Source organism: Suncus etruscus, chromosome 1, assembly GCF_024139225.1.
Source record: "Suncus etruscus isolate mSunEtr1 chromosome 1, mSunEtr1.pri.cur, whole genome shotgun sequence".
Classification (NCBI taxonomy): domain Eukaryota; kingdom Metazoa; phylum Chordata; class Mammalia; order Eulipotyphla; family Soricidae; genus Suncus; species Suncus etruscus.
The window spans coordinates 21,426,759-21,715,116 of NC_064848.1; the positions used below are offsets into that span (position 1 = coordinate 21,426,759).

Below are 288,358 nucleotides of genomic sequence, written 5' to 3' on the forward strand. Positions count from 1 at the left end.
GGAATAAAACCTATGTGATCATGGTGTATGACCTTCATGATTAGGCATTCCATCCTATTTGCCAGGATTTTGTTGAGGATCTTTACATCTGTATTCATCAAGGATATTGTTTTGTTTTGTAGGGCTGTTTTTTTGTTTGTTTGTTTGTTTGTTTGTTTGCTGTGTGTGTGATGGTATCAGGATGATGTTAGCTTCATAGAAAGTATTTGGGAGTGTTTATGTTTCTTCAATTTCCTGAAAGACCCTAAAAAGAATTGGTAGTACTACCTCTTGAAAGGTTTGAAAGAATTTATTAGTGAATCCATCTGGGCCTGGGCTTTAGTTTTGGGGAAGACTTTTAATTACAATTTTAATTTTCTCAATAGTGATGGGTCTGTTTAAATATGCTAGAGGGTTGTGTCTGAACTATGAGGGAGGTAAGAATAAAGCAGGAAATTTTGAGCTTGAGTACAGCAGCATGAACAACTTTGTTACTATCTCATGATGATTCAGTTAAAATTTTATTAATAAAAAAAATAACCAATGAAACCAATAAGTTTATCTGATGCTTTTCCCTCACAGTTTACTGTATCATTACAACCTCCTCCCCAGGAATAAGTACTCTATGTTCTTTTAGGGAGAAGGGGTGAGAGTCTATCTTTTCTTCTCAAGATTCTTCTTGATTGCAAGTGGTGCTGATTTCTCCTGGGGTCCCATTATAGTTTGCTAACCGTGATGGCAGAAGAGGTAGTTTCTCTGACTTCTGGTCAAATGTTTTCTGGATTTCCAGAACTCTGGATAGCTAAAACTTGTTGGTATGAACCTACAGAAGATTAATGCTACCTTTGTAGGTTAGGCTCATGGAAATATATTGAAGTCACAAAAGTTGGAGAGATTCACTAAATAAATGATACCCAAGACCTATAAATAAGTACTAATATTTTAAACAAAAAAGTATCAGATGTAAAGTAGAATGACAGGAAGATAAAAGTAAAATGGAGGGCTGAAGAGGCAATTCCACGCATTTGTTTCTTGTCCTGCATACGGCTAAGCTAGATTAGATCCCTTTCACCCTGTGTTTTTCTGAGTCCTACTAGGGGTGATCTCTGATTGTAGAGCCAGAAGAAAAAAACACTCTCATGTGTGGCTTAAAAACAAAACAGGAAGGTGGTTGTAGCATTGACACAATTGCTATAGCATTGTCACAAAATTTAAGTGGACCTCACCACTTGGGCCTAGATAGATGAGTTCCTTGAGGAGACTGGGGTGGAACCAGTGAGCCTACTTCGATCAGTACAAGCACATGGAAAAATGAATGACCCCAATGAGGAGAGGCTGCTTGGAGGAGCCTGCTCAATAAAGACTGAGAGGAGTAATGGTAGGAAGATGTTGGGCTAACCAAGAAGAAACAACATAGGAGTGAACTCTATGAAAGATTATGAGGAGCACTAGTATAAACCAAGCTTCCTCCCAATAGGCCCCTGAAACTTATATGCACAACCAAAAGTAGATCAAAGGTCAATCTATCAATCTATTCGTGACAGAAGTAACATACTCTTTTGTTACCCTATCAATAATACATTCTCCGAAAGACCAATTACCATTTAGGGGCAACATGAAATTAGATTACTTGACAGTGTAATCTGTGGGGGAGGGAAATAACATAATAAATAATTAGTTCCTTTACCTTTTTTTTTTTTTTTTTTTTTGGCTTTTGGGTCACACCCGGCAGTGTTCAGGAGTTACTCCTAGCTGTCTGCTCAGAAATAGCTCCTGGCAGGCACGGGGGACCATAAGGGACACCGGGATTTGAACCAACCACCTTTGGTCCTGGATTGGCTGCTTGCAAGGCAAAGGCTGCTGTGCTATCTCCCTGGGCCCTTCATTACCTTCTTAATTGTCCTATGCATCTACTGGGATGAGGCCTATTATGCAAACTCAGAGCCCAGATAAACTTTCATTTGGATGGTTTTGTCCTAAAACTTAGAGGACCAGGATACAGAATGTGTGTGTATGCTTGTTTATATTTTCATTTAGACACTGGGATTTATATTTATTTATAGTAGAGTTTTAGGCATACAAAATTTCAACACCAGTTCCACCATCAGTGTCAACTTCTCTCCACCAGTGTTCCCAGATTCCTTTCTACTCCAATGTCTAATCTCCAGTCTGCCTCCTTGACAGGAACATTTTAAAGTTTGATTGTTGTAGTTAGGATCTCATGTTCTTAGTGTTGATAGTTCTGTGGTTAGATATATAATATACTTCACATCAAGCTCACTGATGTATGCTATTCAAAGACCCTAGCCCCTGTCCATGTAATTTCTCTTCCTACTCTCTTACTGTCATTTCCCATTGATTTTTTCTTCCCAGTCCATCTTTCTATATACTCTAAGGTTAAGAAAAATATCATTTGTCCTTTTATACACCTCAACCAACCTGATATCTTCTAGTTCCATTAAAGTTGCAATAAATTATATGGCTTCATCGTTTCTTTCATCTACATAAAATTCTATTATATAATATGTATATAATATATTATATATACCACACAAATTCATAATACAATTATCTGATATTGGACAGTAAGGTTTATTCCATATCCTAGTTATTGTACTAAGTGTTGCAATGAATAATAGTATATGCATGTCCTTTTTAATAAATGTGTTTGTCCTGAGATAGATGCCCAGAAGTGGTATTGCTGTATAGTGTGGCAGTTCAATTCTTAGTTTTCTGACAAATCTCCATACTGTTTCCATAGGGCTAAACCAGACAACATTTTGCCAGTAGTGGATTAATAGTTCTGTTTTCATCACATGTTAGCCAACACAGATTGTTAGCAATTTTTTTTGTTTTGTTTTTGTTTGTTTAGGGGCTATACCAGGTGATGCTCAGGGGTTACTCCTGGCTATGCACTCAGAAATAGCTGCTGGTTTGGGGAACCATATGGGACACTGGGGATAGAACCCAGGTCTTTGCAAATTTTTTTGATATGTGTCATTTTCACTTGTGTGAGATAATATCTCATAGTTGCCTTGATCTGAATTTCTCTGACAATAAATGAGAATAACGACATTTTTTATTTTCTTTTATTTTGGGGCCATACTGGCAGGGTTGGCTCTTCACTCAGGGATTACTCCTGGCATGCTTCAGAAGACTGTATGGGGTATAGAGGACTGAAGCCAAGTTGGTAGCATGCATGGTAAGTTCCATATTAATCATCCATATGTATCCTTCGCATGAGTATATGTTTATTTCCTCTCTACAGTTTTTGATGTTTTTATTTTATTATTTGAAATATGGCTTTTGGGCGACACATAACAGTGCAGAGTCAGGATTATTTCTTTTTTTTTTTTTTTTTTTTGGTTTTTGGGCCACACCCGGCGGCACTCAGGGGTTACTCCTGGCTATCTGCTCAGAAATAGCTCCTGGCAGGCACGGGGGACCATATGGGACACCGGGATTTGAACCAACCACCTTAGGTCCTGGATCGGCTGCTTGCAAGGCAAACACTGCTGTGCTATCTCTCTGGGCCCAGGATTATTTCTGTATCTGTGCTCAGAGATCATTCCTGGAAGTGCTCAGGGAACCATATATTGAAATACAAGTGATTGAACCCAGGTCAGTCACATGCAAGGCAAATGTCTGACCTGCTATGCTATCACTTTGGCCTCTATTTTTTTATTTGTTGATGATCTTTGTGAATGCATTATATATCCTGGATATCAATCTTTTTTTCTGATATGTTGAGTGCAAATATTTCCTCCAATCTAGCTCTGTCTTTTAATTTTATCTTGTGTTCTTTTGTCATGCAGAATGTTTTAATTTGCTTAATATCATTTTTTTTATTCTGATGTTTTTGCCAGTAGCATCCACTATTTTACAAAGCTTTCATTTAGATCCAAAGAAAGATAAACAGTTCTCAGACAAGGAAGACCTGACACCATTTGCTATAAACCAATCCTATAAGAATTACTAAAAGGCCACCTATAAAGGCAAATAGTCACATTAAAAAATAACCAAACATTGCATCTGCAAATATGGCAACACAGCTTTTTAATCAATAATTATGGCTGAGAGATAGCATAGGGTTAGGGTGTTTGCCTTGCATGCAGAAAGATGGTGGTTCAAATCCTGACATTCATATGGTCCCCCATGCCTGCCAGGAGCAATTTCTGAGCTTAGAGCTAGGAATAACCCCTGAATGCTGCCAGGTGTGACCCATAAAAAAAATTTTTTTTTATGAATTTTGTGGAAGCTGACTGAATGCAGAAAGGAATATTAGGATTTATGTTCTGTTTAATCCTGATGACGCTGTCAAAGGCAAACCAGTAATGAATTTAGCTATAAATACTCCCCAAGATTAGCATTTTTCTCCCAAATTGTCATTGTTTTTTTTTTTTTTTTTTTTTTTTTTTTTTTTTTTTTTTGTGGTTTTTGGGTCACACCCGGCAGTGCTCAGGGGTTATTTCTGGCTCCAGGCTCAGAAATTGCTCCTGGCAGGCACAGGGGACCATATGGGGCGCCGGGATTCGAACCGATGACCTCCTGCATGAAAGGCAAACGCCTTACCTCCATGCTATCTCTCCGGCCCCCCAAATTGTCATTGTTATGTTATTTTTCCTACTCTAAGGTGCTAGCTTTGGATTGACTATGTTCAATAATTTCCAATTCCAACCCTGACTGCAGATTGTGATCATAGTTGAAAAAAAAAAAAAAAAAAAGAAGACATTGGCACACCTGATGGTGTTGTGGAAGTATAAACCCCTAGAAAAAATGATGGTTCACTTTGATGCCTCTAGCTTCTGAGTATAAAAGAAGGAAAATGTAGCAGGAGCTCATAGGAATATGGAATGTCAGAATATGAGATACTGTGGTTAGAGGAAAGTTGTTGTTCCTCCTAACACTTAACACTTTTTTAGCAAGGGCCAGGCCAATCAGTAGAAGGAAAAAAATATCCTTATCTAATATAATTGATCCTGCTTCTATAATCATGCTTGCTGAAGACTAAGGACATTTGTACCAAGCCCCTTTTGTTTTTGACACTTGAACTCTGGATATGAATTCTCCAAGCCCATGTTCACATGCTCTGTATAATTGCTTCTCTAGTAAGCCCTGGTGTCTATGTCTTGTGAAGTATCCTGTGACATATTAAAGTGTTATATTAAAGTCATAAAGAAGAAAACTAGAGTAATTAAGGAAGGTTGGGGTTGGAGGGTGGTTGAGTGTTGATAGGGCAGTGTTGAGGTCTCCCACAATTTATTGTGTTACTATTGATATCTTCTTTCAAATTTGTCAATAATTATGTATTAGATATTTTGCTGGTCTCTCATTGGGTGCATATATGTTTAGTAATTCTATTTCTTCCTGTTGCAATATTCTTTGATTAGTACGAAGTGGATACTTTGTACTAATCTTTGTCTCTTACAACTTTTCTGAGTCTAAAGCTTGTGTCATCTGATATTAATATGTCCACTCCAATTTTTTTTTTTTGGTTTTTGGGCCACACCCGGCAGTGCTCAGGGGTTACTCCTGGCTGTCTGCTCAGAAATAACTCCTGGCAGGCACGGGGGACCATATGGGACACCGGGATTCGAACCAACCACCTTTGGTCCTGGATCGGCTGCTTGCAAGGCAAACGCCACTGTGCTATCTCTCCGGGCCCGTCCACTCCAATTTTTTAAGGGTGTCGTTTGCTTGGATGATTTTCTTCCAGCCTTTGATTTTGAGTCTATGTTTATTTTGACTATTCAGGTTTGTTTTTTGTAGGCAGCAGATTGGATTCATCTCTTTGATCCATTTTGCCACTCTGTGTCTCTTAACAGATGCATTTAGTTCATTGACATTGAGGGAGATGATTGTCATGGGATTTAATGTCATCTTTGTGTATAATTTTGGTGTGTCTGTTGGTCTGTCTTGTCTAAAGTAGATCTTTCAGATTTTCTTTTAAACTTGGTTTTGCATCTGTAAAGTTTCTAAGCTGTTGCTTATCCATGAAGCTATCCTTTAAACCTGAACCTGAGTCAGGCTGGGTGCAGTATTCTAAATGAAGCATCCATTTTATTCAGTCTTGTCACAATATCCCACCACTGTCTTCTGGCCTTGAGGATTTCTTGTGACAAGTCTGCTATAAATCTCAAGGATGCTTCCTTGAATGTAATTTCCCTTTTTGATCTTGTTGCTTTTAGTATTCTATCCTTATCTGTGGGATTTGTCATTGTGACTAGGATGTGCCTTGGGGTGCTTTTCCTTGAGTCTCTTTTAGGTGGCACTTTTCAGGTATGTAGGATTTGGTTGCATGTAGTCTTTAGCTCTGGTAATTTCTCTGTAATGATGTTTTTGACCGTTGATTCTTCCTGAGGTTCTTCTTCCTGGGCCTCTGGGACTCCAATGATTCTTACGTTGTTTCTATTTTTATCTGCTCACATTCTTTGAGTACTTTTTCCATTGTCTGATCATTTGCTTTAAGGTTATTTTCCAATCTCTTCTGCTGTGTGGAGTTGTTCTACATCTCATCTTCCAGTTCACTGATTCTGTCCTTGGCTGCTGTTACCCTATTGGAGAGGCTTTCCATTGAGGTTTTCAATTTATCTACAGTGTTTTTCAGACCTGTAATTTCAGATTGGAGTTTTCTGATTTCTATCTATATATTTATGTTCTGTTCAGCTTTATCTATGCTCTTTTTATTTCAATGAGGATCCTCTATATTTCTATTCTAAACTTTTTATCTGAGAGATTAATCAGGTGGTTGGTATTTTTTGGGTCATCAGAGCTATATTCTTCATTCTCTGTGCATGGTATTTGGCTACAAGGTTTCCCCCATTGTCACACTTGTAGTGTGAATTTTTTCTATGTGTTATGGTGGGGTTCATTAGTTAGAAAAAGCATGTGGCTGTGAAGCGAAATGGAGTGGCAGTGCTCTTCTGGAGCCCCTGACAGCTGTGAAGCTTCTAGGAAACAGGTGTCACTGGGTCTTTCTTGGCCTTCTGAGGAGAATTTCAGGAGACAGAAGAGAAATAGGAGAAGCAGCAGAGATTTTTCCAGTCTCTCTCCTTGTTACTAAACACACAGCAGGGGTCAGACACCTCTCCCTTCACAGACAAAGAGAGAGGATACTTGTCTGCTGTGGGCTTCTAGGAGACAGTTTTCAACGGGTCTTTCTTGGTTTTCTCCTAGGATATATCTTAATGAAGTTTTTATCCATTGAAACAGGCTGTTTTTATTTTTAAAAAGTTGCCAAATCTAAACTTCTGTCCTACTTGAGTATCAAATACAAAACAAAACAAAAAAAACCCCAAGTTCTAGGGACCAAAAGAATAGTACAGAATAGTACAGCACTAATTTTGCAGCAGCTGATCTTACTGTATCCCTAGCATCATAAACCTAGTACCATGAACAATGCAAGGAATATCCTAGACTCCTCCCCACCCCTCAAATCTAACTTCTTTTATTCCTAAGGCTGACACTCGTTCATGTTTCTGCAATTATCCACTTATGCTCTTCTTTTCTCTTCCTCTCTCTTTTATTTATTTATTTATTTATTTATTTATTTGGTTTTGGTTTTTAGGCCACACCCGGCGTTGCTCAGGGGTTACTCCTGGCTGTCTGCTCAGAAATAGCTCCTGGTAGGCACGGGGGGACCATATGGGACACCGGGATTTGAACCAACCACCTTTGGTCCTGGATCAGCTGCTTGCAAGGCAAGCACCACTGTGTTATCTCTCTGGGCCCTTACTTATTTATTTTTAAAGCAGGAGGGTTTTTCTTTTTTTTTTTGTATAAGATTGTTAATGATTGACTTTCAGTCATACTAAGTCCAACACTGTTCACAGTACACATTTCCTGCTACCAATATCCCAGTCAACACAATAGGATACTATGCAACTATTGGGAAAAATGAAATCATAAAATTTGCTTATACACGAATGTATTCAGTATTACACTGAGTGAAATGAGTACACGGAAGAGGTATAGACATAAAATCACATAAAAGACACTCACTGTGGGATATTTAAAAACATGTAGTATGGTAATACTATCCAAAGAGAATAGAAATGAAGGTCAGGAGAACAAGGCCAAGATAGGAAACTTGCCACAAATAGTGGGGGAGTGCATTTGGGGCAAAGAAGAGACCCCATGACAATGAGAGCTGAAAATGATCACTATGGCAAGAACTAGGTGCAAAAGAAGATAAAATGTTATGCAGTAACAATTTTGCAAACCACAGTGTCTAAAAGGAAAATAAAGAGGGAGGGAGAGAGAAAGAGAAAGAATAAGTGATATAAAAAATGAGCTGCATAACACCTTCATACAACAGAAGAGGCTAGAAAAATTCCTCAACGAAAGTGAATAGATGACAATAAAACTTTGGGATAAGCTCAATAGAAACAACATAAGAGAGACCGGAGAGACAGTATGGTGGTAAGGCATTTGCTTTGCATGCAGAAAGTTGGTGGTTCGAATCCCAACATCCCATATGGTCCCCTGAGCCTTCCAGGAGCGATTTCTGAGCATAGAGCCAGGAGTAACCTCTGAGCACTGCCGGGTGTGACCCCAAAACCAAAAAAAAATAAAATAAAATAAAAAGAAGAAAGAAACAACATAAGAATCATTGGGGTCCCAGAGACCCAGTAAGAAAATCCTGATGAAGAATCAACAGTCAAGGGCATCATTAATAAGAAATTCCCAGAACTAAAGAGTACACGCACACAACCATATTCTGGATGTCCAAATACTGATAGCTAAAATAAATCCAAAGGAAAGCACCCAGTGGCACATAACAGTCACAATAATGAAAACCACAGGTAGGGATAGAATACTGATAGCAGCACAATAAAAAAGAGAAATTATATACAAATAGGGATCCTTAAGATTTACAGGGCCCGGAGAGATAGCACAGCGGCGTTTGCCTTGCAAGCAGCCAATCCAGGACCTAAGGTGGTTGGTTCGAATCCCGGTGTCCCATATGGTCCCCCGTGCCTGCCAGGAGCTATTTCTGAGCAGACAGCCAGGAGTAACCCCTGAGCACCGCCGGGTGTGGCCCAAAAACCAAAAAAAAAAAAAAAAAATTTTACAGCAGATTTATCACAAGCAACTCTCAAGGCCCAAAGGCAATGGTTGGATATAGTGGCAAAATGCAATGAAATTAATGTTTCTCTGAGGATACTTTACACAGCCAGATTTTCATTCATGTTTGAAGGAAGGATACACAGCTTCATGGATAAATAACAACTCAGAAATTTTACAGACTCAAACCCAATCTTAAAAGAAATTCTTAAGGCTTTTCTAAGCAAGGCAAATTCAATAAACACAGCAAATTCCTACAATAAGATGACACTTAATCTCATGACTGTCATCTCTCTCAACATCACTGCACTTCTATATTCCTCACAGCAACACTTATAATAGCCAGAATCTGGAAGCAGCTCAGGTGCCCAACAAGAGAAGAGTGGCTAAAGGAACTGTGGTATATCTGCACAATGGAATACTATGCAGTAGTTAGAAATTAATCAGAGGGAGAGGAATAAACATAGAATAATCTTTCTCATCACTGGGATATAAGTAAAATAAAGGACAGTGTGGGGATGATATCCAGAGACAATAGAGATGAAAATCAGGAGGACCATTCCATAATAGGTAACTTGCCACAAAGAGCAGAGAGTACAGTTAGAGTAGAGAAGGTCTAATATGGAAAGGACATTCATGGCATCCCTTCATTTGCAGTAGTACAAACCACAATGTCACAAAAGAAAAGAGAAGGGGGAGGGCCAGAGTGAGTGAGTGAGTGAGAGAGTGAGAGAGTGAGTGAGTGAGTGAGTGAGTGAGTGAGTGAGTGAGTGAGTGAGTGAGTGAGTAAGTGAGTGAGTGAGTGAAGTAAAATGCCTGCCCCAGAGACAGGCAGTAGAGTGTGAGTGGGAGGAAATAGAGTATCAGGGAGGGTGAGAGGGAAACTGTTGACACTGGTGGCAGAAAATGCACACTGGTGAAAGTTGTTATACATTGTATGATTGTAACTCAACCATGAACAACTTTTTGGTTTTTGTTTTGTTTTGTTTTGTTTTTCTTTTGGGGGGAGGGGTCGCACCCTGCAGAACTCAGGGGTTACTCCTGGCTCTACCCTCAGAAATTGCTCCTGGCAGGCTCGGGGACCATAAGGAATGTCGGATTCAAACCACTGTCCTTCTGCATGCAAGGCAAACACCTTACTTCCATGCTATCTCTCCAGCCCCAATCATGAACAACTTTAACTGTGAAAATAAAAACTGTATTATAAACAACCTTGTAACAATGGTGTTTAAAGAAAAAAAAGAAAAAAATTAAAACATACTGGTGTAAAATCACTCCACCGGCCATATTTGCAAACCCAGGTAAATGGTTCTGTTGCAAGGTAGCAGTGAAAGATTGATTAAACAAACAAGTAAGGAAAGAATCATGGAATCATGGTGTCTCTCCATGTGTCAAGCCAAATCAAAACCTCTTTATTTTCTACCAGAACAAATCTACCAGGAGAGGGAGGGTAAAGTAAGATGGAGGTGGATATTTACAAGTCAAAGGGTTTGGAGAAAGAAAAATGGAGTTGGGGGAATGCCTTTGTTTTGGGTAAAAGCAGGGTGTGATCTCATATGCTGGATCTATCTTTTTGGTGGGGTTACATTCAGTGATGCTAAGAGTATTCCTGGCTTTGCACTTCTGACTCTGCAATGTGATAATCTGACATGTGATGACAGGGACTGAACCCAGATTGGTCACATGTAAAGCAAGCAGCCTACCACTGCACTATCCCTCCAGCCTCTTATTCTCTATATATATACATGTCTATATGTATGTACATATATACACTTATATATACATATATACATATATATGTGTATGTATATATATTAATTGGGGGCCACACCCGGTGACACTCAGGGGTTACTCCTGGCTATGCACTCAGAAATCGCTCCTGGCTTGGGGGACCATCTGGGACACTGGGATCAAACTGAGGTCCAGCCCCTATTCAATATTATATTTAATAATCATTAAATAACCAATGAATTAACATTAAAATAGGCATAATTCTCAATTCTCAAGTTGTTATAAACCAAATATAATATTTTCAATCTTTTGTTTTCTTTTCAGAAATTTTACTACCTCAAAATAATTTTTTTTAAGAAAATGGGTGGGATTTGGATTACTCCTGACTGTGCTCATGAATCAACTCTGGCAATGCTCAGAGGACTATATGTAGTGCTGGAGATTAGAACTGTGTTGGTCACATGCAAGAAAAGTACATTGTCTATTGTAGAGTCTCTTTGTTTGTATACAAATTCTTAAAATTCGGGCCCGGAGAGATAGCACAGCGGAGTTTGCCTTGCAAGCAGCCAATCCAGGACCTAAGGTGGTTGGTTCGAATCCCGGTGTCCCATATGGTCCCCCGTGCTTGCCAGGAGCTATTTCTGAGCAGACATCCAGGAGTAACCCCTGAGCACCAGCGGGTGTGACCCAAAAACAAAAACAAAAAAAAATTACAAATTCTTAAAATTCAGAATTAATGGAAGAGCCAGAATGATATTAGAATATTTGCCTTACATTCAAAGGACCAGGGTTCAGTCTCTGGCACCCCATTTGGTTCCCTGAGCCTCCCAGGAGTGATTTCTGAGCATAGAGCCATGAGCAATCCCCGAATGCTACAGAGTGTGGCCCTAAAACAAAACAAAATAAGATAATGATGATGATAATAATAATAATAATATTAATAAAAGAATAATGAAATAAAAGAACTGACTAAATTACACATTTTGTTCTTATACAATTTGTTCTTATTAAATAGAAAATACCAATTTTATAAAAATTTGTGTCCATTTACAAATTTATACTAGTTTTTAAATTTGAAATCCTTGGTGTAAGAATAAACTGCAAGGGCCCAGAGAGATAGCACAGCGGCGTTTGCCTTGCAAGCAGCCGATCCAGGACCAAAGGTGGTTGGTTCGAATTCCGGTGTCCCATATGGTCCCCCGTGCCTGCCAGGAGCTATTTCTGAGCAGACAGCCAGGAGTAATTCCTGAGCATCGCCGGGTGTGGCCCCAAAACAAAAACAAACAAACAAACAAAAAAAGAATACACTGCAAGAATACACTGTATATGATTCCCTGAGTGTATATAATACTGTATATGATTACCAAACAGAAGTAATTACTGAGCCAGAGCAAGGTGTTGGAGCACTGTTAGATCTAGCACCACCACCACCACCACCCCCCCCACACACACATTCCTCTCAACATCCAAGTATACAACCTTAGACTGAATAAGTTACTCAAAAGACCAGAGCAGAGGTTTTGGAGTTCAGTCGTCCAGACTACAGTGGAGTGACCTCCAACCATAGAATTGGACCTTCAAGCCTCTGAACATTGCATATGTGATCCCAAGACCAAAATATAACAGGGTAGCATTGCAATGAAATAAAAAGCTTACTTCTGGCTCTGTAGTTGAGAATCACTTGCTGCTAGGCTTAGGGTATGTGGTATGGGGATTGAACCCAGGTTGGACACATACAACTATTGCTCCTGACAATAATACTAGATCTTTGAGGGATTTTTGTTTGCTTGTTTGTTTGTTTGTTTGTTTGATTTGGTTTGATTTGGTTTGGTTTTTGACCACACCACTGGCAATGCTCAGGGGTTACTCAGCTCTGTTCTCTGAATCTACTCCTGGCAGGCTTGGGGGACCGTATGGGGTGCCAGGAATTAAACCCTGGTGGGCCATATTGAAGGCAAATGCCCTACCCTCTGTGTTATCACTCTGGCCTACTGAATCTTTTGTAATAACTACCAATTTTCTTAATGATAAATTTGTGTACTAACTGAAAATGCTTTCACCATAACTTTTGTTGGAAGGAAAGTAATAGAAATCTTTTGCAAGCAGATAGGTAGGGAACCCTGGTAATCTACTTTGAGGAAACAATAAAATTTAGAAGAGATTGTCTAACCCTGAGTAGCCCAAAGGCATGAACCGTATCTCTTTGGCTTCAAATCCTGAGCTCTTTGGAGAAGAGAATCTGAGGCAACATCCAAGAGCAGAAATCCAAGGACCCACTAAGATTCAAATTCAGCAGTGACTACCTACACGGTTTTGTTAAGAAGGGTACTTTCATGTGATAGGAATGAGATGTTTTCTCAAAGCAATCAAATGAATGAAGTATGAACTCCATTGAGGCACTTCATGCTTCTCTGAACCTGCTTAACATTCTGAGCTATGAGTTCTGTAAATATGGTTAAGTTACTAAACCCTTGCTTTAGTTGCTCAACTCATCAGAGAGTAGATCTAGAAAAGTAGATAAAATATGTCAAGCACAATCACTCTTTAATTAAATTTGTTTCTTTTTCATGAATATTTCTCATATTTCTTCCTTTTTGTGGTTTCCTTTTTCATGGTTTGTTTCCCATGACCAATCGTAATACTAAAATAATGTGTACAATAAGATTCAGAAAAGCATAGAGCCCACATTCACACAGTATTTTAAAATTATGTTCCATGACATTATTAGTTTTTACCGTTAATTTATAACTGTGCCACTTTATAAAGTTCCTCATAAAATATCTATCTATCTATCTATCTATCTATCTATCTATCTATCTATCTATCGTTTGGTAATGTCAACTGTGGGTGTTGCAACAGGCACCCTGCCCCTTCCTCCACCACAAATAAGATTTTGTGGGGGGGTTTGGGGTGGTTTGTTTTTGTTTTTGTTTTTGGGCCACACCCAGTGATGCTCAGGGGTTACTCCTGGCTATGCACTCAGAAATCGTTCCTGGCTTGGGGGACCATATGGGAAGCCAAGGACAAAATATGTCTGGGTGAGCCACGTGTAAACGTGTATAAAACACCCTATTGCTGCATCACCACTCTGGCCCCAGGAAAGATTTTGTACTTAAGGACAAAAAAAAAAACATATCTTTTATCTGTAGTTAGTTATTAGAGATAGAAAAATACTGATTGATTCAAAAACTATGATGAATTTGGATAGTTCTCAGAAGACTATTTTTGAGTTAGTATATGTTTCCTGGAATGTAGGGAAAAATGAAGCTCTATAATTTTCATCATCTGATTAAAAACAAACCTCATTTGGTCAAGTAGCTTTCTTTGAGTACTGATAGCTTGGAGGAATTGGAGCAACTCATATGTAAGAGGCATTCAAGTGTATACCTTCAATAGAAAAACTCAGAACATGGATAATGGCATATTAATTTTATAGGCCACCACTTTACTATATAAATCTATTGTTTCTAGGAGCTTTATTATAGAGTCTTTAGGATTTTCTATATATATAGTATCACAAATACTGAGAGCTTGACATTTTCCTTTTCTACCTGGATGTTCTTGATATATTTTACTTGTATAATTAATATGGCAAATCCTGTAGAAATGGCGAGAGTGGCAACATTGTCTTGTGCCTGATTTTAGAGGGAAGGATTTTAGTCTTTCCCACACTGAGTTTAATGTTTGCTGCAAGCTTATGGTAAATGACTTTGACTATATTGAGGAAACTTTCCTCAAATTCAATCTGCTTTTGTTTTTTATTTTTCATTAATGGGTGCAGCATAATTCAGAATAGACAGAATCTGGAAATAACACAAGTACATGAGAAGAGATGAGTGGGTAAAAAATTTTTAGTACACACAATAAATGCTATGTAGTTGTTAGGAAAAATAAAGTCATAAAATTTGCTTTTATATGGATAGATATGGAAAATATTACTGTATGCTGAGTGAAATGAGTTGAGGAAGGGGAATCAATGATCGTATTTATTTCTGGGTTAAAGAAAAATAATAGTAGGGTAATAATGCCCAAAGACAATAGAAACAAGGGCCAGGATGACTAGTCCATAGTAGAAAGCTTGCCACAAAAGGGTGTGTGTTTGAGGGAAGGGGGAGAATGCAGTTATGTCAGAAAAAGGACAATGATAGTTGGAAATGATCACTGTGGACTAGAACTGGGTGCTGAATGGAGGCAAAGTTGTATGCATAATATTCCTTTAATAATAGTATTGCAAACTATGATGTCTAAAAAGAAAAAAGAGAGACATTAAGAAAAGGAGAAGAGAACCACAGCAATAAATTGCACAGTAGGTAGGGCCTTTTACATGGCTGAGCCAGGTTCAAACACTGTCATCTCATATGGTCCCCCAAGCCTTCCAGGAGTGATTTCTGAGAGCAGAGCCAGGAGTAACCCCTGAGCACACCACATGTGACCAAAAAAAAAAAAAAGTGGGGGGAGGAAGTAAAATGTGTACCATAGAGGCTGGAGTTGATAACCTTTGATTAAAGCCAAAGGTGTGCTATTAAAAAAACATGATCCAAAGGTAAATTGGGTTAATGTAGTACACATAGATTGATTTTAGAATGTCTTTTGTCCCACCAGTGGTTAAGGCATAGACTTCAAATTTAACCTTCCAAATAAACCTTCCAGTACAACCTCTGAAACTTCTGGATTTACTCACCTCTCATCAATCAATAGATGAAAAAGATCAACTTGGAAAAGCAAACACACTGAGGAACATGTATCAAATGGCAGAGTTCAGTGTCTGAATGACTGTGGAGCCAAGCTCCTGTTCCACTCCATCAGAAATCTGAAGTAATTGTTACAAATAACTTTTAATATGTTGAAACTCTAAGTTTTATTTATTTATTTTGGTCATACTAGTAGTGCTCAGGAGATCACAGGGATTAAATGTAGGGCTCCTGAATGCAGATTTTGCATTTTGGCACTTTGAATCATCTCCCTACCTCTGAAATGTGTTTACAGCAGTAGCTATTTTACTGTGAAAATACAAATATGAAATAATGTTCTAAAGTGTACTTTTTTTTGGGGGGGGGCCCACACCCAGCGTTGCTCAGGGGTTACTCCTGGCTGTCTGCTCAGAAATAGCTCCTGGCAGGCATGGGGGACCATATGGGACACCGGGATTCGAACCAACCACCTTTGGTCCTGGATCGGCTGCTTGCAAGGCAAAAGCCGCTGTGCTATCTCTCCGGGCCCCTAAAGTGTACTTTTTGAATCTGTTTTAAATGCTTTCACCATGATTGTAATAATCCATAGCTAATATCATAATTAGTTTATTTGTATAAAAGTTTTTTCCATTTGACTTATGAATGACTTCAGGATTATTGTATTAATTATTGTATTAATATTGTATTGATATTAATTGATAATTAATAATTAATTAATATTAATTAATATTGTATTAATAGTCCCTTCCTTGAAGAGATGATCTTCAGATTGGAAAATGGTAGGGCATATACTAATATACTTTGATGTTTCTTGTAATGTGCAAAACCTTTTTTTTTTTTTTTTTTTTTTAATTGTGGTTTTTGGGTCACACCCGGCAGTGCTCAGGGATTATTCCTGGCTCCAGGCTCAGAAATTGTTCCTGGAAGGCACGGTGGACCATATGGGATGCCGGGATTCGATCCGATGACCTCCTGCATGAAAGGCAAATGCCTTACCTCCATGCTATCTCTCCGGCCCCGCAAAACCTTGTTTTACCTGGCAACTCTTAAAGAATATGCAACAGTATAGTCTAGTCCCACTTGGCAGGTGAAGTTGAGATTATGAAGGTTACGTATATAGTAGAAAGATACAATTAATTTATAGTTGTTTGAAGATTAAATGAAAATAATTTAGACTGCTTAGCATTTGAAACTGTTTTCCTTCTCCCACCAATATTTTATTTGTTTTGTTTTTTGGACTTCACCTATAGTTGTTCAGGGCTTATTCCTGAACTTTGCACTCAACTGTTGCTCCCAGCAGGACTCAGGGACCTCACGGAGTACTGGAGATAAAACCCAGCTTGTCTACATGCAAGGAATATGTCCTATTTGCTGTACTATTGCTCCAGCCTCATAACTTTCTTAGAATTGTTTTTCTTTTGTTCTTTTTTTTGGTTTTTGGGTCACACCCAGCAGCACTCAGGGGTTACTCCTGGCTCTATGCTCAAAAATCGCTCCTGGCAGGCTCAGGGGACCATATGTGATGCCGGGATTCGAACCACCGTTCTTCAGCATGCAAGGCAAATGCCTTACCTCCATGCTATCTCTCTGGCCCCAGAGGTTTTTGTTGTTGTTGTTGTTGTTGTTTTTGCATAGAAAATCATCCTAAAATAAATGCTTCAAGACAGCAATGTTCAGAGATTGAGAGTTAACTCAGTGATAAAGTCCTTGTCTTGCAGGCATAATGCCTTTAATTTCATACCATAGAAAATCACACTATATGCTTAAATTGATCCCAAGAGCACTGAAGTGTGAAGTGTGTCACAGTAAAAACTTGTCATCTTTGGAGCACCACAATTAAGTGTTGAGAATGCCACAACTAAAGAATATGACCCTTGAGAAGTATCACAACTATTCCCAGAAACAATTGTGCAATCCTTTTCTAGCACAATGAGCTGTGTATGTAAACCACTGGTTACTATAACAGCAACAGCAACAACAAAGACAAGAAGTAAGTAAAAAAATAAATGAAAAATATTGAAAAAGAAAGATGCTAGCAATTACTCTGCAGAGTTTGTGAAGAATTGAAGTTGGGAAAACAAACATCTGGGGAGTGTGATAAGGCTGGAACAACTGGTTCCCCTCGGTTTCTCTCACTCTATTGGTTTTCTCCATATGGCAGCCCTAGGAGAATTCTGGCATTGGGTTTCAGAGCAGAAATCCAAAGAGTGATTTAGAATACTAAAATTCATAAGTCCTGTGCCTTGCATACTAGTTTTAGAAAGATATTACATTATGACAGTTGTACTGAAACTTTTAAGCAGCAAGACTCTAGGACCAATCCTTTTTTATAGGGGAAGAGAATTATATGCCTTAACTTGATTTAATATCTATCATATATATGGGTTATGTGTGTACTGTGTGATTTTGGGTATTGAACTCAGGATCTCATCAAAGCAAATTATGTGTTTTTCTACTGAGATAAATCCATGATTCCTAGAATTTTTTTTTTTTTTTTTTTTTTTTTTGGTTTTTGGGCCACACCCGGTAACGCTCAGGGGTTACTCCTGGCTATGTGCTCAGAAGTTGCTCCTGGCTTGGGGGACCATATGGGGCACCGGGGGATCGAACCGCGGTCCGTCCAAGGCTAGCGCAGGCAAGGCAGGCACCTTACCTCCAGCGCCATCGCCCGGCCCCTCCTAGAATATTTTTAAAGTGAAGTGTTTTATGTTTCTAAAATACCTATCTAAATTCATGCAGACATAAAGTTTTAGGGTAAGAGACCTACCCAAGATCAATTCAAAACTTAAATGTTCCACTAGTATTAGATCCAATATGTGATTGTTTTCAATACCCCAGAAAATCTAAACAGCGTATCTGTAAGGTTAGGTATTAGCACACCAATACTCAAATCCTTCCTTGCTGCCTTTGAAAACATTTATTTTTTAGGGGGAAAAAAATAAAACCTACCCATAACTGGGCCAAATAATACATCTGGCAGGACACTTGCCTTGAATGTAGATTATTTAGGTTCCTTCTCTGATACTGCCTTGTTCCCCTGAGCCATCCCAGGAGTGATTCGTCTGCATAGAACCCGGAGTAAGCTCTGAGTACTATGGGGTTGTGTGACACAACCACTCCCCATAAATACTGTGCATGCTTCTCTAAAATATTTTTTTTTCTTGTTTTGGTTTTTGGGCCACAACCGGCGGTGCTCAGGGGTTACTCCTGACTATCTGCTCAGAAATAGCTCCTGGCAGGCACGGGGGACCATATGGGACACCGGGATTCGAACCAACCACCTTTGGTCCTGGATCGGCTGCTTGCAAGGCAAACGCCACTGTGCTATCTCTTGGGCCCTAAAATATCTATTTTCAATTTCCCACAACAGATGCATTTTTCTGCACCTATCCCAGATGACTCACCTTTCTTTGTAACTTTGTTGTTATTCTGACTGTTTCTCACCTCTTAAGATCCTTTTGTATTAATTTGCAAGATCCCCACATAAGTTGCTGCTACTTTCCCAATTTGGAACCTAACCTTGCTTAAATCATCATGAAGATGTAATTAAAGAAAATGTTCTTTAGAGGAAAGCCTGAGGGCTAGCTCAGCAGTAGAGCACAGGCCTCCTACCTTTGGTCCCCTTGATTCCTGACACCAAAAAAAGGGGGGGGGGGGCGGAGAGAGAAGAAGGGAGGGAGGGAGAGAGAGGAGAGAGTTCAAAGGGGTGCTTGGCGCTCTAGGCCATCCTGTTTGTTCTGCTTCCCCCATTCTAACAGCCAGGCTTTGCCTTTTATACCTGAGTCATTGACAATTGGGGGGGGGGGTGTGCAGGTCCCAGTCCTTTGACAAAGGGGATATTTTATAGCATCATCATCCCTTAAAGATACAGTAGCATTATCCTCCTTTCTTGTTTGGTAAAATAACTAAATAAGTAATATATAAAATAACAATATTGCCCAAGTATTGTTTTAGATTAGTTCCAAGTAAATCCAATTTCGAGAATTATCTTCAAGTATTGTTCTACCACGAATCCAATGTGGAGAGTTATCTCGGGTCAGTAGAGCGAGCAAGTCCTCCAGTCAGGGTGGGTGCAAACTGCATTTCACCTCTTACAGTGTAAATATGAAATGTCTAGAGCCTAGAGATGAAGTGAAAGGAAGAAATGAAACTAAATTAACATAAGGATAATATAAATGGTAACATCTTGATTTATAAAAGCTATGCCTATTCTAAAAAAGTAAAAAAAACTCTGATCCTGGCTTCCCCTTTTATACTCTAGTTGTTGACCTTTACCAGAAGGCATTTTTTTTGTTTTGTTTTGTTTTGGGGCCACACCCGGCGGTGCTCAGGGGTTACTCCTGGCTGTCTGCTCAGAAATAGCTCCTGGCAGGCACGGGGGACCATATGGGACACCGGGATTCGAACCAACCAACCACCTTAGGTCCTGGATTGGCTGCTTGCAAGGCAAATGCCGCTGTGCTATCTCTCCGGGCTCACCAGGAGGCATTTCATAGTGTCATCACCCTTAAAGATACAGTAACACTCTTCCTCCTAATCTCATCCCTTTCTCTCCTTTTATTTCTGTTGGTGCAGAGAAAGTTTTAAAAAATACTCTCATTTTAGGGGGCTGGAGCAATGGCGCAAGTGGTAGGGCACTTGCCTTATACGTGCTAACCTAAGATGGATCACGTTGGTTCGATCCCCCAGTGCCCCATGTGGTCCCTGAACCAGGAGCAATTTCTGAGCACATAGCCAGGAGTAACCCATGAGTGTCACCAAACAAACAAAAATTACTCCCAAAACTCTCATTTTAGGGGTCAGGCAAAATAATACAGTGGATAGGGTGCTAGCCTTGCACATGGCTAAACTGGTTTTGATCTCTATACTCCATATGGTCCTTTGAACACTGCCAGGTCACTCCTGGTCACAAAGTCAGGAGTGAGCCCTGAGCACTGAAGGGTGTGGCCCCCCAAACAAAACAAAACAAAAAAACTCCCAAAACCTTCATTTTAGGAAAATTGGTTGATTTCAGCTTTGATGTGGATCTGATTTTCAATAGTTCAAGATTTGCAACTTAGCATTTTCTAATTCGAGACAATACATTTTACTGTAGGAGTTTTCCCTATTTGGGAGCTTTCTGCTCTTTCTCCACTGAATGAATCATCACCAAAGACTCAATAGACGCATGAACTAGAAAGTAGAGAAAAGATACAAGAAGTAACCTCTGCGATAGGGGGACTCGATAACCCCCATAAAGGCCTTAAAAGTATAATAAACTGGGCCCGGAGAGATAGCACAACGGCGTTTGTCTTGCAAGCAGCCGATCCATGACCAAAGGTGGTTGGTTCGAATCCCGGTGTCCCATATGGTCCCCCGTGCCTGCCAGGAGCTATTTCTGAGCAGACAGCCAGGAGTAACCCCTGAGCATCGCCGGATGTGGCCCAAAAACAAAACAAAACAAAACAAAAAAAAGTATAATAAACTAATCATACAGGTAGTAGTGTATTTTTCTGTCTAAAAAACATCCAGGCCAGGAAGGGTGCCAGGTGGGGCCCCACGCAGCAGGCAGCTGTGCGTGCAGTCTGCATTTAGACTTGGGGAGCTGGGAGCTCTGTAAGTGGGTGTGTGGAGGTGGGTGTGGGTGTTGTGAAGGGATGCGTGCAGGTGTGTGCGGGGAAGTGTCCTCTCGAGTGGGAGGTGTGCGTGGGTGCGCGCGTGGGGAGGGGGCGTGTGCGCGGACGTGTGAGGGTGTGTGTGCCCGCGGTAGAGCGCGCCAGTGAGACGCCTGCACAGCGCTGGGAGGAGCCGTGAGCGCCAGGCAGAAGCAGCCAGAGGCTCCTCTGCCTGGCCTGGCTGCAGTGAGTGAGGTTGGAGGGCCGCGATCGGGGAGTCCCTTTGGGCGCGGGCCGGCCACTCTCCGCCCAGGAGGTCGCCGGAGAGCCAGAGCGAGAGAGTCCAGCCCAGCCGGAGCGGCGGGGCGCGCGGGATCCACGTCCTTGGGCCCATTCCTTCCCGGGGATCGCTCCAGGGGAGCTCGCCTCGGTGGGTGGCAGCGCGCGCTCCGACGGGCGCCGTGCAAGGCAGGATTGGCCTGTCCGCGGGGCTCGGTGAGTGTGGCCTCTCTGTGCCTCCCGATCGGCCTCCTGCGCGCCCTGGAATCGTACCCCGGAATGTCCAGGGATCCTGGGGGAGGGAGTGGCCTCTCTGGAAGAAGCGGGATCGCTGCCTTGGAGCAGCCAAGATGGTACAGGTGGGGCCGACGGGGCCGGCGCTTTGTGTGGGGACGCGGAGACCCGGGGAGCTGGGGGTGGCCTCGCCTCTCCTCGCGGCTCGCTTCCCTCCCCTGCTCCCCCGGGCGGCCGCACCCCGGGTCTGCGAGGTAACGGCGCCGGAGTCGCCTGGAATGTGCCTCTGGGGGGGACAGACTGCCTGGCTGCTGGAGGTTCGGGGTGCGGGGCCCGGGCAGGTGCGGGCAACGGCGGGCTCTACCTAGCCAGCTGCTTGAGCTGCTTTTGGGTGGGCGTGTGTGTGTGTGTGTGTGTGTGTGTGTGTGTGTGTGTGTGTGTGTGTGTGTGTGTGTGTGTGTGTGCAGGAGCAAGGGCCTAGGGAATGTGGGGGTGTCCTCTCCTGTGAGCCCACACTGGGGTAGTCCCTACCCGGATTTAACAAAGAGGGCTGCCATTCCCCTTTGCTTGGAGGGGCGGTTCCGGTGGAGCTCTAGGCTCCAGCACTGGGTGTGTTTTTTTTTTTTTCTTGTTGGCCTTGTCATGTTATTAATATTGCCTCCCCCTCCGCCTTTTTTTCCCCCTCCTCAATAAAAGGCTCCAGTCTGATGATCAAGGGGCTCCTGGAGATGCTCCGGAGTTGGTGATGGTTGGGGAAGCGGAACTCAAGTGCGCTGGGCTTTGGTGAGGTTTGAAATCTTATCATGATCGTGTTCAGGCAGGAAAACGTGGACGATTACTACGACACCGGAGAGGAACTTGGCAGGTAACTTGGGGGTGCTCGAAGCGCCAGCTACTGGGTTATGAGAATGCATACTATTGGGGGGGGGTGGCATTTTGGCAGTCAACAAATGCAGTTTGCAGTAAGCATCTCCTCCTCCAATCGATGCTCAGATTGTAGAGAAAGCAATTACCAGCAAACAGAGCGCTGGCTTGGGATCAGAAATGCATCACCTAGGGGTTGGGGTGGGGGTTATGTGAAATTTGGATGTGGAATCTGTTGGTTCAAGACCCTTAGATAAGAACAGATTTCCTTGTGCACGGTAACACTTGTCAGCTTTTGTTTAAGCCTCTGAGACAATCACAATATGTTGGCGAAAGCTCACACAATATTGCAGCTGAGTTAAGCGCTTAGGTGAAATTCAGAGTACAATGGAATTAATCGGTTGAAAAATTTTAACGACTCCCCTCCTTTGTTTTAATTTGTAAGTAACGAGTAAGTATTAAGAGAAGTTATCGATGAAGACTTGGCAGATGCTGGACTTGAATTTTGAAATTTCCTTGAACTAGAAATTTAATTGCCCAGTTGGTGTTAGGCGTTGCTTTGATTTCATTCACAGTGCTGATTGATGGTTTAATGTGAAAGTCTGGATTCAGAGCATGTTCCTATTGCTTGTGGAGCTGTGATTCTGAGTGTAAAGTCGTTCAATTTCTCTGTGAACAAAGAGTGATTTCTTTGGGGCCATCTTGGGGCTGATGGCTTTCCCCTTTAGTTATTTAAAACAGTCTGCTGAGCTCTAGGATAATATTTATGAACAATTCAGATTCTTACCTAAATTTAAATTTAACATGTGGAATTTGGTTGCAGTTTATATTTATTTTGTGAGTAAAGTAGGTGAAAAGTGTTTAAATTCATTTCTCCACAAATTTGTTTTCCTCAGTATGTATCAAAGTAAATATACTTTTATCATTACCTGTTGTCCATGAGAAGGGAATTCAGATGTTCTTGCTTACGTTATGAGAATATGAATGTTTGAAATTAACTACAGAAGATTAAGCTAAAATAATTGTGAATAATAAAAGTTTTTTAAGTTGCTATGTCAGAATTTCTGTTTATATTTAGCATTGACGCAGAAACTTTGATGCTGGCCTTTGCTTAGGAGCTTATATTGAAAAACCAAGTAAATAAAAAAAGAAGGAAAGCTCACAAAAGTCATGTTTTATAGATATTTTTAAAATTAAGATTTAAAAGTGTGTAGTTGAGGGGCTGGAGAGATAGCATGGAGGTTATTCATTTTCCTTTCATGCAGAAGAACCCCGCATCCCATCCCATATGGTCTCCTGTGCCTGCTAGGGGCGATTTCTGAGCCTAGAGCCAGGAGCAACCCCTGAGTCCTGCCAGTGTGACCCAAACACCAAAAATGATAAAAATAAAAAAATAAAAGTGTGTAGTTGAAATAGTCTGTTTAACTAAAATTAGATCATTTGACGCCTGTGTTTTTCTTTTTTCTTTTTTTTTTTCTTTTTTTTTTTTTTGTTTTTTTGGGCCATACCCGGCGGTGCTCAGGGGTTACTCCTGGCTGTCTGCTCAGAAATAGCTCCTGGCAGGCACAGGGGACCATATGGGACACCGGGATTCGAACCAACTACCTTTGGTCCTGGATCGGCTTCTTGCAAGGCAAACGCCACTGTGCTATCTCTCCGGGCCCGACGCCTGTGTTTTTCATTAAGATTAGTGGTATATGAAGTATTTCATTGAGTGTAGGAAGAAAAGGTGAAAAAGAACTGTATAGTTACCCTGATTAGCTAAGATTTCTTTATTAAGATACTTGATTAAAATATGCAGAAATGGAACTGGAAAGGTAGTAGTAGTACAGCGTGTTAGACTCTTGTCTTGCACACTGCTGACCCTGGTTTGATTCCAAGCATCCCATCTGATCCCCCGGAGTGATTTCTTTTTTTTTTATTTTTTTTTCCCCCGGAGTGATTTCTAAGTACAGAGTGAAGAATAACCCTTGAGCATGACCTGGTGTGTTCCCCAAACCCAAAACCAAACCAAAACAACCAAATAAAATTCCAAATAACAAAAAACATAAAATGAAATGAAATGTGTATTTCATTCCAACCTTTTGGTAAAATTATGTGTTATGAGAAAGAAAAGAAGATTACCAGTGACTGGTGAAGGGAGTTGAGTGGAGTTCCTGATCTTTTTCTGTATGTATGTGTGTGGATTTAATGCCAACTCTCTTGCCTCTGTATCAAGTTTGCTCATTTGTCACTAACCTTTTACTTTGCTTTTGTCTCTGTCTATATTTCAGTGTTCAATCTTCTTCCCATTATGTAAGGCTAGTTGACAGATTGTTCACTGAATAATTTTTGCTTATTCAGTATTTGAAAAAAGCATTTTATAAAAGTGGGATTTGGGGGTATTTTAAAAAGATAGTACATATGTTTATTTGTCTGGCATTTAGTTGCTTTTGTTCTTGCCTAAAAATGAAGTAGGTTGTTTATTCTTTTACCATCTCTTGCTGTTGTGGTGATGGGGTTTTGCTGGCACTTGGTTGTGGGTGGCATGGACTTTTGTTGGTGTACTGCTTCCTGGAGGTTTACATATCAGTTTTTGATGCTTATACATACATTGGCTGTATTGAACTGTGTTGTAGTCATGCTGGCCTCCAGGGGTGGGAGTTCTTTAGTTGCCGGACTTCCTGGGGATTTTCTGGCTTTCCTGGCTGTGATGCATTGATAAGGTTTTAGTTGTGGTGCTGCTGGGGCTGTATTTATCTATTATGGTGCAGCCAAAAATCACTTGGCATTAAGTATCATAGCAAGCCCAGCTGCCTGGCACAAACAACAGAGCTCACAGGATCAGTTTTGGAAAGTTGAAATAGATCAAACTTTCAAACTTATGCTTGCAAGACAGACTCTGGCAGTCCCTAAGCAAGCCCTAAAGCCCTGGTTTGTAAAGATTATTTTTGGAAAAAAAAATTTCAAGTTCTGAGAGTTTTGTATTTGCCACTTTGGAAGGTAAGATAAATATAAAGGATACTATCTGTGGGACAAAAGGTATAGTACTGTGGGTAAGGCCTTGCACACAGTCAAATTCAATTCCTAGCACCTCATATGGTTCACCAGCACCACCAGGATTGATTAAACTTAGAGTCTTAGAGAATTTCACCACAGCCACAGGACTTCTTAAAAATGCAAATTTCTCCATTTGCTGAGGAACTCTTCAACTACAGTAGGGAGCCCTAAAAATGTGCCCCAGGATGCCTTAGAACCTTATCAGATAGTATTTGGGGAGCAACCCTCGGAGTCTTCAAGTCTTGAGGCTCATGTTACATACTTGGCCATAGGTCAGCCAAGCCTGTGAGCTTTTTGGTACTTTGCTGCACTCAACCTTCCTGAGAATTGGTCCTCAGACCTGAGTACTTCCTTTGTAGAAGCAAACTGACTTATTTCTGTAGCTGCTCCCTGAGTCTCTTGTCATCTATGCTCCATCCTTGGTTTGTGTCATTATGATTCTTATTTTACTTCTTGTAGCCAACTTGAAAATTACTTAAGGGTTAAAAAAAAAAAACAACCTTTAAAAAAAAATTAGGCTACTGACTAAGTTGGTATAGTAATGAGACCAGAATGGGAGGTGGGTAGTCCATGTGGACTACTACATGTCCATATGGACAGCTGGAACACACTCTGTAGGAAATGGGTAAACATGTACTTTATACTAGTGGCAATGACCGTAGTAAACATTTGACACATAGTTACTACCAGGATATTGTTTATAATAACCAGTTTCTCCCATCAGTGCATTTACCTCATTGCATATTCATTAATTACTTGATAATCTACTTTTACTAGTTTTTTACAGCATTGTAACCTTAGATTTGCCCATTGCTGCTTATTTTCAGTACCTTATTAGATATAAGGTATATGTAAGATAAAATATATCTTATATATTACAATATAATATCAGATATAATATATAAGATATAATAAGACATAATGGTTCTTACTACAGGCTCAGTATAGGCTTACTGACTGATTAAATGAATCTATTAATTGATTCAATGAATCAGCTTTTGATTAAAAGCACTTTGAATACATACTCGTATAAGCACAGGTAGATCTGACCCTTAATAAATGATTGCTCTATTAAGATGTACAAGATAGTAAAGCTATAACTCATAATAAAAGTTGCTTTTGCACATTCTCTAATTAAATGGTATTAAATACAGCAGCCAAAATTTTCAAGCACAAGATCACTTTTAAAATAGCATAATGGAGCATTAAATACTTTTGGTAGCCAGTGGGAAGTTATAATTTAAGTATAAAACGTACTCATTTTTGCATAAAATCCAAAGGCATTTTAATTGAAGGAAAGAGATTGTAATTAGTTATGTCAATTTGAGTACATCTCTCAGTAAGTGTACTGTGGTCGACAAGAGGGAACCTTAAGAATAATGCAGTTTAGTGTGGATGGAAGGAGTGACTCCCGGAGTGTGTTCCTGACTAGTGACATTACCCTGCAGGGCTATGTTGAATGGCTCCTTTCACATTCCTGCTTCCATGTGCCCTCATATTTCCTCTGATAGAAAGGATGCAAAGTTTTAGGAAACAGGGCTTATACATATGTAACCCCATCCCCCTTAACATCAAACGGGTGTGGCCCAAAAAACAAACAAAAAAAAACCAAAAAAAAAAAGAAAAGAAAATTTGTTAATTTGTGGCATTTTAGGAAGGTCTAATACTAATCTTTTAGGATGCGGCAGTGATAATGAAAGTGAGTGGCAGTTCGGTTGAATGCTTGATTGTTAACACAAAGCATATGTCTCTGGACTCATGGGAAAACATAATTTGGGTATAGTAGGGCTAGAAATGTAGAAGGTCAGTTTTATAAGAACTTTTTGTTGTTGTTGTTGCTTTTGGGCCATACCCAGCAGCACTCTGGGGTTAATCCTGGTTCAGGGACCATAAGGGATACTGGGGATCAAACAAACCTAGGTTGGCTGCATGCAAGGCAAATGCCCTACTCACCGTGCTATCACTCCAGCTCCCTTCATAGGAACTTTTAAGATTGCATAACATTAATGTGCTTTTGAGAAGCTATTAAAGTAATAAGCTTACAGGGGTGGATGTTCAGATTAAATTCAGTAATTATCGTCAGGAGAGCTGACATTGTTAGACACATCCTCTGCAAAATTGTTTTCTTGCAAGCAAAGACCCTGTTACTTGTAGAGTGGTTGAGGCAAAGAAGTAGTAATGCTTTCTGCAGAATACTCTTGAAGATGGTGCAGTGGATAAAGTGACGTGATCAAAATTATGTTGTCTGAACTTTGTGAAGACCCATGACTTCCTACAGGAAAACATGTTAACAACCTTCACATCTAATTCTCGTCAACTGGTGTGCGTGTATAACCTAGTCATTTTATATAAATGAAATGAAACATAATTTTAGTTGAAAACATTTTGAATTTCTAGGCCATGCCTGACAATGTTCAGGGCTCACTCCTGGTTCTGCACTTAGGGATCAATCTTGGCAGGGCTGTGGGACCACATGGGGGGTTCTGAGGATGGAACCTGCCAAACAGCATACTTGCTGTTCTATCTATTCAGGCACTAATTGAAACATTTTTGATCCTGGAAACAAAAGAAGTCATCTTCTACTGGGAGGATTGGAGCAAACACTAATAAATAGAAGCCAGAGCCCTAGAAGATGCTAGGCTTATCACTAGGTTTTCCTTTCTCAACTCATTAAATCTGTCCTTTGAGCAGAAAAGAAGCAGCTTTCTTAAGGTAGGGAGCCTGTTAGGTGACACAAGATAGATCAAGAAAGGACTTTGGGCAGGCAAGTTTTAGTGTGTCCTCTACACTTCTGATTTCTCAAGTTTCCTTTCTTAGAAGTTAAATATAGTTATATTTAAAAGCCGTAATTTGGGCAGCCATCTAATGTTTCTCCATTTTAGTATTCATATTGAAGAGAATGGTTTGAAATAAAGGGCAATTACTTCATGAAAGGTTATTTTTGATTTTTAAAAATCTATTATTATTCTTAAACTTTTTGGATTACACACATAGCGATGCTCAGAGGTTACTCCTGGCTCTGCACTGCAAGGGATTATTCCTGGCAGATCTAAGATACTAGAGTTTGAACCTAGGTTGGATCCATGCAAGGCAAGCATCCTCCCTGCTGTATGAACACTTTGACTCTGTTTTCATCTGAGCTCAAGGCTAATCTTTGAGGTTTCAAGCTCTCATTGCCATTTGACTGTATGTGGACCTCCTTTTTTTTTTTTTTTAGCAAATTACCTGCCCCACATATTTATTAATAGTGCTAGTGTGCACCATTCTTTATCTAAGTTACAGAGTTAATAGTTTAACTTTCTCGAAGTTCACAGAACTCTTTGATTGTTATTTAACCTCTGAGTAATGTAAGAGTCTTGGCTCTGCCTGCCAAGCCACCCCCTGATGACAGTTTCTTCTTCCATTAATTGGCACATGTTTGTCTGGTTTAGGGCTAGTATAAAATAGTTTGGGACTTTATGTAGAAAATAATCCTTAATAGTTTGGCTTTGGATTATTGTAAGCGATCAAAACTGAGTGAGCTCCATTTTTCTGCTTTGTAGGAGATTATATAGCAGTATGATTATTTATAATAGATTGTCTTCATTGCTTTGGTAATATATAAAGACTTGCTTTTAAAACACAGGTAAAGGCCAAGGGATAGTTCAGTGGGTTAAGGCACTTTTCTTGCATGTGGCTAAATCAGGTTTGATTGGGACACCTCTTATGGTCCTCTGAGCACTGCCAGCAGTGATTCTTCAGCACAAAGCCAGGAGTAATTCCTGAGCATTGCTGGGTGAGGACCCTAAACAAAATAAAACAGAACAAAAAATACAGTTGGAGGTAAGCCCCTCCAAATGAATGGCATTTTGTTTTTATATTTCCTAATTAAAATAAATTTAAAATAGCTAACTATTAAATATTTCTTAGTTAAAATAAAAAGGACAGTTACACAAGTTTGAATTTAATGTGCTAAAAGGCTTTTAAGAATGAAACTGGGGGCCGGAGAGATAGCATGACGGTAAGGCGTTTGCCTTTCATGCAGAAGGTCATTGATTCAAATCCAGGCATCCCATATGGTCCCCCGAGCAGGCCAAGGGCAATTTCTGAGTGTGGAGCCAGGAGTAACCCCTGAGCACTACCGGGTGTGACCACCCCCCACCAAAAAAAAAAAAAAAAAAGAAAGAAAGAAAAGAATGAAACTGTCTAAAACCTAAAATGGTGGGTGTCTTGTCCACACCTAGCTATTCATTATCTGGTAATCAGTCTTTGGTGATAGTTGACAACTATGATAGATAACTCTTGTTTTCATTCTTTGTTATTTAGCTGACATTGAAGCCAGTGGGATTCAAATGCCAAGTACAATGCTGCTTACCTCCAAAATGTTACCATAGTATTTCTCCCTCATGTTCACAATTTATTTATCAACTTAAAATTTTTTGTCTAGTAACCTGTAACATGAGAGATCTCAGAATGAGAGGGAGCTAGGAGAATGCTGATATTACTTTATTTTTTGTGTTACTCAGGTTTGGGTGAAGAACACGTTTAAAGAAATGAGTGCCACAAACAATTTATCTGTGGTTTGTAAACTTCATATTGATGATGTTCATATTCATAAGTCTTTTGGGTTTGGAGTAGGGGAATTGCCTCTGGCTGTATCAAAACTTGCTTTCTTGGTGGCTGGAGTGATAGTACAATGGTTAGGGCATTTGCTTTGCACACAGCTGATCCAAGTTTGATCCCCAACATCCCTGAATCCACCAGAAGTTACACCTAAGCACATAGCCAGGAGTAACCCCTGAGCATTGCCATATATGGCCCCCAAACCAAAACAAAACCAAACCTTGATTTTTCTCCTTCCTTCCTTCCTTTTTCTGTTTTGGGGCCACCTGATAATACACAGGGGTTACTCCTGGCACTGTATTCACTAATTACTCCTGGAGGTACTCAGGGGACCAGAATAGAAAATCCAGGTCAGCCATGTGCAAGGCAAGTGATTTATCCACTATACTATCGCTCAGACCCGGCCTTCCACCCCAAATGGTTTTCTTATATATATGTATAATATGAAGGATTGACTTGCTTTTAAATACTTTAAATGTTAGGAATTTTTATCTACAAAGAATATGTTAATTTTCTTTTTTTTTTTTTACATGGTTTATTAGCTTTATTTGTATGTAATTTGTTGTTTTCTACCTTGGAAGCTATGCAAACTTCTTTCTTTTTTTTCTTTTATGCTTTTTGGGCCACACTTGGTGATGTTAATGGCATACTCCGGGCATTCAGGAATCACTCCTGGCTGTACTCAGGGAACCATTTGGAATGCTGGGGATTGAACATGGGTAAACTGCATGCAAGGCAGTGTCTTACCTGCATGCAGGTCTATTTTTTTGTTTGTTTTTGTTGTGGGGCCACACCCAGTGATGCTCTGGTCTTATTCCTTATTCCTCCAGGTCTTACTCTGGAGGGCTTAGGGCACAATATGGGAAGCCAAGGATTGAATGCAGGTTGGTCGCATGCAGGGCAAGCACCCTAATCCCTGTCCTATCTCTCTGGAGCCTCCCGTCCCATTTTTTTATAGAAAGTTTTGTTTTATGTTCATTCTTTTTTTTTTTTTTTTTTTGGTGATTTTTGGGTCACACCCGTCAGTGTTCAGGGGTTATTCCTGGCTCCAGGCTCAGAAATTGCTCCTGGCAGGCACGGGGGACCATATGGGGCGCCGGGATTCAAACCGATGACCTCCTGCATGAAAGGCAAACGCCTTACCTCCATGCTATCTCTCCGGCCCCTTTATGTTCATTCTTATTCCCTCCACTTGTCTTAGTATTATGATGGTGGCAACTCTAATCGCAATGTTTGCACTCTTGTTCACAAGAGGTTGTACACTGCAAGCCATGGTGCTTGCAGACATTTTGGTTTTAATACTCACTAGGGCTTGCATTCCACCATACTTTGTTGTGCTGACACGTAAGGGGTTTCTGGGACTGAAGTTGGAACCTTAGGCTTACAAGGCCTAAGCTCTTTGTCGCTGAACTATTCTGGCCCTATCAGACTTTCACATGTAAACTTAAAAAGATTATTAAGATTTTTGACTCCTTGCTTAAATCTTTTAATGCTCTGTTCTTATTCTCTCAGTAAGTCCATCCTTTTTGGGGAAAGAGGGAGTCAGATTATGAAAAGAACCAGATTTTCCTGTGAACTGCCTCTTTCTTTGGGTATCTGTTTAGCAAATCATATAGTCGAATCTGATCAGATGCAAGTGTGAGTGGATAGATACTTGCAACACAAAAGGAAGTTTGAGGACAAAGAAAATTACTTGAGGGAGAAAAATCAGTGGTTAATGCTGATTCATTTCTAGTGTTTCCATCCCCTTTTGAAATGGTTTTCTAAAATCATTTTGTTTGTTGCCACTATATAGAGCTGTATTGAGTTCTATTTTATTTTTCCTGCCATCTGCAGTTTATGGATAAGCAGCAGAAATATGTGTTCTTAGGAAAGTAATGAAAGACTGCAACCTTTTGAGCGTGATATTGAATAGAGTTGTAATGAGCAAGCTGCTTGATTTTTGCAGAGTTATGGGCACTCGCTCTAAGTGTATGGGCTACTCTTAAGGAATAGAGGTAACTGCCAAGGTTTGTAATACTGAATGGCACATAGTACACACAGGTGTGGTTCTTTGGCATTTGGTAAGTCAAAATATTGTAGGACATTATTTTGGATCAAGTTTTTTATTGGCATATAAGACAGTATAGTGAAATCAGAGCCTGACACAGATTTCTGCTATATACTAGGGATAATGATATAAGACGTTTTATAAATTCTTCCCCCTGTCTATCCTTGTTTCAGGATTTTCCATTTCCCTTCAACGTTCAATTATTTCTTTGTTTCTTATAAATATTTGTCTTTCAGAATATCTAACCTCAGCATTGAATTGCTATTAGTAATGCTAGAAATTTTCCCATGTTTATTCTATCCTTGGGTTTGGTAATCACTGATATGTGTCCTCGGAGTACATGCTTAGGATGAGGCCTGACTGATTTAAAGATATTTGCTTTTTTTTTTTCTCCTCTGGAGAATCACTTGTTTTCATTTGTGTAATTGGAATGAAATGGAATCATGACCTGTTGTCTCATTTGGTGTCAAGCCTGTAAAATGACTGCTTGGTACTCTATTTCAACAATTTTTCATGCTGTAATTAATTCAAACAAGCTCTTTAATAGATGGAAGGTGTTTCCAAGATTTTCTTTTGGAATTGATAAAGGTTTACTCCAAATACCAAGGTTCAGGCAGTTGATTCAATTGTTAGAGAGAGGAAGCAGCGTGAAAAATTCTTCCTACTTTTCATATCAGTCTGTGACTTTATCCCCACCCTTCCTCAGATGCCAAGATAAGAATACTTGGTAAATAGCAGAGGAAAGGAAGATAACACCTAGTAATGTATGGGATGGAGTCCCTTGATTTTACTAAACGTGATTTGGTCTTGAATTTTTTTTCTTTCCTTTTCTTGGTTTTTGGGCCACATATCCTGCTATTCCCAGAGCTTATACCTGGCAGTTCTCCAGGGACCATGTGTAGTGCAAGGGATTGAACCAGGGTCTTCTGTGTACAAATCAAGCACCTTAATCAGTGTACTATCTCTCAGGCCCCAAATATATTCGCTGTATTAATGAATTTACTATTTATTTTTGTTTGTTTATGTTTGGGTCAGGGGTTACTCCTGGCTCTACGCTCAGAAATCGATCCTGGCAGGCTCAGGGGACCATATGGGATGCCAGGATTCGAACCACTGTTCTTCTGTATGCAAGGCAAACGCCCTACCTCCATGCTATCTCTCCGGCTCTGAATTTACTATTTAATAGGAAGCATCCATTCTAGGTCCATCTAGATTTTTGCTCAGTCTTATCTGCATACACAATTGTCACTTTAATGCAAAAATTAAAAAATACATTAGAGCAAATTTATAACCTGGAGAAATAGGAAACATGCAGGAAATAATTTGGCCAGTTTATATTTGTTTGTTTTTGTGTATGCACCACAGGCAGTATTGTTTAGGGATTACTTTTGGATTAGTGCTTAGGAATTACTTTTAGCAAGGCCTGAGGGAACCATACAAGATACCAGAGATCAAATCTAGGTCAGGTACATGGAAAGAAAGTGTCCTACCTGTGCTATTGTCTCTCCAGCCTTATCTGGCAAGTTTTGACCCATGGCTTTTTTTTTTTTTTTTTTTTTTTTTTTTTTGGTCACACCCGGCAGTGCTCAGGGGTTTTTCCTGGCTCCATGCTCAGAAATTGCTCCTGGCGGGCACAGGGGACCATATGGGGCGCCGGGATTCGAACCGATGACCTCCTGCATGAAAGGCAAACGCCTTACCTCCATGCTATCTCTCCGGCCCCGACCCATGGCTTTTATTTCTCAGGTATGCAGCTAGTCCAACATGAAGTTCCTGTATTCCTAACAACTTGGATCAGGTAGCTGGCCTGATCCAATAGTCTAATACAAGTTGCTTCTGTTTTCTTTTTTAGTGTTTGGGGGAGGAAGGGAAAATAAAATTCAGGGTTGCTAGACATAGTCTCTGCCACAGAGCAATCAATGTCTATGCACGTGATTCCATTTGGGGGGGTGCTACTTTTGGCAGTGCTCAGGAGTTACTTCTGGCTCTGACCTAGGAATTATACATGGCTGGCTCAGGGAACCATATTGGATTCTGGGGCATTGAACCCAGATTGGCCACTTGTAAGGCAAATATCCTACCCATAGTACTATCATATCACTCCAGTCTCATGCATGCATGGAGTCTTGATTCTGGGTTGCTAATTTGCTAAAAATAAAAAGCATGACTTTAAAATATCTTTAATGTTGGGTAGGATTAGACATAAACTTAGACTAGGCCTTATTGCTTTGCTGTATCAAGGTTCATTTGCTTTATGTATACTTATCTAGAAATTTGAATATAATTGCAGAGCTTTGAATTTAAATCCCTGACTCAACAATAAACTGAACTATTACTTTGGGGAAAATGGCTTGATTTTTGTGAGATGAAGTTTTCTCAACTGTGAAATGGGGATAGTAATCATACCTATCTTTTTTTGTTTGTTTGGTTTTGTGGTTTTTGGGTCACACCCGGCAGTGCTCAGGGGTTATTCCTGGCTCCAGGTTAAGAAATTGCTCCTAGCAGGCACGGGGAACCATATGGGACACCGGGATTCGAACCGATGACCTCCTGCATGAAAGGCAAATGCCTTACCTCCATGCTATCTCTCCGGCCCCAATCATACCTATCTTATAAGATTATTATAACTTAGGTACATGTAAATTAATTCATCCAGACCTGGCACAATAAGTGCTTCAGACACATGGAGGGAGAATGTGGAAGTAGGGGGAAGGGGAAGAGGATGAGGAATAGAGCTGGAAAAGAAAGAAAGTCCTTTTGATTTGTGATAGTTGATTCTTAGTGTTCCTGAGAAGCAGATTATATAGGAATTTAGATGTGCATTTCAAAGTGGGCTGCTGGAGATAAGTATGCCATTTTATTTTATTTTATTGAAATCATGTGATTTACAAAGTCCATAGTTGGGTTTGGACATACAATGAATCAGGCTCAATTCCACCACCAGAGTCAATCTCCCTCCACCATGTTCCGAGAATGAACATACCACCACCCTTTGCCCCCCAGTCTTGACAGTTTAATAGGCTCATTTATACTTTAGATTGTTAGAATTTAGGTCTCTATTTCTTTTTTTTTTATTTTTTTATTTTTTAGGTCTCTATTTCATTGTTGTTGACTTTGGCTTGTATATTTGGTTCTGTCCTTTTTTTTTTTTTTTTTTTTTACCTCTACCAATGCACCTGAGACTACTTGGCCCTTGGCCTCCATCCTTTCATATTTGTGTTCTTCCTCCTCCACTCAGATTTTTTCTTCTCCTCATTATACTTGGGGCCAAGGATGTTGAAGACAACTCCCATTGAGACCATTGCATTTATTCATGCAGTCATTTCCTGAAGCTGTGGGGAATAGGAGGTGACAAAGAGATTTTTTTCCTTTCCTACAAAGGAAGATCTATTTATTAATTTGGAAAGGGCTGCTTTGAGGGGCTGGAGTGGTGACACTAATGGTAAGATGTCTGCCTTGCAAGTGCTAATCTAGGACAATTCGATCCCATATAGTCCCCCAAGCCAGGAGCGATTTCTGAGCGCATAGGAGTAGCCCCTGAGTGTGACACACACACACACACACACACACACACACACACACACACACACACCTGCATGGAGGAAAGCCAGAGTAAGGTGAAGTGAAAGAGCTACTCAGAAATACTCAGAAGAGTGGGATTGGGAACTAAAGAAATGCCAGAGTGTACATTCAGGTTTTAATATGCAATACTTTAAGTTCCTGAAAAACTGCTTTTGTTTTTCTACTGCCCTTTAAGTAAAACACTGCCTTAATCAACTAAATAGGACACTTGGAATTTAATCAAAGACATAGATTTTGTTGGTGGTGTTGTTGTTATGGAGATATAGTGGAAAAGGAATCTGAAATGAGTGTGTAGGTCCCAGAGTTCCTGACCAAGATTAGATTGCTAGAGAAAGCCAAAGAAATGATGGATCTGAGCTCCCATTTATTTCTGACATGTACTGATTAAAAATGTGAAAATGAGTGTTTGGCAAAGCCAAAATTTCTTGGGCCAAGAAAAACCTATTAGATTGGTAGTTGAAAGACTGAATTGTTAGAACTTACTTAATGGTGAAACGCTGCCAGCTTCTGTGAGTACATTCCACTTATATATTGGAGTGCCCGGCCTTGTTTCTCTGCACAGTGTTTCATTTATTCAAGAACATGGCTGATTCAAGAAAGTCCAGTTGAAAGCTGTTTCCTTCTGGCCAATTGGGTATGTGTCTCAGTTTACAAAAATAACATTACTCACTCAGGAATTTGAAAGAGAAAATGATTGAGAGTTGGAACAATAAAATGAGTTCAAGTAAAAGCTCAGGGAGTGACAATGGTAAGCCATAAATCAGCAGTGCAGATAGGTTGTTTCATATCACTATGTGTAGTCCATAATATCTATTCATCAATTTATTCATCTAGGGTTGATTGGAGATCTAAATGATAAAGCACTTGCTGGGGGTATTAATAGAACCCTTTGTCTCAAACTTAGACAAATTTTTAAGTAAATATTTGTTCAAAGAAAGATCATTCTTATTTGAGTTTATTCTTTGTTCATTCATTCATATTTCTGTAGTAATTTACAAATAAATGTAAGGGTCAGGCATATAATACAGAAGTAGAAGCACATGCTTTGCATTTTACTGACCTGGTTAGATTCTTGACAACATGCCTTCCATGCCCATCACCACCATCAGCACCACTACTGAGACAACAGTAGGTGTGGTCCTGGTGTCAGTACAGCATCCTTGGCCCCAAATTATATTACAAGGACATCCCCTCAGTCCTATGATCACTTTTTAAGAGAATCTCCCAACAACAAAAAGAAAATAAGCAGGTGATTACTGGATGTGTGTTTCTACCCACGTTCCTTGGAAAAACTGAAAAAATCAGTCAAAAAACATACCAAAGAAATCATATTTTCTGGGAATCCATTTTAAATTAGAGGCTGGAGGTAGGAATTAGATTAGTAAGCCAAAATTCGGAATGACATTGGCTTTTGATAAACTGTTTAAATGGTGGAGAGAACCATTGAAACCAGCTGTTAAACTAGGTTCTAGAAATGGGTCTATGGTGACAGTGTAAGTTATTACTTGTTTTTATGTTACTGTTTTGGGAAAAGAGTGAAAAGAAGTTTAAAACATTTAGCATTGTGCTCGATTTATGGTGTGTCCACTACGTATTTTTTTTTCCCTCCTCAATCCCTCCTTCCTTTCTTCCTTAGCTATGACACAAGTGACTAGATGGAATTATTAATTCTTTGTGGTGGGGACTACCTGTGGATTACAGGAAGTCTAGCAGCAACTTGGACCTCAGCCTACAGAAGGGATGCCAGTGAATCCTCTTTTCCTTAGTTGCGACAATGAAATATGTCTCAATGTTACTAAAAGTTTGTTGATTCAAATTTCCCTTCCCTTGCCAAGAAGAAACCAGTGAGTGGTAGGAGGCAGATAGGAAGTATTGATCATTGAGCTTGTCATAACAAGGGGAATCTTGTGCACAGTGGCAAAAGGAAAAGTATTGACCCTGGTATTCAAGAAGTACCATTTGGCATGTAAGCCATCTGACACAGCTATTTTTGTCGTACTGATATGTTCTGTTCTATAAGTGGATGCACCTACTGTGTGCCAAAGATCTGAGATAAGACTTTAAGGGAGAGACTTGGTGTCACTGTCATTCATGGCTTCTACTACAGTCTCCATCTTATCTCACTCTGACCTCAGTCACAACTCATAGCTGCCTTCCTGCAACTGCCTTACCTATGTTTATACTATTTAACCCAAGGTTAAGATTGGTAATGCTTTTCAAATTTATGATAACAGCTGTGTGTTCCACCCTAATGATTCCTCTCTTTTTTTTTTTTTGGGGGGGGGGGCCACACCCGCTTGATGCTCAGGGGTTACTCCTGGCTAAGCGCTCAGAAATTGCCCCTGGCTTGGGGGAACCATATGGGATGCTGGGGGATCAAACCACGGTCCTTCCTTGGCTAGCGCTTGCAAGGCAGACACCTTACCTCTAGCGCCACCTCACCAGCTGGCCCCCCCCTCTCTTTTTTTTTAATTATTTTTTCTAATTTTCTTTATTTTTATTCTAATTTTTTTATGTAAACACCATAATTACAAACATGACGGTAGTTGGTCTTTGATCACAAAAAGAACTCCCTCTTTTTTTTTTTTTTTTTTTTGGTTTTTGGGTCACACCTGGCAGCAATCAGGGGTTACTCCTGGTTCTACACTCAGAAATTGATTCTGGCAGGCTCGAGGGACCATATGGGATGCCGAGATTACAACCATGGTCCTCCTTCATGCAAGGCAAATGCCTTACCTCCATGCTATCTCTCCGGCCCCAACACCTTTATTTTAATTAGAGCTAGATAACTTCTTACTTCTCATTTTCTTTTTTGTCTCTTAGGTTGGGTTCTCTCTTTCTAGCAGTCTGGGTGATATGGAACAACATGGGAGACTAGGCAACTTAGCTCTTGCCTCAAATATCAGCTCCTTTTAACAGGTCTAGGGACCTCTGAGAGAAGGTGTGAAGATGTCATTAAACTCTGTCTCAATTCCCTGGAGAGGAGCAATTAGAGGTTTTTGTTAGTAGGGGAGGGTATGAGGGAATAAGAAGCAGATTTGGAGGAGACTGGAAAAGAGAAATGTATCAATCAACCTATAAGTAGGAACAACTTAGTACCCAGTGATCCAGGTAAGCATGGCTTTTTCTGGTCATTATGTGTAGAGCTAAGCTTTAGTCACTGAGGACTTGAGGAATGTCACCATCACATGTGCTGCTGGAGAAGAATTTTGCTCTCACATTTTGCCCACCAATCTTCCTGTAGCCACCTCAGGGGACCACTGTGGTCTAGTATGGGAGACAATATCCTGATGGTAGAGAAGAGTGAAAAACATAAGGTGATACATGATGGAGAAAAAATAACCAGGAAGGTGTACTCAGAATTTATTTTGTTAAGGCGTTTCTGGGTTTGCTAGTACCAGTTTTGTGTTGCTGTTTCCCTCTGTTGGCAATGAAAGTGATGAGAATGTGTGCTAATTAATATCTGGACCTCCCTTCTTCAGGAACTCTTTTCTGACCATTCTACTTCAAATTGTTGCCCTCCTCTGCAAGTTGAGGCAGTTCCCTGAGGCATATTAATATGTGTGTATCTCTGTTTCCAGATTGTAAGTCCCTTAAGGGGTCATAATTCTCTTGTTAACCATAATTGAACTCCATCCTTTCAGATCACAAAATATACCTTATTAGAATCATTTATAATTTACTGAGGAGAAATAGTCTTAAGATTTTTTTTTTCCGGGAGCTGCCAAAAAAAAAAAAAAAAAAAAAAAAAAAGATTTCCTTTTTCCTTCTAAAGTCCCAATTTTCTTCAGTCATAAAAATACACCCTCGGGGCGGAGAGATAGCATAGAATAGCATAGCGTTTGCCTTTCATGCAAAAGGTCATCAGTTTGAATCCTGACATCCCATATGGTCCCCCGAGCCAGCCAGGAGTGATTTCTGAGCATAGAGACAGGAGTAACCCCTGAGCACTTCCGGGTGTGACCCAAAAACCAAAAAAAAAAAAAAAAAAAGTACATCCTCATTCACCATTGCAACCTTCCTACCATCAGTGCTCCTCATCATCTTCCTCTCCCCCCCCATCCCCTCCTGTATTCAAGACAGGCATTTTATTTCTTTTTTTTTTTTTTTTTTTGGTTTTTTTTTTTTTTTTTTTTTGGGTCACACCTGGCAGTGCTCAGGGGTTATTCCTGGCTCCAGGCTCAGAAATTGCTCCTGGCAGGCACAGGGGACCATATGGGGCGCCGGGATTCGAACCGATGACCTCCTGCATGAAAGGCAAACGCCTTACCTCCATGCTATCTCTCCGGCCCCAGGCATTTTATTTCTATCACTCACTACCATTGTCATGATAGCTATTGGTGTAGTTATTTCTCTAACTGTACTCACCACTCTTTGTGGTAAGCTTCATATTATAGGCTGATCCTTTCAAATCTCATCTCTATTGTCCCTAGCTATTATTACCATATTATCTTTTGTTTTTCTTAAATCCCACAGATGAGACTATTCTGTGTCCGTTTCTCTCCCTCAAACTCATTTAATTAAGTATAATAGTTTCCCTATCCATCCATGTATAGGAAAATTTCATGACCTAATTTTTCCTGACAGCTGCATAGTATTCCATTGTGTATATCTACCAAAGTTTCTTTAATAACTCATCTGTTGTAAGGCATTTGGGTTGTTTTTACATTCTGGTATTGTAAATAGAGCTGCAATGAACATAGGCATTAATTTTGTATTGTGTTTGATTAATTTTGTATTGTGTTTTTGTGTTCCTAAGGTATATTCCTAGGAGTAGTATAGCTGGCTCATATGAGAGCTCAATTTCCAGTTTTTTTTTTTTTGAGGAAATTTTATATTGTATTTCATAAAGGCTAGACTACATGTCATTTCCAGTAGCAGTACTTTCTCCCCGCATCCCATCAGCACTGATTGTTCTTGTTTTTGTAATGTGTGCCAGACTCTGTGGCGTGAGATGGTACCTCATTGTTGATGCAAATCAAAAGTCCCAATTTTTAAACATCATAAACACAAGAGCAATTTTGACAAAACTAGCTTATTGCAAGATGCCTGTTGATTGCAAGAAGACTACATATCAAGGTTTTAATTGCAGATATTGCAGGTTGACAAAAGAAAAGTTTTGTTCACGTATATTCTGTTGTCTTCTTACAAAGAGTAAAGTATCCTAGAAAAATTCATTATGGTTAATTCCTGTAACCAATCACAATAAAAAAATTCTGAAATGATGAACATTAGGCATAGTTACTCTCAGTTTAAAAATAAACAAGTGTTTCATTCTTGGAACAAGCCTGTAATGTGACAGTCCCAATGAAACATAGTAGGTCCAGTATCATTGCCAACTGAGTAGGTAGGGTAGAGACACAATGCTAAAATATGCTAGTACTTTTTTTTTTACCATGCTACCTTTTTCAGTATCATAAATATTTGAACATTTAAGAGCTTGACAATCAGGAGATGTAGGTCTGATTGGAATGATTGGAACTAAAATGTGACTGATTACTTTCATTTTGTTTTTGGTTATTGTTGGGCCACACTCTGCTGTGTTCAGGGCTTCTTCTTCTTCTTCTTCTTCTTCTTCTTCTTCTTCTTCTTCTTCTTCTTCTTCTTCTTCTTCTTCTTCTTCTTCTTCCTCCTCCTCCTCCTCCTCCTCCTCCTTCTTCTTCTTCTTCTTCTTCGACCAATGTGAATTACAAGCCTTTCATAGTTGTAATTCAAGTACATAGTGACAGTGAATTAGGGCCATTCCCACCACCAGTGTTGACCTCCCTCGGCCACAGTTCCCAGCATGCCTCCCATACCTCCACTCTTAGTCCTTTGGACTGCTAGTGTAAAGGTCCATTTAGAGTTTAGATTGTTATAGTTTGGGTCCCTGATTCTATTGTTGTTGACTTTTGTTTGGGTATTTACCATTTGGGTATTTTGGTTTGGGTATTATTTTCCCCCCCAATCAATACTCCTGAGACTGCTTGGCTTCATGGCTTATTCTTGACTCTACTCAGGGATTACTCATGTAGGTGCTCAGAAGATCAAACTCAAGTCAGCTACATTCATAAAAAGCTTTGACCTACTCTGCTATCTCTAGACTTGGTTAATCCCCTTTTAGATTTCAAGGAGGAAATTCGTACGAGATACAATAAGGACCAGGCACTGATCTTTTCCAGGTCATTCATTATGATTCTCCTACGTTGAGCCTCTGAACAAAACTTCTCTTTTGTCCACCTACATGTCTGAAATTTAAAAGCGAAAATCTTGATGTGGAGTCTTCTTGCAATCAACAGGCATATTAAAATAAGCCAGTTCTGTCAAAATTGGCTCTTGTGTTTATGATGTTTGAAAATTGGGACTTTAGAAGGAAAGAGGAAATCTTAAGAATATTCCTCCTCAGTAAATTATAACTGATTCTAGTAAGGTATATTTTGTGATGAAAGGATGGGGTTCAATTATGGTATACATTTAGTTCTGTGAGGGGTGCTTAGAGTTGTACTTGGGGAGTAGAAACAGAGGCTCAAGTAGAATTAGGTAAATTGGTTGAAAGGAAAATAAAAGTTTTGATGCCAGTGGTTTTAGAACATTATCAGGGGTATAGCATGACCAGTGAGTCTCCCTCAAGGTGCAAGCCAGAATCAGTAGGTGTAGACCTGTGCAGGGGCCCACAAAGGAGTTCACACAGGTACAGCTGGAGACAGCAGTACAAACTCTTATCATTCTCCTTTGTGCTGCCTACTTCCTGGGATCATACAAAGGTTAAAGGCATGAGGACAGAAAGCCAGATGGCAAGAATTATATGTTCAAAGCAAGCATTAAAAATCAGTCTCTTGGGGCTGGAGAGATAGCATGGAGGTAAGGCATTTGACTCACATGCAGAAGGATGGTGGTTCGAATCCTGGCACCCTATATGATCCCCCGTGCCTGTCAGGGGCGATTTCTGAGTGTAGAGCCAGGAGTAACCCCTGAGCGCTGCCGGGTGTGACCCAAAAACAAACAAATAAATAAATAAATAAATAAAATTAAAAAAAATCAGACTCTTGGGTTCGGAGCAGTGGCACAAGCAGTAGGGCATTTGCCTTTCACGCAGCTAACCTGGGATGAACTGCGGTTCGATCCCCCAGCGTCCCATATGGTCCCCAAACCAGGAGCGATTTCTGAGCGCATAGCCAAGAGTAACCTCTGACCGTCACCAGGTGTAGCCCCAAAAGCAAGCAAACAAAAAATCAGGCTCTTGGGACTGGAGAGATAGTATCACGAGTAGGGTGCTTGCCCATGGGTAGGGCGCTTGCCCATGGGTAGGGCGCTTGCCGAGTTCAATTCCCAACATCCCATATGGTCCCCTGAGCACCATCAGAAGTAATTTTTGAGGACAGAGCAAGAATAATCTCTGATCATTACCAGGTGTGACCTAAAAACAGAAAGGTACTTATAAGGAGTAAAAAAATAGGATATTGGTAACTTCTAGTTTTTAGTCTTGTAGTTTATAATTTTGTTTTCACCCTTCAAGGTAGATTGGAAGAGGTTTTCTATCTTTCTTTTATGGATTGGAAAGACCAGGAAAAATAAGCTGGAGGCAGCAGAGTCCAATTTATGGAAATGGAAATTTGTTATATATATTAATAAACACATAATATCTATAAATATATAAATTATTACATAATACACATGTATACACATTGTGTAGTGTGTTCACTTTTTATGAATGTTATAGCTAGGAAGATTGTAAAGCAATATTAATAAATAATAAGACATACACATGCTTTTGATGTTAAACTCCATAAAGCTCTTTGAGTTGCAGAATGCTCTCATTGATTTTATTATGTTTGATCTATGATTGATAATATTTTAACTAGTAGAGTTAGATGCTTATATGCCAATCTATTTCCAAATAAATTTGTCATTAAAATTAATTTGTGTTCAAATCTTAGACGCTCACCCTTGTGCAATTTATAGTTATTAAACTGTACTCTTCAATTCATTATTGCTGTTTGCAGTATTGGTGTCTTATAGCTTCTGATGTCATTGCAAGGATTGGAACGTTTGATTATGTTATTTAGTAGTAGTTTTATTTTTATTAAAACATTGATTTGGGACTGGAGTAGAGTGTTTGCTTTACATATAGCTGACCTTGGTTTGATTCCCAGTATCCCAATGGTTCCCCAAATTTTTTTAAGGAGTGATGCTTGATCATAGAGCAAGGAGAAAGCCCTGAGCTCCACTGGTGTGACCCAAAAGTAGAATAAAATTAAATTAAATTAAATACAAGAAAATTAAAAAAAACAATACAATAAAATACAATACCATGATTTACAAAGTTGTTCCTAATATAGTTGTTTCAATCATACAATGTTTAAACACTAATACCATTAGTATTAGTGACCTTTCCTCCACTAATTTTTTTTTACTGTCCCAAACCAGTCCCCTTAGAAGGCACATAACAAATTTTAATAGTAGTTGTCTTAAATAAGCAACTTTTAAAAAGTCCTATAAAATGAACAGGGAACTCTTTAAGCTTTACGAGTAGGCTCAAGTCTTCAGCTTCATTGTTAAGGTGAGAACAGGCTTGCCAGCCTCACAGTTAAACCTCAGTTCTTCAGGTGTTGCAGGACAATGGTAAGGATAATGGTTGTAGAGACGAGTAAGATTGAAAAGCTGGGACCAACTGGACTAATAGCTCTCCACTGTTACTCCAGGAGGAAAAATCTTTGGGATTTCAAGGAAGTATAGACATGAGAGGCCACCTCGATTTACTGGATAGCCTTACCTCCTAATTAGGATGTTGTACTCAGGCAGTAAAGAGAAGAAAAAAGAGGACAATGTCTCCTTCATTGTTCACTTTGTCTAGGTTTACTCCTGAAGGCATTTTCTTTCCCCATCTTCTAGGAAAGGAAAGACCTTACTGTTTAACTATGTTGACTTCTGGTAGTATCAGCTCTCAATGGGGAGTATGAAAGTTTTATCCTTATACTTTTAGATGACTCAGAATTCAGAGTCCATTCAGGAAAAGGTACTGTTCACTGTCTACTGTAAATCTGCTCCTCAAATTCTTGGAAATCCTTCTTGATTCATACTATGCATATTTAAGCCAATGAACTTAAAATTTCATAATTTGAGAGAAATGATTTCATATCACACTTACTTTTTTTGGGGGGGGCATACTCTTAGTACTCAGTTTACTCCTGGTTCTGTGCTTAGGGATCACTCCTGGAGGGGCAAAGGAACCCGATGAGGTATCAGAGATCAAACTGGAACCAGCTGTATATGAGGCAAGTGCATTATTGGCTCTATTATTGCTCTGTCCCCTCATTTTGCAGATTTATAAACCTTAGATCTTGAGAATGAATCATTGAGAAACGTACTTGAAAATCATTCTCTTATCCAAAAAGAATATTTTTTGTTTTATTGATTTATCACAATTTATTTAACTCTATGAACTTCAGGACTCTTTATTACATTATTTAAATTATTCTTAATAAAATAATTGTTGTTTCAATTAATTGTCCTGGTATATGTTGTCTACTAAAAAACAAGTTAAATTTTTTTTAAATAATATTTTATTTAAACACCTTGATTACAAACATGATTGTGGTTGGGTTTTAGTCATGTAAAGAACACCCCCCATCACCAGTGCAACATTCCCATCACCAATGTTCCAAATCTCCCTCCTCCCACGCCACCCACATCTGTACTCTAGACAGGCTTTCTATTTCCCTCATACATTCTCATTGTTAGGATTGTTCGCAATGTAGTTATTTCTCTAAGTGGATTCATCACTCTTTGGGGTGAGCTTCATGTAGTGAGCTGTAGCTTCCAGCCCTCCTCTCTTTTAAGACAAGTTAATTTGTAACCCAGTTATGTATAGCTGAGATAACTGATTTCCTTTACCCTTTTCCACAACTGCTGCATGTTTTCCACTTTGATAATTACCATTTCAAGTTTTATAAGAGCGAGATATAAATATTTAAAAGCTATTTTCTTTGAGCATTCAGTTTATACTTTTTGCTCATTTTTCGGTGGGTTCATAGAAGTCAATTTATAGTAAGTCTTTCTTTTTTTATTTTATTTTTTTGTTTTGGGCCACACCCATTTGATGCTCAGGGGTTACTCCTGGCTAAGTGCTCAGAAATTGCCCCTGGCTTGGGGGGACCATATGGGACGCAGGGGGATCCAACCGCAGTCCTTCCTTGGCTAGTGCTTGCAAGGCAGACACCTTACCTCTAGCGCCACCTCACCGGCCCTATAGGAAGTCTTTCTATATTAAAATCTTTAAGTCTTTGCATGCGGCCAACCTGGGATGAATTTGGATTCGATTCCTGGTATGGTCCCCTGAGCCTGCCAGGAGCAATTTCTGAGCACAGAGCCAGAAATAACCCCTGAGCACCACCAGGTGTCTTCCCCCCCCCCCCAAAAAAAAAAAGCCCCTAATATCTTTAAGTCTGTGACCTGAATCTCAAGTTAGCTACTTATCTATCATGTGATCTTTTTTCTGGTGGTTTTTCAGAGACACATAGTTTGTATTTTTACACAGAATATCCCACATTTTGACCATTTCTAGAACCTTTTAAGTTGTTAAGTATACTCACTGTGGTATGTGTCAATGCCACAGTTTAGCTCCTTGACCTTGTCATCATTCTAAATAAAGATATTTCATTTTTTAATTTTATTTTAGTAAAGCAAGGTAATTTCTTTCTTTTTTTTTTTTTTTATGTGGTTTTTGGGTCACACCCAGCAGTGCTCAGGGGTTATTCCTGGCTCCAGGCTCAGAAATTGCTCCTGGCAGGCATGGGGGATTATATGGGACGCCAGGATTCGAACCAATGTCCTCCTGCATGAAAGGCAAATGCCTTACCTCCATGCTATCTCTCCCACTCCGCAAGGTAATTTTTATTTAATGGAACTTGCTTAGTAAGAGTGAGGGAGTGAAGGAAAGGAAAATGTATTAGAGAGCATGAGCTTGAAGACAACAGAAGGTTTTAAAATTCGTTAGATTTACCTATTTTTCTATTTTTGTAGGTTTTGTTTAACAGTTAAAAAGACCCTTCTGACTTCCGGCTTATCATCTATGATTTCTTTCATTTATTGCTAAGTCTAAATCTCTAATATGTACTTTGTTGAATTCATTTCAGTTTATGAAAGTGAGATATGGCTACAAGTTTGTTTTCCTAGGTAGCTGTCCCCTTGATTAACATCTGGTTTGGTCATAAAACATAGTTCTAAGACTAATTGCATTGAATCTAATTGCATTGCATCTCTCTCTTTCCCTCCCTTCCTCCCTTTCTCCCTCCCTCCATTCCTTTTCTTTCGGCCACATTTGGTTGTGCTCAGAGATCACCCCTCTCTTAGCACTCAGGAATCACTCCTGGCATTGCTTGGGAGACTATATGGAATGCCAGGGATCAAATCTGTATCCAGACATACGAAAGCACCAGGTATCCACCTGATGTACAGTTCTATTTTTCCAGCTCCTATTTCACCTTTTCTTGTAGTTGAATAATATTCCATTGTGTATATAATCATAGTAGTTTTAATCTAGTCATTAGTCTGTGATACGAGCTTTTTCAAGATTTTGGCTATTGTGAATAGTGCTTCCATGAATATAGGAATGCAGATATATTTCCTGAATAGAGCTTTAGAGCTCTTGGGGTAAATGCCAAGAATAAAAATTATGGCTCATGTAGAAGTCCTAAAGGCCCAAAGCTGCCAGGCCTGCAGGGCTGCAGGCTGCCAGTCCTCAAGGCTGCCAGGGCCTGATTATACAAGGCGTGAGGGGCCTGTGGGGCCCAGCTGCTGGATGGGGTCCAGAGCCCACCCAGGGATGCCAACATTTAGCAACCACCTGCCTTAGACCGAGAGAGTGGAAAAAAGAAACTACATACACCTTTTATTCATCCTGGTGTCTTGAGGCCTGCCCCTGCCACTGCCACCCAGGCATTCCAGAGAGAGGGAGAGAAAATTAGATAGAAATTTACCAGAAATAGGTGACTGGGGGAAGCCCAGGTTCAAAGAAGATATAAAAGCAAATAGTTGCAAAGCAGGCAGCATATTCTCTGATGCTTTATCGATGCCCCCTCACCCACAGCCACAGCCACAAGACTGCACTTCTGCCCTCTACCCCACAACAGTTCAAGTTTCTCTTTTTATACCGCATGACAAGGAGCACTTATCCAGGCCCAACTGCCCTATTTCTTCCAACTGTGAACTGACTTTCTCCAACTATCTCTTTCATCTGCTGTAGCTCATATGGAAATTCAATTCTTAGTTTTTTGACAGTTGTTTAGATTGAACCAGTTGACACTTCTACTAGCAGTGAATGAGGGTCTGATACCTTTTCCACATATCCACAGGATCAGTGCTTGTTTATGTCCTTTGTGATATGTGCCAGTCTCGCTGGTGTGAGCTGGTATTTCATGGTTTGATTTGCATTTCTATAATTATAAGTGATGTAGAATATTTACTCATATACTCACTATTGTGCCTTATTTTTTTTTTTTTTTTTGCTTTGTGGGTCACACCCTATGACGCTCAGGGGTTACTCCTGGCTATGCACTCAGAAATCACTCCTAGCTCGGGGACCATATGAGACACTGGGGGATTGAACTGTGGTCCATCCTAGATCGTCCGTACACAAGGCAAACTCCCTTATGCTATGGTATTGCTTCAGTTCCTGTTGTGCCTTATTTGAGGAAGCTCCTGTTAATCTCTTCTCTAATTTTTGTATGGTTGTTTGTTTTTTCCCTTAAGTTTTACATGTGTTTTATATACTTGGATATAAAATATGCCTAACTTCTTACTGCTGATTTTATTAATCTTAAAACTGCTCATCTTTTCCCACTACTCTCCAATATATAGACTTTTTTTTTTTTTTTTTTTTTTTTTTTGCTTTTGAGCAATGCTCAGCTGTGTTCAGGACTTACTCCTGGGTCTACATTAAGGGTCACTCCTGGTGGACTCAGAGGACCATTTGCAGTGTTGGGGCTCAAACTTGGTCCAAATGCATGGAAGGCAAACATCCTACTCACTGTACTTTCTTTCTGGCCTCCCTCTTTTTTTATCTAACAAGATTCTATATAGTCTCTCTTGAATTCTGTTGTCTCTGTACCAGTTATATACCAGAATGCATACCAGAGCAACATAGCATTTCCTAGTGGTGAGAAATTAGACCATCATATTCTACAGTTGTCAGATATCTGAGGGAAGTAGTGAGAGCTCAGGAACTTATCATTAACCTCAGAGACAATCTGTTTGTACATTTAGTCCTTTGTAGGACAGTGTGACTTTAAATTGCAGGTTGACTTCAAGTTTGTTTGTATGCAAAATTTTATTTTATTTATTATTTGTGTGTGTGTGTGTGGTTTTTGGGTCACACCCGGCAGTGCTCAGGGGAAACTCCTGGCTCCATGCTCAGAAATTGCTCCTGGCAGGCACAGGGAACCATATGGGAAGCCGGATTTGAACTGATGACCTTCTGCATGAAAGGTAAACACCTTACCTCCATGCTATCTCTCCGGCCCCGCAAAATTTTATTAATCACTTTATTAGCTTAGTCTCTTTGAATGAATAAATTATTTTTGAAATTGGAAGAGAAAAATTAAAATGCAGTGAGAGTGAAGAAAGAAAAAGAAGAAAAAAGAGCACAGCAGTAAGAAAATTTGTGAAAATTATTGTATCTCTCAGTGAGGTCATTAACTCACTGTCAGAAGGTTTAGTAAGCTCTTGTTGCTAGTTGATCATTCTGTTACCTTTTGTCTGGAGCATTAGTTGGCTTCAGATACACATTGGCATCTAGACTGGTGTGTCCCTATAAGGATGACAATATCCCTATAAATTCCAGAAATGAAGTATCATGGTCCAGGAATTCCAATCACTATTGCTGGCTCTTGTGGGGCATATTTTTTGGCTATCAGGACTTCTGGAAACTGGAAAAGGTAAGGGTAGGGTTCTTGCACCCACTCCAAAAAAAAGTCCTCATGATGTCAGCCCAAACAACAGCATTCCTAGAGCTTTGGTGAGATTTGTCTCTCTGCAGAGAGCCATAGAGGGAGGAGTGGTGAAGGTGGACCATTGGCAAAGTGGCAATTGTGGGTGATGGGTCCAGCAGAAGTGACCAGCAGGCCTGATACTGAGACTGCCTTCTCCTCCTGAGATTGCCAGATTTCAGCAGCATGGCTGGTGTACTCATAAGTTTACACAGCTTGGTTCACAATTCTTTTGAGAATGAAGTGAGTCTTTGATGCTGGCTGAATGCAGATAAGGCAACTATGTTTGTGGGAATGGTTTTGGCTGCCAGAGTACAAGTATAAGAAGATAGGGTAGGGTGGTCGCACTCACTCCTTCCCCCCTCCCCAATAAAAATCCTGGTGATGTCAACCCAATTATGGCATGCTTGGAGTTTTGGTGAGATTGATGTTTCTGCAGAGAGCCATAGAGGAGTAGTGAAGCAGAGTCATTGGCAAAGCTGTGATTGTGTGTGATGGGTGCAGCAGGCTTATCTTTGTCAGGGTGGAGACTTGGCTTACCCTCTCCTCCTGAGATTGCCAGCTGTGTGACCACTGTACCCATCATATTTTATAATTTGGTTTATCTCTCTTTCGAGAACAAAGTGAGTTTGTGGAATTGAACAAATGTAGATATAGTGACTGCTTGTTACTATTTACTTTTAAGACCCACCTTCATGTAGAATTCTCATCTTTTGGAGTAGATAGAGAGAGATTATTTTTATTATGATAATTTAAACTAAATTAAACTAAATTAAAAAAACTGGGTTTGGGAAGGTGCCACAAAAAGATGATGCACAGAGGAGAACTTCTTATAACTGGGGTAGCAAGCAGCTTTCCAGTAATTATATTTTTTCTGGGGAGGGAGGACACAATTGACACTACTCAGAGATTAATCCTAGTTCTGCACTCCGGAAACACTATGAGATACCTGGAATCAAATCCAAGTCATCTCATGAAAGGCAAGGCAAATACCCTATTCACTCTACAATTGCTCCAGCTCCCACAATTTTTGGAGTTCAGTCTCCCTTGAACAAAGGTCAGTAGTCTTTGCTGGATCTACCGTCTCTCCATATTCAAGCAATCTCTTTCTCCAAGGAGGTTTTAAGTAATTTTCTTCCTCAGGAGATTTGAGCAGCTGTAAGCCAAGAATTAGTAATTAGAACTTTTAAAAATAGAGACTGAGGGGCCAGAGAGAAAGCACAGTGGTGCTTTTGTCTTGCATGCGTTGATCCGAGATGGATCCAGGACAGACCTGGGACAAACTCGGGTTCGATTCCCAGCATCCCATATAGTCCCCTGATCATGCCAGTGCAATTTCTGAATGCAGAGCCAAGAATAACTCCTGAGCACCGTCGGGTGTAGCCCAAAAATAAAACAACAACAACAACAACAACAAAAAAAGAGATTGATCTATGCAAGAAATGCTTACCCTTTAGAAAGTCAAGTAGAGACATGGATAACGTTTTAAGTATCTTATCTATCTACCCTCTGCTCTCCTAAAGGAGATGATAGATTCGAAGAGGGAGAAGAAACTGGAAGGGAATGGATGAGTTAGAGAGCAATTCAATCCCTCTAAGAGAAGAGAAAATAGAGATGGGAGGGGAGGTAGAGAGAAAAAAAATAAAAGACTAAAAGAGGTCTTAAACAATTATATAAAAAGAAAAAGTTCTGATCTTTTCAAGTTGCCTGCAGGGAACTTGCTTTTATTGTTTCTATGTGCTTTCAGTTCCACCCTGTGGTGTACATGGCTTGTCCCCGAGTCTTGTTTCTTGTGTTTAGTCCTTCTAAGTTAAAGTTGCAAGGCTGTGTCACTGCCAGGGCTGGCTGTGTTATATACTCTGCTTTATATTTTTATGCTTTATATGCCCTGCTTCCACCCTAGTTAAAGAAAAAAAAAACATAAAATGTGATTTTTCTTTTTCTTTTGGCTCCCAGTTTTTTTTTTTTTTTCTCTTTGAGCATACATTACTTTGAAATTGGAGAAAACAGAATAAATATAGTCCAAAGAAAAGTCACAAGATAAAAATTTTTGAAGGCTCTGGCAGTGGTGGGTGGATTTTCTGGTAATTTGTTCTTGAGATAGAGCACATTTAATGGGGCAGCAAGTTAACAGTGCTAGAATGTTAACCCAGGGGAAGCAGAGACCAAACGCACTGCTTCAGTTTAATACTGTAATTAAGAGTAATTAATAAGGATAAAATAACCCTAAACCCATCTAAGTGTATGGACTCCTCAAAATCTTCCACAGAGATTATACATTATTTAGTTTGATTTTTTTATTGAGGCACCATGATTTTGTTTATAATAATAATTTTTATTTTGACCAAAGTAAATAATATTTTAGGTACATATTAACATTAAAACAAGGGAATTTCCATCACCAAAGTTGTCCTCCCACCACCCCCGTTCCCAGCTTGCATCCCATACCCCCACCCTTACCCTGTAGACTGCTAGTATAAATGGTCCCCTCTGTGTCTAGGTTGTTGTAGGTTGGGTATCGATTCTGATGTCGTTGGCTTTGGATTTGGTGTTTAAGTCCAATCATTTTTGCTTCTACTTAGTGCTCAAACAACTGTTTGGTCTTGGTACCCTACATTATTTCCCCCTCAATTTGAGAGGCAGAACAAGATGGTTCAAATTATGTGGTTCTGTTCGAAGAAAAGAAAGGCAATAAAATGGGGTAAAAATCAAACAAGCCGAAAATAGGCGAAGTCCTGAGAGGCTCTCCATATCAATTTGAGAGAAGAAAGGGAAAAAGGAAGAGAAACAGCACAATAATACCAAAAGAAATATCAAACAAAAAATCCAATGAGCAGTATAGCAACAAAGACAAGCACCACATAATAACCATGGTCCTGAAATAAAAACAAAACAGAGTGCAAAAAAAAAAAAAAAAGAAAAAAGAAAAAAAAATGAGAACAACAACAACAACAAAACCAAAAAAATAATAAGCAATAAAGGAAAAAATTATTTTGTGCTGCTTCTTTTTCTTTTTTCCTGCATGGGCACAATAAATAATGGGGAAACTAGAAAGGGAATTCCCTTGGCCTAAGAGATACAGGGTTTCTCCGCCCTTGAAGTATACTGTCATGGGGATAACTACAGACTCCATGCGAGGGACCATGATTTTTAATAGGGGAAATATTAATGTTCTAGGTCTACATTATTCTAAGTACTTCACTAGCTACCAGAGTCCCAAATTCTGCTATCACTGTGTCTCAGTCCCCTCTTACTCACCTTCCTTTTCCCCCCTTTACTAGAACTGATTCTATAGAGGCTCCTGGAGTTCTACTCTTTATTCCTTTGCAATGTTTCTTTATATTCCACATGTGAGTGAAGTCATCCTATATTTTTTCATTCCCTCTGATTCACCTTTGATCAGCATTACACTACTATCAATCAAAGTTGCATTGAACTGCAAGAGTTTACTTTGTATGTATACCACCATTTGTTTTTAATTCACTTATTTGTCATTGAGCACTTGGATTGTTTCTAGATCTTGACTATTAGAAATAATGCTGCACTGAACATAAGAATGCAGATATCTTTTCGGTTTTTTTGTTTGTTTGTAGGTTTTTGGGGGGGCCATACCCAGTGACACTCAGGGGTTATTCCTGGCTATGCGCTCAAAAATTGCTCCTGGCTTGGGGGACCATATGGGATGCTGGGGGATCAATCCGCAGTCCGTTCTATGCTAGCAGGGGCAAGACAGATGCCTTACCTCTTGCACCACCGTTCTGGCTCCAGGAATGCAGATATCATTTCAAATTAATCTTTTCATTTTCTTTGGGTAGATGGTTATGTGAAAACAGTAATTTTCATTTTAAAAGAGTGGTTAAATTTTTATTTTTCCACCTTTAAAGTTTTGTTGCTAAGACCAACAGTTGCAGACGTGCTTAGTTATGCTACTTACATTTTTGTTTGTGATGATCACTGAGGATCACATCCTGTAGTTGTAGGGCTTATGCACATTCTCTTTGTAGATTTCTTGGGGTGGGCTTGTCACTATAGTGTCCACATAAATAAATGCCAGAGGGTTACACTTCGTGGCCACGGTGCTTGAACATTCTTTCTTAGTTGTGTTACTTGCTGGGCCTGGCATCCCTTTGTTGTGGTCTTCCCACACACCTATCTGTAGTGTATGCCTGAATATCTCTTAAGTTTAATGCATCCTTAATTATTTATGAGTTCTTGAGAATTGTATGAAAGATTTGCAGACAAAATTTAGATGATTTAGAAGTCAAAATTTACATGGAGTTTAAGTAAATGTGTATGGTCCCTCCCCAATGTCTAGGCTTCTTCTTCTACTCACATATGATGTCACTTGTCCTGTCCCTTCAGTATCTGATTTGGTATCTGATTCAGATAATGACCTCCTAAGTCCTGTCCCTGCCATGTGCCTACCTCTAATGTATGATGCCTGGTCTTGTCCCTGTCTGCACTGTTCTCTGCCCAGTGTAGGTGTCCTGGTCATGGTGTGCATAGGTGAGATTCATACTGTCCTGACATCTAGGTATCGGTGAAGGGGCAAAAAGAATATTGCCTGATGGGGGGCTTCCTTTCATCTCTCACTTTCTCTTCCAACTCAGCTACCTCATACCTATTTCAACTGGGTACTTTTTTCAGTGTGTGTAATTTACTGGCTCACTGTCCTTTCACTCCCATCCTAACAAACTCATGAAATGGCCTGCCAGACAGAGACTCTAAAAGTTCCTATACATGATTTTCAAGGAAGGTTACTTTCAAGTTAAACTGTATCTATTGTTTAAAATGCAGGCAAGCCCACAGAATATTGAAATGCAAGTAAAAAATGGAATCTGAGAGTGTGTGCCAGTTCAGAAAACTCCCAGGATTTCCTATTTAATGTTTTCTATTATTATTTTCATACTGATAGTTTTTCCATGAAGTATTATGATAATTCTCAGAGCCCATAACTCCTGGGAATATAGCCTATGGCAGTGATGGCTAACCTTTTTGAACCGGAGTGCTCAAACTGCCGCACAAAACCAAAGAATTTCCTCAAAAGTGCCAGCATACCAATTATGGGTCCGGTGAGGTGGCGCTAGAAGTAAGGTGTCTGCCTTGCAAGCGCTAGCATTCCATGTGGTCCCCCAAGCCAGGGGTAATTTCTGAGCAGCACTTAGCCAGGACTGAGCATCAAACGGGTGTAGTCCGAAAAACCAAAAAAAAAAAAAAAGTAAAAGTGCCAGCATACCAATTAAACTTTAATAACAAGATTTTAATATCTAAAAACTATGCGGCACCCTCCACATATCTTTTTTTTTTTTTTTTTTTTTGGTTTTTGGGCCACACCTGTTTGATGCTCAGGGGTTACTCCTGGCTATGTGCTCAGAAATCGCCCCTGGCTTGGGGGGACCATATGGGACGCTAGGGGATCGAACCACGGTCCGTTCCTTGGCTAGCGCTTGCAAGGCAGACACCTTACTTCTAGCGCCACCTTCCCAGCCCCAGAAGAGATTTTGTTTTGTTTTGTTTTTGTTTTTATTGGGCCACACCCGGCGGTGCTCAGGGGTTACTCCTGGCTGTCTGCTCAGAAATAGCTCCTGGCAGGCACAGGGGACCATATGGGACACCGGGATTCGAACCAACCACCTTTGGTCCTGGATCAGCTGCTTGCAAGGCAAACACCGCTGTGCTATCTCTCCGGGCCGCTCCACATATCTTAACTGCAGACCTTCCCACATGCCAGCTGCAAGGCCTTTAAGTGCCACCACTGGCACACATGCCATAGGTTCGCCATCATGGGCCTAGCAGCCCAAAAACACAATGCAGAAAAGGCGTTAGCACTCCAATGTTCACTGCAGCACTCTATACAATAGCCAGAATGCAAAAACAACCCAATTGCCCAAGAACAGATGAGTGAATAAAGAAACAATGGTACATCTATACAATGGAATACTCTGCAGCCGTTAAAAAAAAAACAGTTTTGAAATCTGTATAGATATGGAGAGTATTATGCTGAAGAAGCAGATTTTATGTGTAGGAGGATTCAACACATTCAATCTAGGTCCTAGATTCAGCTTCTAGTATTCCCCAGTACCAAACTGTGAGTAGTGGTACCAATCTCTTCCATTCTAGCGTGGGCAGTGTTCTAAAAACAAAGAAAACAAGCAAAAATTAAAATCTCTTTTTCTTTCTTCTACTATAGCAAAGCATGTACCAGTTTATAAGAACTATTTTAAAAATTAAATATTTAAAATATTGCATAAGTTGGACAGCTGTAATCCTTAAAGAGGAAGTGGTGGAGAAATATTTGCAAGAAATCAAATAATTGTAATATCCTTAACAGGCATGTGGTTGAGTTTTTCATAGTTTTCATCACTTAAATCAATTAATGTTGATAGTCTTCATGAATAATTGATGAAGAGTTGCCATTTATTATTTCAAAACAAATTTCTTTAAAAACTACTATTATTAATGTTCTATGATGGTCGAATTTGTAATTAGTAATAAAAATCACACAGAAGATAAATTATTCTCAGTATTATTTTTTTCAAGGAGATTTCTATAAATTCATTTTTTACCTTTTTTTTGGGGGGGCCACACCCTGTGACGCTCAGGGGTTACTCCTGGCTATGCGCTCAGAAGTTGCTCCTGGCTTCTTGGGGGACCATATGGGATGTCGGGGGATCGAACCGCGGTCCGTCCTAGGCTAGCGCAGGCAAGGCAGGCACCTTACCTCCAGCGCCACCGCCCGGCCCTCATTTTTTATCTTTATCTAATTTTTTTAAAAGGGTACTGAATTATTTGGAAGTACATATTATAGGCTTTTATTTTTTTCATGGTAGAGTCACATTGGGCTGTGCTCAGGGCTTAGACCTGCCTCTGTACTGTTAGGACTAGGTAGGTTACCAGGGAATCAAACTTGGTTCTACTACAAGCAAGACAAGCACTTTATTCACTGTACTTCTCTCCAGTTCCCTGTTCATATTAAGTTTTGCATAAGAATTTATTATTGACAAGCTAATTTCTTTATCAATATTCAATATGCAGGAATAGAAAATTTTGTCATTGTATAAACTTGAAAAGGAAATATGTACTTTGGTTTCCAAATAAGTGAAACTGGAAACACAGTTTTGTTCCTATGTATAAAGGTTTCTTTTCTTTTCCTTTGCATAATAAGGCCCCTGGGAGGCAGCGCCAGGGTCGCACACTAGGCAAGATCTCAGTCCTCTATTTTCAGCATCTGGTTGATGGTCTTTTAGATCTGTCTTCCTACCTTGAAGCTATTGTCAGTCAGGTACACAGAATAGGACAGAACTCCTGAAGAGTTCCCGAAGAGAAGATTTTTATTCAGAGAATTTGAGGCCTCTCGTACCTGGAACTTAGATGAGATTCCCAGAGAGGGGCTCGAAAATGTTGAGGTTTCAGAAAGTGTTCTGAATTTAGAAATGCTTTCTGGCTAGGGCCACATGACAGTTCAATGTGAGTGCTTTGTAATCAGAAAGCAAGAAGCCTGGGGCTGGAGAGATAGCATGGAGGTAAAGTGTTTGCTTTTCATGCAGAAGGACAGTGGTTCTAATCCCGGCATCCCATATGGTCCCCTGTACCTGCCAGGGGCGATTTCTGAGCTTAGAGCCAGGAGTAACTCCTGAGCCCTGCTGGTGCGACCCAAAAAAAAAAAAAAGCAAGAACCCTTTATTGATACTGCATCACATTCCTCTAGGAATGACTATAAGCATCCAATCCTATATAGGCCATCTGCTGTGCCCCCAATATAACACAAACAAAAAAAACCCAAGTCCTGAACCAATGGCCTAACCACTGGCACCAATGACCAAATAAACTCAATTCCAGCAGTCCATGTTGATAAAAAGATCTTAAAGAAATGCATTCAATAAATATATACAGTGCTTGAGGATTAGCAGACACAACACTTACCAGGTAAATGTGGAACAGACTAAAAATACTAGCAGATAGGTGTCAGAAAGGTTTTAAATCCTTGCATTTCTTCTGCTTCTTTTACCTTAGGTGGGGCATTTCGGGTGTGAAATACGAGCACTTGTCTTACTTCATTTGCAGCTACATTGGCATCATCTAAGTTTGTGCAATTACACATGTATGTCTTATTTTGTTTTGAGTTTGGGTTTGGGGGCCACACTCACACTTCCTGGCTAGCTCTACACTCAGAAATTACTCCTGGCAGGCCAGGGATCAAACCCAGGTTGGCTATGTGCAAGACAAAAAACCTACCTGCTGTGCCATTACTCCAGCCTCTCACATGTGGCTTTTTATCATTCCCTGTAAGATGCACCATTTTGCTGAATCCCCAGACACTTTTCAATGCCTGAGTTTTATTGTTTATTTTTTGCAGTTCTTGCACATCCTTATTATTTCTCTCAGTCTAATCGAGTAACAATCTAATTCCTTGACTTGGAAATTTTCAGTTTAGTGAACATGCCTTTTTCCTGTGATGACATGTTGTGGTGGAGTGCTACTGTGTAAAAATGTGGTCTTATCATTCAGAAGTGGTAAAGCCCATTGGCTGCCACTGAAAAGATTGTTAATCACAGTTCCCGAGAGGGTAGGGCACTCTACACTTCCGGGATCATTTCAAGGATTAGCTGGTTGGGTCTGGGGACCAAAAAAATAAAAAATAGTGGATGGGAGTTCTTATTGAGGTTTCTGTAGAAAACCTCGGATGACAAGAACCCACAAGTTTAGAACTTAGTAGTTTGAACTGTTTCAGAAGATATGAAATCTAGAATCAATAAAGACTAGAAAAGTATCCTGGACCATGGTAAATTCATAGAGAAATTAAAGGGTTGAATTGGTTTGATAGCTTTGTAAACAGGGTAAACAGGCAGGTGAGTGATTTCCATAAAGACTCTAAAGATATCTATAAAGACTAGCCCACTCAACAATAGACTTTTCCTCTTGTGAGAGAACAATTTCATTTGTCCAAGCTCTTGATGAAGACACTGACAGCTGTCAGTAATGCATATAGTGTATTGTTTCTGGATGTCTGATGCATAGCCTTTAATTTGCTACACCCTTTCATTATGCACTTTTCTTCCTATTTTGTTTCTTTATGTTTTCTTGCCTTCCCTTTCATATGACTCTGGTTGGGGAAGGAAAAGGTTACATTGACTAGAGCATTTCATTCTTCCTTTATTAATTAAAAAGGGCAAAATACAATAAGATAATGTAAAAAAAAAAAGGAAAAATAGGGCATTAAAGATCTGACGTAGTAGGGGCCGGAGAGATAGCATGGAGGTAAGGCGTTTGCCTTTCATGCATAAGGACCGTGGTTTGAATCCTGGCATCTGATATGGTCCCCTGTGCCTGCCAGGGGCGATTTCTGAGCATAGAGCCTGGAGTGCTGCTGGTTGTGACCCACCCCCCCCCCAAAAAAAAAGATCTGACTTAGTAGTAAATCAGTAGTGGTGGTTATTATAGCAGAATTAATAAAAAAAAAATGAAAATAACCACATTGTTCTTGTATAGGAAGCCTTTTATATATGAACCACTAATTTTAGAGAAAATACCTTATTCTCTTGTCTAGCAGTATCCTATGATTCTTAAATTTTTATTTTTCTCTAGCACATTCTGGAGAGATTTTTAAAATTTTAACATTTTCCTAATTTTTCTGATACTACACAACACAACTATGAAAATTGCATCATATCATTCAGGTGATTTTCAGTGTTTGGTCAACTTTGAGAACCACTACCAAAAAAAATATCTTCCCACTACTATGGGGATATTTTGTATCTGTAATGGGTGATATGGTAGTCACTAGTCACAGGTGATATTGAAGATTGAAAAATGGAAATTCCGGGCCGGAGAGATAGCATGGAGGTAAGGTGTTTGCCTTTCATGCAGAAGGTCATCGGTTCGAATCCCGGCGTCCCATATGGTCCCCTGTGCCTGCCAGGAGCAATTTCTGAGCATGGAGCCAGGAGTCACCCCTGAGCACTGCCGGGTGTGACCCAAAAACCAAAAAAAAAAAAAAGAAAAGAAAAATGGAAATTCCATATCTAAAGTGGAACTTACATAGTCAGTTGGCTACTGGCTTCAGTGTGCCTATAGTGAATGCCTAGTAACAGCCCGCTCTAGGAATTCACTATTCAACTATTCTATGCACTGCACTGGTAGGTGCTGTGTCTGTGGAAACCTCAATGAAACACTCTGAGAGTTCGTTTCCCACCCTAGGTCACAGACTTGGGGGAAGCCAGGATTCATTCAGGAAACTTGATTTTTGAGGTGGCACTGTTTATCACCCCCTTCAGTCTCTCTTTGAGGCAGAGTTGTTGCCTTTCCCAGTCTTTCTTAAATCTCTGGGTAGAAATCAGAAGACCTGAGCTAGAGCTATCCTTGCTTATCCTTTGGAAATACATTGGCCACTGAATCCCTATGAACCTTGGTTTGATCATCTGTCATACAGAAATGATAATTCTGTTCCCATGGATTTTAGCAAGAAGAACTTGATTTCCTCTCTTCTTTATTTAAATATTTTTTAGCATTTTGTAATCTGTATTTCTCCTGCTTGCTGTCTTCTGCACAGTATAGGTTGGGTAATATTATACTGTTTCAGATAACTTCTGTAAAGTGAAAAGAAGAGAATTAGCAGTTGCTGCTTTCACTTTGCCACTCTGCAGTTCATGGAAAAGTTTAGGTTGATGATAGTCTGCTTTGAACATTTATGACTCACCAGCTCCACACCGCAGTCCCCACACTACCCCGAGTCACACTGGATTTGCACAGAGTGGGAACTGACTTCTGCCACCTGCATTCTCAGAGGTGTCCTAGAACCCAAGCTGGAGAAAAGAACATTATTGCTCTTGCAAGAAAAGGGAAAAATCAGTCAGTCTTATCCTCTTTATTCTTGGATCTGTTACCTACCCCTGCAGAAAAGAATTTCTGGAAGGTGACAAATAGTAAAGTAAAAGAAAAGAAAAATTCATGCTTAAGAGGGAATAAGGGCTTCTCCAAAATGGGGAAAGTCAAGTACATAGCATAAGTAGAACTGAGGGTAAATTCTCAAGATGGAGAACGCCTATCATAAGACAAAGGAGAGATCACTCATCTTGGTGGAAAAACCCCACCCCCCAGACAACATAATGGAGAAATGTGTATGTTTGCCCCTCAGAAGTTTGTTTATATACAACTTTCCCAAATTGCCCCTTAGTGTTTGTTGCTAGGGTAAGTATCAAAGAGGAGAACTTGGATGGTGGCCTTTGATATTTTTAGTCTTTTGTTCCTGTAATGGAGCCTTTCCTCCCAGGGGTCAGCCATGCTCTAGGTCTGGAGTTCTGCATCTCAAAGGCTTCCATGGCTCTTTAGATGGGTCAGAGATCTTCATACATCTGGGATGGATTGAGTTTCAGACTGTGTTTTGTGTGTGTGTGTGTGTGTGTGTGTGTGTCTGTGTGTGTGTCTGTGTGTCTGTGTGTGTGTCTGTGTCTGTGTGTGTGTGTTTGTCTGTGTTTTGTGTGTGTGTCTGTGTTTGTGTGTGTGTGTGTGTGTGTCTTTGTTTTTGTTTTGCCACATCCAAAGGTTCTGTGGGATTTACTCCTGACCTTGTGCTCAGAAATTACTCCTGGCAATCTCTGGAGATCTTATGCAGGGGTTTGAACCCAGGGGAGCTGCGCGTGCAAGGCAAACATCCTACCCACTGTGCTATTGTTCCTACCCTCAAACTGTATTTTTATACAACCACATTTTTCTTTCTTTCTACCTGCATTTACCAGTAAATACTATTTGATTATTTGAAAAAGTTGGATGGGTTTACATATTTTTTCTTTACCAATTTAAATGCTAAAATTATTTCTTCTTTTCCAAAACAAAATTAAAAATATAAAGTTAAATGCTTAAGAGGAAAGTGACATTTTTCTTAGTGTTTCTTTTTTTTAAAAAATTAATTTTATTGAAACCATTGTGATCTACAAAGTCTTTCATTGTTAAATTTCAGATATACAGTAAGTTAGAGCCATTCCCACAACCAGTGCCAACTTTCCTCCCCGATTGGACCCAGAGTGCATCCTGTAACACCACCCTTTGCCTGCTGGCCTGACAATATAATAGGGCTATTTAAATTTAGATGATTATCAAAGTTTAGGTCTCTTGATTTTATTGTCATCGACTTTGGCTTGGTTATTTTTGTCATTTTTTCTTCACCAATGCACCTGAGAATACGTGGCCCCTGGCTTCCAGCCTTTCTTCTTCCTTCCTTCTTGGTTTTATATAAAAATGCAGAAATATTGGGGCAGGTGGGGGAGGCGCGGCGAAATTTTGAGGATGGTTCCATTCACACCTATGATGCTGAGGGATTTCATCACAAATGGGTGTTGGATTTTGTCAAATGCTTTCTCTGCATTGATTGATATGATCATGTAGTTTTTTTACTGATAGGTGTATGATTTTGATTGATTTGCATATGTTGAACCATCCTTGCATCCCTGGAATGAAACCACTTAGTCATGCTGTATAACATATATATATATATATTTGGGTCACACCCGGCAGCGCTCAGGGATTACTCCTGGCTCTATGCTCAGAAATCACTCCTGGCGGGCTCAGGAGACCATACGGGATGCTGAGATTCGAACCACTGACCTTCTGCATGAAAGGCAAACACCTTACCTCCATGCTATCTCTCAGGCCCCGCTGTATAATATTTTTAATGTCTTGTTGGATTCAGCTTTCTAAGATTTTGTCAAGGATTTTGCATTCATTTTCATTAGTGTGATTGGTCTGTAGTATTCTTTCTTGGTGGTACTGTATCTTTGTCAGCTTTGGGAATGAATATATTAGCTTCATAAAAGGTACTAGGAAGGGTTCCTATCTTTTTGATGTTATGGAAGAGTCTAAGGCTCAATTATTATAACTCTTCTCTGAATGTTTGATAACATTCACTTGTAAATCCTGTAATTTTATTCTTGGGGAGTTTCTTAATTACTGTTTTAATTTCCGTACTTTTGACTGACCTATTTAGGCTTGTATAGCTAGTTATTTTTACCCCCCAAATGCACCAGTAATATAATATAGCTTCGTTTTATATTTTTTTGCATAGGTACACTAAAATGGGGAAATCTTATGTATGGAAACAAGTTCTTATCTAATAGGGATAAGAACCCATAAATTTTATAATGCAAGGGGTGCCTTCCACCCTGAACATTTGCTTTGGAGACTTACTCATTTGATTGGACATTTACCATCAAACCCAAAACCTGGATCCCAACCTCAGAAGTGGCACAGTTCTCTCTGTACCAGTACCAGGAATCAAACTCCCCCTGGCGGGGGGCCCTAATACATCTCTGGCACCAACTTGAGCCAGGATAGGTTCATAGGACACCATGACGATAAGGAAACAGCAACAACTTGATCTAAGGGCAGGCTGCCTTACCACACCACCTAACGGTGACATGAAATCAGAAGACCCTTCATCTGTGCAAAAACCAAGAACTCTAATTACAGAAAGCTGACTAAAACAACAGTGACTGAGCAGAACTTTTCCTGGGGCCATTAAGAAAGACCTTGGGGTTTGAAAACTAACATGCCTAGATCCTGTGGTCAGTCTTATGATAGTATGATTCATGGGTAGAAACACCCTGTATCTTTTAAGCCAAGGGAATTTCCTTTCTAATTTCCTCAATATTTACTGTGCCTATGCAAAAATTATAATAATAATAACTTGCCACATCTGAGCCCCCATTTTTTGTTTTCTTTTAATTTTATTTATATTTATAGCTTCTAGATAGCTATAAATATAAATATAAAGTTTTTTTTATTCAGTAGTGCAATATTTCATTCCCCTCTTTTCTTGCCTGGATTGCTTCAAATGAAGATCTGATTTGATTCATGTGTTTTTCTCCTTTATACTTGAAGTTTTTCTTCTCCCTTACTGCTTTAAAGTGTCCATCATCTCTCTCTTTGATTTTTGCCATTTGGATTACTAAATATATTGGTATTGTTCAGTTAGGGTCTATTTTTGTTTGACAGTCTTTCTGCTTCTTAGATTTATAGAGAAAACGTTCCCAAGGGTGGAAACTTGTTCTTCCTCTTTCCCATTTTCTTCACCTTCTGGTATTCCTATAATTTGGAGATTATTTCTTTTGTCTTTATTCTTTAAGTATCTTAAATTTTCTTCCAATGTTTTGTTTCTCCTTTCCTTTTTGACTTCTTTATCACTGCTGGCTTGTAATTTGTCTTCAAGTTTGTCTATGCAATTCTCCACCTGTGTGATTTTACTATGATGGCTTGCTAACATGTTTCTTTAGTTTCTTCAGTTCCATTTGTATGGATTCTCTCATCTTCTGATAGAGTCCTTTTAGTTGATTGAATTGCTTGTCTATAGATTTTTTTTTATTTTGCAGGCTAGTGACTCCTTGGTTTTCATTGCTAAACCATTTGCGTTAATTTAAGGTGCTGGCATTTGGGTGGACTTTGCACTTTGCCAGGATTTCTCTCCATGTCCTTAATTGTAGGTTTCTTCCTTAGCTTTCACTTCCATTGATCTTTGCATTTAGTAGTTTGGAATGTTGGAGTATCTGGGTATTTAAAAAAGTGATCTATTGAGCTGTTTGTATGGAAGTTGGCTTGAAATATTTCTTCTTTAGAAGTTATTTTTCTAAACAAGTAAGGTTATTTAAGTACCGCATTTTCCGGCGTATAAGACGACTTTTGAAACAAAAAAAAAATTAACTGAAAATCAGGGGTCGTCTTATACGCCGAGAATATCCCGAAAAATGTTTCAATATGCCGCTAAATGAAAATTGTCTGAATATTGCCACAAAACGAATTTTCCAACTCGATCCTGCACCAATCACTGCAAGGCTGCTCGGACCACCTCTCTAACTCAGCCAATCCAAGCAGGCTTTTTATGCATGCAAATTAGACAATATTCTGGACCCGAATCTACACTGTAAAAAGTTTGCTCAGATTGGCCAGAGTCAGAGAGGAAGTCTATGACAGTATAACCTTTGAACCTTTGCTTGTTGTGATTGGCTCACTGTGGTACATGAGCACAGGAACACATGCAGCACATGCAGCACAGGAACGTTCTGTCTGATACAGCGAATATAGGCCTAAATCTATGTTTTAACTGCAAAATTAGGGGGTCATCTTATACGCCGGAAAATCCGGTATGATAAAAAATATTGCATGCTAGTTCATTAGTGTGTTTAGCTGAGTTTTGAGCTGTATATTTTCTCAGAGAAAACAGTGCTAGATTCAATCTGGTAGGAATTATACGATATAAATTTAAATGACTTTTGTTTGGGAAAAGGAGGACTGATGGGAAGAAGGGTGGATTCTCTGTTCCCACCTAGACACAGACCTGACTGGCCCCAGGGACAGATGATCAGAAATGGTGCTGGAACCCAGAAGGACGCTAAGGCAAGGTGTGTTAGTTTTTCTTTTGAGAAACTTCCTGAGCTAGCATTTCCATATTTGGCTATTGTCCTGGAGAATATGGTGTTAATTTTTCTTTGGGTACACTGGTGTGTTTTAGTACTGGTTCTCCCTTTAGGGGGCTGCTTTTCAATGTTGACTGAGCCTTCATGATAAATAAGATTGTAAAGAATATGCCTTTGGTTACTCACCACTGAGTGTGAATTTAATTTTTATGTAGTTGATTTGTTTAAATTATCCTTAGGGTATTCAGGAATCTGTAAAAAAATTCTTGATGCTATGCACACTCTTACTGTTTTTAAAAAGGCTTCTTACCCAGATGTTTCTTCTAGGAGGTTAGAGTCAAAAACATGTCTCCCTGTAAGCAGTATGTATTTTAACTGAGATTAACATTCCTTTTCTCTTAGTGGTATATTTCTTAGTAAAATACCTTTTATTTTATTTTTTTTAAATACTTAGTGCCTTATACTCATGGTCACTATTTTTCATGTTTTACTTGAAAAAATTTCAACTGTTTAGTAAAATGAAAAAGTTTGAGTACTATCAAATTACTTAGATCATTCCTGCACATTAGATAGAAAAAGAATTTAATAAGAATTGGAGAATTTTAGAATTTAGTAAGAATTTGGGGAGGGGAGGGGAAGGGAGGGGAAGAAAAAAAAAAGAATTTGAGAGTTCCCGGAACTTCCTATGGAAGTAATCAGCCACCTTTTTTCTGTTTGAACACTTATTAGTTTGTTTTCTTTTTTCTTTCTTTCTTTCTTTCTCTTTTTCTTCTTTCTTTCTTTCTTCTTTCTTTCTTTCTTTCTCTTTCTTTCTTCTTTCTTTCTTTCTTTCTTTCTTTCTTTCTTTCTTTCTTCTTTCTTTCTTTCTTTCTTTCTTTCTTTCTTTCTTTTTTCTTTCTTTCTTTCTTTTCTTTCTTCTTTTTCTTTTTTCTCTTTCTTTCTTTCTTTCTTTTCTTCTTCCTTTTTGGTTTAGTGGAGTCAGGCATCACACATGGGACCTAATTCTTGTGTAGCATGTGCTCTATAAGTGAGTCATTTGCTATTTCCCACATTTCATGTTTCAACAGCATTATGACCAAAACCTTACAGTGGTTTGGAAATTGGCATTTGAAGTAAGTTAAGAAGAAACTAAATATTTATATTTTGGAATGTTCTTGGTAATTTCAACATTCTGGCAGATTTAAGACTGCATTTATGCAGTCCTTTAGGTAAGCTTGTTTGTTTATTTATTTATTTATTTTTGCTTTTGGGCCATACCCGGTGACACCCAGGGGTTTCTCCTTGTTATGCGCTCAGAAATCGCTCCTAGCTTGGGGGACATTATGGGACACCAAGGAATCGAACTGCAGTCCTTCCTGGGTTAGCACATGCAAGGCAAATGCCCTACCGCTTGCGCCACTGCTCAGGCCCCATCCTTTAGGTAAGAATTTAACATTCATAATATATGTAATTAGGGCTTAGTTGTTAAGAAAGCTTGTTTAATACAAGAGGTAGAAATTTCTGAACTACATGAGTTTTCAACCTTCTGTGCTCCAGGGAAAACCTTTTCTTCATTTGAAAGAAAATATTTGGGGAATGTCGGGAGCCCTATCACAGAGCAGGCAGGGTGTTTGCCTTTCACAAGGCTGACCTTGATTCAATCCCGAGAACACTCCTTAATTCCACTATAGTTTTATGGTCCCCTGAGCACTTCCAGAAGTAAGCCCTGAGGACTATCCCACAAGTCTCTCCACCCCCATCTGCCAAAAAAAAAAAAAAAAAAGGAAAGTCTTTGGAAGAAAACCACTTAGTTGAATACACTTTTTTAAAGATTTTGTTTTACCACATATGCATGTTGTGTACATATCTATTTTTGTATCTAGGTCTCTATCAAACCATGCTTACTTTTTTCTTAAAAAATAATTTGGGTCATACCCAGTGGCATTTTCTCTTTGCTCTGTCATCAGGGCTTTTTAATAACTATGCAGCTATGCTCAAAGATCACTCCTGGCTGTGCTAGAAAATCATATGCAGTGCCTGGGATCTAAACTAATTTGCCACAGAAAAAGCAAGTGCCCTAACTACAGAACTATTTCTCTGGTCCCCATCTTTCTTTTTTTTTTTTTTTAACTTTTTTCATTTTTTAATTATGACAACAAAGATGCAAAGAAAGAGGACAGGGTAAAGTTACAGTGGAAGACCAATCACCCATAAGCAGAATTCTCGGTAGTCCCATCGATGATATCCCAGCCTTGATCTTTCAACCAAAGAAAATTAAGAAAAACAAAATTGAACCCATGTACAATACAATTAATTTGTCCCTCAAATCCCCAGTTGTATTACATACTATTTCTTAGCAGCACACAATATAAACCAAAGAGATTAGACTTATGTAACTCCTTAAACATTGAGGGCAAAGTACATTTATCTAGTTCCATGCACATGCTTACTAGTTTAAGTTAACCTCAAAAGTTTTAGTGGGTTGTTTTTCTTAAGGATTGGCGTCAAGGGAACATAGTAAAAAATGGTATTAAAGTGGCATTTGTTTGCATAGGCCCACCAAAACATATGGGACATGGAAAGAAAAATTATGGTCTAAATACAAGGAGACCCTACCCCTGAAGTTTCCTGGCACAGGACTGACTCTAGGCTCCAGGCAAACTAGTTTGTCCAATTCAAGTCATCGTCTGTAGTGGCAATACACCTTCATTCCTCACATAGTCTCTGTTGTTGGTATCATGCTTTTGTGTTAAAGGTCCTGGAGTCTGCATATCCCATATTGCAGTCAGGATGGTGCAGAGCATCCTCTCGTTTCACCTCACACTTAAGGGGCACTAGAGAGAACCATGTCCTGTAGAGCAGGTCATTGTTGTTGTCACGTCTTCTCAGTGTAAACGGAAGTCTCTTTTTAGGAGGTCGATGTCAGACCCTTGGTAGTGTCTTTCCTGGTAGAGGACTGCCCATCTTTCTTTTTTATGCATTTCAGAATAAATGTGGATATAGCACACCTTGGCCTTAAAACCAAAGTGCCTTTGGTTACTCACCACTAAGTCGTTTTATCTTTCTTTTATTTCCTTGTTTGCACATAGGTATGCAATAAATATTAGTTTATTTATTTTTGTAGCCTGCTCATTTGCTCATAATGATTTACTTTTGTAGAAGCTTTTTGCGGACTTTTTAGGGTCTTCTATGCATATTGTAGATAGTTTACAAATAGTGATAATTTGATTATTTTTTCCAATTTGGTTCCCTTTGATTTCTTTTACTTACCTGATTGCTGTAGTTAGGACTTTAATACCATATTGGATAAAAGTGGAGAGAGTAGACATCCTTCCTTGCCTTGTGTCTTATGGTAAATCTCTGGACAACTGGTTTCAGATCTGTGGAATGAGAATATTAGATTTTTTAGCACTATTAAAACAGCTCATTCCTTTATTTATTTATTGTTATACCCAAAAGATAGAGAATTCTAAACTTCTTAAGAAATGTTATTTGATCATTTCCATTGTATCCCAGAGTATTTGCTGTTTACGTTTCAAAGAAAGTAAATAACTCCTGTAGTATGATTGGATTTTGGTCACAAAATTTCTCTGCAACATAGAAGTTATTAAAATAAGGACACATCTGTTTCTCTTTGATTCATTGTGAAACAGGCTCAACAAATTCTGTGGGTGATATTGAGTTGAGGGGCTTTTTAGTTTTGTTTTGATTTTGGCTTTCTACTACACTGGATATGTTCAAGGCTTACTTCTGGCTCTGCACTGAGTAATCACTTCTGGTGGTGTTCTTGGGCCATATGGGGTCTCAGGGATTGAACCAAGGACAGTTGAATGCAAGATAAACACTCTACATTCTATACTATTTCTCAATAAGGGCTTATTTTGCTAGGCAAATAAAACACCAGAAAAGGCCAACCAAATGAGTCCCATTGTCCCTAATGAGGATTTACCTGCATTCTAAGTAGGCTCAAAGAAGTTAGAAGCTAAATAAATAATGGAAAGAGTTGAAAATGTTAAGAATGTCTCCTTTATCTCTTGAAAGGATCAATTACTGGAAATCTTAATCAGAAATCTCTATTTGAGTCATATCAGGAGTGTGCCTTAGGGAATCATTTTGATTGTATTTATTGACCACTTTACTGACCAGCCTGTCATCCATTCTTCCCCAAAATGTACTTATATGTTGTCTTTCTTGATCAAAATCCCTTCTTGTGACTGCAGACCAGATAGTTGTTTGGAGGGTATGCAACCCCCATCTCTAGTTTACCAACATCTTGCCAATAAAACTTTTTTTCAATCTACTATTGTGTCTCAAACAGTGGAAGTAAACTCTCAAAGTTACACACACATTCATTCATTAAATCATTGCTTAATTTCCCATTGTGTGTGGGTATGGTGAGTGATAGATTGTATTTTTGATGCCCGATACCTTGAAGGAACTGAAGCATTCATTTATCTGAAATAGAAATTCAAGAAGAGGTCAATTTGCATCTGGCTTGGCTGGACGGCCAAAATAGGCACAAAAAATTTGAGGAGAAGTGTGAAGTAAGTATGAACCCTGAAAAGCGATGAAGATGTCTATCAGAACTTTGGGGTGATCAGAGAGTGGAGGAGGGTGCCCTATAGAACCACACAGGAGAGGAAGGCCAGATGAGAACACTACTTGCCAGCCTCCAGACTTCCTAGTAGCAGAAGAAAGTCTGAAGTTGATGTCATCCAATAGCCTAAGGCAAAAATAAGAAGAGATGCTAACATATGCAAGAAACAAGTCTCAGAAATATCAAAGTCAAAAAATGTATGTGTGGGACCAGAGCAATATCACAGCAGGTAGGGCATTTTGCTCTGCATGTGGTCAACCTGGGTTCAATTTTTTATGGGATGCTTTACATCCCATATGGTCCCCCAAACATGCTTGGATTAACCCCTGAGTGCCACCTGATATGGCCTAAGAAACAAACTAAAACAAAAAAGTATGTGTGTCTTACATCTTTTTCAGTGCGTCAGACCTTGAGGCTGGAGACTTGGGTAGGTGTTGAAAGGTATTTCTTTCCTAGCTGATGGATCCTCACATCTCCTGTGGACAAGACCCTTAAGTCTGGAACAAAGCCTGTTCAAGCAACAGCACAACACACCACAGATTTTCCTTTTCAAAAACTGGGAAACAGCTTTATATTCCTTAAGTTAATGCTAAGCCAGGCTCTATTGGTCTCCTTGTAAACTTATTGATGAAACCCTTAAAGATTCTAGTACCTGCGGACATGCTATCTTGGGACAGCAGAACAAAGCTGAGGGCAGCTGTAAAAATGATCTGAATCCCCAAACCTGGGACAACATCTAATGAACAAGTGAAAGACAGGAAAGCACATGCAATCCCCTAGAGATGTGAGGAATTATAGGCTAGGAGGGTTCTGGGGTATCCTCAGGGGGTAGGCCCCACTGGATACCCATTATATCATGCCAAGGGGAAGCAATCTGGGCAGCTCATGTCCTTAGACACCAACATGGAGAAGCTGAAACAAACCCAGGAGATTCTGTCTGGGCCCAAAGAAGGATCATAAAGATGAACATCCCATTGAGTGATCATAACTGATAGATATGAGAGGCCCAAAATAGCAGATCACTTGAATTCAACAGGTGAATCTGAAAAAAAAAAAAAGTACTTGATTCTGGATAATCTCATCTGCAATGAGTAGAAGGCAGTCTCTCTGATAATTAGTATCCAATTCTGATGAGCAGGATCCTATGTATCTCTTCCATCAAAGCCATCTATCTCAAGTAGGTGTCTTGCTTTTCAGCCTGCTGTACACTGAAATGCAATGCCTATAATGCCTATTTGTGGCCCATATTCTCCACTCTTGCAGGGAACCCCATAAAGCAGGCAGCAGCTTCTGTGACTAGTGACCACAAATTGTTGGAATTTGTCCAGATGAGTTATCTAGACATCAGTTTGTTCAAGAATACAGAAGTACAGTTGTCAGAGTTTCCTTCCTTGCTGGGAGCAGTCAGCCTGATTAGTAACAACGGATCTGCCCTCTAGAGAAGAGAAGAACTTTGCTTCTGATGTGCTTGTGAAATTCTGGTCCAGTAGACTTAGTTCCTTAGGACTCTGGCAAACATGAACTACAGTAGTAATTTTTTGCCAAATACAGAAAAAGCTAAATCAATGCAAATTGTTCATATGAGACTTAACTATATTTGTTGTGTATTTTGTTGTTTTGGTCATTCCAGTAATGATCAGGGAACTATGCGGTGTCAAGTTTTGAACCCAGGAGTCCCTTATATAGAGCATGTGCTCTAGCACTTTGAATCATCTCGGTCCATTTAACTACTTTTTAATTTTTTGCAATTTCAAAAAAATTTTTATAACACCATGATGTACCAAGTCGTTGAAAATGCAGTTATTTAACCAAAAAAATGGGGTGGGGCGGAGAGATAGCATGGAGGTAGTGTGTTTGCCTTGCATGCAGAAGGATGGCGATTCGAATCCCAGCCTCCCATATGGTCCCCCAAGCCTTCCAGGAGCGATTTCTGAGTGTAGAGCCAGGAGTAACCTCTAAGTGCTGCCAGGTGTGACCCAAAAACCAAAACAAACAAACAAACAAAAAAATGCAGTTATTTTAGGCAGTAAATGTCCAAACACCAATTCTACCACCATTGTAACATTCCCTCTACCAATGTTCCCAATTTCCCATCTACCACCTTAACCTGCTCCCTTTCAGGCAAAAGTAAATTTACTTTATCTTGGTTGGAATTATCAAAGCTATGTCAATAAGGATCAATTTAAAATATTGATATCTCTGAGTGGTGTTACTACAGTCATTGTCTAAGGATTTACTGGGCTGTGGTTTGTGCTAATTGAGTCTTCTGTATTTCTATTTACACTCACTGAGCTTGGTCATTTTCTGTGTAACTTTTCCATCAGATATTCTGGGGATCCCACTTAGCTGGCACTGTTACAGTGTTTTGAGGTGGAAGAAATTTGGTAGCTTGACATTTGAATAAGGTTAAGTTGTGGAACTGGGCCTTTCTAATGGACATTGTTGTGTGTGGCTGTGGGCTGCGGTGCTTTCAGATAGAAAGGTATTCTGACCCAGCCATCCAGAGAAAGGCCCCAAAGCTTTCAGTCTGGATCAGACTATCTGGGAAGAGTTGTGAACCATCACTTTCTTTCAGAGTTTAGTAGAGGAGCTGGATCATTTTTCTGCTAGGAACATGACATGCGTGGGCAGAGGCTGCTGCGTTTTCAGTGGGGTGTCGTGGGAGAGTACGTTAGTCATTCTTAAGTGTACAAGCAGCTTATTACCATAAAATATATTCACAATACTGTTCGTACATTTCCAGAACATGTTATCAACACCCTCCCCCCCAATTAAACTCTCTGCCCTTCATTCCCAATTTTTTATCTAGTAACTTTCTGCTTTCAAATCAGGGACTACCTTTTTTATTTTTATTTTTGAGCTTGAAAATTTACTGGTATTTTAGAAAAAAAGACATTCATTTGAGTCATTTCTCTCTCTTAACTTTAGTTAATAATTCAGTTGAGTCAAAAGAGCATATAGGACAGTGATGTTATTTTAACATTAAATTAACTAAAATAAACCATTTGCCTACATTAAAGCAAGTTAAATTCATAAATCCTGATAAAATTAAATCATGTAAGAATAGTCCTATATACATTTCCACAGCTTTACTTGGGACTTACATCAAACTTAAATGCAAGTGAACAGAAGTGTTAGGAATATATACAGGCTGCTTCTCTGGAGTTATTACCTATTCAGAGTTCAATGAGGAGCCGGAGAGATAGAATGGAGGTAAGGCGTTTGCCTTTCATGCAGAAGGTCATCAGTTTGAATCCCAGTGTCCCATATGGTCCCCTGAGCCTGCCAGGAGCGATTTCTGAGCATGGAGCCAGGAGTAACCCCTGAGTGCTGCCGGGTATGACCCAAAAACCAAGAACCAAATAGTTAGCACCAATCCAATGTCAGAAGCTGCCTCCAAATTTTACAGTGTAGTTTTCAAGCATTATACTTGCTTTAAGTGTGACTATGTTCTTAAATCTGTTTAATTGCCACATTAAAGAAAGATCCATATACAATACAAAAATATAAAAAGAAACTCTACAACACAAAGATCAAACAAAGTATATATGGTCAAAGGTCCATAAAATATGCTTGAAGATGCATTATTTTGTTTCCAGTAACTTAAAATGTGCCTTTGATAAAGCACATAAACATACACCTAAGATGAAACACATTATTAAGTAAATCTTGTGTTAAGGTCAAATCCAGTTGAATTTCACAAGAACTAATCACATTTCACAAAGCCTAAATATTTCAACAAAATTACAGGAATGTGCATCTTCTCATTTTTTCACCTTCATACGATGCTTATTTAGAAAAATAGAAACACCTTAATATTTAAGTATGATATATCTTTAAATTTTGGGTGGTGGTTTTTAATTTATTTATTTATTTTTGGGTGGTTTGTAATTTAAAAGAAACAGATTCCTTATTTTCTCAAATTCTGATGGAAATACTTACAGAAAACTAGCTAATAACAAAAAAACAAGAGAGACACATGTAAAACACATTTAAAATATTGTTTTACTTTGGTTGCAAATGGTTGTTGTGAGGTCTGCAGTTTCAGCACTGCAACTGGTGCTTTCCCTCCATTAATGAAGAAACAGTCTTAGTTTCCACAGGTTTTTCTGCTGCTGCTTCAGGTCCTCCATCGGGCAGCTCCAGCCCGCTGTGGCTTCTCCAGCTTTTCTCCCGCTTTCCTGTTTGCCATTTTCCCCACCACCTGGAACTGCTTTTTAAGAATATATATCTTTTCTAGGGCCTGGAGAGATAGCACAGCGGTGTTTGCCTTGCAAGCAGCCGATCCAGGACCAAAGGTGGTTGGTTCGAATCCCGGTGTCCCATATGGTCCCCCGTGCCTGCCAGGAGCTATTTCTGAGCAGACAGCCAGGAGTCACCCCTGAGCAACGCCGGGTGTGACCCAAAAACTAAAAAAAAAAAAAAAAAAAAAAAGAATATATATCTTTTCTTTGATAGTGTTGTTGATATTAAAATACAATCAGCCAACTAGGCAAGAAACCCAAGAAAATGGTTTAGCAGACTTCAAATATGTTCTCATGTGAGTGGTATAAAGAAGATGGAACTAGATTGCTAACTGCAGTTTACTCAATAAGCTTTGGTTCTTCATGAATAGCCAGTCCATCTCCATGATTATTCCGCCCATTATTGTTAGGTTGCATCTTATTGTACCTAAAATAGAGATCATCCCTGGTTCCTTTGTATGTTTGTTTACCACTTGGATTTACCCCAAAACAGAGATTGTCTTACTTGTAAACCTGGGTGTGACTGGTTCAGGATACTGAGCTATCTGTCTTTATTGCCCCACCTGGGGTGGGGGGGAGTCTCTGTACTCAATAAAAACAGCAGTTCTGGCAAACACCTTGCTCTCCGTATGAGGTAGAAGATTGCCACAGTGCATGTGTTTCACCCTGATCCTGGTTTGAATTATTTCATGCAAGACCCTGATTTAGACTTGTTCACCAGGTTGGAGATACGGTGCATAGAGGGATTTTTTTTTACACATTATATAATACTATAATGTACTTGGGAAAGTTGGGCCAGACCTGGTAGCATTCAGGGGTTTTTCCTGGCTCTGCAATTAAAAATCATTCCTGGAAGGCTCAGGGGACCATATGGGGTATCATACTGGAAAAGCTGGCTATGCCTTAAGTATTTTCTACTTAATTTAATATTTTGGGAATTTCTTTTGAGATTAATTTAGTGTTGTATACCTGTTATTTAGAAAAATGCCCTCAGTTACTCATGGGCAACCCAGTTTGAGCAGATTCACAGAGACCCAGGTCAGAAACCCTATTTCAGAGCACAGAACATGATATTTTTATTTAATGAAGCGCTACTAATTAGTTAAGATGTTGCCATTAGTAATTGTCTCAACAAGTGCAAACAAAGGAGATTATTACTGAATGCAATTTCCTTGAAGTTTTTTAGGGTTCGTGATTCTGACTACAGTTTAAAAATTACTCTTATTTTTATTTAATGCAATGGCTCAAGGCATTTTTGTGTACCTACAAAGGAGAGCTCTGGGACACCAGCCAGTCCTGGAAGTTCTTATCCAACCAGACTGACTTGAAGATGGACACAGCCTCAAGCACCACATGCTTTCCGAACCCTGAGGTTCTGGAGAAGCAGCATCACAGACAATGGTGCTCAGATACCTCAAGGGTTGCTCAGGACTGAATGGAAGTCTTATACCATCTCCCTGGCCCTCAGGTATGCTTAATAGTTGTTAAATTAAATACCTGTAAAAGATATACTGGGATTTGAGCCAAAATAAAGCTGGGTATGTACTTGCCTTGTACAGGGCTGACCTGGATTTGCTCACTAGCACCCGATATGGTCTCTGAGCCTCTTCAGGTATGATCCTGAACACAGAGTCAAGAGAGAGATTTTAAACACTTAAACACTTAGGTATGGTCCCCAAAGAACAGACAAACAAAACAGATATACTGAAAGAAATAGTAAAATGAAGTAACTTTTTTAGAAGGAGAAATAATTTTTACATTGTCCAGAAAGGTTAATTTGAAAGAAACCTATTCAGGCCATAGTCATAGTACAGAGGGTAGGACATTTGCCTTGCATGTGACCACCCTGCGTTGGATCCCTGACATCACATATGGTCCTCCAGTTCCACCAAGAATAATTCTAGAGTGCAGAGCCAGGAGTTACCTTTGAGCACCACTGAATGTTGGCAATAAAGAAAGGGGAAATATTTTTTCCCTATTAAGATAACAGTGGGTAAGCTAAAATTTTTCTCAAACTAAGCTGAAAAATGAGGGGCCAACCTACTAACTTTGGACATCACCAGCCTCACTGCAATGTGATTTAGCTCCCTATTTTTGTTTTGTTTTTGTTTTTGGGTCACACCTGGTAGCACTCAGGGGTTACTCCTGTCTCTACACTCAAAAATCGCTCCTGGCAGGCTCAGGGGCCATATGGGATGTCGGGATTCGAACCACCATCCTTCTGCATGCAAGGCAAATGCCTTACCTCCATGCTATTTCTCCAGTCCATACTAGCTCCCTCTTAATGAAAGTGCCAGCTGGTTTTGTAGTAAGAGTCATGGAGGTACTGAGCTGGTCCTGCTCTGTCGGACCTTGTTCCAGTGTTTTACAGCTCTTGAAGCCCTAGAAGTCCTGGTGGCAATTTTTCAACTTCAACCCCAATGAGTGTAATGCTGAAGCATGGACTGACTTTGTTGAAAAGACTCACGCTCAGATTTCTCACAATGTGGGTAACAGATCACTCTGTGCTTAGGCAAGTCTCACTATTAGTTCTGAGAACTTGGGGCTTTACAGAGCCATTCCCTTTTCTCAGCAAAGTTCCATATTTCTGAACCTCAATCTCCTACCCAGTTCCTGATCTAGTTGTTTCTCTAGACTAGAGCATTTTGTAACAGTATGTTAGAGAAGTTGACTCAGGCAGGAAGCAATGAGACCAGAGACTGTTGTTTTTAAAGCACTGTATCTTGATTACCTTTTGACCTTTAACTTCTCTCTGACAAATACAGCAAATGATACCACTACTCATCCTTAGCAAATACTAGTAATATGAATATTAAAAATTAAGGAAATGAATCCACCACATTAAATAAGTCTAAGAACTAGAAGCATTTTAAAACTTACAGTTAAGTATATACACAGTATATAACAGTATAATATTAGAAAATTGCTAGCTATATAAAGGTAGGTAAATATCATGCCAATAAAATTAAACAATGCATTAAACAAAGTTATTAATATAATTGACAAAATTTTCTTAAAGTATGAAGATAATCATTATTGGTAACGTGGGAGATATTGTTTAATATATACACATTTGTTGTTGTTGTTGTTGTTTTGTTTTGGGGCTGCACCCATTGATGCTCAGGGGTTACTCCTGGCTCAGTGGACCATATGGGATGCTGGGGATCAAACTTCGGTCCGTCCTGGGTCAGCCACATGCAATGCAAATGCCCTACTGCTTCGCCACTGCTCCGGTTCCTATACACATATTTTATAATCTTTGAGCCACACCTAGCATTGTTCTGGACTCTATCCTCAGAAATCATTCCTAGTGGGGCTTGGGGAATCATATGGAGCGCCAGATTAGAACCTGGGTTGGCCATGTGCAAGGGAAGTATTCTGTCCACACTAATGCTCTAGATCTGCTAAATATTTTTTATTTAAAGAAAATGCACCACATAGTTGATATAGTTGATCATAATACATTTGTTTCCAGATAAATGAAAGCAAAGTTATTGAAAAAATAGAAAGAATAAATAAGAAATAACAATAAAAGTGGCAGGACTGGGTAAAATTAGCTGATATGCATTATGTATTTATTTGCACTGAGCCTCTCATGTAAGCTTCCCTTTGCACTCTGGCTTCCTGTATATTGACTGAAAAGTTGCTGCGCACTGTTCTGGCACTAGGTATATATCAGAGGATAAGACAGTCTGATCTCATGGTACTTATATGTATTAAATGAATTGAAGGTGGCTGGTAAGGACTGGGTCTGATTATATTCCCCTGCCAGACCCAGATTCTCTGAAGTAGCCTCAACTTCCTATCTGGGAAGGGCAACATTGGTTTCTGAAAAATGGACTCATTTGCCCAAGACTGGGTGTGTAATATGTAGCATATGGCTCTCTATACAGACTGTATGGCTCTTCAGTTCATCTAATACCTCAGAAGTTTCTGTATTGAAGGATTAGAAATTGGGTTTTTTTTTTTTTTCATACTTTCCCTTGGTATTACTCTGAATTAGGAATTAAGAAGGGAAATTACTGGGCAGGAGCGCTGGCACAGTGGTAGGGTGTTTGCCTTGCACCCAGCTGACCTAGGACGGACCTCAGTTCTATATCCCAGCGTCCCATGTGTTTCCCCCCAAGCCAGGAGTGATTTCTGAGCGCAAAGCCAGAAGTAACCCCAGAGTGTCACCAGGTGTGGCCTAAAGACAAAACAAAAACAAACAACAACAAAAAAGGAAATTACTTGCTCCAGCTATGCTCAAATGAGGTTGAAACACAATAGAGTTTGTAAACTTAGTCTGGGTCTAGTGTTCAGAAGTGTCAATTGTGGGGGTCAGGGTGATAGCCTGTTAATGGGGTTAAGTGGATTTTTTCAGTTTTTGCTGACCCTCAGTAACTCCTAAGGGACAGGAAAGAAAAGGTCTTGTCTTTTAGCTCATCCTTCCCATGGCTACTTTGCTGGAAGCTTTTTTTCAGCAGCTTTTCCTAGCTCCTGTCTGACTTTGAGATCAGTGATTTTTATTCATGCTCAAATTTCAGAGCCCTTTGTGCAAAGCAAGTTTCACCTGGTATTTCCACTTCTGTCAGGCAATTATCTGAAGAATGTGTGGATCTCTTTTGAGGACTCTTCACCATATTGTCTCCTGGGACATTGTTAACTCCTGCTTTCTTTTCTTTTCCAGTCCCCCAAATCAACTCCATCTACTTCCGGTACAATGTTTCTCATGCAGAAAATTATTTCTTTCTGTGGACCCAGTCACAGTTTTAAGAACTCACTTTTAGAGATGCTCAGGAGTCCACTTATGTTGTGGTGCTGGGGAATATTTGCCAAGACTATGAGGTACCAAATAATTAGACTTGGACTTTGTGCAAGAAAAAATTGGCAATCCCTTTTTTGGGGGGGGGCGGGGAACTTTTATATAGAAAAATAAACCCTGGGCCCGGAGAAATAGCACAGCAGCATTTGCCTGCAAGCAGCCAATCCAGGACCTAAGGTGGTTGGGTTCGAATCCCGGATGTCACACCATATGGTCCCCCGTGCCCGCCAGGAGCTATTTCTGAGCAGGACAGACAAGGGGTAACTCCTGAGCAACGCCGGGTGTGGCCCAAAAACCAAAACAAAATAAATAAATTAAAACAAAAAAAAAAATAAAATCCTAAAATTCTATTTAGTGTGACCCTATTCAATTATTAGATTATCATGGTAAATTGGATAGACTTTGGGGCATTCTGGATAATGTTTAAAACTTAATTGACTAACAATTGCTTTTTATTTATTTTTTTTTTGCTTTTTTGGGGGGCCACACCCATTGATGCTCAGGGGCCACTGCTGGCTATGTGCTCAGAAATCACTCCCATATGGGACCATATGGGATACCAGAGGATCGAACATGATCATTCCTAGGTTAGTGTGTGCAAGGCAAATGCCCTAACTTGCGCCACAGTTCCACCTTCCCCTTTTTTGGCTAACAGTAGTTTAGACAAGTTTAAAGAGTCAAATATTAATTTTTTTGATTAAAAGACACAAAGGAGGGATGCTAACTTGGTAGGCTTCCCTTGGAAGTGACACGAGGGACTTCTTTATTTCAGTCCTCTGATCATGGCTGAGAGGCACAAAAGTTCAGTTCTGATGGAAAGATAGAAAGGAGGCAGTTAGTGCCTCCATATTTACCTGATGCTCTCTTGTGGATCCCCTCTGAAGATTCAGTCTACTATACCGAGGATTTGGGGTACAGATGCATTTCAGTTGACTTGCTTCTGACACAGACACATTGGTCTGCCTTCCTCTTTAGTTTCTTTGTGGGGTGGAGTAAAAATGTGGGATAAAGTAACTGCGTGTGAAGACTCCTTTGGATCTATATCTTTAAAGTTCAAATATTTAAATGAATTTAAAACAGGAAGAAAAGGCCTTGTCATCTAAAATTTGGTGATAGTTCATCAAACTGCAGCTTAATAAGGGCACTTGTGCACAGTGATTAGACCGTCACTTAAAAAAAGAGCAGAGTTACTAATGCTTATTTATAAAGAACATGATTGCATAGATGTCCTTCTGACTTGAGCAGACTGTTCTTCTCTTCACTGCAGTAGGTCCTGATTTCTGAAAGGAGGAGAAGCTGTAATAAAACAGTTGCTGGTTGGGGCCATAGTGATAGCACAGCAGGTAGGGCTTTTGCCTTGCATGCAGCCAACTCGGGTTCAAAACCCAGCATCCAATATGGCCCCCCAAGCCTGCCAGGAGTAACTTCTGAGCACAGAGCTCAGAATTTCAATTATGTTTTAATGGAAGAGGATTCGACAATTTAAGCACTAGTCTTTGAGGGCTTCATTGGGACACCCTCATGAAAAGATTGACATATCAAAGGCCAGAAAAAGTTGTATGGTCACTACTAAGATGAGCAGAAACATGTAGTGTGTCCTGTCACTTTGTATTGAAAGAAAAGGACCCTATGATCTCATTGTCACAGTAGTTATTTTAATATAAAAAAGGTCAAGGACTGGGCCATTTGCTAACCTGAAGTTTCTACAATTTTTATACCAGAAGAAAGTTAAAATTGCTCCTATAACCTCTTAATATACCATTTTGCTTAATGGCAGACACAGAGTCCAGACGGCAGGAAATCTTGCCAATTTCAACACAAAATGATAGCATGTCAGCTGCCAAAATTTGGAAGAGAGGTAGAAAGTCTGCTAGTATTGTGAAGACAATTTGTTATATCTAAAAATGCAGTTTAAAGGGAATCAGTCCCACTGCCCCAGATGTGATGATTTTCTTTTCCTTTTTTTATATAACCTAAAGCAAATGCTGACTTCAATTTTTCTGTTTCCATAATAACAAATTATAGGATTCAGAATGGAGGTTTGAAAATAGAAGGAGAACACAAATTTGCCTGGAGATTTGTTCCTGGTGAATTTCAGAGCAGATATCGTTTGTTAAATGTCATTTAAAAAAATAAAACAGTTTTATTTAAATGAATTTACTTATAAATTTGTACACACACACACACAGATACTGGTGGTTGCATATTGTTTGATTGAGAGAAAGAAAAAGTACTATATGTTTGAGAGAACATGGGCTTCTCCAGAGTGAAAAAAGTCTGAAATAATCATTTTTTTTATTCTTAATGAAAGATTTCTATAAGCCAAAGGAACTTTTTCTTTCTTACTTTTATAAACTGTGTCTTTGAATATTCGCTCCTTATCAGCATCAGATTCTAAGCTTCTAAGTGTGTGCAGTTATAATAATTAAAGTGGTTTTAAACCCCTTAAATACTTTGTAATATAAGGGGATCATAGATAAAATGTGAATAATAGTATCTCTTTTTATTTTGGGGTATATTGTAGTATTTATGGACTCTGCATTACACCTCCTAGTCATTTTGGCCTTGCTGGTCCTTGTCCTTTCTGGATTGGCTCTGGCTTCAAGAACATGACCTAATCAGCAGAATTCTGCATAAGGGATACTGTTTGATTTCCATGGCCAGCCTTTGCTATCTAGGAATATGTGGGACGGTAGTTGAGTGGCATCAAATTGCAAGCACATAAATGAGGTATACCATGATATCTACATCACAAAAAAAGTAGCACCTTGGGCCTGAGAGATAGTACAGCGGTAGAGCGTTTGCCTTGTAAGTGGCCGACCCAGGACCAATGATGGTTCGAATCCCGGCATCCCATATGGTCCCCTGTGCCTGCCAGGAGTGATTTCTGAGCAGAAAGTCAGGAGTAACCCCTGAGCACTGCCGGGTATAGCCCAAAAACCAAAAAACCCCCCCAAAAAAGGAGCACCTGGCTTGCCTTTGTTGTTGTTTTGGTTTTGTTTGTTTGGGGGCTACTCCTAGTGGTACTTAGGGTTTATTTCTGACTCTGCACTCAAGAATTATAACTGTGGGCCCAGGAAACCATATGGGATGATGGGGGATGATAGGATGACTGATGCAGGGGTCTCAAACTCAATTTACCTGGGGGGCCGCAGGAGGCAAAGTCGGGGTGATCCTTGAGTGCAAAGTCAGCAGTAAGCCTTGAACATTGGGGGTGTGACCCAAACAACTAAAACAAACAAAACAAAAAAAAAATGATTCCTCTAAAGCAGGGCCACAAAATGTTGTATGAAGGGCCGCAAACGGCCCGCAGGCCACGAGTTTGAGACCCCTGGTTTACATTGTAAACCAACTGCCCTACCTGCTATACTAGCCCATGAAATGCCTTTTTTAAATTCTCAGAAAAATACATAAGAAATGCATGTTTGGGGGCCGGGAAGGTGGCGCTAGAGGTAAGGTGTCTGCCTTGCAAGCGCTAGCGTAGGACGGACCTCGGTTCTATCCCCCGGAGTCCCATATGGTCCCCCCAAGCCAGGAGCGATTTCTGAGCACATAGCCAGGAGTAACCCCTGAGCGTCAAACGGGTGTGGCCCCAAAACCAAAAAAATTAAAAAAAAAGAAAAAAGAAATGCATGTTTTGTTTTGTTTTTTATCATTGAATTTAAGATGGTTTTTGTGTGTCCATTTTTAACTGTTAACCTGTTTAGGAACCTTAACTCTGTGACAGCTATGCAGAACAGAATGGTCAATCATTAAGATCCAGGTGCCTCCTCTAATTTCCTCAGGAGTCTCTATATTTATAACTGATATTGATAGTGTACCTCCCAGTGCTTATTAGTAGCCACCATTGACCAATGGCTTCTCAGAGGGAGAGATTGTTGCTTCTCCTTGAAACTCTTTGACTTCTGTCATCTTCTGGGCATAGAAGCCTCTTGGGTGACAGGAATTGGAGGAAAAGCTGCCAGGTTAGAATAAACATGGAATCCTGGATAGTGCTTTTCAGACTCAATAACACATGAATCTTGTTAAAGTGCAGCTTCAGATTTGGTAGATCTAGAGAGGGTCCTGAGGATCACATTTCTAAACTGTTGCTGTTTTCCACCTGCAGTAGCTATCCCACATATCCAGAAAGGTGACCTACTTCCTCAGTGGTTCTGAGGAAAAAATAATAATATAGATGAGTCTTATCAGTAATGCCCATTGCCAGAGAGCATAGAAATGTATCATCAGCAAGTCTGGTTAGTTTATGGTGCACTATAGAAGGAGTTACATTTTGGTTGGGAAGGCAGTGATCTAAGAAAGAAAGCTCAGATTTAATGGTGGTGTTGTAGTGTCAGGGATTGCACATTTGGTTATGACACTGGTAGTTGCATTTTTTGCACTGTGACATCAGGGATTGTATTCAGTGACACCTAATGAGTTGGGACCATACTCCTTATCAAACTTGTTGCTTGCTAACACTGATCTGCACCCCCAAACCCACAAAAGCTCATATTTTTAAAAGGTCTATCAGTAATAAGGTAGGATTAGTTATGTAATTACTGTATAATAGTGCTATTTTCGACCATAAATAACTGATTAAAACAAACACTAACTATAGAAACAAAGCTTTCCTGACCTATTTATGTTCTGAACTGGAACACAGGTCATTGAGATAGATTTATTGGCTTTAGTGAGACAAAAAGGAAAGCAGGAAGTAGGCAGCTGGTCATATCATGCTAATTTAAATTATATTTTTTTTTTATTTTGGGGCCACATGCAACAATGGTTCTGTGCTCAAGTCACTCCTGATGGATCTTTGGGATCCCATGGGGATCAAATACTGATTGGCCGTGCACAAGGCCTTAGCTGATATACTATCTATCTATTAAAACAACATTTTTATTACAAAAGAACCATTGGAGAGGCCAGAACACTAGCACAGTAAATGGGGTGTTTACCATGTACTTAGCTGACCTATGTTTGATCCCTGGCATCTCATATGGTCCCCCAAGATTGCCAGGAGTGATTTTTGAGAACAGAGCCAGGAATAACTCCTGAACTCTGCTGGGTATGGCCCAAGAACCAAAAATAAAAAATATAAAATAAAATAAAAAAGGGAAAAAAATCCATGGACTCATAAACAGAAGATCTCAGTAGTATGTGAATGATTGAAAAATAAAAATAATGGGAAAGCCTATTGACAAAGTCTTAAAAGTGCCCAAATCTTCTTGTTGATCTAAGATACAGCCAAATTAATGAAATCTCATGCTCCTTCCAAAACACATTACTATAAGGTTAAAATACACTCTATTGGCAACACAGCTGAAGGCAAAATTGAGGAGACATGACAGACTCTAGAAATGCTTGGCATCTCCACCTATGGCTATGGGTGCCAAGTCAATCTGTTGTCTTAAATATATTCTCAAATTAGCTGTGTAGCAGGCCATCTGCTGTCTCCTCCAGACTCTTTTGATAGTCACTAAAAAGGGAGAAATCCTGCCAAAATGCAAATAGACTATTAAAATGATAATATAGAACAGATAATGGCTGATGTGGAACCATGTAGCTATATTTTTAGCTAATCTTTGTTTTTCTCACCTCTGTATTTCTTCCTGTTAGAGAAAAACCCAAAGTGCATCTGAAGATCTTTGTCTTTTGGTTTTTGGGTCACACCTGGCGGTGCTCAGGGGTTACTCCTGGCTCTGTGCTCAGAAAACGCTCCTGGCTGGCTCGGGGGACCATATGGGTGCCGGGATTTGAACCATCTTCCATCCTGGATCGGCTGCATGCAAGGCAAACGCCCTATCGCTGTGTTATCTCTTCACCCTCTTCATCAGAGATCTTAATCCAACTAGGAGCAATGAGGGAATTTGTAGGCTCACCTGTGGAATGTGGTATGCAGTCTCCCAAACTAGTCTTTTTTTTTTGAACTCAGGAACTGGCATCCTGTTGGTTTCCATTGGCAGGCTTGCAGGGTTAGGATCCTTCATTGGAGAATTGTGCTTTTCTAGAGCTCTTGTGTAATTGGTCCTTCCTGGTGGTTAGCCCCATGAGTGGCTAAAATCTGACTTTACAGGTTGTGGTCTCACTAATCAATGAGATAGCCTCACTGAGATTGGCTTTATGGTGATTTTGTTCAAGCATGACTTAATTCTTGATTGAATATACTGCCATTTATATGTGTATGCTACTTCATAGTTACTTTCATATTTATCTCTAGTTCTTTTTTTTGGGGGGGTGTCACACCAGGCAGTGCTCAGGTTACTCCTGGCTCTGTACTCAGAAATCACTCCTGGCAGGCTTGAGGGACCATATGGAATGCCGGGATTCGAACCACTGTCCATCTGCATGCAAGGCAAATGCCCTACCTCCATGCTATCTCGCCGGCCCCATCTCTAGTTCTTATAATATTTACCTCAGGAGGCTATCACTTTTCAGGCATATGTATCAGAGAGCACTGAGTTGGACAGTCTCATCCAAAGGAGACTGTCATTATTGATTGTGCAGTTGTGTGAGAGGATATGGGTCACAGTGTTTAGCATGGCCCACACCCTTACATATAGTGGACTAGATTTTCTGTACCTTGAGCAAAAATCATTTGCCTAACATTACAGTTTTGATCCGTGGATCTGGTGAATAGTTTGGTGAATAAGGCTTAGTTCGTTGTTGTTGTTGTTGTTGTTGTGTTTTTTATGAGGGGGAGAGGAATATTTACATTTTAAGAACTAAGCGACTTAATTTTAACTCTACATGGGGAAAAAAGATTTTTATCTGTATACTTTCTTTTGCCTGCTCTGGTCCTCCCAAATTTAGCAAATCTAATGAAAGAGAGTGACAATTAGATGTGGTGAGACTTAGCCACCTTTCCTCATCATGTCTGCACAGATTTCTGAATCTCATAAGGTAAAACCATCTAAATAAAAAGGAAAATGTTAACTCTGTGTTTAGGAAGTTCTCACTTGATTTCTGGATAGGTTCTGAGAAACCACAACTTACAGCAAAGCCAAGTATAACAAAAGCAGGGCTTTTTTTTGTGTGTTTTTTTTTGTTTGTTTGTTTGTTTTTGGTTTTTGGTTTTTGGGCCACACCCGGCGATGCTCAAAGGTTACTCCTGGCTGTCTGCTCAGAAATACCTCCTGGCAGGCACGGGGGACCATATGGGACACCGGGATTCGAACCAACCACCTTTGGTCCTAGATCAGCTGCTTGCAAGGCAAACGCCACTGTGCTATCTCTCCGGGCCCCAAAAGCAGGTTTTTAAATGCCATGTCATTCAGCCTTGACTGGGATTTTTTTCCCTCGTTACTATAATAAAAAACATTATACCAGAACCTGCTTTTCCTAGACTGAGGCACATGTAATTAAAGAAACACTTTATAAAAATCATTGAAAAATAGGTGCTGGAGCGGTGGAGCAAGCTGTAAGGCTTCTGCCTTGCATGTGCTAGCTTAGGACAGATCGCAGTTCGATCCCCCAGTGTCCCATATGTCCCTAAGCTAAGGAGCGATTTCTGAGCACATAGTCAGGAGTAACCCCTGAGCCTCACTGTGGCCCAAAAACAAACAAACAAACAAAAATCATTGAAAAATAAGCAAAGGGTGTCTAAAGTGAAATTTTATAAACTGAGCATGTTGCAAGACAGGTGAACTTTTAAATTTGTACATTTTTAGTGATTTATATCACTAAAGGAGGAGCTCTCCCATGGAATGATTTGCTTTAATCCTGGATGCATTTAATCCTGCGTGGATGGGCTGATAAAATGAAAAGACTTCAAACCAAAAAAAGGAGATTCAGAAAGTCATAGAATTGACTGCTGAAGTGTGGCGCCAACTTTTCAGCAGTGACTAAAAATATTTTGGGTTACATGTTAGGCCATTCTTCTTTTGCATAAGAAACTCTGGGTTGCCAGGGAAATTACTGAGAATTCCAAGTCTTTCTGAGAAACTTGAACCTTGTAGCTTTGTCTGAGAACTACTTCTTCAGCACTGAGTTTAAGCACTGGGGATATTTATTGCAATGCTGCTTTTTGGTCTCTGCCTCACCCTCTGAATATGTTGCCTGCAACCTGCAGTGGCGCTGTAGGATGGCTCATCGAAAAGTATTTCAGAGCAGCATTTCTCAACTTTTTCCACACTGTTGGCTTCCTGCTTTAAAAATTTTTTAAAAAAGTTTAATTTTAGGCATCATAGCTTACAATAATATGCTTAATGGTAGGTTTTTGTTTTGTTTTGCATAATTTGTTCTAACACCATACCCTCTCTTACTTTTTTCCACTATTATACTATTCTGCTTCCCCCACTCTTCTTTACCCTTCCCCACGCCTCCTCAAGTTTTCAACCTAAAATGAGTTCTTCATTTCTGTTGCCTTTGGATATTCGTTACTCCCCATACAATGCTTCTTCATATCCCACATATAAGAGAGTTTATTTTGTGTCTGCCCTCTCCTTTTTACTAACTTTATGATATTCTTCAGATTTATCCATGTAGCAGCAAATTGCATGATTTTGTGTTTTCTTATAGCTGAGGAATATCACATTATGTAAGAGTATCATAATTTCTTTATCCAGTTATCTTTTCTGGGATACTCAGGTTGATCCCAGATTTTGACTATTTTGAATAAAACTGTAACAAATATAGTTCAAATGTCTTTTTTGGGAGGGGTCCTTCTAACCTTGCTGAAGCCCCTTATCTACAGGTTGGCTTCCATATTTCTTTTTTGCGACTTCATAGCTAAACTCCCAGCAGTGGTTGGGAAATGATATGTAGAACTGGGGATTGAACCAGATTTGTTGAATGCGAGGTAAGTGCTTTACCGTACACTGTACTATCTCTTAGACCCCTTATGTTGTTCTTTTTAAGATTTCGAAAACTGGGCCCGGAGAGGTAGCACAGCGGTGTTTGCCTTGCAAGCAGTCGATCCAGAACCTAAGGTGGTTGGTTCGAATCCCGGTGTCCCATATGGTCCCCCATGCCTGCCAGGAGCTATTTCTGAGCAGACAGCCAGGAGTAACCCCTGAGCACCACGGGTGTGACCCCCCCCCCCAAAAAAAAAGATTTCGAAAACTTTGCCAATATAGAAATTTTTATTTTATCTTTATTTACTTTAAAGAAATCACAAAATACAATGCATGACTTGGAGACTTCTCAATGCCATAGTTTAATTTCTGGCAATATGAATTAGTGTTTCTGGACCTAATAATATCTACAATTTTCTGAAGCAAATTAATTCTATTTTTCCCCTCCCTGACTGATTCTGATACTCCTTATCATAACATGCTATTTGCTTTGTGTTTCTATTGTTGGTCTTTGCATAAGATAACTTAACATCTATTGTCATTGTTGCTTTGTTTCAAAGAAGAATTTCTCTGGATTATAGTTCAGAAAAGAAAAAGCACAAGCACTGCTGAATAAATATCATCTGGGCCTTATATGGACTCTTGACCTGGTATCTCTTTCTGTATTTGAGGAGACACACTTGATGCTGCTAGTATACATCTCCATCTACTAGAAAATTTCTTTTGATTCTATCCTTACTTAACTATCAATATTGAAAGATAGTACAAATTGACTACTAGAGAAGAGGACAATACTGATATTTGGACAACTAATTTAAAATGGCTTTTTGGGGCCAGAGTGGTAGCATGGCAGTAGGGTGCTTGCCTTGCACATGGCCGACTTAGGACAGATGCAGGTTCGATCCCAGGCATCCCATATGGTCCCCATGTCAGGGGCGATTTCTGAGCCCAGAGTCAGGAGTAAACCCTGAGTGCTGCTGGGTGTGGCCCAAAAAACAAAAACAAAATGGCTTTTTTTTAGGGGGGGGCAGGGAATGCCTACTCCTGACACTTTGCATAGGCTAGCTCAGAGGTACTTTGGGGGGGACTATTTGGTAGTAGGATCAAACCCTAGCTTAAGCCTATGAAGCTCAAAAGCATTTGCTATTTGAATTCTCTGCCTAGCTTTGATATACATCTACCACGTGTCTTTTTATATTGACAAATTTTTGCTTTAGGTCAAAGTATTTTACCCTCTAGCTGGCTTATGCTCTTTTCTATTTTCTCAATTCTTTAGTTATCAAATAAATAGCTAGTTGTCACATAAAAGACACAGCTGTACCCAAGGAAGTTTGGTTCAGATGACGCAGGCAGAGAATAACGCAGAAAGTAGAATGTCTGCCCAAGCACACACTTATTATGTATTAATTAATTGAGGGAGTCATAATTTGTGGCATTTTTAAATGAGATTTTATTTCAAAAATTCAGAAATATCTTATTTCTCAGATATCAGGTACAGGAAACAGAAAAAAAAACCACTCATATTCAATATGAGTTTTAGTAGTTTTATAATTTTTTTCCAATCAAAATGTCTTGTGCTCAGTTTGTTTCTCTTGCTTAAATGTGAAACTGACCCCTAAATGTGCTGATAAGTGAAGAATAAGTAAGTAGACACTTCTAGGGTTGAAGGCTAATATAAAAGTCACTTCATCTTAGTGACTCAAACTGCAATATGAGCCTTTTATTTGCTATTGAAAGTTTAGCACTTGAATTTTGAGTTAGTTCATTAAAGAAAATGTGGACAGCTCAGGCCTACCTCTGATTTCTTTAAGCTCTGATAATGGAGGTCATTGTGTATTTGGTACACACACCAAAAAAAAAAAAAAAGGAAAGAAAGAACAGTGACTTAATTGTGTTCTGGAAACAAAAGCATTACCTGGGGATAGGATGGGAGATCCTAGGCTTCTGCTTAGCTTGCTTAACTTTGTTGCATAGTCAGTATTGCTAGGAACCTCCAAGTAATGTCAAAACTTTTGCTAATGTTTGCCTGTGTAGTTGTAATACATAGAGTGTAATAAAATGAGTGGAATGTGGCAAGTGGGGATCTGGTTTATTCGGAAAAGAACAAGAAAGCAAGTTTTCTGCCTCCCTACCACAAAGACCAGGCAGAAGGAACAGGAGGATGAGCAGACAGAAGGAGCAGAGGGAGGATTCTCAATATGCCCTTTGCAAAAGCTTCACTAATTTTTCTCATTGATAGTTGCATCAGTCTGTTGCCAACCTTGATTCTAGCAATCTAGCATTTCATCTTTGGTCAAATCCATTTTCAAAACATTCACCTATTTCCACTATCTGGATACAGTGGATTTAAAGCAGGGTGAAAACTTAAGGGGGCATTCAGCACTGCAGATGAATAAGAAGTTCAGTTTTGGGTAACTTGATCTTCTTAGAGGTGATATGTGGTTTAGAAGCCTCTGAGAGTTGCCAGGAGTTGATTTTGCTCGGGGCTTACACCAGCAGTTTTGTTGATAGCTAGGGTCCCAGCCTTTTTTTTGTTTTGTTTTGTTTTTTGTTTTTGGGTCACATCCGGCATGGCTCAGGGGTTACTCCTGGCTCTATGCTCAGAAATCACTCCTGGCAGGCCAGGGGACCACATGGGATGCTGGGATTTGAACCACCGTCCTTCTGCATGCAAGGCAAACATCCTACCTCCATGCTATCTCTCCGACCTCAGGTCCCAGCCTTTTGTTTTTATTTGAAATATTAGTCAAGGTCAAGATTTTGAGTTCGGGCCCGGAGAGATAGCACAGTGGCGTTTGCCTTGCAAGCAGCCAATCCAGGACCAAAGGTGGTTGGTTCGAATCCCGGTGTCCCATATGGTCCCCCGTGCCTGCCAGGAGCTATTTCTGAGCAGACAGCCAGGAGTAACCCCTGAGCATCGCTGGGTGTAACCCAAAAACCAAAAAAAAAAAAAAAAAAAGATTTTGAGTTCACTGGAGAAAATATTGGTTTGAAAGTATGTGATCAGGAAATAATATTTTAATTGATAGAGTGTGAAATCAAATTATTTTAGAGTTTAACATTTTTGTTACATCATTTTTAAATAACTTGACACCTCTAAACTGATGAATATAGAATCTAATAATAATAATAGTAAAAACATGATTTGTATTTTTTGATCTTTCACTCTTATTACTTATCCACACTGTAAGTGCATTTAATACTTTAAAATAAAATTTTAATTAAATCACCATGAGATACACAGTAACCGTAATTTTTATGATTGTGTTTCAGGTATTTAATGTCCAGCACTCATCGCTTCACCAGTGCACACTTCCCACCACCAATGTCCTGTTTCCCTCTTGTCTTCCTTCTACACCTGTCCTCCTGTCTCTGGCAGACCTTCTCCCCCTCTTTCTATTTTCCTTTAATTCACTGTTATTTTTAGTTTTGAGTAACATTTATCTTTAAATTTTAACAAATTAGGGGCTGGAGAGATAGCATGGAGGTAAGGCGTTTGCCTTGCATGCAGAAGGTTGGTGGTTCGAATCCTGGCATCCCGTATGGTCCCCCGAGCCTGCCAGAAGTGATTTCCAAGCGTAGAGCCAGGAGAAATCTCTAAGCACTGTCAGTTGTGACCCCAAAACCAAAATAAATAAATAAATAAATAAATAAATAAATAAATAAATAAATAAAATTAGGCAAAATAAAAACGTTAGATGGTTAGATGGGGACTCAGGAAAATGACTAATTGTATTGGGATCTGATTAAGGTCATGGCATAATAAATCTATGTCAGCATTTAACAGCATTTAACTTTAACAGTTACATGCATCATAAGAATCATCTTGTTGGGATTAGGATGGTGAAGTGGGTATGGCGCTTGCCTTGCATGTACTGACTCAGGTTTGATCTCCATCCTGCATATGGTGCCCTGAACCTTGCCAGGAATGATCCCGAGTACAGAGCCTAGAGTAAACTATGAGTACCACTGCATACAGTCCAAACACAAAATAAAAATTTATTTTATCAACATATGCAGGGGTGGTGTGGGAGTCCTTCTCTTTATTAGGAGGTATTTGTTACTTTTGTAAATAAAACTATTATTATAACAACTACCTAAGATGCCCAAGGTACTGTTACCTTAGATTAATGGCAAGTTTGTGTGTGTGTGTGTGTGTGTGTGTGTGTGTGTGTGTGTGTTTTCAGTTTTGGTGATCAAACCCAATTCTGCATACAAAGTGTGTACTTTACATTTCTGGTCAAAATAGTGAATTCAAGTTTCTCTGCATGACAATGTGACCCACTGATTTTGGTGGCTCCAAATCCTTCCCATGCTGGTCATTGTAATAGATTTTTAACAGCTTAATCAGAGCTTGTTTGTTTTTAAGTTAATATTCATGAAGATGATCATAGTAGTCTTTCTTATAAAAATAAGACACTTCATTCTGCTCTTCTCAATAATTCAGTAGAGATCCTTGTCTTTCTACACTAATCAGATAGTTTTATGGGATCACTATAATGTACAGACAATACATGAGCCATCTGATGAGTGTTAACCCCTACCTAAAGAACATGTGACCTGAGTGGGAACATTCCCTTTGCTTTTGTTGTGGGTGATTTGTGTGAACTGGGGAAAGGAAAAGGTAGCCTTTTGAAGGGAATCACCTGAAAAGTGCTTGGAGAAGTTGAGGATGGAAGAGAGTTAACTCTGAGCTCACTATAGGGTGATTTAATTAGACACTGGCTTCTTCACAATAGCAAGTTGACACTTCTTCAGGTTGATCTTCTTTTGACATCTGAGGTAACTCAAGTAGAGAGTGAAAATGTACATTAATAACAAAGTTGATGCTGAAAGTCCACAAAACCCACTGGGGGTCAAGTTTCAAAGTCAGAGATTGGTAAACCTGGCTTTATAAGATTGGTATTTACTGAATTTAGGAACCCCTAGAATGATTCTCAAATACATTTGCCCATGATGTTTTTCCTTCTTTAACTCTCCCAAGAAATGCTCAGGAGGTTTTGAGGGACCCATTCTACAATTTCCAGCCAATGTATGGATCTAGGAGTGGGTCCTACTAAGATCCTGTGATGCTGAAGATTAATTGGGTCGCCTCAGTGGTACTCAGGACATTTCAGAGCCATGCAGAACTTAGGAGGAGGGGGTGGCTCCATGGTATGAACTTGGGAGGTGGGGCTTCAATGATATGTTCAGAATACCATATGTAGCAAATTAGGAGCTCTCTACTACCTGGTAAATTATAGTTCCCATGGTAGCTTACAAATTATAAAACAGGTCATCTACCTCCTGAATATCTCATCAATTATATTGTAAACAACTTGGGTAAAGAAGGGAATGAGGGAGGTATAGGAAAAAACAGAGCTTCAAACTTTCTGTTTAACTTACCTCAATCATATAGGTAAATGCCTGGCATGAGTAAAAATGAGTAAAGTCTGCTCTGATATGTGACACAAACACTTGAATCTCACTAATTCCCCGCAGCTATTAAACTGCACCTGAAGTCTACTTTAACTGCATTGTGTGGGAACTGATCTCCACCACCTTAGTTTTCAATGATTTGTGGATTCAGGCTGGAATGAGAAATTGTTCTTTAGAATAAAATTAAAGATAGTTCTAAATCCTGAACTCTGCACATGCTAGCCAGGGACATTTCTCACAGAAAAAAATGTCATGAAGAGATGAAATAGTAAAGTAAAATAATTTTATTCAGGGAAATGTATTTAAAGAAATGTGAGAAGAGAGATAGATGCAAGTTTAAGAGCAAACAAAGACTTCTCCAGAGTGAAAAAGCATCCTGTTGAAGACATTCAAATTTGGTGTTCTTTCTTTTTTTTTATCTAGGACCTCGACTCCTTTCATGTTGCCTCTCTACTCTTCTAAGCCTATGACTTTTATTTTATGATCCAAAATGACTGCTTGTACTCAAGCTGTCATATTATTCCATCCAATAAGAAGGAAGAAGAATATGCATTTTTTATGCAAGTCAGCTCTTCCACATTGCACACTGTATATAGTCCTGCTCACATTCTGCTGGCCTGAATAGTTTTAAGGTACTGCGTAGTTATGCATTGTTAAGACAGACTAGAGTGGGCTCGGAAAATAGTACAGTGGGTAGGAGGCACTTACCTTGCATGTGGTTGACCTGGGTTTGATCCTTGGCACCACATATCATCCCCTGAGGAATGATCCCCAGCCACAGAGCCAGAAGCCTGAGCACTGCTGGGTGTGTCCAAAAAATAAAAATTAAATCAAACAAAGAAAAGAACCCCCAAATTACTAGGAAATGAGTCTTTTTGTTTGTTTACTTTTGTGCCACACTGGGCTGCACACAAGAATTACTCCTGATTCTATGATCAGAGGACCATATGTGGTGCTGGGGATTGAACCTGTGCCAACTGTGTGAAAGGCCATCTACCTAATCTGTAATTTTAGGACTCAACACAATGGAAAGATCAAATATTAGGATAGAAAAACTCTTTTCCTCACCAACATCTTAAGGTTATTTTTAAATCCAGTTGATGTTTGAATTAGGTCAATATGTTTCAAATTGAAGCATTCAAATTCCTTTATATATCACAAGATATTTGGGGTCATGCTGGATCTTTTTTTTTTTTTTTTTTTTGGTCCACACCCATTTGATGCTCAGGGGTTACTCTTGGCTAAGCACTCAGAAATCGCCCCTGGCTTGGCGGGACCATATGGGACACCGGGGATCGAACCGCGGTCCTTCCTTGGCTAGCGTTTGCAAGGCAGACACCTTACTCATGCTGGATCTTTTAAGTGCTTCTTTAAGAGTTGAATTTGTAATCTTGAGTTAGTTCATTAGTATTGATGAATAATATAGGTAAAAAGAAAGTTGTTGGCAATAACTGATCATTAGGGGCAGACAACAAGTTTTATGGGCTTAGTTATTTCTCTTGTGTCACCTTCAACTTTTTTTAAGATATTTGCATATTTGTTTGGAGCCAGGCGGAGAGATTAATTATTGTCAGAGTAAAATTAAATGCACCAAGGCTAACTAAAATTGGACCACAGATTACTATTAGACAAGCACAATTGTTTTTTTAACACCAAACCTAAAGATAAAGAGTTTGTCTTCAGTTTACTTTCCTTTTAAAGGCTAACGCTTGATTTGTTTAGGTTTGTAGATAAGATGGTGTGTAGACTCAAGTCTTTACTTACCCTTCTAAAATCCCATTTTCCAGTTTTCTTTCTCTATAATAATAGTCCTTTCAAATGACTGTTTAGATGAGATAGTGCTTCAGAACCTGGTTACTGGTTATATAACCCAAAAGTTTATTTCTATTTCATTGCAGCTCAGTGGCCAGTCAAATAAGAACTTTCTCATCCATCACTGTGTTTGGTCCTCCAATGACAGTGGAATAGAACTTCTGCAGTTACAATAGTAGGAAAGTTTGGTTCTGAGTCAGTGTAGGGTGATTGCTCTATTGGTGTTAACAGTCTTAGTTCGTATCACTGTTGATTTTAAGGAGTTTGTTGAGGCCTCATCCCTCCATTCTCCCTAGGTAACTTGACCTTACCTGCAAGACCCCGCCCATTCCTGGGAGGGGTCTTGGAAAAGGTAGATAAGGCCTTTGACCCAGGGGATTAGGCTCTCGGCACTTTTGGTCTTTGGCCAGCATGGATGTCAAAGGGAAGATGGCTGAAAGGAATTAAGATGCAGGGCTAGCTAAGAATAGCAAATGCTTAAAAGGTTATGATATAGGCCACACATGTGGTGGATAGGGCATGAATAAAGCTAATGCTTCCTGATGCCTGTCTCTGGATGAGTGATTCCGCCATTCACCTAAACCTGGGACTCGCCAGCTGAATGGGGATTGCGGAGCCACGTGGCGTGGGATGGCAGAGAAAAATCTCTCCATCCATCCACCTCTATCCAGCTCCATCATTAATTATTTAACACTACATTTGTGAATTCTGACTTTCTTCTTCTGTCAAAAAGAAACCATAAACATGAATGTATCAGTCTTCATGGAAATTTCAAAGGAACAATTTGGGAAGTGATAATAATAGTATGTTAACAGTAATAATTAGATTTTTTTTTAGCCCCATCATAAGGTCAAGTGGTACATACCATGTTTTTTTCTTGTATTTTTCACCTTGTTTCTTTAAATTATCTAAGATAATGTCTGTACAGATGAAGATTTATAAGGAAGCTAAAGATCATTACTTCTTGTCTTTTTTTCTGCCTAATAGCAATCACAAAGTTTTCTCTTAAGAAGAGAATGTGTGAATAATGGTGACAAAAAGAATAACTTTATTTAACCAACTGATTCCCAAATCAAACAGAACAATGCTCACATTACATATCCAGTTCCCTTTGCAAGTAAACCTCAGACAAAGCTGGGAGGTGTGAATAGAAGGCCTGGGGTCCCATTCCACCATTTCTTGAGATGGAGTCAGAAGATGAAGTTCTGAAAAAAATGTAAGCAAATCTTAAGTCTTTTCTAGCAGATTTTCATGACTGGGTATCTTACTTTTATAACTAACTCAGAATATGTTTCAGTGTAATCTCTTTAATACTTGTATTCCAAATTTGAGTAAATGTTCATGGATTTATTCTTGGCACATACACAAATATATAAGCCATAGATGATGAACATGTTTTAATTTGTGCTAAAAGCAGACTGAGCAAATGTTTTGCTGTGCCAAATGTGTTGTTTCTTTCTCTACTACCAGTTGTAAAAAGAAAAGGATAATGGGCTTATGTCTTTGTTCTTACATTTTTCTTTTTTGTCTAAAATATGTTTCTTCAGGCAGCATGAAGAAATATAGGGTTGCTTTTATCTTTCGTAAGTATGGTGTGTGTGTGTGTGTGTGTGTGTGTGTGTGTGTGTGTGTGTGTGTGTGTGTGTATTCTCAGATGGATAAAATTCAGGACTTGATTGACAAGCCTTAGATTGCATTTCAATCTCTACTACTCACTAGCTGCCTCTCCCTGATGAATTATTGTGTTTCCTTGGATATTATTTTGTTTTTCTGTCATGAAAAGACATGAAGTTACATAGCTCAGTGTCTTCACAGTTGCTTAGTGGATGAGCTAAGTGCCTTTCTTAGAAAAAAAATTCTGTTTGTGGTATTTAGGGGTAGAATGTTAATCTGACTTGTGATTAAAATTTATCTGTGAATCTACTAAGGAGCTTAGAAGCTGATATTCTACACCCACACTTCCAAAGTGATGTTCTCAGACCACAATGTGAAAAGTACCTGAACTTTGCTAAAAAAGGCAGACTCAAGCTGCTCTGGACATTGAATGGATTTTGTGGGATGGAACCCAGTGATTTGGATAATTTGAGTATACTAAATTTTATGAGCTGCTCTTCTATTCATCTTAATTCTCAGACCTTACCATACCTTAGAATTTCCATGGCCTATTGGAAAATACCAAAACTAATGCTGTTCTTACTAGATTATTAATATTTTCAATTTTTATTTTATTGAAACAATTGTGATCTACAGAGTCCTTCTTAGTTGAATTTTAGATAAACAATGAGTCAGGGCCCATCCCACCACTAGTGTCAACCTCCCTCCACCAATGGACCCAAGTGCATCCTATACCACCTTCCTTTGCCCCTAGCCTGCCAGTGTAAAAGGCCCCTTTAAGTTTAGATTGTTAAAGCTGCAGACCCTTGATCCTATTAGCATTGACTTTGGCTTGGATATTTAGTTCTTTTTTTTTTTTTTTTTTTTTTTTGATTTTTGGGCCACACTCGGTGACACTCATGAATTACTCCTGGCTATGCACTCAGAAATTTCTCCTGACTTGGGGGACTATATGGGATACCAGGGAACTGAACCACAATTTGTCCTAGGCTAGCACAGGCAAGGCAGATGCCCTACCGCTTGGGCCACCACTCCAGCCCCAGATATTTAGTTCTGTCCTTATTAATTTCATCACCAAATGCATATGAGACCACTTGGCCCCTGACTCCAGCCTTTCCTCTTAGTTTTATAAAAAAAAAAAAAAGATGGAATATGTGGTAAAAATAAAGTAATTCATATCCCAAGGTTCAATGAAAAAGGTGAGAGCCCCAATTTAAAAGATAAGAGATAAAAAATACAATAAAAAGGTGTGTGTGTGTGTGTGTGTGTGTGGCAATTTTGCATGTGTGTGTGGTTTGTCATTGTTGTTGTTTACATAGGCACAGCAAAATACGGGGGAAATAGAAAGGAAAAACCTTTGGCCTAAAAACATAAGACCTTACCCATGAAGCATCCTGGCATAAGACCAACTATACTAAGTTGTCTAACCCCAAAGTCTTTCTCTGTGGTCCCAGTAAAACCCCTTCACAATCATGGTTGTTACTGTCAGGTTTCTGTAGTTAGAGATCCTGGTTTTTGTACAGATCCTATGTTGAAATCAGGATGACATGGAGCATCTTCTGGTTTCATCTTACCATTGAGTGTCAATATAAAGAACCCTGCCCTGAAAGCAGATTGTTGCTATTACCAAGTTGCCAGGGTGTCATATGAACCCACTCTAGAGCAAGTTGATGCCAGGGCAACATCAGGATATTCCCTGATGGAGGTCCAATTCCTGGTGCTGGTGTAGAAAACCATGCTGGTTCCATAGATGGGATCCAAGTTTCAGGAGTAAATGACCAATGCCCAATCTTCTGAAGCTTAAGCCAACTCACTATGATAAGTGTTTAAGGCCCCACTGCAATATAAAATTTATGTGATTTGTCCATATTAGATAAGAATTTATTTGCACACATAAGATTTCCCCCATTTTAATGTGCCTGTGCAAAAAGGAACAATGCCACATGATACTACTGGTGCATATGGGGGTAAAAATAAGAAGCTAAACAATCTTGATAACCTGGTTCTAACATGAACTCAGAACACTAGGTAAACTTATCTATTAGAATTTCCTATGAAATAGATCCATAAAAAGAAATGGGGAAAACTGTCACTACATAAGAAGATAGACAATACGAGTTACACCTATTAAGGAAACACATCTAAAGAAATATTTGAAGGAGATATTCATGTCCCCTTTAAGTCTTTTGAAATAGTTGGGGGAAAGGGAATAAAATCTGGAGCACAGCTTCAGCCTGCAACATGGTCTTGTGGAGTCTGAAAAATGGCTCCCAGTAGTCACATATTACACATATTAGAAATGTCCTTGAGCCGATGGCTCCTCAGAAACCGAATCTGGTAACAAGTAACAGTCCACAGTGAAGAGAGGTGGGGGGGGGGGAATGGGGCTGCCAAGAGCAAATAAGCAGTAGCAATGGTGGCAGCTTCTTCTTGGGCTGAGGTAAGGCGAGCTGGGAATTTGTCCTTTAGTTTTTAGGAGCTGATTGGCAGCTAGCTGGATGGGGAAATGTTCTGGTTCCTGAGGAGTTAAAAAACTGAGGGTAAAACAAGATTGAATGTGGGGGAAATAACAGATTGGAGGTGAGAGAGTGAGGGGCTAAAAACGGATTTGTAAGGTGGTAAGTGGGGAGGGGAGGGGCTATATATAAAGGCGAAGGACAATATACGATAGAAAGACATTATGTGGAGCCGGAGAGATAGCATGGAGGTAAGGCATTTGCCTTTCATGCAGACGGTCATTGGTTCGAATCCCAGCGTCCCATATGGTCCCCCGTGCCTGCCAGGAGCAATTTCTGAGTGTGTAGCCAGGAGTAACCCCTGAGCACTGCCGGGTGTGACCCAAAAACCACACACACACAAAAAGAGATAGACATTATGTATATTATAAACAGGCATTAGATAGACATTGAGGTGGCCAGTACATAACACACACACATAGACACTGGGGATCAATCCATGGGTTACAGTTGAAAAGCTAACCCAGGTGGAATGGATTAGAACACTTAAAATATATATATAAAGTTGGCAAGTCAGATGTAAATGTTTTCCATTTTTTAGGCCAATCATCATTAGTGAAGGTAAACTTTACTGAAGGAAGGCTTTGTGGGTTAGATTGTGTGTAGAGCATTCTTAAAAACAATCATAATTTTCAAGTCTAGAAAGCTAAGTGATATGGTAATGAGCACTGTAAGTGTTTGTACTATGAAGAATCATCTGGGTCTTAAGCATCCAGGTTCCTTTCCTAAAAGCAAACTAAAATAATGAGCATTTTGTTATAATGGTAAATAGCTGAAATTGAAAACAAATTACAATAACATACTCAATAAATGAGCTCTGTGGCAGGAATTTTTGACATGCAGTTGTATTGTTATCTGTGTTCCCACTAGATTTTGCTTCATTGAATCTGTAATGGAACCCAAGCCTGACGTGCGGCAGTTATTGTTTGCATAGACACAGCAAAATATGGGAGACATGGAAGGAGAAAACTTTGGCCTAAAAACAGGGAAACCTCACCTGAAGGTTTTTTGTTTTTTTTTTTTTTTGAGGGAGGCACACTCAGTTACACTCAGGGATTATTCCTAGCTAAGTGCTCAGAAATCACCCCTGAAGTGTTTTGGCATAAGACCAACTCTAGGCTCCAGGCCTACTAGGTTGTCCGACCCCTTCGACATTCTCTGTGGTCCCAGAAACAGTTCTTCATCACAGTTGTTGCTTTTGGGTTTCTGCAGAGAATTCTGCCCTAAAAACAGAGTGTTGCTGTTCCTAGGTTGTCATGGTGTCAGAAGTACTATCTTTGGAGTAAGTCAATGTCATGACTGTGGTGGAGCCTTGCCTTGTTAAGAGTTCTTATTCCTGGTGATGGTGTAGGAAACCATGCTTGTTTTTGCAGAGGGTGTAACCGTTCAGGGATGAATGAACAATGTCCGATTAGCTGAAGTCTAAGCCAAATCACTATGCCAGGAGTTAAGGTTGTAAGGTCCCACTGAAGTTTAAAATGTGCTCCCATCTCAATTAGATAAGAACTTGTTTGCAAATGTAATATTTTCCTATAAAATTAAAAATTATTATAAGAAAGGTTCTTACGGGGCCAGAATCGCTTCCAAACAGCTATTCCATTTTCTTTTTCTTTGCTTTTTTGTTTGTTTTTTTTTTTTGTGGGGGGGGGCAACACATGTGATGCTCAAGGGTTACTCCTGGCTACGCACTCACAAATCACTCCTGGCTTGGGGGACCATATGGGATGCTGGGGATCGAACCCAGGTTTGTCCTGGGTCAGCCACGTGCAAGGCAAACACCCTACCACTGTGCTACTGCTTCGGCCCCCAACTATTCCATTTTCAATCTCTGAAAGCAAGCCTGATTTATTATACTTTTGCTGATATGGATTATAGTCTAAACATATACATGCACACACAATTTATTGTTTTACAGAGCCCAGAAGTCATGTACTTGACCTAGTTGACTTCGTTTTCCTTTCATTAATCTTTGTAGTCATGTTTTCTTTTCATGTCTGACAGCTCTAGTTTGAGAATTTTATCCAAGTGACCATCTGGAATTCTCATCTCTGATTCTTCTACATCATATCTGGGCATCATATGTAGTGTGTTGGTACATTTTAATGCTTCTATGCTGTGCCCATTTGCACTTACCAGAAAATACTTATGCCAGCACCCTTTACTGGAACTCTGGAATACTATTACAAGGGGGCATCCATGGCATTATCTTCAAGTTAAGTTAATTAAGGCATGTGTCTTTATTGTGGAAGTGATATTGTATCTCTTCCCAGTGCATGCATGTGTATAGATGTATAACAAGACATAAAAAATAACAAAATGATTTATATGAGTAGTTATATCACAAAAAGCTCTCACACACAACAGTCTGTCTCTGTCACTTTGTCATTCTGTCAGTTTCTCTTCCTCTCTTTGATCACACTGATTACTGGCATCTCTGGGTCTGTAGAGAGTCTTAGAGTCTTTACTGTTCTTTACTTACTACAGTGTCAATTATAAGAATGTGGTGAGAAATGGTGGATAGCATTTCTCATTTCATATTGAGATAGACACTCCAGTTATATATGCCTTTGTAACAATCCAAACAGTTATAACAAGAAATTTTTGTATTCTGGGTTCTTTGGGATGGTGAGTATGAATACTATACTAGCCACTGGGTTTCTTGGATTATAGGTATTTATTTACAGCTTTCAAGAGATCAGCAGTATCCTTTTTTATTCAAGTGAGGGATCTCAGTGGCTCCTGATAGCATATCTCTACCACCAGCTCCTCCCCACAACAGTATCCCCTTAACAGTATTTATCTCCCTACTAGCACTCCCACTCTAATGTCTTTCCAGCAGCTGCTTCTCATAGACCCTACTTTCTCTCCCAGAAATTCTGTATGTACTTTATTTAATTCTGTTTCTTTTGTCTGATTGATTATTTCTCATAGAAGCAAAGATTTAAAAAGCAATTGAATTGATTACACAAAAGTCAGACTACTAAGATAATGATCCACAAGATCAGTTCTACAACATCCACTCAGATGGTATATGTATCTATTCCTCACTTCCTCTCTCCCTCTATATCATTAATTCTCCATGACCATGAAGTTTGTCTGTCATTGCACCAATTTGTCAACTACTTCTAATGGGGTCTTTTCAACAGCAGCAGCAGCAGTGGCATCATAGTATGTTCATGTTCTGTCAAGAAGTAACTGCTCTTTGAGATCTTGGGACCTGTTTTATTTTTTTTCCTAAAACTGGACAAATAGAGTTGGCTATTTTAAAAGGGTATAATATCTATGTTTATGTTTTTCTATTTTTAACATATTTTGTTATGGGGGTTACAGTTTTAGTGTTTAAGGGCTACACACAGCTTTGTGCTCTGGGGTTGTTCCTAGTGGTGTTCAGGGAACCATGCAGAATCAGGAATGAACCTGATCTTATGCAGAGTATGTATTAGCAGCCCATTGAGCTATTGCAATGGCCCCTCTTTTTTTGTATCATAGGAGGAGGAAGATAGCACAGAAATGGAAGAAAAACTCTTAGAAATTGTAATTCTCAACTAAGAAAGGGAAGAATAACTTCATTGCCTCCAAGGTTTTTGACCTTCTCATTTCCAGAAACATTTTTTCCCTGATATTTCCAGAAACTATTAGTTTTATATTTCTATAACTTCACTGTCTTGTCCACCTCTTCTACCACAACTGCTTAGGGTCAGATTGGAAACTTCCAGTCTAGTCACTTTTCTTCATGTTACCTTCCTTTCTATACTTTAGTCCTTTTGCAGGAGTGGGGGAGGGTGGGAGTTTGGGGTTGTGGAGGAGATACTAATAACCAAATCAGTTTATCAATTAGGTTTACAGTCTTGAAATTAGTTGACTTATCATCTCTGTTTGTGTTTCTTACTTGGTCTAGATATATCTTTGTAATCTCACATGTTATCTGGCACATAGATTTTGCTGTTTGTATTTTGAAGCATAAAGATCATCTGAAACAATCAGCAGTTATGCAAACATATTTGCTAAAGAGGACAAAATAGACATTTGGTTAATGACTTCAAGAACATAAATGCTTATGATATCATAAGGGATTAAGTTGATTTGTATACTGCATACCAGAAGAGCATATGAAAAAAAGAAATCCCGTGTTAGTGTTCATGAATGAAAACTTTAAAGCAGTGGTCCTCAAACTATGGCCCGCGGGCCACATATTGTATTTGTATCTGTTTTGTTTCTTCATTGCAAAATAAGATATATGCAGTGTGCATAAGAATTCGTTCATAAGTTTTGTTTTTACTATAGTCAGACCTCCAATGGTCTGAGGGACAGTGACTGGCCCCCTGTTTAAAAAGTTTGAGGACCCCTGAAAGTATAGTCATATATTCATCATAAAAACATCCAGATTAATGTCTGGGTTTCCGACATAACTATGGTTTGTCTTGTTCTACTAATAAGGTCAGCAACTTTATCTTTTATCTTTTAAAGATTACTCTGATAAAATAGCAAAAGTTTTCATCTCAGTGACTTCACAAGAATTCATCCTATTTTTCATTTCTAAGTAAAATATCAAGCCAGGCTCCAATGTTACAGTACAACTCTAAAAGAATTGTGGAAGGTGTGCTACTTGACAAAATAGCTTCTAGCTACTTGTGGCTTATAAAGCACTCACTTGAAGAGCAACTAGTTCCTACTTCAAACTGAGATGAAAGAAAACTAAAACATCAAAGTAAAACATCTTGGGGCCAGAGGGTTAGCATAGAGGTAAGGCATTTGCCTTGCATGCAGAAGGATGGTTGTTCGAATCCCGACATCCCATATGGTCTCCTGAGCCTGCCAGGAGGTGTGATCCAAAAACCAAAAATAAATAAATAAATAAATAAATAAATAAATAAATAAATAAATAAAACAAAACATCTCATAGTGAATTTTTCATTATTGACTGCATGGTGGCATTATAATATTTGGATGTGTGGGAATAATTAAGCACATGTTCACATTAATTTCGCCTTTTTTATACTTTTTTTTTTTTTTTGGTTTTTCGGGCCACACCCATTTGATGCTCAGGGGTTATTCCTGACTAAGTGCTCAGAAATTGCTCCTAGCTTGGGGGGGGGCATATGGGACGCCGGGGGATTGAACCGTGGTTCTTTCCTTGGCTAGCGCTTGCAAGGCAGACACCTTACCTCTAGTGCCACCTCGCCGGCCCCATACTTTTCTTTCCTTTTTTTTTTTTTTTTTTAGTTTTTTGGGCCACACCCGGCAGTGCTCAGGGGTTACTCCTGGCTGTCTGCTCAGAAATAGCTCCTGGCAGGCACGGGGGACCATATGGGACACCGGGATTCAAACCAACCACTTTAGGTCCTGGATCTGCTGCTTGCAAGGCAAACGCCGCTGTGCTATCTCTCCAGGCCCCCCATACTTTTCTTAATGTTCCTTCTCACCTTAATTTTGCACATGAGTTTGCATGTGTGCCTTCCTTGCATTGTTTTTCTGTTGGAAAAATTCTACCTTAAGTATGTTTATTGCTAAAAGTTGGGTTTATATTTAGGTCCCAATGGTAAATAATATAAATGAACTTACAATGATACATAAAAATTGGGCATGTTTTAAAATTAAAAAATATTTGGCAGTAGTACTTGAATGACTGAAAGCTAATAGAATTAATATAGTTAAAATAGCATTTGGGGGGCACTATTATTATTTTAATTTATATAGCTAACATGGTTACAACAGAATTAATCTTTATGATTTGATTATAGTACCTTTGCCACCATCTCTTCCTATCTCCCATCTCCTTGCCCCACATCAAGCCTGAAATCAAAGGCTAAGGGTTTGTCAACATTCATTCCTTTCTATTCAGGTGTTATATTTCTCTGTATGCTACAGATCATTGGTGCCATCAGATATTTGTACATCTTCCTCTAACTAATTTCACTTAACCTGATGCTCTTTAGTCTTGTTTGTTTTTGTTTTTTTTATTTGTTTTTGGGTCACACCTGGCCACACTTGGGTTACAAGGCAAATGCCCCACCTCCATGCTATCTCTCCGACCTCCTGGCTCTACACTCAGAAATCACTTCTGGCAGGCTTGGAGGACCATATGGGATGCCAGGATTTGAACCAAGGTCCTTCTGCATACAAGGCAAATGCCCCACCTCCATGCTATCTCTCCGACCCCAATCCTCTTTAGTTTTATCAAGTTTTAGCAAACAGTATAATTTCTTTGCTATCTTTCACCTTAGCTGATAGTTATCTGATCACTATCCATGATCTTTCATTGGACTTTTGAAGTTAATGTCATATCCTATCTTAGTACTATAATAAAATATAGTATGGAACATATATTATTGAGTTAATGTTTTTTTCTGTTCTTGGGGCAGATGTCAAAATATGTCCATTGGTATATCATGTAGAAACTGTTTTTTAGTTTTCTAAGAAATATCCATCATGTTTTTTATAGAGACTGAGCCAGAGGACATTCCTATCAATAAAAGTTGCTTCTAATCTTTTGGCTATAGGTCATGTTCACTGATGTGGAATCTAATCTTAATGTATTTTAATTTTTATTCCCTGATAATTATTTATAAGCATTTTTCCAGATGACTTTTGGCCCTTCACATGTATTTATAGGAAGTGCTTGTTCATTTTATCTCCCTATTTTTTTGGATAGGGTTGCTTTCTTTGTTATTTCTGTTGAGCTTTGTGAGTACATTATACATCTTAAATATGTTAGCCTATTGTCAGATATGTGTAGATATATATGAATGTTTTTTCACATTTACTAGGGAATTTTTATTCCCCTTTGAGATTATTTTGCCATGCAAAAAATATTTGGTGGTTTGATAAAGTTGCAATTGTTTATTTTTGCTTTGTTTCCATTTTGTTAGTGGAGTAAATAATCAAAGACACCTCTAAGATATATATTATATATCTTAGACAGTTCTACCTATGTTTTCCTCAGTGTATTTTATGGAACATGGACTAATCTCAAAGTCTTTAGTCCAGTTTCAGTTAACTTTTCTATATGCTGTAATATTTCTCTGTTTGTTTGTTTGTTTTTGGGCTACACCCGGTGATGCTCAGGAGTTACTCCTGGCTATGCACTCAGAAATTGCTCCTGGCTCAGGAAACCATATGGGACGCTGGGGATCAAACCCAGGTTTGTCCTGGGTCAGCCGTGTGCAAGGCAAACGCCCTATCGTTGTGCTATCGCTCTGACCCCGATATGCTGTAATATTCTAACCCATGTCATAACCAAACTGTTCATAGAATTGTGGGCTTATCAATTGCCTTTAAATTCTATTCCATTGATAGAAGAGTCTGTCTATATTACAGTACTACACTAATTTGGGGACTATAGCTTATCGTATAATTTAAATTCAGGGAGCTTTTTCTTCGTTTTCTTCTCAGAATTGCTTTGGCTATTTGGAAATGCTTATGATTTCTGCAGCCCTTTAAGCTATTTCTTTGGCATATACTATGCAAATTTAGGAAGGTAGTCAAGTCAGCACTATTAATGCAAAATTTTCATTGAATGCACCATATTAGACTTTTGGAAAAGATTGTTAAATATTTATTTAAAAATTTTTTATTTAAATAATCTAAAGAGACAAGTCACATACCTACACTGCTAGTCAGTCACTGCCATTTGTAGTTGTTCCCCAGCTACAATAGTTCGGCACTTATAGTTGGAGGCTAAACAAATGGCTTGAGATAGAGCATGTTTCCCCTGTTATATTATCTATCATTCTTGGCATGGAATCACAATTTCCCCTAGGCCTCATTACTGCCTGGAGATCCCAGTGGATCTTGAAACCAGGGAGCCTGCCTAGCACCTGTATTTCCACTTTACAGTGATCACAGGCTCTCAATCTGAGGCTTTTGGGCACACTTATTCAGCTCTGTAGCATCAGTGGTTATCTGTGAATGGTGTGCAGAGGCCTGCAGACCTCCATACTACCAATGTGGAATTGGAAAGCTGAAAGTGGAAATGTTTGCATCCTGAACAGGACCATTCCTCGGGCCTCATATTGTATGGGATGCCTCCTTATTGGGCCACCAAAAACTTGTTTCCATAGAACACAGTTTTTGAAGTGCCAAATTATATATTCATTTCTGAGCTCCCTGAGTTCAGATTCCATTTTTTGGGGGGAAGTGGCACTCTGTGAAAAGGTCATTGGCCTCATTATCCCTGACTCTGGAGGTATCACTTTAATTATTCATAGCAATTGCTTTTCATTTTCTTTAGTGTTTCACTTTAGACCTGAATAATGACACCTATTCTACATCTGAGTATTTGGTCTCCTGGCTACTGTACTTCCAGACCTCCCCTGCCCTTGATAAACTTTATGTTTGCTTGGGTCTGATATTGTGGTGAGGTTAGCCTACATGGAAGGCTTCCAGGTAGCTCTGCTCCCACTAAGGGGATTCCTAGGAGCTCTGTTTGCTCTTTAACTTATCATCTTTCAGTTTTATCTGTGTGGCTCTCTCTTCAAGTAACTCCAGCAGTGACTTTCCTTGCCAGTCTCCCTTGCCTAACCTGAAGTGACCCTTTCTGTACCCTTATTTGTTTTCTCCTTTTCAAGACTTTTCTCTAGGAGGTGAGACCCTCACCTGACTCAGAGCCAAGGTGATACATCATGGGAAAAGGCTTGGCTAAGACCTTTGAGAGAATTCTTTGCAGCTGGGCTGGTAGCCAGACAAGCGAGGGTAGCCTCATTGAGAACTGGGCCTAATACTCTCACTCTCAATTCTAGAGGAGGAAATGCAGAAGATGCTGCTGCCCTCACTCAGTTGTCTTTAGACTTAAGAAAAGTCAGGCTTGTGCACAGCATCTACTGAGAAGATTGGTCATATGGTTGCACTAAAGGCCACTTAATGTTAAGTACATGTGACTTTCTTTTCTCTAAGTCACTTAAGACTGACCTCTACATCAATATATACCTCAATTCTTGGGAGAGATGAAGGTAATTAACTTAATACAATTCCCAAAAATATACAGACAAGTACCACTTCTGCTTTAGTGGAAAGGAAAAGCAATTGAAATATTCCAACATCCCTATGCAGTCCCTCTCACGTTTCAGAACCAGACAGAGCACATGTCTGAAAAGACTATCTCAGTTCTGCATAAACTATGTAACTAAATATAGTGTTTGCCTAGTTCTAAATCATGTCTCTCAGATTTGCTCACCTGTTCTATTCACAGTGCCCTTAGCTACTTGTTATCCATCTTGAATCTTAACATCTTGATTAAGTCCCTACCCTCCTCTCCCCTCCTCTTTCCTTTCCTCCCCTCCTAACTTCCCAACCCTCATCACCGTTCCCCTCCCTTCCTTTCTCCTTCTCTCCCCTTCCCTCCTTTCTCCTTCTCTCCCCTTCTTCCTTTCCCTTTCTCCCTGGTGGTCTAGTGGTTAGGATTCGGCACCTTCTCTCCCTTTCCTTTCCTTCCCTTCTCTCCCTTTCCCTTACCTTTACTTTCATCCACTCTCTTTCCTACCGTCCCCTCCCTTTCCCTTTCCTTCCCCATACTCTTCCCCTTTCCAACTCCCTTTCCTTCCTATTTTTATTTAAAGCCAGGGATAAGCAGCTTCAGTTTAGCTTTTTGTTTGCCTTCTTTCCCCCTTCAAGTTACACAAACCTTTTCCCTTTTCAACGTTTTCTCCTGGGAGCATTTTATTGAGCTGAAAGCAGTTTTACTTTATGGCCCAGTTAACTTTAGCCTAGTAGCTGAAAGGGGATTGCATGACAAAGTCAGGGTGATCAAATGAGATTGGCTAGAAGGATCAAACAAGGAACTGATCCCTCTGTGTCTAAACTGGGGCCACTAAAGGGCCCCTGCCGATTGTACTGCAGAAAGCCTGGCATTCAATCATCTGACTTGCTCACCAGTGATTAAAGGGAGAGCTGATCCTGACATGACATCCTTTCTCTGTAAAGTTATTTAAAGCTCCATAAAGAGGATTCTTTTATGGAAAGAGATAGTTCCCAAGCAGTGCTCAGGAGCCTCAGAGGCCCCAATGATGATTTTTCTCAATCATGGTGTCGTTCAATATAAGAACCTCTGGATGAGATATTGCTAATGCAATGTGGCACTGAGAATATTCCAGGGGTCCCACCCCACCCAGTCATGATCTATGGTCTTCTGACTATGCTCAGGGGACCATGTGGTGCCAAAGATGAAATTTGGGTTGAGCACATGCTAAGTACCTGTGCTAACCTCTGTACCATTGGAAGACACTTTTTTGGAGGTGGGGTGATACCCAGCAGCACTCAGGGGTTACTCCTGGCTCTATGCTCAGAAATCGCTCCTGGCAGGCTTGGGGGACCATATGGGATGCCGGGATTCGAACCACTGTCCTTCTGCATGCAAGGCAAATATTCTACCTCCATGCTATCTCTGGTCCCTGGAAGACACTTTTCTAATAGTTTTATTTTTCTCTTTCCTTTATAGCTTTAAAAATAAACAATGAACCAGATAATGTACAGCAGATAGGCACTTGTTCTACTTGGGAAAAGACCCAGGTTCAGTCCCTAACACCACACCTTGTCCCCCAATTATCTCCAGGGATGGTCACGGAGCAGAGTAAGTCCTTAGCACATGTGAGTGTGATAAATGAACTAAACAAAAAATGAATTAAACAAATAAAAACAAAATTAAATGAACTGCTATCAAGTATCACATGTTTGTGCCCTGAGTTAAAGGACTGGAGTTGGTATTTAGCAGAGTGGAAAAATGCTTTAACCCTGCAGTACACTTACAACTCTGCAATAACAAAATGTTGTTAATCTCTCTGGGTCAGTCATAAGTTTCCAAAGTTATAGATCAGATCTGAATCAGGCAAGGTGTAAGTGTGGTGGCAAGTTACAGAAAACCCAGAGTAAGTTGGCAACCTATCTCTCGGATTCTCCGGGTTCCTGGAAATTAATTGGAGACCCACTCTGAGCCATCCACATTCTCTGGCTTCTTTCTACCACCATAGTAAGGTTTCCAACACCTTTCCTGAATCATCCAATATTATTTATTGCATGGTTTCTTGAGTCCTTGAGACCTCCTCTGTTCAGTTACCACTGAAAATTTCCAATTCAGTTGACATGGCCAATATAAAAAAAAAGCTTCATATTCCATGCCATTCTCAAATGATACACAAGGTTTAGAGCAGAACTAAGATATAGTTCATGACTCCTCCTTTCAGCCTAGCCCAGCTGCCAGAAGCAGTTTCCCTGCTGTGGAGGGCCACCCCTCCTGAGAACTTACTTAATTCACCCTTCTGATGGGCCAGAGTACCTGAACGATTTCAGTTTTCTTCCCTGATTTGCATTCAGTGGCACGTCTTGCCAGATAGATGCTATGATTGAGTTTTGGGTTGGAAATGAGAAGAAAATGGTTTCAATATGTAGATCTAGCTCTGAGGAAGCCAGACATTTTTCTGGGACAAGTGACCAAAGCAAACTTTACAAAGAAGCACGAAACAAAATGCTACGTGACTGAACATTTTTTCTCCAACAAAGAAAAGACTTTGTGGTTAGCAACATTTTTCTGAGGGTGCCAGAGAGTTAGTAGAGGAAGTAGGGCACTTCCCATGCACATAGGCAAGGTGGGTTTGATCCTTTATACCTCGTTTATCCCCCAATCCCCACCAAGTGTGATCTCTGAGATAGAGTATGCCCTGAGCACAACCCGGGAGCCCACAACACAAATCAAATCACAACATCCCTCCAAAACATTGCTTGTCAGACACCTGTTGTGACATTTTTTCCTTAAAACTTACTCCATGTGGCATCTCTTTATTTGGAAATGTTCTCCAAACATATCTCTGACATATCAAAAGATTATAGACTGGAGTGGTCAATAATGGTGGTGGAGTGGTCAATAATGCCAATAATATGGCAGGTGCTGCCGTATATATACTCTTTTCTTATTATAGTGTCCTCATTTGCTCTTGTTTGATAATTAATTCTGGGGTAACTAAAGCCACTTGATACTCTGTGTATTTGGTTACTTTGACCCACAAGCTACACCACACGTGCAAGAAGCCAGTCCCTTATCTGCTTTTGCCTGGGTCTCGGGTTTGCCCTATCTCTTAGGTGGCCTTCTGAGTGATTGTCTTCTGGGAGGGCATCTTCCCCCAAGGTCTTCCTTCTTTTCTCCCCCAAGACCTGTTCCTTGGTACACTGTGTTCTACCTGTGGCTGCATCTCCTTACTAAGTGCGTGTTATTCAGGTTTCCAGAGTGACAAGCTGCTGTTTGTCCTCTGGGTAAACTTTGTCTCTCCCTGTTTGTACCTTGGCAACATGCCCATCAGTGGGAGAAGGTCTGCTTTTCAGATAAAGTGACATTTAAGTAAATTTATTTTATTTTTGTGGTGGGGTGGGATGAGTTCCCAAGTGATACTCAGGAAACCAGAAGCCCCTCCTGGAGATCATTAGCCAATCTGAATGTATTCAATATGAGGTCCTAAGGGTGCTGTTCTTACCAGGCCCTGAGATGCCAGGGATGTTTTGTACCACCTGTTCAGTGATCTGATTCTTCCAGGGGGCATATCCAGTGATGCTATGACTTGAGCAGGGTTGAATGCATGAAGGGCATCTACTTTCATACCTGTACTATCTCTCTGACCCCATTTTGACTAAGCATGCTGGTAGCAGTTCAAAAGTCATCTTTATTTTTATAATCTTTTCATTCAAGTTCTATGGTTTCTTAATATTGTTAATCATGATTTTTCAGGCACAAAATTCCTACATCACTCTCCTCACCAATGCACCATCTCCCTCTTCAAGGCACTAAATGTTGCTCTCCCTTTCAATTACTCAATATTATATTTAGAGGTTCCTTTTTTGTTCGCTTTGTTTTGGAGTCACACCTGGAAGCTCTCAGGAGTTATTTCAGGGTCTGTGCTCAGAAATTGCTCCTGGCAAGCTCAGGGAACCAGATGGGATGCTGGGGATTGAACCTGGGTCCATTCTGGGTTAGCAGCATGCAAGGCAAATGCCCTACTGTTCTACTATCACTCTGGCCCCTAGAGATTCTTTTTTTTTTTTAAACACCAATCACCAGCTTTCCTTGTAAAAGATGGATTTTTTTTCCTCTCTTGCTTCTCAGAGAGAAGGATGAGCATATGAGCAGTATGAGGAAACCTTCCAAGGGACTTTTTCACAGTTTGGTGCCAAAGTACCTACTTCTTGTTGAGATAGGGTGGTCCTATTTGTCGTCATCATCTGTTAAAATCTTTGTGGTTTCTGGTTAGGATGAAAGTCCATTTAAAAAATAATAGCATACTTTCTCTTCACAAGTGGCCTCTTAAAAGTGGTGCCACTCTGGGTATACCTTGAGTATTGATCAGTTGGAATGATGAATTGGTGGCATTGTTTACTGAAGCTACTGATTTGGTGTGTTTGCCATGGTAGAACGTGTGTCTGCACTGAGGATCAGCTGCAAGTAGGGTTCAGCCATGAGTCCATGAAGGCATTTCAGTGAGAGTCTTTGGGATTTATAGCAGTTGTATTTTTGTTTTGGCATGGAGTTCCCTTTAAAATTATATAGTACTACTTTCTTGGAAGACGTATGATTACTGCCAAGCTAAGAATAAAGAGCCTGAAGTGTGAATACAGACACACTGATGCAATAAGCCTTGCATGAGTCAGAGGGAGCACCACAGAGCAGGGAGTGCTGTATTCAATATGACCAGCACTCTTGTTCTCTTCGAAGTTCTCCCAGTAGAATTGTTAGTGGGAAAAATTCCTCAGCTATAGGTCCTTTTTTGGTGGGTGTGGGTATACCTCTATGGTTCTCAAGGGTTACTCCTGGCTCTACATTCAGGAATCACTTTTGACAGTGCTCAAGGGACCATATGGAATGCTGGGGATCAAACCTGGATTGGCCATATGCAAACCCTATAATTGTGGGTTCTTCATTTGACATGCAGAAGGAATTACATAATTATGTTAACCTCTAACATTCTGATTTATTTCTCCTAGTCAAAGGAACATAGATGTTCAAACAGGGGAAAGCAAGACCACCATTTGCTCCAACAGCATGGGCTTTTAAAAATGGCATACTATTACTGTGATTTTATAATTTTTTGTCTTGAAGGTGGGTTCAGATGGTGACTTTGAGCTCTGTCTTCTGCCTTGTCCTAAGAATAAGCTGGGCAAGGCAACAAGAATCATTAAAAAATTATGAGCTGAACACATGCTAGCATGTAGGTCTGGGTTTAATCACAGTGTTAAGAGTTCAAGTCACCAGAGAAGGCAGAAACTTAGGAGAAAAAGTGGAAGCAGTCAGCCAAATAATTTTGGGACAGTGTTTTGCTTTAACCAATGTGTGCACTGTTGCATAAATTTTCTTGGAGGGGGGGGGAGGGATTGGTCTTTATCTGGAGAAAACCTGTTCTCAATCCCTTCATCCTGTCAGGGGAGCTTTCACAGTCATCATCCTATCAACTTTTAGTTGCCTGTTCCCTGCCCCAGGGGTAAAGTATTTAAACGGCTTCCAGGAAGAGGAATTTTGAGGCATAGCAGTTAAGTGACTAGAGAGCTAGAAATGAGAGAGAGGCAGTAAAATTAAGTAAACAGGAGACAAGAATGTCAAGGGTTCGAGTAGCCCACCACCTTCAATTTCAGAGAGAGAGAAAGACAAACAACACCTACAGAAATGCAATCATACATGGGATTTTAATTACCTGAGCAACAGGGTCTCACAGTCTCCTGTTGCAACAAACTGGTCTGCAGAAGTCTGTGGACCCTTAGCCTCAGAAACCTTGGGTTTTTATAGAGTTACATATATGCTAATAGGGCCTCAAACATTGAACATTTCATTGGTTCACACACTGTTACAATTCAAAAGCAACCAATAGTACAAGCAGAAAAGGGTGCATATTCTTAACAGTACCAGACCCACTGATGTCAGTCCTCCTTGCGCACCTATGGATGGTATAAGCAGATATGGTCTATAACTCCTAGGTGGTCTTTGAGAAGGGCCCTGATCTGGCAAGGTGGAGGTTGAGTTTCCCTGGTAACGAGTTCATTGGTTTTCCTGTGGAGCTGACCAGAGATCTGGTTTCTGTAAAACTTATAGCAAGCTTATTACAAAAGTTAAGAGCAATATTAATTTCTAACATTATAAGCCAATATTTCTTACATCTACTATTAGTCTATGCTTATTGCTTCACACTTGTATTCTGAGTTAATAAGTCCTAACAGTACCTGCCTCATTATGCACTGTTAAAACTTCAGTCACCCAGGGTCCGGAGCGGTGGTGTAGCGGTAGGTCATTTGCCTTACACAAGACTGACCTAGGATGGGCCTCAGTTCAATCCCCCAGCATCCCATATAGTCCCCCGAGCCAGGAGCTATTTCTGATCCCAGAGCCAGGAGTAACCCTTGAACGTTACTGGGTGTGGCCCCAAAACAAAACAAAAAACTTAAATAACCCTTGAATTTTAGGGGAGGCATTTCAGCTTGCTGTCCCCCATCCTGGTTGCAGGGTGTAGACAGTCACTCTTTATCTCTATAGTCCAGTTGCTAACTTGCTGGGGGTCACCCTGCCCAGTGAGTTGTTCATTTCACTGATCACTTGTCAGGGCCTATAATGGAAAAAATTATGTTCATAAAAAAATCCTTAAGAAAGCTTAAACAGAAGTCAAGGCATAGTTCTTCTTTTTTTTTTTTTTGTTTCCCCGCCCAGTCCAAGGCATAGTTCTAATAAAATTATAAAAACACACTTCAACACCAGCATTTCATGGTACCCTGTACATGGCTGAAGTAAATCCTGAACACCATTGGATATGGCCTCAAAATAAAACAGAAGAATTACAAGCCCTTTTTTAGGGGCTCTGGAAATTTCTAGCTGAAGTTCTTGCTTTATATGTAAGTACTCCAGGCTGGAGCTCATATACTACATGGTCCCCTGAGCACTTCTGGGTCTGACCTCAAAATCTTTTTTATTTTATTTTTTTAAAATAATTTTTATTTTGACCAAAGTGAATTATAAATCTTTCACAGTAATATTTTAGGTACATAGGTACATAGAACCCTACACAGTCTAACTCTATACTTGCCTAGCACATTTCTACAACTAACGTTTATTTGTCTTTTAGTTTTTGGACCACACCTGTTTGACAATGCACTCAGAAATCGCCCCTGGCTTGGGGGGACCATATGGGACACTGGGGGATCGAACCGCTGTCTATCCAACGCTAGCGCTTGTAAGGCAGACACCTTACCTGTAGCGTCACATTCCCGGCCCCGTATTTGTCATTATTCTATTCTTTTCTTCTATATTATTCTTTCCTGAGTCCTTTTTTTTTTTTTTTAAACAAACCTTTACATTCTAATACCTCAACTGTCTTATTCATGGGCCTCTCCCAACCTTATATTTTGTTAGGGGATGAATTTCGACATGTGATGTATGTGTTTAGGAAAATGAACAGGATTTAACAAAGTATTTTTTCCCTTAGCTTTCTAAAATAAGGAGCAAATGTGACTAGAATTTCATATGGAAAATGAATTTTTCATTTCATTTCAATTTCATATGGCTCCTGTTACTGATTCTCAAAGAGTAAAGGGCTAAGAATATGACTGAACAGTGATAAAATATACCCAAAACACATATCTGTAATCAATCCCTGACATGGCACCAACTGTGATCTTTTATTTTCTCTTAAATTTTCCTCTACATAGCTTCCTAAGTCATCTGGCATTTTTAGTGGCCATTTCATTTAGTTTCTATATAACAAATCACCTGCAAATTTGGTAGCTTAAAATTATGATTACCTGTCATATGTGCTGCCTAAGTGTGCTTGCTTGCAATATTTCCTCTTGTGGTTGCACTATAGTGTGGCTGGGATTAGACCATTAAGACATGAAAGCTCAACCTCAACTATACTGGTTGATTTGTTTGTTTTCTAATCACATCAGGAGGTGCATAGGGCTTACTCTTGGCTCTGCACTCAGAATATCTTTTGGCAAGCTCAGGGCACTATATGGGATGCCAGGAATCAAACTGGGGTCCTTTTCCTGTTGGCCGTGTGCAAGGCAATGTCGTACTACTGTGCTATTGCTCTGACCCATATACTAGTTGATTTTAAACAATACTGCAGCTTAATGGCAGCTGTTGGCAAGACTAACGTCACATGCCTTTTCATATAGTTTGCTGACTCCAGTAAGGAATTTCTAAGAAAATGTATTTTAAGAAATTCAGGTGAGAGCTCCTGCCACATGTTTGGTTCAACAAGGCTTAAATTTCAGGGACTAGGAATGAGAGTCATGTTTGTGGTGGAAATGACAAGATCATAATGTGGAAAAGCATTTTAGGTGTAATATAGGTGAATAATGCTGATTTTTTTGCCCACCCACCTTGGAAAAAATCAGCTCTGTGTCTGGGCAGGAACAGGGAAACCTCTGGTTCTAATCCCCTCCACCAAGTGTGAATGGGGCCTCCTTTGCTGCCTTCTTTCAGCCCTCCTTTTCCCAAACCATTGAAATAATTTAAATTTATATCAAGATATACCTCTAGCCACATTTCATGCAAACAATTCAATAGATCACTTTTTTTTTTTTTTTTTGGTTTTTGGGCCACACCCGGCGGTGCTCAGGGGTCACTCCTGGCTGTCTGCTCAGAAATAGCTCCTGGCAGGCACGGGGGACGATATGGGACACCGGGATTCGAACCAACCACCTTTGGTCCTGGATCGGCTGCTTGCAAGGCAAACACTGCTGTGCTATCTCTCCGGGCCCAATAGATCACTTTCTTAACTGCCTGATACTCCAGTTTTCCAAACCCCTAAATACAAAGATCAATGTGGAAGCTAAGGAAGACACCTACACTGGGGGATATGTAGAGAAATCCTGGGAAAGCTCTAAGTCCACCCAAATGCCTGAACCTTATAGATGAGAACCTAAAATTAACACTTAATGGTTTAACAGTAGAAATCAAGGAGTCACTAGCCTGCAAAATTAAGAAATCTATAGATGAACAAACAACAAAGAAGAACTCTTTCAGAAGATGAGAGAATCCATACAAATGAACTGAAGGAACTAAAAAACATGTTAGCAAGCCATAATTGTAGAACTAATGTAGGTGGAGAATTGCATATATGAAATTGAAGACAAATTACAAGCCAGCAGTGATAAAGAAGTCAAAAAAAGAAAGGAGACACAAAACACTGGAAGAAAAAGTGAAGTATTTAATGAACAAAGATAAGAGAAATAATCTTAAAATTATAAGAATATTAGAAGGGGAAGAAAATGGGAAAGGGGAAAAATAAGCAGTGAGGGAGATAATAGAGAACTTCCCCACTCTTGGGAAAGAGGTTTCTCTACAAATCTAAGAGGCAAAAAGAGTGTCAAACAAAATAGAACAACACCAAGACATATAGTAATCTAAATGACAAAACTCAAAGAGAGAAATGGGCTCTTGAAGTCAGTAAGGGAGAAGGATAAACCTCAAGTTTAATGAAAAAACATAAGAATCAAACCAGATTTTCATTTGAAACAATCCAGCCAAGAAAAGAATGGATCATTTTTATAACTAAAACCCAACTACAAATGTGTTTGTAATAATGTGCTTAAATAATGATATTTAAAAAAAAAAAAAGAGTGGAATGACGATTCAACCCACTGAATGAAACTTTCAACTTAGAGTCTACTACCCAGCAAACTCTCATTTATATCAGAAGGAAGATTAAAAACATTCTCAGAGGGAAGGCAGACATCTGGCTTCCGGTTTCCTCTTTGATTCTGGAGTCCAGCTCTTGCCAGGTATGGGGTTTGGGGAGGCCCCATACCAGAACCTTTCTCCCTAGCCTGGGGAGTGCTGGGAGGCTTGGCAGGCCTCCAGCCGTCCTTGTCTTTTTCCCCTGATTCCAGGTCTTCCCTGGGTGCCAGCTCAGATGGCCAGAAGTGGGTTCAGGTGGACTCTAAGTGGTCCTCAGGTTCCCCCCTCCCTCCATACTCCAGGGGGGAGGTACATGGGGAGGAGGGCAGGCAGACATCTGGCTTCCGGTTTCCTCTTTGATTCTGGAGTCCAGCTCTTGCCAGGTATGGGGTTTGGGGAGGCCCCATACCAGAACCTTTCTCCCTAGCCTGGGGAGTGCTGGGAGGCTTGGCAGGCCCCCAGCCGTCCTTGTCTTTTTCCCCTGACTCCAGGCCTTCCCTGGGTGCCAGCCCAGATGGCCAGAAGTGGGTTCAGGTGGACTCTTAGTGGTCCTCAGGTTCCCCCCTCCCTCCATACTCCAGGGGGGAGGTACATGGGGAGGAGGGCAGGCAGACATCTGGCTTCCGGTTTCCTCTTTGATTCTGGAGACCAGCTCTTGCCAGGTATGGGGTTTGGGGAGACCCCATACCAGAACCTTTCTTCCTAGCCTGGGGAGTGCTGGGAGGCGTGGCAGGTCCCCAGCCTTCCTTGTCTTTTCCCCCTGACTCCAGGCCTTCCCTGGGTGCCAGCTCAGATGGCCAGAAGTGGGTTCAAGTGGACTCTTAGTGGTCCTCAGGTTCCCCCCTCCCTTCGTACTCCATGGGGGAGGTGCATGGGGAGGAGGGTGAGCAGACATCTGGCTTCCGATTTCGTCCTTGATTCTGGAGACCAGCTCTTGCCAGGTATAGGGTTTTTCTCCCCTGGACTTCAGTCTTTCCCTGGGCACCGGTCTAGGTGGACTCTATAGGGGTCAACAGGCTTTCCCCCTATCTCTCCCTACACTAATGGGAATGCACTCTGGGAGGAGGGCAGGCTGTTCTAGCACTGGTTTATATTGGGACAGTCAGTGGAAATTTTTTCTCTTTTTTTCATATTGATATTATTGTGTGCAAATATTCTATATATCCATAATATCCATCTTGTATTGGGACCTTGATACTGCCCTACAAAGCTCATTTCTAATATTTTACTGCATCAGTCTCAACCCTTACTTCCCCCCATCCTCCCATGTAGCTGCAGCTAATGACATGAAGCTCACCACATAGAATGATAAGTGCAGTTAGAGAAATAACTACACTGAAAACTATCATAACAATGTGAATGAATGAGGGAAAAAGAAAGCCTGTCTCGAGTACAGGAGTGGGTGGGGTGGGGAGTAGGTAGATCTGGGAAATTGGTGGTGGTAATCCTGCACTGGTGAAGCGGGGTGTTCTTTACATGACTGTAATCATACAAGTACAATTATATTTGTAATCACGGTGTTTAAATAAAGATAATCAAAATAAAATAAAAAAAAACATTCTCAGACAAAAAGTACTTGGAATATTTGCTCTAACCTAACCAACCTTAAAGAATTACCAAAGAGCAATTACACAGACAAAACCCCCACTGTAACAACAACTCTACACAACATAATGGCACAAGAATTAAAATTTGTCTTTTTCATTTCCCAAAGGTTCTTGTAGTTTTGCCTGTAGGTAAGAGATAGGAAATGGCTCTCCTGTAAAGACCACACTTTTCTTTTCTCTTCTTTTCTTTTTTATAATTTTTACTGAGACCAATGTGAATTACAAGTCTCTCATAGTTGTGTTTAAGGTACATAGTAATAGTGAACTTTGTAACTGTGAAAGAAACAAAAACAAAAACAACTATTATGAGTAACCTTGGAAACTATGGTGTTTAAATCAAGTAATTAAAAAAAAAAGACAAGTGAACTATAGTTCTGGCCCCTTGGTTTTCTCTTTAGTAGAAGAGATAATAATCAATCACAATTACAAAATCGTAATATGTATAAAACAGAAACAGACCCAGAACCTAGGTTTTTACTATATTGAATTACTATAAATAAGAATGACTATCATAAACCTACCAAATTAGGTTTATTAATAAATAAAAAGAGATTAGATGACTGAGTTTCTTTATGAAGTGTTCTTTCTTTATATCTAAGCTTTTCTTTTTTAACAAAATGTTTCGTTATTTTTGAATTAAACTTTTAGAATACAACTCTTTATAGTGGCATGCGTCTCACTATCTAACATATCTGCTCACCAGTAGTTAGTGTTTAATTAGATATTTCATTTAATTGAAATTTTTATATGACTTTGGCTGTTTGTACCTGTCAAAGAATACTGTCACTTATTTGATGACAAAGAATGTTTAGTGCATTTGAAAAATAAGCTACACTGAATCCTCTCTAGATTTGTGTTATATGCAGCATATAGCTTGTTGGTTTTATCCAAGTGAAATACTGTATAGGGAAATAAAGAAATCTTATTTTTTTATACTTGGCATTTTTTAAATGAAAATCATATGTCTTAAAATATGCTGTATGATTGATTTTTTTATTTGTGGTAATGTACTAGAGACATTCACTGCAAATACTAAATTGCTGAATGGTGAACCTTTGGTACTTGTTGAAAGTACAGTTAGATATCTGTAAGCCCTTGGTTATATTTCAACAGCAGATCAATGCTAACCTTGATTTGTGTGTGGTATTGATTAAAAGCATCTTATTTGATATATATAGCTTTCAACAGATATATAGATTCAATAATATCGAATCTATTGCCATAATACTAACTCGTGTCTGAATGTAGCATTTAGAGCACATGTTTTTGGTAAGATACATTTCAGCCACTTACGAAGACTACATTTCATCACTGTACTGGAGGACCATTTAAAATTGTGACGTCATTAACAAGAAGCACAAAAATGTGGTGAAAAAAGAAAGGTGGCATTAAACATATCTTCAAATATATTTACAAGTGGAGCTGAGACAAAAATTAGAATGTGACCTAGATTCACCTTAGATGGAAATATGTGCATTGTTGGTGACTCAAACTCACTAAAAAATCTAAATATTATGAATAGTTATTTTGAAGTTTCAAATTAATTTTAATCAGCAGACAAATTCACAGGCTTAGCCAAATTTATGATGATGGCTTGTACTTTGTTTTGTGAGTTTAGTGTCGGTATACACAGATTTTCTGAACTCTGTCACTGAGCAACCTCCCATGTTAGTCTCAAGAGAGTGTGGGCAGGGGCTGGAGAGATATAACACAGTGGTAGGGCGTTTGCCTTGCATGCAGAAGGACGGTGGTTTGAATCCCGACATCCCATATGGTCCATCAAGCCTGCCAGGAGCAATTTCTAAGCATAGAGCCAGGAGTAACCACTGAGCACTGCCGTGTGTGACCCAAAAACAAAAACAAAAAAAAAAAGAGAGAGAGAGTCTGAGTAACAGTTCCTATGGTGGTGGGTGCCATGCCTTCCATGTACATCTACTTATCCTGGACAAAAAATATTCTTTTGTTTCTTACCAGATGATCCCTGATATGGAAGTTTTTGAAATATGTGTTTTTGTATCATTGTGGGTTGGAATAGAGACACTTGGATGGCAGGACCAATGGGTGCCACAGAAGTAGTTGATGAGAGTCTGGAAAGGGTCTGAGGAGCTTAGCCAACTTTTTAACTCAAATTAGGCCTCACTAAACAAAGTGCTTTGTCTTCACAAAGCTCTGAGGGGGATGTCTTCTCCAAGGAGACTGTGATTCATATGCTAGATGCTGAGGAGACTGCTGCAGGGAGAATATCCTACGCCCATTGTCAAGTGCATGCAAAGGCCCTTAAGGACTGTGTGCATCCTGCCCACCTGTGACTCTCTTTGGAGGAGCAGGAGGCCACAAAGTCCTGGGAGTAAAGCCAGCAGACAAATAACTTAATAGTTTTACATGCTTCAACGTAGTACAGGCCTGGGCTTATTTTTTTTAACTTCTCAGTTACTTTTTCCCCAATAATTTCTGAGACATGATCATTGAGGGGGTGATGTAACGTTAGCAATATTGCAGCAATGCTTTGAGGTTTAACACAAATATCTTCATTTATCCACTAGCTTCCGATGCTATTCTAGCCATTTTACGTTTTTAAAAGATGCTCACTCTGGGGCTGGAGCGGTGACCCAGTGGTAGGGCATTTGCCTTGCACGCAGCTGACCTAGGACGGACCATGGGTCAATCCTCCAGCGTCCCATATGGTCCCCCAAGCCAGGAAGGATTTCTGAGTGCATAGCCAGGAGTAAGCCCTAAGTGTCACTGGGTGTAGCAAAAAAACAAAACAGAACAAAAAAATCACTCTATTTGCACTTTTCTCTGCAAGAAGTAGAATTCAACAGTGACATTGTTGACTTATGTTGCTGAGAAATCCACAGGCAGATGGCTTCAGGTTAGTGTTTAGGCAGCGATGTCAAAGTGTAATCACAGGGAGTCTGAGCATAGTATAGCAGATAAATACTTGGCTTGTATGTAGCTGATCTGGTTCAGTTCTCACATTTCACATGGTCCCCTGAGCACCAAAAAATTGACCCTAAAACAAAAACAAACAAAAATTCCAGTTTTATCACAGGCCTAGTTTCTTTATTTCTTTCACTGACTGCCTCCTCATAGTGGATTGTAGCCAGACAGAATATAGTATACTTAGCCTTGATCACGTGATCATCTCTCCAGAGTTCGGAAGGAAATCATTTTCCCAGGACCACAAAAAAATCCCTGGAAGTTGTTATTAGAAAGAGGAGACTCCTTACCCTGTTGCGGCAACCAGACATGTCTGCTACGTATTGCATTTCAGTTACTGCATTGTAAGCAGAGCACAGCCCTTTTTTCTAATTCTTAATATTTATTTTCTGTTTTGTTTTTTGTTTGTTTTGAAGCAAAAGGTGTTGAATCACATCTGGCACTACTCAAGGCTTATTCTTGGCTCTGTGATTAGGGATCACTCAGGAGACCATATGTGGTGCCAGAAAGAGAAAGAACTCTGGTCAGACTCCTGAAAGGCAACTACTTTACCCACTGTGCTTTATCTGTAGCACCAGTATAATACCAATATAAAAACCAATACTAGATATATGTCTTTTAAAAGATAAACATTATACCTTTCTTTAAGAAGCCCATATTCTAGTCCTTTAGATATATTGAAAAAGAGCTGATCAGAATTAAGGCCTTCTCAGGAGTGCTCCTTACTGTACAGCTCTGAAACAGGAGGGGAGGAGAACACAGCAATGAAAGAATTCTTACTCATTCAACAATTACAGAAGGCCATAAAACAGTTTATTTTGTAACATGTTCATAAAGAAGCAGCTGTCATCAAATGGAAATATAGTAAGAAATATCCAATATGTTTGATTTATAGGTTCTTTAGGATTTGAGTTTGCTTCTTCACAGTTCCATTACCCCTTGTCCCAGGCCACTTTTCTCTTAAATCATCCTCTCTACTGAACAATTAAGAGAGTGTGAATATAGCTATAGAGCTATAGTACATTGCTATGTACATGGCCAATCTGGTTTGACCACCGCCACTCCATATGGTCACCAAAGCCCTACCAATAGTGATTCTGAGTGCAGAGCCAGGAGTAAGGTTTGAGCATAGCTGGGTGTGGCCAAACAAACACAAAAGCATGAATGTCCTAGGAATGTCCTTTTGTCTTCACTCCACAGTGGGCAGTTCGCGGTGGTGAAGAAATGCCGTGAGAAGAGCACCGGTCTACAGTATGCTGCCAAATTCATCAAGAAAAGGAGGACAAAATCCAGTCGGCGTGGTGTGAGCAGAGAGGATATCGAACGGGAGGTCAGCATCCTCAAGGAAATTCAGCATCCCAATGTCATCACTCTGCACGAGGTTTATGAGAACAAGACTGATGTCATCCTGATTCTGGAACTGTAAGTTCTGTCTGTGTGACTCGGTGGGGAAGTGCCAGCCCACAGGAACCAAATCTAGGGTTTTCTGATTGCTACTTCTGTTTTGTCCTGCACAGGAACAGTGAGTGCTACCCTACTTGCCCTGAGCACCATGTTCCTATTTCACGGTGGATCTGATTGGTGACCCAATCTTGTTCTTTTCTATGTTCATCTTTAAGCATCTTTTTCTTCCTCTCATACTGTTTTCTGCCTTCTTCTGTGCCTCTACTTCTCCTTCCCTCTCCTTTTCTCTTTTCTTCTCATTTTCCTTCTGAATATACACCCTGTAGGCACTGTAGTATTATTTGTGTGAGTGGTAAAATTGAATCAGGTGTCTCCACCCTTGAAGCATACTATGATGAGACTGACCACAGGCTCCATATATATTAGTTTGTCAAACCCTAAGGTCTTTCTTTATGGTGCCAGGAAACGTTCTGCTCAGTCGCAGTTGTCGAAGTCAGTCCTCTATAATTAGAAATCTTGATTTTTGCACAGATCCTAGGACAGAGGGTCTTCTGATTTCATCTCACAGTTAGGTGATGAGGTAGGGTAACCTGCCCTTAGATCAAGATTGTTGCTGTTTCCTCATCATCAGGGTGTCGTATTAAGCCTACCCTGGCTCAAGTTGGTGCCATAGTGGTATTAGGGCCTCCCCTGGGGGAAGTTTGATTCCTGGTGCTGGTGCAGGGAACTATGCCAGTTCTAAGGTTGGGATTCAGGGTTCGGGGTTGCACAGTTAATGTACAATCACTTGAAGTCTAATGTTTAGGGTGGAAGGAGCCCTTGCATTATAAAATTTATGAGTTCTTATCCCTATTAGATAAGAACTTGTTTCTATACATAAGATTTTTTTCATTTTAAGTGTGCCTTGATAAGAGTATTTTTAACTTTATAAGAAACTGTGAAGTTAAAGTTTTCTGAAATGTTTTCTTTAACCTCACATTTTAGTTTAAAGATGAGAGTGCCAGTTGTTCCATAAGCACTTGGTATTTAAGTCTAGTAACTTCAGAGAAGTAGTCTTAAATAGCTCATTACATGATGGCCTAAACTGAGCAAAGAGATAGAGAAATTGTACAGGGGAATTTATGCTTACCTTGTACATGGCTAACAGTAAGTAAGTCCCTGGCACTCACTGCATATGGTACCCTGAACAGGAGTAATGCCTGAGTGTACCTGGGTAAAGCTGAGTGTCACCCCAAAACAAGAATGAAAGTTAAGCTCACTAAAAGCAGCTCACAGATGCAAGATGTCTCCAAAGAATCCTATTAATTTTTAATTAAAAACATTGTGATTTACAAAGTTATTTATAGTTAAGCTTTAGACATATAATGTTTTAGCACCAATCCTACCACCAGTGTCCACTTTCCTCTACCAATGTTCCCAGAGTCCATCCCATTCTCTCCCTATCCCCAGCCTGCCTTTCTAACTGGTACCTTTTAAAGTTTGGTTATTAATATTTGGGTCCCATCTCAAAACTTTACACCACCCCACTTTTTTTGGTTAGAGATAGCACAACCAGTAGTGCTGAGGACTTACTCCTGACTGTGTGCTCAGGCATTACTCCTGACACAGGAATTGGGGGGCCATTTGTGGTTCGATGATCAAACATAGTTTGGACACATGCAGTGCAAATGCCTTACCTGCTGTACTATGACTCCAGCCCTCAATTCTTGTTCTTGTCTTTCTATGTATAAGTTTTTTCCTCCTAACACAAGGCTTATCCTTCCCTGTAAAATACCCTGAAATTACCAATTTTCAGCTGTTTCATTCACCCAGTCCCTAGTGACTAAGGTGAGGTGAAGAAATGTTTATTCTGTCCTTTGTACAGTACCTAATGTCTGCATAAAGGAAGAGTTGTCAAGAATCTTTAAAAAAATTATAAATTTAAAAAAATGTCCTTTAAAAATTTTTCCAAGTCTATGAGACTGGAGCAAAAACAAACACACACACACAAAAATAGCCAGTGAGATAGCATGGAGGTAAGGCATTTGCCCTGCTTGCTGAAGGGTGGTGGTTCGAATCCTCGCATCCCATATGGTCCCCTGAGTCTGCCAGGATCGATTTCTGAGCATAGAGCCAGGAGTAAACCCTGAGCACTGCCAGGTGTGACTCAAAAACAAAATAAAACAAAACAAAATAGTACATCAGGTAAGACATTTGCCTTGCTCTTGGCCTGTGACTTGTCTGGCTATATTGTGTGGCCTGAGATTAACATTATAATTATATAAGTGGCCCTAGACAGCAAAAAAGGTTTCATACCTCTGACCTTTTTTGAAATAGGGCTGTCACTTTAGTAATTAGTTAAATTGTAGACATTCCTGGAATGAATTCCTAATCCCATATGACTAGTATTCTTAGAATAAAGGCATGTGCAGCAAGAGACAGTGAGAGAATTCTTGGTGAAGAAGGACTCATAATGCTTTAGATACTAGTAGAGCTGTAGGGTATGGGGTCTTTCTTAGACTCTTCAGAAGGAATCAAGACTGCCAGCAGCTTGACATTTGACTACTGATCTCCAGAATTGAGACAGTTTTGACCTCTGGAACAGACACTTTTTCTAGCATTATAAGGCATTTTGTTAAAGCATTCTGTCAAACTTATTCAAAAGCACTGGTTGACCAGCAAACTATACTTTCTACACTAGGAACCTGCTACCTACATATTAACCTAAACTTCCTTAAGCTCCTCAGACTAAAACAGAGCATGGTCATTTTGTCATGCAAATGCAAAACAAATACTGCCTTCCTATAAGAAAACTGAGTAGAGTAGAAATAGAGGGTGAATTGTTTTGAGTCTGACGTGAGTCAGGAGTGGGCATCACTCCATTACTGTGTGCTTAATCAGAATCATGTTAGCAGCTATGAATCAACATCTTGAAGGGCTACCATGTTAAAATTTATAAAGGCTGGGGCCGGGCGGTGGCGCTGGAGGTAAGGTGCCTGCCTTACCTGCGCTAGCCTAGGAGACGGACCGCGGTTCGATCCCCCGGCGTCCCATATGGTCCCCCAAGCCAGGAGCGACTTCTGAGCGCATAGCCAGGAGTAACCCCTGAGCGTTACCGGGTGTGGCCCAAAAACCAAAAAAAAAAAAAAAAAATTTATAAAGGAAAAATGGGAAACTTATCATTAAGTATTGCCTTCTTGGATTGTTCCACAGAGTCAATTTGAGTTCTTTATCCAGAGGTTTTCCCATTTATTTGTTTTGCTACTTAAGGCAAATCCTTAAATCAGAGTAACTTCTTAAGTATCACTTCTATTGTCTTCCATCATTGAAAGCTTAATATGATATACTGTGGTTATGGCCAAGTGCTAGGCAAAGGATCAATGCTTCATTCTGGTATTTTTAATTTCTGAAGACAAGAATGTTTTTGTTGTGCTGGTTAAAATACCATGCAACATAAAAGCCAACGTTTCAACTATTTTAACTAAACAATACAGGGATGTCATATTGTTCAAGTGGTCCCAGGACTTATTTAAAATAAAAAAAAAAGGAAAACTCTACTTATGAAAAGCACTGTATACTATGAAACAACAAATTTTAGTCTGCTTTTTTATTTTGGCTAAGTTAATAATTTCTAGAATTCAGAGTGTTGATCACAAATTCTCAGTTTGTTTGTTTGTTTGTTTGTTTAACAACTCTTTGTTATAGCCAGACATTTGTGCAATGTTATATTGTCTTATGTAGGATCATTGTTAGGTTGGTCATCTTTTACTTTCATAGTCAAGCTGCAAGATGTACTTTTAATAGTACAAAAGATATACTTTTAATAGTGTATCTGCACAGTGGATAGAAGTGGATAAATTTTCTGTAGTTTTAGCAAGACTTGCAAGCCTTTCAAGAAGTAAATGTATAATTAAAGTCCTGATTTCAAACTATTTTATTTTATTCATTTGTTTGTTTGTTTGTTTTGGAGCCACATCCAGCAGCACTCAGTGCTTTTTTTGTTTTTGGTTTGTTTTTGTTTTTGTTTTTTTTGTCTGTACTTTGGACTCACTTCTGGTGGGCTCATGGATCATACAGGATACCAAGAATTGGACCTAGGTCCACTGCTTGCAAAGCAAGCACCCTACCTATTGTGCTCTCTCTCCAGCCCAGGTTCATTATTTAAAAAGTGGCAAAGTTTTGCATCAATAGACATCAGTGATGTTGGGAGTGAGCAGTATATTGATGTGGGCCACCTACAGTTTCCACCCCAACTTCCTGCTTCAATTTTTGCTCCCTTTCTGGCCATCGCAAGACACCACACATGTTCGTATTTTTTTCCTTTTTTTTATTAACTCCCCCCTTTTCTCTTTGGTGTTTACACCACATCCAGTGGTGCTCAGGGCTTACTCTTTGCTCTGTTTTGAGGACTCACTCTTGCTCAGTGAACTACATGTGGTGCAAGAGATCCAACTGGGGCAGCTGCATTCAAAGAAAGTGCCCTCCCTGCTGTACTGTCCGTTTGACTCATTTGCACTTTTATTTTTTTTTTAGGAGAGAGGGCATGCCCAGTAGTGTTCAGGGCTTACTCCTGACTTTGAACTCATGGATCACTCTTTTTTTTTTTTTTTTTGGTTTTGGGGCCACACCCGGCGGTGCTCAGGGGTCACTCCTGGCTGTCTGCTCAGAAATAGCTCCTGGCAGGCACGGGGGAGCATATGGGACACCGGGATTCGAACCAACCACCTTTGGTCCTGGATCGGCTGCTTGCAAGGCAAACACCGCTGTGCTATCTCTCCGGGCCCTCATGGATCACCCTTGATGGGGATTGGGGACCATATGGAATATTGGTGTAATGAAACCCATGTTGACTGCATGCAAAACACCCTACCTACTATACCAGGAGTGGCGAACAAGTTCGACACAAGGAGCCAAAATTTTAAACTGTGAGAGTCAGAGAGCCACAGCACGCAGTGACCTGCCAAAACAGACAAACACTCACACAAAAGCATATAATTTTAACAATAACATATTAAACACGTAAGAGGCAAAGAGCCGCTTTCATTTTGGCCGAGAGCCGGTGTTGGTCACCCCTGTACTATACTATTTCTTTTATCTGAGTACTCATATTTCTTAAGTGTGCTCTCTCAGAAGAAAAATGTCTATTACAGAGGCAGCCATGTGGGGGGAAGGGGAATAGGGATATTTAAGGTGAGGAAAGTGCACTGATGAAAGGTATTGTACATTATATGACCGAAACTCAGTCATGAACAACTTTGTCACTATGTATCTCAGTGATTTAATTAAAGAGGTTTTTTTTTTTTTTTTTTTTTTTTTTTGGTTTTTCTCGCCACACCTGTTTGATGCTCAGGGGTTACTCCTGGCTAAGCGCTCAGAAATTGCCCCTGGCTTGGGGGGACCATATGGGACGCCCGGGGATCGAACCACGCTCCTTCCTTGGCTAGGCGCCACATCGCCGGCCCCTAAAGAGTTTATTTTTAAAAAATTTTTAAATATTGTTTTAAAAAAGTGCTTTTTTTGTGCTTTTCCTATTTCTCTCTCTCTCTCTCCCTCTTTCATTTTTCTCTGGGTTCAAGCTAGCTCTTTTAACTTTTTTAACTTTGTTTTTTATTCACAAAGGTAATTTCAGTTTAGCATCTGGTTTCTCAGGTTTCTTCTGTTAAGCAAAAACAATGAAGTGTACTTGGCAATAAACTTAGTCTTTCATAAAGCGTTAATATTGCATAATATATATATATATAATATCACATAAAATAAGCTATTTTACATCCAGGCATTCTTTTGAGAAATAAGACCTGGTCTGTATGTCTTCTCCCATAATTTATTTTTATTGCCAACTTAATTTAAATACATTTCTGTAATTTATTAGTGGCCTTTATTCACTTTAATAGATTTGATTTTCGGACAGTCAGAAATATTGTGACAGTGGAAATCTTAAAGATACCCATATATGTTATCTGTGAGCTCAGAGATCTGTAGTTTTGTGACATTTATAATTCTAGTATTTGATTTGATGTTCTCTGTACCATCATCTGTAAACATAGTCTGTAGATAAAAGGTAATTGAAAGGGCTAGGTTGAAGCCTAGAAGTTAAATGTTTGTCTTACATGTGTGATATTCTGCATTCATTACCTGGCACCTACACACATGTAAAAACAACAGAAATACTTTCTTTATTTAAGAAAGTTCTATGATCTAGGCACATTGAAATGGGAAAATAATACATATGCAAACAAGTTCTTATCTAATAGAGATGGGAACACAAATTTGGTAATGAGTTAGGCCATATACCCTGAGCATTGGCATAATGATTTGGATTAGGCCTCAGAAAAATGGGCATTGTCCATACACACCTGAACAATGGATACCATCTATGGAAACAACCATAATTGTCTATAACATTAGCAGGATCCAAACCTCTACCAGGGAAGACCTACCACTGCTCTGGCATTGACTTACTCCAAAGAGTGCTCTCAACACCCAGACGACTCAGCAACAGCCTGCTGGCAGGGCAGATCGCTCCGCATCTAATGGTGTGCTGAAACATCAGCCTGACTTGATGAAAGAAATGCATAGAATCCAGAATCTTTAAATATAGGAACCTGATACCAACAACAGCTAAAGTGTGAAAAAGTTTCACCGGGACCACGAAGAATGATTTGGGTTGGACAGACTGGTATGCCTGGAGCCCAGAGTTGGTCTTATGCCAATAAATCTTGGGGGTGAGGCCTTCTTGTAATCAAGCCAAGGATTTTTTTCCATTTTCCTCATATTTTTCTGGGCCTATGCAAACAATGGCGATTGCCACTGTCACATCTTTACTATTTTTTTTAACCCTTATCCTTTAGGGAAAAAAAAAACAACAATTTACTGAACTTAAAAACAAATAACTGTAGTAGAATGCCTGTCTCGAATACAGGCAGGGGATGGGAAGGGGGGAGGGGGCATTGTGGGGGGAGGGGGAGTGTTACACTGGTGAAGGGGTGTGTTCTGTTTGTGACTGTAACCCAACTATAATCATGTTACTTAAATAAAAAATATATTAAAAAAAAAAAAAGAAAGTTCTATGATCACTAAAATTTGGTTAACTGGAATAACATTGTTTCCTCTCAGCTGACTGTGAGACTATCTTATCTTCAGTGCTGGGCTGTTATTAACTTCTCCCCGGGAACCAAAAACCTTTTTATTGCAAAACTTTAAGGTAGTCCAAATCCCTGGGAACTTTTCACACTTCCTCTTGGCAAGTCCCAACTGTGTCACAGATTGCATTATTCCTGTTTTGTTCAACCACTTTTCTAACCAACATTTCAAGGGAATATAACAGAAGAAAACTCTTGAATATTATGACTTCACTAAATTTTCAGACATTCTTATTTCCCCTTTAGTCTAGACTTCCCTTGCTGCCCCAGTTTGTTCTCTGTATCTTGGAGATCATCCAGTGACATGTTATCGGCACCCTGGCTTCCTCTCTGTCCCCAGAGCCCAGGTACTTTCTTGACTAAGAGCTACCAGGTGGTAATTCAGACTTAGGACAAATTTTCTTTTTTTTTTTTTTTTTCATTATTTCAATAATTTTATTAAGTTTCTTAAAACTATAGGAACATTTTCACACCAATTGAAACTATGTGCATTATTGTTCTACTATATGAATGCACTGTTATAGAACAGGTTTTTTTTTTTGTTTTGTTTTGTTTTTTAACATTTTTTTTTTATTTAAACACCTTGATTACACACATGATTGTGTTTGGGTTTCAGTCATGTAAAGAATACCACCCATCACCAGTGCAACATTCCCATCACCAATGTCCCAAGTCTCCCTCCTCCCCACCCGACCCCCGCCTGTACTCTAAACAGGCTCTCCATTTCCCTCATACATTCTCATTATTAGGACAGTTCAAAATGTAGTTATTTCTCTAACTAAACTAAACTAAACTAAACTAAATTTTCTGTGTGGCTTTTTTTCATACTTGTCCTATATTTGGGTTCAATCAGGAAGCAAACAGCAACAATAACAGAAAGTTTAATAACAATTATTAGATTGATACTAATAAGGGCAAAGGTACAAATTAAAGAAAATTGTGATAGGCAACAACAGCCTATGGTAACAGCACTTTATAATTAACTTCTTGATTAATTTTTGGGGAGCTTTACCGAGTGCACAATTGATGGAGAAAGGTGAATGTGAATCTAGAGGAAACTAGTGATCTTTTGAGTTGTTTTAGGGACTATACTTAGTTCTCTAGTTCTTTTAACATTGAACAGTTGCAGTTCATGCCCCACTCAGACTCTAGTGGACTCTATAATGGGAGAATACAAAATTTGTCACTGAATGGTTAAGATCCCTTAAAAACTGTTTAAATTATATTATATAATGTGGTAAACTCTATTTTTTAGTTAACATAAATATACAAAGTTTCTGCAAACCTCCATCATGACCAAAGTATGCTGATCATTCCCCTACTACTCATCCTCATAACATATCTAGCCTGATCTTCCATCTACTCCAACACTTGCCTCACTGTTAATAAATTCTGTAATCCAAAATCAAGGATTTATCATGGTTAATTATTATCATTTTCCTTGCTTTGTCTCTTTAGATTTCAAACATAAGTGAGACCAGGTAGTTTTGTTACCTCTTTTTTACTTTTTTTTAAACTTCAATGCCCTCTAATACATGCTCGGTGCAATAAACTGCATGATTCTTTCCTTATAACTGCATAGCCATGGCTATTATACTGAGTACTGCCATGAATATTGTTGTGCACATGTCATTTTGCATAAATGGTTTTCTGTCCTGTGGATACATAGCAAAAGTAGAACTGCTGAGTCATATGGCAGTTTGATTGTGAGTTTACTGAGAATCCTACATATTGTTTTTATAGGAATTGGACCAGGCAAAATTGCTACCAGAAGTGGATGTGAGTTAGTTTTTTTTTAATACATCCATAGATTTCTCCCAGTATTTTTGATATGTATCATCCTCACTGGCATAATAAGATGATATCTCATTGTTGTCTTGATTTGTATTTTCCTAATGATAAATGATGATGAGCGTTTTTGATATGCCTGTTGGCTCTCTGTTGGTATTTCTTAGAGATTCTTCTTCCTTTTTTAAAATTTTTGGGGGTTAATCTTTTTTCTTTTTCTTTCCTTTTTTTTTTTTTTTTTTTGGTGTTTTTGGGCCACACCCATTTGACACTCAGGTGTTACTCCTGGCTAAGCACTCAGAAATTGCCCCTGGTTGGGGGGACCAAATGGGACGCCAGGGGATCAAACCAAACCGTGGTCTTTCCTTGGCTAGCGCTTGCAAGGCAGAGGCCTTACCTCTAGCGCCACCTCGCCGGCCCCAGGGGTTAATCTTTGTGAGTACTTTCTATAACCTGGATATCAACCCTTTGTCTGATGTATTGACTGTAAATGCTTTCTTCCACTCAACTGTCTTTTAGTTTGGGCCCTTTTTCTTTGGCCATATGGAAACTTTTTTAGTTTGATGAAGTTCCATTTGTTTAGTTTTGATTCTATACCCTTTGCTGTTGGCATCATACCATAAAAGACTCCTTTGCAGTCTAGGTGTATGCTTTCCTCCATGTATTTTATAGATTCAGGTCAGATCTCAAAAAGTCTGTGATCTACTTTAAGCTGACCTTTGTGTGAGGTGTGAGATAGAGAGCTTGCTTTAATTTCTTATAAGAAGTTATCCAACTGTCCCAATACCATTTTTTATTTTTTGAAGAGGCTAACTTTATTCCATTTTTATTCTCGGCTCCTTTGTCAAAAATGAGTTGATGACCATACATTTAGGAGGTTGTCATTGGATATTCTCATCTGACCCATTCATTGGTCAGAGAGTCTGTCTTTATGCCAGTACCATGCTGTCTTGATCACCATGGTTCAAATTAGGTAAAGTAATGCCACCCAATTTCTTATTTTTCAGTATGATTTTGGCTATTCAGGTTCTCTTAGGATTCCACACAAACTTTATAACAAACTTAGCCCTTTAAGAATGTCATCTGAATTTGGATAGAGATTGCATTGAATCTATATAGTAGTAGTTTAGGTACGATGATAATTTTGATAATAAGGATTCTTTCAATTCAGGAGCATAGAATTTTTTTTATAATCTAATATTTTCTTAAATTACTTTCTAAAATGTTTTGAAGTTTTCATGATATAGGTGTCTAATGTCTTTTATTAAGTTGTTTCTTAGGTACTGTTTTGGGACATTATTTTATACAGGATAGACTCTTTGATCTTTTTCTCCTATGAGTCATTATTTGTATAAAGGAATGCAATCGATTTTTGTTTATTGACTTTGTAGCTGACCATTATGCTATATGTATTTTTTATTTCTGGGAGCTTCTTGCAAACTCTTTAAGATTTTTTAGACTCATCATGTAATCTTTAGACATCAGTTGATTTTTTTTCTTTTCCAATTTGGATTCTTTTGATTTTCTTCTCTTGCCTGATTGCTATAGTTAAGACAATGTGCTGTGAAATAAGAGTGAAGACAGTGGGCATCCTTGCCTTGTGCCTGATCTCAATGAGGAGTTTTTCAACATTAAGAATAATTTCAGGGGCCGGGCGGTGGTGCAAGAGGTAAGGTGCCTGCCTTGCCCGCGCTAGCCTTGGACGGACCACGGTTCGATCCCCCGGCGTCCCATATGGTCCCCCAAGCCAGGAGCAACTTCTGAGCGCATAGCCAGGAGTAACCCCTGAGCGTTACCGGGTGTGGCCCAAAAACCAAAAAAAAAAAAAAAAAAAAAGAATAATTTCAGTTTTTCAATATTAATAATAATGTTGAGGGCCAGAGAGACAGCATGGAGGTAGGGCATTTGCCTTGCATGCAGGACGGTTGTTTAAATCCCAGCATCTCATATGGTCCCCTGTGCCTGCCAGGAGCGATTTCTGAGTGTAGAGCCAGGAGTAACCCCTGAGCACTGCTGGGTGTGACCCAAAAACAAAAAAACAAAACAAAAAAAAAGAATATTGACTATGGGTTTCTTATAGATAGCTGTTACTATTGGGACAGATTTCTTCCACCTATTTTAATGAAAGTTTTGATTATAAATGGGTTTGAATCTTGTCAAAAACTTTCCTTGCATCGTTTATGATTTATATCAGTTATATATCTGATTTCTGATTTATATTTCCTTTTATTAAGTGTCCGGTGTTAATTTATTTGCATATAATGAATCATCCTTGAATTGCTCAGATGAAACCTACCATATTTATTCGAGTATAATGCACAAATTTCTCTACCAAAAAAAGAAATCACAGTTTGAGTCCACATTATAAACAAGGGCTGGGGTGGGGTGTCAGTAGCGGCCGGTTCAGTGAGGGTGCAGGCGAATTGTGAGTTTGCTCTGCGCCTTTTCCGGGCTACAGCTGCACACTGTACGCAAGGGTTAAGGGGAAAAAAAAGAAACCTTAAGAAACCTGACCTATCTCTCATGACATCCTGGGTTCAAACATCATGGGAAGACAGACCAAAAGAAATGATCATCAAGAGTTTTTGGAAGACAGGCATCAGCAATAAAATGGACAGCACAGAACACGACCTGCTGTGGAATTCAGACTCAGAAGAAAGCGAAGAAACTGGAGAAACAGATGTTTCTGCCAACTGGGACACTGATGAAAAATTAACTCTAGAAGAATGGGAACAACTCTTTAGTGTATCTGATGATGAACCTGACTTTGAAGCATTTTAAATAAATATTGTTACTGATCATTTCATTCCGGTATTGTGTTTATACCAGTTTACGTTGTTAATAAATGATTTTTATCATGGCCGCACGTGTTCAACAACGTTTTTTTGTCAATTTCAATGCTTGGTGTGAAACAAAATTTTATACTGATTTTTATTGAAAATTAGGGATGTGCGTTATAAATGGGTGCACGTTATACTCGAATGAATACGGTACCTGATGGAGATGTATGATTTGTTTGATGTACCATTGTATTCATTTGCTAAGATTTTGTTGAGGATTTTTACATCAGTATTTATCAAGGACATTGGTCTGAAATTTTCTTTTTGGTATTATTTCTGTCAGCTTTGGGTTATCAATGTAAATTTAGTATTGTAGAAAATGGTAGGGAGGATTCTTTTATTTAAAATATATTTGGAAGAGTTTTAAGAACAATGGCAATTAATCTCTGAAGGTTTGATAAAACTCATCAATAAACCCATCTGGGCAGGACTTTTATTTTTGGGAGATTCTTAGTTACTATTTCAATTTCTTTGCTCCTGGTAGGATTACTCAAGCCATCAACTTCTTCCTTATTCAGTTTTTGGATGTTTTTTTGTATGTTTCTAGAAATCTATCAGTTTTTTCTAGTTCAACTGAGTAAGGTTGTTTGTAGTAAGCTCTCATGATCTCTTGGATTTCTGGAAGTTCTTTTCCATTTTTTTTTCTGTTTGTTTGTTTTGTATGTTTGTTTTAGGGCCACACCCAGTGATGCTCAGGTGACACTCCTGGCTATGCGTTCAGAAATAGCACCTGGCATGGGAGACTACATGGGATGCCAGGGATCGAATCGAGGTCCATTCTAAGTTAGCACATGCGAGACAAACGCCATACCACTGCACTATTGCTCCAGCTCCTTATTTTTCATTTCTAATCCAAAATTTTTTTTTTTTTTTTTGGTTTTTGGGCCACACCCGGTGACGCTCAGGGGTTACTCCTGGCTATGCGCTCAGAAGTCACTCCTGGCTTGGGGGACCATATGGGAAACCGGGGGATCGAACTGTGGTCCATCCAAGGCTAGCGCAGGCAAGGCAGGCACCTGACCTCTAGCGCCACCGCCCGGCCCCGTAATCCAAATTTTTTTTAACACTTTCTCTTTTTCCTTGTGAGTCTTGTAAAAGATTTGTATTTATTTATTTAATTATTTATTTTATTGGCCTTTGGACCACACCCAGTGGTGCTCAGGGATTACTCCTGGCTCTGCACCCAGAAATCATCCTGGTTGGTTTTGGGGATCATATGGGATGCCAGGGGTTGAACCCAAGTTAGCCACATACAAGGCAAATGCCCTCTCACTGTGCTATCACTCCAGTCCCCTTATTTATGCTATTGAAGAATCGGTTTCTGATTTTACTGATGCTTTATGTTGTTTTCTTGGTTTCTATTTCATTGAGTTCTGTTCTGGTTTTTATTATTTCTTCTCTTCTCCTAGTATTTGGGTTCATTTAAGGTTTTCATTTCAGTTGTTGATTTTATCTTGATTTCTTTTCTTATATTTGCCTATTTTGATATGAGTTTCCCCCTAATTACTGCTAAAACTGTGTCTCACAGTTTTGGTTCCTTGTTTCTTCATTATCATTGGTCTCAAGGAATCCTTTATTTCTTCCTTGATTTCTTCTTTGATCCAGCTATTATTAAGCAGCATTTATGCAGTCTCCAAGTGTTGGAGTTTTCCCACATCTTCTTTTTATGGTCTGTTTCTTTTGCTATGGTTTGTGTTCTGATAGGATGCTTAGTGTGATTCTTATTTATGTAAGTTAGATGTATGTCCTAAATGTGATCTAACCTGTAGAATATTTTGTGTGCGCTAAAGGAGAAAATATTCAGCTTTGCTGTGGAAGGCCCTGAATAAATCTAGTAGTCCCAACTTTTTTAGTTTTTCATTTAAAGCTCTTTTGTCCTAACTGAAATACTGCCTAGTGCATCTATTCAATAGTGAGAGTGATATGTTGAAATCTCCAACTATCACATTTCCATCCAAGTGTTTCTCTTGGTTTGTGAACAACACTCTTAAAAACTTTCATTCCCTAATATTTGGTGTGTATTTGTTGATTAGAGTTAATACTTCTTGATCTAATTTTTCCTTTATTAATAAATAGTGTCCATTTTTGTCTCTAATTTTTAGGTTGATTACAATTTGGTTTATATAAGTTTGGCTGTTCCAGCTGTTTTTAGTTTTCCATTGGCTTGTATAAATGTTTTACATTCTTTTACTCTGAGCCTGTGTTTATCCTGAGATTTCAGATGTGTTTTCTTTAAGCAGAAAATGGATAGATTTTGTTTTCTGATCTATCAGGCCACTGTTTGAGAGGAGAGTTTAGTTTGTTAACTTTCAGGAGTTTTATTGCTATAAAGGACTGTGCTGCTATTTTGCTATGTAGAGTTATTGCTTCTACAATTTTTCAATTTAAATTTTTATTGAGATTCAGTAGTTTAGAGTGCTATTAATAATAGTTTCTCATGTACATAATTCCTATAACACACCATCACCAGTATACTCCTTTCTCTCCTAAGATCCCCAAACACCTCTCTTCTATTCCCCAACTCAGTTATATGGATGAGTTTTCCCACTATATTACCTTTGACACTTTGTTGATACTTGCTATATACCTTTAAGTCTCACTTTTGAGAGAAATCATTCTATATTGAGCCCTTTCCTTATGACTGACTATATTTACTATATCCTCTAGCTCCATTCATGTTGCAAGTTACACAATTTTTTTCTTTCTTAATGGTGCATAGTATTCCATTGTGTATATTCTAGTATTTTATACCATAACTACTTGATCTCTCCATTTGTAACGTGGCTCTGGGTTGTTTCCTTATCTTGGCTATTGTACTAAGTGTAGCCATGAACACAGGTTTGCATACCTCCATTATTTAAAATACTATAACTTAGTTTTTTCAACATACAAAGAGAAACAGGAGTAATGCCTATACAGAGGTATATTATTTACATATTATGGTCAAGTATTTATGAGCATATACATATAATTATAAACAAATAAAATGTACATTAGCTTATGAGTATATAAAGAAATCTGACAAGTCTAAGTAAACTTTTTATAAATTTTATAAATGTATCTATATGCATATGTCATTATGATGTATGGATTAAAACAATATGAATGAACCTTTAAAACAACATGTAAAAAGCTAGTCTCAATGATACATGTCATTATTTAATTTATATGAAATTTCCAGTACAAGCAAATCTGTCAAAACATTAGATTAATGCTGCCTTTCACAGGCTAGATGGTAGTGGGGAATTTGCTAAATAAGAGTGAAAGTATCTTTTTATTTTTATTTATTTATTTATTTTGGGTTTTTGGGTCACACCTGGCAGTGCTTAGTGATTATTCCTGGCTCCATGCTCAGAAATCGCTCCTGGCAGGCTCAGGGGACCATATGGGATGTCGGGATTTGAACCAATGACCTTCTGCATGAAAGGCAAACGCCTTACCTCCATGCTATCTCTCTAGCCCCTGAGTGAAAGTATCTTTTTGGGATGGTAGGTAGAACTGTTTTAAAATTGTCATGATAGTTGAACTATCACTTGACTATATTAAATATCATTTAATTGTATACTTAAGAGGGTAAGTTGGGAATGGAAAGGTAGTACAGTATAGATAGGGCACTTGCCCTGCATGCAACTGACCCAGTTTTGATCCCCAGTATCCCACATGCTCCCCCAAAAGCACTAGAAGTGATTCCTAAGTGTAGAGTCAGGAATAATTCCTTAGTGCAGATTCAAGAGTAACCCCTTAGCACTGCCGGTGTGCCCCCCAACCCCCCCAAAAAAGATGAGTTTTATGCAACCTGAGTCACATTTCAGTAAACTCAGTCAATTTCAGTAAAGTTTTTTGTTTGTTGGTGGTTTTGGTTTTGAGCCACATCTCGTGGGTTACTCCTGGCTTTTTACTCAAAAATCACACCTGGTAAGCACTGGAGACCATATCGGATGCCAGGATCAAACCTGAGTCACACACATGCAAGGCAAGTGCCCTCCCACTATGCTATTGCTCCAGCCCCATATTTTAGTAAAGCTTTATGAACAGTTTATAGTGGCTTCCTTCTGCCCACAGGTTAAATCTCATGATTTAGAATAAATCTCATGATTTATCTTTGAGCCCTTGCTTAGTCCTTTTATCTGAATAATTTTACCTGAGGGTCACCTCCATGCTTCTCATAACCCCTGACTCGCTCCTATCAGTGATTTGTTTCTTTTTACCTCAAAGGCAGAGGTAGGACTACCATGAGTTTATTTTGTTATAAATTAATTTTAAGAGTAGTTTTCCCCCATTTGTCAGATGCTTAAAAAACTAGAAATTGAGTTCCCATACGATCCAGCTATCCCACTCCTAGGAATATACCCTAGGAACCAAGAATACAATATAAAAACCCCTTCCTCACACCTATGTTTATTGCAGCACTATTCACAATAGCCAGGCTCTGGAAACAACCAAGATGCCCTTCACCTGACAAATGGCTAAAGAAACTGTGGTACATTTACACAATGGAATATTATGCAGCTGTCGGGAGAGATGAAGTCATGAAATTTTTCTATACATGGATGTACATGGAGTCTATTATGTTGAGTGAAATAAGTCAGAGAGAGAGAGAGAGATGCAGAATAGTCTCACTCATCTATAGGTTTTAAGAAAAATAAAAGTCATCTTTGCAACAATCCTCAGAGACAATGAGAGGAGGGCTGGAACTCCCAGCTCACTTCATGAAGCTCACCACAGAGTGGTGAGTGCAGTTATAGAAATAACTACACTGAGAACTACCATAACCATGTGAATAAATGAGGGAACTGGAAAGCCTGTCTAGAGTACAGGTGGGGTGGGGTGGGATGGAGGGAGATTTGGGACATTGGTGGTGGGAATGTTGCACTGGTGAAGGGGGGTGTTCTTTACATGACTGAAACCTAATCACAATCATATTTGTAATCAAGATGTTTAAATAAATAAAAAATACAAAAAAAAAAAAAAAGAATGGTCAGAGTCTTGATTCATTGTTGGTATCGTGTGAAAAACCAGTGGTACTCTATTCTGTAATTTCCAGGTCACTAAAAACAATCCATAGTTTTCATCTAAATTCTTTTGGCTGGATTGTCAGTGAGAATGAATTTGCCTAGAATATGGGGATTGGCAAGACCTGGTTCTTCCCTTGTTATACTTTCTTTAGTTTTCATCTAAGTATATAAATTTTTTATTTGATCTCCATTTTTGACTGGCTATTCCTGACTTTATTATTAATTCTAGCATCATTTATGTTGATTCAGACTAAGATGTCTGATTATCTCAATTTTTCCATTTCTACTGATTTTGATTGGCCCAGTTATTTCTGTGGGCCTCCAAATCTTGGATTGATATCATTAAAATAAAAAGAGGTTTGGGCATTTGTTGTGATCAATATTGTTGTTGAAGCTCTTATTTTGTATGTGTATTTTAGTTTAAGAAATCTGCATGGTAGATAGAACTAGTTTAGTTCTCAGCCCCTCCCTATCAACACATACTCCCCCACCATATTGCTCATAGCATATTCTTGTTGCCACACCATACCAGTGCACAATGAACATGAACATTTGTAGTGCTGCAATAAGCAGATGGACTATTCATGGTCAGAAATTATTATGCTCCAAGGTCCAGTCAGGTACTTCTGTATCCCATTCAAAACTGAGCCATTATTCTTTCTGCTCACCTATTATTGTATTTATGATAGCCAAGTTTATAGACTTAGCTGTTGCCTTCTGGGATGCAAACCTCAGAAGTCCACTGGCCTTTCTAGTGTCCTTCTTGCCACCAACCCAGATAAGAATACCTAAAGCTGGGGCCGGGCGGTGGCGCTCGAGGTAAGGTGCCTGCCTTACCTGCGCTAGCCTAGGAGACGGACCGCGGTTCGATCCCCCGGCGTCCCATATGGTCCCCCAAGCCAGGAGCGACTTCTGAGCGCATAGCCAGGAGTAACCCCTGAGCGTCACCGGGTGTGGCCCAAAAACCAAAAAAAAAAAAAAAAGAATACCTAAAGCTAACTGCTCTCAGAATTTCCAACTCCTTTAGCTTCCCAAAACTTATCAGGAAGGAGACAGTTCTTCTGGATGATTTTTTTTTATATCAAATTTTTTTTATCTAGTATGGAAACAAAAATGCAAATAAGAATAGAAAATGAATAAGTGCTCATGATGGGGGTGGGATGATAGTGACATCTGTTAACTCATTGTCGGGATGATGGCCCACTTACAGAAGACATTCTATAGGCAAAATGTGTCACCTCTGCCAGCAGGCCTTTCTAACCCCATTCCCCTAAAATTTTCATTGTTTTATTTTTCCAGTAAGCTAACAAACCACAACTCAAAGATAATAGCATAATTAAAGTTCAGACATTTTAATCTATTATTTAATATATGGAGCAAGTAGATTTTACTCGCTGAAAGGGAAAAAACAAAGCTGGCTTTGGTTTGTTTCCTAATTTTGTAATGCTTTATTATTTCCAAAAAATTGTCCTCACAAAACAAAATAAGGTTAAGTAGGGATTTTTTTGTTTGTTTGTTTGTTTGTTTGTTTGCTTGTTGCAGCACCATGTCTAGCTAAGATCTGCAGTCCCATGTTTGAAAATCTGCCTCAGCAGATCATTTGATCATCAGTTGAGGTTGTGGAACTATAATTGCAGATCACTTAAACCAGGGGTCTTCAAACTACGGCCCGCGGGCCACATATTGTATTTATTCCCATTTTGTTTCTTCACTTCTAAATAAGATATATGCAATGTGCATAGATATTTGTTCATAATTTTTGTTTTTACTATAATCTGGCCCTCCAACAGTCTGAAGGACAGTGAACTGGCCCCCTGTTTAAAAAATTTGAGGACCTCTGACTTAACCTCCCCCCAAAAAATCATAGGTATGGTCAGGTAGCATATAAAAGTATTCATCATCTTTTATTGTGGAAGTGAAAATTAAAGGAATATTAAAATATTTTGTATCAGTGTGTATGGAGCATATAAAATAGACTGGAAATGACCAGTGATGGAGGATGTGGTAAAAAAGAAACCCTGATTACCGTTGGTGGGAATGCCATCTGATAATGCCTCTATGGAAAGCAACATGAAGATTGCTTCAAAAACTAAGAGAAGAGTAAAGCTCCCACATAATCCAGCTCCCATATAACCCATTTTATTTCTTGACATCTACTCACAAACAACAATAAATAAGGAATAAATAAAGAAGCTGTGTCGTATATACAATGTAGCTATATGAGAAGATGAAATCATGTAGTTTGCTGCAACATGGTTGGAATTGGAGGACAGTGTTAAGCAAAGTAATTCAGAGGAAGAAATATAAATGTCAGATGATCTCGTGCATGCATGGAATTTAGAAAGACAAACAATGAAATGCAGTATTAAACAGTGATAAACCCTTGGCCTTGGATTACAAAATCAAGCAGTTGGTGCAGATGAGCGGGGTGGTGGGAGAAGGTAAGGGATGAGTGATTAAGGATCAGACTAGAAGAAAAATAGTGAGAGTGGGAGAATGTTATGAACACACAACTTTGTATCACAATGCCATTGTAGCCATGTTACCTAAAAAATTAAAAATTATTTAGGAGTTGGAGTGATAGCACAGGGGGTTGAACATTTGCCTTGCATGCAGTCAACCTGGGTTCTATATCTGGCATCCTATATGATCCCCCAAGCCTGCCAAGAGTGATTTCTGAGTGCAGAGTCAGGAGTAACCCTTGAGTACATCTGGATGTGGCCAAAACAACAACAACAAAATATAGGGGGATGGCCACATCCAGTGGTGCTCAGGGCTTACTCCTGACTCAGAAATCTTTCCTAATAAGACTTGGGGGAACATATGAGGTGCCAAGAATTGAACCCAGATTTGTTGTGTGCAAAGCAAAATGCTCTCCCTTGTACTATCAGTCAAGTCCAAAAACTTATAAATAAAATAAAATAGAGTTCCTCTAATTTGTTTGACTTACTACTCTTTTTCAGGGAAAAAAAAATACTGTGGGTCTTCTGGAAATCGTCTTTCAACAAACAAAAGTTTTTGCACCCCACAGTACAGCTGCTGGATTCACAGGCCAGATGCCCTAGATACTTCATGGAAATTATCAGTATCCTAATAATGACAGCATATCACCTTTCTATTTCAAACAACCTTATCATGTTAAAGGTGAAGAAAAAGAGCACTATAATTCTGTCTGGGTAGTCATCTTTATTTGCTGTTATCTTCATTCTTCCAGAAACCTAGATTGGTAAAATGGCTTTTCTGGATTCTTGTAGCCAGCACATAACAGATTTGTTCTGATGCTTTTAGAACCTAGATTCTGTGAAACTCCCGTTTTGACCAGTGTGCCTTACTAACTTCAATCTAGATTTTTGTATCTTTTTCTGCCATTAATGAGCCTATTGTTCCTATGCCTTCTATATTTACATTCAGTAAATCAGATTCTAGCAATATACCTAAGTCACTTCACCTTTACTTTGAATTAACTTTAAGAGAAACCCTAGCAGAATTCTAGATTTGAAGAGAGTCAGTTATATATGAGGACCATGTCTAGAAATGGAAGAAGTCTTTGTTTTTTTCCCTCCCCCGGAAGAAGTCTTTGTAAGACACACTGTAACTTGTGTTTTGTGACTTGTACTATTTTTTATCAGGGATTACTAAGTTTTAATTAATTGGTGGACCCAAGTCAGTTCTAGTTTAAAGAGTGTTCAATAATGATCTACTTTTTTTTTGTTGTGGTTTTTGTTATTAGTACTCCTGGCTCTGTGCTAAGGAATCACTCCTGGCAGGCTCAGAGGATCAGTGGGTTATGGGGACTGTATGGAATATTGGGGACTGAACCTGGGTCAGTTGCATGCAAGGCAAACACCCTCCCCATATGCTATTACTCTAGCCCTGATCTACATTTTTTTGGGTTTTGTTTGTTTGTTTGTTTGTTTTTGGGCCACACCCGGCATTGCTCAGGGGTTACTCCTGGCTGTCTGCTCAGAAATAGCTCCTGGCAGGCACGGGGGACCATATGGGATACCGGGATTCGAACCAGCCACCTTTGGTCCTGGATTGGCTGCTTGCAAGGCAAACGCTGCTGTGCTATCTCTCCGGGCCCTGATCTACATTTTTAATGATATTCAAAATTTAAAGAATACAAATGTATGATTTTAATATAGGCCCATACTTTTAATTGATTGAAGAGAATGAAGAGCAGCAGAATCTAGAGGCAAGAGAGATAGTAGAGCTTGCCTTGCACACAGCTAACCTAAATCCAATCCCTAGAATTCCATATGGCCCACTGAGCCATATCACTTCAGGAGTGATTCTGAAGTACAGTACAAGGAATAATCCTTAAGACTCACTAGTGCAGCCCAGAAACAAAAATAAAACAAAATAAATAAGAATAACAGAGTCTAAAAGTTGCCTCAGAAAAAGTATGGTCCACAAATTCATTCACTTGCAAAAAATAATGTTAACCTCTATTCTAAAAGGTTGAATCAAACCTGTGTTACCAGAGCTAAATGTCTGGACTATGTAGGAAGGAATTGTCTCATAGAATTGTCCATATCTAAAAGTAGCATTTCTGAACTGAAGTGAGATGCCACTTATTGGTATCCTGGTAGATGTGTAAATAGAAAAGATAAAAAGGGAGAAGAAAATCAGAAAATATGTGTAATGTTTGTCTGTTTCTATGGTATAAATCACACACTGGCCCACTTTCTATTTTGGCATGGTCCCACTAAAAGTAGTAGAGGGAAGATGCACACACCTGATTTCCGGAACCTTACGTGATCGTGATAGGTAATGGAATCCAAAGGTCTGCAGTGCTTTTTCTGGTAATTTCCCCACTATAGGCTTTGAAACACACATACACACACACACACACACACAACACACACACACACACACACTAATCCATAAGATGGAATTGTGCAAATTTTTCCTAATGGAATCCAAAGGTCTGCAGTGCTTTTTCTGGTAATTTCCCCACTATAGGCGTTGAAACACACACACACACACACTAATCCATAAGATGGAATTGTGCAAATTTTTCCTAATGGATTGCAATAAAAATTGAATGAAGTCTTTTAGAAGGAGACAAATACAGAATGATCTCTCTTTTGTATATGGAATATAAAGAAAATTAGTTAGGTGTATGGCCAAAGGCAACAAAACCTAAGTATTTAGTTTGCTAAGGAAATGGGATGGGAGTGAATAGCATGAAGAGTAGAGTAGAGTAGAGTAGAGTAGAGTAGAGTAGAGTAGAGTAGAGTAGAGTAGAGTAGAACAGGAGATAACACTGGTGTGTGTGATTTTAGAAAATTGTATACATGAAACCATAATTAACAGTTTTTATAAATCATAGGGCCAGTTATAAAAATTAGGGGTAAAATAATCTGTGGTAGCACAATAACCAAAATAAAAACAAAAACAAACATTTAAGGTAAATTAAAGGACAAATGAAAAATTGGGAGGAAAAAAATGAAATATATAAAACAGCAAAATTTAACATCAGTGTTACATAAGGAATAGCCCTCAAATGCAATGAAAAACAGTTGTGAAATAATAAAATCTGGCTGCAGGTATGGAGGGCAGTAGACATCTATTAAAATCTAAAGCCACAAAAATATGTTTTCAGCCCCAAATAGAATAGTCCAAAGGCATGTAGAACACATTGTTTTGAGAGGCAAATACTAAGATCTTTGAGGATTATGAAAATGAATCACCACACAGATTCCAAAAGGAGACATCACCAAGTGAAGAATGGATCCCCTGCAGAAAAGAAACTTCAAGAGACTATACTGCTCATAATAAGATCATACTTCACAAAAATTTTTTCATTGGATATTGCAATTTAATTATTTTGACTTTTTTATAAATGAAATTCTTCATAGTATGTGATCCATTACTTCATGAATATTTAATTATCTTGGGTTTTTTTCTTTCTTTTCTCTATTCTTTTTTATTATTATTAAAACAATTTTGATCAACAAAATCCTTCCTAGTTGAATTTGAGTTATACAATGAGTCAGCACTCTTCCCACCACCAGTGTCAACAACCCTTCATCAATGGCCTGGGTAATGTCTAGAACTTCGTTTTTCTTCATTGAGCAAGGTTCACAGTCCTAGGTTGTTTTTTTTTTGGTTTTTTTTGGGTTTTTTTTTTTTTTTTTTTTTTCAGTCCTTCTAGGAAGAGAGGTAGATTGCCTTTCCAAGGCTGCAGCCTCTCTCCACATGTTTCCTAGGGCTCTTACCAGCATCAGTATGAAACAGTCTTCCTCAATAACCTCTACTTCCTCTTTTTTGTCTTTCAGAGTTGCAGGTGGTGAGCTATTTGACTTCTTAGCTGAAAAAGAATCTTTGACTGAAGAGGAAGCCACTGAATTTCTCAAACAGATTCTTAATGGTGTTTACTACTTGCACTCCCTTCAGATCGCCCACTTTGATCTGAAGGTATGCTGCTGAGTATAATCAAAGTTTAGAGAGCCAAGTACTAAATAAAAGAGATATTTTTCCTGTGTGTCAGTTGATTAAAATATATATATATACCACAAAGAGCCCAAACAAAATCTCTAGGCAAGAATGTAAGAAAGAATTCAGGATTCCTGCAGAATGGTCAGGCTGGTCTGAATCTTTTGGATCATTGGTCTTAGTCATCAGTGAGGAGCCTAAGCTCTGAGCAGTTTTGTGATCTTGGGAGGGTGGGGAGGATTGTTAACTTTCTATTTTTATCAGAAAAAATCTTGAAATTTACAGGAATATTAAACAGGTAGGATAGGAACAGTCAAAAATGTAACTAGCCACTAGCAAAGGGGGCTGAAGCCTTCTCTTTCAATTAGATATAAAGCATCCTACTGCAAAGATTCCTAATCTTTTTGTGAGATACAGCTTTAAGATTTGAAGATTTCTAGGGAAACATCAAAGGATCTTCACCATTGTTAGGCCTTTAATAAAGGGGGCTCCTTTCAGTGGTCTGATGATAATAGCCTTGTTATTGAAACTGGCTACCCAGTTTCTATCCCCCTGCTATGGAACAGTAAGGTGGAAGGTATCTTAATCTCTTTATGAAAAGGCTTAAGGGTTTTATGCTGTCACTAGTATCATACCAAACCCTGAGACTAGCTAATTGGGGACTTTGCCATACTGGGAAAATGCATTCTAAGAGACAAAAAAAAAAAAAAAAAAGATAGGCCATATTCCAAAGTATCACAGTACTGTAGTAATTGGGAAGAGAAGGCATAAATATGAATGAAAGGCAGTGACAATGTGAGATTCAAGGTACCATTCAAGGCAGAGAGATTTTACAAAAGCAGTGAAGTGATTGATTCAGGTCATTGGAACTTGGTTAAGACTTTAAAAAGACAAGACTCTTCAAATCTTCTCCATCTTTAGTGTAAACAAACTTAAGATCTCTCCTATACCCCACTCGCTCTCACTAATAAACTCCCCAAAGATTACTGATATAAACACCTTCAGTATTTGACATCTAGTTTCTGGCCTGGGAGCCAGAAATGGTAAAGGTGCACAGAAGTTTTGAGCCATTGTAGATGGAGATAGAGTTCCATCTCCAGATACCTCATCTTGACTTAACTTGTTAACTTAAATGTTAATCTTGTATCAGCTTCCTCCCTCCATTTGTTGTGTCCCCATTCTTTTTCCAAGTATTAACTGACTGACATGCCTTTCACATAAGCCCCTTGGGCAGTGTTTAGGGTCCAGATACACTCCCCACTAGACTTGGTCAACCAATGCTGGGGCCAGAAGATGCTGCACTGCTTGGGCCCCATGCTTCAAGGGACCAGAATGGTACTCACGGGTCTTCGTAGCCATGCCTGATGGTGCTATGGGTATTTCTATTTTTTGTATTTTCAGTCTCTCCCCCCCCCCCCGCCCCCAGGAAAAAGGAAAAACTATTCTGCCATCTAACCCTTAGTATAGCATTTAATTGCTTTTAGAAATTATTATTATGGTGAACATACTGTAAGGATTACTATTTATCTTTCGTTTATTTGTTTGTTTACTTATTTAGATTTTGGGGCCATACCTGACAATGCTCAGGAATTACTCCTGACTCTGCTCTCAGGAATCATTCCTGGCAGGCTCCAAGGACCAGATGGGATGCGGGGGATTGACTGTATGCAAGACAAATTTTTACCCACTGTGTTATTGCTTTAGTCCCACTATTTTATCTTTTTAAGTGTACAGTTTGCATTAAGTCAATTTATATTTTTGTTCAACCACCACACCATTTCTGAAACTTACTGATATTCTCAAACTGAAACTATGTATGAATTTTTAAATACTCCCTCCCCACAATCCCAAATAGCTACCTTTTAAATTTCTGTCCATGTGAATTTGACTGTTTTTGCTACTTTACTTAAGTGGAATCATGTGATATTTATCTTTCTATATCTATTTTATTTCACCTAGCATAAAATTTTCATTTTCATTCATTTTGTAGCATGTCAGAATTGTACTGCTATACTAAAACTAAATAAGATATTAATGGGGCCGGGCGGTGGCGCTGGAGGTAAGGTGCCTGCCTTGCCTGCGCTAGCCTAGGACGGACCGCGGTTCGATCCCCCGGCGTCCCATATGGTCCCCCAAGAAGCCAGGAGCAACTTCTGAGCGCATAGCCAGGAGTAACCCCTGAGCGTCACAGGGTATGGCCCAAAAACCAAAAAAAAAAAAAAAAAGATATTATTGGGTCCTGTGTGGTGGCACTAGAGGTAAGGTGTCTGCCTTGCCAGCGCTAGCCTAGGACGGACCGATTCCCCGGCGACCCATACAGTCCCCCAAGCCAGGAGCGACTTCTGAACTCATACCCAGGAGTAACCCCTGAGCGTCACTGGGTCTGGCCCAAAAACAAAAACAAAAAACTTTTTAAAAATTAAAAAAAATAAGATACTATCCATATGTATTTTACATTGCTTATTCACTTATTTGTTGATGAACATTATTTTATTGCAATATTTCTACAAATATTGTGCATTCTTTTTTTTAAGCCTGAAAACATAATGCTTTTGGATAGAAATGCCCCTAAACCTCGGATCAAGATCATCGATTTTGGGTTGGCTCATAAAATCGATTTTGGCAATGAATTCAAAAACATATTTGGAACGCCAGAATTTGTTGGTGAGTTTATTTGCTTTGAGATCATCTCTTTCTTTTAAATATTATGCTGGCAATTTTTCCTTACTCTTGGTAGAAATATGTCACTAAGACATATTTCTGGTTTATTTATGAAACAGGTGTCTTTTGGTTCACTTCTTTTCTAAAACTAAATATGTAATTTGTTTCTCCTTAGCTCCTGAGATAGTCAACTATGAACCTCTTGGTCTTGAGGCAGATATGTGGTAAGGAAAATGAACATGTCCCTGATGTTGTTATCTTACTGTTTACTTTGTTACTTTCTGACATTTCTTTTCAACTTTATTTTTGTGTCTAGGAGTATCGGGGTAATAACCTATATTCTGTAAGTACCCAAATTCACTCCTTGTATTCTTTGCCTCTTGCCTTGAAACCATTAAATTTATTAACCGGTGTAACACATTTTTCTCTTTAGACAGCACGCCTATTTTCAGGGATGATGAGGGTGGCTTTGTATCTCATCAGACAATGAAATAGGTGGTCAAGGTTTGCTCTCAGGGGTCACTCCTAGTAGTTCCAGGCACCATGTGCAATGCTATCAAAAAAGGAGTTGGCTGCATGTAAGGCAAGCACCAAATCCCTGAACTAATTCCCTGGCCTTAGAGTTTGCATGTTTTTATATAAACATATTAACTTTAAACCCCCAACATTTAGCTTATACTCATTATATATTTTACATAATTTGAAATATGTCATCAGAACCATTGCATTGGCTCTAAAAGAAATGTGACTATCCACTACTAAGAAGTCAGTAAGCTATTAGATACTATCCCATATTAACTTTTTATTTTTTAAGCTTCCATTTCACTAATTTTTCTCTGCCCTTCCACTTCCCTTTGGTTGTTACAGAACTGACTAGGGTTTTTTCACACTTGGCCCCAGTGCTCACTGAGGTTTGCATTCCTTTATCTATAGTACTTACACACATGCTTTTCAGGAACCACACTCTTGAATGAGACAGACAAGTTATGGTTGTATGGTGCTTACTTGGCTATGGTGCTCCCTATCTGCTCACCAGAGATTGTATATCCTGACTGTGGTACTCATTCATTTTAAATTTCTGTGCTCCCCAGGGATTGAACTCTTTTCTATGTTGCTCACATAAACCTGTGAGGCAGCTGGAAGTTGATTGAGGCACTTGAGCTCTCAGACAGATTAGCTTCCTGGTTCAAATAGCAGAACTTCCAGCATTGTGATTAGTCCCTGTGGGCCTGCCAATTAATTTTGTGTGCGTCCCTTATATTAAGCTATAGCTTTTGTCTATAATTCAATACCCACTAAAATGTACTTGCTTTCTGGGGTGAAGATATAGTACAAGGTTAAACATGTCTTTCATGTAGCTAGCCCTAGTTTGATCCCAACCACCACATTATTGTCCCCCAAAAGCATTAATGAGTGTAGCACCAGAGGCCCTGCAGAGGTTCTCCATTGCTGAGCCCAACCAATACTGTTTCCTCCCACCCTCTCATGAACTATGGACTCAGTTCACCCACAGATATGCCAGGAGTGACCCTGGGTCTCTTGACTATTTTGGGAAACCTCCCTCCTTAACTGTAATTTATTTCTAAAGTGAATGTCTAAGTACCAGATTTTAAGATCTTACCTCTTTCCTCTTCCCTTGTCAGATATTATAGGGAAGAAAATGACATGTGAAGTGGTTATTCATATTTTGTGTACCCATCCCCTTTATTAACAGTTTAAGTGGGGCCTCCCCATTTCTTGGAGACAGTAAGCAAGAAACATTAGCAAATGTATCTGCTGTCAGCTATGAATTTGAGGAAGAATACTTCAGTAATACCAGTGCCCTAGCCAAAGATTTCATAAGAAGACTCCTTGTCAAGGATCCGAAGTAAGTGCACATCTTTACTGAAAAGATGCTCAGTCATGACCTCAAATAGAGAGGGTTACCTGTCCTGTGTTTCTTTACACATTAATGAAACTCATAAAATGCAGTCATTGGTATAACAACAGTACCAGTGTATCTTTACTATTGTACACAATGATAATCCAATAAAAATTGATTTGATGGAGGATAGGTGAGCATGATCAATATTTTGTGGTTATCATGATGACCATAGTTTCTTTTATTTTTAAAATAAAATTCTTTATGCTTTAGCATCAATAAATATTTGACTTGTATACCTATTTTATATCTCTACCCTGTGTCTTGGGTTCAAGAATGGAAAAAGTTTATAAATCTCTGCTGCCTGTAACAACAATGTCCATCAGTCAATGTTCCATATAGCAGTCAGTGCATGTCTGCAAGAGTAGAAAGGTTGATACCATTGGTATGTAACTGTTCAATTTGGTTGAAACTCCTAAATATGGACAGATGTGTAGAACAAGGTGTCAGTCTGAAGGTATTTGAAGATTGAAGAATGATTTTCTAAAAGTATATTGATTCCCAGTTATGACAGTGCACCTGAAACAAATGATATAAACCCATTTACCTCTATAATAATTTATTAAATAAATAATTTATTCCTATCAGCACTTGAGCCTAAGTACTGGCTTCAGATAGGGCAGAAAGGACAAAGAAATATGACAGCTATAGGAAACAACTCATAAAAATAGCATTAGGATTATAATTGAAATAATTGCACCACACAAATGTCTTGGCTATAGGAGTTAGCTTCCAATTACAGAAAAAGAAAAAAAAGGGGCATTAGGGCACTTTGACATGCTCCATCAGCCTCTGCAGGCACAGTGAAAGAACCACAGGAGTTTATGTGTAGATCTTCTGTAAAGTTGGCCCCACATCACATTTTCCAGAGTATCTGCTTGGTAAGCCTTCTGGAACAGCAATAATGCCTACTTTTATGGTCACAGCATCTTTTTTCTTTCTCTGCCTCCCCCAAAGGAAGAGGATGACAATTCAAGATAGTTTACAGCATCCATGGATTAAGGTAATTTTCATATTGTGATTGATTTGGGTAATGTACAGTATTCCAGAACTTATTTGTCCTGTTTGATATGGTTTCTAACCATATGTCATATCTGAAGTATTGTGGTTGCTAATTGTGCTATATTTTAAGACAATTAACTGGTAGGAGTATAATAATGACAGTACATATAGAGAGCAGTAGATTATTATCAATCTGGATTGTTAACCAGAAGCTAAGGTCAGCTTCAACTAAATTGATTGGGCAGCATTCCACAGGTGAAACCAGAAATGACAATAAAAAAAATGGAATTTCCACTATTTCTTTATATCAAATCAAATATATAGTTCCAATTTCTCTTGAAAAAAAACCTGAGGCTCTGTTAACACAGTTCTCGTTGTCTAAATCCATTGGAAAGTTGGTCAAAAACTGCCAGAACCTGCAGCTGGCCCGTTACATATTATACCTTTATATTACCTATCTGATCCCTATCAGCACTTGAGCCTAAGTACTGGCTTCAGATAGGGCAGAAAGGACAAAGAAATATAACAGCTATAGGAAACTACTCATAAAAATAGCATTAGGATTATAATTGAAATAATTGCACCACACAAATGTCTTGGCTATAGGAGTTAGCTTCCAATGACTAAGTTTATGGAAACTGAAGAACTTTAAAAAAAAAACTTTATTTCTTAATTTTTGGTTAAAAATACTACTATCATTAATAACGGTTTCTCCTGGACATAATTCCAACACCACACTCATTACAACAATATCTGTTAAACTTCACTAAGTAGCCCAGCTCCTCTCCCTCACATCCTCTAATTCAATTATGTGGGTTACCTTCTCCTCTCTATGTTGCCTTTGGATCTTCCTTGCTACTTTGCTGAGTGTCTTTAAGTTCGCTAAAGAACTCATTGACTGTGTGTTCCTTGGAGCAAACTGAAGAACTTGGTGTGTGAGTTACCAGTAGTAGCCTCAGCATTGCTAAAAAGGCAGTAATATCTTTTTGTGATACCTGTAGACAAAATGCCCCCCCAAAATATAGTAGAAGTAATTCTAATGCTCTTAAATCAAATGTGTTGACCTGAGATATATCCTAGCTCTAAATTACTTGTTTAAATGCCTCACTATGGACTTAGCTATTCTAAAACTTTCAATGTAAAATATAACTCACATTGAGTCTACACTCAACTTTTCACTATTTCCCTAAGATCCATAGTCTTTATTGAATATACCAATCTTTGGCTGCAGGAATTAACCTCCAGGAACTAAGTTCATAGATTTTTCCATATTGTTGGAATGTTTTGTTATTTTAGCAAGGTGAATATATAAGCACCCCAAATAATATGTTTCAAAAAGTAGACCTTTTCTGTAATTTGAAAGCTCTTTTCTCTTTTTTCTTTTTATTTCAGCCTAAAGACACCCAACAAGTACTTAGTAGAAAAGCATCAGCAGTTAACATGGAGAAATTTAAAAAGTTTGCAGCCCGAAAGAAATGGAAAGTAAGACTTGTGATATGGAGAGATTGACTGCTACTAATTTTTCTGTGGCTTTCCCTTTGGAAAGCATACATTTCTTCTGATTTTGGCAATACAAAAGTGCATTCTTTAAAGAAAAATTTTAACATGTTGTGTGCACTGTTAAACTATTTTCAAAGAGAAGCAAAAATAATATTTCAGCACAACTAATTCATGCTGTCCAAATGTAACTTGGTTTATTTTAAAATTAGAACCACTCAATGAAAAAATTTAATCACAATAGAATTATAGTGAAGTATTTTTAATTATAAGTCACATTTAAAATAATTGTTTCTTTGTGGTGAGCAGTTTAGTCCTATGTTTACAGCAGAACTAACATAAATGGTTCTCTAAATTCACACTTGTTCTGATAGTTGGGATGGAGTTGGGTTCACAAACACTTTCTGGTCTCATGTTTTTTCAGTGTGGCAGATCATTGCATGGCTCTAAAGGACATTACAGCTTTCAATAAAGGTTAAGGGTTTAAAAATATGGCAGATTAGCATCCTATGCAGAACAGTTATACCAAACAAAGAAAGTTTGTACCTACCCTATCTCTTAAGCACCAGGAAAGAAATTCACTTTATTTTTACACCAATCAAGTTTGTTCTTCCAGGACTGAAATGAAGAGGACTATAGCACTTGGTTACTTAAGATTTAGCACTCTCTAAAAGAAATCTGCAGAATAAGCTTTCAATGTGGAACAATATAATATTTTCTCTATCTCTTTTTTTTTTTTTTTTGTTTTTTTTTTTGGGTCACACCCGGCAGTGCTCAGGGGTTATTCCTGGCTCCAGGCTCAGAAATTGCTCCTGGCAGGCACGGGGGACCATATGGGGTGCCGGGATTTGAACCAATGACCTCCTGCATGAAAGGCAAACGCCTTACCTCCATGCTATCTCTCTGGCCCCCAATATTTTCTCTATCTCTATCTCACACACAATACTCACAAACCCCACACATATTAAATACACAATTTTGCCTCTGCCTTTGCCATTAAAATTAAATGCAGAGGTGTTTGTTCTGTAGGCTGAGTTCTTTTCTTGCTCACTTTCAACAATTCTATGGATTTTTGTAGTCACCTTATCTACTAGTAGATACAAAGCAAAATCTCTACCTTCCTTGATTCTCTGAGGGGTATTCATTCTTGGAGTTTCTACAAGATTTTAATCCCTCAAAGAGTTGAAAAAGAAGTATTGATGGAGAAAGATTATAGATCTATAATCATGAAATGCAGAAAGAGAATCTCTATTCTGTTGTTTTGATATGTAATATCTATCTTTAGAATAATTAATTATGTAATTAATGGCATCACCTACCACTCAGTATATTAGTGAGTATTACCTCAAAGAATTTGGGATTTTTACTAATTCTGTGTCTATATATTTCTTCCACTTTCTTAAAAAAAAGCAATCTGTTCGCCTGATATCATTGTGCCAAAGACTGTCCAGGTCATTTTTATCAAGAAGTAACATGAGTGTTGCCAGAAGTGATGATACTCTGGTAAGCAAACCTGTTTGTTTAATGAGGTTCTATGTATTTATGTGTATTTATGTATATGTATATTTAATGTATTTATGTACATGTATGTTTTAATATAAATTAAAGAGTCCTAGAATTGGTATGGGATGATGAGACCTTTCTCGGCTGGCTGGGCCCGGCTCCTGCCGCCCCTACAGCCTGGCAGGTCTGAAGGGTGATGCAAAGAAATTCACAAAGCAGTCAGATGAAGTTCCAGGAGTCAGCCAGCTTTATTTCATGGTCCTAACCATCATGTACATTTCCTCAAATGGCTTCTATGCTAGCCTTTTCCAAGGAGCCACTTCTCTGCTTCTTCTCTCGCTCTCTGCCTTTCTTCCTTTCAGCTGCTTTTCCAGGCTTCCTTGCTGACTAACTCCCTTTGCTGATGCTACTGCTGATGCTTCTTTGCTGATTGTCAATTCTGGTGCTGAATCTGATGCTGAATCTCTCTGTTGAATCTCACAGTTGATTCTCACTTCTGCCACACTTCTCTCGCTAACTCTACTTCTTAATCCCTTTCTCCCCACAAGTCAGCCTCCTTTACCTACCCATTCCAGGTGTGGGAAGTTCTGATCATTTCAGGTGGGATAAATAAGAAGTTGGGGGAGGGGATACTCACACATGTATATATGTCTGTATAATGTTTTAAGTTCTTCAAACTCCAGAAATATTAAGTCATATAAAGATCAGGATTGTTCTTTCTCTTCTGGAAGTATGGACTTGGAGTGTCTGATTTGAAGTACTCTGTTTGTGTACTGTTTCATCTGTTTGACATTGTTTGATTTTGCATTATAGCCATCCCAAATCTCATAGCTCTAGTGTTTCTATTGTGTACTTCCCTTTAGCACTTCAATACTCGCACAGAATTTGAGAAAAGAGGCAGGAATAGGAGGGTTCATTATTTTTTATTGCTTTGACATTGAATAGTGTTGGATTAGAATAGTGCAATAGGGAAGATACTCTTTCATTTAAAAATAAGGAAAACTTTAATAGGGATTGGTATAGTTAGTGCTATACCAGAAGAAACTTGCTTGCTAACGTTATATTGATTGTTCAAGGTCTATGAGAGCAATACCTTTCCCCTGCCCTCATGGTTCCTCTTAATCCAAACTGAAACCTAATCACCGATGAACTTTTTATTTTTTTTAATTTTTCATTTTTAATTATGAGAACAATGATGCAAAGAGGACAAGGTAAAGTTTTTTTTTTTTTTTTTTTTTTTTTTTTGGTTTTTGGGCCACACCCGGTGACGCTCAGGGGTTACTCCTGGCTATGCGCTCAGAAGTCGCTCCTGGCTTGGGGGACCATATGGGATGCCGGGGATCGAACCGCGGTCCGTCTCCTAGGCTAGCGCAGGTAAGGCAGGCACCTTACCTCGAGCGCCACCGCCCGGCCCCAGGACAAGGTAAAGTTACAGTGAAAGAACAATCGCCCATAAACAGAGTTCTCAGAAGAAGTCCCCTTGCTGACTTTTTTTGACTTGCTGTCAAAAAAAAACATTAAGAAAAATAAGGCAGAACCCATGTACAATTACTTTGTCCACAAGTCCCCAGATTGTAGTACATTATAACATTTCTTAGCAGTACACAAAGCAACCTAAAGCCATAAGATTTATGTGACTCCTTAACTTTGAAGGCATAGTATTTTTATATATTCATGCACATACATATTAGTTTAAGTTAACATCAAAAGTTTAAGAGGTTTTTTTTTAAGAGTTAATCAAAAGGGCACAGTAAAAACGGTGTTAGAGTGGCAAATATTGTTTGCATAGGCCCACCAAAATATGGGGGTCATAGAATGGAATAGCCTTGGTCTAAATACAAGGAGACAACTACCTCTGAAGTTTCCTGGCATAAGACCAACTCTAGGCTCCAGGCAAACTAGTTTATTCAATCCAAGTCATTGTCTGTAATGCCAATACAGTTTTATTTTTCACGTAGTCCTATTGTTGGCATCAGGTTTCTGTATTAAAGATCCTGGAATCTGCACATTCTACATTGAAGTCAGGCTGGTGTGGAGTATCCTCTAGTTTCACCTCACAATTAAGGGGCAATACAGCAGCCCTGTTCAGTAAGCAGGTCATTGTTCTTGTTAAGACTTCTCAGTGTTAAGGGAAGTCTCTTTTGAGTAGATGATGTCAGAGCAGCTGTAGGGTCTTCCCTGGTAGAGAATTGCCTCCAGGTGTTGTTAAAGATAACCTTGGATGTTTTGTAGATGTCTTCTCTAGATCAGGGGTGAATGGAGAATGCCCATTCTTCTAAGGCCTGTGCCAGGACTTTATGTCAATGTTCAGGGTGTAAGGTCCCATTGCACTACAAGATTTGTGTGTTCCCATCTCTATTAGATAAGAACTTATTGGTATGTATAGTATTTTCCCGTTTTAGTGTGCCTAAGCAAACAAGAAATAAAGCCACATGGCATTATCAGAGTATATGGGGGCTTAAGAACGCGTCCAACAATACCCATGACTTGGTTCAAACATAAGCATTAAACTGAGTGATTCTTTCACATCAAATTCCATATTGAGCAGTTCACAAAGAGAAGATAAAAAAAGGGGGGGGGGAAATCATCACTGTATAAGAAAATATTCAGCAAAAATTATCACCATCAAAGAAAACACCCATAAAATGTTGAAAAGACATACGTGTCCTTTTTATGCCTTTTGGAATAGTTGGGTGGGTGTTAACTCCAGGGCACCACTTTGATCTGTGACTTAGGACTCTACAGTACTTAAGTTAGAAAGGGTAAATGAGGGCCCGGAGAGATAGCACAGCGGTGTTTGCCTTGCAAGCAGCCGATCCAGGACCAAAGGTGGTTGGTTCAAATCCCGGCGTCCCATATGGTCCCCCGTGCCTGCCAGGAGCTATTTCTGAGCAGACAGCCAGGAGTAACCCCTGAGCAAAGCCGGGTGTGCCCCCCCCCAAAAAAAACAAAAAAACAAAAAAACAAAAAAAAAAAAGAAAGGGTAAATGAGGAGTAATGATGATAGGGGTTAAGGAAGCTAAAGAGAAAGATGATCTTTTGTAGGGGTGTGCAAAAGGGCAGAGTACTAAATGGACATTCTGCATACATAAAAACATAATTCAATGATAGTGAGTACTATTATTGTATCTTGTGCGCGCAGGGGCACTAGCCCCAGCACGATTTTGAAAATATAGACTGGAAAGAGATTACCAGTGACTCCGATGAACTTTTTAAATGTGATTGGACACATCTGAATTCATTCAGGTTTTTTATGATAGAAAACAGGAATTTGTAAACTCTAGAGCTATAGACAATTCCAGAAAACATAAACTGTGTATAAGGGACTTGGCCTCACCTGTCATGGATCAATTGGCATTTACTGAGTAGAACCAGGATAGAGTCACTCATCAACTGAGACTAAAGCTAGTTGTTGAAGCTCCATGTTTAGTAATGTACAGTGGGATAGATAGGACACGTTAAAAATTAAAAAGTGAAAAAGAAACAAAGTGGGTATAGGGAGAGGCAGTAGAAGATAGTTGGCATCAGGGAATTGTTTGAAGGTGGCAGTGGAACCAGAAAAAGATAAAAATTATTATAAGTATATGAGGAGAATGATTTGACATTATAAATTCACATCATATTGACAATTAGATAAAGTAATATGTGGAACTGATGAACTTAAATTAGGAGAGCTACCAATGGTTGTATAGAATTCGAGGATGGAAGACATTCAAGACTGCAACTTTTCCCCCTCCTCTCAATATCCTTTTGATTGGGAGGACTTGTTTTAATAATCTGCTATTCCTCATTTCTTTTCACTTGTATGAAAATGACTGTTGGTTATCAATTTGAAGCATAATAGTAATGTGAACCTATGGCATTTTTACTTAGCGCACTGTAGAAATATTAATAAAAAATTTATGAAGTTTTATTTTTTATTCATAACGCAGATTTCTGAGAAATTATTTTTCCTGGGCCCGGAGAGATAGCACAGCGGCGTTTGCCTTGCAAGCAGCCAATCCAGGACCAAAGGTGGCTGGTTCGAATCCCGGTATCCCATATGTTCCCCCGTGCCTTCCAGGAGCTATTTCTGAGCAGACAGCCAGGAGTAACCCCTGAGCAATGCCGGGTGTAGCCCAAAAACCAAAAACCAAAAAAAAAAAATTATTTTTTCTTTCTAACCCACTGGCAGAGAATATGCTTTGCCAGATTACAAATTTCAGGAAATAGACCTATATAAAATAATTTGGTATGTGCAAGCTTATTCTTTGATTGACATCTACCACATTTTTGAAATATTTTACTGTATGACACTTTCGGCAAAGTGACTAAGAATACCAAGTTTATTCAATATTTTTAGTCATTCTGCCCTTATAACTAGAAAAACATACAGTTTTCTTTTATTCTGGGCCAATTTTTACCTTTTTTTTTTTTTTTACATATAGGATCTATTTTTAAAATATTTAAAACTAACTTTCAGAGAATTTTGTCATGCTATTCTAGACCTAAAGAAAATTCTTTCTATTGTGAAAAAACAATAATATTTTAATGGATTTACAGATGTAGACTGGGAAGTGCAGGTTATCTGATCTAGTTCTCATAGATAATGCTTAGCCAATCCCTATGTCAGGATTGTCTTATTGAAAGGTTATGATTGCTCCTATGCTTTTTAGACTTTGACTTTAATTTTAAATTTCTCTAGACTCTATATTGCAGAATTCCTAACATGAATACAAAGGATAGTTTGTTGCCAATCATTTTTCTAACTTCGAATTTTGAAAGTTGTTTAAATGATGTTTAATGATGAGGCATTAAGGAATGTGTGCATTGTAAATGGCATTAGTTGGAGAGACTAAAAGTAATCCCACCTAATTTTTCTTCATGATTCTGGTACGAAATTTGCTTTGAATATTTACATGAACAGAACCACACTGATTCTGATGAAGCATCAGGCATTTGTCTTAGATATATCAGCCACCCAATCATGGTGAACACCAAAGTAATTAAAGTAAGCCTTTATTATAAAATGGGAAAAATGGTAATTAAAGGAAACTGACACACAACTAAAGTGATAAGTCTTTTTTTAAGGAAGGTAGAAAGTCGAAAAGACCCTCCTCTCTTTGTTTAGCTTCTGTTTATGGATTCAGGCTTTCTTTCTTTCCCAACCCCTTCCATACACCTCATCAAGTGGGTGGCAATTCATTAGGTCTGAGGTGCTGACCAATTTGACCACCTTTATGAGTTGCCATGGTAACCATGGTAAGCTTTCATTACTTAATGGGTGTGGTTTTAATATGTTCACATGCGGGGTCCTGAAGCCCCCCAGGGGGGCCCGGCCAGCAGGAATTAGCTGGGAAGGCTTCTCAGACAACCGCACTCCTATTTTGCTGGGTAGAAGAACAACCACACCTGTAAAAATCTGAGAGAGGTTAATAATAAAGACCTAAGGCAATATCTCACTGCTCAAAGGCAACTTTATTTGACTACAGCTCCTTCTTATATAGTGAAGGAGAAGGGGGCAGTATAAAGGTGATGTCAGTCATACTTTTGGCGCGAAGGCCCATACAAGGCAAGGATGTATTTCAGGTTTCAAGGAACAAAGAAAGTAAATCATGCTCTAAATAAGGAAGTGGGCAGTGGGCTAGGGGGCTGGATGACCTTCAAGTTATGATGAACGTGCTGTTTCTATGGAAATTTCTAGTGACCTTCTAGCTGCATTCCTAATTGCTTGACTATCAGGAGCTGGTGCAAGATGTGCTTGCCTCAGTGATCTTGAACAGACAATGTAGCATACACTTATTGATAACAGCCTAGTTCACTCCGGAATATAGTTGAGGGAGTAAGACCTCATTTCTGGGAATGGTACCGGGCCGTGTTGCTCTCCTCCGGGCTACAAGATTAATTATCTCTTGCAGCTGCACATTCCTTTCTCTTTGGCCCAAGAACTTACAGCAAGACTGCATGTAGCCTTTAGGTGAAAGGCTGGATTATGGCAGAAAGAACAGCAAAATGGCCTCAAACAAGTCACAGTCCCCAACATTCACATAGTATGATGCACATATAATGACCTAGAGTTTGCCCAGAGATCATCTGGAACCTATGCTTACCCCCCTCTTTTAACAATGGGAGTGACCTAGTAGAGGGTCATACATCTTGGTGAATTTGTTTACTACCCTAAATTAGGACTGGGTCTGACTTGGAGCTTTGTTGCTAGGTGGTCTGTTAACATTGTTTGCCCTTCTCTAGTCAATGTCATAGTCTCCCGACCTCACACATACTGTTTGCTGCCTCCCACCCTAAGACTTTCTCATATGCTGATTCAAGGTGCTTGGTGCTAGTAAGAGCTTCTTTTCTGTCCTTCCAGGATGAGGAAGACTCCTTTGTGATGAAAGCCATCATCCATGCAATCAATGATGACAATGTCCCAGGCCTGCAGCACCTCCTGGGCTCCTTGTCTAACTATGATGTTAACCAGCCCAATAAGGTATGTGTAACACACTTCTACTACAGCTAATGGAGAGGAATATGTGCATCACAGTTATATTTCATAGCCATGCCCATGAAGGAAACAACATTTGCTTCTCGATTTTTCTACATGCTCCAAATTCCATAGCGCAAGAAAAAGACAATTCAAAATAGAGAATACACTGAATTGGAAGTAAGGATTTTATTATGAAGATCTTTCTTTATGTTGCTTTTATACAATTACCTGTGAAATTTTTTATTTGCTTTGTTTTGGAACTACACCTAGTGGTGTTCAGGGCTTACTCCTTGATCTGTGCTCAGGGTTCAGTCCTGACCATTGCTTAGGTAACCAAATATGTTGGATTGAACTTGCAAAGCTAGCACCTCAATATCTGTACTGTGTGTTTGGTCTCTCTCAACATAAGGACTCATCCTGCAATGAAAGTATCAGGGTTTTTTTGGTTTTTTTAATGTGATGTCAAAAGCAGAGGGCAATTATGTTCTATCTTTTGTTTCTATAATGTATCAGAATGCATGTATCAGACAGTCTTAGGCAGAATTGTAGTATAACAGTGACAATTTGAGCTTTTCTAGAAAAGTTGAAAAATCATCATGTTTTTCATTTCCTATTTCAGCATGGGACACCACCATTACTTATTGCTGCTGGCTGTGGGAATATTCAAATGCTGCAGCTGCTCATTAAAAGAGGCTCAAGAATTGATATTCAAGATAAGGTTACTAGCAGATTTTGTTGTTGTTGTTGTTGTTGTTGTTATTTTCTTAGTTTTTTTTCTTTCTTAAAAATAAATTATATCCAGACATTTTCTAATACGAATATTTTTAAGACCCTATCAATGAACTGATAATGGTTTAGAAACTGGATTGTATAGGTTATAAAAAGCCATGTATTTGTCTTCTTCCAGGCTCAGAGTTCAGCATCCGTTTCTCTGGATGTTGCACAGATTTTATTCTTTATGATTATATTTGCTCAACAGTTTTATTATATGTCATATTTGCCAAAGTTCTCCCTATCTGATTTACCTCACAAGAAATCTGTCTGCATTTTTTTTGCGGGGTTGGGGTCACATCTGGCAGCACTCAGGGGCTACTCCTGAGCCCCCAGCTGGCTCGGAGGACCATATGGGATGCTGGGATTCAAACCACTGTCCTTCTGCATGCAAGGCAAACGCCTTACCACTGTGCTATCTCTCCGGCCCCATCTGCATATTTTTTAAGAAAGCAAAGTAAGACTGATATACTTTGAAATGTACATCTTAATATAAGTGTAGAAACAATTAACAGCCTATGATCAATCCACTAGATCTGATATCCGTTTCAATGGGCTTTGAATAGAGCTATAAATGCACCAGATCAGGCACTATAGCAGTTAAGGAATTCAAAATTTAGGATGAAAAGCTTTTGTTTGTTTTTGTTTGTTTTGGGGCCATACTTGACTGTTCTCAGGGCTTACTTCTGACTCTGCACTCAGGGATCAATTCTAACTGGCTCAGGGGACCATATAGGATGCCTGGGATCAAAACCAGGTTGGTGTGTTTTCAAACTTTTTAAACAGGGGGCCAGTTCACTGTCCTTCAGACTGTTGGAGGGCCAGATTATAGTAAAGACAAAAATTATGAACAAATTTCTATGCACACTGTATATATCTTATTTAGAAGTGAAGAAACAAAATGGGAATAAATACAATATGTGGCCCGCGGGCCATAATTTGAGGACCATTGCACTATACTATTGCTCTAATTCTCGCAAAGAAGGTTTTAAAAAAGGGTAAACAACTGTTTATTTTAGAATTATTCTAGATATACAAAGATAGTACAGACAACTTTCTTAACTTTTTGTCCAGCTTCCTAAACAATTAATGTAACCGTGGTTACCTTATTTGGCAAAACTGAAAATTAAAGTGGGGCTTATTCTTGGAAGTTGGTTCTTAGCTAACCGTCACATAAGAAGGGAAATGCATTGAGTCTGAGTAATGTGTGCTTCACAATTCTTCAAGTCTCTGACATGTAACTTTTTTTTTTTTTTTTAATTTTTGGGCCACACCCGGTAATGCTCAGGGGTTACTCCTGGCTATGTGCTCAGAAGTTGCTCCTGGCTCGGGGGACCATATGGGACACCAGGGGATCGAACCGCGGTCCATCCAAGGCTAGCGCAGGCAAGGCAGGCACCTTACCTTTAGCGCCACCGCCCGGCCCCATGTAACTTTTTTTGTTGCTTGTTTTCTAGGGTGGATCCAATGCTATCTACTGGGCCTCTCGGCATGGCCATGTAGATACCTTGAAATTTCTCAATGAGAACAAATGCCCTTTGGATGTTAAAGACAAGGTAAGGTCACTTATTAGGGACAGTAAGAAATAAAGGAATTAATTCATGATCCTGGCTTGGCCACATGCAAAGCAAGTGCTTTCCTCATTGTACTTTCTCCAGTTCCACCCTTGATTCTACTGGTTTGTTTGTTTGTCTGGGGGCACATCCAGAAATGCTCAGTGGTCACTTCTGGCAATGCCTAGGGACTAAATGGGATGCTAGGGATGAAATCAGAGTCAGCTATGTAAGAACCTTATTCACAGTACTATCTCTGTGATTCCATCTTAGCTTTTTAAATTGTGGGTTGCAACCTTAAAGTGGGTCGTGTAATATTGAATGTGACTGTTGGAAAAAAATGTTAAAAATTAGTTAAAAGAATTGTGATGTTTGATTTTTGTATACATAATTTACTACCAGTACACACAGAATACATAAAAATTTTCAGTTAAGGAAGGGTTACAAATAGAAATTTTAAAGAAGCCCTAGTTTTTATAATAATCCTGTGAATTAACTGGTAATGTTAAAACCACCATGTTGGAGTCCTGCCTTCTTTGTTGTGTATCTTACTGCATAATGCTGTGTTTCTTCATATAACAGATCAGTTCTGTCAGGATTGACACTTAGAACAATACAGACATCTAAAATTGGCCTGCCATCAAACAAATAATAATTTGTATTATTTTTTGTCATGTGAAAATAAAGTACCTTTGTTTTTGGAAATCTCTTTATTCTAAAACAATTCTGGTGTAGCTATAAGTAAAATATTTTATGGAGATTACACCAATCACAAATCACAGAATAACTTTAAAATCTCTGAAAATATAAGAAATAAGATTTTAAATTTAGACCAAGAGATTAGAAACTTGATAATAAATACCATTATGTGTAAATAATTGCAGCATGACAGACATAATATAGATAGACTTAATATATGAGAGACTTAATAATAGACTTAAAATTACATTTTGCTTTTGTGTGTGTGTGTGTGTGTGTGTGTGTGTGTGTGTGTGTGTGTGTGTGTGTGTGTGTGGTTTTTGGGTCACACCCAGCAGTGTTCAGGGGTTATTTCTGGCTCTATGCTCAGAAATTGCTCCTGGCAGGCACGGAGGACCATATGGGACGCCGGGATTTGAACTGATGACCTTCTGCATGAAAGGCAAATGCCTTACCTCCATGCTATCTCTCTGGTCCCACATTTTGCATTTTTTTAATTACATAGTTAGAAGTACTAGTGAATAAGAAAATAGCTTGCTCTTAATTTTGAGCTCTAAGCTCTGAGCCCTGAGCATGGCATGATGAGCTAACCTGTATTCTATGGTGAACTAACCTGTGCCTGGGCTCCCTGACCCTGTCACCAGAGGGGCATCTGATCTTAAGTGGTGTGTTTTCTTACTTCCAAGAAGTCATGCTGAAATGTTATTTATTTTGCAGTCTGGAGAGACAGCCCTTCATGTGGCAGCTCGCTATGGGCATGCAGATGTAGTTCAGTTACTGTGCAGCTTTGGCTCTAATCCTAATTTCCAAGACAAGGTGGGTTGTGGTGTCTGATAATTTCATTTCATTTTGCTCTCTATGAATAGACAAATGACATAGTTCATTGGAATTTACCTAGAAGATTTCTACATAGAATACAGAGGGCATGGACCACGTAGGTTCACTGGTATTCATTGATTTATTCATTCAGTCAATCTTCTGTTTAGCTGTATGCTTCTCATTGTGCAGATGAGGAAACTTACACAAAAGTTTAAGAACTTGCCCAAGATCATACAGTTTATAAATATGGAGTTGAGGCTTGGACCCACACAATTGTGTCTTACCATTCATATTTATAACCTTTATACTCTACTACTTTTAGAAGAAAGATATATGTGTCTAATGATATTGAGCATGAGAATTTTACAGACCTCAGTGTCACGTCTTTCTTAGAGTTATTATAGCTTAGCTTAGACACATTTTAACCAGGGAATTAATACATTGATTCAAATACGGCAGAAATCTTGAACCATCAAGATTGTTAGGTTATATATTCATAGAAGTGCTCTCATATTAAAAGACTGAAATGGATAAAAAGGAGGATACTATAAATCCGTCCACGGCAGGTCTTTGTTTATAAGAAAGTGAGTCAATGGAATCAATCATGCTATGCAACCTAAATTCTTCCAGCACACAAGTGTTGAGGAGAAAAAGAAATGAAATCTAGACATTAGACCCATGTCTTTTATTTTAGATTTTACAATAAGATGCTGTAAGATGTTTTTTTTTTTCTGTTGCCTTTACAACAGTTTTCTTGAACTTGAGGGAAGCTAATTGTGCCTTTACTTACTTTCATTATTACTTCCTTTTCCTACTCTATATGTTTGACTCCCTGGGCAGGAAGAAGAAAGTCCTCTGCACTGTGCTGCATGGCATGGTTACTACCCAGTAGCCAAAGTCCTCTGTGAAGCTGGTTGCAATGTGAATATTAAGAACCGAGAAGGAGAGACCCCACTCCTGACAGCCTCTGCCAGGGGCTACCATGACATTGTAGAATGTCTGATTGAACATGGAGCTGATCTTAATGCTTCAGATAAGGTGCTTTGTGGGTGAATATGTTACACTTACTAAGAGTAGCTATTGCAACTGTAGGATTCATCAGTTTGTTTATACATGATAACAAATTTAAATGCAGCAAATTATAATTTATCCTTTTTTTTTTTTTTTTTTTTTTTTTTTGGCGGGAGTGTGTGAAGGGAGACTATCACAGGTACTCAGAATGCCTGGAAATGACCCAGTAATTCTCACTCTGTGAGAAGCCAATAATAATACAGGATTATCTAGGCCACTCCAGCTATGCTTGAGGGCTTCCAGTGTTGCACCCAACATTACTTGTGGGACTACATGATGCCAGGGACCAAATGAGGGGTGGCTGCTTGCAAGGAATGCATCTACATCTCTGTTCTCTCTCTTTGTTCCTATCTATTTTTCTTTTCTGTTTCAATGATTTTGTGAAATTTTCTAGATTAGAACAGAATCTAGTTTATTCCTGTTTGTTGGTGAATGTAACAAAATTTATAAATTGGTCAGATTACATAGATTTTTTTTGGTAATATTTTTAGTTGATAGCACTGCACCCAAAATAATTCTCATTTAGGACTAAAATTGGCACTCCTCTCTGACAATCTCAACATTGGACCAAAACTTTCTCTTTTAATTGAACAAATCCAGTCCATTATTACTTTAAAAAAAAATTACTCATTGCTCTCAGTGGTTTTTTGGGATCTTTGGGTCCTGTTCCAACACTTAATGGTTTGTTTCTTGTGTCCTGATGAATCGATGGTTTGGGTCGTTCGTGTTTGACAACTATTTGATGCCAGGCACTGAACTTACAGTCTCATAAAATTAGGCATAGGCTTTACCTCTTGAGCTGTTTACTGATCAATTTGGGATTCATCAAGTTGATAGTCAGCTTGGTATAATTATTCAAAGTTGTGTATCTGAAGTGTCTCCCCCAGCCTCAGGAATAACTTCTGTAGTTTTTAATCCAGCATAATCTATTTTTATTGTGAATTTGTATTTAGATGAAGCTTTGATGTTACTATAAATAGTTAGACCTGGGACACTGTAGTTTATTTGGTATCTACACACTTAGGTTATTTTCTTAACCCTTCAGCTGAAGGTGACATTGTCACCTGGGAACAATGGTATTACTGGAGACATTGTTTTCATATCCCACCAGGAGTAGTAGTGATGGCATATAGTAAAGTTTACAGCTCACAGGGATAACCTTGCAATGTCAGGTGTGCCGAGATTAAGGAACCATCGGATCAATAAGTTCAAGAAATGTTTCCAAACTTTTCCCAGGTCTCAGAACTCATTCATTGGGCATTCAGTAACATGGAATATAATCTAATTCAATGTAAGGAATACCCAGGCTGGGCATTGTGGGGTGCAAAAACTCAGCTAGTTTCATTGGTCTCTTTTTTACATGGTTATCCTCTGAATATAAATGGTTATTCCCTGAATATATATATATATATGATATTCCTTCGTGTTGCTGCCTCAGTTTCTCAGCATATAATAAAACAATAAGGTCTCCACTTAGAATTGCTGAGCAGATGCTTTTCAGTATTTTTAAATACAAGATAATACAGACCAGTGGGTACCAACAATTGTTTAAATCCTATAAATTCAGAGACTAAGGTGTAGTTTTTCTTTTTTTCTAATTATAGAGCCAGATTTTATTATTACATACTGTAAATGGAAGTTTTCAATTGTTTGAGGGGACATTGAATTTGCGCTTTTTTTTTTTTTAATTAAGCAAGTGTAGTTTTTCTATTTGAATTTACTGACCAAGCTGAGATTCAAGTTGATAGCCGACTTGGTATAATCATTCAAAGTAGAATATCTGAAATGTCTCCCCCAGCTTCAGGAATAACTTCATAGTTTGTAATCCTTTAAAGTTTGTGATCTCAATTCCCTTTGGTACAGTGGCACCTGGATATGGCCAGGTTCAGATGCCTGAGGAACATGCTTGCATTCTTTGATGTTTGTTTCAGGATGGACACATCGCTCTTCACCTTGCTGTTAGAAGATGTCAAATGGAGGTCATCCAAACTCTCATCAGCCGAGGATGCTCTGTTGATTTCCAAGATAGACATGGCAACACCCCACTCCATGTGGCTTGCAAAGATGGCAGTGTTCCAATTGTGGTGGCCCTTTGTGAGGCAAACTGCAGTGTGGATATCTCAAACAAGGTAAAATATGATGGAAAAGATCCTGGAGAAACCAGTGCTTCTTTCATATTTATCTCTTCGTGCAAAGTGTTTCTTTACATTTCTTTGTTGTTCAAGTATTGACAGCATAGCAACCTCTTTTTTATATTTCTAAGGCTGGGTAGCCTTAAAAAGCACCTAGAGAAGGAGGGGGAAATGAGAATGTGGGGAAGGAGATGAGGAGGACAACAAAAGAGAGGGAATACTACAGAGAGATACTACAGCAGGTAGGGTCATTGCTTTGCATGCCTTAAACCTGAATTTGAGCCTGGGCAACCTGTATGATCTCTGAGCCCACCAGAACTAATCTCTGAGCATAGAACCAGGAGTCAGTCTTGAGAAGCACCCGGTATGACTAAGAAAAGAAAAATAGAAAAGAGAAGGATTGAGATATATGTCAGGTTGTCATACATTCTCTTCAGGTTCATTAATTTACTATAAGATAGACGAAGCCCTCTTATTTTGGTTTTATATGGGGCTCAGTTGCATAGCTACAATTTATAAGCTTAAACTTCATTGTCGATTGAATTGAAGTCTTCAGCTGTAAGCCCTTCTCCTGACTCCTGGAAATATTCTTTTATGAATTTGTTAGTTCTTTGGAATCTTCCTCTATCCTTAGGAGCTTTCAAAAGTCATTTCACACAATAAAAGCCACTTTTATTTCTCTGAGCACAGGAAATTTCAAGGCTTTTGACAATTATGAACTAGTAACTAGGAAGAAAATGAAATATATATGAGAATACATTTTGGTGTTCTTGATGATTGTATATATGTATATGTATACATATAAACAAATACACAAAGTTTCTGTGTATTCCAGAACATGATACAATCAGAAAACATGGTACAGGAGTCAGAGAACCTGTTACAAAGTAGAGCATCTCTCTGGAATAATATGTCTTCAGGAAGAGACCCAATAGTCTAATAAACTTCATCCCTATGACCACATTGAGAATTTTATGGTGAGAGATAATATACTAGCAGTTTGTGCAAAATAGTTTTGGTAAGACCTAAGGAATAACAGTTTGGGGTAATTAAAATTAAAGGTAAATAATTGTTTGCTCTTAGATAGTTTTTTTTTAAATATTTTTAAAATATGCTACTTCTAAATTGAATTAATAGCTTCTTTTTCTCCTAAAAATAATTTAGGCCAGTGTTCTCCAAAGTGAGAAATACTGGCCCATGTTGTTCCTCTCTGCCACCTCTCCCCTGCAACCAACAATCTTAGGCAGAAGTAGTAACCTTAAATGAAGCTGTGGGACATTTTCTGTTTGTTCATTTAGAGAAGGTAGATTTCCAGGAGATATGAGTAATTTTGTTTCTGGAAAGAACATAAGTGTTTGCTTATGATTCCAAGAAAATTTTATGGTCAACTGACCTTTTCAACATATGAAACAGTTGTAAATATCTATATGTATACAAGAAAATTATTCCTTCTGCATATTATGTGATTAATTCAATTTTAAATTTGCCCTGTCTTCATGGATGGTGTTAGAAAAGATTCCTCTTTCTTTCATATTTTGGAAGGGCTTAAGAGACAGTTTTATGAATGTTCAGAACTCACTACTGAACCTATTTGAATGAGGTTTTTGTTCTTGGGAGAGATTCTTAATTACTGCTTCAGTTTCCATGTCTCTGATTGGCTTCTTCAAGCTTTCTTCTTCCTCATTTAGTTTTGGCAGATTATTTAAATCTAAGAATCTGTCCACTTATAGGCTCTTAGCTTAATAGCCTGAAGTGGTTCATAGGAACCTCTTATAATATTTTGAATATCTAGGGAGTTTGTTCTAATTTTTTTCTTTTCATCTGTGAGCCAAATTATTTGAACTTTTATTCCCTTTTGAGTCTACCTAAAGGTTTATCGATCTTAATTATTTTTTGAAGAACATATTCCTAACTTCATTGATTCTTTGTATTACTTTTCATTTTCATATCAGTGAGTTTCTCTAGTTTTTATTGTTTTCTTCTACCACTTTTGTGGCTCATTTGGTTGATATGTGAATTTAGATTATTTATTTGGGTTTTTATTTTTTCTGAAGGTAGATATGAATTACTATGAATTTTCCCCTAAGTATAGCTTTTGCCATATTTCATTGATTCTGATAACATGAATCTTCATTATTAGATTAAAGGAATTTTACTTCTTCTTTGATTTTCTCTGTGATCCATTTGTTGTCTGTGATTGTTTTGCTTAGCTTCCAAGCGTGGAGGTTTTCCCTTCTTCTTCATGTCATTAATATTTACTTTCATGGCACTGTGGTCTGAGAAGTTATTGTATTTGATTTTCATATTTATAATGTGTATATTTAAGTTAAATACTCATATGTGAAATATCCTGGAGAATGTTCCATGTGCACTACAGAAAAAATATGTATTCCGTTTTGGAAAATGGAAAGCCCTGTATATGTCCATCAATCCCAGTTTTTTTTTATCTTCTCAGTTAGGACTTGTTTATTTTTGCAGACTCTATATACTTGATATGTTCTAGTGATGAAAGTACAGTGTTAAAATCTCCCACTACTGTTGTATTTCTGTCAGCATTTTCTTTATTTAATTTTTTATTTAATTATAGAACAGTTTTTTTTACAGTTATTAATAGTTAAGCTATTTGATTAATTTAATATGTCCTTGAGTAAATAGTTCGGATAAATAAAAAAGAAAACAAAAGCTTGTGCTTCCATCTTATATAATATTTACATATTACAGAATGAGTGTCCATTGGACACCTCATCACTCCTCATGCCCTGGACTCAGCTTCGACATAACCACCCTATTTCCTAACCTACATTGGTTTTCTTAAGATGTTATTTGCTTTTAAAGAGCAGGAGAATTTGTCTTCAGTAGGAAGCCTGACACTAGGATCAGGTGGGAGGAATAAGTTAGGGAAGAGAACACTAGGATAATGAGGGAAAGAAAAGGTACATGTCATGAGGCAGGCTGGGAGAAGGAAGGAAAACTGGGGCCATTGGTGGAGAATAGTATGCACTGCTGAAGGATTGGTGTTGGAACAATGTAAGCCTGAAACTCAATCATAAATATGTTCAGGGGCACCTTGGCACACAACTTAGGAACTACAGAAATAAAACTGGCAGGAGTGACCTTGGAATGGAATTTCTTCATGACAATGTTTTCAACTTCTGACTCTCCATCTTCTTTTTCCCTTGATATATATAAATTTAGTCTGTGGTACAGTTTTTTTTTTAAATATCTTTATTTAGGCACCATGGTTACAAACATGTTCGTAGTTGAATTTCAGTCATAAAAAGAATAACCCCTCTTAACCAGTGCAACATACCCACCACCAGTGCCCCCATATTCCTCCTCCCCTATCCCCTGTCCCTATTCAAGAAGGCATTCTACTTCTCTCATTAACATTGTCCTATAGTTGTTAGTGTATTTATTTCTCTAACTGTACTCACCACTCTTTGTGGTGAGCTTCATAGCATGAGCCAGTCCTTCTGGCTCTCATCTCTATTGTCTCTGGGCATTATTACAATAATATCTTTTATTTTTCTTAAAACCCATAGATGAGTGAGTGTTTATCTCTCTCCCTCTAACTTATTTCACTCAGCATAATAGTTTCCATATACATCTATGTATAGGAAAATTTCATGACTTCGTCTCTCCAAATAACTGCATAATATTCCATTTTGTATATGTACCATAGTTTCTTTAGCCATTCATCTGTTGAAGGGCATCAAGGTTATTTTCAGAATCTGGCTATTGTAAAGAGCACTGCATTGAATATAGGTGTGCAGAAGGCGTTTTTGTATTCCTACGGTATATCCTTAGGAGTGGTATATATGGATCATATGGTAGCTCAATTTCCAGTTTTTTGAAGAATCTCCATATAGTTTTCCAGAATGGCTGGACTAGTCAGCATTCCTACCAGCAGTGAATGAGTGTTCCTTTCCCCCCACATCCCTGCCATCACAGGTTGTTCTTGTTCTTTGTGATGTTGTGGTACATCTCTTATTGGAACTTAGACCTTCAACTCTGACTCATGCCTCTTTCTGTAAGCACAGTAATAAACTTCATTTAATTATTTTATGAGAAACCTCCCACAGTTTTATTCTTTGGGATTATTCTTATCACAGAAAAATACATGAAAATATTCTGCTTGGTTTGCCTCCCTCTTAGCAAGTTTGTGTAGAATAGAAACCACATCTACTGCTCCTTTCTGGGGGATGTTACACTATGCTGGCCCAATAAAATAGACTTCATAAATATCATGCCCAGCACTAATTATTAGAACACTAATGAATCATTTTGTCTCTTTCAGTATGGTCGGACACCCCTACACCTTGCTGCCAACAACGGGATTCTGGACGTGGTTCGTTACCTCTGCTTGACGGGTGCCAGTGTGGAGGCACTGACCTTGGTAAGTAAACGCTTCTGGCAAGAAAATTTATTAAAAACTTCTGACATCTCAGTGGAATAAGGGCAAGGTATTGCTTGGCAACTCTATTTTGAGGCAGAGAAGCTATTAGATTTCTACTCCTCCAGTACTGTTACATAAACATTTGCCCACACAAAGGTAATTTCTAGTTAATATTTCACCCACTTTCCATTCCTCTAGGCCTACAATGCCAGGAATGCCTGCTGTTTCCCACTAGCCTTCTTTTTTCCTGTCTTGCACAACTGTGCCTTTGCGATTTTAATTAGGTGTTTTGATATTTTTTTTCCTTATATGCTTTTTCCACTTAAGGATGCTATTGCTTTCAGGGAGGGAATAAAAATGGACCCTGGGAATGTAGAGAACAGTTGATCACAGTTGTTTTTTCTTGTTTAGAAAATGGCTTTGGGGGGGCCAGAGAGATAGCACAGCGGTGTTTGCCTTGCAAGCAGCCGATCCGGGACCAAAGGTGGTTGGTTCGAATCCCGGTGTCCCATATGGTCCCCCGTGCCTGCCAGGAGCTATTTCTTTTGTTTGTTTGTTTGTTTTGATTTTTTGTTTTGTTTTGTTTTTGGGCCACACCCGGCAGTGCTCAGGGGTTACTCCTGGCTGTCTGCTCAGAAATAGCAAACACCGCTGTGCTATCTCTCCTGTGCTATCTCTCCGGGCCAGGAGCTATTTCTGAGCAGACAGCCAGGAGTAACCCCTGAGCGGGTGTGGCCCAAAACCAAAAAAAAAAAAAAAGAAAGAAAATGGCTTTGCGGCTGGAGAGATAAATCAGGGATTAAGGCACTTGCTTTGCATACAGATGTCTTCAGTTTAAACTCCAGCACACCATACACACCAGAACACTCCTGAACACTGTCTAGAGCAGGGGTCTCAAACTCAATTTACCTGGGGTCCACAGGAGGCAAAGTTGGGGTGATCCTTGAGTGCAAAGTCAGTAGTAAGCCTTGAACATTGGGGGGTGTGACCCAAACAACTAAAACAAAACAAAACAAACAAAAAAAAAAGATTCCTCTAGGGCAGGACCACAAAATGTATAGAGGGCCGCAAATGACCCTCGGACTGCGAGTTTGAGACCCCTGGTCTAGAGTGACCTATGAGCAGACAGGCGTAAGCCTTGAACACTGGAAGGTGTGATCCCAAATCCTACCCCCCCCCCAAACATACACACATCCCCCAAATAAAAATTCAAACAAAAAGTCTGACTTTCGGGGCCGGAGAGATAGCATGCCTTTCATGCAGAAGGTCATCGGTTCGAATCCTGGCCTCCCATATGGTCATCGTCTCTCCCCCCCCCCCCGCCCCCCCACCGTGCCTGCCAGGAGCAATTTCTGAGCATGGAGCCAGGAGTAACCCCTGAGCACTGCCGGGTGTGACCCAAAAACCACCAAAAAGAAAAGTCTGACTTTCTCTTAGCTCTACAAAATAGCACTCAGTTCAAGCGTAAAATAGATAAAGTACCACTTGATCAGAACTTCCATCAGTGGTTCTTGTGGAGGGCAGTTTCTAAAGATCTAATTCTCACAGTGCCACCTAAACCCATCTCTTGCTCTTTCTCATTCCCTTGATGCCTCTGCAGTGGCCAAATGATCTCTCTTTATTTTTCAAACTCATCTTACTGGCTCAGGACATTTGCCCTTTGCTTGTTTTTGCCATATTTCCTCCAATTATCCAAACAGCATGCTTTCTCACCTTCTCGGGTTTTATCACATATATTATATTGTCAGTGAGGATTTTCCTAGCCATTGTTTTAAAAAGGAGGACATTCAAAGACCAGAAAGAAGTGTCAGCAAGTCTAAAGTATCTTTCTGAGTTTAAAAGGCAGCCTAACTGGGGCAATTGCCTTCCTGTGGCATATTTTTCTATGTAGTATCAGTTATCTAGAGACTGGAGAAAAGATAATAAATACTACTGACATCTGGTGGTAGGGTCCTTATTTGTGCATCTCATGACACAAAATAACTGCCCACAAGAGAATAGTAAGTGCCACCATTGAGAAATGCCAGTCTTACAGGAGCCCCTGCTCATCTCACTTTTTGTCCAACTGAGAAAGTATGAGGGATGCTGTTAAACAGATTTGTGCTTCTTAAAGCTTCTGTTGCTGAGGAACTTTAACTTCTACTTATAAAAATTGAAAGATGGCCTAAAATGCTTCTTGTTTTTGTTTGTAAATTTTTATTTTATTTATTTGTAAAAATACTTCTCATCTTTTCTACTTTTAAATTGTTTTTATTTCTAAAATATCAGGGCGACTGCCCCCAAGCATACATTTCATCCTTTCTGAAACATCCATTTCAACCTTGTAAATAGCCACTGCTGTCCCTTAAAAATGCCACAAACTATTCTAAGGATTAAGAAAAAAGAAAATTATGGATTTACCATGGGTTATTAGGAGGTACTCTGTATACCCTAACTGACTAGTTATGGTTTCAACACGAATGAATTACTTAGTGTGAAATGGCAACCCTATGAAAATTCTCTAATTTAAAAGCAACACAAAGGACTAGTGAGCCCTATCTTAGTATCAAATTGTCTATGAACCAAAATGTTTTAATCTATAGTAATGTGAATTCCCAGTAATTTTATTGTATATTAAATTCACACAAAATACATATTGTGAAGAAATTCAAAATAACAATTACTGGTAGCTTGATGTGATTGCCAAGAAATGTCCATGAAAAGATTTTATATATTTCCGGGGCAGGAGAGAGAGATAGCACAGCGGTAAGGCGTTTGCCTTACATGCAGAATAACGGTGGTTCGAATTCCGGCATCCCATATGTTCCCCCGAGCCCGCCAGGGGTGATTTCTGAGCGTAGAGCCAGGAGTACCCTCTGAGTGCTGCCAGGTGTGACCCCCCCCCCCAAAAAAAAAAAAAGAAAAGATTTTATATTTTTCCACTTTGGGCCACACCTAATGGTAAACTCAGATCTTACTCCTGGCCTTGCACTCAGGACCATATGCAGTGCCAGGGGTCAAACCAGGATTGATTGAATGCAAGACAAACACATTTACTTCTGTACTATCTCTTTAGCACAGGGGGAAAAAATTTAAGACTTAGGCCTAAATTTTTAAGACTAGAATTTTTCAGTGGCTATCTATTGTTAAGAGTTTTAGAATACTGAATAATCAACCTACTAAAGTGCCAGATTTGATTAGAGAGTATCTGGACCTGAGATATGTCATTACTTACCCTAAAACATTAATGTAGAATATTTTCCAGCACCTTATTTTATTTCCCTTGACAGTCAAGTAAAATTAGTGTCTATAAGTGGGAAATAATTCAAGATGTGCTCTTTCATCTACCTCATTTTTTCTGATGTCTGTTTCTACCTCAGATGGTGAATCTGATTTGGGGAACATTGTGCTCTCTATTTTAAGGAGAAAAGCTAATGTCTTTTTTCTAATAGGATGGAAAGACAGCAGAAGATCTTGCTAAATCAGAGCAACATGAGCATGTAGCAGGGCTCCTTGCAAGACTCCGGAAGGTGAGACATTTTTCTAGTTGGCATAAAATAGGGAAAAGATAACTTTTTTTACATAAAAGTATAAACTATGAGAGTCAATAAAATGAGGGTTTAAATTATTTTTTATTATAACACCATTATTTAACAAGTTGTCCGTAATATTGTTGTCTCAGGCATCAAATGTTCAAACATCAGTCCTACCACTAGTGTGATCTTCCCTTTACCAGTATCCCCAGTTTTCCATCCACAACTATATCCTGCTCCTTCCAGCAGAAACAAGTTTACTTCATAATGTTTTTATAACACAAAGGCAAATAGAATTATCAAAACACAAATCACAAGGGTCATTTTGAAGTAATTATTATATGTTTCCTTGGTATTACTACACACCATAGCTAAGACCTTCCTTGGATATAGTGGGTGCTAGTTGATCCTTATGTTTTACTGTTTCAGCTCACTGATCGTGGCAGATTTCTATGAAACTGTCCCATTAGATTTCCTGTGATGCTACTGGGCTGACACTACTATAAATTTTGATGTGTTGCACAATCACAAGCAGCTGAATTTTCCAAGATCTATAGATAATGAAACAAATTTGGTGTCTTGGTAGTTGGATAAGTTGTGGGGCTGCACTGTTTCTGTCAGAGGGTATAGGGTGTGGCACTGAGCCACTGTGGTTTTATGCAGAAAGGAGAATATTCCCCAACCATTCTGAGAATGTCACAAAAGTATTAGCCCAGACTCAACTGGGAGAAGAAGAGTTGGTTTCTTTTGGAACTTGGTAATGTAGCTGGGCTGTTTATCTGCCTGGAAGATGGCAGGTGTTGGTGAAAGCTGCTGGATTTTCTGGTGATGGAGTGAATGTGGAAGATCATGGCCCATCACAATTTGTAAAATAATTCCATAGTTATCAGCCCCTGGTCTGGTTTCACCTTAGAAGGCTTATTACTCATATTCTTTGATTTTATTCCCAGACATGGGACATTTCTGTCAGAGGGTATAGGGTATGTTGCTGAGCTGCTGTGGTTTCATGCAGAAAAGGGAAATCATCGCTCAGCCATTCTGGAATGTCACAGACCAGACTACCTGGGAAGAGTCAGCAGCCACTGCTTTGGAGCTTGGTAGGAGCTGGGCCATTTTTCTGCCAGAAAGATGGCAAGTAAGAGTGGAGGCCTAAAATGAGGTTTTAGAGAGAGAGTTAGTACCAAAATGTCTCCTGCCCTTGTCCTGTGTGGTTTTGTTATCAACTTATATAAATATATAAGCTCCTAGTCGGTTTCTTCTGTATAGTTAGATGCTCATTTCAACATTATTTAATGCAGCAATAAAAATTGTATGCATCCAATGATCCATAAATCTAAGTAGTAAACTATTGTGAAACTAAATGATAAAATTGGGTTGGATCATTAAACTATAGAGTAAGAGATGCACAATGAAGCTTATGCTAGGAAATTACACTATCTCTAAACTTCAAAAGATTGTAGAAATGATTTCTATACCTTCCTATGACCTCACAGATAAAGTGTAAAGGATATAGTAGATGAGAGTCTCCAGGAGGTTACAGATAATGAGGATAAGGAATCTGGCTTCATCATAGCCTTTGTGGAGGGAGAGGAGGGATTTACAGGCACAACTGTGGCTGGCTAGCGAAGTAGCTCTCTGAAGTTCTATATGAGATCATATAACTTTCCCCTATTAGGGGATAATTTGTGAAAATGGGGGATGTTAGGGGAGAATTTGTGAAAATGGGGAATGTTAGGGGAGAATTTGTGAAAATGGGTGTTAAAATATAGCTGCCTATTAAACCTTTCTCCACCCCACCTTGATGCTCCTTGAGCCAACACCCCTACTGAGAGGAACTTTAAAAATGGATTCACCTTGAGACAGCAAAGGCCTGTTACCCTGGTAATCATCAACCAATGCCCCTCCTAAGTGGAACTTGACATATTTGGGCAAAAGAATGGACTTCTGCTAGCCTCTCCTAAGTGTCTCGCCTTTTTCTTTGAAAAAGGCCAAGCTCACCCTCTGATTAGACATTGTGATTAAACCTGGATTAGGGAGGTTCCTTAAATCTATAAAAGACACCTTCCTGGATTACCTGGGGCTTCCGATTTCAGTCCACATGGCTGTTTCCGAAGCCCCAGAGCTCTGGAATAAACCCCACTTTGCTTTTGCATTCTCTGAAGGTATGTTTCATGGTCTTTATTGAGGCAATGGGTTTTTCCCAGACCCTGGGCTTTCCCCTTGGCCCTAGGTTGTCCAGAACCTTGAACCTCTCCAGGCCCTAGGCTTTCTTGGTCCCTTTTCAACACTCCCCTTAAAGGCCTCTACCAAAGGCAGGATCTAAACCTGGAAGAGTAGCAGGTTAACAGTAGAGATGGGCCATGACAGCAAGACAGCTATGTCAGCATTGTTTGATCTGGAAGACCCTTCCCCCACACTGCATCTGAGTGCAGATATTCACCCAGAAATGGAGTCACTCACTCAAGAGAATAAAAAAGGTTAGTTCTCCTGTGACTACTGCCCAAGCTTTAGGACTATGACCATGAGGCCAGGGTAAGGGACCAGAAACTACACCACAAATGACAAATGCTGGTCAAAAGTGCAAAGCTTCAAGAGTGCTCAGGAACAACATAAAACCATTCTCAACTGATCTGTGTAAAATTGGTGAATGTGATCATTAGATTGATACCCAGGTCTGCACAAAACTAGACCCTCACTCCTAAACCTCACAACATATGGACACAAAGAAAAAATTATAGGGATTCAACAAAATTAATGGATGAAGACAATAGCTTGGAAAAGCATATAAACACCCAATTATACAAAATGTATAAGGTGAAATATCAAATAAAGACTTCACAGTAATTATGAAAGGATGTTCAATTAATCAGGGAAAACAATAGACATACTTTAAAGGAAGAAAAGCCAAGAATGAGAGAGGGTATAAACACTACAATCAAAAGCCACTGAACTGAAGACCATGCTCCGTGAGTGACAGAAGTCAGGAGTAAATCAGAAGACTTAAGGACAAGATACATGAAAAAAATTTTGATACATGAAAATTTAAATAAAGAACAACTAAAGAAAAGGTGATTCTTAAAAATAAGGAAAATAGGGGCTGGAGAGTTATACAGTGGGTAAGGTGTTTGCTTTCTATCTGGGTGACCCAGATTCAATCCTTTGTACTATATATGGTCCCTAGAGCTTTACTACAAGTAAAACATGAGTATCTCCAAGTGTGGCCTAAAAACAAAACAAAAGATATACATATAATACCAGAAGCCTATGGAGAAATTTCTAGATTACTAATATTTGTATTATGAATCTTGAAAGGAGAGTAAAGTAAGATATGGATATAGTAGAGTTACAGTGGATATGAAATAGTTGTATAAGGTAGATGGATATGGATGAAAGTAGATACAGATACAGAATATAGTCAGATACTAAAAACATAATGAATAAAAGGAGGGGAGGTGAACTTATCCCTTATACAATGTTCTCAAGACTCACTTGCTTTGAAATAAGAACACACACTCAGACTTTATGGATAGATTTACATAGCAGTCTTGAGGCAAAAAAAAAAAAAAAACTTAAATGCCCCAACCAGGAAGAGGCATTCATAGAAAGCAGATAGGGGAAGAAAACAAAGGAAGGCCATAGAGGGAAATACAAGCTTTACAAACTTCCAGAATCTATATTAAAAGATAGTGATGAATTTCTACATTTCAGTAGTCTTGCTTAACGTCAGAGACCTGAACTCACCAATGGAATCCAATTTTCTGTTGATTATTAAAAAGAGACCTGAATTATCATGGAGCAAAACGAAGCAAAAGGCTGAAAAATAATCTCAAGGACAAATAGTGGCTTAAGTAAGGGTAAGACAGCTGTACTTATTTCAGACAAAGTAAACAAAATTCTTAAAAGATTATATAGGACCGCCGGAGAGATATAGCATGGAGGTAGGGCGTTTGCCTTGCATGCAGAAAGACAGTAGTTCAAATCCCCGCATCCCATATGGTCCCTTGATCCTGCCAGGAGAGATTTCTGAGCGTAGAGTCAGGAGTAACCCCTGAGCGCTGCCGGGTGTGACCCAAAAACCAAAGAAGAAAGGGGGGGCCAGAGAGATAGCATGAAGGTAGGGTGTTTGCCTTGCAGGCAGAAAGACAGCGGTTCGAATCCCCGCGTCCCAAGTGGTCCTCTGAGTCTTCCAGGAGCAATTTCTGAGTGTAGAGCCAGGAGTAACCCCTGAACGCTGCCGGGTGTGACCCAAAAACAAACAAACAAAATTATATAGGACATGATGGGCATTATATTAACAATCGAGGTATCTAAACTTCAAAAAGATCAGAGCCAGACTATAATAGAGCAACTAGGGTGTTTGCCTTGCATGCAACAACCCATGTTCTATGATGTTTTTTTCTCCAAGGAGCGGTCAAGGGAAAAACGTCATTTTAGGGTCAGAGTGATTGCACAGTGGGTAGGATAATTGTCTTGCACACAGCCAACCTGGATTCAATCCTTGCCATCCTAGATGCTCCCCTGAGCTTGCCAGGAATAATCTCTGAGCAGAGAGCCAGTAGTAACTCCTGAACACTACTGAGTGTGGCCCAAAAACTAAAAAAAAAAAAAATATATATATATATATATATTTTAATTTGCTTTCAGTAGCAGAATATTGTAATGACTGAGAGTACATATTCAAGAGCATATGAGTTCAAATCCCAGCTCTGCCACATTCTTGCTGGGTGAACTGACAAGCTTTACAGCAACTGTGCCTCAGTCATAAGCATTGTGCTACCTCACAGTGGTAGTGAAAGTCATTTTGTCGGTATGGACTGCATCCTCAGATGACTGTCACACTCAGTAATATCTGTTTATTGATGACATCCTTTTAGATGCTCTAAGCCCCATGAAAAACAGAATCTTCATGATGCACTCTATGTCTCAGGTCCTGGGAACAGAAGTTAGAGTATCACAAGTCAACTGTGATGGGGTACCCTTGAGTCATTTTTAGTAAGAATCACTGTGTAGTCCTTGATCTTAGTAATTTATCAGCAACCCTGACAGAGGGGTGTTCCTGCAGTAAAGTCATGCTCAAGAAGACGAACATAATACTAATCAGTGCAAACCTGAAATAGAATGTTTTCTTTCTCTTTTTTCTACTGTGGGTTCAGTACTTTTGTGGTGTCAGTTCCTCACCAGCTCTCAGCAGTCTGTTCCCTTCTGGAGCTCACAGTCTCTGTGGCATATCTGAGTAGCTTTCTGGGGCCCTTCCGCCTTGTGTTTATCAAGACCTACATATTTTGTTTGTAATGGTCTGTAAGGTGAACCTGGGTAAAAGCTTAAACAAAGGTTTTCCCCCAACTTCCTTTTTCCCTAAACTCTTCCTTTGAGATGTAAAAGCCCCTGTTTAGTTGCTTTTGTAGTTGACTTGACTTTCCCCACCTGAGATTGGGAGTTGGTTTGAATAAAGAAAGGAGTTTGGCTTTGGGCTCTGGAGAGAGACATAGCTGTATGAGCACATGGCAGAGTGAGAGCACATGACAGAGAGAGGCCATGAAATAAAAAACAGGCTAACTCCAATGAGTCTTTTAACTGGCTTATTATTTCTCTGCCTGCAACTACCCTACTTCTTCAATCTCATCCACCTAAGGGATTAGAAATAGTGCCTGGGGCAGTCTCACCAACTCGTGGATATTTTTATTTTACAATAGTCATTTCCACAAAGGACTGAAACTCACTTTCCTGATTAGCCAGAAAGGGGGGAGAATTGACTGTTAAATATATTTAGTCACAATCTTTTTTAAAAAGATATAAATTCTATAAAAAAAAAATACCGGGGCCGGAGAGATAGCATGGAGGTAAAGAGTTTGCCTTTCATGCAGGAGGTCATGGGTTCGAATCCCGGTGTCCCATATGGTCCCCCGTGCCTGCCAGGAGCAATTTCTGAGCCTGGAGCCAGGAATAACCCCTGAGCACTGCCTGGTGTGACCCCAAAAAAAAAAAAATACCTGTTTGGGATCTGAAAATAATGAGGCAGTGTGAGTGAAGATAATATCTGAAGGTAGCTGAGGCCAAGGCTTATGGAGACCAGAGAATCTGAATTTGGTATCTGCCTCAATTTGCATAGATTTGAATTATCAACTGTGAAGGCTGGTCAGTACTTCACGGTTATTTGTTCCCATATGCATATTGAATGCCTTTCTACTGGGGACTAGAAATCAGTCATCTTGGCAGTATTTGCATTCCAGGAATCAGCAAGCACTAACTTCCTTCATCCTCCTTTTAAAGCACACCATCGAGATCCTCCACAGCTAGTCATCTTGGGTTGTAGAGGTCTGCTTCTTACAAGGAACAACTGCTTTTTCTACTTTCCCCTGTGCTCGTCCCCCCACCTCTAACAAAGCCCACATTAACATTCCAGACATACCTAGGAACTCTGAGGGTCCTTAGCAAAACCAATTCTTGTCCTAAACAAAAAGTGGTTCCTGTGATAAAAAGCATAGAGTTGGGTTGCATTAGTTTCTACTTTTATGATTACTTTTTTATATTAATATGCATGAAATTGGGCCAGAACAGTAGTTCTGTTGGTACTTCCCTTGCACACGGATTTGATCTCCAGCATCCCAAATGGTCCCTGAGCACAAAGCCAGGAGTAGTCATTGAACTCTGCCAAAAAAATACTTAAAAATTTTTAAGAGGTTTACAAAAGTTTTTTTCTAATTTTACTTAATTGCCCTTCAAATAAAATTTTACATAATCTGACTTAAAAATATTTGTTTTTTTCTAAGCAATATAACAGACAGTAAATAAAGGTGCCCAGGAATATTTTTGGGAAATCCTGATAGAATTGTATTTACCGTATTTATTCGAGTATAACACACAGATTTTTCTACCAAAAAAAAAATCAAAGTTTGGGTGCGCATTATAAACGAGGGCTGGGGTGGGGTGGCAGTGGCGGCCAGTCCAGTGAGGGCGCAGGCTAATTTTGAGTTCGCACTGCGCCTTTTCCGGGCTGCAGCAGAGCAAAGAAAAATAAGAAACTCAAGAAACCTGGCCTATCTCTAGTGACATCCTGAGTTAATTCATCATGGGAAGACAGACCAAAAGAAATGATCATCAAGAGTTTTTGGAAGACAGGCATCAGCAATAAAATGGACGGCACAGAACATGACCTGCTGTGGAATTCAGACTCAGAAGAAAGCGAAGAAACTGGAGAAATAGGACATTCCTGCCAACTGGAACACTGATGAAAAATTAACTCGAGAAGAATGGGAACAAGTCTTTGGTGTATCTGATGAGGAATCTGACTTTGAAGCATTTTAAATAAATATTGTTACCGGTAATTTTATTTCAGTATTGTGTTTATACCAGTTTATGTTGTCAATAAATGATTTTTATCATGGTCGCATGTGTTCAACGATGTTTTTTGTCAATTACAATGCTTGGTGTGAAACAAAAAAAAAATTTTTTTTTTTTTTGGTTTTTTGGGCCACACGCGTTTGATGCTCAGGGGTTACTCCTGGCTAAGTGCTCAGAAACTGCCCCTGGCTTGGTGGACCATATGGGACACTGGGGATCAAACCGCGATCCTTCCTTGGCTAGCGCTTGCAAGGCAGACACCTTACCTCTAGCGCCACCTCAGTGGCCCAAACTAAATTTTATACCGATTTTTAATCGAAAATTAGGGGTGTGCATTATACATGGGTATATACTCGAATCAATACGATATTCATTACATAATAAAAACACTGCCCTATATATGTTGAGTTTAATTGCATTTAACAACATGATTTCTCCATGCTTTTTCTGACTGTTTAGATTACTGATGCCCTTCCATGTTTATCAGTCAATCTGTTGACACTTTGCTGGTGAGCAAGTGAAACTAACTTGCCTAGAGTAAAAGCTACAAGTAAAGAAAACAGAAACCATATCTAACCATATCCTAAAAGCTATTTATTTAGAAGTGTCATACTGCTCTAGGTACTGAAGAGTTCAGAGTGCAGAAGAGGCAAAAGTCAATCAATAAATAAACAAAATATCAGAGAGAGTAAGCTGAGGTTAGTAAACAATAACCTGGCAACCAGTTGCATTGCACATGTACTACACCTATGTATGTATGTATGTATGTATGTATGTATGTATGTATGTATGTATGTATGGCTTTATATCTCAATAGCCACAATAGAAACCACACAATCCTTTACAGAAAAGTTTTTTCTTTTCTTTTCTTACCTTTTTCTTTTTTTTTTAATTATTTAATTACCATGCTTACAAAAAGTCTCATACTGGGATTTCAGTTATAGAATATATACCGCCCTTCACCAGTACAATCTTCCCACCACCAATGTCCCCCCATATTTAAATCAGTAGTCAAAGGATTAGAAACAGATGCATTTGCAAGTGGTATTCCGTTGAAGGTATTTCTGAGAATTAGTTTGAAGAATTGAGGGGTGGGTGCTATACATGGCAGTATTCATGTATTAATCCTAGTGGGGGAACTACATAGGGTACAGGGGATGAACCCCGCTCAAATGCATACAAGGCACAAGTGCCTTCCCCACTGTGCGCTCTCTCTAGTTTCAATCCTGAAGAATTTTGCTTGTTTTCCTCAGTGTAGTTTATGGATTCCATTGCAATCTCTATGTTATAAATGTTGAGCTATGGGTCCATTTAGTTTGGTGTTTGGTGGTGGATCTCACCTGGCAATGCTCAGCGTTAGCACCTAGCTCTGTACTTGAGAGTCACTTCTGGCAGTGTTAAGGGGACCAGATGGAATGCCAGAAATAAAACGCAGGTCAGCTATGTGCAAAGCAATGCCTTTATTATCACACCAGCCAGTTTTATTTATTTACACAGGACTATACAGTTTGCCAACACATTTGTTGAAGAACCTTTCCTTGCACCACTTTATGCATCCAGGATCTTTGTTATAGATTAGTTTCTCACAAATATGAGTTCCCAGTTCCATTTCTTTAGTCCCCTGACTACCTCCCAGCTATAATTCCTGAGTGAAGAATCAGGAATAAGCCCTGAGTATCACTGGGTATTGTGCAAAATACAAAATAAGGTATTTAGGGGCCGGAGAGATAGCATGGAGGTAAGGCGTTTGCCTTTCATGCAGAAGGTCATCGGTTCAAATCCCGGCGTCCCATATGGTCCCCCGTGCCTGCCAGGAGCAATTTCTGAGCATGGAGCCAGGAATAACCCCTGAGCACTGCCGGGTGTGACCCAAAAACCACAAAAAAAAAAAAAAAAATAAGGTATTTATTTTTTGTAGTTTTAGTTCTTTGAAGAATCTTGATAGAATTTTCATTAAATTTCTACAATGCTTGAGTAAAATGGTTATTTTGATGTTAATTCTTCTTTCCAATGGAAATCATGGAATTATTTTCCATTTCTGTTATTCGATTCTGGTTCTGTCACTAGTAATGTAGTGTGTCATGACTTCCATTAAGTGATTTAGGGCAATATATTAAATGGAATTGTCTTTGAATGTCTTTCTCTTCTTATTCTTCATTTGCATATATGAATGCAACCAATATTTGGTATTACTTATGTAAGCAATTGCAAACAGGACAGACTTTGCAGTTGGCTCAAGAGCTTCTTTCCCATAACTAATAAGACACTTTTCTTTGTGTACAGGACACGCATAGAGGGCTCTTCATTCAGCAACTACGACCCACACAAAACCTCCAGCCAAGAATCAAACTGAAGCTGTTTGGCCACTCAGGGTCGGGAAAAACAACCCTGGTAGAATCTCTCAGGTGTGGGCTTCTGAGGAGCTTCTTCAGAAGACGCCGACCCCGACTTTCCTCTACTAACTCCACCAGGTTCCCACCATCACCTTTGGCTTCCAAGCCAGCAGGTAGTTATCACCACTCCAGGTCCAGCTTCTCTAGTAAGTGTTTCCTCTTGCACTCTCTCCTGACAGTGTCTCTGGTGAGTGCTGAGTGCTGGTTTTATTTGAGCTGCTTACCCTGAGGCTGATCAGAACCCACTGATTGGGAAACTTTCACTGTGTGGTCCGCTTGGACCACACAACATACACACACACACACACACACACACACACACACACACGTCAGAAGTTAGACTGTCTTGGTAATAGTGAGAAGATAGCCTTACTGAGATAAGAGTGATAGAGGAATGATGAGCAACAAATTGAATTTACAGGACAGTGCCATTCCTGTGTACTTTGAGTCTGGTTTCTGGATTTGAAAGACACCTGGAGATTTACACGGTTGGTCTCTGAGGCCCTTGCTGCAAAGGGTCTATGTGACCCTGGCTGTTTGCTCTCTACCCTGTTGTTTTGCCCTGTGTGATGGGTTTACACCCAGAACTGCCTTTCCTCTTGGAGAAATGCCCATATTGAGCGAGTGGAAATTGTGTGATCTAAGGTGCTGATGCTCTTGAGTGATAGTCAGAGATAAGGTCATTAGAATATGAGGATAAGAAAAGAGAGATCTTTAGAGTTCTTAAACCACGTCAAAGACAGAGTCCGAAAACAAAGTGGTCTATCTATATTTATGACTTGGAAGTGTGTAAGTTTTCATTGGGTATAAAGAGTACGCACAGTCGCCTGCCTGAAGTCAGAGCAAAAGCAGCACCTCAGACCCTGGGCAGATTTCGACACCCATGCCTTCAACTAGCCAACCCACATTCACCCCTGGTAGGGCCGCACCACCCCGTGGGCTTCCTTGCTCTGTCCCCACTGGCTCAAGTGGCCCAGCTATCTGCCCCAGGCTTGTTCCCTTCTGCGTCTCACCACTTCACTCTCCCATCAGGCAGCCTCCCTGGGGCTTTAGCCCCGGCTGCCACCCCAGAAAGCATCATGGACCAGCCATGCAGGCCTCTAGGACATAAGGACCTCTGGGTGAGTGGCCCCAAATGCTGTCTGGGGCTCATAATGATTCTTCCAGGCTGGCTCTGGGACCCTGTCCTAACTCCTCACTTACCCACAAGCTGCTAGGTGAGTGGGGGCTCCTGTGAGGGGCTACTCTGCTGCTCTGTCACGTCACCCCAGAATGAGGGATAGACAGTGAGAGGAACCTGACTGAACAGCTCTGAGAGGTGGAAAGGCACACCTGTTAAGAATATTATAGAACTTGGAACCAGAGCAATAGCACAGCAGTAGGGCATTTGTCTTTCACGCAACTAACCCAGGATGGACCTTGGTTCAGGCCTCCGCATCTCATATGGTCCCCTAGCCAGGAGCAATTTCTGAGCACACAGCCAGAAGTAACCCCTGAGCATCACCGGGTATGGCCTTAAAAAACAAAACAAAATAAGAATATTATAGAACTTTGTTTCACAAGGTATCATAAACCTATCTCTAAGAGAAGTAATCCTTAATTCCTAAGTGTTTCTAGGGCTGACATCCAGAAACTAGGACAGCTGCTATTTTCCATGTAGTATAACTTGAGAAAAGGAAAGAGCAAGTTGAGTTGGCTGCCAACTTTTAGAAACAAGAAGGTTCATCTGGGAAATTGGCTCTTGTCTTTTGTGGAAAATTGTAATATCTAAAGATGATGTTGGGAGAAGGGAAACCTTCAAATAGAGGTTCTTCACTAGCTCTGTTTTGCCATGGATAGCTCCTTGATTTAAGACAACTAAAGAGAGAGCTGAGAAGTGAAATCCCCCGCCCTGAGTATTGACATTCTGACATGACAGAAATGGCGATGAATTAAGAGTCACTCACTTCTGTCTAGCATCAGAGATAGTATTCAGTGTCAGATCAGATCTATCTGGCCAAAACCAGAGTAGTCTCTTAGACATGGTCACAGTGGAAGAGGTCTTAAAGCCTGGGTGGCTCACCTGCTTCTCCAAGAGACAAATAAATTGACTTAGTCCTGAAGGAGTTGAGATTTCTTAGGGTCCGGGAGTCAAAGTATAAGACTGTACAATTGAAATAAAGCAAAGCAAGACTTATTCCATCAGCCACAAGCCCCAAACTAGCTAGCCAGGGCTGCCTCCTGAAGGAGGCAACCCCTCCCCAAAGTCACAAACCAATTTATATAGGGAGGAGGTGCTGCTTTTGTCAAGGATACCTTCCTACAGCTCCTTTGTGTACTTTCCAGATTGGCTACCTGGTATGGCTAGGTATTTCAGGGTGATGTTAATAGAAACTTGCGCTTGAGAAAGAGAAGCCTAAACATCCACAACATATGGCCCTTTACAAAATGGCTTCTCTCCTTGTTTAGAACTTAGGGGCCCCACAGATTCATCTGCAATTAAATGTAGATCCCCACAAGCCTGAGAAGTGCCCCAGACTATGTCCATTGCTCTCCAGATTCTGGCTCAGTGCAAGACAAATTCTTCTGTTGCTGAAGGCAACAGAAAGCAAATCACTTCTCACATCCTGGACCTCACAAAACCCCATCAAGGAAGTCTTTGGAGTAGAGCATAATTATGAGGTGTCGTATTTATGGCAACCTGATGGAGATTGGTCTGAGGGAAACGACAGAATCTGGGGAGCCATAGAAATGGTCAGATCCTAGAAACTGCAGACTAGAAGGAACAGTGTTCCTGTCCTGCAAAAGGCTACCCCTGGCTGGGTCCAAATCTAGAAGATTTGGTCCAACTCTGCCGTTTTCCAGGCCAGAGCTCTGGACAACAATAATATCTGCTAGAATAATTAGGTCTTTCCCTTCCCTGGAAACTGCCCACGGAGACACATTGTGTCAGACAGCAGGAAGGTGGTTTGCCTTTTGAAACTTGGCTTTTTGTCCCACATTCTCTCCTGGAAATACTGGAGGCTAAGGCTAAGTATTTTATTTTTGGTGGGGCTTGCATGACTGCCACACAAGCTTGCTTTGACTGCTGAGTGCTGTAGAGTTGAACCATGCTTTCATAGTAGGTGCCAGTGGAGATGAGGGGGTGGGGGCCCAAGAAGAGCTTCAGCAGGTTGTTGCCTGCTCTTACCTGAGAATGTATTAAATTAATGGGTAATGTTGCCTACCCTGCAAAAGTTTGTTATGTGCCTCTCAAAATGGCAGATTAGGGATGGAGCATGGAAACACTAGATGAGGGAAGTGGCTCCCTCAGGACTTGCCACTTGCCACTTCTTACCACTAGAGGTCAGTATTGTCAAACACTCTCATTATAGGTTTGTTTTTGTTTTGTTTTTAAAACATAGATAACAAATAGTCTCCCTCAGTTATGGGTTTTAAGAAAAATTAAAGACAATACTGTAATAAGGCCCAGACACAATAGAGTTAAGGGCTGGGAGGGCCAGTAGGACAGGCTCACAATTTGAAGCTCACCACAAAGAGTGGTGAACGCTGTTAGGGAAATAATTACACTAACAACTAGCATGATAATGTTAAAGAATGAGAGAAGTAGAATGCCTGTCGTGAATACAAGCAGGGGTGGGGAAGAAGGGGTATTGGTAGTGGAAATGTTGCACTGATGAAGGGGGGTATTCTGTTTACTACTGAAACCCAACTACAATCATGCTTGTAATCATGGTACATAAAGATTTGTTTAAAAAAAAAACATTAAAAAATAAAATGTTATATACTGCAAAAAAAATCATGATTTACAAAATTATCTATAGTTTGGATAACATAGATATACAATGTTCCAGAACCAATCCCACCACCAGTGTCAACTTACTTCCATCCATCAGTGTATCCAGAGTTCATCCCAGATCTCCCCCACCTAAACCCTCCCCTACTCACCCCACAGTCTGCCATCATAGCAGGCACCTTTTCAAGTTCGGTTGTTAAAGTTTGGGTCTTATGGTTTCAGTGTTGTTAACTCTGTGGTTTGGATGTTTAGTTCTGTCTTTCCTTAAGACCACCAATGTACTTCGCTGTAGCATTGTATCACATTTCTGTTTGCCAAGTTCTCCACTTTTAAGAATAAGAAGAATAAGTAGAGAATTAAGAATAAATAGTTCTTCCTACTCTTCGCTGTCTTGCATTAACTCTTCCATCATTCATCCATGCACTGAATCACAAATCTTTGATTATTTTTCTTTCATTATTTTTCTTTCATTTCTTTCCTCTCTTCCTTCTCTTCCCTCTTTCCTCTTTTCACCTGTCTTCTCCTCCCCTTACTTCCCACTTCTCTCCTCCCACTCAGTAAACTGCCTTTTTATTTTTAGCCTGAGTTTCTTTCACCAAACACTTTTTTAACATTATAGTATTTTGGTTATTTCTGATTTGTTTTCTTGGTCAATGGAGTAAAATAATTGAAGACAACCTCTGGGGTCCAGACCAGAATCCCTAAAATATTGTGAATAAATCAGAACTATTTAGGATAGGGACCTCCGAAGTGTCTTCTATTGAAACAAGGAATCATCTTTCTATTTGGAACAATAATCTTCAAAGTCAAGTGACACAATTTAAGTGGTCATTTGTCGTTTCTTGGGTGCTTTGAAGTATCTGTTGATAATAATGCTAATAGGATGTATTTTCTACTCCCTGAAACTTTTCTCCCCTGCACGTGTAGAGGACTCACACAGATCAGCCTAAGCGTTCAAACCAGAGCTCTACCCTTACAACTCTGGAAGAATGACAATAGGTCCTGCTCCTGGGAACTCACAGGCTCTAGTCCCAGACACCAGGACCCAAACTAATGTAGCTGTTCCCTAGCAGTGCTTCACCATTAGTATTCATGTAACTTTTTAATTTATACTTTATAAATGGACTAAGATGCATTAATTTAAAAAAGGAATTCATTAATGACCCTACCGAATGCAAAACCAGTATTGCTGCTATAAGTAAAACAAATGCAACAAACAGCAAACACTGTCACTATAAGAAAACGGTTTGCTTTGACCCATTCTCTGCATTCAAAGAGAAGACTCACAAGTCCTGAAGAGATGCTAAAAACCACAGTGGGAAAGTTACCACTAGTATCATTGAAAAATCTTCAAGGGAACTCTTTAACAGGAATACATTCTCAGTTTGTGATTCGGTATTATTTAATGCCATCGCCTGCTTATGATTAACATCCTTCTGCTGACAAAAGCAGTCTCGTAAACCATATGGTACCAGTGTGATCAGCGTCAACCAGAGTCAGGGTAGGGACTTAATGGAAATGCCATGGTGATAGTGTTTACTGAAACATATAAGAAATGAGTAAAATATAGAGATAATCAATAGAGAGGAAACATTAACTACCCTGGGACTGAAAAGACCACAGGAAGAAAAAAATGCTCTTCAGAAAATTGGAGTGTCTTAAACCAGACACAAATCATAGCCAGGATACAGTAAAGAGAAAGATTTCAAAAACACTTGGTCTCCCTTTCCTTCCAGCTCTCCAGTACCTCACTCACATTGGCTAACCCTAACCAAGCAAAAGTAGCAAGCAAGCTAAGGAGTTACGGGATACAGGTTTTTTGGGTCAGTCTCTGAGGCAGGAAAAAAAAAAGATGGAATGTCTGTAACAAAAAATTTATTCCCCAAGACCCCTGAAATATTGTGGTACAATAGACCCAGCTGGCCTGAAGCACTAGTGTGTTGGGGATGGACTTTGTGGTTGGCAGACAAGTGCTGGCAAGACAGTAAGTACTCTCTGACCTCTGTATGTTGTGACCTGTCTCCTCTCTAACCTGCAGTTTCAGTAAGCATCAACAACCTCTACCCAGGCTGTGAGAATGTGAGCGTCAGGAGCCGCAGCATGATGTTTGAACCGGGTCTCACCAAAGGGATGCTGGAAGTGTTTGTAGCCCCATCCCACCATCTGCATTGCTCCACAGATGACCAATCCACCAAAGCCATTGATGTCCAGAATGCCTATTTAAATGGTATGGCTTACCCCCCCAATCTCTCTTCAGTCTCCCTTTACCAAGCTATAGCTATTCTCCAAATCCTAGAGCTCTTTTATAGCCCAACAAAGGGAAAGAAGCAACAAAAGTGAATATAAGAGTGACCCTTGTCTAGTTCATAGCTATGAAACTATACTCCCTTGTGCCTAGTATTTAGCTGTGTACTTCTTGGTAAATCATACCATAGAATTAAATAATAATGAGGCCCTTTGGATGGAGCTGGATGGTGATGGGATGAATGGAGGGGCCTTTCTCTGCCATCCCAGGCCATGTGACTCCAATCCCCTCCAGCTGGCGGGTATCTGGGTTCAGGAGAACGGTGGGTAGAAAACTCACTCACAGGCAGGCTTCTTTAGGAGATAACATCTTTTTTTGCCCTGCATTGTACCTTGTCCCTCAGAGATCTCCTGCTTCCTCATCCATCCTGCATCCATGCAAATCCTCTTTTGTTCCTTAGGCCAAACCTTTTGTAACCTTCCCAAGACCCCTCCCAGAAATAGGAGGGTCTTTCTTGTAGGTAAGCTTACACAAAGAATGCAGGGTGGGGTTACATCATACATTTTAAAAAGTAGAGTCACATACTAAGTAAGTTGAGAAATCTCATAAAGTATATTCCAGTAGCACTAAAAGTACCCAAGTGTAAGTAACCTTTTTAAATGCTTCTACCCTCAAAGCTATAGCTATAGCACAGACCTATAGGCACATTTTTTCCTATCGGTAAAATATTCAGTGCTTCCCTCTTAGACATTCCCAATGGCATGAAGCTTTAGAAGTCACAAGAAAAGTTTTACTTCCTCCAACAAATATAACATGCTCACTACTGCACCATTAAAGGTTGCAGATATCTGGGTGGTCCCAGACACTTGATACCAACTCCTAGCCTTTGCTGAAGTGCTCTTTTGTTTTTTTGTTTTTGGTTTTGTTTTTTTTAATGACTTAATAGAAAGCAGTTTATTTGGAATATTCTATGTCACTTATAAATTATAACCAAGAACTGACTTTTATTTCTAGCGTCTACTTTGTAAAATCAAATGTACTAAATTTTTTATCTGTAACATATGAACATGAACAAGAATAGTAGTGGTGAAGTACTATTTTGAACAGAGATAAAGCAGTCTGTTTTAAGAGTGGTGATTTGCTACTCTTACCTATGAGAATTTTAGAAGTAGAATTTTTAATTCTATTCTTAAATTTGTATTTGTTTCTGTCTTTTGTTTTTGGTCCATACCCGGCTGTGCTAGGGGCTCACTTTTAGCTCTACACTCAGGGATCACTCCTGGCAGGGCTTAGGGAACCATATGTGGTTCCAGGGATCACACCCAGGTCAGCTGTGTATAAGGCAAGCATCCTATCTACTATAATATTTCTCTGACCTGTAAATATTTTTAAAGTGGCTAGTATACAGTCTCTCACAGAGGAATCACTCAGAGATTGGTAATTGGAAGTATTTTCACAAGCCCCTTTTATTTTCTTAAACCCAGTGAAAAAATGGGCCCACCCATGAATATTACCCAAAACATCCAATGTGTCTGCAGATGGCCTAGAGTACTTGTGAGAACAGATTTCTAGTCCTGCCCCTGGACTGTTTGAACAGCACTTCGGGATTATGTACAGGACATCTGCAGACCTGCAGACTCATACTGAGAGCTACTAGCTTGTGTGATTTGAATTTCTTAAAGTCCGTATGCATTTTAGTCTCTTAAGCGGAGCTATCACTCAGTTCCTGAGCATTGTTGGCTTGCAGAACAGAGAGAAACAGCCATGCCATATATTCATTCCTACTCCTTCAGGCCTCATCTCCATTTTAAATCTGGCTCTCATGGTACTTCAAAAACTCAAAAAAAATGTTGTTCAGTGCTTCAGAACTCTTCTGCTGAGGATTCAGCTGCCAGATTTAGAGTTTTCCAGGAGATGTCAGTGCTCTACAAGGAGACTAGTAAAGCCTGCGAGTGTTTTCAGAATAACTCCCAACTGTTGAATTTGTGCACAGAATATGCACTAAGGGAAAAATTATAAAAAGGAAAATTAAATCCTATCATTTAAGGCCCAATGGGTGGGCCTTATTGACACCCTAATGAATATGGTAAAATAATTGTGGGAATATCCAGATGTCTGGAATCTCGTTGGGATGCTCTGGATGCTTAGTGTCTCCAGGTAAGATTCTTCTTAAAAAAAATTTTAAATTTAGATTCTGGTTTAAAATATTATGAATAATGCACACAATTCTAATACCACATCCACAACTAATGTACCCCCTCTTTTTCCTAAGGACTCCAACAGCCCTCTATCCAAAGCCCCACCCCCATAATTCAGTTGTGTAGACCAGTTTTCCCATAATTGGATCTAGGTCAGATTCTCACCTACAAATATTTCCAGGAAACACGCCCAGTTTCATTGTAAAAAAAATTGCCCTTTGTCCATCTTTATTCCCCCACCATCACCCCTGCTTGGAAACTTGCTAGGTTCACTTACATGCCTCAAAGAGCCCACCTCTTTACTATCTTTTCTTCAAATTCCTCATATCCAAAATGTCTTGCCAACTATTGCATCTTACACCTGTAGTCTCTTTTCTTTAGCACCAGGAGGTCTGTTACTCATCTGTGGAAAGTGCGTTTAGTCATTATTTAAACAAAATTAAGTCAATATTTCATAATAGCATACCAGTGTAGAAAAATGAAGTATATACATCTACACATATTTCTCTGTGTGTGTTTTTAAGTAATGTAAGTAGGTATGAAAGAAATACAGATACAATTATGGTGTAATGTTGTGGGAAAATGAATAGCAGCTGGAAATAGATATATGTTGTCATACACCTTTTAAATCACTTAATTTTTTCCTTTTACCTTTTCTGAGTTAATAGCACAAGTATGCCAACCCTGACCCTCAGGTGCATTATGTTAAATTCTGCCTAATAAAAGTAGCAGGGAAAAGCAGCAGAAAAAGATACTTGGCTGACTCAGAAAGATCCAAGAAGCCGCTCAACAACCTCTGGCTGAAATGAACCTTTTTCCCGTGACTGTCTGATTTATTGTGTGAAACTGCTAGCTGAAACCCCACATATGATAGATAGATAGATAGATAGATAGATAGATAGATAGATAGATAGATAGATAGATAGATAGATAGATAGATAGATAGATAGAATTAAGAGATGTGTAAATAGAAATTTACATAATTGAACCGCAGGGGGATAGAACACATAGAATTATACTGAATACGGATAAAATGATGAATCTGACTGCTATGATCTTCCAGATAGATAGATAGGATTATAGATAATAGAATAAATAGAATTAATAGAAATGTATATAAACGTATAGTAGGGAAATAGAACACATAGACCTATACTAAAATACAAATAAGCAGATGAATCTGACTTCCCAGTAATCCTAAAAGTGCTGAGAAAGACTGACTGAATTTGTAACTAGTAATATTTATTAATATTAATGATATTTATTTTTTTATAGGAGTTGGTGATTTCAGTGTGTGGGAGTTCTCTGGAAACCCTGTTTACTTCTGCTGTTATGATTATTTTGCTGCAAATGATCCTACATCAATCCATGTCATCGTTTTTAGTTTAGAAGAACCCTATGAAATTCAGCTGAATCAAGTGATTTTCTGGCTCAGTTTCCTAAAGTCTCTTGTTCCAGTTGAAGAACCCATGGGTGAGCCAAGATTCCCTTATCGAAGTAAATATCCTTCCCACAGACTGGTCATGGCAGCCCTGGTCAGCTTGAAGCTAATAGCATCTTATAACTAGTAGCTGTGATTATTTCCCCACTAGATGAACTCTTTGGAAGTTTCTTCAGAATCCCTAATTTTTGTGGCAGTGAGTTGTTTCACCCAGTTTTGAGCAGTTCCTTGAGAACATTTACGAATGATTTTTTATACTTTAGAGCTATAGTCACTTTTATTAGGTAGGTGTAAAGTGGAATATTTTTGTAATATTAGCTATCAGATCTTTACCAAAGGGGTACAATTAACCAATGGTTAATTCAACAGTTAAGAAAGAAAGAAAGAAATGAGACTATGCTGTCTGAATGTCAACATAATTTTTTTCCTAAGGAGAATAAATGATAAGTAAAATTTTTGGCCCTTAACATGTTTAAAGATCAGCCTTCCTGATGAAGTACAAAGCTCAGCAGCAATCAAATTTGTCTTTGAAAAGCTATTATAGTATTAGTTACTATTATATATACTAATATTATATATTAGTATATTAGTATTTTATATCTTGCAGGGGCCACACCCGGCAGCACTCAGGGGTTACTCCTGGTTCTATATTTAGGAATCACTTTTGGCAGGCTTGAGAACCATATGGGATGCTAGGGATCAAATCTGGGTCCATACCCGGTCAGCCACATGCAAGGCAAACACCCTACTGCTGTGCTATCACTCCAGCTCCTATATATTATTATTTACTTTTAAAATAGTAAAATAATTTGGAATTAATCCTTGTCAGTACTTTACCTATTTCTCTCTCATTCCTTTTTATATTTATATTCTAAACTCTCCTAAAAGCCTGAGAGCCTTTCTGTTTGCAAGAATTTCAGGTATTTATCTGCTGAGACATTCCTGTGTTATGCAGCCTCAGAAAGCTACTGTTGTCTTAGAAAGAATACTTTTCTGGCTTACAGGTTCTCTCATCTGGCAAGTGAGTGTCCTATAATCAATTCTGATCTATTTTGAACAATCTGCCTCGAATTCCAAGGATAAGGGCTCATTCCATTGTTGTCCAAATCTGAGATTTGCAGAGGTCAGTCAGTCAGCACAGTGAACTCAAGCCCATAAGTCTATAAGTCTACAGGCAGTTTTTACATCTTCATAGAGGACAGCCAGGTTCGGAGCCCAGTATGTGATTCAAGAGGAGGAGAAGAGGAGGGGAGTATAAGGAATATTCACCTCTGAAAGTGTTTGCTTTCTGCCCCTAGCCTTTGGTGGCAAATTGAAAAACCCACTCCAAGTGGTCCTTGTGGCCACCCATGCTGACATCATGAATGTTCCTCGTCCAGCTGGAGGCGAGTTTGGATATGACAAAGACAAGTCGTTGCTAAAAGAAGTCAGAAACAGGTAAGGGTAACTGCTCGCATCAGAGCTAATGCAACCATGGTAATTCAGAGGTAAAGAATTATTCATTAAGATATTTTTTGCTTAGTTGCTCTTTTGAATATTCATTAATCACTGCACATAATAACAAATTTAAGCAGAAAGAAAGAACACAGGATGAAAAGCAAAAATGTCTTTACTCACCTCTTGTAAATATTGGTCTTAAGTAGTTTCTTTTTGTAGTTTTAGAAATGCCTTTGCTAGTTTTAGAAATACACTTTTGTTGAGGTTGAAATAACAATATATCTGAAGCATATGTTGGATTGTGGTTCCTTAGGTATAAATAATGAAAATATTTCTATCATGCAATTAACACACTGTACTGTACACATTTAAATTCTACTGTCATTGATTTCAATGATATATGATATTGAAGCTTAACTGTAAGTAACATTGTAAATTGCAGTGCTTTAATTAAAAAATAACTGAGGATAATGTACAGCATGAGTCAATTATATATGATATCACTGAAATTGATGACAGAGTAGAACTTAAATGTGTACAGTAGAGTGTGTTAGTTTCATACATAGAGTGTTCCCAATTTCTCCTCTAGTGCCAACTTCCCTCCACCCCAAGTTCTTCCCACCAACCTGCCTCCTTGACACTTTTTTTGAGGGGTTTAAGGGCCACACCCAGTGGTGCTTAGGGCTCACTTCTGACTCTTCATTCTGAATCGCTTCTGGCATGGCTCGGGACAGTGTTGGGTGATCAATCTCCGGTTGGCTGCATACAAGGCAATCAATCACCTTATCTGTGTACTACCTCTCTGGTACCATCAGTTTTAAGTGCCACCATTGGCACCCTTAGTCTCACCCTCTTCTATCCTCCCCATTCCTCCTATCAATTGTAAGCTTTTGACTAAAGACAAGTTCTCGATTTCTTGAAGTATTTGTTAGATTGTTTTTAAGTTACACTGTTGTAGTTTAGGTAATTACAGCACTTAGCATAATAATCAAAATATGGAATCAATGTTCATTCTTTTTGTTGTTTTGCTCTCTGTTTCATTGTTTTGTTAGTTATTTATTAATATAAAATAACTACTACCCTCCTTACCTATCAAAGTTGTGTTCATATTTTAGCTACTGTAAATAACACTGTAATGAACATTGGGATGGCTAACTAACCTTTTTGTATTAATATTTAAATATGCTGATAAATACCTAAAAGTGAGATTACTGAATCATCTGGAAATTCTTTCAGCTTCTTAAGGACGTTTCATAGTGTTTTCCAAAATAGTTACATCAATTTATATTCTCATCAATAATGCATGAGAGTTTGTTTTTCTCCAGACCTTCTCCCACAGTTGTTATTGCTGCATATGATGTAAGCCATTCTCATAGATATGAATTGGTTTTTCATTTAAGATCTGAATTTGTGGTGCCCTATTTGGGAAAGTTTTTGCTTAAATCCTCTGTCCATTTTCTGTTTCAGTGTGTTATTATAGGAGAAATTATTTATCTATCTTTGTTTTTGGGGTTTTTTTGTTGTTTTTTTGTTTTTTATTTTGGGGTCACACCTGGTGTCGCTCAGGGGTTACACCTGACTATGTGCTCAGAAATCACCCCTGGCTTGGGGGACCATATGGGACTCCGGGGGATAGAACACTTGTCTTTCCTAGGCTAATGCGTGCAAGGCAGACACCTTACGGCTTGCACCACCGCTCCAGCCCCTATTTATCTATCTTTAAAATAGTATCTTACCTGTTATGCTATCTCTCTTGTCCTAGAATGGATTTCTAATTTTTTTTTATTTTAAACACCACGACTTGTAATACTGTTAATAGTAAGGTTTCAGTCACAAAATATTCTAACACCACTCCCTCCACCAGAGTGTCAGTTTACCTCCAGCAGTGGTTCCCTTGTTCTATTCTCTCCATTCCTCCTACCAATTATAAGCTTTTTGACTAAAGACTGGTTCTCAGTTTCTATTACCTTGGAGTATTTGTTAATTTCCTTCTTGTGTTTTCTTATATCCCACAAATTTTGTATCTGTCCCTCTCTTTCTGATTAACTTCACTTAGCATGATACTCTTCAGCTCCATATATGTAACAGAAAATTGCATAATTTCAACTTTTTTTATAGACAAATAGTATTCTATCACACATATGTACCAAAGTTTCTTTGTCCAATGATCTGTTCTTGGACACTTGGTTTGTTTCTAATTCTTGGTTATTATGAGTTACTATAATGCACATATGAGTGCAAATATCTTTTCTAAATGGAGGTTTTAGTCCCTTGGGGTAGATGCTCAGAAATAGGGTTGCTATGTCAAATGAAAGTTCAATTCCAAGTTTTTGAGAAGTGTCCATATTGTTTTCCCAAAAGGTGAGTAATACCCACCAGCAGTACACGAGGGTTCCCTTTTCCCCTCACATCCACATGAACGCTGATTATTTTCACTCTTTGTGATATATCAGTCTTATTGGTGTGATATTTTAGTTATTTAGATGATAATTATCATATGCTAATAAAATAGTTTTCAATATATACAATTTAACCCATTCCTGGGTAATGTTATTCATAAAGAAGAGCTGCCAGGAGCTATTTCTGAGTGTAGAGCCAGGAGTAACCCCTGAGTACTGCTGGATGCGGCCTAAACCCACCCCCAAAAATTCCCCTTTCTGCATCAGGATATTCATTATTTTTAATGATATATTCTTGTCTTTGTATGGACCATGAAACATGTTGGTATGACTCCTTAGGTATCCTCAGGCTTCTGCAGAAGTGTAGCATTCAGAGATGGGGTGTCTGCATTTCACCAAACTTCTTGGTATATGACCAGTCATTTGGGTCTGTGGGAATGTTTGTGGAAATATCTGGTGAGACCGAATGCTCCTTATAAAACTATGTTTTTTTCCTTAGATTTGGGAATGACCTTCACATTTTAAATAAGTTATTTGTTCTTGATGCTGGGGCTTCTGGCTCTAAGGACATGAAGGTACTTCGAAATCACTTGCAGGAAATCCGGAGCCAGATCGTTTCTGTGAGTAACCTGGGGATAGTGAGATGCCAATTTGCCCAGCCCTTTGTTGACCTAGGAGTCAGGCCTCTTTATAATGCCCTTTTGATTTGAGTTGGATTTTAAAGGATCAAAATTCAATGATTTGATGGTTATTTTTTAAGTTACTGTTCTAAGAGAAAGGAAAAAGAAAGTAGAGGCATGAAAAAAAGGGATTGTTAAAGGGAAGATAAACCACCATAAAGTGCATGCCTTTCTGATAGCTTTATTGTGAAATTTATTGGAAATTTTATTTTGCAAATTTCAAGTGACTTAAAAGTCACATTGTGAACATATGGGAAATGCATAAAATTATAAAAACATATACCAATTAAATGTATTGAAGGACTTAAAAGACAACAATTGAAATCAGATTGTGTTCTTGGATAACAAGTTATTTTTTTTCAATATTTATTTTTTTAATATAAAATCTTGATTTAAGCACCATCATTACAAGCATGATTGTAGTTGGGTTTCCGTCATAAACAGAATAGTAAGCAATGTTTCAATGCTTAATCTTAGTACAATTCTACTAAACATCCAAATGAAATTAAGGAGACTTTGTTTTGCTTTGCGGGGAGGGCAATACCCAGTAGTGTTCAGGGATCAAATTGGCATTGGACATGTCCAAGGTAAGCACTTAAACCATTATACTGTCTCTTTCTGCCTCAAGAAAAAATAAATTAAGCATTATAAAGATTCTAACCAACACAACAATAAATAAGTATAAAATATTTGTTAATATATGGGTGGGGAAAATATTTGTTAATATAAAAGCTATTATATTATGTACAGAAATTTAGAACTCAATATTTATGTAATAAGTGGTCTGGCAGACCAATTATTTGCTAAGAAGATACTTACAAGGTAGTATATGTGCCACAACATAAGTTTCAAAATAAAATTTAGGTAGCTTTTAAATGTGAAAATTAAAACTAACACATAAAATGGAAATTTAAGAGAATTATTTTTATAATAACTTGAAACTGACTGCTTTGGAAAAACTTTTAAACCAGATTTTAAAATCTCAGACATTTCAAAGAAAATATACCTAATTGATAATACATGTCTTTCTGTCAAATAGTTTGTAAACAAAACTTAAAATTATCTAAATGGAGAAAATAAATCTCAATAGCTCTTGACACCTACAAGGCTACTCTTCATAATAAATATCTCTTAGGATTGATATGAAAAGGGAAATATCCCAATAGAAAAACGATTAAATTATGTTGGAATGGTTCTTCTACTAAGCTTGAGTGCAAAGGTGGCTGGTTTGCCTTTCATTCCCTTGTCTAACAATGTCTCTTCCAGTTAGAGGTCACTACTTAACTAATGGGAAATGCTGCATTTTTAATTCCAGATTGCTTTCAGCACTTTTGGATTTGTTGACATGGTTATAGAAATCACTGAGCTCAGAGCCAGAAGTAACCCCTGAGTATCACTGGGTTAGGCAAAAAAAAAAACCAATAACCCTATTAGTACCATAGTTACTCTTTTCTTCCTCTTTCCTAAGAAAGTGATAGTACTCAAATAAAAAAGTTGCTCCATATATATACATACACACATGTACATAAATGCATACATACACATTTGCACACGTATAAGGGAGATAGGAAGTAAAACATGAGATGCTTTTAAAGGATTAATTGAATTTGCAATTCCAAATACCTGGTGTGGAAACTCACTATTTGACATGAGCAAGACAAGTAAAAGTATCTAAAATTTTACCTTTGGTAAATTTGCTTTAAGGCAACATTGAAAATAACAGGACTCTTAGTAACCAACCAAAATAGTATTAAGTCATTCCATACTCTCAAGAGTGCAGAAGTGAGCATTGTCATTTCAATCCAATTCCACTGGATAGATCTATGTTTTGTTCTTTTCCTTATTTATAGGTATGCCCTCCTATGACTCATCTGTGTGAGAAAATCATATCCACGCTGCCATGCTGGAGGAAACTCAATGGGCCCAATCAGCTGATGTCACTGCAGCAGTTTGTTTATGACGTGCAGGACCAACTGAACCCTCTTGCCAGTGAAGAAGACCTAAGACATATAGCTCAGCAGCTTCACAGTGCTGGAGAGGTAAGGGCTCCTCCATTTATACATGGGTCTATGATGGGCATAGAGATTTCTGTTTCAGTGTTCTGTATCTTGAATGTGGTATATGCCTGTCATAGGAGAGTAAAAACTGTCCAACTAAAAACATAATATTTTAAGACATACACCTCACATGACTTTTTAAACTATGGTTCTCTGTTCTCCTAATCATATAAGAGCTCTTTGTTTTGATTTTTTTTCCTGACTTTTGTAAGTTCAAGAGCATTGTTTCCCATGCACTGGCTGATGGACTTTGGTTTCCTGAAGAGCTGTGATTCCTGCATACTTCAAGATAGAAGTTCTCCATGGAATATGATCAATTACAAAGAGATCTTTGAGTGCACAGACAATTGAGGAGGGCAGTGGTATGCTGATATCTGTAGACACTAGCATACAGCTAGCAATGATCCCCAGAAGAGACCAAGAAATGGAGTTTTACTCCTGGTTGGGTTTTTCATTGTGGTGCTATGTTTCAATTGTCTGTCCTCACAAAGAAGGATTGCCTCTGCCTTAAAGAAATTGCATTAAATCTGTACAGTGCTTTGAGAAGTATTACCATTTTAATGATGTTAAATCCGCCCAATCCATGAGCAGAGTATGTGCTTCCATTTCCTGTGTCCAAGTATTTTCTGTCCTTTTTTATGTGACTTCAGCAGTCATAAAAGAAAACTAGGAATAGGGATTCTGAATATTCAAACCCAGAAGCAGAAAATAATTGTAAAGTCACTTTAGCACATGATTTTCTTCACTGTCATTGACTATATTCACTTTTATTATCATATAACTAGTGGCCCTTGAGACTTTAGTAAGTAAATAAGTGAAAACTTAAAAGAAGGAAATTTTAAATCAGGAGGCTCACTCTGATTTACTAACAATTCCTTCTCCATACTCTACTGCTTTGTAGTAAACTTGTACCTTATTTTATCAGTTACAATTCCTCTGACACAAAACCTCATACCACACTTAGTCATTTTACTCCTCAGTCTCCTCCAGTATATATTAGTCAATATGTCTCCAGTAAAGCAAATTGATTCAAAGTCTAGAACTTCGTTGTTATTGTCTTCCATATTGAAATGCCTTATCAACAGATAGTCACTGTTACATGATACAGGAGTCATTATTCTAAGCCTTAATTATAAGCCTGAATTCTATGTCATCCAGCATCAGTATGGATATCCTAGCCTTTTTAGTGGATTAGTTTGCTTGAAGGATTGTCTTCCAACCTTTGACTTTGAGTCTGTTTGCTCTGACTATTCAAATGTATTTCTTGCAGACAGAAAAATGTTGGGTTCAATTTTCTGATCCATTTTGCCACTCTGTCTCTTAACTGATGCATTTAATCCATTGACATTTAGAGAGATAATTATCATGAAATTTTGTGCAATCTTTTTTGATGAAGTGTGATGTATTTGTGGGGTTTGTCTTGCCTTAAAATATCCCCTTAGTTTTTCTTTTAAAGTTGGTTTTTGATTTTGTAAAGTTCCTGACGTGTTCAGAACTACCTTCTTTATGCACTAAGTCTGGTGAGATTCAGCGTTACTTTCCCATTGTGACCTTTGTGGTGTGTTGGTGTTTTTTATGTGTTGTGGTGGGGCTCATTGATTAAAAGAAATGCTAGCCATGAAGTGAAATTGAAGCAGCTGTGTTCTTCTCAGGGTGCACTGATATGGAGTAAAAATCGCTATTTTGCCACAAAGAAGACCCAGTGCTTATCTGTCTCTCTCTAAGCTTTATCTTTAAACAGTTTTACCGATAGGACATCTCAAAGATTTCAACAAGGCTGAACTAAAAAGTTCCCAAGATGTCTTTAGACTCCACTTGAGAATAGACAAAGCTCATATCAGAATTGTTTATAAGACTACTAGCCAGGGTAGTAGAACAGGAAAAGAGAAGTAGGTGTTCCAGAAAGCAGAGTTATTCCCTTTTTTTTGGTCACAATTTTTTACTGTTCAAGATTTTTTAGCTTTATAAAAATCAATAAAAATCATAGCAAGTATCACATTTCCTTGTGGCTGGCATCTTTAACCTCATTTATCTCTTTATCTTTCCAGGATCAAACCCCAAGATTGTCATATAGTCCCAGACTTTTTCTTATATATGTGTATAGGAAAATTACATAATATTATTCTGAGTCTCTTTAAAAAACTTCAAGTCTTTACAGATGTTTCAGAATGCTACACAAAATGCTCACATATTCTCTCTAAATTTATATTAACCAGTTGTTTGCATTTTAAGAAAGTTACCTAATCCCTTTACCTTCTATTTATTCATTTACATTATAAACATGAGGTTTCTCCTTTGCATAATTTAGCCTGTATCTCCCTGCAGAGAAGGATAATTGTCTACATAACCATAGTACAATTATCAATTGTACTATCAATAATTACTATTGGTTTTTTATATCTTATTTTTTATCTTATTCAGTACTGGCCACTGTTCTAATATTCTTTATACAACATTTTGTTCCTTTATGTATTTATTTTGGAATTCAAAATCTAGTCAGAAATCACTTTTTTACTATGGCGGCCCTTTCTCTCTCTCTCTCTCTCTCTCTCTCTCTCTCTCTCTCTTGCTCTCTCTCTTTCGCTCTCGCTCTCTCGCTCTTTCTCTCTATCTATCTATCTCACTAACTCTCCTTGCATTGTCTCCTTAGATTAGAATATCGCAAGCCATTCTTAAAATAGTAATATGGCTCAGATTTTATTTTTGAGGTATCCTAGTTATTCATTTCAACATCTGCACATATTTACTGCTGCTGTTCTGACACTTCAATACTCTGAGCACAAAGGCACATTTGTTACTTTATTTTTTTTTTTACCTTTAGATACTATCTTTATTTTAGAACTATGATTACAAACATGTTTGTAGCTGGGTTTCAGTCATTAAAAAAAAAAAAAGAACACCCCCTTTCACCGTGCACCATTCTACCATTTGTTACTTTCATGATCCCTTTTGTCCCCTCTGGCAGATCAATATCATGCAGAGTGAAACAGTTCAGGATGTGCTTCTCCTGGACCCCCGCTGGCTGTGCACCAATGTCTTGGGGAGGCTGCTCTCTGTGGAGACCCCTCGGGCCCTGCACCATTACCGGGGCCGCTATACCATGGAAGACGTCCAGCGTCTGGTGCCTGACAGTGACGTTGAAGAGCTGTTACAGATCCTAGATGCCATGGACATCTGCGCCCGGGACCTGAGCAGTGGAACCATGGTGGACATTCCTGCTTTAATCAAAACAGACAATCTGAACCGCTCCTGGACGGATGAAGAAGATGAGGTGATGGTCTATGGTGGTGTTCGCATTGTCCCTGTGGAACACTTAACCCCATTTCCATGTGGCATTTTCCACAAGGTCCAGGTAAACCTCTGCCGGTGGATCCACCAGCAGAGTGCTGAAGGTGATGCAGATATCCGCCTGTGGGTGAATGGCTGCAAAATTGCCAACCGTGGAGCTGAACTATTGGTGCTCTTGGTCAACCATGGCCAAGGCATTGAGGTCCAGGTGCGTGGTCTAGAGACAGACAAGATTAAGTGCTGCCTTCTACTGGACTCAGTATGCAGCACCATTGAGAATGTCATGGCTACCACACTACCAGGGTTGTTGACAGTAAAACATTACCTGAGTCCCCAGCAGTTAAGGGAGCACCATGAGCCTGTCATGATCTACCAACCACGAGACTTCATCCGTGCTCAGACCTTAAAGGAAACTTCACTGACTAACACCATGGGTGGCTACAAAGAAAGCTTTAGTAGCATCATGTGCTTTGGTTGCCATGATGTCTACTCACAGGCCAGCCTCGGGATGGACATCCATGCATCAGATCTAAACCTTCTGACCCGAAGGAAACTCAGTCGCCTACTGGACCCACCTGACCCTATGGGAAAGGACTGGTGTCTTTTGGCCATGAACTTGGGCCTCCCTGACCTTGTGGCAAAGTACAACACCAATAGTGGGGCTGCAAAGGATTTCTTGCCAAGCCCAGTCCATGCTCTGCTCCAGGAATGGACATCCTACCCAGAAAGCACAGTTGGCACCCTCATATCCAAATTGCGGGAACTGGGGCGCAGAGATGCAGCAGACTTTCTAATGAGGGCTTCCTCTGTCTTCAAAATCAACCTTGATGGTAGTCAAGAGGCCTATGCCTCCAGTTGTAATAGTGGCACATCTTATAATTCCATTAGCTCGGTTGTGTCCCGATGAAGGCAGGCTTTGGCTTCAGCAGGGTCTTTTCCATTGTAGAAGCCAGGTGTGCCCCATCTTTCCTATTGAAGATTCTGGGTTTATGTATGCCCACATGGAGAAGGGTGCCACCCTGCTGACCACTTCACATATTTGTCTGTCACTACCTCCCTCTCTCACACATTCCATTGTTTCCAAATGGTCTTTCTGTTTTAAAGCAGAACATCTTGTCCTGTGACCATTTGAAATGCTAGTGTGCCTCCTCTGTTACCTGGATTCCATCCTTCAGTACTTTACTTCATACTGATACTGTCACTGGGATTCCTAACTTGGCAGTGAAATTTTTAAAATTCTATTTCGATTGTTTCTTGGGGGGTGCACATTGATCCAAAATGTGTATTTCTTAGACTCTTTGTTATATCATATTGTCAGCTTTTTTCTTTTATATTTGTAGGAAATCTCTTCTATATGGAATCCTACTATATGATTATAAATAAAAATATGTGAGTGCCTTTTGCAGAAGAGGGTGGTTTGAAGTCATCCAAAAGTTGTTGTAAAGGAAATGCTCCCTCTCTGTACTTGCTGTATCCTGATCATTGTCAGAGGTGCTTCAATCTGATTTTTCCCCTGTAGCATTTCTGTTTTTCATTTTTCAAGGATAGGGGAAAGAGAAATCCTCCTCCAGAGTGATTTCATGACCAGTGTTGTTACAAAAGTAAGAGATCTTTTGGTTGCTTTTATTGATACACGTGGAACTTCAAATAATCATGCTTTATCATTTCTTCTCATCTCAGGTAGAAGGTTGACACAGTTCTAGGATAATCTAGACCTGTATGGGAATTCAGAATACCCTGATCGTAATTTGGAGCTTTTCATTGTCAGTTGTGCTTAGGATACGAATTTCCACATGTAGATCTTGGTTTTATAATTTACCTGTGTGAAGTCTAAAGAAAAAAGAAATGAAGCAAGTTTCTTGCAGTGAATTTAAGTTGTCATAACGTTTTTAATTGATATGAAGGGATGTATGCTAATTATTGTGAAAAGCATGTAATTTTAATATGTCAATGTACAGTATGTATATACACACATACAATATTTTTACTTAATCTATAAAATGTCTTAAAATTTTTTGTTTTATTCTTTTTTCTTTTTTTAAGCAAATAAGTACTTGCTTGTTTAATTAACTTGTTTTTCTTTCACTTAAAAGGAATTTTCCCCCCTGGTTTTATATGTCCTGATCTCCAGAGTTGGGTAAACCTGTCTGAAATCCAGCAAGTTATTAACCTAAACTTTATGAGAATGGAAAAATATATAGTTTTTTAGGTGTTTAATGATTAGTTAATTTGGCTGTGGTATAAAAAGTAAGAGAACATATTTATTTCAGAGGTTTTAATTAATTAATTTATAAATAATAAAAGTATTAAACTATAATATATTTATAAAATAATGTATTTATATTATATATTCACAACATGTCATATCATGCATATTATAATGTGTGGTATATGTTATATAATACACTGCATAGTGTTATTTATGGTATAATATCTAACATATTATATAATATTTTGCATTATATAATATGGATAATATACTAAAGTATATTTATATTATTTTTGTTAATTTATTATTTATCTTGATATTATATGTTGTTCTATATTATTTTGTTTCATTAATTTTATAATACCTTATTAAATATATAATATAAAATATATACTATATAACTTATATAATATATGGTATACATTATGGATTATGTAACTCATATTTTTTAATTTATAAAATTCATTAATTTTAAAGAACAGACGGGGATCTGGTGTAGCCCAGTGGTAGTGCCTGCCTTGTCTGTGTGAGGCTAAAGTTAAGTAAATCCTTAGGACTATACCACATGCTAAGCACCATTTAGGTAGTTTTGTATCCAGGTTAGATATCATGATCATTGCAGCAATGGCTTCAACCTTTGGTACACTGCAGCATGTGATGCCTAATCATTGCAACAGTCAGTGGTAAAAGCAACAGAAAGAGGAAAGAAAATTAAAAAAAAAAATCTTAACAATTCCTAGGGGAACACAGAATATCAAATTAAACCATTTTCTCAATACTGGGAGAACAAAGCTGTATATATGAAGGTGGAAGAAATGGTTTTCTATAGATGCAAGTGAAATCCTTGCATATAGAAAATATATATTGTCTCCCCTATGTATAAATGTGTATCTATATACTAGACTATGTATATAGTCTAGGACCTCAGGCCTTCATTTTGAAATTCTACTGTTGAACAGTATTTAGGAAATCTCAAGACTTCTCTAAATGGACAAAGATAAAAAAAAATTTGTCTTCTCTAAATGGACAAAGAAAAAAAATGTTATGCCGGAGAGATAGCATGGAGGTAGGGCATTTGCCTTGCATGCAAAAGGACGGTGGTTCAAATTCCGGCATCCCATATGGTCCCCTGAGCCTGCCAGGAGCGATTTCTGAGTGTAGAGCAAGGAGTAACCCCTGAGCACTGCTGGGTGTGACCCTAAAACAAAAAAAGAAAAGGAAAAAAGAAAAACAAAACCGAAATGTATGGATGAGCAGTACAGCCACAGGTGCTGACACCACAGCTAACACACGCACACTCGGAATGCAGCATGCATGTTCAACTCCAGAGAGCCAGCATGTCTGGACAACCTCAGAGAGCCAGTGTTTGTGTGCAGTCTCAGAGAGAAAACAGACATGTGCAACCTTAGAAAGACAGTATACTTATGTAATCTCAGAGAGCAAACATGTCTCTACAACCTCAGAAATCCAACACATGTGTGCCACCACCTTCATCCCAGCAACAAATCCCATTACAAAGGGAATTATTAATGCAAGAGTTAATTTTATGTTTTAGTGTGTACTGTAACAAGGAATATAAAGAGAACTATTTTGTGCTGCTAAGGGGAGTGGACATGGAGAATGAATGAATGAATGAATGAGAAACTAGGGATATTGGCAGAAGAAAATCACACTGGTGGTAGGATTAGTGTTGCAACAACGAGTACCTAAAATAATTATATTATGAACAACTTTGTAAATCTTGGTGTTTAAGTGATGTTTCAAAAAAAGAAATATTTGGGACTAGAGCAATAGTGCAGAGGGTAAGGAACTTGCTTTGCAAGTGTCTGACCTAGGTTCAATACTCAGCTTTCTATATCATCTTCCAAGTCTGCCAGGAGTAAGTCTCCTGAGTGTCAGTAGTAACCCAGGAGCATCATTTTTTTTAAATTTTTATATGTACCCAAACCAAATTTTTTAAGAAAAAAATATTTGCCAAATTTCAAAAAATAAGTTTTCAAGAATAGCAAAAACCAATTTCAAAAGCAAGTACAAATTGATCAAAACCAAGTCATAACCAAAAGTAAACACATATTCAAAAAGAATAAAACCAGTTTCAAACAAGCATAAGCAGAAGTGGTGCTCCAACAAGTACAAATTCTCCAAAAGAAAAAACAATTAGTGATTTAGTTAGAAAGACCACTTTCATATTTTCTTTTGTGTTTTAAATAATAGATTGGTTCTTAAAGCTCTGGCAAACTGACTTAAGGGATATTGCAACAGGTAGGCTCTGAGGACAGGAGAGCACCTTCTCTTTCCTCCCTATTCTGTTTCTGCCAAGGGTCTCTGAGGTTATAGAGACCACCTGGAAATGTGTCGAGAAATCCTTAACTTATGGTACCTGCTATGTCCATTCTTCCAGACCAAGGAATGGATGCAGGTTTGGGGATCACTCTGTGCTGTGTCTCTGAAACAGGTGACAAGTATAAACTGTAGCACTGCCAGCCATGCAGAGCCAGCTAAGCATGATCTTTGCCCATGCCTGCCCCAACTAAGCACACATCACACTGGCTGAAAAGTCCAAGGCTAGATGAGTTCTGCAAGGGTTACTAGGGGGGCAGTGAGGACAGCCAAATGAGAGGCAGCAGAAGTAAAGCCCTGTGCTCCCCATAGATATAAAGGGGAATTATGCTGGAAAAGACTCGGAAGATAGAAATGGGACTCCTGGGCAGAAAGTATCTGGGGTGAGGAGGGATTTTGACCAAAGTAGCCTGAGCCTTTAGTCACTTACTATGACTCTGCTCTCACTACTGTGCTCTCTAGAAAGAACACAGCCTGTCGAGCCTGTTGACTGGCCACATTGAGTTTATACTTTGATAATTTCACCCCTGTCTCCACAAGAGTTTCACACAGAGTGGGGAAGGGCAGAGTATTCCTCTTCGGTAGCTAATAGGTTTTTTTTTTTTTTTTCAAATGAATGCTAGAGGTGTTAGGTAAAACCAGGAGCCAATCTGTGCAAAAATCAAGATCTCTAATTACAGAGGACTGACTTTGACAACTGTGACTTTGACAACTGTGACTTTGACAACTGTGACTTTCCTGGCACCATAAAGAAAAACCTTGGAGTTTGACAACTAACATGTCTGGAGCCGTGTTCAGTCTCATGACAATATGCTTCAAGGGTGGAGACACCCTGTATCTCTTAGGCCAAGAGATTTTCCTTTATAATTTCCCCAATATTTAATGCACCTATGGAAACAAAAATTTGCATGATGATGTGTGACCCAACCCTTGTTTTGGAGACACCATTATACGCATTCTGTGGCATTCAGATATGTTGATACATGGGTTGCAGATTGCAGAAACTGCAACACATGGGTCATACCCCAACTATGCAATGATGCAGCACCTCAGAGGGGAGACATGGTAATTTAGAGGTTGTAGCATGTATATAGTGTGATGCTGGAGCCAGAATTTTGAAACACTGTGGTTATAAAGTGTGATATGCAACAAAAGCAATGCACCAGTTGCAAAGTGTATACATGGTGATGCACAGAGACACGGCAATGTACATGCTGCAATGGGAAGACATGTAGACCTGGGCCTGTGACATGTATAACTGAGCTGTATAGTCTGCCACCTTCTTACATGGTGATCTGTGATTTGCAGATGTGGTGAAGTGGGAGCTGCAGTTTTCACTCTCTTCAAATAAATAATAAAAGACTATGTATTACAGGCCCCACAATGAGAGGCCATGACATGCAGATATGGCAGCAACTGAGCTGCAGCGTGCAGACACAACAATGCAGTGTTTGTGAGTTACAGATATGGAAAAGCAATGACAACAAATGCAGCACTGCTTCCAGATAGGGCAAAGAGAGGGGTCATGGCTTTCAGACACCATGTGCCAAGGGAGAGGGTTTGTAAACACCATGATACTTGATTCAGCAGCATGCAGATATGGCATGCCACAGTGTTCAAATACAGCAATGGGTGAACTACAGTTTGTAGGCATGGTGGCACATCAGCCATACTGGCAAAAACCATGATGTGGGTCTGCAACATGCAGAGATGGTGACGTGGGGGCTGCAGAGTGCAGGCACAGCAACTTGGGAACCATACTGTAGAGACACATTGATGACCAAGCCATGGCATGTAGACAAGTTGATACCTGGACCACAGCGTTCAGACATTGTAGGATATGAAGATTTCCAAGAAATAAACAAGTTCTCTCTCAGGTAGTCTGAGAGAAGGTGCAGATAATGAGCTAATGCAAATTATCAGAATACCTTTGCCTTGCCTGCCCACAGGAAATGTCCTCATTTATATATATCAAGCTTTATTGGTAGTGGAAAATGAAACCAACCAGATCACTGTCATGACAGAGGATATCTACTATAGTGGTGGACCTGCTGTCTCTACCTGGCAACAGATTCTAGCCACAGTGATAGGCACACTTTGTATGCTCTTTGCATGCTGCTATCCTGTGTATTGCTGTATGGACTCTCTAGTTCTTTACCCTTCACATTGGGAGATGGCAATGTGTAGGTTACACAGTGAGTATCTATCTATAGGGTACATGACCACAGCTACTCCCTTTAGGACCTATCTTTTTTGCCATTCCTGATTTCCAGCCAGGCATGAATCCACAGATTATGTAACTGCTTAAGTAACAGCTTATGTTTTTGTTGTTGTTGGACCACAACCTGCAGTGCTCAAGAATTAATCCTGACTCTGCCCTCAGAATTCACTCCTGGAAGTGCATAGGGGATGATATGGATCAAATTCAAGTCTGCTGCATGCAAGGCAAGTACCTTACCCACTATGCTAGCTCTCTGGCCTATAATCACTTGTTATGTAGCACAAGAACAAATGCACTGGAGTGAGGGGTAAGTGACCTATTCTGGCCCTGTGTTAGCCTTGTTCACTCCCCTATCTCAAGTTAGCCCAACCCAAACAGGCAGTTGAGGCTAGAATAAAGTCATATCAGATGTACTTACAACTCTTTGTTTTGCTTTCAGGATTTCAGAATCACAAATTTTGCTTCCTTACCCAAAGCCTGGTAGACAGTCATGTTTTGTGTTCCTTTCTTTTTAAATAATTATTTTATTAATTATTTGATTTTAAATAAAATAATTTTATAATAATTATATTCTGTTCTTAATTCTATTTATTTATTTATTTTTATTTAAAATAATAATTTTATTAAGTACAAAATTGTTTGTGATTGAGTTTCAGTCATACAATGTACACCACCCTTCACCATTGTACCTTTCCCACCACCAATGTTCCATTTTCTCTCCCACCCTTCCCACTGCCTGTCTCTTCTCTTTCTCTCCCTTCCTCCTTCTCTTTCTCTTCCTTTTTCATCCTTTTCGAAATGGTTTTAGCACTAATGTTTGCTTTTGGGGTGTTTTTTTGGGTTTTGGGGTTTTTTTTGTTTTTTTGGTTTTTTTTGGTTTTTGGTTTTTGTGTCACACTCAGCAGCGCTCAGGGGTTACCCCTGGCTCTATGCTCAGAAATCGCTCCTGGCAGGCTCGGGGGGACCATATGGGATGCTGGGATTCGAACCACCGTCCTTCTGCATGGAAGGCAATCGCTCTACCTCCATGCTATCTCTCTGGCCCCATCTTGCACTATTGTTAATGAAGGGATATGTATCATGTATGCCACTTTATTCCCTTTCATTGTGCTCCATTCTTGAAGTGCACTAATTCTACCTATTAGTTATTTCATTTCAATTGTGATATAAAAGAAAACACACAACTGATTAACTGGATTAGTAGATTTAACTAGGCTTCCAATGACTTCACTAGGAGTCAACAAGTTTACTCATAAAATAATGCATGTTTTATTGTCAAATATCTGTGCTCTTGCCCTAAAATGCATTTGGACCAACAAAGCACCACTTTCTACCTGATACTCCACTGGTTCTACCTTTCAGTAATTCAGTTCATGTGCAATACACAACAAATGTACATTAATTAGTTTAATTGGGTTTGTAAGTGAAATTTTTACTCCTAATAAATTCACTAGGTGGTGCCAGAAGTTAAAAATGCATTCAACAGATTAGTCATTTACCTGTGTTCCTTTACTGAAATGCACTAACACATACAAAATTTTTTATTATACTGCTGCATTTCCTCTTCTCCTTTATTTCATTTCAATTGCAATATATAATAAATTCAATAAATTACTCTATTTGTGAAGGCAGCTTTAACCTGCTTTCAAAGAATTCACTAGGTGGCAGCAGCAGGTAAGAAATGTGTTTACGGGGCCGGGTAGGTGGCGCTGGAGGTAAGGTGTCTGCCTTGCAAGCGCTAGCCAAGGAAGGACCTCGGTTCGATCCCCCGGTGTCCCATATGGTCCCCCCAAGCCAGGGGCGATTTCTGAGCGCATAGCCAGGAGTAACCCCTGAGCGTCAAACGGGTGTGGCCCAAAAAAAAAAAAAAAAAACCAAGAAATGTGTTTACTCTCATTAACCAGTACTGTATGTGCGTTCTAGGATAGATAGTAATATCTGTCTATAAATACATAACTATTTATATATTTAGGCTCTCCCCTTGAAATGCTTTAGGGGAAAAATCCATCCTATATTCTGTTGTGTTTCTATGGAACAGTTATTTCATTTCAATTGCAAATGAACTCTAGTTTTAGAATGTGCAAAGTGACCCTGAGCTGTACCACTGTGCAGACCACTGCAAACTAGAGTGTCTATATCCTCTTAGAGCTGATCTCAGGACTTCTCGGCATCCCAGAAAAAAAGGTCTCATAAACTTGTCAAGCAAGGAAGTGAAACCCAGTTATCAATTCTAAGTACTAGTACTGCACAAGTATGCTTGAGGTTCCCTTGCTTTGAACTGCTTTCAATCATTGAAACTAAAGAAATTAAGGGATTTGGGGATCCAATGAGTGGCTGTCACCTGGCCAGCTCCTGTAATTAAAAATATCTTGGTGCCTCAGTGGCAGTGGAACAACCTGGCTAGCACTTGCACATTTAGCATATTGGGGTGGGGAATTAGGCCAAAGTGTTCCTGCAGGAGGGTCTGTTAATCAGTTCTCTAAAGAAGTGAGTTTCTAGCTGTCCCCTCTCTTCTGCTTCCCTCTATTTACTTTCCCTGGATTCCCCCCATCTGTTTTCTCTTACCCTCTTCTTAACACACCACTAAGCATCACTTCCAGGGGTCTCAAACTCAATTTACCTGGGGGCCGCAGGAGGCAAAGTCGGGGTGATCCTTGAGTGCAAAGTCAGTAGTAAGCCTCAAACATTGGGGGGTGTGACCCAAACAACTAAAACAAAACAAAACAAAAAAAGATTCCTCTAGGGCAGGACCACAAAATGTTGAACGGAGGGCCGTTTGCGGCCCACGGGCCCTGAGTTTGAGACCCCTGATAGACTATGTTCATATGAAAGTCCTCATTGCTGAGGTAGAATCTGAACTGGAGGACATGTACGCTGGGTATACTCATGGTGATGGGTGTGAGTGGCTCAGGTAACTCAGATGGAAATTCTCTGATGCAGATGAGTATCAAACAGAAAATTCGCATGAAGATGAGCAATCAGTCTTCTCCAGGTGATGTCCCTTGAAATCATTATCAAAAATAGTAATTCCAATGGCGCCAAGGCCTCTTACAGTCCTGCTAGCTATCGAAAATCAGGTCTTGGGTCATCTAATGAAAGCAGCTTCTTGCCTTTGGCTTTGATGACTACAGATTAGTCACTGTCAATGCCACAAAAAAAGTCTCTTAAAATGACTGAATAAATTTTTGAATTGAACTGAGCTGTGTGGGCTCAACCAAAAGTGTAGTCAGGAGAAAAATAAAAGGAAGTCCTCATGGCTTGATCCTCTCAACAGGTATGGTAAAGGAAGAGATAGTATCCATCACATGGAACCACCAAACATTGAGAATATAGTTACTGAAACTGATAGCTTTTGTATTTTTATTAATTTAAACATAGAAAATGATATATGATTGCATTGTTTGGAAAAGATTTTGAGTGTGCTTGTACTAATGTGTGTGAAATACATTTTCAACTGTAAATTTGATTAAATCCTTACAGAGCAAATATTTTTAGTGAAAATAGCATTGAAGGGCCGGAGCAATAGTACAGCAGTAGGGAGTTTGCCTTGCACACGGCTGACGTGGGACGAACCCAGGTTCTATCCCCGGCATCCCATATGGTCCCTTGAGTCTGCCAGGAGCAATTTCTGAGTGCAGAGCCAGGAGTAACCCTTTAGTGCCGCTAGGTGTGGCAGGAAGGGAGGGAGGGAGAGAGGGAGGGAGGGAGGGAGGGAGGGAGGGAGGGAGGGAGGAAGGAAGGAAGGAAGGAAGGAAGGAAGGAAGGAAGGAAGGAAGGAAGGAAGGAAGGAAGGAAGGAAGGAAGGAAGGAAGGAAAAAGAAAGAAAGAAAGAAAGAAAGAAAGAAAGAAAGAAAGAAAGAAAGAAAGAAAGAAAGAAGGAAGGAAGGAAGGAAGGAAGGAAGGAAGGAAGGAAGGAAGGAAGGAAGGAAGGAAGGAAGGAAGGAAGGAAGGAAGGAAAAAAAGAAGGAAAAAAGTAAATAGCATTAAAATAGAGATCTAAGTGTAAAATATATACCAGACTTAAAAAGATTGACAATAGAAGCAAAGGTTGAAAATATATCCTATCAAAATATTACATGCTAGAATTATAGTACTTTTGATTCACTGGATTATATAAGGTAGTAAAATTAATGTCATATCAGGGAGAGAGTTCAATGGAGAGCTGGAGCTAGCATGTGAGACCCTGAGTCAGATCTGTACCAAGTAAACTCCTGATTACTACCAATTGGCCCAGATGACCCTTCCCCAATATTGCTGTTCTGCATGCCATATTTTCTGGTAGTCTATTGCAGAGCCAGAGCAGCACAATATTCTTAGGTCTTTACACTGAATAGCTTTTCTTATTAGCTAAATAGCACCACAAGTGACCCCAGGGGCCTATGGAGTACCACTTGAGAGCATACCAGCCCCCTCCACAAGATACACGAGTTCTATTTCCAATCCTTCTCAATTCTGACTTTTCTCTCTAGCCTTTTTTGGGTCTGGTATCTGATCCCCCTATTCTTAGCTATTCTCTGATTTCTTGACTCTCCAGTTTCTCTTATTCCCAGCTGACTTTGGGGCTACCAGACCATAGGTCTCTCTCCTCAGATGGTTCTAAGACCTGAACATAAATAATATTTGCTGCAACTGCACAGTCAGTTGATGTTTGAACCTCAGATTCCAAAAACCAGTGTGACTTGAAAAATATTTATTTAAAAATTTTCATATGTACAACATGTATCATCACAATCATTCTTACAATAAATACAGAGGTGCTAAATGACCATCTTCACAGTGGTCTATGTGCAGGAACCAAAATTTTGGAGAGCTTCAGAGAGTTCAGTGAATGGGGAGAATTTAAGAACTGCGCTGGAAATGTGATTACCGGTAAATTCTGTAAAAATCTAAAATGCTGCATATTAAAGAAACATTTAAGGTCTCTTATTTTTCTTTTACCAGATGCCTCTGAGAAACAGCTCTTTCATTTGTGAGAAGCGATGAAGGGTCCCTTTTCTAATCTCAGTTTGGCTTTCTCATTTTCCCCGGTTTCCCTACCTCCTTTAAGTGGGAGCCAAAAATACTCTTGCTTTCCTGTAGTAGTGACTGATGGCAGTGGCCTAAATGACGTTCTGAAGTTTCAGCCTCCCCTGAGGCTCTCCGCACAGAAGTGGATAGTGTAGAATTAAAGCAACAGTACAGCAGGTAGGGTGTTTGCCTTGGACAAGGTCAACCCGCATTTAATCCCGAGGTCAACTATCCCATATGGTCCCGAGAATAGCCAAGAGTAATTCCTGAGTGCAGTACCAGGAGTCACCCCTGAGCATCACCAGGTGTCTCAACCTCTCCCTGTCAACACTCCCCCCCAAAAAGGAGGATTATTAGTAGTTCCCAACTACTTCCAGTTTTGATCACGAGTTCCTGAAAGTTGGGCAAAGAGGCAGAGAGGGCCCCTGTGCCCACCGCCCAGCAAATGAATAAACCTTTAGACCCAATACAGTCATGGGCCCAGAAAAGATGCCAAAAGTTCCTGAAATAAAATCAGGTTGCAGTGGAGAAGTCTATGATGGTTTCTTAGAAGTCATCTTGAATTCACTCTTAATGTTGTGACTGCTGTTGTATGATCAATCTATGGCATGATGGATAAAAGCTATCCTAGGGAGAACCTTGGCCCAAGCTACACATAGAGACCTCATCCCCTTCAGTCACATGGGACCTTATGGCAAGGGTCCTTAAAGGTAGAGGGTTGTAACAATCATAAAACTATGATGATGGAAAACAGTGAAAATAAGAGTCAGAGAGAAAAAGGGAAAAAGATAGTATAAAGAAACCAATGTTTCAAGAGGACATTCGTGCTGTCAGAATGAGCTAGGGAGTCAGAAATCTCTTTGAAACATAAGGAATAGCCATATGTTTAGAGGTGGAGGCATCTTCTCAGTAAAGCACATAGAATTCCCCCACTTAGCAGGAGATAGCAGGGATATGGCCAAGAGGACAAGAATAGAAGCTGAGCCCAAAAAACAAATTATCATCATACCACTTCTTTCTTTCATATTTCAAAGACACTGGGATACCTCAGAACACACAACTTCTCAAGGAGAGAAGCACTCCCAAGGAATGGCTTGATTATAAAACCTAAAACACAATATAACTTCTCCACCAATGTTGTAAAGGTCCTAGGATAGTCTGTGCTTCTAGCAAATAACTTACAATTCCCATATCATTCCAAAAGGAAATCCAAGAATGTTGCATTCACTCTTGAAGTTGTGTTTGGTGCGTCTCATCCAAAGTATGGGACTTTAGAAATATCTCTAGTACAAGTCAAAGTGTGGCTCTTGTTTTCATCTCTGTAACCATGTCCCTGAGAAGAGCAGTCCTTCCTGCTCTGCAGAAGGATTCTGGTCAGAGCAGACCCTGACCAGAGAGCAGTTTAAGTCATAATAAAGATATCATCATAGCAGAAAGAAATGAGAGGGTGATGACTATCCCTTCCACAAGGAAAGAGACTAAGTTTCAGAAGAACCCCCAAGCATAGAGTGTACATTCTCTTTTGAAAGCTGTGAAAGAAGCAGAATTTCCAGGGGTTCACCTAAAGATGGTTTTACGTGTTCTGGAAATTCTTCTTGTTTTCTAGCCTTCACAGCCTGCATCAGGAAATTTCATGTGTGACCCCAGAATCCATAGCATTTAATAACCTCAGGAAGCAGAGGGGTAAGACTGCTACCTCTTGAGTCAAGTTTCTTCCTTCTGCAGATCACACTGGTGATAACTGTGACCTCAGAACAGAATGGGGGCTACACCCAACTAGAGGCCCCTGAGTGTATCAAAAATTTCCCCTGAAAACTTGGTTCACACATCAAGTGTCCATGGAGGCATGTTGGGTCAGATTCAAAGAAATGTTCTTTCAAGTTTTTCCTTGGACACTGCTGGGAACAGTAGGGCCTCAGGCATGGACCTCACTTTCCTTCTTGATGGCTGGTTTATAAATGACTCCTTTGTTGTGGCCACCTTTTTTGCTACTGGAATACAAACACAGGAGAATTATTAAAGGAGAGAGAAAGAGAGCTAGCCTATTCATTTATGAAATAAGATAAACCGTACAGGTCAGATTCCTCTCTGGGGGCCATTCCCTCCACCCAAATAAACTGGAATTCTGCTTTTATTCCTTTTTTTTTTTTTTTTTTTTTTGCAGAATCACCTCCACTGATGCTCTTAACTAACTCCTGGCTTTGTGCCTATGGATCATTCCTGGCAGTTTTTATGAGACCATATGGGGTGCAGGGATACAACTCAGGTTTCAGCAGCATGCAAGGCCCTACATATCTCTCTGGCCTCCAAGACTGTGTTTTTAACATTTGACAATTCTAAGGTCTGTCTTTTGAAGAGACTGTCATAGCAGCCCCAACTTTAAACTGTGGATTCCATCCATTTGTCCATGTTTGGATTCATAGAAGTAAAATCAAATATTACATTCTTAAAAAGAACACATCCCTGATCTTACGTTTAGGCAAATGTAAGATATGTCTTATCCCCAAAGCCATGAGTGTTGTCTAAAGTCATACCACTGATTATCAATTATTGCAAGGCTGGCACATTCCCCTCATGGACACAATTAACAGCAACTTTGCCACAGTAAATAGGGCAGAAGTGCCCATGAAAGGTTTCCACAAAGGATAACTAGCATAACTTTACTAGAGTACAGAGGGTCTTCATTCCATATTCAGGTGAGTCCCATGAACACAAATGTCACACACCCCCATTTCCACCTGACTCACCTCTTTTTCCTTCGAAAAAGCCAGATTGACACTGCCAGGACAACACAGATGCCGAGGATGCCAGCTAGGGCCACCGATAGGATGATGCCTAGTGAAACATTAGTGACACATTACATTTCCCCCTCCCCTTCCTTTCAGCCATGGCACACATGAGGACAACTATACTGCAGGGTCCTTCACAGAGAGGGAGAGAGCTCCCATCTCTGGAACTGGGTTCAGCAGGACTGGCTTGAAAGGGCCGTTTCAAATTGTGGGGTTTCTCAGCAGGGTTTCTCAAATTTGCACCTACATCATCTGAAGACTGTTGAAACAGTAGACTTCTTTAAAGTCCAATAGTCAGTCTGATTCATTCTGTTTGTAGTTGGGCACAGACTTGTGCCAGCACCTCTAGCTAAATAGGATGCAGTTGGTATATAACAATTTGAGAAACCTTGAATATAGAAAGTTTCTCATCTTCACTCGCTGGAGAGAAGGCCCATAGGTTCCATCCATTTATTTCCGTGCCAGATAAAAATTAATTTGGCTTGAGGAATAATAAAGCATAAAACAGGAACAACAGACATGAATAAATAATGTGGGTAAGAGTTGGGCAGGTATTTGGATTCATCGAAGCAAAACTAGATTTCATGATGTTACAAAGAACACATCCCTGCTCTTGTGTTTAAGCAAATAGGAGATTGGTCTGGCCCCCACTAGGGCAGGTCTCTTCATCAATCTGGTTCTCGTATTCCATCGAACAGTCCCAACGAGTCCAAATCAAGCACCTGGCAGTTATTCAGCTGCATCACACAATCTGCATGCTGAGCTGAGGCATGTTTTTTGTTTTTTTAAATAGACAATGGCCCCACACAGTAGACAATAGACAACAGTGCCCCACAGAAATCTTGGATGGACATAAATCACAGAGAAAGCATAGCAGTTGCATAATAATCAAAACTTTCATTAGAACATTTGATTGGTAGATTATCTTTGAATCAGTGAATTGAGAAAGATTCAGTGGTAATGGGGTCAGGAGTCAGGAGGTAGCCCAGAAAAACAGATTAGGAGGTTAGAAGGATCAGAGGTCCAGATCACACCAAAAATCAATGATTATCCAGCTACAGCATGCACGGCCTGGCAGCCACATACCCACACTCAGTCCTGTGTAGGAGAGGTCTTGCACTTCAGAGAAGGAAGAAAAAGATGAAAATTAACCAGGTCAAACAGTGGAGGCTTTGACCAGTGTGTGAAACAGGTTCTAGATATGATTTGGCAGGAGATGCAGTTTTATGCAAAATTTCTTTGTCTGAATAACTCAGGTAATTTTGCCATCTGAGATGGAAAGGAGTTGCCCTCTTAGAAAATCCATCTGGCAATCACTTCTTCTGTAGCTCCTTTACACAACAGACTCTGAAAGATAAAGGCTGTAGCTTCTAATATAACCATGGGTAAGGAAGAAGTGGATCTCTATCCATTTGGGAAAGCTTCTCTGGTTCTCTCAGTTGCCTAGCAAGGAGCCTGCCTAGCAAGGCCATAGTTGCCTTGCCTGACTGCAATTGCAACTTGTGTCTAGCCCCATGTAGTCTTGTCATTACTTTCTACTTCTAATTTTGCACTAGTCCCTCTGCACAGACTAGATAAACTCAGTTTCTCTGCGGTCCCTAGCCCATGAGGAATCAAAGAAGTGTGGTTTCTCATAGCAAGTTACCGTTGAAGGCTGGTGGTGGAGCTCAGTTGTAAGCATTTGCATTGTCTGCATGAGGTTCTATTTTTGGCACTACAATATTTAAAAACCAGAAACTTAGACCAGTAAGTTATTGTTGGGAACAAATTAGGTGGCTCAGGAATCCTTGGGGGACTAAAAAGTATCCTGCTCCCCAAAGTGAATTCCACAAACAAGCCCCCTATTGGCTTCTCCTGAAGAGGGTCATGTGTAAGTCCCTCTTGGGGAAGAGATGACCATAATCTCCCCCTTGGTCTCCCTCTACCTGCTGTTTCCCATTTCAGATTCTGCTGCTCTTCCTCATTCTCTTAGTAAGTTTCTCAGTCTATGGGATATAAGAAAAATAAAAGACATTATTGCAATAATACCCAGAAACAATAGAGGGCTGGAAGGACCTGGCCCATGATATGAAGCTTACCACAAAGAGTGGTGAGTGCAGTTAGAAAAATAATTACACTGAAAACTATCATGACAATGGTAGTGACTGAGAGAAATAGAATGCCTATTTCTAATACAGGCAGGGGGTGGAGGAGGAGAAAGATAGGGGCACTGATGGAGGGAATGTCGCACTAGTGAAGGGGGGTTCTTTTTCATAACTAAAACCCAACTACAAACGTGTGTAATCATGGTGCTTAAATAAAGATATTAATTAAAAATATAAAGATAATGTTGTAGAGTTCCAGTTTTCATAGCCAAACTTCAAGGTGGACCAGCTCCCCATCTACAATTGAACTTCAGTTTGGCCTCTCCAGGTTGTGCTGAATCATGTGTAAGGTGAAAGTGCATGCCCAATGGCATTAACTTGTCCTTTCATGGAGGAAAAAAAAAAGTTCCCCCATCTAAACCTCTCTTGCCTCTTGTCTGGTGATTTCCAATAGGAAACTAATGTGTTTGTTACCCATGCATGCAGGTATCTGTGCTGCCATGTGTGTAGGTGCATGTATATCTGTGGTACCATGTGTGTGTTCTATAGTGTTATATGTGGTATATGCAGCTGTGTTACTATTCATGTGGTGTATTGCGTTTGTGATACTGCATATACAAGTGCATGTGTATCTCTGATATCATGTGTAATGTTTATGTGGTGCCACATGTGCGGGTGCGCATGCATCTCTGATATTGTATGTGGAGGGGTGTGTTTACGATACTATGTGTGCAGGTGTGCATCTGTACATGTGTGCAGGTATGTGTGCCTATGTTATGTGATATTTGCATATGCACCTGTTGTATGTACCATGTGTACATGAGAATCTGTGATATCAGATATGTGTGCATCTGTGATACTGTGTGTGGGTAAATGTTTGTCTTTGGTACCATGTGCAAAGCTGCATGAGCATCTGTGATACCACATGCAGATGCAGATGCATCCATTGTACCTTCTATGCATGTGCATCTGTGATATAGTATGTACATTTATGGTAGCACATGTGGGTACATGGAGCTTGTGGTGTTATGTATGCAAGTGTATGTACAGTATCCATGTATGTAGTGCCACTTCCAATTCACATCAGAATCCAGAGTTGCATACCAAGAACCACAGAAGATAGAACACAGAACACAGAAATCCCCTAGGAGAAAGCAAACTGGGTAGGAGAGACTGACACAAGCTTAGAGACTCGTTTCTGGGACATTTGATGCCCTGAAATCAGACCTGCGACTTCAGGGTGAGGTTGATTCACCTGTTTCTCCTATCATATGACCAGTCTCAGCAGTTGACTCTGGTGTCACCAATCCTGTGCTCATTCTATAAGTATTATAAATGTTATAAATATTGAGCTGAAAGCTTCCTGGTTCTGCAGCTAAGCTTTGAGGCTGCTGGCCTTGTTTTCCAGATGTCTTAGTCTTTTGGGAGAAAAAGCAATACAGGGATTCAGACAATCACCCACAATCTTATTTCTGTTGACATCTGCAACCAACAACAGTGGCCTCCTAAGTGGCAGAGTGGCTGGTTGCCCTGACTAGATGCCCTGTATTAGATCTTGTGAGTCATTAAACTTAAGGGCTATCCTGTAGCTTGGGGAGAGGCTTAAACTTGAGTCTTCCCTTTGAAAGTGTCAAGTGTTGGGGCTAGAGATTTAGCACTGCAGGTAGAGCATTTGCCTTGCACACAGCCAACTCAGGTTTGATCCCTGACATCCCATATGGTCCCCCAATTCTGCCAAGAATGATTTCTGAGTGCAGAGCCAAGAGTGCCACTGGGTGTGACCCAAAAACAAACAAAAAAATTGTCAAGTGTTTTCACAGCATGCTTCTGCCCCACACAGCCCATGTATGCACACGCTTAACTGGGTATCAGAATTTCTTTTAAGGCACCTGGAGGTCTTGGTCCTTGAGATTTCACTACAACTGAAAAAAAGAAAGTTTAATGGTTCTTTTTTTTTTTCTAAAAAAATTTTTGAAAAAAAAATACATTTGATCTTTTTCTCCAAGTTCTAGATGCTGTGGCAGGAGATCAATTCTCAGCCCATAAATTGATTACCATCACCTAACCACCTGGTTAAACTGTCCAAACTGAATGATTTATAAAGTCCTCACTTGCGTTGTCTCCTATGGCATCCTAAGAGCCATCCAGGCAACTTTGGGAGCATAGTAGTTATGCTTTAAAGCTCATAACCTAGCTTTGTGGTGATGTAGGGCTGATGAGTACAGTTCACTGGTTCAATGAGCAAGTTGTCTTTGGCCCTGTAAACAACAGCTGGTCTTTGATCAGGCCTCTGCCCTGGCACCGGTTCCTGGATAATCCTTTGCCAGGGCCTGATAATAATGAGATGAGACCAAAGGAGGTCACGAGACTAGACTAGATGCTTTTCAGTCCAAGCCTAGGTACAGCTAAATTGGATTGCTTGACTGCCCAAGCAAGAGCCAAAACAAAGGCATGAAGGATATACCTCCTGAGAACTGTCTTACATAGGAAGCAAAGGTGGCACTAGAAGTGGGCTTCTCACTTTCCCCAGTTGGGAATGGAGGGTGGGGGTAGTAGACAGGCTGTGATGAAGGAAGAAGTGAGAATGGGCAGAAATGCCTGAAGACATCTGAATGAGCCTAGACCTTTAAACCTTGATGGCTACGTCAGTTCCCGTATTCAATTTGTCTGAAACAAATGGGCTGATGCACCACTGTTGGCAAATCAACCACAAAGCAAAACAAGATTTAATTAAAGTAAAATGTGACAACTGACCAGACTCCTAATCATGCATTTAACTAACTGGAAATGAGCCCTAAGCATGGCAATAGCTTCCATGGTACTAGGAAGATAGCACGGCCTTCCCTATCTTCATGAGATTTGTTCTACCTGGTCTACAGGGACATTTTTCTTTCCTTCTTCTATCCTTCCAGAGAGAAATACTTTCCCCAACAGCACAGAGGAAAGAGACTATGACTGTATCAGGAAGTGTTTCATGTTGGACCTTAAAAGACTTGAGCTGGGGAGAAAGGAACACGACCTTACCTCAAAAATGACTCATGTGTGCATAAGGAAACTGTGTGACCCTTGAAAGCAACTGCATAGAGAAGGTTGCTGCAGAGCATGGACGGATACCCTAGAAAGGCCGACAAGTCAACTGGCAGCTTCCAGGCTAAGCCATCTTTTTCTGCTAGATGGTCTGTGCCAGAGACACTACGAAGAAGAGCCATATGACAACGTGTAATTTGCTGTTTTCCAAAAAGCCAAACTTGTAGTGTTTTCAGTAAATTGTGCTAGATGCAGATAGGGCTCCTTTTGGTAGTGCTCCACTGATTCCTGCTGACTATTTTGCCCCCTGACCCAAAAGGTAGGAACGTCTCTCATCTTTTATTTTGATACTTTGAAAGAGTGGATAATACTTAACCAGCTGACAAGTTTTATTAATAAATAGGAACTTAGAGTAACACATGTTCACAATCACAAAGCATACGTTCTGTTCCCAAAAGATGAGTTAGCCATCTTAGCATTGTATAAAATCAGTTTCTCTCCCAATGTGTTTCTATGTCTATCCCATTACTAAATAAAGGTTAAGCAGATTCTAATCATGCAGTAAGTAGAACCCTTCCAATCTACAGTTCAGCGCTTGTTTAGTTGCCTCAGCTGATCCCAGCTCTATGACAAATGATAAGCAGTTGTTCAGAAAAAAAAAAAAAAAAACTAAAGACATGATTATAGAAACTTGTTGGCTTTCTCTAATCCCTCATGTTTCTCTAACTCCAATACACTGAAAGGAGACTAAATGCTATTAAAGACCAAATAAGCCTTAATGGGCCCTTGCTTTCTTCCCATCAGCATGTGCATCTCCATGAGATGTATCTAGCAAGAAAGAGGTTCAGTTGAAAGAGTTGGCCTCAGCTCAATCAATCAAATCTTCCCTCTTCTATGCTTATATGGAGTATTTGACTTCTTGAAATCTGGATAAATTCTGGGTTATGGACTCCTTTTTGGGGATCTGTCTTGAGGACAGTTTGTTTTTGCTCAGCCATTTTGTGTCCCTCGAAAACTGTGAGTCTCATCTTCATTACAAGAGATTGTTTTGACCCCGTGCAACGGGAATAGCACACAAATAGAGCATTTGTACCAAGGAGGGAACTAGGATACTTGGTCTCAGGATTCATAGGCTTCTCTGTCTCTGTCTCTCTGTCTCTGCCTGTCTCTCTCTCTCTCTCTCTCTCTCTCTCTCTCTCTCTCTCTCTCTCTCTCTCTCTCTCTCTCTCTCTCTCTCACACACACACACACACACACACACACACAAGTGATCAGGGCTTACTCCTGATTTTGTATTAATTATCACTCCTGGCAGCCTCAGGGACCAATGGGATTCCAAGAATTAAACCTAAAAAAGCTGTGCGCATGGCAAGTGCCCTACTCACTGACTACCTCTCCAGCCCCTTGTACAGTAATAATTTTTTCTCTACTTTAGTGTACTATTAATGGCCATAATTTTATGAAAAGTATATACTCAAGTTCCAAAGGGAGGAACAAGAAACAAGGTTTTTCTAGGCTGCCTTTGTTCTCAGTAGCTTCAACTGGACTGTTTTAGGGTTAACTATCACCTGAGAAAAATTTCCATGCTAGGAGCCAAAGCGGTGGTGCAAGCGATAAGGCATTTGCCTTGCATGCGCTAACCTAGGATGGATCACAGTTTAATCCCCCCCCCCAGTGTCCCATATGATCCCCCAAGCCAGGAGCAATTTCTGAGTGCATAGCCAGGAGTAACTCCTGAGCATCACCAGGTGTGGCCCAAAAACAAACAAACAAAAAAGAAATTTCCATGTTATAATAGTATAAATACTAGGATATGTGATTTCAAATCCTAAAATCTCATGATGAAAATAAAAGTATGTTATATATCATTCTTGGGCTTTGGAAAATCAATATCAATACCGAATACAGTAGTTTCTCAGCTGGGGTACTTCCACCCCTCATCTCTGGAGACACAGAGATGTGTCTCAGCTAGGGAAGCTCTTTGCACTTAGTGTGTGGAGATCAAAGTGATGTTGAGACACAGGACAAGCAGCCCCTGTAGGAATCATCTAGCCCCAATGTGCCAAGGCTGAGAGGCCCTTCCCTCAGGTTGAATAATCCTACCCTTGAAGACAGTGAGTCCAAATGAAGCAAATGAAACTGTGAGTCCAAATAAAACTACCCAATGTGATAAAACTTCAGAACTTCCTTTCGTGTTCCATCTCTTTAATTTTCTTTTTGCCTGTCAGAAATTTTCTGACTCCATAGTTCCTGCTAACCTTTAGAGAAAAATCTGAATGAGCCTCATGACACACAACCAGAGGGAAAAGCACACATTGTGTCCCAAGTGCTCAAAGTTCACACTGACAAACAAGCCACTCAGCACCCTGCTATCTGCAAGGGCAGTGTACCTGGATATGGTGAAGTATCCTGGAAGTAGTGTTAAGAGAATTTCATTTCTTCCAGCTGCCTCCTCATGACTCCTGAAGACACAGTCTCATTTTCTACCTTCAACCCTCATCTTTGAGGAATGAGAACTCTGGCCAAGTTTCTATAACCAGCCTCCAAATGAATGTGTTCACCCTTAACTGCCACAGATTCTCCCTCTAGAGAGACAAATGGGGTAAACCTGTGCTCTTGGAAGCAGGGAGTCAGTAGGAGTTGTAGGGAAGGCTATAGGAGTGGAGGGTAGTGCAAAGCTACACTTGACATTTGATCTTAATGTCCTATGCCAGGCAGTGTTATGGGGGCTTCTGTTTAAAGGCCCCTCAAGCTCTCATTGCTAGGCCATTAAATTCTACTGAAGCACTCTACTACAAGCTTCTGTGCCACAAGCTTATCTGCACAGCCACTCTACAAGCACTAACTTAGACTGAAGCCGGTCTAAGAAGATGGCTAACTATACCCAGCACCACAGTCCCAGGTTGCATGAGGGTTACTTTTAGATGTCAAACTCAAGTTCCTGCAAGGTTTCTTCTGATGGTCTGTGACTGCCCTCAAACACTGTCCCTGCAATGTAAATTCAGGATGGGTAGTTGTTAGTGTCCATTCAGACCAGCACCAAAAGGGCATTCACCTCCCTCATCTAATCTGCCATTTATGACTAAGAAAACCAAGTGCAGAGATGACCCAGGACGGGCTAGGAAGATAGTTTCCAAAGGGCTGACACACATGTCTGGAATACTGGAGGCCCACAGTACCACAAAGCACTGCAAGGTGGAATCTGGTACTCCCACACACCACTGATTGAGTAGCACCACATCACCAGACCCAAAGGAAAAAAATGTCAAAGCACTGGGAATAGTGTTATAGAGAATGACCTCTGAGCACCTGAGCACTGCTGGGGCTCCTCCCCCTCCCATAAAAGATCACAAATTTCTCGTATTCAGGCAGGAATAAACATAGCAAAATATCCTCACTCATAGATATGTTTGTTGCCCTGCTTCCTGGAACTTGTATAGAATATCTCCAAAGACAGAGCTGACCTCAAGTCACAATAAAATTTCAGACTGAGAAATTGAGGACCAGAGAGGAATGAATCTTAACAAGAGGTCTCTGGAGAGAACACAAAAGATAAATTTTCAGTAAAGTCACACACAGAAAAAAAACTTGGTCTGAGAGAGTGGGCATGTAGATCAATTCTGGAGACATGTTTCTAAATTTTTCTGGCAAGGACCTTCAGATACAACCCTCAAATGCTTGGCAAAGTTTGGTAAGTGAGAGTTATAATATCATTCAGTGAGTAGGAACAAAATTTGTATCACTGATTAAGACAGGGAGACATGCAGGAGACTGGGGATGGGCCTCAGTATCTGGCTCATATGACATAAATATGATGGGATAGGATTGCATGGGATTTTCACAAACCTCCCCTGTCTCTGACTTGTCAAGATTCCAAAACTGGGAGCAACTCAAATGTGTATTTAAACAACTCAGGGAAAAAACAGACCAGAGTTGGAAGGAGGATGCGAAGCCCACATATGCTTCCCAGACCTCATTCTCTAAAAATGTTAATGTAGGCACTTAACTTCAACCATTAAGTTTCAACCTTCAGAGAGTTTCAAGGGTTCTAAGGAGCTCGGAAAGGAGATAAATGAGGATCTTTCCTGACTGATGACGGGTCCTATGCCCTCAAGCCCTGCTTGTGCTACATATGTGTTTACATCCACTTTCTAAAATCTTCAAAAGCTATCTTGGTGGCCCTGCATATGTCATCTGGCAGGCTAAAATGACCTTTATGCCAAATAAGTGCAGAGTGAGAACTTCGAGCTTAGATCTCAGGAATAGGGGAATTATTTCTACCCCAGAGTATTTCTTCTCCATTTTCAAAAGATTCCTACATGTAATGCAGGCTCTTGTCCATGTACTTAGAAACACTTGTCTGTGCTTCCCTGTAATGGCTAAGAGCTATCAAAATCAGAGAAGATCCTAATTCCTTCCCCATTATAGCTCATCCCTGTTCCATGCTTCCAAAGAGCTATTAGCTCACCTCATAAAGGCATCAGGAACAAATGCAAAGGACAGGGTATGACCCTGACTTCATCTGGAACAGAGGTCTTGGTATTCCATGCCCCAAAACACTGCACCCTCTTACCTTGCTGGAAGGAGACATACACCAGCCTCTCATCGAACTTCTGAACCCGCCGGAAATTGTTGACCATTTCTCTGGGTAATGGGTCATCCATATGGGTGCAGTACAGAGCTGTCTCCAAAGCCAGCAGCTAAAGGGTTAGAGGGGAGATGATATATATACCCCATATATGCCATAGAAGGAGGCGAGGTAGGAAACAGGGTGAAACTGAAAAAAATTGGTGACAGGAAATGAACTCCAAGAAATGGATTTTGGAGCATTATATCACTGAAACTCAACTATCAACAACTTTTAACTTTATATTTCACAGTGATTTAATTTAAAAAGAAAAATAATAAATATATCCAACAGCAGAGTGAGGCTTCTTGTCTTGTCTCAAAAGAGAAGAGATGCCATCTACCTCCTAAGTTGGGAAAGCATCTAGAAATATTCCTTGTATTGCTAGGAAGGAGATCAAGGAATCAAAGAATAGCCCCATTCTAGTTTTGGGGCTCCAATAGAGCAGGATTGGCACTAGAAAGAGTTCACAAAATCAAAACTGCACCTCCCATGAACCTTCAGTAGGTCCCAAATCCAAGTTTAAGAGGCCTGAGGGCTGGTTCTACTAATTCCATCCAATGGACTAGATTGTTCCAGGTCATCTAACTAACTCTATGATTTTCATTCACCTACAAAAATAGTGTCATCTATTTCCAAGGCATCACTTCATTCATGCCTTCTCTTTGTGCCTGTTTGTCCGCTCACTGACACTGATATTACTCAGAAACTCTCAATACAAAAGGAACAGGGATCCAAGGGTGGGACACAAGGAGGCCTGGATTCAATTCTCAGCATTACACAATAGCCTGAGCACCATCAGGAGTGACCCCTTAAAAAAAAGCACAATAGTTTGAGCTGTGCTGTCATCATAAAGAGGTGTGATGGGAAGAATTGAGTTCCTGGCCCACTTCTGGCCAGCAGTTCCTGATGAGTTAAGGCTGCAGATTAGACACAAGGTGGCTGGTACCTTAGGAAACCTGACAGAACCTTAGCTTTAGCACTAGCCAGTAGATGATCCTACAAGTGTCCTTAACTCATCACCTCTCATTCTCATCACTATAAATGAAAATCAGAGACTTGCTGAGGATTTGTGCACTAGTCCTGTGAGCTTCCTTTTAAGACGAAAAACCTCACTAACACATGCTTCAGTGCCAGCTTCCTACCTGGTTAGCTAATTTCACCTAATCTAGTCTTACATCCAGCTCTATCATGAGCCTTGGATATGTACTCTGAATGACATAAGAGTAGCAATTGAGGGCTTGGAGAGATAGCACAGCGGCGTTTGCCTTGCAAGCAGCCGATCCAGGACCAAAGGTGATTGGTTCAAATCCCGGTGTCCCATATGGTCCCCCGTGCCTGCCAGGAGCTATTTCTGAGCAGACAGCCAGGAGTAACCCCTGAGCACCACCGGGTATGGCCCAAAAACCAAAAAAAAAAAAAAAAAAAAAAAAAGAGTAGCAATTGAGCAACAATTGCCTAAAGGTCTATGAAGATGGTTTGGTGTTGCTTTCCTCACTTCACCTACTAATTCCATGTTTAAAGCTCAGTGTGAAAATTCAGTAGCACTTCTAGTACCTGCCATATTAGGAGGGCTTGATTAACTGCCCTTCAAACTGTTAGTGAGCAAATCAAGTCACTGAGTATGTGACAGTCTAGGAAGGGTATTATATGACCCTACTTTTATGGAGAGATATTCACCTGCTCCTGGGAAATTTGCACAGGATTCCGGAAGATGGTCCAGAGCACTGAAGGGTGGCAAGGAGGTGTCGTCAGGGACCCCTGGTAGCGGTAGTATTCATCAGGCCTCTCAGGGAGCAGTTCTTCAATGTTGAAGGCTGGGACAAGCATTTCTTGACCTGGAGACATATGTTGGGAGTAGAACCTAAAGTGACTCCTTAGGAGCCAGGTGATACAAGTATCTATCACAGATAGCACCTTTCCCTGTATTTGCTCTTCATGTCAACCAATCTTGATACAACCTCTTCTATAGAAAGAATAAATATCCAAAAACCCCTTACCTTTGTACTTTACACCTTGTAGGTAACTGAAGATCTGATCATAGGATGGATTGAAGGAGCCCATCTAGAACAGAGACAGAATAAATTAAATTAGGACAGAATACTCTAGGATGAGCCTGAACTGATGATTGCTAATGGACAGGTTCAACCATATAATTCTGCTCTGAAATCTTCTCTGAAGGATTCACTTACTGGGACAATTAGAATGAAACAAAGGCTCTGGGACTGGTTCTACTTTTGACTCTCAAGACATCTTGTTTCTAACTCAAGACTCTAGGGCCCTGGAGTACTAATTGGGTCCTCAATTAACTAACAGTAAACCTGAAGGCTACCACTTGCAACTGAGGAAGCTTGAGTTCACACAAGCCAAATATGGCAAGTTGGCATGTTGAGAAATGAGGAGTATGCTCTCTCTTTGAAGGGAAAATAATAAAAATGGAACTCACCTAGACCTGAGACCCAATGTTCCAAGCATACTTGGAAAACTAGGAAACCCCAATTCTACCTCCTGTGCTATCCTATCATGCCCCTAAGCCAGAAATTTGCCATATCTATATGTCTACCATGTAAATCTCAAATAATCTCTTATTCATGTGAAGGTGGTACATGGCACTCCTATTTCTCTGACAGCCTCAAAACTCAGTTAACTCAAAAGAGTAACTAGATGACAATTTTCTCAGCATATTCAAATAACTGCACAATAAGGAAAATAATCTGAATATCAGGTGATTATTAATAAGTACTTACTTTGTAAATAATTGGGAATCTAAACTTCCATTAATACAACAAAACTTGAAGAACAATGGAATTCTAAGGAGGTCAAATGCAGTTGTTGATAGGGAAAGAAACCTGGAAAGTCTGCAAGCTCATCAAAAACACGTAAGCCTCATTGATGAGATCCTAAAATCAACAGTCACGGCAATAGCAACAAAAACTAAACAAGTATTCGCCAACAAAATTAAGCAATCAATCGATGAGAAATTAAACCAACTCAAAGGACTTTTTCAGAGGATGAAATATTCCATAAAATGGGCTTGAAGGAGCTAAAAATATACAAGCAAGACTTAGTGGCAGCATCTCAGGGTGGTAGGACTGTATAGATGAACTTGAAGACAAATTACAAGCCAGTATTCATAAGGGAGTTGAAAAGAGAGAGAGAGAAATGGATAGAAGAAAATGCACAGTACTTAATGAACAAAGACAAGAAGAATAATATCCAAATTATAAGAATACCAGAAGGTGGGCCCAAAGAGATAGCACAGCGGCATTTGCCTTGCAAGCAGCCGATTCAGGACCAAAGGTGGTTGGTTCGAATCCCGGTGTCCCATATGGTCCCCCATGCCTGCCAGGAGGTATTTCTGAGCAGACAGTCAGGAGTAACCCCTGAGCACCACTGGGTGTGGCCCCAAAAAACAAAAAAATAAAAACAAAAACAAACAAAAAAAAGAATACCAGAAGGTGAGGATAAAGGGAAAGAAAGAGTAATGGTACAGATAGCAGAGAATAGCTGAGAATTTCTTCACTCTCTGGAAGGTTGCATCTGCACAAGTTCAAGAGACCAAAAGAATATCAAACCAAATAGACACAACAGAACTTCAAGGCACAAAGTAATCAAGATGGCAAGAAACAAAGAGAGAAAGGGGTGGGGTGTTAATGTTTAAATCAACAAGAGAGAAGAAAACCCTTAGATATAAAGGAAAGAATATAATAATCACAACTCCCGGGGCCAGAGCAATGGCACAGTGCTAAGGTGTTTGCCTTGCACGCAGCTGACCCAGGACGGACCATGGTTCGATCCCTGCATGTCCCATATGATTCCCCAAGCCTGGAGTGATTTCTGAGAGCATAGCCAGGAGTAACCCCTGAGCATCACTGCTGTGGCCCAAAAAACAAACAAACAAAAGAAAATCACAATTACCATACATGAAACAGTACAGGCAAGAAAAGAGTATAATGACATATTCAAATTACTGAGTAACAGAAGCTTTAAACTCAAGTCTACTACCCAGCAAAGCTCACATTTAGATGGGAGGAAGAGATAAAAAAAATTCTCAAAGAAATAGGTTCTGACTGAACAACTGAAAGGCTACTTACATAAGCCAACTAGCCCACTGTAGCAGCAACAACCCTACACAATAAAATGACAACACAGACCTTTATATAAATGATATCCTAAATGTCAATTATCTCTTCCTTCAAAAGGCACAGAGTGGTGTCATGGGTCAGGAAACAAACCTATCCATTTCCTACTTAGAGGAAACATATGTAAAATCACAGATTAGACACAGGCTTAGAGTAAAAGGATGAACAACAATTATACCAGTCACAGAAGAAAAAAATACTGGAACAACCATACTTATATCAGACAAAATGCATTCAACCCAAAGAAAATAGACAAACAAGAATACTATTGATCATAGGAAAAATAGACCAAGAAGCACTAACTCGAGGCAAAAGCGATGGCACAGCAGTAGGGCATCTGTCTTGCAAGCAGCTGACCCAGGACTGACCATGATTTGATCCTCCAGTGTCCCATAAGGTCCCCCCAAGCCAGGAGTGATTTTTGAGTGCATAGCCAAGAGTAACCAGGTGTGACTCAAAATCCAAAATAAATAAATAAATAATATAAAGTACTAACTCTACCCAACATATACACACAAAATGTTGAACCAGCAGTATATAAGGATTTTTATCACAAACCTAGAAAAATTCATGGATGGAAAAATAATCATAGTGGGAAAATCCAACCAGTCACTCTTACCACTCAATATATCTACGAGACAAATATCCATCAAGACATGAGTCCTAAATGAAGAACTGAAAGAACTAGGACTAATGGATTATACAGGATCTTCTATCTTCAAAATTCTGAATATATATTCTCTAGAGAACACAGAACATTTTCCAGTATAGATATGTTTTAGGACAAAAGTTTAGCATACATAAATTTACAAGCATTCTATCAAACCACAATGCAACAAAGATAGAAATTAACCACAAAAAGAAGATGAAGAGAAACTCTTTAACACTTGCAGACTGAGAAACATGCCAGTTAATAACAGCTGGACCAAAGAGAAAATCAAGAAAGAAATAAAAATTGGAGGGGCTGGAGAGATAGCACAGCAGTAAGGCATTTGCCTTGCATGCAGAAGGATGATGGTTCGAATCTCAGCATCCCATATGGTCCTCCAAGCCTGCCGGGGGGCAATTTCTGAGCATAGAGCCAGGAGTAACCCTGGCCGGGTGTTACACAAAAACAAATAAAAACAGAAAACAAAAAAAAATGAAAAAGAAAAAATAACAAAACAATAAAAAACAAGGGGGGGAGCTGGCTCGGTGGCGCTAGAGGTAAGGTGTCTGCCTTGCAAGCACTAGCCAAGGACCGTGTTTTGATCCCTCGGCGTCCCATATGGTCCCCCCAAGCCAGGGGCAATTTCTGAGCACTTAGTCAGGATTAACCCCTGAGCATCAAATGGGTGTGGCCCGAAAAACCAAAACCAAAAAGAAAAAAAAAAGAAAAATTGAGACTAACGGTAACAAAGAAAGTAAATTATCAATATCTTGAAGCACAACAAAAGCATCAATTATGGGGGAACTCAGTGTTACAAGCATATTCAAGGAAAGAATAAAAAGTTAAAATCAACAAAAAAAAATCATTCACCTTACATTTTGGAAAACTAACAACATATGAACCCAAACACTAGTAGAAGATGAAAAAAAAAAAAAAACAGCAGAAATCAACAATATAGAAACCAATAAAGCATTACAAAGAATCAAAAAGCCAGGAGCTTGTTTTTCAAAAGAGTAACAAAATAGACATTGGCCAGGCTCATGAAGAAAAATTAATAAATAAATTTAAGAATGAAAGGAAAAAAAAAGATAACAAAACCTCTAGAAATCCAAAATGTCATGTGAGAAACTTTACTCTGTTTAGCTAGAGAAACTAAAACAAATTAACAGATTTCTAGAAACATGTAATATTCCAAAGCTGAACAGGACAATTACAAGCAAGAAAATTAAAACAATCATTAAGAATATTCTCCAAAATAAAGTCTTGGCCCAGATGGGTTTACAGGTGAGATTTACCAAACATTCCAAGAATATTTTCTGCCATTGATTCTTAAACTGTTCCAAAATATTAAAAATATGGGAACTCTCTGAAACATGTTTTATTTCTTTTATTTATTTTTTTTTTATGTCAGAAGGGTCATGTGCAGACGTTGTAACAAGGTTGAAGGGAGGCACATATCATACAGACGTGTGAAAACCAGATCATCATGCGTATGAACCGGAAAAGGATCCTCTCTGAAACACCTTTTACAAAACTAGCATTATACCAATAACCAAAGCTGACACAAAAACTGCCAAAAAAGAAAATTTCAGATCAATTTCCTTGATGCTAAAATTCTCAACAAAATCTTAGCAAAGAGGTTTTTTCCCCACCCCCAGGCCGGACCGGGACACTGGCGGGGGGGGGGGGGGGGGGGGGGGGCTCCAGTCCCTGAACTTCGGGCTTGGGAGGTCTCTCTCCCTTCCCGGAGCAAGATTTTAGCCGGCATGGACGGCCAGCTGGCAGACCCCTCATGGGCCAGCGGCCTTTAAGTCCAGCCCAGGGTCAGGGGGGTCCGCAATTGGGTCACACGACCTCCCTCTCCCCCATTCCTCCGGATCTCCAGGTGGGTTTCTGGGAGGAGCTGACGGGGCACTCTGGGTTTTTCCCCACCCCCAGGCCGGACCGGGACACTGGCCTAGGGTTGGGCTTAGGGGGTGGAGCTGGATCTGGTGGGTGGCAGAGAGGGGCTCAGCTATATCAGTTTGTCACTGGTAATCTCATACCAGTCTACATTTGCTCCTTCCAACCTTCAGTACCCCCGATTTACCCTTCTTTAACTTCAGTAACACATAGTTCTTATCTCTAATCTAAGACATACAGTATATCTAACAAATCCCAGAACTATTTAGAAGGACACAAATTGAACACATATCTTTTGAATATTTTATGGGTATTTTCTTTAACTGATGTAACTCTGTATATATTCTTCTACCATGATGTTTCTATTCACTTTTCATCTTATCTTTTCTTTGTAAGCTGTTAAGTAAGGATTGTTGGTGGAACTGTCCCTCAGTTTGATGCCTATGATTGAACTATGTCATGGAAATTTCTGGTCTTGTCCCTATTGCCTTTAGATGCACCAATAATGCCCCATGGCATTGATCCTTGTTTGCATAGACACATTAAAATGGGAAAAAAAATACATACAGATAAGTTCTTATCTAATAAATCTCAGTACAATGTACCTTACACCCTGAACATTGATATAATGAACTGGCACAGGCTTCAGAAGAATGGGCATCCTCCATACACGCCGGAACCAGGCAAGCTATCTACGAAACATCCAAGGTCTTTTAGAACAACAGCGGGAAGCAGTCCTCTACCAGGAAAGACACTACCAAGGGTCTGACATCGACCTCTTATAAAGAGACTTCCGTTTCCACCGAGAAGACTTGATAGCAACAATGACCTGCTCTACAGGACATGGTTCTCTCTAGTGCCCCTTAAGTGGGAGGTGAAACGAGAGGATGCTATGCACCATCCTGACTGCAATATGGGACATGCAGACTCCAGGATCTTTAATACAGAAGCATGATACCAACAACAGAGACTATGTGAGGAATGGAGGTGTATTGCCACTACAGAGGATGACTTGAATTGAACAAACTAATTTGCCTGGAGCCTAGAGTCAATCCTGTGCCAGGAAACTTCAGGGTTAGGGTCTCCTTGTATTTAGACCATAATTTGTCTTTCCATGTCCCTTATGTTTTGGTGGGCCTATGCAAACAAATGCCACTTGAATACCATTTTTTACTATGTTCCCTTGACTCCAACCCTTAAGAAAAACAAGCCACTAAAACTTTTGAGGTTAACTTAAACTAGGTAGTATGTACATGGAACTAGAGAAATGTACTTTGCCCTCAATGTTAAAGGAGCTACATAAGTATAATGTCTATAGATTATATTGTGTGCTGCTAAGAAATAGTATGTACTACAACTGGGGATCTGAGGGACAAGTAATTGTACTGTACATGGGTTCAGTTTTGTTTTTCTAAATGCTCTTTGGCTGAAAGTTCAAGGCTGGGACATCATCGATGGGACTACCGAGAATGCTGTTTATGGGTGATTGGGCTTCCACTGTAACTTTACCCTGTCCTCTTCTTTACATCTTTGTTGTCATAATTAAAATAAAAAAAAATATGAAAAAAAAAATCTTAGCAAAGAGAACCTAAAAGCTCATCAGTAAAATCACCCATCATGATCAAATGGGTTTCATCCCATTTGATGAAGAATGGTTCAATAAAGCCGGAGAAATAGAATGGAGGCAGGGTGTTTGCCTTGCATGCAGAAGGACAGTGGTTCGAATTCCAGAATCCCATATGGTCCCCCAAGCCTGCCAGGAGCGATTTCTGAGTCTAGAGCCAAGAGTAATCCCTGAGCGCTGCCGGGTGTGACCCAAAAACTAAAACCAAAAAAAAAAAAAGAATGGTTCACTATATGCAAATTAATTAACATCATACAAATCAGTAAGAGAAAAGATAGAAAGCATATGATCATATCAATCAATGCAGAGAAAGCTTTTTACAGGATGTAACAGCCATTCATGACCAAAAAAATAAAAATAACCTCATTAAAATAGGGAAGAAACCTTCTTCAAGATAGTAACACTTTCTATAGAAAGACAATATACAATATAATTCTTAATAGTGAAAAACTAAAAGCATTCCCACTGAGATCATGTATGACACAAGGATATCCATTTCCCCCACTTTTACTCGACTGTATTAGAAGTTCTACAACAGTAATCATGAAAAAGGAAATCATAAAAGGAAATTAATATAAGCATTCTTAAAAGGCGAAAATGTAAGTAGTATAAACAGTAGGGACATTCTATTACAATAGGAATTAAGAGAGTGCCTATTAATGATATATACTTAACCATTTTATTGGGGGCCCTAACCATTGAAATAAAAATTAAGAATAAGAGAAATAAGAAAGGAAAAAAAATGGAACTCATTTCTCTTGTTTTGGAATTAAGAAAAAAAAAAAACAAAAGGATTTATCTTAAGGATTCAAGTCTGATAAGACCACACTGAATGTTTACCTCTTCTTCCCTCTACAGAGGCTGGAAACTAAGGCTCATTTTTCCAGCATCACAAAAAGTATTCCAGTTTCTGCTGGAGGTCAGAAAAAGTTCAGCCTCTAGGTTCAGCAAGATTGGATCCTGGAAGTGGCAGGGAAGCTACTCCTTTGGAGGCAGACACAGTTAACAGCAAACTGACATTCCCATAGATCAGTGCTCGTGGATTCTGGTTGCATGCAGTCTTCGAATCTCTGGTAACATTCCTTCAACTTCTCTTACCTCTATGAGGACAGCTAGGACGGCGAGGCCTTCTGCCTTGTCACTGGCAATGCTGGCATTGTAGTATAGGTCTGAGTTGTAGTAGACAATGTGTAGCTATAGTGGGAGAGAAGCTGCCATCAGCGGGTGAGCAACTTGGAATCCTTCCCACTCAGCAAAAGCCTTGCACCCACTGGAGAGAGACCCATGCGTCAAATCCAGTTGACTCCTACCTTCATTGAATGGAAACTTTGAGACATGCCCTCTTACTAACCCCACTTGTCCCTTTCTCTCAGTTTTCTTTAATTGCAGGATTTCCAGGACAGATTTATTTGCTTATAATCCAGTGTCTGAGATAGTGCTCAGAAAGTACCAGGTATGTAATAGTGAATGAACCAATGAATGATTGATTGAATGAGCTCTATACCAGCCATTAAAAGGCACAAGTTCAGTGGATTGGTTTTTGTTTGTTTCTGTTTTTGTTTTATAGGGATGATCCTAAGTGGTAATCTAGCAATATCAAATCTGGAAATATTAAACCAACCCAGTCAACAGTTCAGTGCTAGGACATGAGAATGTCAAGTGGGGTGTCAGGGAGAAGCCAGGGGCTCCAGAGTCATATCCAACAATGCTCATGATGTGATGAGGTGTGCCTGAGGATCCAATTGAGGTCAGATATATACTGTTATTTACCCTAACTACTGTACTATCTCTGAGCTTCAAGCAAAAGTACTTAGAAGCACATACTTCTCATATTTCCTACTTATCCTAAAAGCTTGGAGGAAAACTGTCTCATGTGACTTGCCTAGTCTCTGCCTGGCCACTCTGCAAGGATCACAAAACAGTTCGGCTTAAGCTTCAGCTGTAACTTAATCACAAATGTATCCAAGTGCAGGATATTGTTTCTCCCTCAGAAGGAATAAAGCCCAATAAAACCTTTTTTTTTGGGGGGGAGGGGCAGTGTTGAGCCACAGCTGATGACGCTCAGGGGTTACTGCTGTCTATGTGCTCAGAGATCTCTCCTGGCTTGGGAGACCATATGGGACGCCGGAGGATCTAACCCTAGGCTAGTGCGTACAAGGCAGATGCATTACCAATTGCGCCACCACTCCAACCCCTTAATAAAACTTTCAGTTTTGCTCATTCATTATTTCTTTTTATTTTCCTTCCTTTCTTCTTTTCCTTCTTTTCTTCCTTCCCTCTTCCTACCTCTTTCCTTCCTCCTTCCTCCCTCCTCCTTCCCTCCTTCCCTCCTCCTTCCCTCCTTCCCTCCTTTCCTCCACCCCTCCTTTCTTCCTCCCTTCATATCCAGCAATTCTCAGGGTTCATTTCTGGATCTGTACTCAAATATTAATCCTGGTGGTGCTTGGGAACAATAGGGAGTCAAGGGTTTGAACCTACATTAGCCACATGCCAGACAAACACCATACTTATTGTATGTACTATTGTTCTGGTCCCAATTTTTAGAGATCTGAAACAAGAATACCATAAATGTAGATGTTTACCTTCACAATATAAAAATCCAAATTCTAAAAATTATATTAAAAAAAAGAAAATAAAAAAATCCAAATTCATTTTCTTTCTTTTTTTTTCTCCCTCCACCCCTCTCTGATTTTCTTTCTTAAAACAAAAATTACTAATTATTATGCCACACTACCCTGTCATGTTGGTCTTCCAACATCGTTTTGAGAAATGGAGCAGAATTCTGTATGACTAAACCACACAAAATTTAAGATCCTTACTTTTTATTCATAGGAGACCTCTGAGTTTGCACTCTGTCTTAGAACTTTCCACATTGTGGAAAATCAGACTAAATCAGAGGAGGAAACACCAACTAAGACTTGGGATGACAGGACTAGCTCCTGTAGACTATGTTACAAAGAATCATATAATTTTCATGTCCCTCCTTAGAGAATCTGTCTCTCAAACTTTATCATAGTTCCTCTTACTGACCTCTAACAAAAAATACAAGAGCCAGAAATATTGTCAAGTGTCCAAATCCTCCCAGCCTACATCCTAGCTCCTGTACCACCCCCCCCCACCAGCATTGCAATTAGCTGGAAAGAAATTGCAGTCTGGAAGGTTCACAGAGAGGTATGGTCTGAAATGCGTGTACCTAAGAAGTGCCATCCTATTGGACCAAACTGTTAGCACCTCATACATGTAATTCAGCTTGTAATTAGCTTGAGGCATTGAACGCTTCAGCAGTTAAAACAAGCAGTAGAATTGAACCATTTGCTCATTCTACTGGCTCAATAGTAGAAATTCTCTGCTTGTATTGCCCAGAAACATTCAGAACCACCCCACATGCATTATTTCTTTGGGAGCTCTAAAATGAGAGAGAGAGAGAGAGAGAGAGAGAGAGAGAGAGAGAGAGAGAGAGAGGAGAGAGAGAGAGAGAAGAGAGAGAGAGAGGAAAGAGAGAGGAGAGAAAGAGGAGAGAGAGAGAGAGAGAAGAGAGAGAGAGAGAGAGAGAGAGAGAGAGAGAGAGAGAGAGAGAGAGAGATCTCATGCAGTTGGCTGAGTAACACAGGTGACATAACTAAATGTAGTGCTGATATCCCAGGCTGGCCAAAAGCTATTGAGCTTCAGGAATCCTATGTTCCATTTCCATTGCTCCATTATTTGTGGCCAGGTGGGAGATGGGCTCTGAACCTGGGCCCTCGAGTTCTGAGGTCAATGTAAATCCAGGAAGAGAAAAGATGAGACAGCCAAAGGCAATATGTGTGAAGAGAGTCAGAAGTTTGGGATGCAACGGCTTTGGTAGGACTCAGCAGTGCAGTGCACCAGCCAGCTGATGAGATAGATGACAATCTTAGGGGAGGCAAGGTCTGGACATTAGAGAGGGAAGGCAGTACAAGGTGTGTGAGCTTCCCATGGACAAATGGGAAGAATTGCTCTTTGGGAGAGCATCACTCAATAAGTGCAGAGAAATACTCAGCACACAGTCATTGGGGTGGAGAGGGTTGGGACTGAGTTTTCCACATAATTGTTACAATCTGTGTTGTCCCCTCCATTCCGACCCATAAAAGAAAAGAAAGCTGGCACAATTTTTAAGCATCATTTGCACACATACACACATAAAACTGCCATAAAACCTCTGAGATTATGAGCTGCAATGTATGGTGCCTCAACCAGCAAGTCCTGTGAGGTGATGGGGACCTACAGGAAGCCGCAAGGCAGAGCTTTGAATGTCAGAGCTGATTGTAGCTCTGCACAAGCCAGAGAAGAGTCTGGGACCACCACCACCACCACCATTCTCTCACCTCAGCAGCAAAGTGCTTCCCTGCGACGGTGTGCTCAGAGCCGCGGGGGTCGTTGCGGTTCCCCCAATGTAGATGCAGCTGCGAGGCACTGTAGCGAAATGGGAGGCCATGGAGATACAGGTTGGAGGGCAGATTCAGCCTCACTGTGGGGAAAAGGTGCAGTCCTCAGGATCCTGGCTGCCAGGGCACTAACTCAAAGCCCTCAGTATATTGAAGGTGGGTGAAGGGACAATAAGGTAGTGCTCAGGTCAGAAATTGGGGCTGTCCCTGAGAGGACCCCTTTTGTCTCAAACAGCACCCCTCTCTGCTTAGTACCCCTGATAGAGGGGTAGCACGTTCATGCCAGAGAAGTGGGTGGTTGGTTCTTAACTGACAAGGTGTTACTCTGTGAACAGTATTACAGGAAGTACCCCTTTTTAAGGAAGCGATGGAATTCCCCACAGCAACCAACAGAATGATTGCTCTTCCGGATGCTACACTCTTGCCCGCCTGATTTCCAGTCATCAAAAACTCCTCAGACCATCTTTCAGAGGATGCTGTAAAGAGATTTTGTTTCCTACCCAGAGCTTACTAGTCAAGCAGAGACTCACCTCCAGGTTTGTCTAACTCTAAAATCTGGATGCCCCACAGTTTTTTTGTGACCCTTTGAATGGTATGTAAAACCCCAGAGAACACATCTATTCCAGAATTCAGAGAGCTTGGACCTGTCCCCTCTGGAGAGTTGCCTCTTTAAAGTTTGGATCCAATAAAACCCTCTTCCAACTCAGTGTCTCCTATAGGGAGTGTGTCCTGGCATTCACTGATGATAGTGACTCTTCACTGTCTGGCATAAAGACAGAGACCCAAGGGAGGTGTGAGCAAGCCACTTGCTCACCTGAGTGACCATCATTGGTCAGGACGAATTGCTCATGTGCAGATAGGTTGTAGCCCTGGAGTTGCAGTGGCGCAAGGCTGGCATTGTACTGAAGGATGTCACTGTGCAGGTCTATGGGAGACTGCAGCAGACCCCCACATGAAGGGTATTTCTTAGGCCAGCTCTTCTCTCCATTAGGACCTGCAAAAAAGAGATTCAATCCTAAAATTTAATTATTTTTTCCAGTTAGTCATTTCCCCCCCGTCACATGCATTATAAATTTTTCAATACAATTGCTAATTTCCCCCTCTTTTGCTTTATCCTCTGAGATCTTTCTTTATAATATTTAAATTCATTTTGTTGTATTTTTTTCCTTTTATTTAAACACTGTGATTACAAAGTTGTTCATGATTGAGTTTCAGTTTTACAGTGTACACCACCCTTCACCTAGAACATTGCCCACCACCCTGTCCTTGCATTCCCTTCTATTCTCTGCAAATGCCTGCCTCTCTCCATCTCTCTTTTTCTCTCTTCCTCTTTCTGTCTCTCTCTTTATCTGTCCATCTCTGTCCCTCTATCCTCTCTCTGTCCCTGTGTGTATGTGTGTATGTATGTATGTATGTATATGTGTGTGTGTGTGTGTGTGTTTGTCCAGACTAAAACGCAGGTTTTGCCAGGGCCTCCACATGAAAGTGGTATGTGGAGGGAAGACTGGCAGGCCTGGGCCCAGGATGACCCACCAGAAAGATGTTTGTTTGTTTGTTTTGGGTGCTATACATGTCTATGCTCAGGACTTTCTTGGTTTTACGCATAGTTATCAATCCTGGTGGGCTTGATGGGACATACAGTCACCAGGATCAAGTTTCGATCGGCTACCTGCAAGGCAAGTGCCTTATTTGATGTACTATCTCTCCAGCTCCACACTAGAAAGCTTTGCTTTTTTTACATTGTACACATTTTCTCATGATCCATCTTTTCTCTTCACGAATACCGCCTGAATTTTAGCATCTTAACATTGGTTTATTTAGCCCTTTTCATAATCCAGGAATTACACTGAACAGCTCAATACAGGCTACACAGAGGGCTTTCCTCATATGCGCCTGCCTATGAATGTGAACTGTCAGCCACGGGTTAAGGTATCCAGACTCCTGCAAGGATTTCTACTCTGAATTGTAGAAGTCCCTCCATAATGCAATGACACGGTTCCTACCCACCCAGGCTTGTATTTCAGCCAGAAATACAGTAATACTAATACATAATAATTATATATAATTATATATATAATAAATGCTTCAATTTCCAAAGAAACATGAATTTCCCACAGCTCTAAATAGGTCCCTGGCACCACTGGTGGATTTACGTGTTTGACCATCCAGTAAGATGCCCTTGAGAAAAAGAGTGTTGAATTAATAAGAATAGTACTAATAGGACCCATCTGAGAGAGACATTTGAAAGCCATAAAGTAATATTAAAAATAGGTCTGGAATCCCAGAAATAAGTACAATGTCTATGCCAGAAAGAAGCATGACAATCTGGCAACCTAATTAATGTAATTAACAAGCTATCAGTGTGGAAGAATACACCTAAAAAATGAAATCTGGGGCCCAAGTTTCTTGATAACTACCAGGTGATAGCCCTTCCTTTGAAAATGAAAATAAACAATCTAATCCCATATTCAGATAAACTTTCTTACTCTCACAGGGAAGACTTTAAAGAATGTAAAGCTATATTTAAAAGATTATCTCCTATGGTAATTAAATGGATTTTCAGGCTGAAGTTTCTCCAGAAGAGCAAATAATGGACATGTTACGGCTTGTTAGGATAGATCCAAGGTGCCCTCTGGACTTTCTCAAATTTGGGATCCAAGTTTTGCCACCTGGCAAAGCTTTTTTCAGTACATAAGCTGGAGAGGCAATGTGAACTAGACCAGAGGAGGAAGAAGTGACACTTTTTGGAACATTTCCACATACAACAGCCCCATTTCATGAGATCAACAGAGAGGGTATACCATCCTCACAAAACCCAGGTTCCTTATGCCTTGTTCTTTAACTGGGGGCCTCTCGGGAATTAAGGAGTCAGAAGCAAAGTATGGTGTCCAGGTTTGTTTAAAATGCTCTGACGAGCTGATTCCAAATCTGAAAACAGTTTGAGCAATTTCTGAGCCTGGAGCCAGGAATTACCCCTGAGCACTGCTGGGTATGACCCCCCCGCCAAAAAAAAAGAAACAGGAAGACACAAAGAAGTTGCTCTAGAGAGAACCAGTAGAAGACAGTAAATTTGTTGAGAACCAGATTTACTTTTGAATAGGGACTACAGAGAGCAATGATGCAATTGGTGTCTTGCAAACCTTAACTATCAGGAAGAGGCCAAGCTGCTAGCCTTTTTTCTCTGTTCACAATACCACCTGGGCCCACAGTTAGGGTGACAGAAGCTGCCAGTCAGAAGACCTGAATGGAAAACTCAGAAAATATAAGTTGAAGCACTAAGATTTTTCTTTGTGCCCATGACTTAAGATCAAAAGGAATCTCTTTTCTTTTCTTTTCTTTTTTATTTTTTTTTTTTGAATTTTTGGGTCACTCAGGGGTTACTCCTGGCTCTATGCTCAGAAATTGCTCCTGGCAGGCTCAGGGGACCCTTTTGGATGCCAGGATTCAAACCACCGTCCTTCTGCATGCAAGGCAAATGCCCTACCTCCATGCTATCTGTCCAACCCCAGGAATCTCTTTTCTGCTAAGAGAAATTTTTTATGAAGAGAATGACCACTGAATTCCCTCCCCTAAACTTTAAGAACTGAGACATCTTCACAACTCTATAAGTTCATGTTTCAATTAGGTTCACATGCCCAACAATAATCTTTTTTTTTTTTAATAAAAGCATTTTAAAATTATCAGAAACAGAGCTGGTATAGTAGCTCAATAGGTTGGTATAGCTGGTATAGTAGCTCAATAGGTTAGAGCACTCTTTGCATGAGGGACCCCCAGTTTGACCCAAAGCACTGTTGGTGTGTCCTCAAAAATAACCAAACAGGGGCCGGCGAGGTGGTGCTAGAGGTAAGGTATCTGCCTTGCAAGCGCTAGCCAAGGATCAGGACCACAGTTCGATCCCCCGGTGTCCCATATGGTCCCCCCCAAGCCAGGGGCAATTTCTGAGCCTTAGCCAGGAGTAACCCCTGAGCATTAAATGTGTGTGGCCCGAAAAACCAAAAAAAATAAAAAAAAAAATAATAACCAAACAAAACAGAGAGAAGTTTTCTTTTTCTTTTTATATTCTTTACTAGATAGCAGACAAATCAGATATTAAGAGCCAGAAAAGACTAAAGATGTGGGGGCCTGGGAGGGCCTTCCTCCCTTCCTGGGGCAGGATTTTCAGCCGGCACGGGCTGGCTCCTGGCAGACCTCCGTATGTGCCAGGGGCCACTTGGCCCGGCCTAGGGTAGGGGGGCCCGGACCTGGGTCACCCGACCCCCCTTTCCCCCTTTCCTCCGGATCTCCAGGTGGGTTTCTGGGAGAACCTGATGGGGCACCCTGGGTTTTCCCCACTCCCAGGCCAGCTGCAGAGATTGGCCTAGGGTGGGTCTTGAGCTCTGGTCCTTGGGGCCTGGGAGGGCCTTCCTCCCTTCCTGGGGCAGGATTTTCAGCCGGCACGGGCTGGCTCCTGGCAGACCTCCGTATGTGCCAGGGGCCACTTGGCCCAGCCTAGGGTAGGGGGGCCCGGACCTGGGTCACCCGACCCCCCTCTCCCCTTTTCCTCCGGATCTCCAGGTGGGTTTCTGGGAGGACCTGATGGGGCACCCTGGGTTTTCCCCACTCCCAGGCCTGCTGCAGAGATTGGCCTAGGGTGGGTCTTGAGCTCCTGAGATTGGCTTGGGGGGTGGTGTTTGAAATGTGGGGTGGCAGATAGCTGGTCAGTTATAGTCAGGCTGTCACTGGCAATTTCATACTAGTCTCCATGATGCAAACATTTACTCCTCCCAACTATCAGTACCCCAGATTTACCCTTCTTAACTTCAATAATACACTTTCCCCACTCCCAGGCCAGCTGCGGAGATTGGCCTAGGGTGGGTCTTGAGCTCTGGTCCTTGGGGCCTGGGAGGGCTTTCCTCCCTTCCTGGGGCAGGATTTTCAGCTGGCACGGGCTGGCTCCTGGCAGACCTCCGTATGTGCCAGGGGCCACTTGGCCCGGCCTAGGGTAGGGGGGCCCGGACCTGGGTCACCCGACCCCCCTCTCCCCCTATCCTCCAGATCTCCAGGTGGGTTTCTGGGAGGACCTGATGGGGCACCCTGGGTTTTCCCCACTCCCAGGCCAGCTGCTGAGTTTGGCCTAGGGTGGGGCTTGAGCTCCTGAGATTGGCTTGGGGGGTGGTGTTTGATCTGTGGGGTGGCAGATAGTTGGTCAGTTATACTCAGGCTGTCACTGGCAATTTCATACTAGTCTACATGATGCAAACCCTGTGGGGGCGCTAGCCACCGCGCAAACGTATTCTCCTCCCAACCATCAGTACCCCCGATTTACCCTTCTTAACTTCAATAATACACAGTTCTAATCTCAGACCAAAGACATACAGTGGATCTAACAATCCTAGAACTATTTAGAAGAACATAAATTGCACACATATATCTTTTGAATATTTTATGTATATTTTCTTTAACGGCTGTAACTCTCTCTATATTCTTCTACCATGATGTTTCTATCCACTTTTCATCTTGTCTTTTCTTTGTAAGCTGTTCAATAAGGATTGTTGGTGGAACTGTCCCTCAGTTTAATGCCTATGATTGAACTATGTCATGGAAATTGCTGGTCTTGTTCCTATTGCCTCCAGGTGCACCAATAACGCTTCATGGCATTGATCCTTCTTTGCATAGACACATTAAAATAGGAAAACACTATACCTACAGATAAGTTCTTATCTAATAAATCCCAGTACAATGTACCTTACACCCTGAACATTGACATAATGCCCTGGCACAGGCCTCAGAAGAATGGGAATTCTCCATTCACGCCAGAACCAGGCAAGCTATCTACGAAACATCCAAGGTCTTTTATAGCAACAGCTGGAAGCAGTCCTCTACCAGGAAAGACACTACCAAGGGTCTGACATCGACCTCCTAAAAAGAGACTTCCGTTTACACTGAGAAGAAGAGGAAGCAGTCCTCTACCAGGAAAGACACTACCAAGGGTCTGACATCGACCTCCTAAAAAGAGACTTCCATTTACACTGAGAAGAAGAGGAAGCAGTCCTCTACCAGGAAAGACACTACCAAGGGTCTGACATCGATCTCCTAAAAAGAGACTTCCGTTTACACTGAGAAGACTTGACAACAACAATGACCTGCTCTACAGGACATGGTTCTCTCTAGTGCCCCTTAAGTGTGAGGTGAAACGAGAGGATGCTCTGCACCATCCTGACTGCAATATGGGATATGCAGACTCCAGGACCTTTAATACAGAAACATGATACCAACAACAGAGACTATGTGAGGAATGAAGGTGTATTGCCACTACAGACGATGACTTGAATTGGACAAACTAGTTTGCCTGGAGCCTAGAGTCAGTCCTGTGCCGGGAAACTTCAGGGGTAGGGTCTCCTTGTATTTATACCATAATTTTTCTTTCCATGTCTCTTATATTTTGGTGGGCCTATGCAAACAAATGCCACTCTAACACCATTTTTTACTATTTTCCCTTGACTCCAATCCTTAAGAAAAACAACCCACTAAAACTTTTGAGGTTAACATAAACTAGTAAGCATGTGCATGGAACTAGATAAATGTACTTTGCCCTCAATGTTTAAGGAGTTACATAAGTCTAATCTCTTTGGATTATATTGTGTGCTGCTAAGAAATAGTATGTAATACAACTGGGAATTTGAGGGACAAATTAATTGTATTGTACATGGAAAAAAAAAAAAAAAAAGAACCCAGGATCATTCAGAAGCAAAAGTGCCTGCAATGCAAGCCTCAGACTTGAAGTTTGATCCTGGGTGTTGTTCAGATGTGCTATGTTCCCAGAAATTCTGCAGTTAGGGAAAGGGAATACTGTGAAAAGATAATTTATCATAGAAGACATATGGATGGACAATAAAACCATGGAGGAAAAAATACCTTCTTGTCACTTATTTTTAGAAAAATGCAAATAAAAATGAACACAATGCACTACTTTACACCTCTGAAAATGGCCTACATCATAAAGACCAGAATAGAAAACAGTGCTTGCCTAAGATGTGTGATGCTAACAACACACACACACACACACACACACACACACACGCACACATGCACACGCACACACACATGATGGAAAATGTGGAGAAATAGATACTATCATATGTATTGATACTATCATATGTGTTGATTGAAATGTAAATTGATGCAGCCTCTAAGTAAAACAATAGTTTCTCAAAATATTAAAAGTGTATCTAACATATGACTGAGCAATTTAATTCTAAAAAAAAAAAAAAAAGACTAAAGATGTGAAAGGCAAGGTTGTCCGTGGTTTTTGAGAAAAAGAAAAAACTATGACTTACCAGGAGAGTCTACAGAACCAAGTTCCAATGCAAGCCATCATCCCACCACCTTTAGTAAACAACTTGGCTGAGTCTACTTTTTTTTTTTTTTTTTGGTTTTTGGGCCACACTCGGCAGTGCTCAGGGATTACTCCTGGCTGTCCACTCAGAAATAGTTTTTTGGGTCACACCCGGCAGTGCTCAGGGGTTATTCCTGGCTCCAGGCTCAGAAATAGCTCCTGGCAGGCACGGGGGACCATATGGGACACCGGGATTCGAACCAATCACCTTTGGTCCTGGATCGGCTGCTTGCAAGGCAAACACCGCTGTGCTATCTCTCCGGGCCCTGAGTCTACTTTTGATTTATACAGATGCGTGGGCTGGACACTATGCCTAGAAGGTTCTAGAAGATTCTGTAGGCTTTCAAGCACCAAGACTTGCTACAATTTTCAGGAGTAAGAACCTTCATTTTCTGTATCAGGCAAGTTTGAAAAAGCATGCAAGAGAGCTCTCAGATATGTGGTAGTGTCCAAAAGAAATCAGCTTTGGGAATAAAGGCACAGACTTTTCACAAACATGCCTGAAAGCTGGCAACTCTGTGCCAGGAATCTATGTGGGTCTCACAATCATACCCAGCATAGGCCCTTATGGTATATATCTCAAAAGTCTGTCTTTTCTTCTCTTTCTACGCTTCCTGTGCCCTCTGACTTTTCATCTCACCATCATCATTACCATCATCCCCTTATCACTATCAGTAGCATCTCTTCACCATCATAATCATTATACTTTTGGTTCTTTCAATTCTATTACTCCACAAGACCAATAAGGCAAGAACAATCCATTTTATAGATTAAAAATTGGAAAGCAGACACATTTCAGACTGACAGTAATAGAGTTCCCTTACCTGGACCACAATATTTCAGTATTTTCTCAGTTCCCTCACTGACGATGAGGCCATGTCTGAGGCCTTACATGAAGCATAGAGCAGGCATGCATTCTCAAGCCTCTTCTATACTTCAACTCTGGACTGTGATTTATTTTGAGGGAGGGGAATAGCTCTTCTCTAGAACTACTTGCACTCTCAAGCCTCTTCCATATTTCAACTCTGGGCTGTGATTTATGAGGGTGGTGGTTAATAGTTATTCTCCAGGGACCCAAAGTCAGTTCCAGCAATATTAGACCAATAGGGACAGAAGTTCAATGAAGATCTGGCACTGCTTGGGCCCTGTGGTATTTGGAATCATCAAAGTCATCATGACAGTACTTGGGAATCTCCAGGACTGCACCTAATGATGCTCATTCACAGAGTCTTCAGGGATGCTGAAAGGACATGTGGAGGCAGGGATTGAACCCAGGTCAGCCACATACACCAGGACCATAGAATCTCCTGTCCTACAGCCTGTGAATTTTTAGCTCAGGTTCCACATTCACACTCAGATCCACACTCATGCCAAGAGTTTTTCTGCCAGAAAACTTCTTTTCAGACTGATTCTTTAAAAGGAGATGGAGGGTCATTTTGGGCTTTCATACAAATGTGACTTTACTGTGCTTTTCCTTTATCTCTACACTTTGCCACTGGTTGAATTTGTCCCTAGATAAAAGAGATCATGTATATCTTCCAGTTAGCTTTTCCAAATGAAATACAAACCTTGTTTCTCCCAGCTAGTGAATCTCCCTGCTCTAAGTAAAACAGAAGGGCTAGATTTCTGTTTTGAGATGTAACAAGAGATAAATATAGCACAGTTCAAAATGCCTTTCATGATTTCTATTGGCAGTTAGGAGGCCTAGGGTGTAAGACTTGTATTACTGAAAAAAAAAAAAAAAACAACAGATTTTTCCCATGGGATATTTAAAATATTAACAGAATCCAAGGGATGTGCCAAATTAACCCTTCAACCCTACACCACATTACCAGCATTGTCAGCAAATAATTCTCATCTCCCTGAAGAATTTTGGCAGATTAAATAGTTTAGTTGATATATAAAACATAACTACTCTTAAAACAAAACTATACCACCATTCATTCACTTAGAAAGTTGACAATGAGCAAGATATAGCTCTGACAGAGCACATGCTTGGCATATATGATGTTCTGAATGTATTCTTCAAACCCCAAAGCAAAAAAAAATACCAATTCCTTAATATTATCAAATTCAATTATAATTCATTCTTTTTTTTTCCAATTGTCTCATAACATTTTAATGACTTTTGAAATTCAAAATTTTCTCAGATGATAGTTAACTAATATGCCTCAGTCTCAGGTCAATGGAAGATTTAATGGTCCTGCTCTTCGGAATATCAACCCTTAACATCAAGCCATCATCACTGGCCCTTTGTCAATCTTGATGTTCCAAGATTAAAGTTCAGAACCATCTGCTGTTGGTCCATACCTGGCCAAATCACACTGCACAGGCTCCTGGCAGGCCCTACCTCAGTCTTTCCTCTTAGCTACTTCCATGTAAACAGGTTTAAACCAGGTGCTTCCCCAATTCTAAAAAATTGCTCATTCCACTCGTTCTTTTTGCCCTGCCCTACTTCAACAATGCAGTCATAGCCTAAAATGCCTCAGCTGATCAAAGTCTTCAAGACCCTCACACAAACCCCATATTACTCCCATGGTTAGGTCTGCTCTCCCATCCTGAAGGTCAGTTTTGTCCACCAATCTAATGTTCATATACTAATATTCATATACTAAAAGTGTGATTCCAAATGCTGCTCTTCACTCTTCTAAGTCTTTTCTACTCTTCAAAGTGTATTTCAAGGTCTACCAGAGCTACTCTAGTAGTTTTTTTTGTTTTTTTTTGCCCTTCATTCCTTGACATCATTACTGTGTTGTTTTTCTCTGGACTAGCACATAAACTTTTTTCAGTATAGTACTTTGCCTACTCTAGAAGACCTTGGAAAGACTATCACTTTCATTACACCTCTCTCCCACATACTTATCAAACACTTATCAAAAATATACTTATCAAAATTTATTTGGAGGGTTTCTTAAATTTATTTCAAGTACCCAGCCATAAAGGATAAGAGAAGTGAGTCTGAGACAGAGAGAGACAGTGAAGCAGAGGGAAAAAGAGACAGAGAAAATAAAAGAAATAAAAAAAAAGTTATAGGAAAAATTAAGATAATTAGGCTTTAAAATGTTTTATTGAATTACCATCATATAAAGTTATAAATTTATTGATAGTAATGAGGATTTTTGAAATTATTATAGTGCTTGAGGATACACAGTGCCAAGGGCCAAGTCCAAGGCCTCATATATCCAAAACTTGTGCTCTACCACTTGAGCCACATTCTCAGACTCCATATTTTCTTTATCATTTTTTCTAATTTTTATAACAGTATGATATACCAAGTTGTTCAAAATACAATCATTTCAGGCATTATAAACTCAAACACCAATCTCACTTCCTTTCACTAGTGTGCTCAATCTCTCATCCACCATCTTAGCCTGCAGGCACAAACAAATTTACTTCATATAAGTTTATTACAACATACATACAAATGAAATGATCAGAACTTAGATCAACGCAAGTAACTTAGAAATAATTGTTATATATCTCCATGGTATTATTAAAGTTAGTGTCTAAGGATTTACTGGACTGTGACTGGTGCTAGTTTGAGCCCTCTGTGCTTCAGTTGAGGCTCTCTGAGTTTAGTGGATTACTATACCATTTGCCCCATCAGATTTTCCTATGTCACTACTTGAGCTGACTCTTCTATAAGCTATTGAAGTGTTGTGTGGTTGTGTGCTGTCATGTGGCTCAGAATTTATAACAGAAAACAAATTTGGTGGCTTGGAAGTTTGACAAGGATAAATCACAGAGATAGACCATTTCTTTGCAAGGGTGTAGGGAGTGGCATTCAGCTGAGTAGTTCATACAGAAAAGGGAACCTTGCCCCTTCTCCCCTTCTGAGAATGCCAAGAGGTATCAGCCAGGACTGGACTACCTGGAAAATATCAGTGACTAATACTGATATCAGTGACTTTTGGAGCTTGATGGAGGAGCCAGGATTTTTTTTTTCAGCAGGGAAGATGGCAGCAGTGGGTGAGGGCTGTTGCATTATCCAATGGTGGTGTGCAGGGGGGCTTGGCCCAATCCCATTTCACAAGGAAAGAACATAGTTTTGGGCCCTATAGTCTAATCTCACCTGAGAGGACTTAGCTGCTCATATAATTTTAATCTCAGAATTGAGCCTTTTCTGTTGGAGGGTCTAAAGGGTGGCATTTGAGTTCTGTACTTCATGCAGAAAGGGGAATTTGCCCACCCCCTTTCTGAGAATACCAAAGAGGTATCATCCAGGACCAGACTGCCTAGGAAGTATCATTGTTGGTTATTTTCTATTAGAAACGTTTTTTCTAATGGAAGACTTGCGTCTCCTTTAATGCAGAAGCACAACAAAGACCAAAAAGAAGGCTGGATCCAGAAGAAAAGGTAGTTCATTAAAGGAATGTGACCTTGAGGATTTAGCAGGGGCTGGTCTAGCCAGCAGAAATAGAAGAAAATTCTGGACTCAGGAAGCATTTGTTAATTATTTGCCGAATAGATCAGTCCAGAACACTGAGCTGGTCTGAAATAAAACCCCTAGAGTGAAAAATACAATTAGAAATTCTGGAACTCAACAGACTGAGCATCTTACAATCAGAGTTTCTCACAGCCTGACGTGATACAAACCAAGGATCACAATATGCCTTTAAAAAGTACAATATTTTAAATTTTTTGGCTTGTTTAGGCTTGTAATACACCTTGTGTCTTGTTCTAAAATTTTTAAAGTTTGTTTATGTATTGATTGATTGGTTGGTTTGGGGGCCACACCAGCAATGCTCAGGGGTTACTCCTGGCTCTGTGCTCAGAAATCGCTCCTGGAAAGCTCAGGGGACCATATGTGATACCAGGAACCAAATCGAGTCCATCCACAGTCAGCCTTGTGCAAGGCAATTGCCTTACCGCTGTGCTATCTCTCTGGTCCCTTGTTTTAAATTTTGATTACAATTTTAGGCTTGAGCGAAGGTGCTTGCCTTGCATTCAGCAGAGCTGGGTTCTATTCCTAGCACCCTATAGGGTCCCCTGAGCCCACCAGGAGTGATTGCTGAGTGAAAAGCCAGGAGTAACCCGTGAGCATCACCAGGTATAACCAACCCCCCCCCCCGCCAAATAAATAAAATTTAATTAAAGTTTCAAAGCAGGTACAAAGTAAATAGTATATAATGGTCCCTAATGTGCTTAGCTTCATCTACCAACCTCCCTGGCCACTCCTGTTCCCCTAAATTACTTTGAAGAAAATCTAGGCTGCTCACATATAACTAAGAGAAAACTTCTAAAATAACCGCAGTATCATTTCCATGACTAACGTGATTAAAAATATAATTTTACTGTCACAAAATACACAATAAGTAAATTTCCAGTGCTGTTTCTTTAACAAGCAGTTATTTAACAGTTAGTTTGAATCAGAATCCAATAAAGTCCATGTAATGTGATAATTTTTAGGTATGATGAGTTTTTTTTTTACTTATATACCCGCCTTTCATCTCTCCCCAACATGGGTATATTTATTCTGTATTCATTACAAATGAATTCATTACCGCCTTGGGCAAATAACAATTTATTCAAGGAAATTGAGGATAATTTTACTAATTTATGTTATATTTACAAACATGGTATCATGGAAGTACAAAAGCTTATGGGGTAAATAATTTTTTATTTAGCTATGTTGTCATAATAATGCCTGTTAGATATGAAGACATCTAAGAAATAAATAAGTTTACAGAGTTGAAAATCTAAGGAGAGGGGCAATTACAAAAACAAAAAGGGGTGTGTGAAGGGAAGATGAAATTAATGGAAAGTCTCTGTGGATTGTCTTTCTCAGGAGAGATAGCAGACAAAAGGATGAATACAGGACTCTCACCAGGAGAGCATTCTCTGCAGGTGCCAGAGTTCTAGTAATTTAAATGAAGAGTTCTTAAATCACCTCTTTCTGCCCCTCTTCTCAGACTATTAGCTCTCTAGTTAAACTCGTTTATTTCTTGGATGTCTTCATTCATATCTGACAATGTCAAACAGAGCTCCTTAGGAACAAGAACTATACCTTCATGGTCCCAAGAAACTGAGGCAAACAGAATGCCATATGGGTCTTCTTTCTGATTCAGAAGCACCATTTTTGCTCCAGGTCAGCAGACCAGAGAAGAACTTGGCTATTCCACTTTGCACTATGGTGATGCATTTCTTCTAAACACCCAACAACACACGAGAAACACCGCCAGACAGCAAAAGTCACAAGTGAAAGTAATGTAGAACTATACCAGTGAAGACAATAGCTCTGAAAACCCAAACAGTATCAATCAGCTAAATAATCTCTCTATTGAGGACTTTAGAGAGGAAAGGTTAAGGATGTTCAAAGAACTCAAACTAACAGTGGAATAGATAGCAAATAAAACACAAGAAATTTGGGAGCAGAAATGAGAAAAAATTCAAACGGAAATGACAGAACTGGAAAATTTGAAAAGTGAAATGAAAAATTCACTGGAAAGCATCATCAGCAGAGTAAGGGGTGCTGAAGACAGAATCATTGAGGTGTAAAACACCTTCAGACATTAGCAGAAGATGGAAAAGAGTCTTAAAACAGCTGACAAGAGAAATTTGGGATGGATTCAAAATAGCGCTGAAATGAATATAGGTGTGCTAAGGGCATTTTGTACTGTGTTTTTGTATTCCTAGGGTATATCCCTAGGAGTGGTATAGCTTTCTTTGATTTCTATGGGGATCCTCCATATTTCTTCTCTAAACTTCTTATCTGAGATGCTAAATAGGAGGGAACGTACTGCAGGTGTCCCAAAACACTTTACCAAAAATGTATCTTTACTCCTATGTTCATTGCCACACTATTCACAATAGCCAGAATCTGAAAACAACTCAAGTGGCCTGAAAACAGATGAATGGATAAACAACAGCACATCTAAGCAATGGAATACTATGCAGCTGTTAGGAAAAAATGAAGTCACAAAATCTGCTTATATATAAGTGCCTATGGAAATTGTCCATATATCCATTTCATTCATGCTGAAGGAAATGAGTCAGAGGGAGAGGGATAGACACAGGATGATTTCATTATTTTGTGGGATATTAAAAATTAGTATGGTGATACTAACCAAAGACAACAGAGAAAAAGGCCAGGAGGACTGGTCCATGGTATGAAGCTTTCCACAGATGCAGTAGGGCATAGAAGGGACCACTATGGGGCCGGAGAGATAGCATGGAGGTAAGGCGTTTGCCTTTCATGCAGGAGGTCATCGGTTCGAATCCCGGCGTCCCATATGGTCCCCCGTGCCTGCCAGGAGCAATTTCTGAGCCTGGAGCCAGGAATAACCCCTGAGCACTGCCGGGTGTGACCCAAAAAACCCACAAAAATAAAATAAAATAAAATAAAAAGAAGGGACCACTATGACCATGATAGTTGAAAACTATCACTCTCGACAAGAACTCGTTGTTGAAAGGATGTAAAGTGATATGCATAATACTCCTTTAGTAATAATATTGAAAACAGCAGGCCTAAAAAGAAAAAAGGAAGACCAACCTCAAATTGAATAATAATATATGCACTTTGATATCCAAACTCTGTCAAGAAGTGTCCAAGTGACAATAAGACTTACTTTTAATAGGAAATTTGTATTATTTTTTGAGGACACAGAATGCATAAGGTGGTAACAATGCAATTAATGAGAAGCAAATACAATGTAGATATAAGACAATGTAGATACAATGTAGATAGGATTTTTGAAAATAATTTTTAATTGGATCACCAGGAGATACAGAATTCCAAAGTTGTTCATGTTTAAATTTCATTTATACAATGTTCCAACATCCACTCATTCACTAGTGAACATTTCCCACCACCAATGCCCATAGTTTTCCACCTTCATCTCACTAGCCTGCATCTATGGCAGATATTTCCTTGATATTAATATATATTCATATATACATATAGATACATATGTATATATCCCATTTTAATACTGTTGTTTTCAATATTATTAGTGAAGAGGTATCATGAGTTTGAACATGAATGGAATCCTACTATTTATATCTGCTTCTTGCACTTAACATAAAGTATCACAGACTCATCCACATGCTAGCATGTGTCAGCACTTAACCCCTTTTTTTGGCAGAACAAAATCCCATGCTATGTCTAGCCCACAATTTCTCCATGCAGAGAGTTACTGTTCACTGCAATTTAAGTATCTGACTCTGGAAAAAATTGCTATTCTCTTAAGTGATGGTTGATTTAAATAACTCACCAGTGTTTTTCCTATTTGGATTTTGGGATAAAAGCTGTGGCTGGAGGGGCTGGACCAATAGTATAGTGGATAAAGCACTTGCCTTGTGTGCCCAACCTGAGTTTAATTTCTGGCACCCCATATGGCCCCATGAGCAGAAGTGATCACTGAGCAAAGCCATGAACACTGCCAGGCATTATGCAAAAGAGAGAGAGAGAGAGGGAGAGAGAGAGAGAGAAGAGAGAGAGGGAGAGAGAGAGAAGAGAGAGAGGGAGAGAGAGAAGAGAGAGAGGGAGAGAGAGAAGAGAGAGAGGGAGAGAGAGAAGAGAGAAGGAGAGAGAGAAAGAGAGAGAGATAGGCATGAAAGGCAAATGGACAAAAAAAATCTGGATTTCCTTAGCAAGAGTCAAGGAAGCTCTTAGATGTAACAATTTTATGAATGAAAAGATTAAATTACAAATAATTATAATGATAAGGGCAAATTCCAAGTAGCTATATTCTCTGGGCTAAGCAAAAACTGGTGAGCTAAAGCTGCCTGACTGGCAGTTCTTCCCAGGGAAATATGAGCATGTCCCAGGTGCTTTCAGAGCTGGCACAGCTGTAAGCTGGCTGCAAAAACTGCTCTGTCCTTTTCCTCCCCCTCTCCCTTCACCTGCTCAGCATTTTGCTTTGTTACCTGTGAAGCTGAGAGTGAGAGGATTCGATTTGATTCTGTGTGTGGACAACTAGTCCAGGGAAACCCAAAGACCTAAACTAAATGTCTGAACAGGTCCTGATTTGAGGGAGGGAGGGAGGGAGGGAGGGAGGGAGGGAAGGGAATAGAGAGAGAGGGAAGGAGGGAGGGAGGGAGGGGGAGAGAGGGAGGGAGGGAGGGAGAGAGGGAGAGAGAGAGAGCGAGAGAGAGAGAGAGAGAGAGAGAGAGAGAGAGAGAGAGAGAGAGTGTTTTACAGGGAATACAAGGCCCCTAAAGATGAGGTATATGCTCTGCTTCAGAGCCTCATCCCTGGCCTTAGTTGTGAATTTAAAGTCTCTTTAGTAGAATAAATATCCCCATTTTCACTCTCAGATTTCTCTCTTCCTCTTCACAACTAAGCATCTTGAGTGAATTTTCTCTTCTGCTCCTCCATTTTTTTCCTGTGGGTCTCATTGCTATGGGACTCTGACTTCCATGCCCACAGGCCTCTGAATTAAATCCACTCTTCTCATCTTGTTTTCTTGCAACCAGTGGTCTTGGTGCATACCCCTTCCAATCCTGAAACATCTCAAGTTTATGGGGACAGGGCTTTAACTATGTGCTTTATCCATTTAAGTTGATTCCAGGTTGTTTTACTGGATCCCTCCACAGATCTTGGCTTCAGCATCTGAGCGGCTCACACACAACTACATGGTTGACATTGTGCTGGGATAAAGGCAGCTTGTCAGGATACACTAGATCACATCACAGGGAGAACCTCCCCAGAGTCAACTTTTTGATTGCATCCAGAATGTGAAAAAGCTTAAAAACCTGCCCTGTATTCTCTGTCCCTGCTCTTTGCCACCCAAGAATTTTTTCTAAGTATAAATTCAGCTGTCCGGGGCTGGAATATCGGTACCCACTTAGGGTATATTTTCAATCAGTGGTTCTCTCAGGTAATTTTACCCCCAGGGGGGACATTGAAGTGTCTGCAGACATTTTTGATTATCAACGTGAGAGAATGCATGGGATGGGAGAGGCAGAGCTCAGCATTCTACAGTACACAGGACAGGCCCCACCACAAAGATGGCTTCTACCCATGACTACAGTGTGAAGAGAGAGAAGCCCTGGTCTATAGTTTAGCTCTTTAAACTAAGACCCGATGCATAACTAAATGTGGGGGAGGAGGGTCAAAAATACCTTTACGTTTTGTTTTTAAATTTTTTCTTTATGATTTATGATAAGTACATGTTTGATTTGTCTGTTTTGTAAAAAAAATATATACTCATGATCACACAAACGTTTCTCAGACAATAGTAGTAGTGATGAGAAAGTTAGACACCTTGGCCTGGCTGGAGCATTTGACGGGGTCAACAGAAGGAGGACCAGGTCATTCAAAGCAAAAGAGGCTTTTTGTATGGGCTGGGTGTGCCAGAAAAGAGGAATGGGGGCCTAGCCTTGGGGACAAAAAACACAATCAAGCAGACAAACTACAGGGCTTGATGGGCCAGGCTGGTGTCAAGAGATGGTATAGGACATAGGTCACTGGGCAACAAAATGGTGGCTGCCCAGAACACTGGTGATGATATAGCAGTTCTGGATTTGCTTTCTAGTCTGTTATTGCCTGTTATAATATCAAGACTACAGTCAAATTTTGTTACTCTACAAAGGCAAATAAAATATTTGCCTAAGTTGCCATTTGCTGAGCACTCTCAATATACTGGGAATCACCGAGTATCAGAGGTTGGCTGGATTTTTCTGCAAATGACCCATATTGTGAACTTTAGGTTTAGCAGACTGCCAGCTCTGTAGCTTTCTCAGAACAAAGCAAACAGAAAAAAATGAACACAAATGAGCCTATCTGAATTCTAAAAAATCCCTATGGTCAGATCAGGAGGTAGGCTGGATTGGGCCCTTTAACTGTAGATCACCAACTCTACATATTTACTATATAGTAAATAATTTAATCTATGTAATGACCCTTATCACCATACTCTGCTGTGTGTGAATAGAGGAGGTGAATAAGGCACAGGGGGCGGGTGATATGTCACATACCAGGAGTATAGTAGGGATCTAGCCCTGACAGTTCATGACTTTTATGCAGCCTCCTAGTGCTTGGCAATGTGCAGAAAGCTAAGCAGAGCAGCTAGTGTGGGGTACTGGGAAGTGACCAAGAACAAGTTCTAGGTGATGGCCCAATGCCAGAGTAGAGAAGCAGCAAAGGAGGGGTGTATGGCTTCATAAACATTCCTGAGGAGCCTGGGATCACAGAAACCATCAGGGGAGTTGATCAAAGATACTCCTTTCTACAGCTATCCAGGCTGGATCTCAAATTACAGTGAAGGCAGACAGACCCTTAAACATTGATCCACTCTAACCCAATCTTTCACTTGCCACGAATTAAAATGAGGAAATCCCTTTTGAGACCTACCCTATGGCATTCTTACCATTATTGCACCAAAGAATAAGAAAACGTACTTAGGGATGTTTCTTATCACACCTGAAGATCTTCAGTCAGACCATTTTTGTCACCTTTCCTGAGGGGCATGAAGAGCAGTAGGAAGGTCAAAGGCTTTGGAGCCACCCGCCAAGCTGCCAATCAGAGCTCTGCCCCACTGAATTTTGTGCCCTGTGCCCATCTTCTAGAGTCTCTGAGCCTCATGTACAAGAGAAAAGTGGCTACACTACTGGGGTATGCCAAAGAGAACAGGACAGCCAAAGAACAACACATACACAGGATAAACAAAGCCCTTAGGCCCATCTGAGCTGGAAAGTCTCCATTATTCTTTTCCCAACCTTTTAAGAGAAAGTTCTCCCTTTCACCTCACCAGAAAACAAATCTCACACTCCCTATATGTCTCCTCTTACTCCTAATGAGATATGCATGATATGGCATTTCATTTCAGACTGGTTGGGCTTCTGAAATCCTAGCATCCCTGATCAAGTACCACTTCTCCTTGTGCCTTCCCTGACTCCTAGACCCAAAAACATAAACAAATGGCTCTTTTCTTGTTCAATCAGACACATCTCTCTCTATCATCTCTCCTGGCAGGCTTAGAGCACCAGCCAAGCAGCCCCATGGAGAGGGGTTTGCTCTCAACTCACACATGATAAATTGCTTCTTTTAAACAACTGTCTTTGAGCCTAACTAATGGCTTCTGACTCAATTTTGAACCCCTCAAGGTCTTAGAATATCAACCAGTTTGGAGTAGCTCAAAAAACACCACTGAGAAAAAAAAATGTCCACCACTGAGAGGAAAAACTCTGGCAAGTTCACCTTCACTGTAGAGCTACACTTGGTCATTGACCCAGGAAGGACTTGTGTCTAGGGGAGGTTAGGTGCAGTTAGTTAATGCATGATGTTCAAAAAAGTAATTGGAGTTTTTCTGATCAGGCATACTTAGTCTGACTCAGAGATGTGAATGTGAATGTGTCCTAATTTGATCCTGCGGACAGACAGATTTAAAACCTACACTAAAAAGATTGTCAAGAGGAGTAAGAGGGAAAAAAAATTGTCAAGAGCTGGGGAGTCTCTTTGGAACTGCTACATGGAGGCACAGAAAAGAACTTGTAGAATTTACCAAATCAAGATGAGTTGTCTTATCAGGGCCAGTAATGTTGCTTCATAGAGAGAGCATGTGCCTGGCATGTATGGCGCCCTATTTCACTCCCCAACACTGCATGGCCTTCCAAGCTGGGTAAAAGCTGTGTTCCCAAGCATCACAACAACAAAAACCAAACAAACATTAATTAACAGTTTTTAAATAAAAGAATTATTATGGAATCTATCACTTCTGGGTATTTACTTAAAGAATTCATACCACTGACAACATCCCTATATTCATTTCATTATTACCCAAGCAAGACAGGAGAACAGTCTAAGCTGGGAGATGGATGAATAAGTAAAAAGTGCGATGAAACACACACATACAAACAAGCACATGTGTGAACTCAAGTAGCTATTAAAAAGAAATAAACTATTATTGGTGACACCAGGCATGGACCTGAGGAAATTAAATCACACGAAGAAAGGCAAATTGAAAATTTTACTCTTTTGAGGGTAGGAGAGAAAGAAACAAAACAAAACAAAACAGTTGCTCCCAGAGAGAAAGGTGGGCAGGAGCAGTAAATCAGGTAAAGGAATATATGGTGAATTGTATTGTGAAGGATGGGAGTTAGACTTTTGTTAATAAAACCAATGTAGTAGCTAGAGATGCTGAAATATAATTCCATACACCTAAAATATTTAAAATGAGTCAAGGAGGTAACTCATCTAAGAGTTAATAAGAGTTATTAGAGTTGCATATAAGAGGCTGGGTTCAATCCCTAGCACCACATGGTTCTCTGAATACTGAATCTCTGAGTATCATTAAGTATGGTCTGTCATTCCACACTCAAATGTTATAATTCAATGTGACATGAAAATATTTTTAATTCCCTCTTAATTCTCTAAATTGCGAAATGTATACATCAGCTGAACTATATGGGGTTGGGGAGAAGGCATGAGAGTGGGGGTACAACATTTGTGAGCAGACAGGCTCAGGGAGGCATGGAAGTGGGGACTCCTCCTCTTCAAGTAAGAGTGTGCTGAGCAGGACAGGCTTTCTTCACTATCCAGTTTTTGCTACCTGATCCCCACCCCACAGTGCTACTTGTTGCCTCAACCATATACATCTTGGTTTTGACCTCCTTTCTGCCTGCTTCTTCCCTACATCTTTGACCTCCCTTCCTTCCACAGGCCAATGATTGCAACTGCCTCACCTAACCATTCTTTTCTCTAAAGTTCCCAGTGGGGTTCCTAAACCAAGGGCTTCTCTAGAGGAACCATGACATTTCTCCAAGCCTTTCACAGGCTTATGACAGTATCAGTGACAGGGTTCCTCTGCTCTTATATTTCTAGCCACCACACTGATCTCTGAGCCCCATTTCCCAAGAGTGCGTCACAGGCAACCATATCCAGTGTTTATTTATATCAATAGGTATTAAATCTATTGTGATTTCTTTAACCACTAAGCCTTTTGTCCCTGTGCAGAAGAAAGGTAAGTTAATTTGGCATAATTTGTTTCTGGCGAACCTGTATTATTTACTTTAAAAAATAATCTGGATTTCTTTAGTGGTCTTTACACAGTATTGTGATGTGAGGCACAGTGCATGCACCTGGCATACAATGAGCAGTCTCCATTTGATTGGCAAAGCAGGTGAGTGGAAATAAGTAAATATATCTTCTGGTCCTAGCTCTGTCCTTAGTTCCCTATGGACGTCTGTGCAGCTCTGAATTTTCCTTGCTTCCCTATAAGTGGCAAGAAGCTTGCCTGCTCCATATTTTCCCCTTTGGGTACCTCTAAACCAAATACATTTATTTGACCTACTGTCCCCTTTTCAGAAAAAATTACTCAGCATTCCCTAATGACTAATTCCCAAGACTGTTAGTGTTGCATTGTATGGAATGATCCTCTCTGAGAAACTTCTCTAAGGAAAATGGGGTTCTCGATGCACATTTGAATATTCTATGAAGCCCCAAAGAGACTGGCACTCAGCCAGTCATGCCTCACTGGCCAATTGCATTAGGTGTCTACAACAGGTGAATGATATCAACAGGTACCTCCACCCTATTAGCTCAGATGCCTTCACTTCTCCTGCTAGTATTTCACTCTCAGTTCACTCACTACCGTCACTAGGAAAATCCTTCTAAATGCTCATCCAGTCATCTGAGTGGAACTTTCAGTAGAACACTCACTTAGAACACTCCAGCGGTCCTCCACCCCCACCTGAATGAGATCCCCAAATCCCCAGTGGCTTGTACTCTGGACTGGGCCCATTTCCCTGTTAATGGCCCATTAACTTCCCGTTAAAATCTGCTGGGGTTTCAGAAGATACAGCTTCAGTGTATGCTTTCTCTTCTGCCCCACAAGGCCCTTTACCAGGCTAGGCTCAGACCCCATCTTCTCCAGGTAGCTTACCCTTGCTCGGGGGACCATATGGGATGCCGGGATTCGAACCACCAATGTTCTGCACGCCAGGCAAATACCTTACCTCCATGCTATCTCTCCGGCCCTGAGTCACATTCTTTTGAGCTTCCTCTCTTCGTGTTGTAATAACCTCGCCCTATTTGCTGGTTTCCCCAATGTCTCAGTTCCATGGCTTAGGAATACGCCTCATGACTATTCCTTAACCCCCCAGAGCAATGCTTAACAAATATGAACTCAGGAAATTCTACAGATGGCTCAATGAAAACTCTGATATTTGATATTCTTGCTTATTAACAAATGGGAAGCTTAAGTAATTCATTAATATATTAACTCATTTAAAATTAATATAGCTATATGGGCCAGAGTGATGGCTCAGTGGTAAGGCATTGCCTTGCACGTGCTTGACCCAGGATGAACCTGGGCTCAATTCCCGACATCCCATATGGTCCCCCAAGCCAGGAGCAATTTCTGAGCTCATAGCCAGTAACTCCTGAGCAGCACTGGGTGTGGCCCAAAATAAAAAAATTAATATAGCTATATATAAAATATGAAGTATAATATAGGTATATGCAACTTAATATATTAACATGTATATTTCAATTTATAAATTCATTATCATAAAAATGTTTAAATTCAATTTCATATATTACTTTGTTTTAAACACCTTTTAAATGTTTCTGTGGTGATAAAGAGGCAGAATAAAAGAGTGGTGAAAATGTGGAGTGTCACAACTCTAGTTTCTGGATAAAAATTTCATAAATCTGGGTCCAAAGCAAAATAGTGGATAGGGCACACTTGCCTTGAATGCAGTTGAGCCTGGTTTGATCACTGAAACCCCATATGGTTCCTCACCAGGAGTAATTCCTGAATGCAGAGCTCGGAGTAAGCTTTGAGTACTAAATATACACACCCCAACCAAATTTTCAGAAATCTGTTGTTCATATAACTTGGGCTCAGGATCACAAAAAAATGCCAATGACTAGAAAGGTGATTCAAGGAGACTCTCTGGAGTAGAGGCCAAAAAGAAGTGGCAATTACTCTGCTTGCTTGCCCAGGAGTCCATCCTGGTGACCAAAGCCCCAAGGGCACATGAGCCATGCATGACTGCCCCTGGAACTCGCTACAAATAACCTCTTTGTCCCCCTACCTTCAGAGTCACCTTCCCTCCTTTCTCCTGCAATCCCAGAAGAAAATCACCTGGGAGAGATCGGCCAAAGAAAGTGTGTGCACTTTTACCAATCTCCTTATCTGTGAAGTGAATATAGCCCTTACCATGTGGTCTATCCGGAAGAAGGAACAGAGAGAGCCAGGCTCTGAACTACAGAATACTTCTAAGATATGGCTGGCTCACAGTCTGCTTACCCAGAAACCCTAAATTGTTCTAGTCACAGGTGAATAACTGCAGATCATTTCTGAAGCTCAGATGCACTGCAGCATTTAATAGAGACAGATACCAGTTCTCGGCCTGTCTTTACACACACAGATAATACTTCTTTCCTGACTGACCTGAATCAGGCCACTGACCTCCACTCATTGGAAAGTTGGTTTCTTGTCAAAATGCTTCTCTACTAAAAAAAATCGAATCTCAATTATTTTTTCAATAAATCTTTGTGATGTAACTCCAACACCTCTAAAAATTGTAATAAACTGCACTGTGTGAAAAGTGAAGAAAGAGTTCTAAAGCAGATAACTCGCCATCATACAAGCCCTACATGTTAAAAAATAAAGAGCCATTGCTTTCTTTCACTTTGTTTTCACCTCACTCTTTTCACTGCTTAATGGTTAAACTTAAGCATTAGTATCTTTCTAAGTGTTCCCAGCAGTGATCAGGGTGATTTTCAATATTTGTGGGCAAAGGATCACACTTTAGTGCTTCTCAAGACCACTACTGGGAAAATCTCTCTACTTCAGAGAGCTGATATGCAGAGTGGTATAGCTCTAAGAACCAGGGGAAAAAGTGCTATCCCTGTGACCACACCTGTGACCTCTGGACTCCTGAGCTCCATGGTTGTACATCCGCCCTCACCTCATGGTGCTTTTAGTCCATACTTGCTTCCCAGGGGTAAGAGGTCATGGGTAGCTGGAAGAGATGATACTGAACCACCTCTGATCCATTCTGTTCCTCAAAGCCATCAGCCTCTACACAACACTGCCCACACACTGACTGGTCTGACATACCTTTCCAAGACTGTCTTATAGCTATATAGTTTGCATACCCTCAGGATCCTCTCTCACAGTACAGGGAGAAAATCTTCAGAATTTTCACTAGCTCATGTGCCCTGCAAGTTCTTGAATGCTAGAAATTGGAGACCAGCTGAAAGCAGACAAGGCAAGTCTGAGCACAGCAGAAGCTGGCAGAGCTCTGACAGCCCAGCTCCTCCTCTGCCAGCTGTCTCCTATTCTGCTTTACCAGAGCTAGATACCACCTCAGGTGCTTAAAGGGTCCCTCCTGGAAACTCTGAAAACTAAGTCAGGGCTCTAGAATTCTAGCTTAGGCTTCTCTTCCAGTCAAAATAAGGGGTCAACCCCATGGATTAGGTGAGAATGTAGAGGTAGTGGGGAGTGGGTGCCTGGCTTCATGGTATGGCTGAGGGGCTGGAGCAAGGGAGTGAGAGATGGTCCCTGAAAACAAGCAATGCTGGGAAGGACTGCTCAGATTACTATGCAGGACATTTTTTAGAAAGAACATTCTAGAGACTGGGGGCAGCCAGAGAAATGGCATATACAACAAACTGATAAAGAAGTGGTGGAGCATGTGAGGGGAAAAGAGAGATGCTCTACTGATCTCCTTCTAAGAACTTCATTTCCAGTTTGGGGGGAAAAAAGGCCCTTAGAACTCCAGATGGGGCTAACAGGGCTGGTGCAGGAACCACACCTGAAGAGTCACTTAGGTGGTAGCTGCCATCCCGTTTCTTTTTGTTTTGTTTTGTTTTGTTTTGTTTTTTTGGTTTTTGGGCCACACCTGGTGACGCTCAGGGGTTACTCCTGGCTATGCGCTCAGAAGTCGCTCCTGGCTTGGGGGACCATATGGGACACCGGGGGATCGAACCACGGTCTGTGATAGGCTAGCGCAGGCAAGGCAGGCACCTTACCTCTAGCGCCACCACCCGGCCCCTGCCATCCCGTTTTGCAAAGCTCCAAGAGGTGATGTCATTTTCCTACAGCCAGACAATCAGCAAGTGGACTCAGAAGTCTAAACCTAATCTGCAATCTGTAATCTCTACCTGCCTCCTACTACCAATGACGATGTCTACCTGTAGGATGGAAGATTGACTTCCCTGATTTTTTTTTTTTTTGCCTGGCTATAAAAGTCATTGGACAAGCTTTTGGGAGCTACAGACCAAGAACCACCATGACTTTCAAAAATCCTAATTTTGCAACTCAAGAAAGATGAGAAATTGTTCTGTAGGTGAACCTCAGCATATCCAGATAGACTGAGGACACCACTTCAGGCAGCAGGAACTGCAACTGAAGATTGAAAGTGTGATAGTGAATATCAGATTAGTTTCAGGGACTCACCCAAACCACAGGAAAAGGAGATTATTTCCTGGTATAGACAGGTATAGCTCTATGTTCCTGGTAGGACAAAACAGGATCTGGCCTGTCTTCGCTTACTTGTTCCTTGATGGTAGTCATGGTAGGGGTGTGGGGTAGGGAGCATTGTAATTATTCTGGTTCCTCCACAGTATGAAATGGGAATCAGGGAGAAATCACTGGGTTTTGTTTTGGTTTGGTTTGGTTTTGAGTTGAGTAAATCTCTGACATTGGTAAAAATAAATAAATAAATAAATAAATAAATAAATAAATAAATAAATAAATAAATAAATAAAAATAACAAAAAGATTTTTCTGAATTAAAATCTCTTCCTTTGGAAGGGTGCAAGAGTGGGAGGAGGGAGACCTAATGGTGCTTACAAGTTCATGTGGCACTGAGGATGGAACCCAGGGCTCCAGCATGCAAAGCCTGCTCACCAGTCTAGAGCTCTTTCAGACATTCCTCTGCTGAATGTCCAGTTGGGGGCGCTGCAGTATAGCAGATGTACCTGCTAATAGAGGCACTGTCAGACTCAGAAAGGGAGAACATGCACATCTTTGAGATATTGGTCTCCACCTGCTCCTTCTATTCCATCTCCTTTGTATTTTCCTTTCAAATATGCTTCAAATAACAGTTTCTGTCTCTTTCTGAACTAGTTGCCAGCCAAGAAACACTCAACAGGAACTAGCAGTCCATTTATAGCTTTGGGCTCCATTCTCTGCCCACATGGCTGGTTCTTGGGTGGCTAACTCTTGGGTTATTAGTCCTCTTTAATTACTTAGCCTGCTAGAAATATATTGGGTTTGTTAGTTTTGTTTGTGTGTTGTTTGTTTTTGTTTTGGTAGGAGGGAAAAAACCTGAAGAGAAAAAGTATCAAGTCAAGGGAATGGCTCTCCCAGACTCTTGGGGATGCTTTTACTCAATTTTGTTAAACAGAATGCACACAGAAACATGCATGTATCCTAGTTATTGGCAAGATGCATTTCTACATGGTCAACTTGACACATACATCAGGATCTCAATGTAACCAGCAACCTAACTCATTTACTGCCCATCACCACCACCACCCAAGGCCTCCTACTTTTGAGTGCACAGATCTACAGCAGGCTCATGTCTGTTCTCAGCTCACTGTGACAACCTGCCTTGCAGTTGCCCTCTCACTCCATATTCCCCTGGGGCTGGTTTCCATCCAGGAAAGCCCTTAATCTTTAGAAAGTCACCTCCAATCCCACTCAACACTGATACTAACCCCACTGTTTGTTGTGTGATTCTGAGCATCCGTGCCAGTATGTACATCTCAGTCTCTCCCAAAGAGAGCCTTCTTGCCCCCCCAGGGGTTCTGCCTTATCATCCCCCATCACATGTCCTCGTTCACCAGCAGAATGCCTGACTGCCCTCTGTGCACCCCTGCCTTGCATAAAGCATCAATGGACTCTGCCTTCTGCTTCCTCAGCAACGAACTGGTCTAATGGTGAAGGGCAGGAGGCCAGCCAGCTGGTTAAAGTCAGCAAGAAGTGCTTCTGTGCTGGGGGATCAGTCAGGCTGCACATAGATGCCCTTTCTCCACAAACACCCAGCTTCTCTTCCCTGTTGTCCAGAACCATCACACTTTTGCTGAGGGCTGCTTTCAAGGAGTGATGAGGCATTTCAATGTTTATAGTCTCAGCAACTGGGGATCAGTAGAGAGATGGGATATTTACTTGAACTAGAAGGGACATGAGATCCTGTTCTATAAGGATTTGTAGCTGAGCACATGAGAAGTCCAGGAACTACATGAAACACAGCAGCCCTTCAAGTTCAGGTAAGGCCTAGTAAGCAACTTATTTGGTAAAGTTTGGGCACAGTTCTGATTAAATTATTCCAAGCCATACTTATTTCATTTTGGCCTCCCGAGCAGTAGTCAGAAGCACAGAGGCAATTCTAAGAACATTCAGCCAAAGAAGCCAGTGATTTAATGCAAAGATGTGAGGACACAGTGCTGCTCAGAACCAGGATACAGTGCTGCTCAGGTACCAGGATTACCCAGTTAACCCAGCAGAGCTCTGGAGCCTCCAAAGTTGCATACAAGGATGCTTGAAGGGCTGTGAAGTGTAATATAGAGGACAGGAAAGGGCTCTGCATACACCATATGGGCACTTTTATCTCTATACTATCAAGGTCCTGGAACACTGATCTAGGCAAATCCTTCCCCAGAAAGACTCAGATGCCTCAACTGGCTTCCTTGAGTTTATATGGAAAGGACCTGATTCTCAAGTTGTGCCTTCTTTGCAGATTGCATCCCTCCTGTCTCCTTTGCTCACTGAGCCTGTACTGGGGCCCTGCCACTGCTCTTTCTTTGCTTTCACTGTCACCACCATAAAGTGGATTTCCACATACAGAATTGAGATTATCTAAAAACCAGGTATCTCTCACCTCTGCCCACCACCACCACCACCACCTCTTACCAAAGTGGGAAGGGTAAGGTAAGGATAAGGCTCCCTCATGCCTCCTGTTTGACATAGGCCAGGGATCCTCAAACTATGGCTCTCAGGCCACATGTGGCCCATCAAGGACATTTATCTGACCCATCTGTGCTGTATAGGTGCTGCACAGAGTGCTGCACACTCTTCTACCTATGCCTGTGTCTTATCAGTAGACTCATCAGGGTCTGTGTGTGTGTGTGTTTGTGTGTGTGTAATGTACGCTGCACTCTCTCTGACTCCCCTCCTTCTCTGTCTCTTGTCCTCAAACTAAGGCCACCAATAGCAGGCCCATAGTTTCCACTGAAATACTGATAAGTTTGTTGATTTAACTTTACCTGTATGAAGAACAATAAATGTAATTATTGTATTTGTTGCCATTTTTTACTTCAAAATTAGATATGTATAGTGTACATAAAAATTTGTTCATGGTTTTTTTCTTAAACTATAGTCCAGTCCTCCAATGGTCTGAGGAACAGTAAACTTGTCTCCTATTTAAAAATGTGAGGGCCCCTGACTTTCTAGCCAGTCTTTCTAGCTTTGGATCAAGTTCCTAAAACTCCTCCATGTTTTCCCTTAAATACTACCTAGCTTATTTGCCCCGCTCATGCAATGCCAGATCCCACCATTACATTCAATAACAGCATTTCCTCCCCTCACCCTACGAACTGAGCCTTCCCCAATCTCCAAGACGCAGGTAAAAGCATCCCTTCTCCAGGAAGCCTTTTTTGGTATTACACTCCCAGTTTCCATTAGAATGCTAGTAGGTTATTATCATCACTATTATCTATTATTGTTCTGCCTTAAATTGAGAGCATTAATTCCTTTCTACAGACCACAGCCCTTCCTATTTATTTTATGCCTATTTAGCAACATTCAGTGTACATAATAAGTACAAAAGGGATGTTTGTAATGATAGAACTATGTGATAGTAGAGCAAAGGAGAGTTTGGATTTGAAGTTACTGATTCATACAGTAAACTGTTCTTTGCCTCCTAGGCTGACAAACATGCAGAGTCTAACTTTTGCTGAGTCAAGACTGCATTTGTGGGCCCGGAGAGATAGCACAACGGTGTTTGCCTTGCAAGCAGCTGATCCAGGACCAAAGGTGGTTGGTTCGAATCCCGGTGTCCCATATGGTTCCCCGTGCCTGCCAGGAGCTATTTCTGAGTAGACAGCCAGGAGTAACCCCTGAGCACTGCTGGGTATGACCCAAAAAAAAAAAAAGACTGCATTTGTTTTTACTGGAATAATCAACCACCCTGCCTGTAATCACTATACCTGTGTCATGAAATATATTCTCCCCCACCCACTGCTCACCATCAAGTTCATCTTGCATACCCCTGTGACTCTGTCCTTAATAAAAACACCATGAACATTCCTGCATGTGCCTGTGAAATCAGATATTTAGTCTACCATTACAAATGAAGCTGATTTGCTTATCTCTAATTCAGGATAATATACCCACGGAGTCTAACTACTTATTTTGCAGCCCACTGGAGATGGTACTGGTCTCATTAGTGCCCCCATGGCATATCCAATCACTCTCAGCACCCCTCTCCCTCTACTGAAGAAACTCACCCCTGCTTTTTCTACCAAGAACAGCCACCATCATTCTGCCTTGGCTCATCCACATGCGGGGCAACAAGAAGTTTGTTCTAGACACACCAACAACTTACATTCTGGGTCCAAGTCAAAAGGTACCTTTTATTTTGTTTCTTGAAGGATGAAAGTCTGACAATGGGGGTAAAAGGCTATCTCCATCTAAGGCCCTGTTAAGTTTCTTCACTGGGATAGAAATCTCTCCAGAATCTGGATGCCTTAACCTGTGACCCACAGTCCACCTGCACAGGAAAGTGCTATTCTTCAGAAAACTATTTTTTGATCAGGCTCCTCTCTTCCTCTGCCCCCAAAGGTACTGCATTGTCTTTCTCATTCATCACGAAAAGTATTGAAGAGCTCTACTTACCGAAATAGCTCCACTTGGATCCTGAAAAGAGCAAAATAAAGCCAGTTAGTACTGTGGACCTTAAACAAGTCAGAGAATATGCTAAAGGTTTTGTTTAAAAGAAGGGGAGATCCTAGAAAAGCCACCATTTTCCAGAGGACTTAGTGTCACTGCACTGCAAAGGATGTGAGCTCCTAACAAGGAGGAAGATCTAGATTAGCAGCCCCCAGGATTTTAGAGATGGCGGCACTAAATTACCTGAAAGTCCCAGGGCTCTCAAACCTGATTTCACATAGGGCTGAAAGCACTGTTCCCAGACCACATCTTCTCACTGCCAGCCAGTCTCATATGACTGTCACCTTTTCACAACCTGACAGAATTCAAGGGGACCAGACCAAGTCTTCTCCCAGGAACACTCACCCTGTGACATAGGTCTGGCTACTCAGGGGACAAGCACAGAGGTGCAGTGGAGATACCAGGACTACATGCAATAGTGCTGGGGAGACAGAGTAACCAGAAGCTGAACTCAAGGACAGTTCTGGAACTGTCTCTGAGAAGCAAGTGCAACCCCAACAGCCTGTCCAACCTCCTCTCCAAAAGAACCCACCTCATCTGCTGGGATGGGATAAAGGTGGGTCTGCATGGGCTTGGGAGATAGAGTCTAGGAGAAGCACCATCAGAAAAGAGAGAGTCCATGGGATACAGAGAATGAAGATTGGGCCTAGTCAGGCTCCCGATCAGTTCACAAGACATTCAGAAAGATGAAAGTGATACTACCCAGATGCTAGTCCGAGTAGCAGGGACTCCACAGAACCAAACCTACTGATTCCATAATGCCTTTTCAGGAAGAAACTTTCCTCACCCCAATGAAGACGCTATTTTTTCTCTCGAAGACTCAGAGGTTGCCCAGTACCTGTTAGAACCTGCAGGCCTATTGCACTCCTCCTGAAGAAATGCTATAAACAAGGATCTAGGTTAGGGGTTCAGGGCCTGGCAGATTCCTGTTCTGGGTTCTAAAACTTTTCTCAGTAACTGCCATGACTGCCGAAATACCAATTTTGCAAAAGACTCTTGCCCACAGTTCCATGCAAGCTCCCAGTGGCAACCACAGCAAGATTTTCAGGCATTCTCCAGAAAAGACCTCACCTCATCTTATTATATCCCTCACGCCCTGATTTTTCTGTGCCATCCATTCCATAAGTGCCAGAGTTTTTTAAATTGCTTTATTTTAGCATTGTGGTTACAAAATTGTTCATTGTTGGGTTTCAGTCATGCAACATACACCATCCTTCAAGAGTGCACCCTCCCGGTCACTGATATCTTCCATTTCCCACCACTCCATACTCTCTCACCCCTGCCTTGTTCTAAGGCAGGCAAATTGCTTCTATATACCATCTATCTATCTACCTATCTATCTCACTCTTTCTCATAAGTGCCAGAAGTTTAAATGCTCCCATACTCTGCTACCACATGGCAATTCCAAATCCCACAATACTGACAGCCCAGTAGGAGCCCACCAAGTTAGATAGTTTAGCATTGCAGCCAACTAAGTTTAATAAACAAAATAACACCAAAGGCTCAACTACAACAAACAGCTCAGTAAATCCTCAGACAATGACTTAATGACCCCATTATGAGATGTAACACTTTTCACAAATTTTCTTTTATTAAAGTAACTTTTATTAAAGTAACAGCAGTAGGATGGTTGCCTTGGGGCCAACCCAGAATGGGCCCATGTTCAATGCCTGGTATCCCAGATACCAGGAGCCTGCCAGGAGCAATTTCTAAGCACAGAGCCAGAAGTAACGCCCAAGTGCTTCTGGATGTGGCCCCAAAACAATACAAAACAATAAAGTACTTTTTGATCATTCCACTAGCCATTTAGTTGTAACAAGCAGTATAAAATAAATTATTTTGTTCTGATAAGGGGGCAGGCTTGAGGAATGCATGAAGAACTGGGGACAATGATAGAGGGAAAGTTACATTAGTAGTGGGATTAGTGTTGGAACATTGGATGCCCAAAGCAACTGTATTATAAACTTTGTAAACCAATGTGTATAAAAAATGTTCCAAGCAGGGGCCAGAGCGATACCACAGTGGTAGGGTGTTTGCCTTGCACGTGGCTGACCTAGGTTTGATCCCCCTGGCATCCCATATGGTCTCTCAAGTCAGGAGCAATTTCTGAGCCTATAGCCAGGAGTAACCCCTGAGCGTCACAGGGTGTGGCCCAAAAACAAAAACAAAAACAAAATGTTCAGAGCAGAGGCCAACCACACTCTGACTTCATTAGCATTTGCCCCAACCTTGAGCTAATACTGATAAGCAACGCCTTATCCCTTGAATCAGTTAAAATTAGGTGCAAAGCATGAGGGAAAATAAGCAAAGTAAAGTTAACAGTAAATTATTTGGAGGGGAGATACATCTGCATTGCTCCAGGGTCCATGTGTTGCTGAAGGTGAACCCAGGACCTTGCACATATGGTGTATGTAGTCTACCACTTGAGCCATCTATCTGTTCTAACTTTACAATCTGCCTTGGAAAATGAGAAGGGAAAGGGGTGTGCGGTGGGTGGGGGTGCAAAGGAATGACGGGGAAAGAGTACGGATGAGGAGAGAGAAGGGAGCAATGGAGAGAGGGAACGGGGAGGAGAACAGTGTTGGGAGAATTTGCAGGGGAGAGGAAGAAAGCAGGGGAATAGGGGGAATGGGGGGCAGCATTCAGCTTTTCTGGAAAGGAGCTAATAAGTAACTCTCCTGTGCAACAGTCGTTAGAGGAAAAGGGAAGATTCTTAGAGAAACTTCAGGTCTCAGCTGAGCTGTTTTGAAAGAGGCATATGGGTCAAAGTTAGCAATTTAAAAAATTTCCACTTTTCTACAACCTATTTCTCATACCTACCTTCTAATTCTCCCTCAACAAAAAGGGAGATAATAGCTGGATTTGGGGGTGAACTGCCCTGCTACTCCCTAACCTGCCTCTAAGGGCACAGTGACCTCTAAGGAACCCAGAGATATGGTTTCTGGCCATTGGAGTTAATTTTGGTCTTTTTGTAAAAATTACAGATGGCCTGAGCCCAGGAATTGGAACATGGAGAAATACCTCTACAACTTGTGTCAAACTCTGTCAGACTAACAACCAGTTAGTCCTCTGGGAGGTTCCTGAGCAGACTCATCCAGCTGCTGTTATACATTCAGCAAAATCCTCTTGTTTTAGAGATCTAGTACCTTGACCTCCTAGGCTCTGCTCCTTTCAGCTCATGCCACAGAACTGGAGCTCCAATTACTTTCAGATATCCTGCCCGCCCCCCCTTCTACCAGCCCACTTGGCTCCCCCCAGCATCCAGCTCTTCAGGGTTAAAGGCCCTAATTACCCTCAGAAACAAGGTGCGTAAGCACACGCACAGGTATGGTGGGGTAGTGCAGCCTTCTGGAGAAAAACAATGATTAAGGACAGGATGCATCATCTCTTTGACTTGGAGGTGAAGCTTAGTGGCGAAGAGACTTGCAGGTCCAGGCACCCAGTGCAGTCAGCAGGATTGTGCGAGGGCGCCTGCAGATATGGAGCAACCGTGGCACGCTGCACGCTCAGACATCTCCACTATCCACACGTGGGGTCATGCCATGAATTCCGTGTCTGGCCTTTCCCTTTCCTTTTCTCCAGATTCCAAGTTCCCAAGTTTCCCCTCCCGGAGTTGGAGTTGTTTAGAGTTAAAAGCAACCTTTGTCATAGAAAGACCAAGGGGGGTTCGCATTCCAAGAGAGCAAGGCGCACGCTTCCAAAAGGTCTGTTTTTGGGACTCTGAGGTTGTTTATGGGCGTCCTTCCTAGCTTAACACTTTCCCTCCCCACACCCCTACACCCGCTTAATATATATATTATATATATTATATATATTATATATATTATACATATAGATGTTGCATGGAAGAGCCTCGCTGGAACTCTGTCCACACATCATAGCTGCGCGCTCAGGAAAGGCACAAAGAGCGGACACGTTACCGTTCAGCGGGGCTGCGCTGGAAGGTTGTTGCAGCCTGAGGACCGCGAGTAGGAGCGCGGCCGCGGCCGTCAGGTGCAGCGGGCAGCGGGGCATCGTTGGCCGGCGGCTGGCACGGGCTCAGGCTTCCCCGGGCGCCGCTCGGAACAAACTGCTGGCCAGCCCTGGTACCGCGTGCGTGCACCCGGGGCGCCCTGCGAGCAAGTCGGTTCTTTGGCCTCCTGGCTCCCTGCCGGCTGCTTTTATGGAGCGACTCGGCCCCAAACACATGATGTCACGGGGGTTGGGGGAGTGGATGGGCAAGACTTGCCTGCCTGCCTGCCTGCCTGCCTGCAGGGGGGCCGGCGCCCCGCTCCCCAGGGAGCTGCAGCGCTCCGAGGAGCTGCAGAGTCGGCGCACCTCGGGGCGGGGCTCACCTGGGTCAGGGAGGGAAGGGCCCAAGGAGGGACAAGGTTCTAGGGCCCTCCTCAGCCTGTCATTATCCCTTCTAGAAAGGTTCCTAAACACAGTGTCATTTGGACCAAAGGTGTTTTGTTGTTTTTTTTTTTTTGTTTGTTTTTTGTTTTTAATGTGCCTGCCTTATTGGGTACACGTTAGGGTCTGGACAAGAGGAATTGCTTATAATTTTACGGTTTATATGAATTGTACATTGCACCCCAGAAAGCCTGATCTTGGCACTTTATAAAGACCCAGAACTATTGAAAAATAGGCGAATCACACACGGAGCAGTTTTAATAAACGATTGTAGTTTTCCTTAGTATCCAAATCTCACGCTGCTTCCAGCCATTTCTCCTCAGAATCAAAGGTTCTTCTTTGGTGTCACAGAGGGAGGATCACGGGGTTCAATTCACTATGTGGAAAGATTCAACCTCGACCAGCTTTCTGTTTCCAGTATGTAGCATATGCATGCCCCTGTTGCTCCCATTTATTTGCCCACTTGATGCATATTTCTGCATTCTCTTTTCTTTCTTTGTGTGTGGAGGCTAGAGGGGGATTTCCCAGGTGGTGCTAAGGACATGAGAGCTAGGCTGAGGAGTTCGGGTGATCTCGTCCAACCAGGACATGGGTTTAGTGAAAGTATTGGAGGGTGTAATGCTGTTTTGGCACAGCACTCATCTGTGGCATATTAGAGAAATAAAACAAGGGGATGAATAGACAATGCTGAATGAAGTCAAATCCATGCCCTTCAATTGCAGAACTTAGAATACTAATAAGCAAGGGAAGGGACAAAGAAGAGGCAAAACAGAAGAGACACAAGGAAAAAGGTAGAGAGTCTCAGGACTTTGGTGGTGACATTGCAGTAATTTTATTCATTAAAACTATGAAAATTGAGGCCAACACGATAGAAGAGAACGGTAGGGCATTTGTTTGCTTTGCACATGGTCAACCTGTGTTTGATCTCTAGCAACACACATGGTCTCTCAAACCCTCTTATGAGTGATCTCTGAGCATAGAGCCAAGACTTAGTCCTAAGCACCACCAGGTGTTGCCCCAAAACCAAAAAATAATCAGAAATATGAAAGTTAATTCCTATAACAATGTGAAAGAAAGAGAAAAGGAGAAAAAAATAATGGAAAGAAAAACGGAGAGGAGAGGAGGGGAGGGCAAGGGAGGAGAGAGGAGAGGAGAGAATGGTAGAAGAGAAAAGAAAAGAAAACAAAAGAATTTTGCCATCTTTTTAAGGAAGTAGTTACAAAGACTGTGTAACACACACACTTTCAGACCACAGCAGGCTTAAGACTGACCTTTCTCTGCGACTCCTGCTAAAGAAACTCTCACTAAAGAGATTTAAAGTATTGAGCAAGCTTGTGGTATTTGAGGAAGTGTCTCTGATTTGTTGTCAAAGACTTAAGAAAACAAAATGTACCAAAGAAACAAAGAGACTGGAGAGGAGCTACTGCAGGTTCAGGAAATCAATCAAGTAAAATCATTTGCCCACATCTCATGAAAAAGGTAAATTGGGACATTTGCTCATATGTATTATTCCCACTCCAAATAGTTTTCCATTATGTCTGGCTAAATTAAATATTGAGTTTGATTTCTCCTCAGACATGGATTATTAAGTATTCTCCAGGAATCCTCAGAGTTTCAAAGTTGGGAGCAGAAGAGTGGGTGAACCTCCAAATGGCAGCTGAACCTGCACAAAAGCAACAAAGCTGCAGGAGGCAGACCTGGAGGCTTTTGGACCCGAAAGTCATATTGGCCTCGAACAGGTGAGAAACAGAATTCAAGTAAAAGACAAAGAGCCAATGCCCACACTACACTTAATTAAGGAACAGCTGCACGAAACATAGAAAACATAGGTCCCCACCATTCTTAGAGAATGAAGATAGTAGCTCTGATGACCTAAAAAATACTAACAAATCCTCTCAGATAAGGACTTTAAAGAAGAAATATGGAAGATGTTCATAGAACACAAAGAAAGTATAGAATGAGCTGAATTAACCACAAATAAGAATCAAGAGGATATGAAAATAGAAATGAGAAAACTTCAAACTGAAATAACAGGACTGAAAAAGTTGGTAGGCAAAATGGAAACCTCACATAAAAGCCTGTCAGAGCAATAGTGGTGGAAGACAAAAATCAGTGAGCTGGAAGATGAGATGCATAACAACTCCATACAACAGAAGAATGGAAAAGAGCCTCAAAACAAATAATCAGACAATTGGGAAAGTCTTCAAAGAATAAGAACAGATCAAAACAGAAGTCTTTGATAAACTCAACCAAAACAATGTAAGAATCATTGGAGTCACACCCAGACACACAAGAAGAAAACACCCATTAGTTTCAGTTATCAAGGACATCATGGTAGAGAAACTTTCAGAGTGCATGCAACCAAATTCTAATGCCTGAAGAGTATCAGTCAAAATAGATCTGAAGAAAAGCACCCCGAGGCACATCCTAGTCACAATGACAAATCCCATAGATAGGGAAAAAAATACTGAAAGCAGAAAGATCAAAACAAAATTACAAGGAGACTGAAAGGAAATTCATAAGATTTATCACAAACTTGTCACAAGAAACCCTCAAGGCCTGAAGGCATTGGTGGGATATAGTGACAAAACTCAATTAAATGAATGCATCGCCAAGAGTACTTTACCCAGCCGGACATACATTCACGTTTGAAGGAAAAATACACAGCTTCATGGATAAACAACAGCTTTGAGTCTTTACAGACTCAAAATCACCTTAAAAGATGAATTAAAAGGTCTACTTTAAGACAAGACAGACCAACATGCACACCAAAATCCTACCAAAAGATGATACTAAATTCGATAATAATAAACAAGATCTATAAATCAGTAGCAAAACTCACAAAGAAAGGAAGATAGAAATTTTCACTTTTTTTTTTTTTTTTTTTTTTTTGGTTTTTCGGGCCACACTCATTTGATGCTCAGGGGTTACTCCTGGCTAAGCGCTCAGAAATTGCCCCTGGCTTGGGGGGACCATATGGGATGCCGGAGGGATTGAACCCGCGGTCCTTCCTTGGCTAGCGCTTGCAAGGCAGATACCTTACCTCTAGCGCCACCTTGCCGACCCCTGGAAGATAGAAACTTAATAAACCAAATCAGAAATGAAAATGGGGGGCCAGAGAGATAGCATGGAGGTAAGGCATTTACCGTTCATGCAGAAGGTCATCGGTTCGAATCCCGGCGTCCCATATGGTCCCCCGTGCATGCCAGGAGCAATTTCTGAGCACGGAGCCAGGAAAAACCCCTGAGCACTGCCGGGTGTGACCCAAAAACCACACACACACACAAAAAAAAAGAAAGAAATGAAAATGGGCAGATTACTACAGATACTACAGAAATTAAAAGGGTAAGCAGAAACTACTTTGAGAAACTCTATGCCACAAAACATGAGAACCTTGAATAAATAGATAAATGTATTTATCCATTATAATCTTTCACAGTTGAACCAGGATGATCTAGCATATCTAAACAGACCCATCACTATTGAGAAATTAAAAATGGTAATCAAAAGTCTTTCCAAAAACAAAAGCCCAGATGTATTGACTAATGAATTCTTTCAAATCTTTCAAGAGGACCTACTACCAATTCTTTTCAGCTCTTTCAGGAAACTGAAGAAACAGAAACACTATTAAATAGTTGGGTGGGTTTTTTTTTTGGTTTTTTGTTTGTTTGTTTGTTTGTTTTGTGGGTTTTGGGTCACAGCCGGCAGTGCTCAGGGGTTATTCCTGGCTCCATGCTCAGAAATTGCTCCTGGCAGGCACGGAGGACCATATGGGATGCCGGGATTCGAACCAATGACCTTCTGCATGAAAGGCAAATGCCTTACCTCCATGCTATCTCTCCGGCCCTGTTAAATAGTTTTTTATGAAGCTAACATTACCCTGATCCCAAAAGCAGACATAAATGCTGTAAAAAACAAACAAACAAAACTATAGACCAATATCCCTGATGAACACAGATGCAAAGATCCTCAACAAAGTGGAAGCAGAGTAAAATAGATGGGACTCTTATTAGGCTGAGAAGCTTCTGAATCTCAAAGGAAATAGTGATACAAAGGCTACCCACAGAATGGGAGAAACTATTCACCAATATCCATCAGATAAGGGGCTAATATCTAAGATAACAAGGTACTGATAAAACTTAACAAGAAAAAAAATCTAACCCCCTCAAAAAATGGGTAGAAGAAATAAACAGACATTTCCTCAAAGAAAAAATACAAATGGTCAAAAGACACATGAAAAATACTTCACATCACTAATCCTCAGGGAGATGCAAATCAAAACAATAATGAAATATCATCTCACACCACAGGGATTGGAACACATTGCAAAGAACAAGAACAACCACTGCTGGCATGAATGTGGGGAGAAAGAAATTTTCATTTACTGCTGGTGGAGATGCTTTCTAGTCCAGCCTTTTTGGAAAATAATGTGAATATTCTAAAAACTGAACGTTGATCTCCCATATGATCTGGCAATACCACTCCTTGGGATATACCCTAGGAACATAAAAAACACAATACAATAATGTTCTTACACTCCTGTGTTCATAGCAGCACTCTTTACAATAGCCAGAATCTGGAAACACCCCAGATGCCTGACAACAGATGAGTAGCTAAAGAAACTGATACATCTATACAATGGAACACTATGCACCTAGTAGGAGAAACGAAGTCACAAAATTTGATTATACATGGATGGATATAGAGACTATTATGTTCAGTCAAATAAGTCAAAGGGAAAGGAATAATCACAGAATAGTCTCACTCATATGTAGGATTTAAGAAAAATAAAAGACAGTATAATAATAACACCTGAGACAATAGAGATGAGGGCTGGAAAGACCAGTCCATGATAACAAGTTTATCGCAAAGAGTGGTAAGTGCAATTAGAGAAATTACTACACTAACAGCTACCATGACAATGATAGATAAATACAATGCCTGTCTGGAAGACAGGCAGGGGATGGGGGTGGTAGAAAAAGGGGGACAATGATGATGGGATAGTTGTACTGGTGAAAGGATGTGTGCATTTTATGGCTGAAATCCAGCTGTGAACACTGTAATGTATAATGTTACAATGTTTGTAACCAGTGTGCTTAAATAAAAAGTTATTAAAAAAAAAAAAAAAAAAGTTATCCCTAACCACAGAGCCTGGAGTAAGCCCTAAAGTAGCTGTGCAGGGCCCAGAGAGAGCACAGCTGCGTTTGCCTTGCAAGCAGCCGATCCAGGACCAAAGGTGGTTGGTTCGAATCCCAGTGTCCCATATGGTCCCCCGTGCCTGCCAGGAGCTATTTCTGAGCAGACAGCCAGGAGTAACCCCTGACCAACACCGGGTGTGGCCCAAAAACCAAAAAATTAAAAAAATTAAAAAAAAAATAAAATAGCTGTGCAGGACTCAAGCCACTATTTCCCCACACTGGAAAAAAAAAAAGAAAGAAAAATTTAATATTATGAGTCTTTGCCACAAAGCTTTGCTTAGAGTTAAATGAAAGAGTTCCTTTAATTCTAAAGTTTTAGACTTATTTATTAGTTTTAATACATGGCACACTAATATATAATAGGAAAAAGTAAGGACTGGAACAGTAGAAATATAGTAGAATAGTAATATTACTAATATGAATGAAATTTGATGAGTAGAAAAGAATGGGTTTGTATGTTTACTGTTACTGCATCCTTAGAACAAGAACCTGATTAATTAGTAAACAATGGAGAATAATAAAAAAGGAATTAGAATATTAACCCAAATGCCTTAACTGTTCTTTTTTTTTCAACCTTACGAGACCTGAGGGAAATCAAGCAAACAGAAGCAGAGGAACGACCAGACTTTTAAGTATTGAACTGAATATCAAGGGGCCTCCCAACAAATAGCATAAATTGAGCTCAAACCCCAGCTCCAAGAACTGTCCCTGCCTGAGGCCAATGTGCTGAAATGCTGAAGTTTTTCCTCTGCTTTCAAAATATGGCAGCTGCTACCACCACATTTCAGAAGACCGGTTTTTACAGGGTCACCATCTTTTTTTTTTTTTTAATTTTTTCATTTCGAGCCCTATCCGGCAATGCTCAGGTATTGTACATGCTCTTAACTCAAGAATTACTCCTTGTGGTGCTTGGTGGGGACTATGTAGGATGCCAGGAACAGAACCTGGGTTGACCACATGCAAGGCAAAAGTACTGTGAAGGATGCTGGGGGTTGAACTTGGGTTGGCAGTATTCCAGGCGCTGCACTTTCTGTCCATCCCCTACAGGGTTACCATTTAAATCCATACAAGGTTGAACCTGATGAATCCAAGAATACAGAAGGATGGAGCAAAGGTCTGTGGGTTTTGAAGTCAGGAGGATTGAGCTGAAGTACCTATACCATCTGTAAAATGCAAGTTATAACTCTGGCCTGAGTCACTAACAGAGTTGATACATGGGCAGAATGAGATTAACAAGTTCAAACTTTACTGTTTATTCACCCACCTTCTATGCAACATACATTTAGGCATAGTTGTGCTCTTGAAGAGTGTATAAACATAAAACAGTCTCATAATAAAAACTACATAAATATGACTATAAGAAGTGTGATGGAAGGTTGATGAATACCCAGGAGTGATCCAATCTGTCCTGGGGCAGTGAGGGAAGAAGATTAGATTGTATGAATTCATAAAACCTTTGTAATGTACAGTCAATATCAGGTTCTTCTTTCTTTGTGATATTTGACTTTATATAGCTATTCATTATTCTTTCAGAGATAAGACTTAGACTGTAGGTGATTTCATTTCTTGGGAAAGGAGGGATGAAGAATTCCCAGTATTTTTGACAGTAGCCTGGGGGCTCTATGATGAAGGATCAAAACCAGAACTTCACACATGCAAAATATGTACTGTATACCCCCCTCTCTTTTGGGGCCTCCTGACTGTGCTCAGAGATCACTCCTGGTGGGCTTAGGCTGGGACCAGCACTATCACCACTCCAAAGTAGTTGGCATCTGAGCCAGCTTTTCATGCTGTCTTTGTTAACATGGTTGTTTGTGCCAGAGGCACTGCTAGGAAGAGCCAGATCAACCAGTGTGGTTTGCTGTTCTCTACAGGATCAAATATGGATTGCTTTTAGGAAATGTGTAGCATGCTGAATTGTACTAGATGAAGGGCTAGGGTTCCTTCCCCTTGGTAGTGCTTCACTAATTCCTGCCGACTATTTCATCCCGACCCAGGGGGCACCAGAAGGTTGAAAATACATCTCATCTTTTATCTGAATAAACATTTTGGAAGAGTGGATGATACTTAGCCACCCAACAGGTCTTATTTATAATTAGGAACATGGAGAAATACAGGTAAACAGCCACAAAGCATACATTCGATTCACAAAAGATTAATTAGACATCTTAGTATTGTGTAAGATCAGGGTTTTTGTTTTGTTTTTGTTTGGGGGTCACATCCGGCAGCACTCAGGGGTTACTCCTGGCTCTACACTCAGAATCGCTCCTGGCAGGCTGGGGGACCATATGGGATGCTAGGATTCGAACCACCATCCTTCTGCATGCAAGGAAAACGCCCTATCTCCATGCTATCTCTCCAGCCCTGTATAAGATTAGTTTTATCTCTAAATGCATTTCTACATCTAGCCATCACTAGTGATCTAGCAGGTTCTAATTATGCAGTAGAACCCACCTGACCTAGAGTTCAGAGCTTTTGTAGTTCCCTCAATTGACCCCAGACTCTGTGGCAGGTGATAAGTAGTTGTTCAGAGAAAACCACTAAAGACATGATTATAAAAACTTGTTGGATTCCTCCTGTCCCTCATGTTTCTCCTGCCCCAGCACATTGAAAAGAAGACTAGATAATATTAAAAACCAAGCATACCCTTCCAGGCCTTAGTGTTCTTTCTGTCACTCAGAGGATGCCCCTGGTGAGAAATATTTCACTTGAAGGAGCCAGCCTCTTCCTGGAGGACTATCACTCAAATCTACCATCTCCTTAGCTCACATGGAGCATTTGATTTCTTGAGATGAAGCTCAGGAGGCATGTGTGGTGCCACGGATCAAACCCAGGTTAGCCACATACAAGACAAGTATTCTACCTGCTATACTATCCCTCCAACTCCTGGGCAATTTTATTTGTTTGTGTTTTTAATTTTTTGGGTTTGTTTGTTTTATTTTGTTTTGGGGTCACACCCAGCAGCACTCAGGGGTTACTCCTGGCTCCATGCTCAGAAATCGCTCCTGGCGGGTAGGGGGAACATATGGGATGCTGGGATTCGAACCACCATTCTTCTGCATGCAAGGCAAATACCCCACCTCCATGCTATCTCTCCAGATTCATTTTGTTTGTGTTTTTAAAGTTTTTAAATTGATATTCTGTGGTTTACAATTATCTTAATGTTGGTTTCTCATGCACATAATTTCAACACCACACCCATTACCAGTATGTCCTCTCCTTCTCCCAAGGACCCTAACACCCCTCTCTCCAACCCCTCCCAACACAATTATATGGATCAAAGAATTTTATTTCTTAAAAAATTCAAATAGTGGCATTCAGTTTGTAATGTATCCATTTTTCTGAGCTCTTAAGATAACTAACATTAATTGAATAACTACTATGAGATGGACCCTGGGGTGGGCCCTTTGTTCTTTCCACAACAATAAATTCTCATACCATAGATCCATAAAACTACCTGAGGAAGATATTAATAAATAAACTATAGAGCTAAAACTGATATAGTTGAACTTTATATCCCCAATCAGGAAGCTCAAGAAATTCCAAGCAAAATAAATTCAAACAGACCCACTCTAGTACATATTGTAATTAAAATGGTAAAAATCAAAAATAGAGACCCTAAAAGCAGCAACAGAAAAGCAAAAAGTCGCAAATTAGAGAATTCCCATTAAACTATGGCATATTTTCCTACAAATATTCTATTATCCTGAAGGAAATGTCATGATTTATACAAAGTGCTAAATAGGAAAGACCCAAAAATAGATTATCAACAGCTAGAAGAATAAAGAGCTTTTCAGAAAAATAAATTACCAGTTACTGGTTTTAATGACCACCAGAAATACTTAATGTAAAAGAAAAATACATCCCACTAGGAATAAAAAGATATATATTTAAAAAAAAACACAGAAAATATATGGGATGCAGGGAGATAGCTCAATGCATGCTTTGCTTGTAATTATTCTGGGTTTAATCCCCACTCTTGCATAGTCTTCCTACCACCAATGACTTTGAGCCCAAACCCAAAAGAATAAAATAAAATGTAGGAGAGCAAACGGAGTCGACACATTGGCACTGGACCAGCTCCATTGAATCACTCCTCTCTTGAAAGAGATATAAATCAAGCCAGAAAAATCATAGATACACCAATCATGTGGCAGAAAGCTGCTAATTTTGGGTGAAGAGGGCGAACCAAGCCCCAACCTTACTGAAGCCACACCTGCTATGCCCATCACCTAGAATCACGATTTTTCCTATGTCCTTCTTCATCACTGACATTCTACGATTCCCTTTGAAAATACCAATCTGACCAAACTTTAGACAAACCTGTTCTGGGGCTGATATCACCAGGGTTTCTTGGAAGGAGTACCAGCACCCTACTCCCACCCCCACATGGCTCCATACCCACCCCACCTTCTGCATCTTTCTTCTTCCAGGAGGCCTGGCAGCTGAGAATATCTCCATGCATTTACACATAGTATCAGTAATAGTACTTTGCATTTCTGAACAACTTCATTTGTTTGATTTTTATCATCCCTCTAGGGACACACCAACTTAACAAAATGCATAGCTAACAACAAGAAAAGTATACTAAACCTTCTGCCATTGTATTAGTAACTTCATTGGAAATACAGTAATTTTCATAAATGTACTTGCTGTCTTTCTTCTTTTTTCTTTCTTTTAAAAATGTTTCTTTCTCCTTTTTTATTTTTTACTTCTATTCTTTTTTTTTAATAACATCATTCTCACTTTTCTGGAAACAAATGTATTATGGTCAACTATGTCAACTAAGTGATACATTTTCTTTAAATAAAGTAATAAAAAATAAAATGTGGGAAAGGAGAATAATAAGGGGAACTTTTTAATTTATAGTTTCTGGAGTCTTTCTTGTTCTCTCCAATCTGTTCAGTGTAGAGACTTTTAAGTCAAAATTGCTTTATCTATTAAAATTTAAATAAAGTCACTTTGATTCCACAAAAATATTATTTCTGATTTTTCTACTTATTTATTCTTCTGTTCATGTATAGTGACTACACTCACCAGTACACAGTAATACTAGTTAAGAAGTGGCCCTGGGTAGTGCGCAGGGGACTATATGTGATGCTAGGAATCAAATAGAGATGAATCACATATAAGGCCAGCACCTTAACCCTTGTATTTCCTCTCTGATCTCAAAAAATGCAAATATTAAATGAGCTATATTTGAGGTGAAGGGGAAAACCCAGCTGTACTAATGGTTTACTTTTGCTTCTGGGTTCAGGGATCAGTCTTGGTGATGCTCAGAGGACAATGTGTGTACAAAGCAAGCATCTTACCTCCTGTACAATCTCTCTGACCTGCATTTTTCTGACTTTTAAGATAAAATTGCTCTTTGTATAAAAACTTAAAAAATAGAAAAATTATTAAAATCCCTTTGTTAAAAAAAATGTGTACTCTCTAGTTTTCAGGATACTGTGATCATTCTTTGTGAATCAGGAGTAGGATATGCCAATCGTGCATCTAATAGTGCTCAGTCTGTGATCCGGCTATGTCCTCCTTCCTGAGCCTCATGGGTTTATTGGGAGGGTACAAAAAGGTTGCTGAAAGGAGGGTGTAAAGTGCAGCTTTGATTCCACACAGTTTACCATCAAAGGCATAGAAGAGGA

The 288,358-nt window shown here is 39.9% G+C and overlaps 2 protein-coding genes and 1 non-coding gene across 6 annotated transcripts; 1 reads left to right on the top strand and 2 right to left on the bottom strand.

The window, feature by feature from the left end:
- Positions 1-22,295: 22,295 nt before the first annotated feature.
- DAPK1 (death associated protein kinase 1) lies at positions 22,296-207,889 on the top strand. Its single transcript, XM_049784131.1, has 25 exons — positions 22,296-22,439; positions 123,219-123,440; positions 146,468-146,606; positions 149,159-149,288; positions 149,461-149,509; positions 149,602-149,628; positions 151,000-151,152; positions 152,164-152,209; positions 153,601-153,690; positions 155,116-155,208; positions 161,555-161,674; positions 162,291-162,389; positions 163,900-163,998; positions 165,412-165,510; positions 166,354-166,551; positions 168,516-168,713; positions 173,014-173,112; positions 176,544-176,621; positions 186,249-186,471; positions 192,172-192,360; positions 195,852-196,049; positions 197,316-197,454; positions 200,353-200,473; positions 202,384-202,572; positions 205,556-207,889. Exons 1-25 carry the CDS (start codon positions 22,378-22,380, stop codon positions 206,783-206,785), a joined length of 4,290 nt encoding a protein of 1,429 aa, XP_049640088.1. The 5' UTR covers positions 22,296-22,377; the 3' UTR covers positions 206,786-207,889.
- Positions 207,890-218,129: 10,240 nt separating this feature from the next.
- On the bottom strand, positions 218,130-277,183 carry CA12 (carbonic anhydrase 12). Of its 4 annotated transcripts, XM_049784160.1 has the most exons (11): positions 277,047-277,183; positions 273,073-273,093; positions 243,717-243,896; positions 242,843-242,985; positions 239,598-239,693; positions 232,183-232,246; positions 231,863-232,020; positions 230,129-230,255; positions 221,531-221,563; positions 220,403-220,490; positions 218,130-219,646 (listed from the first exon to the last, which is right to left on the bottom strand). In XM_049784160.1, the coding sequence occupies exons 1-11, from the start codon at positions 277,138-277,140 to the stop codon at positions 219,571-219,573; spliced, it is 1,080 nt and encodes a 359-aa protein (XP_049640117.1). In that variant the 5' UTR covers positions 277,141-277,183; the 3' UTR covers positions 218,130-219,570. The 4 variants fall into 4 exon arrangements, with proteins under 4 accessions (XP_049640117.1, XP_049640119.1, XP_049640118.1 ...); XM_049784162.1 differs by lacking the exon at positions 221,531-221,563; XM_049784161.1 differs by lacking the exon at positions 273,073-273,093 and having other exon boundaries at positions 243,717-243,917; positions 277,047-277,182.
- LOC126033261 (small nucleolar RNA U13) lies at positions 236,379-236,482 on the bottom strand. The gene has a single exon (XR_007504377.1). It is a non-coding gene; the product is annotated as a small nucleolar RNA U13 (small nucleolar RNA).
- Positions 277,184-288,358: the final 11,175 nt, after the last annotated feature.

Coding starts and splice junctions, on each gene's coding strand:
- DAPK1 (XM_049784131.1), top strand. CDS start 22,378: ATGATCGTGTTCAGGCAGGAAAACGTGGACGATTACTACGACACCGGA. Junction 123,441..146,467: donor GTCATCCTGATTCTGGAACT/GTAAGTTCTGTC, acceptor TTTGTCTTTCAG/AGTTGCAGGTGGTGAGCTAT. Junction 200,474..202,383: donor TCCGGAGCCAGATCGTTTCT/GTGAGTAACCTG, acceptor CCTTATTTATAG/GTATGCCCTCCTATGACTCA.
- CA12 (XM_049784160.1), bottom strand. CDS start 277,140: ATGCCCCGCTGCCCGCTGCACCTGACGGCCGCGGCCGCGCTCCTACTC. Junction 239,694..242,842: donor GGAAGCACTTTGCTGCTGAG/GTGAGAGAATGG, acceptor CTCCCACTATAG/CTACACATTGTCTACTACAA. Junction 220,491..221,530: donor CTACACAGGACTGAGTGTGG/GTATGTGGCTGC, acceptor ATGTTTCACTAG/GCATCATCCTATCGGTGGCC.